The sequence below is a fragment of the Manis javanica genome, chromosome 1 (genome assembly GCF_040802235.1).
Source record: "Manis javanica isolate MJ-LG chromosome 1, MJ_LKY, whole genome shotgun sequence".
Lineage (NCBI taxonomy): Eukaryota > Metazoa > Chordata > Mammalia > Pholidota > Manidae > Manis > Manis javanica.
This window is the reverse complement of record NC_133156.1, coordinates 184,119,311-184,363,103: the sequence shown is the minus strand read 5'-3', so window position 1 is coordinate 184,363,103 and position 243,793 is coordinate 184,119,311. Positions and strand designations below refer to the sequence as shown.

Here is a 243,793-nt window from a genome sequence, read left to right as displayed (position 1 = left end):
TCAGAGAAGAAAATCTTTCTAAAACACACCAGTACTTTCTCTCATAACTCACTGCCCAGAACTGGGTCATATGTCCATATCTAAACTAATGACTGACAAAGAGAAAAGTAGTTGAAATGACTGGTTTAGACTAGTTATAATTTATCCTCTGGGAATGAGATAGGACCAACCTTCCCTGGGCACATTGCAATCAGACAATTGAGGGCCTCTCTCTGAAGCAAGGGTGTTGGGTAGGCAACCAAGAGCTCGTGCAGCTCTCCATACTGTCCACTGCCTACTTCTGTACCATTTCCAGCTAAGCACTTCTTTACACTCAAGCCACACTTAGCTTCTTGCAGTTCCCAAATACATTTCCCAGCTTCCAGCTGCTGTTTATACTGCTCTGTATGTCTAGTGTTCTTCCTCATCTTTCCTTCTTGTTCTTCATGGCTGCTCCCTTTTCTGGAAAAATCCAATACCTTGGCGTATCAGGTCCATGATTTCCTCTCTTCCAATGATCTAAACCCCTAATCACCTAGGCCACTTATTTCATGGCCACACCCAAAACTTGTCATTAACTGAATCTTCTCCAGCATCTTAATTTCCTGTATGTTCAGCTAAAGAACAGGCAATGTGCCTAAGTTACAAAGCAATTCCCAGTCTAACCTGAATGCATCTGTAATAGCTCAGGGAACAAATTCTGCAAATCTGCTGTCTAATTCTGTGAAACAGAGGACACAAATAAAAACTTCAATCCCCACCCAGCACCCACCACTGCTGGAGTTCTGTTCCCATCCCTTTTTTAAACTTTGGGGACCAGAATTCCAGGGATACAATGTAACACTGCTATTTCACTATCTTTCCTTTCCTGAGATTGTCTGTGAACTACTGTCTCTGAAGTACTACAGAAAAATGAGAGAGAAGGATAACTTGCTATTTTGGCTATTTGAAGAAGCAGTATCTAATTGTCCAAATTTCTGGCATGACACAGATTACATATCTCTGAGTCAGGAGAAGACAGTGGAAGAAGGACCAAAGCAGTTTCTCACCTTTTTTTCAGAGAGATTCTGCTCCAAGGATAAAGCCTGAGCATGCTAAAGCAGTTTTTCTCAATTCAGCCTGCTCTGTCTTATAATCAATGAATATTTTGTCTATATTCTGGAACTTGGTTCTTTATCAGTTTTCAGCACTGTAAATTTTTATGTGCATGTATGTCTTTTAATGAGAAGTTACATGCTGTTACCCTGGCGGCTACTAGCCAGGCACCATTTTTAAGCCAGAATTGTTGTTTTTGTCTTTACCAATGTGAAAATTCAGTAAAAATAGTTTCAAACATCTCACAAAAAGCTAAGTAATGTTAGCATATTTTTAAAGATATTCTCACTCTTCTGTATTTAATAGATGGGAGAAGATGTATTTTTAACTGCTTCACATATTATGCAAAGAAGGAACTATTAGAAATGAAAAACAAAAATCAAAATACCCTGGGTAAAATCCACGTGCACAGAAGATGATTCAGGATGTTATTAATAACTCACGTGAGGTAAAACAAACATTCAATATTTATATATTTCTAAAGAAAGGGCCTATTTGTCTATTTTATTATCCTCAAGTTCCTTAGCAGATAAAAGCTTGGTATATAATATTATCAACAAGTCCGACTACTGGGCCCAAAGAAAACTCAAATTATTTTAAGGTGAGTTTGCTTCTTTTTCATCTGATTCATCATCCATAACCTAAAACAAAACAAAAAAACAAAAACAAAGAATTTAAGTTAGGATTAGACATTGCTATTTTCCTGATTTTACATTATACCATATACCAATTCACGTCATTGTTATAACATGAATATCATATAACATTCTATAACAATAAGAATACATCTATCAAAAGCCCCCAAAGCACAAGGTTTGCATCATAACCTGTTACCCTAACAACATAAAAGCAAATTGAATACAGCAAATTAATTAAAGCACCAGTCTCTCTTTCTTGCCTGAAAAGAGGCTTTCAATAGCAGAGTCCTAGCTAGACAGAGATGATAATGATTAACTGGTATTTCTTAGCTATAAGATTAATGTAAGTGACTCTTTTTAGTTTTTTGTTTCCCAAAAGCACTTTTTTTACTTAAATATATTCTGGGGAGGAGCTATATCAAACTCTTACTATAAAACTATATATTATAAAAATGAACCCCTAAAAAAAGTGAAGGAACAAAGTATCATACTAGCAACTAATTATTTTGGTCTTACTCAGATAAAAATTTATTTTAAATCCAAGAAAAATTGTGAAGGCTTTCATTTCTAGTAATTTAAGAAAAATACTAATGAATATTTGAAGAAAAAAATGAAAAGATCAGTATCTTTTCATGAATTAATATATTACTCAGATAAAAAAGACCAATTCCTTTCAGGAGGAAAAGAGTTATAAAAACCTAAGAACTTTTTTTCTCTTCACCACACCTACTACAATCAAGTGTCAATTTAAATTTATAACCTTATTGTCAATTCAACACACCACCCTGGGCAAGTGAATAGAAACATCAATCCACCAAAGTGTCAAGTAATATAGTTTTTTAAAAAGGCATACAGAGGAAAATGGAACAAAAATAAGTTTAAAAAAAGTCTAGAAGAAACTGGTTCTGATCTGAGACAATAATGAAAAAACAATTCTCTCAGTTTCTTTTGGGTTGAGTACAAATGGAATTAATATTTTATATACCCAATACAAAGAATTTTGTCAATCAACTCGTTATTTTAGGCAGAATTATTTCTAAATTTGGAATAATATCTCCAAATACTTAATATAAACTATGTATAGAAGATATTTAGCACACAGGACTAAGTGCTGCAGAGGAACACAAAGACCTAGATATGATTATAAGTCCCTCAAGGAACTTACCCATAAACATAAGCTGAACCAGGTACACAGAAAGAGGCTTTGAACCAAAGGAGAGCTCAGCTTCAAGCAGAGGACTGATAAAGACTTTAAAGAGGAGATGACATGTATTGTATCAAAAGGACAGGTTTTAATACTACCCAGAGATGCATGATTCTCAAAGGAGCTAAGAGGAGATGTCCTCTCCTTAAAGGTACAGAATTACCTGAAGAGTTTTTTTCACATTCTGATTTCCATACATTCTTTCCCTCCTTGATAATCTCTCTCCATAAGCCATGCCTCTTGGCTGAGAATCACTGCAGTGAGAATCATTATTACTGCTGGAAGGTGCTGTGCTATGTTCTCTAGGTATCTTGGGGCAGAAAAAATGCTGACATAGGCTATAGATAAAACTCTAACTTTACTCAGTACTGTTTTACTGTACAAGTATGATTTCTCAATGAGTTTCCTGCTTGCACATTTAAGAACAAGAAGTGGCTAAATATGATGTAGTGGAGCTCTTCCACTAAAGACTTATAAATCTCATCTATAAAAATTCCATGTTTTGAATCCCCTTTTCAGAATTTTTCTGTAACAGAGCAGCAGGATGCCCTCTGAGTCTCAATTTCCTTATGTACAAAATGGGAATGACTCACTTAATACACTGTGTTGGTAAAATATTATACAAGATAATATTTATAAGAATGCCTGCCACGTAGCAGGCAGTAATAACACTGAAGTTAATTCTAAAATTAGGAGCCTTCAAGTGTGGTAACAACTGCAACACAAAATCCACCCCTTAAAGAAAGTGTCACCTCATGAATTTCTTTTTGAGTATTTATTTTAATATTGAATTAAAAATGCCATATAATACTTGCATACCTGTTCTACACCTTCTACTTCTGGAATATAAAACTGCAGCATGTTCTGAATTCCATTTTTCAGAGTAATGATCGAACTGGGGCAGCTAGTACAAGAACCTTGGAGTTTCAGCTGTACAATGCCATCCTCAAAGCCTTTATAGATTACATCTCCTCCATCTTCCTGCACAGTTGGCCTATGCTCACAGAATATTTGTGACATATGTAAAAGAGCAGAAGTTTTTGTCAATTTAATACAACTGAGAACTTAGATTTTATGTTGTTAAAATTCACAAAATTAGAGGTACTTTTACAATAGAGAACAGTAACTACAGCTAGTCTCATTTGTAATTTTTTTTAACTCTCAGTAAAATGTCAAAACTCATTAGTACAACATTTGTTCTACTTATTACATTTTAATCTTATCAATAATCTTTTTAAGCATTTAAAATTTCAAACTTTCTAACAGTGATAGTACCTAAGATACACTCATTCAGTTCTTTTGGGTGAAGAGGGAGACTGACACATGCTGGGGTTTTTTTTCAGGTAAGCTTTCACTGAAGTATAACTTTAATATAGAAAAATGCATAAATCATGTATGATCAATTCAGTGGATTTTCGCAAAGTGAACATTTTTCCCAGACCAAAAAACAGAACACTAGCATCCCAGAAGTACCCCCTGTGCTCTCTTCTAATCACTCCTCCCAAAGGTGACCATTATCTTAATTGCTATCACCATTAATAAGTTTTGCTCTTTTTTAACTTTGTAATTTATAAATATAAATTCCATTTTAAATATATATAGTATTTATAATTTTGCACCTGGCTTCTTTTGCTGAGATTCATCCACACTGCTGCATGTAGTAGTAGTTCATTCAACCTCACTGCTGCACAGTATGCCATTAAATAAATATGCCAGAATTTCCCCCTCTATTGACTTGTTGGTTATAGTTTTTTATTATTTATTTAGTGTTTACCCTACAAAATGCCTACTTGGCTAGTCAGATTCTATTAAAACTAGTACTTTTACTAATTACCAGATAACACAAAGTCTTCTATAGTATATTCATCACCTTTTATATTTTTGTCATACATTTTAATTCTAGACATATTAAAAACCCTATAGGACATTTGAGACCTTTTCTGTCGTGTACTATATGTCTCTCATGCTTTTTCCTGTATTTTCTATTCTCTTTTCTGTGTTTCAATGTGGGTATTTTTTACTGACCTCTATTCCAATATACTAATCTTCTCTTCAACAATGTCCAATGTGATGTTAAACTAATCTAACTAGTTCTGAAGTTCAGTTATATTTTTTAGTCCCTAAATTATGTTTTCTTATGGAGTCTAATTCTCTAATGAAATTCTTCATCTTGTTTTCCATTGCCTTGAATACTTTCATGACAATCATTTTAAAGGCCGTGTCTGATAACTCTTAAGATCTAGGTTACCTGTGGATTTCTTTCATTTTCTCTTGGCCCAGTTTCTATGTACAACTAATAATTCATGACTGAGTGATAGGCAATGGATATGAAAAACTGTAGTGATTAGGAATTATATTACATCAGAAAGGATTCATTCTATCTTTAGGCAGCTGCTCAATCCACTACAGAATGAAGCTCACTCAATACTGGACAATTTTATAAGGACTGATCTACCTCTGGTTTGCCTCCATTTCAAGGGTATAATCCTCTAGGAAACCCAACTTAGAGCCTGTATATTGGTGAGGCCCCACCCTCCCTGACAATCCTAAACTCAAATTTTTGTTGCCCCCCGACCCCAGCACTGTAAGATGCCAAAACTCTGTTCAGCTTCCCAACTGCTTTTTGTTTGACTTCTTAGTCTCTTACACCCTACAAAGCTAAAAATAAGCAAGACAGGAGAACCTCTGAGTGTTAGGCTTATGTTTTCTTCATTTCTCTTCTCTCTAGTATCTTGGCCCTTTAAGCCAAAGGTTCATTGGTAACTGATAACTTTAATTTTCGTCTTCCCATCTCAACAAACGTGCTGACAGCTAAATGGGTTCTCTGGTTCTTAGCAGCTGCTCTTTGCCCAGCTTCTCATACTCTAGCCTCACACCAAGAATCAGCAAATATCCCAAGGGAAGCTGAGACTTCCTGTCTCTGCAGAATCTACTTTGCTTTAGCAGCTTTCTAATGCCTTCAACCAAAATTTTTTAATTGTATTTTATCTAGCTTTTCTGGGAGTTCTCAGCAGAACTGTTGGTCTGCTACAAGCAAAAGCAGATGCCTGCAGTTCTCTACTCACTTATAATTTATTCCTTATGGGCAACAGCCTGAAAACAGGTAGTTACTTCTCCCCTAACAATCCTCCCAAACACAGCTTAAGTCATTTTTCCTTTCTAAGAAACTTGGTATTATAAAAATATCAAGCCCAAATGGTAACTGAGAAAGATAAATTCCTTCATGACAATGTTTAGATATGTTTTTTAAAATTTTGAGTGAATATGTACAAGTTTTCAATTCAACTGTCATTGTTACCTACTTTGGTTTACATTAACTTATAGTTATTTTGGAAGTCTACTATAAACTCACAACTACAAGTATACTGTTATAATGAAAACTGCCTCTGCAGTATAATATGATCTCAGGCAGAAAGATAAGAACATACCGTATTCGAGTATCTAACAATTCCTTAATCATTGCCACAACTTCATCGTCTTCTTCAGATCCTAGAAATAATTATGAATAAAAGGTATGAACAGTAGAACTTTTACATCCACGGAAATACAAGTAATAAAACAATTATTTTAATTTAATATCTCATCTGAAAAATAAAAGCACAGAACATGTAACTTGGTGTGGTGATGTAAGATTTTTGGGAAATGGAAAGATCATCTGATTCCCTCAAGAAAAATTAAGGAGCATTGATCAATGCAACATTTGGAGATAACGGCGAGTATACTGAAATAACTTGGTCTACTAATGATACCAGGGTTTGAATTTTTGGCCAATATATTTGTAAACTTTCATCATTCTCAAGGATGGAAAAATAGCAGAGAAAAGAGATTAGATTTTGATGGAAACTTTGAAACGAAAAGACACACCACTTTGTAAGTTGTTCATTTTCAATTTCTCAATGAGTGGTTTTCAAAATGATTATCATACTAAATATAGATGTAAACCCATGGATATTTCCAAAATATTCTACAAATCTGAGCAAAAAGTTGTTTTTTCTCATTTGTTTTATTTTTTTCTTTTACTTTGTAAGGTTACATATATACTTATATTCACCAGTGCCTTTCTATGGGTCTAAAGAGTCTGTTTTGAGAAATTTATTTACCTCTGGGAAAAACTAAAAATGCAAATAATTTAAATTACACTATCACAAACACTAGAGTTCTGGAGATAACAAAATAATAATCAATACTAAATTATTTTAAATGAGTCTTTTATTAATGTAAGTAGTAGAATATAATAAAACCAAAATTCTCTTATATTAGCAAACCTAATCCATGCCCAACCATCGCTTCAATAGGCAACTACTATCATGAATTTAGTGTATATCCTTCTGGTACATGTTTACATTTACAGGTGTATTAAAGTTTGCATAAGTGGTATGTATGTAAGAATATGTAATAAACATACCCTTCAATTTTCCTTTAATCAATTAATATTTCTTTTACATCTTTTCACATTGATATATCCCAATCAAGTTCATTCCTTTTTACTGCTGATATATTTTAAAACTATTTCTATGAACATGCTTCCAGGCGTTGTTTTGTGTGTACATTTATAAGACTCATTTAGGGTATATATCTAGAAGTGGAACTATATATCATCTAGAGATGATTATACAAATATATACATACATACATATACACATACACACAAAACAATAGATACTGGAGAAAGGAAAAACAACAAAATAGTCATAGCTAATACTTAGAGCTACATGTGCACTAACACACTCTTCCAAGTGCTTCACACAAAATAAGTTATTAAAAAATGGTACCGAATGCACAAAACACAAAGAAAATAATGAATACATGTTGCTCCATTAAAAAGAAAAAACTGTGCTTGCTTCAGCAGCACCAATACTGGAATTTTACAGAGAAGATTAGCCTGGCCCCTGAGCAAAGATGGCACACAAATTTGTAAAAAAAAAGAAAAATTTCTCAATGGCAAAAATATCCTGAATGAAAAGATAAGACATGTTTAGGGAGAAGTTGTTATGAATATACCTAATAAAGGACTGATACACAAAACATTTTTTAGGAACTTGATAAAATCAATACAAAAAACACATACAACTCAACTTAAAAAAAATCGCAAAAGATTTATGTACAGGAAATTTACTGACAAGGAAAATAATAGCCAGTAAACATATGAAAACCTTCTGGACCAGAAGTAATCAAGGAAAGGCAATTAAAAAGAGATAACATTTATACTTATGATATTGGTAAAAAATGTAAAAGACATTAATGCTAAAGATAAAAAAAGGTGAAATTCCTATAAACTGATTAATTTGCACGTAAATTAAAACAATTTACAATATAGCAATTCTGCTTTTAGGAATATACTCTAAAGAAACTCTCTACTTTTAACTGCTGAAATATTTTAAAATTATATCACAAAGAGATTTGTACAAGGGTGTCCACTGCAGCAATGTCTATAATAGAAATTAGCATAAACAATTCACTTGAACATAAATAAATTAATTAACTGCAGCTTATTCATATAATGGAATACTATCCAGCACTTAAATTAATTAGAACTCTATTTTTTCAAAATGGATATATTTCAAAACATTACACTCAGTGAAAAAAGGTAATTTGCATATAACAAGTTATTTAAAGTTTAAGAACAAAAACCAATACGTATCTTCCCTGCAGAGACTAAACTGTGTAGTAAAAGTTTAAAAATAAACCAAGTTTACATACATCGCTGTGGAAGTAAAAAGGGAAATGGGATGGGTATTGTGGGCATTTGGCTATACCTTTAATATTTTATTTTTAAAATGGGTCTAAGATCAAGTAATGACTCTATAGCAGCTTACCACGCTGACAGACAGTGACTGAAATGGCAGCGGTGGGGGCAGTGGCGTAAGGACTTGATAACATAGGTGAATGTTGAAACAACAATGTTGGTCATGTCAAACTTCTGTAAGATTGTATATCAATGATACTTTAATAATAATAAATAAAAGGGTCTAAAGTAATAATGGCAAAAAAATTAACATTTGTTAAATCTGAGAGAAGGGCAAATTGGTAAGCATTGTATTATTTTCTATGTGTCTGAAAATCTTTAGAATTGAAAAATTTAGTTTTGTATAATAGATTCAATTTATATACAAGTTTTCAAAATTGATGGTTAAACCTAGAAGTGTTTTCCCCCGGAATTGGTTTCAGAGCTAAATATAGTACAATGATAAAAATCTATTCTCATGACCTCTGAAATCAAGATAATCAAGACAAATGTGAAGAAAATAGAAAGTTAAAAAAAAGATAAATATTAATTACCTGCTTCTCCTGAAGATGTTTCCTCAGTAACTAAAGGTAAGCCAGATGCAAAAAAATCCATGATTGTTGCATAAATATCTGGTTTCAGTAAATTCCAGTCTAATTCTTCACTTACCTGTAAATATTTAAAGGAAAATGCTACATTTCCACCCAAAGGCAAAGACAAATACAAAACAATACTTTGTATCTTTTAAGAATATTTTCCTATATACAATCTGTACTATGTATCAGCACCCATTTCTGAAGAATACATGTTAGTTCCAGTTCTTAAAGAATCTGGTTTATAATCACTTTCAGAAGACACAATCTTAGATTCCTCATTCATCCATTCATTTACTTAAGCCATCAAACCAAGTGTGCTGTATGTCCCATGCCTTTCATAGAGGATACCAAAATGCTTAAAAGATATTTTTTCATGAGGTGAGAAGACTTAAAATACTGAATAGCTTCTCTGTGTTTAAAGAGGACAATGAAGAGATTTTCCATTCTTTTAAAGAAAATGGGATAGAACTACTTGACCAAATATATAGGATATCCCATAACTCTTCAAAAAATTCAACCTGCATATATTACTCAAGAGTACTGAAGAAATCTGACAACACAAGTATAGAACCAAAACACATAACATGTATTCTCTACGGCTACTGTGCTAGAGGACTTGTAGGCTTTCAACAAGACCAGTACCATAACTATTTTACCTCTGTATCAGGCCAGCTAGTTGATCCCCTAAAAAAAGATAGGGTTACTAAATACCTAAATAGTACTAACATCTCAAAAGACAAAAAAGGAGCATGTTTTTTTGCTTTAGTTTTTTAAAGAAAAGCTCTTAAGGAGAAAAAACTATTAGATGCAGTCCTTTCAGACTCTCAGGAGCCTGTCAGATAGGGTATGCTTAAATACTACTAAAAATTGAGTCTACATGCATAAAAGGGACTATTTTTGTCATGGATCAAAAACCAGTTTAGCCATGGTACCAGAAAAAAGAGAAATGGGCATTGATATGGATATAAGAGCAAAGCTAGTGACATGCCTTAGTGATTGGAAATGGGAAGTACTTCTACATAACATTTTAATAAATTATTTGGAAGCTGGATCAGTGGGCTATCTCAGATCTTCACTAAGTAATAGGGTCTACTGAGAAAGGAAACACTGGTAACAAAAGGACGAAAAATATTCTGAAGTCTGACTGAGAAAAAAGGCAGCATACAAGCTGTAAATACACTTATACATTTAGAAAAAAACTACATAAATGATTCATAAAGAAGCCTCTGAATTACCAACTACAAATTAAAAAGGAAGTCTATGAATAGGAAAGTAACTGAAATAAAACAAAAAAATTTACTATTCTACCTATTAAATGCCAGTGTATGCCCTAAGTTGGAGTATTATTTATTAGTTATATCACTTCACTTAAGAAAAAATAGTGCACCTGGAGAAATTTCAGGAACAGTAATCAAACTATGAGAGGAGAAGGAAGTAAAAGATAACTTAACCAAAATCAAATCAAGACAAAAAACTCTAGGATATAATCATGTTTTCAGCTAAAAAAATGTTTATATACAGCATAGGCTATATGTAAAAAAACTAAATAAAAACTTAAATATATAATTATCCACTTGTAAAATGAAGAAAAGAATACCCAGTTGAATGTTGAACCACTGTGTTGTATACTTGAAACCAATGTAAGATTGTGCATCAGCTATACTTCAATTAAAAAAAATACCCAGTTTTAAGAATTAAATAAGATAATATATGTAAAGCACTAGTGCCATATCAGACTTGTTGGAGGTTTTAAAAATAAATATTGGACCTAGAGGGCATTATATGTGAAATAAAATAAGCTAGGAGATGAAAGACAAATACCATAAGATCTCAACTTATTTGTGGAATACAAAAACAGAACAAAACAGAATGAACAAAAACCACAGTAGACTCACAGACACTGAGAAGTGACTGGTGGTTACCATGGGGGAGCATCTGGAGTAAGTGGATGGGAGAGCGGGATAAAAGGGCACAAAAATTCTCAATCATAATATAAATTGGTCACAGGGATAGTAGTACAGCATGGAGAATATAGTCAACGATTCTGTAACATCTTGCTATGTTGACAGACAGTAACTGTACTTGTGGGGATTTAAGGATTTAATAAGATGGGTAACTGCTGAACCACTGTTTTATATACTTGAAACCAATATAAGATTCTATATCAACAATATTTCAGTAACAAAAATCAAAATAAATGCTGGTCCTTTTCTCCCCTTCAAAAAGTATCAAAGATAACAAACAATGAAACCTGAACCACAAAGATAGGCTAGATGTCTACAGAATGTTAAAGACTGGGGACTGGTTAACACAGAGTTGTTCAACACAACCCTTTCTTTTAGGGAAACCACTTGAAGCCTAAAAATTCAGTTTCTGAAATTTTACATAATTGATTACTTCTACAAAAATTGCTTGAAGTGCACAGTATGTGCCAGGTATTGTTCTAGGTGAACTTCAGATGGACAATCTTTATCTTCATGGAGTTTACATTCTAGTACAGGAAAGACAGGTAATAAAAATAAAATATAATTAAGGGATAGTGCAGTTAAGAAAATAAACAGGGTAATGACTGCTACCAACTAGGAAAATCATAATTCTTCTCCACACATACTAGCTAAAAGAGAATACTGGACTAGATCCAACATGTTGCTAACCCAGTATGTCTACTTTTATGGTGAATCAAAAGAAAGTAATCCTTTCAAACTGCTTAAGAGTTGAATGAAAATTTTTGATTTTGATGCAAAATTGGACAATTGATTAAGTTCAGTGCATAAATATCAATTAACAGATTTCAAAAGAAAACACAGTTCAAATGTAAATAGTTCATTTCTCATTAATCTAGTAGACTTAAAAATGAAACAGCCTTTTCTAGCAGATACTACCTCAACTGTCAGAATAAGTAGCATATGTAGCTTGATTTTTTGTCATTTAAAAGTTAACCAAGTGAGAGACCAGATTCGAGATGGTGGCGTGAGAGGTGAGACAGAAATTTCCTCCCAAAACCACATATATTATGAAAATATAATTAAAACTAATCCTAAAAGAGTAATAGGAAAGAAGGCTGCACCAGACTGCATATACCTGGAAAACAGAGCAGACCTCACAAAACATGTTATCATACCAAAGTCTTGATCCAGCAGGACCTAAGCCTTTCCTCCACTGCAGCTCACTGGCAGGAGGAAGAGAAATAAGAGCAGGGAGGGGGTGGAAGCCTAGGACTGCTAAACACCCAGCCCTGGAGATCTGCTTTGGGAGAACAAACCTACATTGCATGGTGCTCTGGAGATTAGTGCGATTGGAAAGCTAAGAAAAGTGAAATACATGGAGAGACTGAGATTCCAGCCATTTGTGGAGGATTTGTGGAGCAGCCACATCTGGTTGCTCTGGGAGAAAGGAAAGGCAGGTGGTCTGAGAGGCTTCCTAGCAACAAGAGGGCTACTGAAGGGACAGTGTTTGCATGGAGCTTGCTGCGCAGGAAAAGGGATAGGAAGACAAGGTTGTCTGGGCGCGCTCTGCCCAGCAGGTTGGGAACTTTCAGAAGCTTCAGGCGCTCCATGCCCCTGGCTGGCTACACAGCTCCAAGGCCCCCCACTTTGATACACAGCCTGCTGTGCCTTCCTCCTGGCCTGCTGGCACCAACTAGCAAACTGGCAGTCCCTGCCCTGGTGTGAGGCCAACCAAAGGGAGGCCCCGCCTATGGCAGCTGCAGACACAAAGCACAGAGGCTTACACCTGTGTGCTGGCCCAATGGTTCTGAAAGTCGGTGCAGGCACTGCAGGTGGGAAGCAGGAAATAGCTCTTTCCTCCCCCCAGACACCAGCACTGCTCCTCTGTCACCCCTGACATCACTCCAGTGGCTGAGCAGCTCCAGAGACTAGAGCTTCTGGGCACTAGAGGGTACTACGTAAAAATATGAAATGTCAAAGGAACCTGGTTCAAACAAAAATCTCGCAAACACCAGAAAAAGGGCCAAATGAAACTGCACTCACCAATATTCCCAAAAGAGAGCTCAAAATAAAAATCATAAACATGCTCATGGAGGTACAGAATAATATTTCAGAACTCAGGGACAAATTTAGGATGGAGAGTCAATCATTAAGAAATTCCAAACCTGAAATGAAACATACAATAGAGGGATTTAAAAGCAGGTTAGATGAGAGAAGAGATGGTAAATGGAATAGAAATTAGACAAGAGGAATACAAAGAAGCTGACGCACAGAGAGAAAAAAAGGATCTCTAGAATGAAAGAATATTGAGAGAACTGTATGACCAATCCAAACGGAACAATATTCACATTATAGGGGGACCAGAAGAAGAAGAGAGAGAAAAAGGGATAGATAGTGTCTTTGACGAGGTAATTGCGGAAAACTTTCCCAGTCTGGGAAAGGAGATAGTCTCTCAGGTCATGGAGGTGCACAGATCTTGAAACACAAGGGACCCAAGGAAGACAACACCAAGACATATAATAATCAAAATTGCAAAGATCAAGGATAAGGACAGACTTTTAAAAGCAGCTAGAGAGAGAAAAAAACTCACATAGAAAAGAAAACCCATCAGGCTATCATCAGACTTCTCAACAGAAACCTTACAGGCCAGAAGGGAGTGGCATGAAATAGTTAATACAATGAAGCAGAAGGGCTTCAATCCAAGAATACTCTACCCAGCAATACTGTCATTTAAATTTGGAGGAAGCATTAAACAATTTTCAGACAAGCAAAACCTGAGATAATTTACATCCCACAAACCACCTCTACAGTGCATTTGGAGGGACTGCTATAGATGGAAGTATTCCTAAGGCTAAATAACTGTCACTAGGGGAAATAAAACCACAGCAAAGAAAGCAGAACAATTAATTACTAAGCAGATGCAAACTCAAATCAACTAGCCCCAAACTAAATCAAGGAATAAACAAAGAGCACAGAATATGATAGCTAATATATAAAGAATGAAGGAGGAAGAAAATGAATGAAAAAAAAAAAGAACCTTTAGGTTGTGTCTGTAATAGCATACTAAGTGAGTTAAATTAGACTCTCAGATAGTAAGGGAATTACCTTTGAACCTTTGGTAACCATGAATCTACAGCCTCCAATGCCAATTAGTACATACCTATCAATAAACACCCTAAATGTAAATGGTCTGAATGCACCAATCAGAGTCACTGAATGGATTAAAAAACAAGACCCATCTACATGCTGCCTACAAGAGACTCACTTCAAACCCAAAGACATACACAGACTGAAAGTAAAGGGATGGAAAAAGATATTTCATGAAATAATAGGGAGAGAAAAGCAGGAGTTGCAGTACTTGTATCAGACAAAATAGACTTCATAACAAAGAAAGTCACAAGAGACAAAGAAGGACTTTACATAATGATAAAGGGGTCAGTCCAACAAGAGGATATAACTATTATAAATATCTATGCACGCAACACAGGATCACCCACATATGGGAAACAAATACTAACAGAATTAAAGGGGGAAATAGAATGCAATGCATTCATTTTAGGAGACTTCAACACACCACTCACTCCAAAAGACAGATCAACCAGACAGAAAATAATTAAACAGACAGAGGCACTGAACAATGTATTAGAAGAGATGGACCTAAAAGACATCTACAGAATACTTCGACCAAAAGCAACAGGATACACATTCTTCTCAAGTACACTTGGAACATTTTCAAGAATAGATCATATACTAGGCCACAAAAAGAGCCTCAGTAAATTCAAAAAGATTGAAATTGTACCAACCATATTCTCAGATCACAAAGATATGAAACTAGAAATAAATTGCACAAAGAAAATGAAAAAGCCCACAAACACATGGAGGCTTAACAACATGCTCCTAAATAATCAATGGATCAATGACAAAAAAAAACAGAGATCAAGCAATAATTATAGAGACAAACGACAACAATAATTCAACACTGCAAAATCTGTGGGATGCAGCGAAGGACATGCTAAAAGGAAAGTATACTGCAATGCAGGCCTACCTCAAGAAAGAAGAACAATCCCAAATGAACAGTCTAACCTCACAATTAACGAAACTAGAAAAAGAAGAAAAATGAGGCCTAAAAGTCAGTAGAAGGAGGGACATAATAAAGATTAGAGCAGAAAAAATCGAGAAGAAAAGAACAACAGAATCAATCAAAGCAGGAGCTGGTTCTTTGAGAAAATAAACAAAATAGATAAACCCTCTAGACAGACTTATCAAGAAAAAAAGAGAGTCTACACACAAACAGAACCAGAAATGAGAAAGGAAAAATCACTACAGACACCGCAGAAATACAAAGAATTATGAGAGAACAGTATGAAAAATCATATGCTAACAAACTGGATAACCTAGAAGAAATGGACAACTTTCTACAAAAACACAACTTTCCAAGGCTGACCAAGGAAGAAACAGAAAATCTGAACAGACCAATTACCAGAAAGGAAATTGAATTGGTAATCAAAAAACTACCTAAGAACAAAACTCCTGGACCAGATGCTGAATTTTATCAAACATTTAGTGAAGACCTAATACCCATCCTCCTTAAAGTTTTCCAAAAAGTAGAAGAGGAGGGAATGCCCCCAAACTCATTCTATTAGTCCAGCATCACTCTAATACCAAAACCAGGCAAAGACACCACAAAAAAAGAAAATTACAGAACAATATAGCTGATGAACATAGATGTAAAAATGCTCAACAAAATATTAGCAAACCAGCTTCAAAAATACATCAAAAAGATCATCCACGACGACCAGTAAGATTTATTCAAGTGATGCAAGGATGGTACAACATTCGAAAATCCATCAACATCATCCACCACATAAACAAAAAGGACAAAAAGGACATGATCATCTCCATAGATGCTGGAAAAGGATTCGACAAAATTCAACATCCATTCATGATAAAAACTCTCAACAAAATGGGTATAGAGGGCAAGTACCTCAGCATTATAAAGGCCATATATGACAAACCCACAGCCAACATTGTACTTAACAGTGAGAAGCTGGAAGCTTTTCCTTTAAGATCTGGAATAAGATAAGGATGCCCACTCTCCCCACTTTTATTCAACATAGTTCTGGAGGTCCTAGCCATAGCAGTCAAACACAAAGAAATAAAAGGCATCCAGATTGGCAAGGAAGAAATTAAACTGTTCCTGTTTGCAGATGACATGATATTGTACAAAAATCCCTGCAGAATCCACTCCAAAACTACTAGATTTAATATCTGAATTCAGCAAAGTTGCAGGATACAAAATTAATACACAGAAATCTGTTGCATTTCTATAAACTAATGATGAACTAACAGAAAGAGAAATCAGGAAAACAATTCCATTCACAATTACGTCAAAAATAATAAAATACCTAGGAATAAACCTAGCAAGGAAGTGAAAGACCTATACTCTGAAAATTACAAGACACTCATGAGAGAAATTAAAGAAGCTACCAATAAATGGAAACATATTCCATGTTCATGGATAGGGAGAATTAATACTGTCAAAATGGCCACCCTGCCTAAAGCAATCTACAGATTTAATGCAATTCCTATCAAAATACCAACAGTATTCTTCAACAAACTAGAGCAAATCATTCTAAAATTCATATGGAACTAGAAAAGACTCCGAATAGCCAAAGCAATCCTGAGAAGGAAGAATAAAGTGGGGGTGGGGATTACACTCCCCAACTTCAAGCTCTACTATAAAGCCACAGTAATCAATACAATTTGGTACTGGCATAAGAACAGACCCATAGACCAATGGAACAGACTACAGAGCCCAGATATAAACCGAAGCATATATGGTCAATATACGATAAAGGAGCCATGGATATTCTATGGGGGAATAACAGCCTCTTCAACAGCTGGTGTTGGCAAAACTGGACAGCTACATGTAAGAGAATGAAACTGGATTGTTTAACCCCATACACAAAAGTAAATTCAAAATGAATCAAAGACCTGAATGTAAGCCATGAAACCATAAAACTCTTAGAAGAAAACATAGGCAAAAATTTCTTGAATATAAACATGAACAACTTTTTCCTGAAAGCATCTCCTCGGGCAAGGGAAACAAAATAAATGAACAAATGGGACTATATCCAACTAAAATGCTTCTGTACAGCAAAGGACACCATCAGCAGAACAAAAAGGCATCCTACAGTATGGGAGAATATATTTGTAAATGACATATCCAACAAGGGGTTAACATCCAAAATATATAAAGAACTCAAAGGCCTCAACACCCAAAAAGCAAATAACCTTATAAAAAAGTGGGCAGAGGGTATGAACAGACACTTCTCCAAAGAAATTCAGATGGCCAACAGGTACATGAAAAGATGCTCCATATCGCTTATTATCAGGGAAATGCAAATTAAAACCACAATGAGGTATCACCTCACACCAATAAAGACAGCCAGCATTGAAAAACTAGGAAACACAAATGCTGGTGAGGATACAGAGAAAGGGGAACCCTCCTACACTGCTGGTGGGAATGTAAATTAGTTCAACCATAGTGGAAAGCAGATTGGAGGTTCCTCAAAAAACTCAAAATAGAAATACCATTTGACCCAGGAATTCCACTCCTAGGAATTTATCCTAAGGATGCAGGAGCCCAGTTTGAAAAAGACATAGGCACCCCTATGTTTATTGTAGCACTATTTACATAGCCAAGAAATGGAAGCAACCTAAGTGTCCATCAGTAGAGGAATGGATAAAGAAGATGTGGTATATATACACAATGGAATATTATTCAGCCATAAGAAAAAAACAAATCCTACCATTTGCAACAACATGGATTTAGCTAGAGAGTATCATGCTCAGTGAAATAAGCCAGGTGGAAAAAGACAAGTACCAAATGATTTCACTCACCTGTGGAGTGTAACAATAAAGCAAAAACCAAAGAAACCAAACAGCAGCAGATTCGCAGAAGCCAAGAATGAACCAACAGTTGCCAAAGGGAAAAGGACTGAGGAGGGCTGGTTGGCAAGGAGGGAGGAGGGGAATAAGCATTATTATAATTAGCATATATAATGTAAGGGGAGCATGGGGAAGGCAGCATAGCACAGAGAAAACAAGCAGTGACTCTGTAGCATCTTACTATGCTGATGGACAGTGACTGTAATGGGGTATGTGGTGGGGACTTGATAATGGGGGGAATCTAGTAACCACAATGTTGCCCATGTGATTGTATATTAATGATACCAAAAAAAAAAAAAAAAAAGGTTAACCAAGCATTGCAGAACTTACACAGTCCACTTCTCTTATCTGTGAAGGTCTTAAGTATTGCCGGATAGGTACCATGTGTCAATGTCATGATAAAAGGTCCCACTTTGAGGGAGCTATATATTCAATCATTCTATTGGTCAACCACATACATACATGCATGTATATACATATACATACATCACACACATACATATATACACATAAACACACATATGTATGTATAGTTTGATGCTTGCTTCTCTTTTTACCCTATCTATTAAAGAGTTAGTAAAAATATCAAAGCAATGAATAAAACCTCAATTACAAATGAAAAAAAATGAACTACTTAAAATATACTCAGAAAACTGAATTCTGGTCCTGTCAAGGTTAAGTCTTGGCCTGCCGTAGGTTAGCTATATAATCTTGGACACTGTATTTAACTCTCTAAAGCTCAAGTTCTCTTTTGAAAAATAAGAGATCCGGACTATAGTTAATTTCAACTTAAAAATTCTATTAAATAATTAACTTGAGAAAAGTGAGAAGTAAGTTTGAGATTTTCAGTAACAGTATGTATAAGATACATTGAGAACAGGGAGGGGCATTGTACTTGGAAAAAAACTAAAAAGTACTTTATGTATTATTTTATATAATCCTATGTTTACCTTTGTGACAGTGATGAAATCTGGTCCAAAGAAGACACTTTTTATTCCTTCAATCCTAAATAACTGCCTGTGAAGAAATAAAAAAGAAGAAATAATAAAATATTTTATTATGGAAAAAGTTAAAAAATATACAAAAGGAGAGAGAAAAGTAAAAGAACAATACCCATCATCAGCTTCAACAATGATCAACTTGGGGCCAATCTTGTTTCACCCTCTCACCCTATGATCTAGCAGTCCCAGTCCTAGATATTTACCCAAGAGAAATGAAAATATATGCTCCACAAAGACTTGCACAGGAATCTTTATAGCAGCTTTATTTATAATCATCAAAAAAATCTGGAAATATCTGTCAACTGGTAAATAATTAAAGAGATTGTATATACTCATCCAATGTAGACCTACTCAGCAATAAAGAGGAAAAAACTACTGACACATACAAACAAAGATGACTCTCAAAAGCATTATGCTAAGTGAAAGAAGCTAAACATGTATATAAGACTCTAGGAAAGGCAAAATTTTAGTGGCAAAAAAGAGATTAATAGTTGTCAATAGAGTAATAAATTTGTTAATTAACCTCATTGGGGTAATCATTTGCAATATACACATGTATCAAATCATCACATTGTATACCTTAAATTTACATAATGTTTTATGTTAGCTATAGCTCAACAAAGATGGTAAAAAAAATTTTTAATGCAATTTTTTAAAAAAGTCATTGCTAAAAAAAAGTTACCAGGGCGTGGTGGTGAAGAGCACTCAATTTAAAGGGAAATGAGAGATCTTTTGCAGCGATAAAAAGTGTGCTATATTTTTATTTTAGTGGCAGTTATACAATTGTATATATTTAACAAAAATCTTTGGATTGTAGTTGAACTTCACTGCATATAAATTATATCTCAATAAAGCTTACTATTAAAATCCTGTGAAGGGAAGAAAGTCAGATTATAATTTCAAAAGCCTCTCCCAGGATTTTGGAATGCACCTTTCTTCCCTAACCACTGATGTATATACGTACCAAACCTAGTAAACACTCTTGAGCAGTTTCCTTTCCCATAACTTTAGGAATAAAAGCTAACATACTTCAAAGAAAGGCATGGTTTTCCTTTTCATTGTCTACCACTCAAAGTGCTATTTGAATTACTGGTTTGAAATTATTTAGGAATTTGTTTTTAACAATGTCATCTGAATCTTTCACACAACCATTCAATATTAAATTTGTAAGTAGTCACAGGTTCTTGGCTGCATCTTATGTTCCAATATACCTGAGCACAGACCTGTAAGTAGGTGCCTTGATTGGCTCTGTGCATCTGCAGTGTTAGCAAAGCCTCAAATGAAAAGACCATGCAAAGGAATCACCCTATCTATAGGCCATGTTAAATGGACTGCTTTAGGGAAGATTTTATAGGTTCTGTCCCTAGAAGAAAGAAAAAGCTGAAAGAGGAGTTTCAAACATTATTACACATGTTCTGCTATTTAGGTTACTTTTCTTAGGATGACTGAAACTTGTCAATGTCCAAAATAAAACATGATACCCAGAATTGAACACAATATCCCAAATGTAGTCTTACTTTTTCAGGGTAAAAAGACTGTTAGCTCTCTTGGGCTGGATACTATGACTGTTAAAGTTTGGTTGACTTTCTTGAGCACTGCATCATATCTAACACGAGTAACTGAAAAGGTCAGATTTTTCCATTTCGTAACTGTGCTATTCATTTAAAAAATTTTAATTCATGGCTTAATATTTGTTCCTGTTAGATTTATCTTATTTGTTTAAACTATCATTCCAGCCAAGTCCTATAAGGCATGGCTTACAGAACATCAGCTCAGAGGTTCTATAACGAAGTGTTTTTCAAATCCACCAGTTAAGTTGTAAAATAAAACTTTTGATAATTTCAGTGAATTTTGCCACCCAACATAATAAGCAATTCCTTCCATCTGAGAAAGTGTATCTTCAATGCTAATAAAAAAAAGTACTGAATAAACATACCAACTACAGTGATACAGAGCTCTATTACATATCACTAGAGACAGATTTATATGCTGCTTACATTTCTTTGTTTTGTCTATAAGGATGATAGAAATAAGTCAAATGCCTTCCTAACATAAGATATATTACTGTTTATTCACCCTTCAGTCATTACTTGTTTATTCAACGAAGATTTGAAAACTTGCTGAGTACCAAACATTGCACTAAGAACGAAGGATATAATGAGGAGCAAGAGAGACTGGTCTGTCCTCATGAAACTTACATTCTAGCATATTGCAAAAACATTCCTCTGCTAAAACAACAAAAATGAGATTAATTTTGCTTGATTGAAGATGATGAATTCTGTGAATCCAGGATGGTTTACTTTCAAAAGACTAATTTAAAAAGTGCTTTTGCCAACTGAACATCTGACAATCTCCAACTATAATCTATAACTGAATTAATTAAGGCTTTTTTACTTTTATATTTTTTAATACAAAATATATGAACTCATTCTTAATGTAAACATTTCAAACTGTACATATAAAGTGAAAATGCCTCTTGATCATTCCTCTCAAATCCAGTTATCACTTTGATGTGTATTCTTCCAGAACTTTTTGCCAGTGCATTTTTGTTACTTTGTGTTTCTGTTCTTATATATATTATAACCATATTATACTCACTAATCTGCAACTTGCTTTCTTCATTTAACAGTATGTCTTAGAAGTTATCCTATGATAGTAAATATGGGTCCTAGTCATCCTTTCTAATATCTGCAGACTACAGACGGACAAAGTTTATCAAACTCTTTCTACTGATGAATATTTCGGTTGTTTCCAACTTGCTAACACTACCCACAAGGCAACAGTGAACATCCTTGTATACACTTTATGTACACATATAAATGTTCTATGAGGCAGTGTTTTTCAAATCCACCAATAACTTGTGAAATCAATTATGTAGTGACCAGGATTTTATCTGATAAAATAGAACAGAATAAAATAAAGAGAACAAGAAAGGAAATACAATTCATTACACACAGTAAGGGTGAAAACTATCCCATCAAGTACTTGTTTCACACATATGTGTTTGTGTGTTTGTGTGTGTACTGGGTCATAGAACAAAAATTTCTTCAACTTATAACAAAAAGTGTGAAAACATACAAGGTATACCCTGAGAAACAGCATATTTAGAGTAAAGAAATGTGCATTTTTATTAATTAGAAATTTTAAAAACCATTTCTGAAGTAAGCATAATTCTGGTTCCCCTATATGAGATATACAAAATTGCTAAATGTATAGAAATAGTTATCTAAGCATTATTTTTCAAATATCCCTGACAATCAGTATCAGGCTTAGGTTACAAAAATTTCAACTGATACTGACTCTAATATTTCTCATTATAAATAATTTCCCTAGCTATCAGTTAAAAAGAGATTCATTCTAATAATTTTATCTTTTGTGCTTTACTGATATACATTTAACATCTCTTTAGTGAATTTAAAAACTGTCTCCACTGAGTAGTTTTTTGAAAATCATGCCGCATAACTATTATCATTTATAGTTCTGAGTGGAATATTTTAGAAAATAATCCATTTTGAAACATCCAGAAATTCAGCTATCTTTAAGAATAAAATGAGCAAATTTTCACTTTTTTAAAAACAGTTTTAAAGATTTAGAATGGAAATTTATACTATCATTTTAACAGATTTTTTTCTTAAGTAAAAATATAAATTCTTATTTAGTCATGCTTCATCTCTATCAAATACATAACTTTTCAGGAGGATTTCCTAATATCAATAATCGGTATTATTTTTCCTTATCTCTCATCTGAAAAGAAGATAAAGTATTTTCTATACTGAAAAATAATGCAATGCACATAAAAATGTAATGGCTAACTGAGATTACCTTAACCCCAAAGTCAGTTATGCTTCTTGGTAAAAGCAAATGAAAAATGGTAATATACCTAGCCAGGGGGGAGCGAAATGCTGCAGCTGGTGTGGGAAAATCCATGGTCCTTGTCTCAAGAACTGGTTTTCCTGGAATAAACTTTAAACTGTTGGGATTTGGAGTATCTTGTGTTTGAATAAACATGTATCTCACTAAAAGAGAGAAAAGAAGAATGAATGTTATTCTAGAAAAAAATAATAGTTCACAAGTTGATGGACTATGAGAACCAAAAGAAATGAGAAAAAATTAGAAAAGAGAAATGGCTTTATTGTCCAAGCTGACAAAATGAGAATTTTAAAAGAAAAAAAAAATTACCAATACATTTAGGATAACTGTAGCCAATTTTATATTAATACTGTTTATTTCGTTTCATTACTCAACAGATACTAGCAATATTCTACACTTAAGTAGGAAGGCATATCATATCATAATTCAGGAGTCTTATATGTATTCTATAGGTGACTTAGTACCAACAGCCATCAGAATCATAATTTATCATCAATGTGGTATTAATACAGTAAATTGGTATATTCTCTTCTTCCAAAGTGTGACCATTCTTTTAAAAACAAATAAATTTATAATAACAACTAATATTTACTGTGTGTTTACTTACTACATGCCAGAGGCAGGGTCAAGTACTTTAAATATATCTAACTAAGCCTTTGATAACTCCATATATGAGGAAGATTCCATTATTCCTATCTTACAAATGAAGAAATGAGATTTAACGATAAGTAATTTGTCTATAGTGCTATAGTGATACTATAAATTATCATTAAGTTGGACTGTATGTGAATTACTTTCTGAATATTTAAAAATTATATTTACAGGTTCTTTTCTTCTGTTTCTTTCAGGGCCATGATTAGATTTAGAATGAATTCATTAAAGCTATAAAGAAAGAACAAAATCTTCAAATTCCTACCTTGCTATTAATGACAACAGCTTATGGGACATGAGGATACACTGGGGTTTTAATAGTTTTAAAACTAAACAGGCCCTGATTATTTTGAAAATACATCTTCTGACAAGAAAAAAAATCTCACTTTAGAGCAGTATATTGAAATACGTTAATTTATTGAGTAAATACCATGTGCTTGGCATGATGCTAAGCACTCTACATGAACTGTATCATTTAATCCTTACATCCTCCCAAAAGGGCATTGTTTTTATCCTATTTATATATGAGGGAACTAAAACTCAAAGTTACTCAGCTAATTATGTGAAAGAGCCAGGACTCAAGCCTGGCCAATTTTCCAGCACTTACTTGCAAACTGCCACTCCATACTTAATAGTGCCAAGCATAATAGGAAAATATATTTACGATAAGTCTTCTATCCTGTCATAATCCTCATACCATGAATTTTAGGAAAGATTACAAAATACCAAAAACCAACTATTTTATTTCAAATTAGAGAGAGATTAAATTTGGCAAAACATATGGTTGGTAATGGAAGGGCTTTTTTTAAGCATTAAAAGAGAATATTCTAATCAAAGGCTGAGAGTTGTTAATGCACCTCACCATGCAGTTCCAGCTAACTGATACTGAGTTATTTCCTTGGTGAAGAAGAACTGAAACTAAACTCCCATACGTTTTACTTAAGTCTTTTCCTACAGAGATATCAGTTGGTGACTTAGTGACCAGGCAAATCTTACAAGTGAAAAATTAATAATGATAATCTCAATATCCAAGTACTTGATTTAAAATATTTATACCTCCAACCAATAAATTCCTCTGAAAATTCATCAGTGTTACAAGGGGACAATTTTTCAGATGAAACATTAATCAAAAGATTGCCACCAATTTCTATAAAAATAAAAACAAGATTTTCTTAAACCCTGTTTCTGGCCAATCATTTCTTGTAGCCTTTCTTAATAATTTATTGGTAACTAAAATTTCTGCACACATTAAGCACTCCATCAATACTTGAAGAATTAAATCTTTATTCTATTCATTCTATTTGTGTAAAACTACACATGCAAGAAGAAAAATTTTTAGAAATATTTGAAGGCAAAAACTACAAATGTAAAAAAATTTAAGAGAGCATAATCTTATATATATACTGTCTGAAGTAGAAAATACAACATATGACATCATTACATAAATTTTCTCTTTTGACATGAACAAATGCTATTCTAAAAGAGTGATTTGACTAGGTATTAACAAAATCATTACAATTATAGTTTAAACTGCATTCAACTAGGCATTTCAAAAATGACTCCCAGGTCTATAGTCCAGGAAAATGCCCCTAAAAGTGTCACAAGGGTTACAAAAGGATAAGGAGACTGACCTATAATAAATTTTCTTATTTTGCTTAATACTAATATGTAATAGGAAAATAGGTGGGCATAAACTCCCACAAAATTTAGACTAATGGTGCTTAAAGTCAGTATCAAAGGCTAAAATCAGCAGGTTTCCAATTTAAAAAGTCTAGATGACTACATAATCCAGTCGTACAAAATTTAAAATCCAATTAAAGTAACTTAACATACTAAGTTACTCAGTATGTATGCCTAAATCATTCTGTGATTCAAGGAGTCACAAGGCACTCCTGTTCTTGCTCAATATATAGGGAAGGGAAGGTCTGTATCCTGATTCAACTCATTCCATTAGCCAAAGACAACCACCCTCCAGAGTATGGCCACAGGGAGGTGTTCTTGGTAGTAACAGAAATGGAACAAAAGCTGAATCCAAACTCTTACAGTTCCATAAGCACACACACAAGTAGACAGGCATTCATACAGACACACACATCCTCCTCCCAAGATCCCCTAACTATATGACAGTGGTCACATTTCAAAAATTTTCAAATCCTATCTTCACACCTTTTCTAATATTGAAGAAAATATAAGCATTTAACATCAACAAGATTGTCAACAAAATCAGTGATTTATTTTGACAAAAGAAAAACTACACTCAAGTACTATGTTCTAAGGCCTGGATAAAAGCTAGAAATTTATTGAGTTTAGGGGTATTCTTACCAAAATAAGGAGGGCAGTAACTTAAAATACACAATTATTTGACACAAACCCATGTGTAACTTTTATAATATTTTCATTTCAGAAATCATTTATTGAGCAACTCTTATGTTTCAGAGTATGTATTATACAAGTCCTTGAGATTTCACAGAACTATTGGACACTGTGTTCAGGATTCTCAAAATCTTATGCCAATGAAATGTATAAGAAATAATTAGATAAAGTGTGTTGTTATGATAGGAAAAAATGCTATGTTCCTATTATAGGCATCTGAAAGAAAACTGACAAATTCTCATCTTTTATGACCCCTAAAATTTCATTCAAGCAGTTTCATTAGCTTCTGAAACACAACATACTCAAAAAGAAGTGAAATTTTACCTGTGTAATATAAGGTTGCAGGTAGTGGGAAAACTGGTCTTTGTATAAACTGATGCAAAGGCTGTTTCTTAATGGTGTATGAATTCATGTGAAAGAATCTACATTTAAAAAGAAATTAAAATGGGTGAAATGTAGTAACCACAATGTTGCTCATGTGAAACCTTCATAAGATTGTATATCAATACCTTAATAAAAAGTTAAAATGACACTTAAAGAGTCTTTTAAGCTGTTCCCGTTTCTCAAAGCCATAACAAAGCCAAATTTTTATTTTCCATCCACATTATTTTCACTTTTTTATATGAGCCTATCTACAGTTTAGAAACAAGAGCTCAAGTAGAAATGTATAGCGTTGGTAACTGAGTAGACAAAGAATAGTGCAATACCCAGTGTTAAGAAACAGAAAAATATCTACGTTAGTGATTTATAACCTGGAGTCCCTCTTAGCTGTATGAAAGACTCAAAAGAACTATAAACCGTTTTTCCCTTTTTAACATTTTTAAAAATTATGTAATAAGAATTATATGGTTCAAACAAAATACAGTACAATGTCTCCCTCTTTTTCTGTCTCTACCATGTTTCCCTAGAGATAATCTATACTACTTGTTTTGAAAGGTACATCATTATTTCAAATAGTCCAATAAAAAGTATACTGTTCTCCAAACTGCTGAAGAAGCCAACAATCTGTGTTATGTTTTGACTAGAAAAATATTAACCCCGTGTTGTAACTTTGGTTATTTCACTCCGACCGAGGTGTCGATGGGCTATTTTTTCACGGCTTTGACAAACTGAAAACAAAGGGAGAAGGGAAAAGCAAATTATTATGGAAAAAGGAAATAAAAGGAGACTTTAGTAGTGAAAGATTTTAGAAATCTGATGTTACTTTAAAATCCAGATTGTTTAAAAAAACTATTGCTATTGCCATCCATTATAATTTTTGTTTTACAGGAAACATTGAAGAATTTTTAAGTATATATATGACCACTTTTTTTTAACATTTATTTTCATCTGCAAATTCATTAAGGGGAAGGACTGTCTTCATTTCTGTATCTCTAGCATCTAGCACCATGGCCTCAGTTCTGCATTTCAATAATGAATATTCAAAGGGCAAAGATGGATCCAACTAATCCTTGAAGAGTGCTATATAGTAAGTGTTCAAGGAATGTTAGTTACCAGTGTTATTTGATAGGTCCCCAATAATTAATTACTGAATGAAGTTCAAGGGTGTGAAAATTTTGATCATGTAAAAGAATCTACATTTAAAAACAAATAAAAATGGCATTTTAAGAGGCAACCTTTTAAGCTCAGTTTCTTATGCAGCTTACTGCCTAAATCTTGAATATCCTGAAATATGGAAATAACACTGGAAGAACAGTATTTTTGTCCCTCTGGTCCAGGAAAAAGGCACCAGAATGGAAAAATAGTCTGACAGTGCTGGGCTTAAAGTAACAAAATAACAAAGGTTGAGTTAAATTATTCCAGGAAATCATCTACTCAAACATGTGAGGGAGACAGGAGGTGACTAACAAATAATCGTTTTACTAATGAATTTTTTGGGGGAAAGCATTTAAGCTTCAAAGGCATCATTTAGCGCTAAAACTCCTAACACGAGGTCAGGCCGGTTAGGCCCTTTTCTCGTTGTGTTCCAAAGCGACACTGGGGACTACTGTATTCCTCAGTGCCTTTCACCTAACCACTCCTGCCAGATGTCACTGGGAGGCCAAACCTAGAGGGAGGGCGTCCGGGAGGAGTAAAAACAAGGGAACAGAGTGGGTTTAGGTGACGGGAGAGAAAATCTAGGTGTCTGGATTCGCATCAGAGTTCCATCACGTACTAGCTGTGACCTCATACTGGTCATATCCCCTTTCTGGGCCTCACACAGAGTGAGTAAATGAGACGAGATACTCTCTTCCATTCTGTATGACATTCTGATTTTGTGTTTAAAAAGCAGAGGGGTGCATGCACGTGGTGGAAGGGCTGGAGGGGCCACACGATTTAAGAACAGCTCTGCCATTCAGTTTCTACAGTCTCTGGCGAGCTTCCCTACCGCAGGGACTCAAGCACCGGGTCTCAGGGCCTCGGAGGAGGCACTGCAGAGTCCGCCCGAACTGGGGGTGCGGAGCCGCCACACCTCTGGCCGCCCACCTCAAAGCTCAACCCCAACTGCAGTGACAGGGCGGCCCCCAAGGCTTGGTCGGTCAGAGGTACTTCTCCCCTCTATATCTGCGGGAGGGTGGGCGGGACGGCGCCTCTCCTGCTGGCGAAGCCCGAAGGCATCCCTATACGCAGCTCCAGGCACATCACCTACCGCTTGCTGAGCCCCACGGCAGCGGCCGCAGCAGCAGCACCGCCTAACCGGGCGGCCACCGCCGCCGCCATCTTACTCCGAGTACGCAAGCGTCGGATAGGTCTGGCCCAACTTCATAGAGCGCCGAATCCCCGCGCAGGCGCAGGCGCAGACGCAGGCGCAGGCCGGCTGGGAGCTGGACAGGCACTGTGAAGAGCGCACCCTAGAGCTCCGCTGCTGCGGAGCGTGCAGTTTGCAACCATCGCTTACCTACTCCGTAAGCCTGAACCAGGCAGCGGGAGAGAAAGCGCTGTTTCTTGCGCAGGAGACGCCCTTCGGTAAGGCACCCAGGACTCCTCACTCATGCGCGGAGCGGTATATTGATTTCTACTTGGGTGCTGCGCTTGTAGTCATTGATTGCGTGGGAACGCGTTGGAAATGCAGATTATCAAGATCCATCTTTAACCTACTGAATCTCAATCTCTGGAGGTAGGATCCAGTAACCTGTTTTAACAAACTGTCCATGTGATTCCGATACAAGCTAAAGTTTGAGAGCCACTGCTCTAGAAGATAAACAGTACTGGTTTCTGGAACAGAAATAACACACCTGTTGTTGGACCGGTTAAGGCTACACCCAAGACAACCGTGGTTTCTATGGCCCGGAGAGGCATCCAAGAGGGTGGGTGGGGCTTCAGGCCCTCAGCTGGCCTGGGCCTGGACCTCCTCTGAGTACAGTTTAGATTCTTGAGACCTCAGGTTAGCTCCCAACCACCCTTTTTGGCGACTCATTCTGGACCTCAGTGCTGTCCAAGGCTTGCGCCCTTACCTTCCTTTAGATCTTGAATCCAGCTGGCTTGTCCACCCAGGAACAGGCCCTGGTTAGGGAACAGCCCTGTCTCCAGCGTCTCCCTCTTTTATCGGTTCCCTCCCACAAGAAAACTCCTGCCTTGCGCAAAATCTCCCTCCAGCCACCACTCTCTTTTCCTTTCAGAGCCAAATGGCGTAAAAAAATTGTCTACACTTTTAATCTCTCGTTTTCCACCTCCCACTCCCCAGACTACTGAAACCAGGCTCTGTACCCCTTATTCCGAGGGGTTGCTCTAGTAAGTCCACCCGTGACATCTGTGTTGCTGGACCAGAAGGACCCTTGTCGGTTTTTTCTTTTTTACCTCTGGCACATTGACTACTGAGGAGCTCTCCGTCCTTTTAATGATCTTACTTGGCACCAGGACTCTCAATTTTTCCTACTGCTTTCCTGGTTACTCCTCTGTCTCCTTTTGCAGGGTTTCCTCTGCTCATCTCTTCTTCAATGTTGCTGTTTTTTGTTTTTTTCCCAGGCACGTTTCTTTTCCCATTCTTTTGTGATTGACAACTTCAGGAAGTCTATATCAGTTAGCCACCAGAACAGCAAAAACTGGATCTAAAAAAACACCCAACCTACCAATTAGTGGTCATTCACATTAATGACCTGGTGAAGAGCAAGTTAGAAAGAGTAAGTACAGTATGATCCCATTTATGTGAAATTGTTTGTCTATAAGTGTTTGTACTCTAATGTGTGCATAAAGGTGTCTGAAAGGCACACTGCCAGCCTTGTTCCTCCTTCAGGGAAAGCCTTTCCCTCTCTTGTATCGTGCCCTTCCCCCTCTTTTTTGTTAACCCCCTTGTACTGATTTCCCCAGGACTGAATATAGGTACAGGTATCCCTCTAACTATCCCTATCTTAGGGGGCCTGCCCTGACACCTCCTTCAAGCCCCATTAAAATAGTCTATTATTCTGTCCAACACACCCTCTCCTTTTCTTTCATAGCCCATCATCACAACTCGAAATTATGGATTTGGGTTTTGATTTTTCTAGTCCTTTCCTCTGCTGTACTCTAAGCTTTACAAGGGACATGGCTCTTTACTTTTATACACCCAGCACTTAGTATAATGCCTGGCACATATTAAGTGCTCAAAAAGTATTTGTTGAGTGAGATGAATGTAGTTAGCTCAACCCTTTCTCAAATCCAATATACTTGTTCAACCTGGGTGATGGTTGCGCAGAGCACAGAAAGAAAGGGGCAAGTGTGGCCCTGCCCCATTCCCCCCAGCTGCGCAGTGCCAAGCCAGAGCGCAGCATCATGCGGTGGGAGCTGTGCCCACTGGAATGGGAAACTGGGGATGGCAGCCAGGTGGACAACCCGGGAGCAGTTGTGAAACGGCCTTCCTTTTTTCTCAAAATACATTAGAGGAAGAGTGATTCCTCAGGAAAAAGAAAAACTACTGCTTGAGATATCTGTATCTGTTTCTCCCCTTGTTCCTCCCTCTCTCTCTCTCCCCCTTTCTCCCACTCTCTCTCTCCATCTCCACAAACACAAGCACACGCACAAACATACGACGTACATACATACATTCACAGTGATAACTGATAGACAACTGATATTTTCTCTGATACCATTTTAGCAAAGATGTCCATTCTATTGGCTAAGAAGATTCTCAGATCATGTGATACGAACCAAAAAGCGATTTACTCATTCACCCATTCATGGATTCATTTAATATTTATTGAGTGCTTTCTCCATAGTAATGGTGCTAAGTGCTGTTCTTTATATTAGGGACTGAGGCAGATAATATTAGATACTTCCAATACTCACTTTCCCCTTCTTCTTTACTAGCAAACACTGACTTTGTTCAGGTAGCATTGTGCTCAATTTAAAAAACATTTTAAAGCGTCCCTTCCAACTAGAGGTGGTCATGTGGCACAGTCCACCCAATGAGATGAATGGAGGACTGCCAGGACTATCTGAAGAGGCTTTGCTTTCCTGCCCTAGGACCTTTCCTCCTGCCTGCACAGCGGTGGGACTGCTGGAGTCACTTCAACCATGACATCCCCGAGGCAATGAGCCAACAACTACCAGCAAAGCACCCTCTTCCCGATTTCTTGTTGCCTGAGGAAATAATCAACCACACATTTGCTGATACCACTGTTTAATCAGGTTCCTGTTACAGATGATCAAAATCATTGGCACGAGAATATAAAGATAAATAAAACAATTCCCAGTCACAGGGAGCTCCTTGTGAACAGATGTTATAAATTAACAATGGCAGCGCAGAGCACAAAACGCTTCTTGAGGGCCATGTCAAGGCCACACTGGTGGCAGGTAGGAAGGGGACAAGGATTCAGGGGAGAGCCCAAGCAAGTCTTCACGTAAGGGGAAATTCTTGTGCTGAATGTTTAAAGGAAAAAAAGTGTTAGGACGTGCTTGCTAAGGATGTCAGCATCGGTTGCAGAACAAGACTCTGGCGTTAACTCCTAGTTGTACCACTTATTCTATAACCTCACTGTGAGTTACACATAGCCACACATGTTGATTTTCTTGATTTTGTTCCCAGCATTTAGGAGATGTTCAAAATATACTGCTGAATTGAAATCTCTCAGGTTCCATAGAACCAATCCCCTTCTACCATATATATTTTATTTAATTATTAAACTGATTATTTATTGCCATTTCCCCCTCTAGAATGTACACCCTACAAGAGTGCCTACATTGGTAACTAGTGTATCTCACATTGCCTAGAACAGTGCCTGATACATAGTAAGTACTTAATAAATAATAAATACATATTGCTGGATGAATGAACCCTACCTTTTTTTTTCTTTTGTTCAAATTATTTTTTCACCAAGTAGCCTTTTTTCTTTAAATTAAAGTATCATTGATATACAATCTTACGTTGGTTTCAAGTACACAGTACTGTGGTTCAACATTTACCCGTGCCATGAAGTCCTCACCCACTCCAATGGGACCACCATCCATCAACATAGCAAAATGCCATAGAATCATTAACTGCATTCTCCATGCTGCACTACCATCCCTGTGACCTACCTACATTATGACTGCGAATTGTTGTGCTCCCTAATCCTCTTCCCCTCCCCCACCATACTCCCTATATACCCCCCTTTGGTAACCACTAGACCCTTTTTGGTTACTGTGGGTCTATTGCTATTTTGTTCCTTCTGTTTTGCTTTATTTTTATACTCCACAAATAAGTGAAATCATTTGGTATTTGTCTTTCTCTGCCTGGCCTATTTCACTGAGCATAATGCCTTCTAATTCCATCCATGTTGTTGCAAATGAAAGGATTTCTTTTCCTTTCATGGCTGCATAATTTTCCATTGTATATATGTACCACCTCTTCTTTCTCCATTCATCTGTTGATGGACACTTAGGTTGCTTCCTTATCTTGGCTATTGAAAATAGTGCAGCAATAAACATAGGGGTGCCTATGTCTTTTTTTAATCAAGTATCTTGTTTCCTTCGGATAAATTCCTAGGAGTGGAATTCCTGGGTCAAATGGTATTTCTTTTTTTAGTTTTTTGAGGAACCTCCATACTGCTTTCCACAACAGTTGCACCAGTTTACATTCCCACCAGCAGTGTAGGAGGGCTCCCTTTTCTCTGCATCCTCACCAGCATTTGTTATTTCTTGTCTTTTGGAGAGTGGCCATCCTAACTGTTGTGAGGTGATATTTCATTGTGGTTTTATATTTGCATTGCCCTGATGATTAACAATGTGGAGCATGTTTTCATGTGCCTGTTGGCCATCTGGATTTCTTCTTTGGAGTAGTGTCTGTTCAGATCCTCAGCCCATTTTTTAATCAGGTTATTTGTTTTTTGGGTGTTGAAGCATATGAATTCTTTATATATTTTGTCTGTTAACCCCTTATCAGATAAATCATTTACTAATATATTCCCCCATACTATATGATACCTTTTTGTTCTGTTGATGGTGTCCTTTGCTGTACAGAAGCTTTTTAGTTTGATGTAGTCCCACTTGTTCATTTTTTATTTTGTTTCTGTTGCCCAAGGAGATGTGTTCAGGAAAAAGTTGCTCATGTTCATTTTTAAGAGATTTTTTCACCTACATTTTCTTCTAAGAGTTTTATGGTTTCACAACTTACATTCAGGTCTTTGATCCATTTCAAGTTTAATTTTGTGTATGGAGTTAGACAATAATCCAGTTTCATTCTCTTACATGTAGTTGTCCAGTTTTCGCAACACCAGTTGTTGAAGAGGCTGTCTTTTCTCCATTGTATATTCATGACTCCTTTATAATATATTCATTGACCATATATGGTTGGGTTTATATCTGGGCTCTCTAGTCTGTTCCATTGGTCTATGGATCTGTTCTTGTGCCAGTACCAAATTGTCTTGATTACTGTGGCTTTGTAGTAGAGCTTGAAGTTAGGGAGCATAATCCCCCCAGCTTTGTTCTTCTATCTCAGGATTGCTTTGGCTACTTGGGGTCTTTTGTGGTTCCATATACATTTTAGAACTATTTGTTCTAATTCATTGTAGAATGCTTTGGTTATTTTGATAGGGATTGCATTGAATCTGTAGATTGCTTTAGGCAGGATAGCCATTTTGACAGTATTAATTATTCCTATCCATGAGCACGGGATGTGTTTCCATTTATTGGTAGCTTCTTTAATTTCTCTCATGAATGTCTTATAGTTTTCAGAGTATAGGTCTTTCACTTCCTTGTTAGGTTTATTCCTAGGTATTTTATTATTTTTGATGTAATTGTGAATGGAATTGCTTTCCTGACTTCTCTTTCTCCTAATTCATTGTTAGTACATAGGAATGCAACAGATTTGTATGTTAATTTTGTATCCTGCAACTTTGCTGAATCCAATTATTCTAATAGTTTTTGGTGGAGTCTTTAGGGTTTTCTGTGTATAACATCATGTTATCTACAAATAGTGACACTTTAACTTCTTCCTTACCAACTTTGATGCCTTTTATCTCTTTGTTTTGTCTGATTGCTGTAGCTAGGATCTCCAGTAGTATGTTGAATAAAAGTAGTGAGAATGGACATCCTTCCCTTATTCACAATCTTAGAGGAAAAGCATTCAGCTTTTTACCATTAAGTGTGATATTGGCTTGTCATATATGGCCTTTATTATGTTGAGGTACGTACCCTCTATGCCCATTTCGTTGAGAGTTTTTATCATGAATGGATGTTGAGTTTGGTTAAATGCTTTTTCAGCATCTATTGAGATGATCGTGTGGTTTTTACCCTTTTAATTACTGTAGTGTGTGATAGTGACTGATTTATGAAGATTGTATCATTCTTGCATCCCTGAAATAAATCCTACCTGATCATGGTGGATGATCTTTTTTATGTATTTTTGAATTCGGTTTGATAATATTTTGTTGAGTATTTTTGCATCTGTGTTCATCAGGGATATTGGTCCATAGTTTTCTTTTTCTGTGGTGTCGTTGCCTGGTTTTGGAATTAGAGTAATTCTGGCCTCATAGAATGAGTTTGGAAGTATTCCCTCCTCTTCAACTATCTGGAATACTTTAAGAAGGATGGGTATTAGCTCTTCTTTAAATGTTTGGTAGAATTCAGCTGTGATGCTTTCTGGACACTAGGATCTTGTTTTTTTGGGAGGTTTTTGATTACCAATTCAATTTCATTGCTGGTGATTGGTCTGTTCAGATTTTCTGTTTCTTCCTGGGTCAGTCTTGGAAGGTTTTATTTTTCTAGGAATTTGTCCATTTCTTCTAGGTTGTCAAATTTATTGGCATATAATTGTTCATAGTATTATCTAATAATTACTTGTATTTCTATGGTGTCTGTTATGACCATTTCTTCTTCATTTTTGATTTTGTTTATTTGTATACTCTTTCTTTTTCTCTTGATAAGTCTGGCTAGGGGTTTATCTAATTTATTTATTTTCTCAAAGAACCAGCTCTTAATTTCTTTAATTTTTTTTCTATTTTATTTTTTCTATATTATTTATTTCTGCTCTGATCTTTATTGTGTCCTACTATATGCACCTAAAAATAAATCCTAATGGAATTGAAGGGGAAAATAAATTACAACATATTCATTTCAGGAGACTTTAACAAACCACTCCCATCAATAGACAGATCAATCAGGCAGAAAAGAAGGAAACAGAGGCACTAAGGTCAGATAGACTTAACAGACATCTACAGAACACTCCTTTGGGTTTCATTTGTACTTCCTTTTCTAGTTCATTTAATTGTGCATTTAGACTGTTTATTTGGGATTGTTCTTGTTTCTAGGCCTATATTGCTATGTACTTCCCTCTTAGAATGGCCGTTGCCACATCCCACAAATAGTGGACTGTTGTATTTTTGTTTTTATTTGTCTCCTTGTATTGCTTTATTTCTGTTTTAATTTGGTCATTGATCCATTGATTATTTAGAGGCATGGTGTTTAGACTCCATGTGTTTGTAGGCTTTTTTGTTTTCTTTGTGTAATGTAATTTGTTTCTAGCATCACACCATCGTGGTCTTAGAAGTTGCTTAATACAATTTCAATCTTCTTGAATTTAGAGGCTCTTTTTGTGGCCTAGTACATGATCTATTCTGGAGAACATTCCATGTACACTAGAGAAAAATGTGTATCCTGCTGCTTTTGGGTGGAGTGTTCTGTAGATGTCTGTTAAGTCTATCTGACCTCAGTGCCTCTGTTTCCTTCTTTTCTGCCTGATTGATCTGTCTATTGATGGGAGTGGTTTGTTAAAGTCTCCTGAAATGAATATGTTGTAATTTATTTTCCCCTTCAATTCCATTAGGATTTATTTTTAAGTGCATCTATGTTGAGTGCATAGATATTTATACTGGTTATATCCTCTTGTTGGACTGACCCCTTTATCATTATCGAATTCCTTCTTTGTCTCTTCTTACTTCCTTTGTTTTGAAATCTATTTTGTCTGATATATGTACTGCTACTCCTGCTTTTTTCTTCCCATTGGTTGCATGAAATATCTTCTATCCCTTCACTTATATCATTTGTGTGTCTGTGGGTCTGAAGTGAGTAGGCAACATATAGATGGTTCTTGTTTCTTTATCCATTCTGACACTCTGTGTCTTTTGATTGGTGCATTCAATCCATTTACATTTAAGGTAATAGCTGTGTTCTTATTGCCATTTTGTTAATTGTTTTCTGTTTTTTTTTTACCTCTGTTCCTTTCTTTCTCTCTTATGCTCTTCTCATATTATTTAATCGTTTTCTTTAGTGTTGTGGTTGCATTTCTTTTCTTTTTGTGTGTGTGTGTATCTATTACAGGTTTTAGGTTTGTGATTATGAAGTTCAAGGATAGCTTCCTCACTACATAACAGTCTGTATTAAGTTACTGATTGCTGTGTTTCAAACACAATCTAAGAGTGCTTTTCTTCTTCTTCCTCCTCCACCATATATGTATTAGATGTCATAATCAAAACTATTTAACCTTAGGAATATTTCCATCTACAGTAGTTCCTTTAACATATCCTGAAATGTTGGTCTTGTTGTTATAAGTTATTTGAGCTTTTGTTTATCTGGAAATTATTTAATCCCTGCTTCAAATTTAAATGATCATTTGCTGGGTAGAGGACTCTTAGTTGAAGGTCCTTCTGTTTCAACACATTAAATATTTCATGCCAATCTTCTGGCCTGTAAAGTTTCTGCTGAGAAGCCTGCTGACAGCCTGATGGGGTTTCCTTTATAAGTAATCTTTTTTCTTTCTCTGGCTGCTTTCAATACTCTCTCCTTATCCTTCATCTTTGCCATTTTAATTATTATATGTCTTCCTGGGTTCTTTTTGTTAGAGGCTCTCTTTGCTTCCATGGCCTGTCTGTTTCTTTCCCCAGATTGGGGAAGTTTTCAACGATTATTTCCTCATGGAGACTTACTATCGCTTTGTCTTTCTTTTCTTCTAGTACCTTATTATGCAAATACTGTTTCATTTGGATTGGTCACACAGCTCTCTTATCATTCTTTTATTCCTAGAGATCCTTTTTTCTCTCTGTCCGTCAGCTTCATTGTGTTTCTGTTCTCATCTCATTGATTGTCTCCTCTACTTGTAGCAATCTATTATTCATTCCCTCCATTTTGTGTTTCATTTCAGCTACTGTATTCTTCAGCTCTTATAGCTCTTTGTTGAAGTCCTTTGAGATCTTTAATACATTTCTGCAGATCAGTGAGCATATTTACGACTTTTACTTTGAAATCTTTATCAAGATTGGTAATCTCTGTTTCATTTAGCCCTCTTTCTGGTATCTTATCATAGTTTTTAATATAATTAAATGGCAAGATAATTCCTCTGCCTCCTCATTTTGTCAGGGTTTCTGTGTTTCTTCCTTTGTATTAGGTGTATTTACTATGTTTCCTGATCTAGAGAGTAATGGCTTTATGATGAAGGCATCCTGTGGTGTCCAGAAGCTCAGGACTCTTTCCTCTCCAGTGCTTGCTTCTCCTTAGCTGTGGAGCCTCAGTTGCTGTTGGTGGGCAATGAGTGGGGTCACCTTTCTGTCTGTCTGCCAGCAGTGGTTTATCTCAGTCTTGTGGCCAGTGGTTTGTCTCAGCTGGGACTATGTGATCAGAGCAGTGGTTTCTGCTGGTATTGTGGGTGTGGCTGCCCTTTGCCTGCCCTGCAGTGATGGCAGGGCTGCTGGGTTAACGGGATACAGAGTGGTCGCAGGGCTAGTTGCACAATGGTTAGATGCACGGGCTCGTGGTGGTAGCAAGCTAACCAGTTGTAGAGCCTTCGGGTGCCTAGCAGTGGCAGAGAGCTGCACAGTGGGAGGGCGCACAGGCACACTGAGACAGTGATTGGTATGGGGGAAAGGCCTGTGGGCTCCTAGTGTTGCAACATGTGCGGTGGGCAGGGGCGTGTGCACGGGTAAGTAGTGGTAGCAGGTTGGGTGGTGGGAGGCCCTTCAAGGGCCAGGGGCAGGGGCTGCTAGTTGTGCCACAGCAGTGCACAGCTGCTGCAAGTCCCACGGGTGCCTCCTAGCAGCAGCAAAGAGCAGCACACAGCTTGTCACCCGTTTGGAGGAAGGGGCTCTCAGAACTGGCTCCTGCTGGTGCCCCTATAGTTGGGTTGAAACAGGAAGTGCCTCTGGGCTGAGCTGCCAGAGAGGGACATGGTACACCTGGGGCTCCTGAGAGTGCTAGACCTGCTGGGCTAGGGGAGGGTTGGGGAGGTATTGTCCACCTGCCCTTTCTCCTGTAGAGGCAGCCCCATCTAACCCTCACTCCTCTGGCTCCCCTCCCACTGCTGGCAAGTCTTTCAAATTGCTGCCTCTGCTTTGGGTCTCAGGACTGGCAGAGCATGCCTGTCCTCCACAAGTGGCTAGTGTTTCAGCCTCCCAGTGCCAACTATCCCTGGTGTCCAGTCCCACTAATCACCAGAACCCAGTGCAATTTGGGCCAGAAACTAGAAGAGATCTCCAGGGCCAGGTGTGCAGAGTTTCTGGGCAACTATCCCCTCCCAACTCCATTCCCCCTCCTCCTGCCTGTGAGCTGGGATGGAGGAAAGCCTGGGGTGCTGCTTGGTTGCAGCTCTATTGCTTTGCCCTTTTCTATGTGGCCTTCTCTTCTTCCCTAGGTATGGTGCATTCTGCAGTCTTCAGTTCGTTTTTAGGTTTAGTTGTATTTGCTGTTGCTTCCTTTGCGTGTATGTGGGAAGAGGTCTCCATTTTGCCTTCCTACTCTGCCATCTTGAGGCTCCTACCCCTCTTCCATCAATTTTTAACATTATTCAGTTTTGGCTGCTTTGAGTTTTACTTGAACTGATTGTTTCTACCAGTAACTTCACTATAAACTAAAAGGGTGAGAGTTTATATTTAACTTTTGGTTGCTCTATGAGAAAACTGTGAGAAATTCCCCTCATATAAATTAAGGTTTCTCTAAAGAGTGTAAAACAAAGTATGTCCTTGGGGTCAAAGGTCTTGCTCAAAAACCTGAATGAGGCTTGGAAGATCTGGTAGAACTACTAATTTCACTGTAGCTCTGGGAGGAGGGGGTTCCCAGCTCTTGTCAAGTTCTCTATGAATTTGCTGACTAAAGGAAGACAAGGGCGAAAGGTTGGAAATTAAAGGGTTTATTTTCATAGCTCAATCTCTCCCTGCTTGCATCAGTTGGTCTCTCTGGCACTGCCCAGGACCCCCTTGAACATGGCTCACAAGCTCTCCCACAGCTGCACTCCCTGCTCCAAACCCTGGCTGCTTTGATTTCTTCCCCCACCTCTGGGCAGAAAACTCTGTGGGCAGGTCCCCGGTGACTGGCGGGTGCCTGACCACTTACTTACCAGGAATGGAGGGGAGGAGGGAATGGGTACTTCCTCTCCACCCCTACCCTGGACTGGAAATCTGTGACTGACAGTGGCTCTGCAGCCAGTAAACATCCCATAAATATGTAAACATGTTCTTATTATATTCACAGTGGGTGCTATTAAGGCCAGGCGGGACTCCTGGTCAGATTCCATTTTCCCCACATTCACTTCTGACTTTGGAAATTCCATATCTAGCGATGGTCTTAGTCCCAAAACCTTAGCACTAGAGAGCCAGGCCACTTTCTGAAGGGAATACTTGGACTCCTTCTGGTCTTCTAGGCTGAGCTTATGTAAAAGCAGACTGAAGAATTAGTCTCCTCCCGTGTAAGCTGACATACTAACATTAGCCCTCTAGATCTTACTACTCAGGTATAAGGAAAAATAAGGTCAAGGAAAAATACACAAGATGGAAGGGGAAAATTTTGTCTCCAAATCCAGAGAAATGGGTCTAAACCATCTGATCATGACTTTTCCCTGGGTCTTACTTTCTCCCACTTGGTTCTCAGCTAGGGGGCAACATAAAGGTAACTCCTCCCTAGTTGGCCTCTTACCAACCAGTGCCAAGGCTGGCAAAAGTGAGCCACCAGAGGGTGAATGTGAACAGAGTGGGAGCTGGGGCTTCTGACTCTGGCTTTCCATATAAGGAAGGCACAGCCAAGTCACCACAGGTGAGCTCTGTCCCCACTGGCTGACTCCCGCATCACAGTGCGGGTGATGCATCTGAAAGGGCAGCCCAGTCCCGCGTAAAACAGACTGCTTTTGGTTAATGATAACTTGAAATACAAAAAGCTTAAGAATTTCACACAGACCTAGGGTTAAAAAAATAACTTTATTTTTAAAGATAGATAGATGAATCAGATCTTAAATAAATTTGCAGAAGTAGGCAACTTTGGTTTTACTCATGCAGATTATGCCCCACCTCTTTGGATCCCTGTATCTTCTTTGAACACCAGCTCTGAATTCAGCCCATTACCGATTCTCCCTGAATCATGGATTCAAGCTCACTGAGTACAAATATTACTGTTATTTTCTCAAATTTGGAGGAAATAGGCTGGTGTATTCTCTCCCACAGTACAGATTTCAAAATTCATAGGTATAATCCATTTCCCCCCAGTATTTTTTCACTTAGTTTCTTATGCAAATTGTTTTTATTTCTTTTTAAATTAAGGTATTATTTATTGATATACTCTTATGAAGGCTTCACATGAAAAACAATGTGGTTACTACATTCACCCATATTATCGAGTCCCCCCCACACCCCATTGCAGTCACTGTCAAATGATACTGTCTTAAGGTTTTTTTTTAAAGACTGCGTATTGATACAGGTCACATTCAGGTAACGTATTTTAGAAAGTCAGGGAGAGTTTACATAGCAGGACCTCTGCTTTGTTTTTTTCCAGCTCAGTCATTATGGACCCATTCTTTTATACTAATTTCATTTATGTTTCCACATAACATCTAGAATGGAAAGTCAGTCTCAGGAAGTAACAATACTAGCACTGGAAACTAACCAACCAACCAACCAAAAATTGTTCTTTGAAACTTAAAAATATGAAACTATGCTTGGTACTAAGTGAAAGGTGCTTATGGAGTTCCCACTCCTACAAAGATCTGACTAAAGAAATAATACAAAGTGTAAATCATTTATTTTAATTAGGTCCATTTTAATAAAGTGTATAGGAGTTTACAACTCAAAACAATTCATAAAAACTACCAGATACATAAGATACATCACACAAAGAGTGCAATAACATAAATCCAATAGTCTGCAAATAAGAGGTATTGCAAAACTGTTCTGATTGACCTTATAAATGTCTTCTTCCCTTCCTTTCCCGTGTTCACAGCCCTTGAGATCACATGCACTATTGTTTCCTGAGGTCTGATGACCTCTGTACTCCTTACAGCTGGGTTGACCTCCTCATTTGGTCAACTCAAAATACAGTCAGCAGAGGAAGTTCACCTCTTCTCCATGGAATGAGCATGGTCCTTGGCCTTTATTTGGTTTGTATCCCTTAAAAAGTGATGTTAAATGTTCCCTCTTTCAAAGAACACCTTTGCAGGCCTTGTGGTGTTCTGGTCACTACTGTCCTCTCAACACCACACATAAACCAAGGGTTCAGGTCAGTCCTTACTCAGTTTCATCCTTGTGGATGAGAAGGGCATGCTTACTGTGAAAATGAAACTAAGGCAATGGCTGATTTTTCCCACCTTTATAAGCAACTCCAATTCTAACTCAGAGTTCTTGGCAAAAGGAACTGAGTTTACTCATCCCAAATATTTACTATTATTTCTTGGTATTCTTTGGATACCTTCATTAGGAGGTGTTAACACCATGGCAAAAAGCATGGGGATGCGCACATACATACATACACATACTCCATTTACATTCCAAAACAGGAGTCTTTGGTAGACTCAGAGAATACAACTGACTTCCATTTCTGAGTGAAAAGGCTACATTGTCTTCTCATTCCCAAAGTCTTACTTTAACCACATTGGTAAAAACCATTTCTGCAATTCCTTGCCCAAAGGAATCAAACAGATCCCTTTAATATGTATATATGGTTCTATTACAATGCAATGCAGATAACACTGACTTAATTTCAACAATGAAACATTGTTACTATAAACTCAAACAGTGTCACACATATTGAGATGGTTGGGAAGTAGCTCAAACTAAGTTTCTGATGCAATTACAAGTTATGGGGATGCTGGACTAAGCCACCAGTGTGCTGGTTAACATTTAGCTATTTTCACCAGCTATTCTAGAGTTCCTTCACACATAAATGCCCCTGCATTCTAGGGCACGCTGGGCTTGTGTTAGATCAAAGTGGAGAGGTGCCTTTGGGTTGTGTCTCCACAGAGGAAGGCTGGGCTTCTGCCAACCTTTCTTCATCCCTTCTTTTAGTCCATAAGAAATGGGGAAGGTGGGCCATTTCATTCTTATTTGGAATTATTCCAGTGTGGTGAGATTATCACAGCCTGACTGAAAGTTAAGAGGAAACCGTTTACAGTAACAAGGGAGGCAAATTGTGAACATGATCATTCAATCATACCTCTCATCATCCACTTATTGGTATGGTCATAATAGCAGAATGTCAAGTGAGGAAATGGAGTGGGAACAGGAACAAGGAAGGTGAGCCAGGAAGACCTGCAGAGTATAGAAGACGCAGGGAAGAGCTGTGTCTGGCAATTAAAACAATGTTGGGATACCCCATAGGGGAGGCCTGTGGGACACCTGTTTCCTAGTGAAGGTCAAGGTGCAAATTGAGGCAGGCAGAACTGGGAAATCAGAGGGCAAGGTGGCATACTGGAAGTCCAGACACTGCCAGTGTGGATTCTTACATCTAAGCTGAGGTACCCAGTTTTCAGCAAACTAGCAAATATATTTTGTAGCAAAAGAACACAAAAACAATTCCCAACCAGGCACTACTTTTATTTTCAAGCATTTGATATCCTTCCTTAAAACTTCACAAGTCTGCAAGTGTTCTGGTGGTTTAAAAAAAACAAAAAAACTACGAATAGTAGTTGACAAAGGCATTGGAAAAACTAAATTTAAATTACATGATTCTGTTAAAATCATCTGTTTACTCCATCAGGCAAGCTTGGAGGATTAGAACTTGGGTGGCAGCAGGCATTTACAGGGTGCTCCTGCCTCCTTGGGAGCTGCAATCTTTTAAGAGGCTCTCGTGTACCTTTCATCAGAATAATCCTGGTTCCAAATTTCTTGGATAAAACTGCATCTGTGTGACCAGCAGCCACTCCATAGTTGACTGGCATGTGTTTTCCCATTTCAATTCCCATTAAAGGGACCCAAATGACTCCATTGAAGTTATAGCCTTCCTGCTAGAGAGTGAGTGAGATCTCACCCTTCTCATTTCCTATAAATTTTCCTATTTGAGATAATGCATACATACTATGTGATCTATGTTCTGATGACTCTTCTTTATGGAAGCAAATATAGCATGATTGAATTTCTACTGTCAGATCACTCTGGTGATTACACTTATTTTTAAATAAAACTGTTATGAGTCAGTGAAATATCCCCAAAAGAGTTGAAATCACTGATGTACATATTCAAAAACCTATTCAATAAATAATAGGTCAATAAGATACTGATATTTTTCTTTAAAGTTTATAAAGAAATCTTGGTTACCAAATTAAACTCAGACCTAACATGGGCATGTGAACACATACACAATAGTCCATACATATGAGGTTTTCAATTCAACAAGTGGGCTCAAAATGATAAGAGTTTATCACCTAGATTCTCTTAGGTCCTGCCCAGCATGTGCCTCAGCATGAAATTCTGTTCATTCCATTTTCCTATCTAATAGAGATTTGGAGCAAAAGGGCTGTCTGTGAGCCCAACATACAGATATGTTAAATATTTTTTCACCACACATAAGATAACTTCATTAAGTCAGTAGTGTCTATTAGCCAGTTAACATGGCTTCTTTAAGAGCTCATCAGTGCACAGTGCGGCTCAATGCTTTACATCTAAACACATTCTGGCTCATTGCACTCCACTGCAACCAAAGGTCAAGAGTTCCTGTGTTCCCTTTTAGATGTGTAAAGCAAAAGCAAATAATGCATAAAACAAACTAAAACAAGTGTAGTATTTTGTTGACTATATATGTTCTTTTTCTCTTTAAAGTTAACCTGCTGTAGTAAGTATAATTGTTGCAACATCCATTTGCTACTAATCCAAAGCCACCCGGGGCACTCCTAATTCCCTTAAAACTCAATTTTCCAGATTTCCAGGTTCAGGATGGCCTCTGGCAAACACATTTTATGTTTACATGATGCACTTACCCTATATGATCAAAAGATCAGTGCAGAATTCATTTATTACTAGTTAATAACTAATGTAATCCAACAAATATTTTCATGCATAACCCAATAAGAAAAATGCAAAGGTAATTTGCATATGTTTATATTCATTTCCTATCCAAAGAAGGTATTTAGAATCTCTACCCATCATAGGTCTTCAGTGAGAATGAAAAGGGGTTAAGGCCCAAGTTTAACAAATGATTCAATTCTGTAATAAAATCAACATTGTTTTATTGATTTTACCTTGAGAACTAAAATGGTTACCTGTTTAGGAGGGAGTGATTAAATAACCAAAGGAAAGAGATTTTGCAGAGCTGTTAGAGAGGTAAACTTGAATATCTGAAAGAGTGAATTGGAATGCCCTTCCACTTTTTAGAGTTTCTGATTTGGCTGAGAACTCTCCCAGAATATTCCTATACTCTTAGCTCTTGTCTTTGAGGGCTTTAATCGCTAATGGCCAAAGGAAGAGTTTGGGGTACAAAGTTCCATATGCATTAGCCCAAACTATTCACTCAACTGGAAAGATGATTTGAAACCACTGTTACACAGAAAAATCAGAAACGATCACTGGAAGAAAAGCAAACTCTTAGAATGAACCGTTATCATCTGCCAAAGTGCAAGACTGACAGTTAAAACCTGAGTTGGAAACCATTGCTGGTAGCCCTGATGCAATGCCAATTAATTAAATTTACCTTTTAACCTGGACATTTGAAATAGGTGGAGACTGCACTATAAAAAGTCTTGAAAAATAGTTATTCATATTTCATTGCCAAGATCCCTGAACTTCTAATTTAAAGACTATGACACCTAATCAACTGCAGTACAGTCTGGCATTCAGGCTTGATTCTTGGAGGAATTTCCAATAATTCTTAAATCATTACCCTGGTTTGGTGAGCCACTCTCCCAAGTTCTCCAGCTAATGAAGAAATCACTAACATTTGCCACAAGTGAAAGGAAGCTTTCAAGTTGAAACATGGTGCAGCAACTCTTTCCATTAAGTTGACTTCCCTCAGCAGAAATCTTCCTATTGAGATGCAATTTTAAGGCACGAATAATAAAGGGCAAGAAAACAGCCAGGAATGAGTCAGATCTTTCCAGAAATAGAAGACATTTCAAATACACAAGTCAGTCACCTGTCTGGTCTACTTCAACATCTAAAGAGGACAAAGAATTAAAGGATTTAATGGCTAGCTAATTCAGCTCTTTCCCATTCTCCCAGACAAACTTATTTACGTATTTCAGACTTCTATTTCCTCAAGAGGCAATAGAGGAGGAAGATGGCAACGATTTGGAAAAAATAAACAAGCAAACATAGTTTATAGCCTAGTCTCATGATTAATGAATTCCATATGACAGCATGGAGTGCTCAGGCCTCAAGTTTTCAAAGTAATTTTTAAAACTACTAAGACCTCATACTCAGTGGCTGGACTGTAACAATATGCCCTTTTCTGTTGTTCTGAGAGGAAAATGTATAAGGATAATTAATTTTCTCAGAGAAAATGTATAAGGATAATTAATTTTCTAAGATCATGTAAATGGAATTTGTTAAAAGAAAACAGCAATTCTGGAGGAAAAAAATATCTACCCTGAAACCTCAGCTCCAGCTGTATTTTTCTACACCTTCCAATGAATTCAGTCTTGCCATGAGGAAAGAACTAAACAAAGGGTTCAAGTCAGTTAGGTCAGAAGACATGCCAGTAAATGAGTGACTGTGGAGGTAGGCATGGTGGGACAGGATTTACCTAAAGGAAAAGTGCTTCCTGTGCACACACACACACCTTTGCACTCACAGTACTTTAAAGTGTGGATGTGGGGAAGGCTCAACAGTATTAGACATGAGAACAGATATCTCATCGGTTTGCATTTCTACACAGGAAAGGATCTGACAGACGTTACACACTCACAAGACACCCATGCATGAGGGCCACCCTGGCTAGCACAGGCTCAGAAACAGATCCGGAGAATCCTCGTAGAGCTGCTGGTTTTACGGAAATGAGTAGTGTCTGCAGGATTACACTTTGTTTTGATGTGCAGGATTTTTATCTTGCATTTCTGTCCAGAAATATCCTCTTTTCAAGAGTATTAAATCTTGTCCTGAAGGGACTAATATTGATTCTTCAATGGACGTAACTCAGAACAGGAACTGTAGGAATAAAACTAGCGATAACGTGGCCCCTTTGGGGTTGGGGTAAAGTATTTCTGGATTTAAACAGTTTCTGGGCCAACAAAAAAAAAGCAGAGTTCTGGGTGGAGGTGGAGATGGAAATGCCTGGAAGTCCAGAAATCAACTTAGACAAAATAATTGAGCATAACTTAAAGGGGTTTCAACTAAGTATCACCACAACTGAGTTTGTTGACTGAAGAAGTTCCATCTGACCCATGGAACTGGAAGATATTAACTGACAGCAGACATATTTCTTCTTAGGAAGGCTCAGCTGGGAGTGATGTGGTGGATGTTGAGGGTGGGGTAAAGACAGTCCTGAGGCTCAGGTATTGCTCCTAAGGTTTCTGCTTGCCTGATTTTGAAGGAAAGGGTGCTAAAGCAAAAGGATCAGCAGCTGGCAGCTCCGTAGTCCTGGAGGAAAGGGACGTGATGGAAACAGAGCCTGCTATTGACTGCTTGTTGGTTTGCGAGACAATTTTGTAGGCAGCAATGGGCTGCACTTCTGGACTTGGCTCATCTTCTGGGCTATAGTGACGGGAATATTTGGATAAAGATTGGGGGCGGAATGGTTTGGCAGCCACAGGGCCTGAGACAGCTTCTTTTTGGGGCTGAGGTGCTTTGTTTCTCTCATTAGGATGACCCCCTGATTCTAAGGAGGATCCCCTATGAGAGATGCTGTCAAGATGGTCTGCTGCTTGTACAGAATGGGAGGGGAGCTTAGATTGTTGGACAAAACCAGCCATGGGATACTGAGCTCGCACCGAGGCACACACTGCTCTGTCAAGGCCTGCGAGTAGAGGGACGTCATCTGTCTGACTGATGTGACTGGCCTGTCCAGGCAACTCCTGGGAGGTGCTCTGGGAAACTGCTAGCTCCTCTATGCTCTTCTTCTTGGTAAAAGGAGCTCGCAAGAACACATCTGCTTCCTCTGGCTGGGAAGGAGCCACACTGCCCTTGGAGACAAACGGGGCTTTGGAGAAAATGTCCATGTCATCTGCTGGAACTCTTGAGCTCCTGAAGGGGGCTGTGGCAAAAACATCTGGCTCACTGAGACCATCAGTGGTCAGTTGTATGAGGGCTTGGAACTGGTTCTTTCTTGCATCTTGTACTGCCTTTTCTTGCTCAGTAGAGACTTCAGGCTGAGTGAATGGAATGGCACCTCCCAGCTTCCCCTGCAGAGGCTTGCAGCTCTCATCCTCTTCTTCAGACTCCATGAGAAGAGGTCGAGACCCACTGCAGTCTAGCATGTCCCCCTCGAGGTCGGTGCCTTCCTCTTCACTGCTGTGGAATGAGCTGTTGCTTGAAGGGCCATCGCGGGCCAAGTAGTCAGATTCTAAATTGTTCTGAGTGTTTGTGTCAGGTACTCCAGAGGAGTCTGGATACAAGGGAAGGCCTTTAACACCCGTTGATTCTTTAAAGTGCTCTACAGTTATTACAGGACAGGGATTGGGCTCTCTCTGGAGACCTAGAAAAGCACAAAATGCAGAATTAATGCATAGGTCAGCTCAACTCTCCTTGGAACACCGAATGGTCAACCCGCGGCAGAAACATTATGGGACCAAAAAATAAATGTTGAAAATGGAAAAGGAATAACAGAAAAAGAAAAGTCAGGCAAGGAAACAGCACACAAACTGGAACACAACCAATCACTGTCTCACATTTTGGAACAAGATAGGCACAATGTGCAGGAAAGGAGATGAAGTTGTTAGGCACACAGACACTGAGCGTGACTACGCGATGCTCCTGCTCGCAGGGCCAGGCACTGACACCTGCTCTACCTGGCCCTGGTTCATGATGGAATGAAAACAAACCCAGTCACTCATCTCCACAGACACCATGACAGTTTGGGATTATGTAGAAATACTGTCTGGGGGCAAATTCAATTTGATCTAACAGTGGTCATCTGCTCCATACTTTGTATCTGAGGACGGGCCTCCTCTGCCCCTGAAGCAGAACATGGCTGCTTGATAAATGCATGTTTACTTGATGATTTACATCATAAACACCTACTCAAACAGCACAAGAGCGCTCCAAATATGAATACTGAAGGCACTTTCTAAGGGGAGGAGACAATCAAAATCATTAAAATCACCTTCAGCTGGAGTTGCCCTGGAATTTTGTTTTCAGTCTTCTAAGTTAGCAAAGACTGCTTAATGAATCAATCCATCAGAATGTTCTTTAAGCAGAAGGAGTAAACTGCATGGGTAAATATACTAGTCTATTTCTATCTAGGTAGAGGTGCCTCAGGGTGCTCTGGCTTTTAAATCAAAAGGACAATTATCAATGCAAGAGAGCTTACCTTCCAAGAAATATTAGCAGGTTAGAAGTATGTCATTGGGCACATGTTAGCAAGAGGGCAGGAAAAAGGCATATGTAACTAAGCAAGAAGAATCCAGAGAAAGGCTGGTTGGGGGTCAAGGCATCATTTCATCATGGGTTTCCCAACCCACCAGGATAATAACATTAAGTACAACAATTAGGACCCTACAGATAACTCAGAATCTCTGTACAGAGATTAATTTGATCCTCCCCTCCCAGCTTACCCTCTCCCCTTTTATAAAAACCATTAGCTAGTAGAAATTTCTGCTAACAGTTATCCCCTGCTAAAGTTTCTGTTGAATTAAGCACACAAAACACAGCAAAAGCAGCATCAAAATCAGTTTATTGGGAAACCAGTCACTTAGAGACATTACATTGTAGGGAGACGTAGAGAGAGATCTGAACATTTTAGAAGGTATGTACAAAAAAAATTGTTTCTCTGAATCCTATAACTTTTTAGCAGTGCTTCTTTTTAAACAGTTCTGACCTTAAGTATTGTTTTCAGAAACAAAAAAAGGTGGGTATTTCTCCCATCTTTATTTCCCTTTCTAACAGTTTGACTGTGTTGAGTGAATTCCAAATTAGTCTTAAATTCTGAACTGGTTCTGAAGGGCTTTCTGAATAATATTTGAAGAATATGATTTTGAAGAAGGTAAATTTTTCCTTGCATTAAAACTTTAATATGTGCACCTACATTGGTGATAGGAAAGCATTAGTTGGCTGATAGGAAATAGAGAGAATACTTTCTCCCTTGCAACAGAATGTAGAAAGACAAAATCCTAAACTCACAGGCAAGCATATTGATATTAAATCTGTCACAGTGATTCCCCAGATCATGATTTCTGGGAGGAAATTCAAATGAGAGGGGGCAAAGAGGTTTTCCAAAGTAAGATTTGCCCAGCAAGTGGTATGAAAGGCCCCAATTCCTTGAACCACTTTCTAACATAGCATCAGCTGGACAAAGTTTTCAGTTACCAAAACTAAGGCACAATTTCTCATCTTCCAAAACTACCCCAAAAGTTGGTGTTACTAAGCTGGTTCCTGGGGAGAGCAAAATATCTCTTAGGAAAAAAAAAAGTAAATTTAGTCAAGCCAATGACTAATTCTGGCATCATACAAATCAGCAATGAAAATGAAACACTAGTTTGACTGGAGTTAGTGCTTTCAGGACATTTAACTTAAGTCAGTCAGATTAATTTGTGTGCAGACACTGCCAAAAAACAGCTACCTATAGAATCCGGGCACACGGGATACCTGCAGTGTTGGATTACACTGAGAATTGTAAAGTACCATGCAGGGGGTGCCCATATCCATGGTTGGATAGGATGGAAGATTATGCCTAACCTAAGTAATTCCTGTTAAAAAGTGGGCTCTTGGTCAAGTCAGCTGGAGCCCTGCCAATTCAGAGCATATTCTTTGGCTATGGCCTTCATGGTGAGTAATTAGAAAATCATGCCTAAAATTCCAACAACTTTTTAAAATTCCCAAACACAGTCACAAAATACTATAGCATCAAGTCTGAAAGAGAACTAGTTTCCTGTCCTTCAAAACAAAGCCAGACCTATTTCATCTCTCTCTTTCAGCATGAATCTGCTTTACAGGACTGGAAAAGTACATTTAAAGGATTCTCTTGAGAGGGCCAAGTCTCTTAACCTTCCTATTCTTTTTAGAAGGGTGCTGTGTAAGCAAGGCAGAGAACCACCACCTTTTGCAACTCTCCAAGCCTGGTATTATGGAAACCAAAGAAATGCTGGTGGGCATGGGGACGCACAGACAGCCACATTCCCTCAAGGAATTTTGGTGATTGCAGCACAAGAAACAAAACAGTCAAGAGAAGGAAAGATTCTAAATAACTGTAACAGAAGATAGACATTAAATCTTGTCAGCAGTTAGAGGCCTTTTTGGAATGAGTGTGTTCTCGCAGGGAAAGCATGTGTTTTCAAAGTGAATGGTGGTTGTATGCGAAGAAAGCCTTGTACTATCAGGAAAATGTTCAAATTTTACATTTTTACTGCTACTGTGTTTGAAGCCATCTGCCTACTAGCAATAAAGGATTTACACTGATTTAACCTCGTGCCTTAGCCCAGTTCCTCTGGCAACCAGTGGCATGCATAGCAGAGGCCGTGTGACCACAGAGCTCAGTAATGCCAGCTAGTCATTCCTAGGGGTGGGTGGCTAAAACCTCGGACTTGGCTTCACCATCAGCCCAAGGGTCTTCCTTATTATGAAACCTAACATTGAACATTATGTTCTAACTCCCTCAAACTGTGTCAAATCTCTCTTTATTTTGGTTTAGCACATTAAAGAAGTCAAAACACAGTTCTTTTTCTTGCTCTGATGTACAAGAGTGTGTCAGGTTAGGGTAAAGCACACTTGTTTGACACTTCCACTTAGGGATAGTTCCATTTTAGTTTATCTTAAGGTTCCAAATTCTCTAGAATTCACTAAGAGTTCATTTGCTTCAGAGAGTAGGAAAAGAGTCCCAAATATTTGATAACTTGGCAACTATCCTCACCAACTCCCTATTAACTTCCAAAGCAATCAAAAGTGCTGAATGATTTGGCATAGCTTTACCTGAGAAATTTTTTCTGTTGGACATAGTGAAGGTCCTCAGAGTGCATCCTAAGAAATCAAAATCTCAAGACTAAGTTTCAGACAAGATATTCCTTAGTGCAATATATCATGTACAACCAGACTTTTACTTTCCTCCATTATATAAATTGAAATAACAGTTATAGGAAGTATGAAAGACATAATTCGGCTAAAAAACTGAAAATGAAGATTTGGAGTACTGGGGAACCTTCTCATATAGTTAGCAAATAGAAAGCAAAATACCCCTTCACAAGAACTTCAGAAATGTAGTACAACTGAAATATACACTCTTAGAACCAAATCAGGGAATCAAGAGATGTGTATCAAACTACTAATTTCCATGACCTTTTTTAAAATTAAGGGTTTGTTTTCACCATATGTTGTATAGCTGCATTAAAAACCACAACTGGGGAGTAAGGGATTTGATGGGAGCCAACACTGACTAGTAATACTGTGCCTCTCAAGCCAACAGAGCAATTCAATGGAAAAGATTTCTTGGGCATAAAACTGCTCTTGCCTACATAAAATGTTTAATTACATTGAATATTTAATATTAGATATAGAAAGGGTTAAATCAAAGGAGTGTGGCTGAAAATCTGTGCTCTGTTTTCCAACCTGTGCCTGGTCATATAAAGTACAGGCTTACAGGGGTTTTATTCTCCCTGACCATGAGGTGAAGCCAGGGAAGCCATGACTCACTAAAACATCCTCAACATGTCAATCACAAGCATTCACACTTGCCTTGTGCACAAGTACTTATCATCACTCAATGATGTGTTTAAATCTTTTCTGCAAAAGTGGGTTCTCAGAGGAGGAAAACAGCTATTTTAAGTTTTTACATCTCTGAACATCATGCTCTCATTTGAACAGATAAAAGTCTTTATTCCCTTATATGTTTACATAAGAAATTTGTTTACATTTTTTTTATACAATACTTGATTAGCAATATTTTAACTTCACATTTTTACTGCTAAAGTAGCTTTATGTACCTCTGCTTTCTCTTCTTGGGGAGGACAGGATAAAGACTTGTGGCAAATATACATCTACATGACCAGGGGGTATGCAAAGGGTGGAGTAGAATACTCATAGGAAAAGAGTAATTCAGGACACTCCATCAAAGTGGGAACCGAGAAAGTGACTTCCATTCCAGCAACTATCACCATTTGGTAACTTTGCATAGGCTAGTATTTACCCAAGGAACCTCTCTCCCTCACCTTAGTGAAAGGAAACCCAGGAAAAACAACATCGTGTCTTAGTACAACAGATTATTTGAAATGGAGGCCATCTGGGATTCATTCTGAATCAAAAAACCCAAGCACATACAACTTCAGGAACATTCATTACTAGTGTGGAAAAGGAAAAGACTTAACTTTCTGTTGGTAAAATTATAGTCTCTAGAGAGGAATAAAAGATAGCTTTGTAATATCTGGAGTGTTTCAGTAAATATTCCATTTTAAATATCCCTGTGATCATTGCTCTATTCTACATGGCAGCCTCTAATTTGTTTAATTGAGTAGTTGTCTGTCATTTTTATTCCTAAACCCTGAGTTAGTGGTACAGGATCATGATAATTTGAGAAAGCTAAAGATTCTTGAAAATATAGACAAATATCATGGGATACTTTATTTTGGTCCAAGTTATCTATAGAGTACATTTGTTTAGCTGAGCCCAGATCCCTCCATTACCTCTGGGCTGAGGTCAACCCAAAAAGTCCCTTCCTTCCCACAGCACTGCTGAAGGCAGAACTGTTTCTGACCTGGGGAAAGCTGCGTCGGTTTGAATCAAAATTATCAATTATCTGTCGGGATAGTAGGGAAACAGTATTATATACAGGTTCTACAATTCTAGCAATCCAGGTTCTATAATTCTAATCTAGGAAGAGCCAAGTCAAGCATCCAATGACACCTGACAAAGTGACAACCTCTTCCAGAGGTATTTTAAAACCTGTATCTTTCAGTTTTCTAAACCATACCAAAGACAGGCAACAATCACCAAAGTTCCCTTATTCAGAATAGTAAGGAAATTAGACTGATTGTTGTCACTTTCCATTATAAGATCCTTTCTGGGTGTTTCCTGTGGATTATGCTTTTTCCTATCTCCAGTAGTAACCACTCTTTATCTAAGAGGGAGGGGATTTTGCTTTTTGGAAATAGCCAAATGTTACTCAGAACCAAGGGTGGTGGAAGAAGATCAAGAAACGAACATACTTTCAGAAGTTGAAAGTGATACTAATTAGGTAATAATACAACTGATTTTCTTATGCCTTATTACCTTCCTTGATGGTATTTCTAAGGAAAGAAGTTTCAAAAATAACTTCAAAAGATGGCAGCATCATTAGAATTAAGTATTAGCTTCCCAAGTAAAACCAGATGCCTTTGAAGGGAGCGACACTCACTTAAGTGTTAAAATTCTGACATGTCTGCTGAAGAAATCATTGATTATAATTAATACTTAGAAGTGTCCATTTAAACCTTATCTCCTTTGAGGCCTGTGTTTTTTAAAACACAGGGACTTAAATTTGGTGATCTAGTTTATCTGAATGTTGTGAAGGAAAAAAAGAAAACTTGTGATGTTTTCTGATATAGTCATTACTCTTGCACAGCTGGAATAAAAGCAAACCAGAAACATATGCTTAGAGTACCTGCCCATTTTTGAGTGGCAAATCATTGAGCTGAAACCTCTTGGTGCTGTTTTGTTGAAACATAAGGACATGCATGTATATGATTAAAAAGGGAAATCTAGGTCCAAAGCTCTATGGTAATTCAGGCTTCTATTCAGATGGCCAAGAGCGAGCAACCCAGATTAGTAAAAGCCCATCCTAATTCTCTAAAAGATAAATACTGCTACGGTAATAGTAAGAGCTACAGAAGATAACTGAAGAACATTGGGATTATGTAAATCCTTCATTGTCCTTCGAAAACATAATATATGCTCAGAACCCTAGAATTCTATAATCTTAAAGACCATCTAGTCCAAATTCATCATTGTATAAATAGGAAACAGCAACTCTGACAGCGAAGCACCTGTGAGGACCACGTGACCAGTGACTGGCAAAGGCTGGGATGAGATCTCAGGTGGCCAGTCCTGTCCGGGCCTCTTTTCCCACCAGCCTGCCTCAGGCCCCACACCTGTGAAATGAGGTGTCTGGACTAGAGGGTGCTTTCTGAGGTCCCTCTTGTAGCTCAGTCTAGAGTTTCACAGGTCTATCAGTTATCAGTATACTACACTCATATCAAATCAATTTTCAGCTCAGGGGTGATGCTATAAATTAAGGGAGGTCCCATTTACCGAGAACCTCACACATACTCCTTAACAGAAAAAAACGTACTCCCCTTTGAAGCCCTACTCCTAAACAATAAGCCCAAGGGAATTTCATGTCATTATCTCCCTCGGCTTGCAGTCCCTGGCTTCTGACTTCTGATCTGTTCATTTTCATTAACAGGTTTGATTACGCTTTACTGAACCAGATAACGAGGTAATTATCTCAATGAGATTATGGGAAATACATGAAAGGAACAATTTAAAGACACCTATTTCTCAACTGTAGTCATCATGGTTTCAATTAAATTGAGAAAGTAGGTATTTCATTATATTTCTAACATGTATGTATGAAAAAAAATAAAATTGGAAAACATAAGCATAAAACATTATTCTTATTTAAAAATAAGCATTTTCTTCATTAGTTTATACATACTTTCTATTCCAGGGAAAAGAATACATTTTTGATCTTCAGTAATATTCCTGTCCGTAAAGGGGCAAACCAAGTCTCATTTTCACTGCTTTCAATCACAGAGAGTTCTTCAAGGGTATCTTTTTCAATCCTCAGCCGGAAGGTTGTGCCTCCTTCAATTTTGGAAATGATCCATTATCCTAATAGAGGCCCTTACTTAGCCCATTTAGGTTCAGCTGGCACGGGAAGTATTTAAAGTCAGAAGGAAGATGGAAAGATTTAGACTTTTCCTCTTATGCCTTTCAAAGGCTGCTCTCACATTGCTGGGGTCAGAGTTTGACCTCCAAAGTGCAATGTTTTGCAGGCTGTTGTTGCTGATCAACTTGCTTTTTTCCCCCTTAAAGTGCAAACGTGAGGAGGAAGAAACAAAAGTACTACATAGAGAAACAAGCAAACGGACTTGGAATTTTATTTGTACAAATCTGATCAACTAAGTTTCCCTTTTGATCATGGAAAATAGCACTCAAGGAAGAGAACCACAATGGGGTTCTCTGCCCACCTCTTTTCAAAGGGGTGATTTTATAAAATTGCTTTCCACGTAGGGAAAAAAAATACACTACAATTAAGGACATACACAGAGGGTGACCATGAGGCATGTTGTCATGTCAGTGCAGGGTCCTTTATTTATTTTATAAACAGTATCCTAAGGTTAGTGAGGAACTATGCTTGCTTTGTTTTTTAATCTAGAAGACAAGGAAAACCAACTGAACGTTATTTCATTGGCTGAATCCTTCAATTCAAACATCAGAGAGAAAGAAAGGTAAGTAGCCAGAGTCAGATTGTGCCCAGCTTGTCAGCACACTTACTTCTGATAATCTGAAAATAAAACATCATGCTTATTCTACAAAGACAGAGGACCTGCTGAAAGCTTATAGCAACACACAAGTCTACTCAGAATGATTCCATATGTTACACTGTGTGATTGCTGTTTAATTATATAAGGGAAAGAGATCAAAACCCTGTACAGACACCTGATATCAGACTCGAAATGCCAAGTGGAAACAGAACTATTCAGTGTCTTCATTTATACACAATTTACAATATTTGATTCAAAATAAAAATCACAAGAAAAATACATCTGTTTCTGCTACAATTCCTTCCCCTCCCCCATCCACCCCCCAGTGAAAAGTCTTCTAATAAAAGGTATCATATTACCACCATTGTCTTGTTTTGGTCTAATTCTGAGATCCCGGCTTGGGACAGTTAACATGAAAAGGAATGGCAATACTTGGGATTTATATAATGTACACATTTTTATCCAAGGATCTTAAGTACTTGCTGTCATGTCTCCAGATCTGAGAAATCATGGTTCAGTGGAAGCCAGAACGCTGGATAAATGTCGGGCAGATTGCATGGGGTGTAAAATCCCTTGGCTAAGTCTATGATCAAACAAGGTCAAAGTTGGTTGGCTAGAGCTGGGTTCATTTTCTCTCTTCAAACATATACCATCAGTCAATCAGTTTTACCCTTTCTTAAACCACAAACCCACCTCCAGGCTACTGCCTAGAGTTAAGACCAACTGAAGAAGCCACGTCCTCATGATAATGCAGCAGGATAAAAAGCAAAAGCAGAGAAACACATTCATGGCATCTGGCCAAAGGAGACAGGGGTTGGGAGGATTGATCTGGGAGGCCATTCCTAGCAAGAATAAGACAAAGGTGTCAATTCACTAGCTTCAGTTACAGTTAAGCTTTTGGTGGAGTCAATTCCAGCAGAGATGAAGCTCATGGCATCTAGCAACTGACTTAAGAGAATGCCATTGAAGAAGGGTAATGAGAAAACACAGCAAACTAACAGGGCGGTGCTGGCCAAGGAATATCTGGAGGGCCAAAGTGATTTTCTTTCCTTATCATTTCTACAGAAGGCAAGGGGTAGGAGAGACAAGGGCTAGAGGGCCCCTTATTTGCAGATTTAAAAAAAAATCATTTTTCTTAGAACTCCGTAATGAAAATGTACATTACGGTATGAAGGTTACAGAACTGCATCTGCTACTGGGTCACGGCTACAGGTCTATGAGCTGATCCACCAGCAGTAAAGACCTGGCTAGGTTGGGAAGACTGGACTCAGAGCTCCCACTGCTGTTTCTAGAGTGCCCACCTGGAAGTGGAGAGATAGGAATTCAGTACAAAATACAGAGGGTTACAGTTCAGTTGTGCAGCGCAAGCAAAGGAGAAAACACCAAAACCCAAAAAAGCCCTAGAGAAGCAACGATTAACATTTGCACTCTTACATGTTGAATTGAAACATATAAATTAGGTACCCACCACCTCCCACCAAAAACCAGGCACTGTATGTACACCATACTATAGGCATAACACCTTGCAAAGAGGATGCTGTTTTCAAATGAATATACATTTTGCCTAATTGGACTTTCTGATAAGATTGAGTCACCTGCTTGATAAAGTAAAAGTAATTTTTGCACTGGGGGGGAAATTAGTTATTAAGATCACTGCAAAAACATGCTTTAAAAATATATAGATGGTCCTATGGCAATTCATGGCATGCTTTATGGCATGTTCAAATGATTAATCCATCAAAGAGGAAAAAGGATGCTTTACAAATGTCCAAAAGATGCAAATGATATTGAAGCACCATTGTTAATCTCTTTGGCGGGGGGGTGGCGGGGAGAATATTTATTACATATTCTTCTAATAATGATAAAAAATGTTCAGTGCTTTTTTTTAATTATATGTCTTCAGGTTTCTACTTACTGAAGATCACTTTATTTTTGGCTTGATACTTTATAAAAACTGGCTTTTAGTCAAACTATTAAATACTTTTGTTCACTCTTAAGTAAACACCATGGTCAAGCTTTAAGATACCTGTAACAGTATCTCTATCTGTCTCTGCATCCATACCTGTACTGGTCTAGTCCACAATGATTGTCATTACCCCCCCCATTTCCATCATTAAATATGGATACTTTTTTCCCCCTTGTAGATTAGGTACATTGCTATTTTGTAGAGAGCTGATGCCAAGCTCTTCTCTTTTCCCCATCCTCTCTTTCTTACCTTGCGGGTTTTTGGTTATCAATACAGGAATAGGGTCAAACTCATCTTCTGCCACCTTGTCCGAACCCTCAGGGACATCAAAACCTGAGATGAGATTACTATCTTCTGCAGCTTAATACAGAATCAAGTACACAAGCAGAAATAACAGAAGTAAAGATTAGCAAATGTGAGAACACGTAAGAGGCAAAAAGTTCCCAACTGTACAATTGCTGTTGTTTTTAAAGTTGAAAATGCTTATTTTCCTGGTTGAAATAAAAGTAGCAAAACTGGAAAGCTTAGGGAGATGGAAAAGAAATGCTTAAAGAGTTGGCTATTAACTGTAATGGGGTATGTGGTGGGGACTTGATAATGGGGGGTGTCTAGTAATCATAATATTGCTCATGTAATTGTACCTTAATGATACCAAAAAAAAAAAGAGTTGGCCATGTTAAGGCTTTCATAAATGATTAGGAAGAAGGGTTATAGGATGAAATCTCCCTACCATTATAAGACCATTAATTGTAGTTATTGTGAGGTATCTCTTCAATGTTAGGAGTTCCAAAGGCACAGGAATTAGTTATTTATCTTCTTTATTGGGCAAACAGAGTCCTGACTAACAACATTAGAAAAACTCAAACCAGGGGCAGGGTGATGGTGATTAGTTGCTCTTCAAGAAGCAATTACCCAAATACCATATGATTTCACTTATTTGTAGAATATAAAAGCAAAGCAAAACACAATGAACAAAATAGCAGTAGACCCATAGACACTGAGAAGTGACTAGTGGTTACCTTGGGGGAAGGATTGGGTGGGTGGGTGGGGGAGGTGAGGGGAATAAGGGGATACAAAAATTCTCAATCATAATATAAGTTAGTTAAGGGGATGGTAGTACAGCATGGAGAATACAGCCAATGATTTTGCAACATCTTCCTACACTGACAGATAGTAACTGCAGTAGTGGGGGTGAGGATTTAATAATATGGATAACTATTAAACCATTGTGTTATATACTTGAAACCAATATAAGATTGTATATCAACAATACTTCAATTAAAAAAGAAGCAATTGCTATATACATAGCGGAGCAAAATACTTCTGAAAGGACTCACTGCCCAGTGGTTGGAAAAGCAGATTTTCAAACAACTCTGATGCCTGAGGAAATGCTGGGGCACGGGATCACATGCACAGAGACTTCAAGCAGGAGTTTGTTAGAATATTCTTTTCCAATCCAATCAGGCTATCCTACCAGCAAGTGCTGGCTGAGCACCTATTTTGTAATTAATGCTTCTCTGTAATTACATATTGCTGCTGACACACTCCTGGCCAAACATAATTGGGTAAATAGGTAACTTTTCTCTACATGCTCTATAAAAACATAATCATTTTAATGTTGTCAAGGGTAGAAATACAAACTCAGCTATTATCACAGCAAACCACAAATTATTTATTTTTTAGTCATTTCAGGAAGGCTTTCTTCTTGAATTTTCTTCAGAAAGGACGTAAACTGTTCTTTCCTATGAATTTCCTCCTTCCAGAATACTACTTTCACTACCCAAGCAAAGAAAGAAGTCTAGTGAATGTCTGCATAGAGTAAGCCAGGCACTGTGCCCACCACTTTCACAAACTACTTACTGAAAAGAATTCAATTCAAGCTACCTCTGTCCAGCAGAATTTCAAACCAGTATTAACCCAAGACTAAGAAATGAAAAGGCTAGATTAGAAAGAGAAATCCAGTCATCAATTGTGACTCAAAGGTTAACTAAAATTAAAAACTTTTACAAGTTTAATCTTTGAGGACTGCCCTCTGAGGAATGATGCCTGATTCTTTATTGTAATCACTATCCAAAAACTTTAAGTAAGATTTGGTAAAACAATTTTAAGGCAACAAGTATCATATTAAAATGATAAGTCAGTGGGTAATCAATTCAATCACCGCCTTGGGCTGACCGTACAGGTATGTAGCTCTGCCTTTCATACATAACATGGGATATCTATACTCTAGGTGATTTCCAGGAAGCAATAGTTTCACCGATCTGTTTTCTAAGCCTTATTAAATATTCTTACTGAGAGGGATTTTAACAGTGTTACACACTATGTATAAGAATACAGACTCAAGTTTCCCACATAAAGGAGGTGGTTAAAAACTTCTTTAGCAAAGACGTTTGTTAAGGAAAATTCTCAGGAGTCATTCAGTTCCCCTCGTAGGATATGTGTGGGCCTGAGAAGATGAAAGCATTTACCTTTATGGGCTGGAGCAGAGATGGCTATGGGGGCAAACTCTTCCAGGAGGTCAGTAGTGGGGTTAGAAAGCAGAGAGCAATCAATCAGGGAATCTTCCCCGGTGAGAGAATCTGAGTCCAGATTAACAGCATCCCAGGTCAGTGATGGCATTAATGGCACACACAACAGTATCATGAGATTAGGTCCTAGCCTTTAGTTACTGCATTTACATATTACACATACAAGCCAACATGGGAGAAAGAAAACCAAAAAACCCATATTCAGCCCTCTAGATTTTCATCTACAGAAACATGTATTTCTAGCTTCTTCTCAACATTAATATACATCTACATGGAAGTATTTTTGCTGAGAGGTTGCTGATTAAGCATGTGAGTGGGATGCCAATAAAGCTTCAGCAACTCGGTTCTCAGCAAATGCCATTTGGGAAAAAAGGATTTTGCAACTAAGACTTTCATTTAAACTTTCCCTAAACATTCATGGAAAAACTTACCATAGAATGAGGTATCCAAGCTGAGTAGGAGCGAGTTGTCCCTGCTTATTACAGCAGAATATGACACAATTAAACAGCACTTTCCACAACTCAACCAGGTACCCATTCAAAAGTGGAACCATTTGCCTCTTACTAGTATTCTTTGAATTTGAATTGTTCCTTCCAACACATGATTTTGCTTTTAGTTAAAGCAAATTTACAATTCAAGCATTTTAACATGCAAATTATTTTCTGGGAAAGTTTTCTAAGAAAAAACAGTCAAGTAAGCACAAGGACAAGGAACCATATATTTTTTTTCACCTAAACAAGTTCATTTTCATACTTCCTAGACTTCTAATTGTTTCTGTACCAAGTTAGGAAATTATGGACTCATTAAAAATAAAGGTTATCAAATCTGTATTTGTAGGCAGTTATGGAATTCTGCTAAGACAGAACTTTAAAATTAGGCTGAAAACAATGCTGGATCCAGGGAAGATTTCAACTTTGCATACAATTAAACAGCAAGTCACCTCTGTATAATTAAGGCACTGTGCTGGGACTAGAATGCCAACACCCAGAATATGCACTCCCAGTTACCACTGCCACCATCAGATAGGAAAGATGCTCAGAAACCTTGGAGGAGTTTAAGGTCACCTGGACAACTCAGGAGAGGGTTTTTTTCTTCTTTTTTTACAGTTTACACAAATGTATTTATTCATGTAACACACAATCTGAGAGCCTAATATGGATTATTTAGATCTCAGTCCCCTGTGAAATCTGGTTATACTCTTATCCTCCCAGTTTACAGATGAAGGAGTTGAGCTTTGGTCATGTTATGTGCCCCAAATCACATCTACCTATTCGGTGGCTGGGCTAGAATTTGAATCCTTAATTGTCAGGTACTTGGCTCTTAACCTTGCTTTGTCATATGACACACAGGCAGAGTTCTTTAATTAAGAAGGTGGAGGGAATCTGCCACCAGTAAATAGAATCTTGAATTTAAAAAATACTGTAACCACAGAAAGCCCAGGGATGACTCTAAGAAGAACCTGAATCCAGAAAGTACTCTGCTATTTAGTGAGGAAACACACTCAACATCTAGAAGCTGGGGCTGTAACAATGCAGAGCATCCATTCCAGGAGGAACTAATCAGGCTGGCAAATAAGGCCAGGATCATCTGCTACAGGCAGCTCTGCGCACGCACCTGCTGACCAGTTCCTGTTGCTGTGGGGACACCTGACTGACCTGTGCGGTTCGAGGTCACAGATTCCGTCTGAGATGGGAGGCGCTGGGGCACCGGAGGCTCCAGTCCTGGTATGAGACTCTCAACAGCAACATCAGCTTTTTCTTTGGTAACAGAGCATTAAGAAAGGAGAATAAAGGGAAAGGAAAAGGGAGTCAGAAACTTCCTGACAATTCTGTGAAGGCTTTCTTTTACAGGTTTTTAAAATGCAAGTCCCAGAGAGATGGGTAGCCCAAGAAGTTACTTTATTTCTGCTGCTTTCAGTGCCTGGGCTTCAATGACTGAGCATGTGGAAGGTGAACCTCACTGTGACTCATCTCAGAGGGCCTCAGTTTCCATAAATGCAGAACTCGAGCCACCCAGATTTCTCCCATGTCAGAAGACAGGCTGAAAGGCACCTGCATATCTTCTGGTAATTTTGCTTTTTTTCAAGGATAAACTTGGAAGGAGACATTCTCTGTACCTTGCAAAGGCCACTAGTCCATCGCAAATCCCACCCCATGATGTAGCTCGGCGGTATTCTGCACTGTATACCATTCCCCAGCTTGAGGCCCTTCCCCCTGTAGGATCATGTCCTTTCTGAGTTCTACAACTTTGTGCCCTTGGAGTACTGGGGCCCTGCACGTTTTGTAGAGCACAGGGAAATGTCACAGCCAGCAGACCAAGCCACTGCTCTGGATTTTACTCATAGGGCTTCACCACTGGGCAAGTGTTTCTGTTACTGACACCTGGCACACACAGAGACCTTCTAAAGAAGAATCTGCTAATGGTAAGGTCCAACTCAAGACCAACCTTCCTCATGAAGCTTTTGTAACTAAATGTGAATTTTTCCACATTCCTCCTCATTCATGAAAAATTCACTCTAGACATCCCAGAATATCAAGAAAAGCAAAAGTAATAGTGTGCACCAGGAAGGCAGAGAAAACACTTTATTTGGGTGGTCACGGGCGAGATTAAATAGCCTTGGCTTCCGGGTTAACACAGGCATCATTCTAAAACTAGGAGGCTTTGTGGCATTTCCCTTCCTTACCAGGGCTATTCACTAGGGATCTGTCAACCAGTTAGTTATTATTCTTGAAACAGACACACATATCATGCATGATTGAAGAAAGAAAGATGATGAGTTTACCAATTACAGCATCGGAAGTGCTACCAAAAGGATCTGTCATAGGCAAGAGGTCAGGGAGCAGAAGAGAAGTATCAGGAGACTTGAGGCCCTCAATTAGTTTTTCTAGTTGGGTGGAGAGGTAAAGAGAAAGCAAAAGTGCAATGAGATATTAAAGCAAGCTGTTTGTTCATTTACCATTTCCTATGCAAACACATTTTGGGGGTCAAAATTGTGTATACAGTCACCATAAAAATGAATATTGTTAGTATCTTTTACTGTTAGTTAAAAATAGGCTTTCAAGTTAAAGAATGATTATTTCCTCAACCAAAGTACCCACTCTGTAAGGCATCTGAGATACTGCCCTAAGTTTGCTTGCTTTTCAATTTGAGGTATAATTTGCACTCTGAATCAAATTAACCAATTTTAAGTATACAATTTGACAAGTTTTTACAAATGTACACATTCATATAAGCACCACTGACATGACAGAACATTTCCGTCACCTCAAGAAGTACCCTTGAGCCTCTTTCTAGTCAATACCTTCCTCCAGACCAACTTTATCCCAGACCCTGACAATAACTGATCTGCTTTCTGTCCCTATAGCTTTGCCTTTTCCAGAATTTCCTAAAAATGGAATCATATAGTATGTAGTCTTTTCTGCCTGATGACCTTCATTTAGCATCATGTCTTTGAGATGCCTCCATGTTGTAGCACGTATTAAGTAGTTTGTTCAGTTTCACTGCTGAGCAGTGTTCCACTGTATGAGTGTGCCACATTTTGTTGACTTACCAGTTGACCAGATGGGTATTTGGTTTCCAGTTTTTGGCTATTAAAAATAAAGCTTCCATAAACATATGCATATAAGCCTCTGTGTATTCAAATTCCTTCCTAGGCTTAGTTTGTTATTTTTTTTTGTATTTGCATTTAGAAATGGTTTATAACTCACCTCAATTAAACCATGCCTAAGTGAACTTCAACAATCATTTATTGTCTGCCAACTGAGAGCCTGTGACCTTTGGGACTATTATTATACTATGATCAAATCTCATAAAACTTACTTAAGCCTGCAAAGGATTACTTTTAATGTCCTTTGGCTAAGAAACAAAAGGACATCAGAAGTCACCAGATTTGTCACACCTGACAACTTAATGTGTGATAACATATGCACAATTATGATTCCTTCGAAAATGACTCCTTTAGCCCTGACTCATCAACAACCCTCTATCTTTAACCTACTGCAGGTAGAGCAATAACTTGAAACAAAGTAATGAGTCATATAATCTTATATAAAGAAGGGAATTAAGAGCTCATACCTTCTTTTACTTAAAAAAAAACTGAGGCCACATAAATTCTGTAACTTACCCAGTTAAAGGCCTGTCAACAATGTTTCTTCTATCATCAGAAGTAAAATGCCAGTAAGATAAAACTAAAATTAAAATGTTTGAGAGAAAGAAGTGACTTAAAGTTCATATATATATATATAGTATTTGAATGAATCTGTATTCTTCTAGGCTATCAGGAATTAAGCAAAGACAAAATTGATACTAATTGAGGGACAGGAACCCATTTTTAGGTGATCTGTAATTTAGGTGATCTTTAACTACACAGATGAAACAAAATAACACAGTTTAGTGTCTTAGCAAGATAATTTTCTTTGGTACAAATAACATACTGCAAAAAAAAGACGTTTTTATATGTGAAATCAATTTATCATCTTTGGCGTATATGGCATGTAGATATCTTTGAATTAATGACAATATGCTGCATTTCTCATTGACACTCTTGATTTATACAAAAGGAAGAAAGAAAAAAAAGAAGCTTCTGAACAGCAGGGGAAAAAATCCAGGGTACTACTCAAGTATACAAGTGTAGTCACATCAGCATTCATCTTGTACTGCACATGATAATTATAGGAAAAGATGTTAAATATACCTTTGACAATTTTTAGCATACGGGCAAAAAATAAGATGGTTTTCTAAAAAGTCTAATTTTCCATTATTCTGATCACTGGTTTTTGTTTTAGTCCCCCCAAAAAAGCTTCTTTCACTTTTGGCACTCCCATTTTGCAATCTTGTGAAGCAATGGATAAAAAGTAAAGACCCCAAAATTACTTGCCTTTCACACAACAGTTTATCTTGGCACAAAACTTTAGGCTAGTACTGCCCCATAATGTGAATTCTAGCCACTGCAGTGACTGGTAGTGACCCTGGGGTAGTTCCTTAAATTTCCCACATTATCTCCTCAGCTATAAAATAAAGATACCTCCCCCGACCTTTTTACACTGGTCACTCAAGTATCATCTCCTCTAAGCCTTTCCCCATTCTCCTGCCATATTAGGAACCTTCTGAAGCACTTTGGGCTCACTCCTCTTGCAGTCCTTACATGACCGAAGGCAGGGAAGGTGTCTTATGATTCTCTGTATCCCCAGTTCTTGGTTCCCTCTCACACTCTTTGTCATACCTCTGCCTTGTGGCTGCACTGGAAAGGTAGGGAGATTAGATCATCCACCAGAAAAAAAGTCAGGTACTTGAACAAGAATTAAATTTTTTTAACAGCCACTAGCAAGAAGCATGTGAGGGTGGAAAAGTACACGTGTGCATGAACGTGTATATGTGAATGTCTGCCATAGCTGGTGAGCTGGAATGGGGTGGGAAGGGCCAAGTTGTCAGATTTAAGGAGGCTTATTTTCTGGCCAAACCTCAAAGTACCAGGCTATACACCACTATATCCATATGGTCACTGCTACTTGGGAATACTCAAATACTGGACCTGTGGAAGGGAGGAGCAGGGGACCGAGTAATACCTGGCAGGACACTAGGAGAGTACGGGGCCACAGCATAAGAGAGGTGGACGGCATGTGCCAAAACTGCTTCTTTCCCTCCCAGAACTCCTGAAGTGAGAGATGGCTCTTGGTGACTCAGTGTTGGTACCCAGATGCCACTGTAACAGTAGTCATCATTTACATTGGTAGAATTAATGTCAAACACTTTCCTTCATTATTCACAAAAAATGCTGAGTTTGGGAATACTGATAGAGTTGAGAAGAATGGACATCAGAGACTGACAATGTGTGACTTGCCCAAGGTCACAGACAGGGACATGGTGGAGCCTGAACTTGACTTCAAAGTTTCCTCCATGTGCTGCCTACAGGATCTGCCTAGCTCCATCAACATAGGAGAAAGGGTCCTCACAAAGACACAGCCCCATGAACGATGGTCAAGTCACAAAAGACATGTTGGCATAGGAAAGAACTGTGGATCCTATTTAATAAGCCTATGAAGAAACCAGCTCCAAGAAGGTGAAGCAATTTGCCCCAAGAGCATACAGGAGGCAAGCCTTTGAGCTAGCCAAGACTAGCACCCAGCTCTATGCACTAGAGATTCATTCCTCTGGTTTAACTAACACTTTGATTGCATTAAAGGGTAAGGACTATTAAAAGTCACATCAAAGCTACTATTAGTCATTTTTGGTTACTATAAACAAAAAACTTGAGAACAGGAAATAGAGGGAGGCACAAGAAAAGCTACAGGAGACTCTTGGTCTATAAATCACAGCCTGGAGGCCTCCTAGGTGTGTCAAGGGGTGGCCCTGACAGTCGTTGTTTTATGAATTCTATCCTCTTCCTCTGAGGCCAAGCGTCATCATGGGGGTAGGGAAGAGCAATGCAGGGAAGAGGGTGGTATATTAGGAAACTGTAGGAACTGTTCTTTAAGATCCCAGACCTTGAAGCCTCACAACAGCATCATCAGAACTTGTTGATATCTAATGAAGAAAGACTTGAAAAAATTTTTACGTAAATCATGGGAAACAGCTTCTTTGGATTCAAAAGCAAAACCCATTTTCTGAGAGTTCATACCTGAAATGTATAAACGCTCACATTCTAATTCTCAATTATATAAAGCAACAGACCAGTAAAACTGAGAAATAATCCATAAATTGTGTTTTGCGATGGTTTAATTTTCCTACAAAATGTTTTACAAGAGTTTTCCATCTCTTTTATGTTAAAATCACAAGTCCACAACCCTCTCATATTCCAGTCCATGTGAAAGGCAGCAGACAATTGTGGGTAGAGGAAAATAGTCCAGTTCCTAGGCTGGCTCCAATATTCTGAAAACTGGCTTTAGAATCTAAAGATGTATTCTGTGTGTTGGGAAGAGAATACATGGATTTGGGGAGGGTATTATTTAATCTTTTATTGTGATGCTAGACATTTTGGGCACTTTAGCTGGAGCCTGCAAAATTCCCCAAAATAAATAAGCAACATTAAAAAGTAAAAGAACCTAAATTTAAGTCAGAGTCATCTCACTTTTTTTAGCATCAGTTTTCTCACCTATAGAAGATAAAAACTACATTAAAGGGTTGCCAGGATTAAATGAGTGTATATAGCAGAATTAATGTGTATGTGTGTGTATAAATCAAAGTGCTTCATATGTAAAAGGAGACTGACTTCTTTTTTAAGTAAGAGGACTACATGAGGGGTCACCAAGCCACAGACGCCTGAGATTACAGTAGTGAAAATGGGTAGGACTCCAGATTTTACTCAAATGCTCTGTAATGAGATCAGAACAAGCAGAATTCCTTGAATAAAGGGAAATGTGAGGAGGAGACAGCATGGTCCAATAGAGAGGGAAAAAAGGTATTAAGAGACAAGAACCCAGGGTTGTACATTAAGTTTGTGTAGCACTTTGGGCAAATCACTCTCTTTCTGTGGATCTAAGTTTTCTTATAAGATGAAGGAAGATAAACTTAAAGGTCCTACCCATCTCTAAAAGTCAATCATTCAGTGTGAAGGGAAAAATAGAGAGTTGGAACTGGCTATTTAGAAGATAGACTAATTAGAGATGAAACTGGAGCTCTGAACTGAAAATACTTGCAGGGAAAGACACTCAAGAGGTGGCACCTTGGTAACACAAGCATGAGGTAAGATGACTGGGCCCAAGGCAGGTTTTGGAAAATGCAGAGAGCGGACGCAACGTGCTGCTCAACACGCAAACTCAGCCCAGACACGCACCACCAGGGAACAGGGTGAGGAAGTTGGGGAATGTATATGTAAGCTAGCTCCTTGTTTGAAAAAGGAACAAACTGCTATTGCTTGACCCTTTATTACAAAAGTAAAGTATTGCTTACTATGGAAAATTTGGGAAATACAGATAAATCAAAGGACAAAAGTAAAAACTACACATAATCTCACTTCTAGAGATAACCATTATGAATTTTTAATGAATACCCTTTTTTTGGTATCATTAATCTACAATTACATGAGGAACATTATGTTTACTAGACTCCTCCCTTTACCAAGTCCCCCCCACAAACCCCATTAGTCACTGTCCATCAGTGTAGTGAGATGCTGTAAAATCACTACTTGTCTTCTCTGTGTTGCAGTCCTCCCCATGCACCCCCCACATTATACATGCTAATCATAAGGCCCTCTTTCTTTTTCACCCCACTTCTCCCTCCCTTCCCACCCATCCTCCCCAGACCCTTTCCCTTGGTAACTGTTTGTCCTTTCTTGGGTTCTGTGATTCTGCTGCTGTTTTGTTCCTTCAGTTTTTCCTTTGTTCTTATACTCCACAGATGAGTGAAATCATTTGGTACTGGTCTTTCTCTGCCTGGCTTATTTCACTGAGCATAATACCCAAAGCTCCATCCATGTTGTTGCAAATGGTAGGATTTGTTTCCTTCTTATGCCTGAATAATATTCCACTGTGTATATGCACCACATCTTCTTTATCCATTCATCTACTGATGGACACTTAGGTTGCTTCCATTTCTTTGCTATTGTAAATAGTGCTGCGATAAACACAGGGGTACATCTCTCTTTTTCAAACTGGGCTGCTGCATTCTTAGGGTAAATTCCTAGAAGTGTGATTCCTGGGTCAAATGGTATTTGTATTTTGAGCTTTTTGAGGAACCTCCATACTGCTTTCCACAATGGTTGAACTAATTTACATTCCCACCAGCAGCATAGGAGGGTTCCCCTTTCTCCACAACCTCGCCAACATTTGTTGTTTGTCTTTTGGATGGTGGCGATCCTTACTGGTGTGAGGTGATATCTCATTGTGGTTTTAATTTGCATTTCTCTGATGACAAGCGACATGGAGCATCTTTTCATGTGTCTGTTGGCCATCTGAATTTCTTCTTTGGAGAAGTGTCTGTTCAGCTCCTCTGACCGTTTTTTAATTGGATTATTTGCTTTTTGTTTGTTGAGGTGCGTGAGCTCTTTATATATTTTGGATGTCAACCCTTTATTGGACCTGTCATTTGTGAATATATTCTCCCATACTGTAGGATGTCTTTTTGTTCTATTGATGGTGTCTTTTGCTGCACAGAAGCTTTTCAGCTTGATATAGTCTCACTTGTTCATTTTTGCTTTTGTTTCCCTTGCCCGAGGAGATATGTTCATGAAGAAGTTGCTCATGTTTATGTCCAAGAGATTTTTGCCTATGTTTTTTCCTAAGAGTTTTATGGTTTCATGGCTTACATTCAGGTCTTTGATCCATTTCGAATTTACTTTTGTGTATGGGGTTAGACAATGATCCAGTTTCATTATCTTCCATGTAGCTGTCCAGTTTTGCCAACACCAGCTGTTGAAGAGGCTGTCATTTCCCCTTTGTATGTCCATGGCTCCCTTATCGTATATTAACTGACCATATATGTTTGGGTTTATGTTTGGAGACTCTATTCTGTTCCACTGGTTTGTGGTTCTGTTCTTGTGTCAGTACCAAATTGTCTTGATTACTGTCACTTTGTAGTAGAGCTTGAAGTTGGGGAGCGAGATTCCCCCCCACTTTATTCTTCCTTCTCAGGATTGCTTTGGCTATTCGGGGTCTTCGGTGGTTCCATATGAATTTTTGAACTTTTTGTTCCAGTTCATTGAAGAATACTGTTGGTAATTTGATAGGGATTGCATTAAATGTGTAGATTGCTTTGGGCAGGATGGCCATTTTGACAATATTAATTCTTCCCAGCCAAGAGCAGGGGATGAGTTTCCATTTGTTAGTGTCCTCTTTAATTTCTCTTAAGAATGTCTTGTAGTTTTTGGGGTATAGGTCTTTCACTTCCTTGGTTAGGTTTATTCCTAGGTATTTTATTCTTTTTGATGCTATTGTGAATAGAATTGTTTTCCTGGTTTCTCTTTCTATTAGTTCGTTGTTAGTGTATAGGCTCAGATTTCTGTGTATTAATTTTGTATCCTGCAACTTTGCTGTATTCTGATATCAGTTCTAGTAGTTTTGGAGTGGAGTCTTTAGGGTTTTTTATGTACAATATCATGTCATCTGCAAATAGTGACAGTTTGACTTCTTCTTTACCAATCTGGATTCCTTGTATTTCTTTGTTTTGTCTGATTGCCATGGCTAGAACCTCCAGTATTATGTTGAATAACAGTGGGGAGAGTGGGCATCCCTGTCTTATTCCCGATCTTAGAGGAAATGCTTTCAGCTTCTCACTGTTCAGTATTATGTTGGCTGTGGGTTTATCATATATGGCCTTTATTATGTTGAGGTACTTGCCCTCTATACCCATTTTGCTGAGAGTTTTTTTCATGAATGTATGTTGAATTTTGTCAAATGCTTTTTCAGTGTCTATGGAAATGATCATGTGATTTTTGAAATGAATACCCTTTTATTCTTTCCCAATTCTGACTGTTTAATAACTATTTAAGCATATCCATGTTTTCTTAGGATAACTTTTTAGAAAAGAATTGCTAAATCAAAGAGAAAGTAAAATTTTAAAGGATTTTGTTATTAACTACCACACTGTCCTCCCCAAAAGCTGTACTGATATTCCCACTAGCAGGATCTGAGAGTGTTTTCTCATACCTTCACCAAGTCTGAGCTGTTGGGGTTTTTCATCTTTAGAAATCTGATAGCAGAAGCTGCAGCAGCTCATTTGTTCCATAATTGGCTCTTCTTGGAGAAGGATGATGACAATGAACTTTTAAAAAATTATATTTACTACATAACCTATATTTCTTCTTTCATGAATTGTCTGCTCATGTTTTTCTGCTGGTGGTACTTTCTTATCATATTGTCATTATATACTTAGTTTTTTCTCAAGTGTCTAGGGTTTCCAAACAAAAACAAGTCAGGTTAAGAGCTTGGAGAAGCACTGAAAGATTAAAGGACTGAGAAGGCAGACCCCTAAAAAACGGAGGCAGAATTTGTTAGCCTGGACAATGGCAACTGGGAGTGCTTTAAAGGAGAGGATTGTCAGTACTTTAAAATTAAGGGAAGGGACTGAGAGTAAGGGCTTCTCTTGAGCACCTCCCTTTCTCCTCTTAAACATAAGTCAAGAGGCATTGGGAATTAATAGAAGAAAGGAGGAGGTAGTTGCTAAGAGTTGGAGGAAGGATAATCCATTTCAGATTCTTCTTGTATACTTCTCTTCATAAGACATAGTTATTAAAAATACCAACCACAAGGCAAGAAGGTAATACATCCTTCATAAACCTAAGGTTAGATAATAAAAACCACCCCCTGATATACACCAGAAGTTGTAAGCTTTCTCTCTTTTCAAATATGAAAATAACAAATATCAAAAGAGGATAGATATCTATTGATACAAGCTAAAAAAAAAAAAAACAAGGGCTTGCTCAAGTCCCATTCCAATACTAATTAGGAATTCAACCATAAGGAGTAAGCAGGTTGAACTAAGCCACATGGAAGAGCTGGATGTGGGCCCCATCAAAACAGATAATTAAGCTGCTACCGCTTTGTGGCTTTGGAAATTTACATCTTGCCTAACTTGTGGTGTAAGCCCTGAGTCTTGTGATGAGAGATGCTGCTTTTAAAGTTTCATCACTCTAACCTGCCCTATCACTGAGTAACCAGACACCAAACCATCTGTGACATCTGAAAGTTAGAAGCAAAATTCAATGACATGCCCCATTCCAAGTTCTTAAAAGAAACTGAATCTGCAGGAAGATAAACTTCCTAGAGTAAAGACACATACTGTGGTTGACCTTGGACTTTTTAATATCACAACACAGCAGCTGGAAGGAAGGAAGAGGCCAGGCAAACAGCTCTGAGAAGAATGTCTATCTTGACAACAAACCACCAAGAACACACAGCTTCTCATCTACTTTTCAAAAAAAAAGTTGTTATTTGAGGAAGTAGGACTTAAGGACTTAAGGGGCAACTAATGCATCCTTGCTTAGTCTTGTGGAGCATAGATGTTGAGAGGTCGGTATTAAGGGCTTGCTATAAAAATCTTTTCCTCAAACGCTTGTGCTCTGCTGGTGGGAGTGTGAAAAGGTATAGTCGCTATGGAAAACCCTATTGTGGTTCCTCAAAAAAATTAAAAACAGAATTACTACAAGACCCACCAATTCCCTTTCTGGATATATACCTGAATGAAATTTGTGTCTTAAGAGATATTTCCACATGCATGCTCATGGAAGCATTGATGGAAGCAACCCAAGTGTCTATCAAAAGATGAATGGATAAATAAAATGTGCTATATACATACAATGGAATATTATTCAGCCTTAAAAAGAAAGGAAATTCTAACATATACTACAACATGGATGAACCTTGAAAACATTATGTGAAATGAACCAGTCACAAATACTGTATGACTCCACTTACAGGAACTACCCAGAATAGTCAAATTAATCGACAGAGAAAGTAGAATGGTAGTTGCCAAAGGCTGGTGGGAGGAGGGAATGAAGAGTTACTGTTTAATAAGTAGACAGTTTCAGTTTTACAAGATGAAAAAAAGCTCTGTGGACGAGTGATGGTTGCAAAACAATGTGAATGTACTTAATACCACTGGACTGTCCACTTGAAAATGGTAAATTTTGTATTACGTATGTTTTGCCACAATTTAAAAAGTAAATGATGATTAAATCTTTCCACCAGTTTTCAGAGAAATTCCCTCAATCTTCTGTATCATATTTTAAAACTTTGATACTACGTATAACTTAGCTGTTCCCTAATGCAAATAGAAGGCAAAATAAATGAACACACAGCATATGCTCATTAACAAGATACTGTGAGACTCACTAGAGTTAGGCTTCATTTGGCAGCTTTCTGAGCCCACAAATACCCATGGCTATAATTTTTTTATGCCAGACTTTCTAAGAAAATGTGTTTTATGATGCTTTGGAAAATAAAAATTCTCCTTAAAGCAAAAATCCAATTAACCATAGCTTAACAATCATTATATCAAGGAAGTCTATTTTAATGACTCTTAGTTATACAAAGGTCAAAGGTCATAAGAGCAAGTCTAATTTCTGTAAGAGAAAAAAATCACTATCTAAGACTTCATGATAACTAGGACTGCTGCCCAGGGAATAAAGACCCAAAGTCAAAGCTGTTATAGCATTTCCTCTCTTTATATACTAATTTAAAGTATACAAGGCAAATTCAAATACATGATTTCATTTGAACCTCATGAGCCACTCCATAAGGTAAGTTTTAATATCACCAATTTTGAGAAGACAGAATTTATGTGATTTGACCAAAATTACCTAGCTATGAAGTGGCTAGAACCCAAGTCTTACAAGTTCAAATCCACTTTTGCGTTTCCCTAAATCTTAAATTTAGCTCTCTAGTCAAAGACTTCATTGATCTGGAAACTGTCCCAAAGACAAAGAAACATGCACAGCCTGGGGCTGTGGATGTGAAAAGGAGAATGTGGAGCAGCACGAAGAGCTCAAAGACCTTACTTCCTCACCCAGAAAATGAGAAATTACTTGACATACCCACCAGTCAGTATGATTTGTGGAATCAAAGGAATTTATTTTAAAATGTGAAAACATTTTAAAAGCATAAAATAAAATGGTAAGTCATTAAAAGGCAGTAGTTTTCAGGAGACTAAGACTTCATGGCATCAGCAGCAAGGATGATGGTGGAAGGTAAGCATGTGAGCCAAACAAACAAAGCCAACCTGCTGAGCCCAGAGTGGGCTGGAGGTACCAGTGAACTGGACACTTTGTGGGGACAGGAGGGGACAACAAACCTGCAGTTTGCCAAGATACCAGAGACTAAACTCTCAGCCCTTTTCTCACTCAGGAATTTCAAGACACTAAGGAAGGATGAAGGGGCCTTGGAAAAAGGAGCTATATAACTGACACTATAGACTGAATTTTAAATAAATAAAATAATCCAAGACATAGCAGTAACATACCATACTTAGCCCAAATTCTGGTGGGCACCAAGAAGGCTGGAGCTACAGGATCAGAGTGTGGCCACTATTTTCATTCCAGGGTTTGGCAGCTTCCTGACATTGTGAGCTGTGTCTTATTTATTCACCCTTAAAGAGTGGTTGGGAGGCCAGGCTGGGTGTTGGCAGAGGCACAGATGGAAGGTTACGGAGCAAGCAGTCTGGTGTCTCAGAGTTGGACTGCTAAAAGCCTTTCAGCCTCGGGTTTTACCTCATAATATTCATTGAGTGCTGACTCTACCTGGCAGTGTTCTCAGCACTGGCAATACAGTGGTAAGACAGCAAGGTGCCCTCCCTCAGACACTGATATTCCGGGGGAAAGACAGACAATCAACAGAGGCAAACAGACAATGTCATGATAAGGGCTAGGATGAAAAAGCATGAGACCCAAATGTCAATGACAAGAAGACAGTTGGAGGAAAAGCTCTCCAGGCAAAGTACCAGCAAGTGCAAAGGCCCTGAGGTGGGAACAAGCTTGGTTTGTTGGAGGAAAGACTGAGGGGAAGACTGCCATGAGCTCAGGTTAGCAGGGTAGCCAACAGTCAGATTAGTTAGGGTCTTGTAGGTTGTGGTAAGAAGTCTGAATTTTACACTCAGTCATATGGGAATTCTCTACAGTGCAAAGGAGTGGCATGTCTGATTTATGTTTTCAACAGATGAGTCAGGCCTGACAGATCAGAAAGCAAGTAAGATACCCCTAGAATTCTCTATTGGAATGTTCCATTTTAATAGATTTCTCCATGACAACCCCAAAAGGCTAATGGCTTAATTGGCATTAAAGTATATACCAGTTAACACTTTAGTAGAAATCTGCCAGAATGCGAGGAGTATGGAGGAACAGGAGGTAAGAAAGATGACAATAAGGAGGGCAGGATGGCAGCCAGCTGGTGCTGGTCATTCCCTTTGAGACTGGCTCATCTCTACACCCTTCACAATTCATCTCTACAACTGGGAGCTGATAACCTGAGCCACCTGGTGTGTGTGCCTGGCTCCTCACCCCTGATCCAGAGTGCTCCTGTGACCGCTGCAGAGCTACCTGCCTGTGGACCCTTATCTTCTGGAAGGCCAGCCTTCCAGCTTTCACAGCCCATGGATTTTCTCAGTAAGAGCAAGGCAAGAACCTGAAGGGATGTCAACAGAAGAATACTTCAGTAATCTCTTTTTTCTTCTTGATCAGATGACTATACAACAAGAAGGAAAAAGAGGCCAGTGGGCCCCAGTTCAAGTTTGCAATTCATACCCTTCCTGCTTTCTGCTTGAAATGGCTTGTCTAAGTACTACCAGACAAACCTGAAGGATGCAACAGAGAAAACAGCCTCTGTTTGATTCCTACTTTAATTACTTTATATTGAATTATTCCTCAGTGATTGTAGATAATTTTTACCTACATCCAGGTCCAGCAAGCTATAAAGTTCCATCTGATCAAGGTAAGTTTTTACTTCTTCTTAGAAGGGTCCAAAAATTGCCTAAAGCAATAAAAACTGTCTTGGTATCCAAACTGCAGTCTGTCTTAGTAAGTGGAGGGTATGAACATCACAGTCACTTTCAATCTTGAGGAAGCCAATCAAACATCTTTAACACTTTGAGAGAGAAGAGAAACCAAGCAGACCCTATCAGTTCGAAACCAAAAATAGGCAGGGATAAGAATGGGAAAAAAGGAAAAACTATCAGAAGCAAAATGGCTGCTAGACGCTTCTAAGGAATCGGATCTATTTGCTTTTTCAAAGACACTGATAGTAAAGAAAAAGGGTGGCTTCTATTCCTCACATCACACTCTCCACACCACCCCCAAGAGGATGGGAAGGGGGGCAAGAAGAAACACCTTTGGCATTCACAGATCCAGATGGAAATCGTCCAGTCATTGTTTAAAAAGCTATTTTCAGTCAGAACACACTAACCATCATTTCTTACTTTTTAAGACTGCTTACATATCAGGATATGGTAGACTGAAAGGGATATTTAAATGTATGCAGTCCAATTTCCTTCAATGATAAAGAGTCAAGTCTTAGAAGGCTTTCAGGTAGTAGAAGATTCAGGAAGGGAACCCAGGTCTCCTGATTAGCATTTCCTATCAACCTTTATTATATGATATTTTTATATTATAAAATAAAAGCACATTATAGGGAAATAGGAATAGGACAGGAAGTCACCCATAATCCAGTCATCATACTATAACTTTCTTCCTTCTATCACATGCTTATTTCCTTCCCCCCAACATTTTTATAATTATATTTGACTAATGTTCCTTCCAATACACATGACCTTTCACATTATCAATGACACAGTCAAGGATTAAAAACTGAACACTGATACCATGTGGAATACAATTCAGTATAACCTGAACTGATTTTATTATCTTTACTAAGGATCGGTTCCCTCTAAGAGAATTTTGCCCCTCTTATTGACACATAGTAAAAATATACAACAGCACCTATTATTAGGGCTTGGAATTCAGATCCCTTTCATGGAGTATTTCAAACAACCCTCAAGAGGCCCTGGAACATGAGAATCAAACTGCTTAAACTTCATATCAGTTTTATTTACCTACCTGGTGCATCAGGTACTTGAAGAGGAATGAAAGGGTCAGATACACTGAGAAGTGGGGGGCTCGGACCCACAGCCTGCCCGCCCTTCCTTGTTTCAGCTGGAGTTGGTTGGAGGGAAGAAAGGGTCAATGAGAGAAAAAAAGAAAAAAGCAGAAAACACATCAAGTAAATCTAGATAAATTTACCATCTATTAGCCCAACAGCTATATCATAAATTATACAGGAAGTCAGGAAGTCTAAACTTAGAGGACAATAAAGAGGGATGAGTGGATACAATCCAGAGTAATGGCAAAGTATGTATGAGATATATAAACTGGTCCTTACAACATACTCTAAGATGCAACTGATGATTAAACGAGGATATTCATATGACTGAAATTCCATTTCTTCCTTGTGTGGAAGCCTACAGTAGTCTCTTTCAGAGTTCCTATAGCGATTACTGTCCATATCACACATTTCAACATGTAAACACTATCCAATCTAGCACATGTGTATAGGTACTTCCTATATACCCATTACCTCTTGAAGCTGTTTTATCACCAAATGTCTAATAGAGTGCTATGCAGACAGGTAGGAAGAGACAGAATTTTACTTCTTGCTTATTTCAAGGTTAGATAAGCCCTAACCTCTGGACTAATCTAACATACTATTGGCAGTCATTCTATATTTGGCAAACTTGTAGATTTACAGAAATCTATACACCCTATAAAATATCAGAGCTTGAAGAATCTTAGAATTTTCCAGCACAATTTTATCTTCCAGAAAAGAAATGAAGCCCAGAAGTTAAAAGACTAGCCAGGGTCCACCAGCAGACCCACTCATCAGAACCCAGGTCTCTTGGTTTCTACTTTACCATTCTTTACACTGCATTTTAATATTCAGTGTGTTCATTAATTAAAATTTCATCTGCGCTCTATACAGTGGATTAAAAACAAACTTTTTATTTTCAGATAATTATGGAACCACAAAAAGTTGCTGTTCACAGATTCCTGTGAACTCTTCAACTAGTTTCCCCTTGTGGTGAGATCTACAGCTGTAGGACAAGTATTGACGCTGGCACAATACTGTTAACTAGACGTTACTCAGTTTTCACAAGCACTCATTTGTGCACACAGTTCTTTGCAATTAGATCCTGTATACAGATTGGCATAAGCACCACCACAACAGGGATGCAGAACTGTACCCTCAAACAAAAGACCTGCATTATTGTACTCCTTATAGCCATGCCCACTCCTTGCTCCTGTTCCTATTGCTTGGAATCCACTAATCTGTTCTCAAATCTCTGTAATTCTGTCATTTCAAGTTATTAATTTCTCTAAAGGTAGATGGAGAAAGAGAAGGGTAAAATCATTGCTCTTAAGTCTGCAATATTTTTAAGTGAAACAATGAAATATGCTAAAAGAAAAAGAAATTATAAAACTAATTACATAGTATAACTTATTTTTGAAAAAAGTATATATGCAAAAATAAAATTATGGACATAAATACTGTAAAACGTCAGCAATTCTTTACTCTCAGACTGGGGTCATGAGTTCTTTTATCTTGTTTCTTTGGGCTTTTAGTCATTTCTCCAAAATTTCACAAATGAATATGTACTACTTATCAACAGGAAAGCATTTTAAATAAAGAGGCACACTGTCAAGATTTAAGCATCTGCCTCTAATGTACAGGCACAGTTCATCAGCATTTTTGCAGTTTTTCCCATAAAAATGTTTAAAAATACCCTTGTATCATCCTCCCTGATTCACTGCCAAATTTCCTGCTTGTTTCTTCCCCTGGTCAGTCAGAAGGTTTAAAATCAGTGAACAGACTGAGCTTAATTAGAAAACTTGTAGAAAACGATGCTATTCTGTACTTCACACAAATGAGGACATATCTTTTTTCTTTCATTTATAAAGAATGAAGGTGTCACAGAAAAAAATTCACATCACAAAGAAGAAGGAAATAAATCTAGTAAATCTAGATACTAGATACTAGAAATCTAGATACTAGAAGGGAAAATAATAAATGTTCATTTAAAAAAGGCTGGATAAAATGAGGAAAATATGAGGATGTTTTATAATGTTTGTAAAAGCTCAGTGTCACTGATTTACAAGATTCTTGAAATGTGGTTATGACTATAGCTTCTGAGCTGCACTGCTGAGGTACAAATCTCTATTCTGTCATTCTTCTGCTGTGATCTTGGGCAGGTCACTTAACCCCTCATAGGCTATTGTGAGGATCACCTGACATAATTCATAAAAAACACCTATCCAGTGAGCTTATTCATGTGTTCAATATATGTTCACTGTTAATACTGTCATAACTTTATTCAAATATATGTTTTTTTATGGCTAGGCCTTTAAGTCCCTTTTAAAAGAAAATACTGCCATTTACAGCCTTCAAAGTAAATGGAGAAGAGGCAAAAACAAAATAAACAACTCTTTAAAGCAGCAGTTAATACAAATAAACAATAAAACATCACCACATATGATAGGAATTAGGCATCAAAACTGGGAGCAGAAGGAAAATGACTAGGGACATTTATCATTAACATTGTTCAATCCAAGCTCCTCTCCTATGGCAAAAGGCAACCCTTTTCATTCATTCAACAAATCTATACTGAGCCAAACACTGTATTAAATGCTAGGATCCAACTGTAAAGCTTCCCAGAACTTACTCCATGATACCCTCCCAGGGAAGCTATATCCTAGCCAGGAGCATAGCAGGTCATCACCTTGCCTACTGCACAGTTAGATAAGCCTATCTCAAGGACAACAGTCAGTGCTGTACACATTTGGTACATTTAGTCGACTAGGTGGCATATCCAACTTAAAGCACTTTAAACCAACCAAAATATCAATACATTTAAAAATTACATGAACCAGACAACACTAAAGATGAAAAATAACACAAAATATCTTAACTATTTAATATTAAAAAGCATGCCTCCCAAATAACTCTAATGCCTATTCCAACATATTAACAATGACACCATCAGATGAAGACTTATGGGATATGGTCACTTCAGTTTTTCTCATGAGGGAAACACACACCTACTAGGAAGCACCTCAATAAACAGTGCAATCCTTACACCATTTCCAAAAAATAAATAAACTTGAGATGTATTTAAGACCTAAATATAGGACCTGAAAGCATAAACTCCTAGAAGAAAAGTGGGCAGTAAAGTCTTAAACATCGACATTAGTGACTTTTATCTGGATATGTCTTCCCAGGCAAGGGAAACAAAAGCAAAAATAAACAAATGGGACTACGTCAAACTAAAAAGCTTCTGCACAGTAAAGGACACCATCAATAAAACAAAAAGGCAACCAACTGAATGGAAGAGGATACTTGCAAACGATACATCTGATAAAGGGCTAATATCCAAAACACATAAAGAACTCATACAACTCCACACCAAACACCAAATAACCTGATTAAAGAACAGGCAGGGGACCTGAACAGACATTTTTCCAAAGACATGCAGATGGTCAACAGACACATGAAAAGATGCTCAATATCACTAACCATCAGGGAAAATGCAAATCAAAACCACATGAGATATCACCTCACACCAGTCAAAATGGCTAATATCAAAAAGACAAGAAATAAAAAGTGTTTGTGAAGATATGAAGAAAAAAGAACCCTTGTACAGTATTGGTAGAAATGTAAATTGGTGCGGCCACCATAGAAAGCAGTATGGAGGTTTCTCAAAAAACTAAAAATAGAAATACCACTTGATGGACTAATTCCATCTTGGGGAGTTTACAAAAAAAAATCACTAATTTGAAAAGATATATGCCCTCCTATGTTTATCACAACATTATTTATAATAAACAAAATATGGAAGCAACCTAAATGTCCATCAATAGACAAATGGATAAAAAAGTGATGGTACATACAGACAACGGAATATTACTCAACCATGAAAAAACCCAAAATACTGCCATTTATGACAATATGGATGGATCTAGAGAGCATTATGCTAAGCGAAATAAGGCAGACAGAGAAAAAGAAATACCGTATGATTACATGTGCAATCTGAAAAACAAAACAAATGAGTCATCAAACAAACAACAGAAATAGACTCATAAACACAGAGAATAGACCGGTAGTTGCCATAGAACAAGGGAGTGGGAGATGGGCAAAATGGGTGAAGGGGACAAAGAGGTACAAGCCAATTATAAAACAAATAAGCTACAGGGATGAAAGTACAGCATAGGGAATATAGTCAATAATATTGCAATATCTTTGTATTTTGACAGATGGTAACTATACTTATCATGGTGAGAATTTAGTAATGCATACAACTGCCAAATCACTATACTGTAACTGAAACCAATATAATATTATGTATCAACTATATTTCAATTTTTAAAAAAGTATAATACTCAAAGGTTGGGGTGGGTGGGCAATTGGAGGGAGCAGAAGAGGATTCCTGTAGATTATAGTTAGCCCCTTTCGTCACGCTCATGCTTGCTGAAAATCACTGTTACACTGGGAGAAAAACTATATATATTTAAATTATTTTTTTAGACAGAATTTTTAAAAATTCTACTGTGTTCCTCTTGATACTGACAAAGCAAACCTAAGAAAAATAAGGACTCATAGTCAAAAAGACAAAAGCAAAAGTTAAAAGAATTAGAAAACTGATAAACAGTAGATTTTATAAACCTCAGAGTTATCTTTGAAAGATAATTAAAAAACAAATCTCTAGCTAGAGCTGCCAAGAAAAAGAGAAACACAAATACATACAATTAAAACTAATTTTTGCAAAGAAAATATTCTAAAATATTTTAATGCATTGCTCTATTTTATTTGAAAAAATTTAAAACTGCAAATGATTTTCTTCAACAATATTAATAAATTTGCCTCAGTATGTGGCAGAAAATCCAAGAGAGGCAGCTTTGGAGTCAAAGGGCTGGTGTCCCAGCTCTACCATTTACTAGAAAATGTGTCTCTGGAAAAGAGACTAGTCTGTGCTCAATTACCTCAACTGTAACAGATGCAGGGATATGTACCAACATCAAAGGCTTTTAGAGAAGGTTAGATGAGATAATACTTGTGTAGGACAAATGAAAAACTGGGTGAGGCGTTTATAATATATGACATATAAAGAACTCTTACAAATCAATAAGAAGAAAATGAACACAGAACATTAAAAAAAAGGCAAAGGAATGAACAATACAATTCCCAAAAGAAATCAAAATGGTCAAAAATGTGCTCTTTCTATAACCGCTGAGGTGGGTGGGGAAACAGAAGGGAAAAATTATTCCCACTCACTGTTGATCAAAATAGAATTTGTATAGCATTCTTGGAGGCCAATTGGAAATATGTACCAAAACCCTTAAAATTCACATCTTTTGATTTAGCAAATAATTTCTTAAAGTTATCTTAAAGAAATTATAAATGATATAAAAAATTTAGCTTCAAGACTGTTTAAATGTGGAGTAAACTAAGTACTATCAAAGGCGATGTTAAATACGATATTACTATTCTTCCACTAGAAATCATATGATAGATTAATATTGACATGAAAAACTACTAATTTTCATAGAACATTTATAAAATGAATAACAAACTATACCACACAAAGTCCCTCCATAAGCAAAAAAGGTGTAGGTCATATAGTCACACTGCAATTAAAATAATTCCTAAATAACTCTTGGTGAAAGACGAAATCAAAACTGCAATTTAAAAACATCCAGCGAACAAGAACAAGAGAATATTATATATCAAATAGGATAGAATAGCAGCCAAAGTTCTAAACAGAAATAAATGTATGAGGTTAGAGAAACCACTAACACACCTAAAGAAGGCAGGAAGAAAGAACATTGGTTAAAAAGCAGAAATTAATGAATATAATTAAAAAGGTTAAGTTTAGAAGTCTATCAACTTCCACATCCTATAAAGAATATATTCAAAACCTCACATTCACTGCTGAGGACATTATAACAGTAAAACCCTGAAATTAATTAATGTTTAAAGATGAGCTATTTGGTTAAATACATAAGGACATATCTATATAAAGGAATTTAACATAGCTCTTTCAAAAATTATATTTTAGGAACTTCTTTAATGATGTGGGAAATGTGCCAGATTCAGTTAAGTAAAAATATTAGGTTTTAAAATATAACTATAGAGATGTACATTAGAGTCTTAAGCTAAGGCCAAAAATTGTGTACAAAACTGTACTCATGTATTTTCATGAGGGAAAAGATCTAAACTTTCATTAGAGTTACATATTATCTGTGATCTTAAAAAGGTTAAATGTCACTAATAGACACCAAAATTGTATCCTTGTGCTATTTCTCAGTGGTGAGATCATAGGGATTTTAACTTTCTTCTTGATGTTTTTCTATAAATGACTAGCTTTTACATAAGTATGTGTAATTTTTATTAATGATGGTAAAACTAATTTTTTATTATTACTTCTACAATTTAAAAAAGGTATCATTTAAAAGGATACCTCCCTCTCTCTGTACAGACACACGCGCACACACACACACACACACACACACACACAGACAGCTTAACAGAGTGTCAGATATAGGCTAGAACATCTAATTCTTAGAATTCTTCATTCTTCAAGTCATTCCAAAAAAACTAAGCAATTATAAGCGATTAACAGAGAGATGTTTCTTAAATTCAGAAATATTTGCTCAAAATATGTACATGCACTAGAGAGAACAAATCTTATATCTTACTGCCATATCATTCTGTCATGTTAATTCAAATTAATTTATATATTTGAAAGTGATTTTTGATTCTTTGGTGAGTCTTTAGATTCTTCAGATTCCAAAGAGATTAGATTCTTTATCCCTATCTTTTTTACTGGAAAATTTTTTGAATGAAGAAAAATACAAACTACTATCAGGATCTGGGGCTCACTGGCCCGCTCTTATTTTCTGCGGAGTGGAAATGGTGTGGCGGAACAACAGTGAGCATGTGTCTGGTGTTTTCTATACTAACCGGTTCCGGCAACAGACGAGGCAGCAGCAAAGGCGTCGCTTGGGGGCGGTTGAAAACCTGGGATCAAACTCTCTGCTGAGCCTCCCAGCTTCTCAGGATGTTTGCCTGGAGGGAGAAACACCACTCAGTTCATTCCAGCTCTGCTACCGAAGCTTCTGAGAGTTTCCCACTAGCCAGTCCACTACCCACAACAGACCTAGGTTTCCTGAGGATGAAGACCTCAGGAAAACACCAATCAGCTTGCACTCATTTTCAGCATCAAGCCTCCGAGGGAAAGTAAGCCTGTATTTTCACATACATACCTCCCTAGAGTCAAGGTTAAGGATTCCCGAAAGACACCAATTACTCACCTTCCCCCAGCTTGGCAAAGTCCTTGTTTAGCAGTTCTTCAGCTGTGAGTTTGGAGAAATTGTCATCATCGAAGGGATTCCATGTAGAACCTTCTGAAGGATTATAAACGTTTTGCTGTGAGGTCCGAGGAGAGCCTGATGGAGTGGTGGTTGCAGACCTAGGTAGGTTCCCACCCCCGCGAAAGAAAAAGCATTATAAGTTGATAAGGCTTCATCTATTTTCTCTTTGTTTCAAGATAAATTCTTTTCTGAGTCAAACCATTATTTTCCACAGTGGTTTTCTCAAAGGGCTTCCCATGGCAATTGGACAGTTTCCACAGGTAACTTTTCCACTGTGTGAAATAAATGTCTCCCTTCCCTTCTTCATTCACTATTTCCCACTACTTCTTAAATCTTCTTAGAATTTTGGTTTCATCTTTCAATTCAGGATCCCAAAGCAGTCTTTTTCAGGCTTGTGCATTCTGTGGTGCCCACCATAACATCCACAAAACTGACCCCAGAGAGGCTGGGACTGATGCCTAAGTCAGGCTGCCTCCCCTCTGTCAGGATCCAGCAGACAGAGTATGAAGGGCCACCATCAGCAGTCACCATCACAGTTAAAGAGAAATAAATCTTGTGCTGCTAGGTATCTTTACCTCATTTTCTTCTAAAGTGTCTCTTGACATCCTTTGCATTTAACTAATGACTTAATTTAAAGATTTTTAACTTTGGACTGCATGGATCCAAGAAAGATGAGGGTCTGAAGTTGTACTGACTCAACAAACATTCATTGTAATCTACTTTACATCAGGCATGGAGCCAGTCACCAGTCTTACAAACGTTGATTAAGACATGGTCCTTAGAGGAATTTGCAGGCTAGGTCAGTTAGATAGACAAATAAATTATGATAACACAATGTGATACATGCTAAAAAAAAGGTTCAGACAAAATGATACATGGCATCAGAGGAAGGGTCAAAGAAAAAGTAACCTCTGACATGGATCCCGATGAATAAATAAGCATTTTGTAGGTGGACAAGGAGGACAATAACAATTCAGGGACAGGGCATAGGATAAACACAGCGCTTGTGAAGATGGAGAATGGCAAGCCCACCAGTGTGATACCACAGGCCTTGATCTGTTAACCACTGAATTCAGATATTATACTATAGATAATGGGGAGCCAGTGAAGTTTTCAGCTTGGAGCAACTTGGTCTGCTCAACAGTTTAAAACTACTCTGTAGAGCATGGAATGCATGAGAGAATGGAAACAGTAAGGCAACAGGAAATTATTTCTTAAAATCAATATGGTCTATATACTACAAGCAAATTCAGCTTTTTATTCAACACAGATGCACACCACTATGTATACATCTACATACATATGCAAAGAATCACACAGTAAAGGCCCACAGCAATCACTGTCCACAAAAGTAAGAAGGATAAAGGGGAAGCACTACATACTTGGACTTATTGAGGCTGGCCTCAGCTGCAGCTGCCTGGAGCAGCTGGGTTGATTTGCTGGCAGGAACCCCAAAGACTGCACTGTGGGTCACGTCACTGAGAATCCGCCTGTGCCCTGCACGTTGGGTCTTGGGGGATGATGGAGGAGTGAGAGATCCAAGTTTCTGTCCCTGGATGGCAGGAGGTGGGGTTGTCTGAACCTTTGGCTGTTGTCTTACTGGGGCCTGAATCTGCTAGAAAGAGATGTGAAAAGAGTTCCAAAAAAAAAAAAAAAGGTGAAAGGAAAAACAAATAAACAGACAAGCATACAACAAAAAATGCCATGTGGAGCTAACATGGGACTCAAATGGCTGTTTACCAATAATACCCAGAGGAAAAGAATAAGGCTCTGATTCTGAGCTGCAACTCTGGGACTAACATCAATGTTATTTATCTGGTGCTTTTATTTCTATCTTCATCAGCAACAATGTACAGGGTAACCATACACAATTCAGCCCAGAGCATAAGCCTGCAGAATCTATTCCTAGCTCTAAAAATCTAGAATGTATCCTAAAGGACCACTTTCTGCTTTCAGGGTCACAAAGGAACCCATTCAGAATGTTTCAAAAGGGCAGGCTGCAAGCATCCTACTACAGAAGCCAGTTAAGGCATACTTCCAGCTAAAACACATTTGAGCTGCATGATTTCTGCTAAGAGATCCCTGACTCTCCAACATAGCTCACACTACTAGTCAGGAATAAGTTAGAATAGCACTGCGAGTAAGAAATGGTGGTGCTTTTCTTGTTTGGTTATGAAGGCTCTTAATTTCATCAATATGTATCTCTAAGATTCTATCTCTGTGGCAACCCAGAAGAAAATGTACACACTGGGGCAATGATATAAGTTGTTCCAATCTTCAGTTTAGAAATGGCACTGAAGAACCAGGCTGAGAATACAAGAAAAAAGAAACAGTTGAAAAATCCCTTGATGATGACTGACCAGCTAACCCAAGAACTCGAGGTGTGGGCCATTTTCAGAAGGTAGGACAAACTGTCACTACAGAAAAACAAACAGGTAGGAACATCCTTGTGGCCACATGGTAAGTCTTTAAGCATAAGTCATGATCTACCAAGTGCTATTATCAAGAAGATGAACAAAATATGTTAAGGCCACCTAACCTTTTGTTTATGCCAATTCAGAGATGAAATGATTAAGAATATCAAATGCCTCAGGTATTTAACTATCCTTTCCCTTTAACCCCTCGTCTCCGATTAGAGCTGCCCCTCCAAACTGCAGCTCAGTTCCCACATTCTGTGTCTTTGAAGGTCATTTCCTTAGAGATTTAAGAAACCAGAGCATCCAGCTTCTTGGGTCAGGATGCTAGCAGCCTGGATGTTCTGTCCCCCTAGTGGTTCAGACATGCTCCACAGCTTCCTTGAGGGGCCCAGGGCTTCACTTGCACCAGCCAGCCCACAGCCAGTGCCCACGGGGCCAGCAGAGCTGTAAGGCCAGGACTAGGTTCGCTTAAGTTTGGGAGTTTAAGACCTTCATGACTCTGAAAAGGGTATTTAACTGTTGAGGTCCTTCATTTTGAAGGTCCAGACTCCTTGGAGAACATCTTCCCCTCCTCTTACCTATTCTCCATATTCGGCACAGCGAAGAACAGATACTTTTGGCACGAGGACGCCTTAGCCTATCACAGCAATCTACTCAGATGAAATGCCCCCAACCTGTCCCATTACTCTCACACAACCCTGTCAGGCAGTTTTTATTTCCATTTAGGCTCTAACAATGTGAGAATTGAAAAGGGACCTTGAGGAATTCTGATTCCAACTCTCTCGCTTTAGAGGACCCGGGACCAGCTGCTTACCCAAGGCCACAGGGCCAACTGGGGACAGGATCCCTGTCCTCTGACTACCACTCATGACTCTCTTTTCTGCATCATGATGCCTTCTCACCAAAGATGGGATTAGGAAAGAGGAGGAGGGAGACAGACCACTGGGGAAGGAAAAGCAAGGTAGACTCAGATATCTGTCTTGCAAAAAAAAAAAAAAAAAAAACCCACAAAATATATAATTATAAAAGGCGTATAATTACATCAAGGAATGTAAGAATAGAAATAAGAGGGGGGAAAATCACCCAGACTTCCATTCCACTACTCTAATACAACTGTTCTTATCTTTTTGTACATTATATTTAAATCTCTTTTCAAATATATCATGTGACATATCTTAACATTACCTCATGAGTATTTTCATACTGTTGTACAGACTTTATAACCACGAGTTTTAATGGCTGCACAGTTGAGGTCTTGAATGATTAGGCTGCTTCCATTCTTTTGACAATTATTAATAGACTGCACAAACGCCTATGGCATATGGCCATTTTCCCTCTGCAGATTATTGCTTTAAGATGGCTGCAGGGTATTCTTTACATTCATTCACTTGCTTTTCTAGGTAAGTCCTGCCAAGGGTCATCAGAAAAAGTGGCAGGTCAAAGCTGAGGTCTCTGGCTCCTGACTGAAGCACATTCTGCTCCTGTTTTCTCTCTATCCCCTCAATCAACTATCCCTGAGCAAAGTGCTCAAAGTATTTTTTTATTCAAGGAACATGAAGAAGGTTCATAATTCATTCCCAAGAGCGTGAACACTTTTATCCAGGGACAGCAGAGGGGAAGCTCATAAGAAGTGTGGTCCATGGCCAGCGATCATTTCATCTGGATGAGCATTTGTTATTGCTCGACCTCAGATCAGGATTCTTAGCTTGGCTACTGTTAGTTTGTGTGTCTTGGGTAAGCCCTTTCTACCTAGGCCTCAGTGTCCAATTCCACTAAATGAGGGGACTGGATCAGATAATTAAGATCTTAACCAACAATATAATATCATTTTTGAAAACTGTTTTTCCATTAACAAGAACTTTCTCTTGTTAAAAATACAAATAGCTGTCTACCACACGCCTGCAGAAAGACTAAGTTGTTTCAAAAATGAAGGTGTAAAGACACTGAACACACACTTAGCTGAGACTTAAAGAAGACAATCTATTTACGGCACTGCTTCCTTTTGAAGGGATGTAGGTTTTCTGGTTTAAGATGGGCGACAGAACTCTATTAGAAATCAATCCTCAGAAAGATGGTTTCTTACTTTTCCTTCGTTCGTCTAGTAGTTGAACTTCCCTGGGAATAAGAGAGTAACTGTGATACTCTATCAGCTGGGTATGTAAAATGCCTTTTTCTATCACTATAAAACTTTCTATCACTTTCACTCAGAAATATGTGAGTACAGAATTAAGGGACTTATTAGCAGGCAAAGCACAATGTGCCTGAGGATGCTCAAACTGTACCAGACCAATCAGGAAAATACAGGGTTCTCATGCTATACTCAGCCAATATCTAGAAGTGGACATGCCCAATTTCTAAATGATATGATGGCTCAAACAATACTCAGTTGCTCTGGTGCCCAGGGGAATTAGGCCGTGGTAAATGGTCCCAGCAAGCAGGCCTGTGAAGGGTGCTACATGGTAGTCTTAAATGAGGAGACTAATAATGTCATCTAAGACAAAGAACAAACACAGCACTGTCAGTACTCAGGGTGAAGGCGGGGCCCCCATGAACCTCCAGAGACTGGAAAGGCCACAGTGGTCAAACTGCCCCTTGGAGAGCAAATTCTGCCTCAGGCTCTTACTGCTCAACACTGGCCCTCACCGGGACAATGAACAGCTCTTTCTGTCCCCCCTAATTTTAGAGTGTTAAATAAAGTTCACCTTAATCAGTAGCCTAGAATCATTGTTTAAAAATCTCTACCTTCTATAGACTATGTCACCCTGTTCTTGGATATATCAAGAAAAGATCAAATATTTAAACCAGAGGGTGGGGAAGCAGCCCAGCCCTGACCAGAGGCCCCCTTGTCAGCAGCCACAGTTCTACTACCCTCCCTGCACCCCGTTCCGCGCTGGGGCTCCGACCCCTAGCCAGTGCTCACCGCTGGCTCCTGGGCAGGGGCCGGCTGCACCTGAGGCTGCTGCACGGCCGGCACGGTGGGCTTCTGCTGCGGGAGCAGCTGCTGCTGGTGCTGCTGGTACAGGCTCTGCATCAGTGGCTGCTGAGAGCTCCCCTGGGACACCACAGGGAACTGGGAAGTCGCTGGCTGCTGGGCTGCTGGGTGTACTGCCTGAAACTGACCAGGAGCAAGTGGCACGAATGAGGAGGTGCAGAAAAGACTGTTGCAGAATCAGGTTCCATGAACAACGAATTGCAGTGCGGAAGCCAAAGGTAAGTCTTTTAGCTTGGCCTGAAAACTCATGAGGGGAACCTCAGGGCATAACACAGCAGCACCTTCCACTGCCCGGCTGCATCCACGGCCCCTTCCAGCCTCTTGCCTCGCAGACTCACTTCCAGGTGCGTTTCTATGCCTAGGCTTCTATCTGACTACACGTCTTGTGACGCTACACGCTGGAGTGTAAGAGAAGTCCAGCAGAAATCCCTCTTACATAGGGATTTAGAAGTAGCCATGATCAAAATGCTTCTCTACATGAACAGGATGAAGCAATGATGACATTGAAAAGAAAAACCTAAATGTTAACCCAGCTATTAAGAGTCATCTCAAGCTTCCCTGAAAATTATCTCCTACTAGCTCTATCTTTATTAACTCTCATCTTTAAATATTCAGTTTACTCTATCACACATAATGATATTTATCTTATATTAGTAACTAATTGTCTCAAGTTATATTCTCTTACAAACATCCTAAGGATAGGGACGTCCCTCTACTCCCCACTGCTACAGACCATGCACTAGGCACAAGGGCCTGCTGATGAACAAAAGTTAATACCTACCTGTCTTTGAACATCCCAAACACTGTTACTTAGTTATAGAGTTAACTGAGAAGATACTGTTTGCCTACGCAGGCAAAGTTAAAGGGTTAAAAAGAATCAGAAGTCAATAAACAGCTGCCTAATTATAACTGCAGAATGCTAGAAACAACCAAATGTTTATCAACAGGGGGCTGATTGGATAAATTATGCCAAATGTCCCTAAAAGGAAACACTCTCAAGCTGTAAATAGGAATGAAGACTACCTCTATAAAATCAAGCATGTAAGGGATAGAATTTTGCAGATTTAACTTTGAAACTACGTAATATATTTTCACAAAACAAGATTAAACTAAAAGGCAGTAACTAAAAAGTGAAAGCAAAACAAAGCAAATAAACCTGTTTATACAGTTGGTAGGAAAACGTCCCAGAAAATAATGAGATAAATATTCTAAGGGTGAAAGGAGCAAAAACTGTTAAACTGTTTTTTCTGTTGTCATATTGGTACTGTTGTCCTGAAATTATAAATCAATTAATTAATTATGCTACTGTTACTTAAGGAATCAAGATTTCCAAATGAGAAAAATACAAATATAAAATCTAAGAAGTTTAAATGAAAATCCTAAGATTACAAATCTGAATTAGGAATGTAAATTTGAATTCATGGTATATATTTGATTAATAAAATTAAACAAAATGAAAAACCCAAAATGTATTTCCTAACTGTCCACTGAAAAGGCCTAACGTCAATAACTAACCATTAGCAAATGAATAGTCCTAACACCAAACGTGTGGTCTCTAAATACCATTGCCATTACAAGGAAATGGAGCTCCTGGTAGAGGGATCACTGCTTCCAGCTTAAGGGCAGAATGAGCCTGAAACAGCTTGTTACACTAAATAACAAGGAAACCATTAAAGACTACTGGAGTCACCACCAAAGTACTCAGGAGTCAATTTATAGTGCCACTGGCCAAAGTTGGAACAACTTGAATATCAAAATAATTTTTTAAATGGCAATGTATGGAAACATATTTGACACGTTAAAATCCATGCGTTTGTAATGATCCTAAGCAAAACAAAACAAAACAAAAACCTCACTGTTTACATCTGGGTAATACCAGGAATATTCTGAGTAAACACAGGGGAAGAATTGAGCATTTTTCCTGCCTTTTCTGTAAAAACAGTTCCTCAGTGTAATCAAGTAGTTGATAAAAAAAAGTTCTTCAAAGAAAAATTCCAGCTCAAGTGAAGAAGGAATGCTGGAGTATCATCATTTTGCCATCCCTAATGCATTAGGAGACTCAGGGAATGATCGGCAATGGCTGCTGAGCTGATGGGGAACATCAGATGAATGGATCAGAGAGACAACACCCCATTCACTGACTGATCTGAATATTAATAGAAGAGAGCACAACTAGACATATGGCGTCCTGATGTGATGGAAACAAAAGAAAAAATAATTATCAAACTGAATCAAGTATTGAGCAGGCCTCAGTACACTGGGGACGGAAGAACATACTAAATTATACCACAGGGATGCAATCAGCCAAATCCAGAATGTGGAGAATACCACAGGACCAATGAGCTAGTTTCTTAAAAACTTAAATGGCAAAGAGGAAAAAAACAGGGAGGGGGCACCTACAGATAAAAGATATGTCAATTATTATAAAATGAATATGTTCATAGTAAAAAATGTAGAAAAAAATATATGAAAAGATAATGGACAAAAAAGGTATATCACAACTAAATGTAATAATGTGAACCTTGTTTGTATTCTGACTCAAACACCCAACTTATATCATAAGACATCAGAAAGAAATTAACTGGATATTTGAATGATAACAATAAATTATTATTGCTGTTTTTTTCCCCAGTATGATAATGCTGCTATAGTTACATTAGGAAGTAAAGAAGAAAAGAGTCCTTAAAAAAAATAGCTCCCTTGCTAGCATTCCTCAATCAGGGAAAGAATTCCCCATTCCAACCTGAGATCAGGGTGCAAGTGACCCAGTGATTGTTCCACTACACAATGCTTTATAGTATCTACATCTGTGAGGAGCAACGATGCCATGGTTAATGGCTGGCTGTCTTCCCAGGGCTTCCCAAGGAAGATGCCTATACCAGTGGTCTTTTTCACAGTGATGGCTCAGATATACCAAGAAAGGGTTAGACTGACCACCCTACCTGCTGAGCCTGGGCCTGCTGCTGTGGCTGCTGCTGGTAAAACGTGCCCGCGGGCTGCTGCGCCGGGGGTGGGGGCTGCGGCTGTGGCTGCGGCTGCTGCTTGAGGAAGAGCTGCTGCTGGTGCTGGGGGGTGGCCTGGGCCTGGGTGGGCAGCCCCTGAGCTGGAGCGGAAGGTGGCTGCTGTGCGGTGGCTGGAGCCTGTGGCTGCTTCAGCTGGGCTTGTGGTAGAGGTTGGCTGGGTGGAGGCTGTGTTTTTGGTTGGGGAACACTGGCTAACAGGCCAGGCTGATTGCTGGATCCTGCAAGGAGAATAAATTCCATATAAGCGATCAAAACTCTTCCAGACAAAAATGCTTCCTTTCTTGCCAAAGCAACAAAGAAAGCATGAGAAGTAGACAGATAATCTCGAGATCCATGTGCTCCTCACTGTCTTTGTACCTGGAAGGCCCTTCCTTCTTCTTGCTAAATGATGCGCTTCATGTTTTTCAAAACAAGGCTCACTGCTTGTCTCCTTCGGAACATGTCTTCTCTTACTCACCATCCCATTTACTCAATTATTCCTTTAGTCAGCACCCTGAGCATCCACATATTCAACCAGCCTTTGATGCTCTTGTGTATAAACTTACTGGCATCCTGCAGGACAAACGCATCCTTTGATGTTTTACATTTAAGTTACACAACCCCAGTATAGATGCCAGGCTATTAAGTAGATGGCCGTCAAATTCACTGAAAGCAGTTTCCTGGTAGGAGAAGTGATGGTTAAGTTTAGTTACTTGATAATTTGGATCAATTCTCTTTATGAAACCAAACTCTGTCATCTTATTAGAAACAGAATACCAAAACATGGAGTGGTGACAGATACTTTACGAGACAGAACACCAAAGAAACAATTCCTCTGTGTGAAAAAGAGGCAAATCCTGTTTCTTTAAAGGCAAAGATAAGTATATGAAATAAACAGGTAGGTATGGGATGAATGGACCAAGCCACAAAATCAGGGCCAAGACTGGAAAAAATAGGCTTCAGCGGTCCTGGAGGTCCCCCACGGAAGTCATTGAGAGGCCTCTTCTTTTGCCAGCCACTTGCCATACAATTTCAATGGCAGTTTAACCTCCTGTTCCTCAAGGAAAACCACTATTTTTTGTGTCTCTGGATTTCATTCCTGAAGCAAACTCAGCTTCTAAGACTTCTCTGTTGTTCAGAGTAATAAAAAGGTGTGCCAAGTTTCAAACCAACCAAGTTACTGACCTACAGCCTGAGGTGGGGGCTGAACGGTGGCCCTCTTTCGAGGTGTCAGGGCTGGTTGGATGGGAAGAATTCCTGGGTTTGGCTGAGTCTGCCCAGCCTTAGGCCGCTGGCGGGGTGCAATTGAAGTCTCCGTGGTAGGAATGGGATCTGTCAGTCTAGAAAAAGAAAAGAGAAAAAAATCCATGTTAAGTATGGGGAAACGAGGAGGGATAGACAGAGTACATGATGGATTAGCTTTCTTCCCCACACTCACTGAAACCTTCCAGATCTTAATCAACAGTTCCTAAAAGGTTTTCCACTAGATACATATTACTAGATGTTATAAAAAAGGACTTAATGGGGAAGTAAGTTTTAACACACTGATCAAAATATATTGAGCAGATTTCCAGCAGAACTTTTTGTACATGGAGAACAGAAAGAACACTATATAGAATGCAATGTTTCTCAACCTTATTTGACCTTGGGATCCTATTATCTAATACCTCCTAGCATTTCCCAGAATATACTTTGGGTGATGGTGCAAATAGGGGTTTGAAGCATCTCCGTCAGATGGAGAGGGAACTTCAACTTGATTAGAAATAGCTGTCAAAATGGTCTCTCTCCAATAAAAAAGCATGTAATTGAGAATCCAGTAAGGCAACTAGATAAAATAAGTAAAATAATTCAAGGTAAAGGATTTGGGGAGTATGACAGGAACTCCATTTTCTCCAATACACATGCTTGAGTTCTTCCCATGGTAATAACATTTTTAGCTATTGCATACCTTAAATTTACACAGTTATATGTCAAGTATATTTTAATTTAAAAAATTTTTAGGTGGCCATAGGGTCACCCAGAGTAAAATTCACATTGTCCAGTGGCTCTTGCAATCAGATGAGGCTGTGTGTCTAATTGATAGCTTTACATGGGATGTAAGCACATTGCTATGTGGCAGTTTCCAGAAACTGTAAGAAATAACTAGTGCATGCCCTTTGTCTCTCTTCTTCTTTGGCTACTCCTTCATCCTGTGGCCTCAGATAGGGATGCTGCCATATTGGCCCATGAGGTCACAACCACCAGGATGGTAGAGTTGTGAGCAAGAAGAAGCCTGGGTGCCTCCAGACTTGGTGGAACACAACTGCCATACCTGCCATGGAAAGCTTACCTCCAGGTTTTGTTACTTGTGAGAAAAAAATAAATGTCCACCTTATATAAGCCACTGTCATTCTGGCCTATCTGTAACTCACAGGCAACTCTAATCCAAATGAATATTTGAAGGACTGCTGTGTAGTCCGGTTGTTCCTTGTGATGGTGCTAACACCCACTGGAAAGGTCCATTCATTTAGAGCAGTCCACACAACTGGCTATTACCTAACTCCAATCAGAGTGGTTGTCCTTGAAATTGAACTTGAAGGAGTATAACTGAAGTTTGGCCAAAATAAGCAAGCTTCATGAAGATTTCCAAAATATGGCCAGTATAGCCTCCATGAAATGCAAAACAGGAAACAAAGCTGCCGGCCCCATGTCCTTTACTATGACATATGCCCAAGGTATGTCCATCCTGGACCTTGAGGCTTTTCAAGGGCATCCTGCCAGAAAGACGCTCTTGTGTGGGGGAAAGAACTGGTCATATAAAAACTCTTTCCTTTGAGGAGGCTGTAACCTGGGGAAGGGAGGTGGGAAAGAAGAGGGGATAGATGATGGAGAAGAGAAGAAACGTAAAAGAAAGACCCTCCACGGGCCTGGGAGGCTTCCATAGAAAACCAAATGCTAAGAACTTCCACATTGGACTTCCAAGAGTAATATCTTAGTGACAATGGGATCCAGAGTCAAAAAATAAAAAAACTGTATTCAAGCTTAGCTTTCCATGAACTGCGTGATAACAGGTATGTCACTGAACCTCTTTTAGTCTTGGGTATCTTATGTGTAAAATGGAGAAAATAATACCTACATCGTAAAGCATATGTGAACATTAAATGTGTCAATGACCGCAAAACTGTTTTATAAACTGTAGAGTACTGAAAATATTAGTTTGTATGGACCTCAATATGCTGTGAGAAAATACAAACTTTGAGGCTCAGAGATCCAGCTCTAAGTTGTCCTGTGCGTGTTTTATAAACTGGAAAAACACAGGCAAATCATTTGATGTACAGAGTAGAAAGAGTGTGGGTGCTAGAGTTCTGGTTCTGGTTCATTTCTTAACCGCACATTAACTACCTTTGGCAACTTATAATTCTGAGTGTTTCCTCATCTGTAAAGTGAGAATAACAACCTCATAGATTTGTTTTAAGGAAAGAAGTCATTTATATAAAGTACCAAGTATGTTATCTGGTATATATGATGCCTCAATGAATAGTGGCTACTTTAAAAATAGAGTTAGAAAGAAAAACCAACCTCTTAGGACTGTGGAGCAGATACGAAAATGGAAATGAAATCACTGTGTATTATAGAAAGGACAACTTAGACCCAAACCTCTTGGCTGTGAAGTTTGTGTATTCTCACAGCATTACTGAAGTCCATACAAACTAACAGTATGTGCACTCTATAGTTTATAAAACTGTTCCACAGTCATTGATGTATCTGATGTTCACATTGGCCTTATGATGGAGATATTTTCTCCATTTTTACACAACAAAGTTGTGTAAAATGTTACACTCAAATGTTAGTGGTTATTATCATTTTTACAAATGTGCGGGCTTAATGGGAATGGATCCTTGCTTAGCCTCAGTACATACTATATTTGGGCCTAGTACAAGATGGCCATAAATCAAAACTCAAAGCTCATTAAATCAGCCCCAAAAACAATTCCCAGAGGTCAGTATGGCAGACTTATCTAAGAAATAAACAGACTCCAAAGTAACAACATGGATATAGTTTGCAAAGTTTATTAAAAACCAAAGTCTTACTACTTTAGAGCCACATCAGCAGGCATTCGGGCAGTATTCAAAAATGTTTTAATGTGTAAGCTATTTTACTGTTCTATTAAAATTTACCTATTCCCATCTTGAGTACTTTATTGATACAGAGAATGTGGTAGAAAAGAGGTGTATAAATATCTTCTGAACTGCCCTTGGAATTTGCCATTTGGAAGGCAAGGCTGCCCTGAAGATGTGCCCTGCGGGCCCACAACTACAAAGGGTGCAAAAGCCCAAGTGCCCCAGGCCCTGTGCTGCTGACACCCACCTCTTGTCTGCCCTGAGGCCGCGCTTCCCACAGGCCGCTCCCAGCTACAGGATGTTAGCTCATGCTGTTCCTAGGAGCTGGAGGGGAATTCCTCTGGTAGCTGACTTTGGTTCCAGGATTCTCTGACACCTTTGGTGAACCTTCCTTACACTGTACGGTGGTTTCTGGGCCACTTGCACCCAGTCTTCTTGTCCCTCTCCCTGTCAGACTTACATCACCTTCTGATAGCTCCCCCATCTTTCCCTCCCTATTTTTCTCACAGGGGCATTTCCCCAAATAAAATTCTAGCTTCTTTACTCCTCTCTTGGCACCTATCTGCTTCTTGGAAGACCCTAGGTTACACAGGATGTGATCAGCTAAGATCCACAGGCTCTTCTGCTGTTCATGGACTTGGTGCTTTGACCTGTGGATTCCTAATGTGGTCAGGGCAACAGAAGGTAAGAAAGGGAGGTTGTGGTTGTGAGATTAGGGTGGTGAATGGAGCTAAACAAAGGCCTGAACATTTTAGGACACTCTTGACTATCAGTACTTAAAGTCTGCTGTTGCCACATCCCTGGACCTATTCTCAAGCAAAGAAAACAGCTGTGGAGTTCTTGATTCTCTTTCAAATGTAGATCACTGTATTTCATTACATTCCTCTTGTACTCCCAAAAAACAGTTTCTGCCAAGAGGAGACAGAGCTTGCTTTCCTGTTCTGTGCAACCTCTGGCCGTGGCAGCACAAGAATCAAGAAACACGGGAGTGGCACACATGCTCAGGAGGCATTTCTTACCTGGCCTTTGGCTGGGTCTTTTTTGCAGCTGCCTCACTGGCTTTCACTGGTTCTGGAAGTTTTGCAGGGATGGGAGAGCTCTACAGAATTGAAAGAAAATTAGAAAACAATATCACAGATTTCTTTGTAAACTAACAACCAGCATGACTGGGCTGATGGAAATATACTGGAGTCTTCCGGAATGGCTTCCCAGTCCTGATCTCTAGTAAAGGGAAGGGAAGTTAACTAAAAGTACATCTTATCGGACTCAGGCCCAGTGAGCGAGGCAATGTACCTGAGAAGAGGGTAGCACAGCCTATGAGCAGCACCCTCCTCCCCCGTCATTCTCAACCTTCTCCACCTGGCTGAGGGCCCTGGGGATTGATGTCAGCGTCCTTCTTGCAGCACAGCTTAGAGGTGATGTTATGGAAGGAACGGGAAGGAATAGTTATGTCTGTAACCGGTATTACCATTTAATGCTTCCAATTATATTTCACATTATTTATTTTATGAATGGAGAAGTGGGATAGCAAAAGAAAGCATGGCCATGGTAGGTTGCTGTACAGTATTCTTCATTTTCATCTGGGAAATCCAACAAATGGATACTAGAAATAAGACTGCTTCCAGGAGGGACCTCCCAGTCCTTGATGTTTCCAGGTGAGGGGATTTTCTGTGAAAAGATTTCTCCTGCTTTCTCGTCCACTCTCCAAGCAGTCCTCTCCCAAGGGAGAAGGGTGATTGATTTGACTGATAGAACTGAGAGGTAAAAGCAAGCTAGCCGGACTTGCCCTGGCCCTCCTTCCTTTAGGGAGGAGTCTGTCTGGCAGGAATCAGGCACTCACTGCTCAGTCACATGGGCCCAATGTGCAGAGACGGACTGGTCAAGCTACATTCTCTGACTCACTCTTATTAGTAATCAAGCCAATATTCTGAGCTCCATATGAATAAGTCCCACATCTGATTCCAAATGCGGGAGGAAAGAAGAGGGTTATTTATCCTCTAGCATGGATTCTGCATCATCCAATACCACCTCTTGAGCTCAAGCTCCAATAGTGGCATCAAAAATTCATGATTGGAGAAACTAACAAGATAACTTCAGAGAAGCACTTATTTGTTATGGCATCCATTAGTAAAACATTCAAAAGCATTGGCTCATGCTGCAACATGAAAAATATGCCAAGACGGCAAAAAAGGTGTTTGCAAGCCCTGTCTTTTGAAAACTGTGAGTACACGGTTTAAGATTACTAAATGTAGAAATACTGCTGTGGCCCGATGTGAATGGGGAAAGTAGAGGAATAGGAGTTATAGATGGCCAAGAGCAGAGGCAAAATCAAGTAAGCTCTGCTGCGAGGAAGGAGAAAAGGGACAAGCAGCTTTTGTTCCAACAAGCGTCGGCTAAGTCCAGAAAAGCCTTGCCTCAGAAAAGCAGCCTGCCTAACCACCTCTAGGTAAATATAACAGGCACATGGCTCTCAGTCAACTGTGAAACGTCAACAAGACAAATGTTGGTCACTCTTTACCAAAGTATTCAACTCAATCCCTAGGGCTTTTTTTTTCAGTGTAATTGCCTCAGTTTAATAATTAAATTCTAAAGGAAAACTCTTTACAGCAATTGCTTCATAGTGAGCTTTGCTTGACTGTCCCCTGCTAGCTGAAGCAAGGGACACCTGGACTCATTAAGGAGCTGATTAACACCCCAGGAATTCTACATGGCAAGTTGGTAATGTTTACTTCCCCTGTAAAGCACCTCTCACCTACCTGTGCGTTCGGAATCGGGCATTCCTTCTTGAGGAGTTTAAAGGAGAAGTAGGAGACCTGGTAAATATCCGGCCTTTTGTCAGGGTCTGGTTCCAACATATACCCTAAGATAAACATATGTGAACTTATTTAATAATACCTAACAGTCACCATGTTAGCTAGGAAGCATAATTCCTCTATTACCAAAATATTGTTCTCGATTTTTATTTCTCACCAAAGCCAGACAGTGCAATCAGTTCTTTTCCTCTCCTCTTAAAAAGGGACGTTCTAACTTTCCTAAAATCTTTCATCTCACAAAGAAACAAAGTTTTTGAATTATAACAAGGATACTTGAAGTTCTTGTGCCTCGTACAGCAGGGATGCAAGCTCTCAATATGAAAATTGCCACCTTCATATTGTGGCATCTAGGAAGTTATAGAGTCCTGCTTCTGGTCTTCTTAGTTTACAATATCTTGCTAAATTAATGATTATTCTTGATGATTATAACTAAAACTCATATTGCAAGAATTTACCTATTATTCTTTTGTTAGAGATATTAGCTGGTTTCCAGTCTAAAAGAAATTGCAAAATAACAAGTATACCTCTACTTTTATCCTGATCTCGAGATCACTTGTCTGTTTCCAAATCCTTTAAGCTTCTGCCCTTTCTGAAGCTGGAAAAATCCTCAGGAAAAAAAACTTCTCAGAAGACATACTAACATGTATATGTATACATACACACAACAATACAAAGCAATTTATTGCTTAAGGAATCAAATGAATACTTTGGACACTAAATTCAGAAAAGACTAATGAGGGGAATAGTCTTGTGAAGGCTTTGCAGAAAATGCAGGACTTGAGCTGGTCCTTGAAGACCGGAAAGATTTTAATTAGTCCAAGGAAAGCAGAGAAAAAAGACATTCTAAGTTGAGAAAAGAGTCTGAGCAAAAATGGACTTGCAGAAAGAAAATGAATGCCTTGTTACGAGAAAATAGAGAAGTGAGAGGTGCAGGGCAAGATTTTCTTGTCAGAGAATACAGGGAAATAATGCCGGGTGAGTGGGGTGGAATCAGAATATGAAGGATCTTTAATGCCATGCCAAGAACCTCAGGCCCTACTATGGGACCACTGGCAAGTCATGAAGTCTACTAACAGGGACTGGATAGAGTGGCACTTATAAGATTAATTTCATGGTGAGGGTGGGTTGGGTTAACTGAAGAGACAGGAAAGAAGCTGGTAGCCAACCACCAGTCAGTACAGGTATGAGCTGACTGAGTGTGTATATACTATGGTGACAGTGATGAGAACACAGAGAATGTAATCAAAATAGGAGAAACTCCAAAGACAGAGTGTCACTTAGGAAATAACAGACTCCTTCCTCTCTCTTGCTGGCCACATGCAAACAAAACCTTAAATTTCACTCAACCAGGCTTGAAGAGTGATGCCAATGATAGAAACTCTATAAAGAGGAGAGGGGAGGTGTACACTGGGAGTAAGAAGGGAGGAGGGCAATGACAATATATTTAACTTTAGACCTGTGAGTTTAGGGTGACCATGGAATCTTCAAGTAGTCTGTAAACTGAAACAGGTCAGAGTTTGGGAAATATGTCAGTGTTACAGACATTCATAAAGAGTAGTTTTTCCTAATATAAATCTGCTACACAAAAGTTAGAAAGAAAAAACATATATTACAAAAAAACTCCTACCATTCTAGTATCTAATTTGGCCACTTTACTGTATTTCCCTCTCATTTACATAGTAGCAACTCTAAAACAGAGATACAGTAGTACCCCCTTATCCACAGGGGATACATTCCAACTCCCCCAGGGATGCCTGAAACCTATGATAGTCCTGAACCCTATATATACTGTGTTTTTTCCCTATATATGCATACTTAAATGTTTTATTTATAAATTAGGCACAGTAGAGATTAATAATAACTAATAATAAAATAGAACAATCATACCAACATACTGTAATAAATGTTATATGAATGTGGTCTCTCTCAAAATCTTATTGTACTGTACTCACCCTTTGTTTTGTGATACGATGTGAGATGATAAAATGCCTACATGATGAGCTGAAGTGAGGTGAATGATGTAGGCTTTGTGACCTAGCGATAGGCTACATTGACCTTCTGACTAAGAAGGTGGATCATCTGCTTCCTGAGCATGGTTGACCTCAGGTAACTGAAACTGAGGATAAGGAGGGACTATTGTAATATTTTACTTCTGAAAACAATCCAACAGCTATTAAATACTCCATTTCTCCCTCTTTTTGTTAATAAGCAGAAGAGGTTGACTGATAAAACTGGCACAATGGAATGGCTAGTCATTTAAAAGCTATAACTCTGTTAGTTTGGGTAAGTTACCTATATTTTCTCAGCCTCAGTTTCCTCATTTGTATAATGGGGATAATTATACTTACAATATAAGGTTTTAAGAATTAACTGAAGTACAAGTAGGCCCTCAACAAATGTCAGATATTCTGCCACAAATATGCTTCTATTTTCTCCAGTGTATCCCTACCCAGGACACAAACTGGGTTGCTCAGGATTTATAATCCATACTGGTTAAAAATTTAGATACCAAGTGTCTTGACCAATGTAAAAAGATGATAAAAAAATCTCTGTTTAGCATTTTAGTAGAGGGGCTTGTATGACGATTATTGTTCTACCATCTGCTTAATGAACATTAGTACATATGCTTGCTATGACAGTGTAAAAGAATAGAAAAATCTTAAAAAACATTTTAAACAAAGCATTGAATTTAAGTGCTTGTTATCAAAATCCAGAGATGGATTGAGAGAAAAAAACCTAGTTCCATAGTTATACAGTTTTAATTATGTATTCACTCCAGCCAACGCATGGCAATCATTTTAATTTGAGTTGTTTCCAGTTTTGAAAAGATGAATTTCTTATCATTTGATACAAGTCAGTAGGACTCCTTCGGTACCAGAGCTCTCACACTGACTGTGAGGGAACAGAGCAGTACTGCACTGCTTAAAGCACAGGCAGGATTTCTGCTGGGTGTAAAACTGTTTAGATTTCTAGCAAAAAGACACACCACTCTAATTAGACACTGTTATATTGTCTTTGAGTGACCAATCACTGACAAGTGGTTTTTTTTATCTTCACATCCAACCCACCACTTCTGGGATCTAATCCCTTTATCCTCCAATTCATTCTTAGAGATTAGAGATAAAAATATGAAACTAAAAACTCTTAATACTTACTAATTAGGCAGTGCATATCTTGGGAATATCGAGAGTTATCAGGAATTGTGAAGTTTCCATCACAAATTGCCACCTGACTCTCTCCAAATGGCAAAGTGAAGTAACATAATTTATACAACAAACATCCAAGAGCCTAAAAAAAGAAAGAAAGCACATTGCCATTTGTGATTTATTTACCATATCTGCAAATTGGTCTTCTAAGAGACTTACTAGTATATATAAAAACTAGGTACTATTAACATATTAGAAACTAACGTTGTTTAGCTGCTGAATTACATTATTTCCACCATCACTACCAAACTGTGCTCCAATGAAGGACAAGTATTTCAGCTGTTCTTCTCTTAAGAACTAGTAACACATATGTGAACACCACCTAAATAATGGCACACCTGAATAATTTGCAGAGAGCTCTAAAGTTACTTCCTTTAACATGCTTTACGAAGCAGTGGCTGGTCACCTCAAGTCGAAAATAATCCCAAGTACACATGATATGGTACAGGAGCCACTCTTGATATGGCACTATTTGCATTAAACTTGGGAGTTTACAGTCAAGACTGCTTATATCTGAAATGTGGATAGGTTAGTTGACACATACCCAAATGTCTGCCTTCGTAGTGATGATTTTGCCACTGTACAGGTTGACCATTTCTGGTGCTCGATAGGACAGCGTTGTGTATCTACAATCGAGAGAGTCAATTTTTGTTAAAAATGTCAATGTTATAATTAAGAACCAGGGGTAGCACAAATACTTTAAATTAAAAAATATATATACATATGTATTAATAGAGCCTAGTTCCCTGGGAGTAATCTTAGGAAACTGGATGAAATATCTGTGCAGATAAAATGAAAGCTGTCCTTGGTACATACCTGTGGCCCTCTAACAGCAGTTCTTATAGCCTAAGAGCATGTGGGGACCCAGACACCAAGGCACTAAACAAACTCTAAAAGCAACCTTTCTTGAGTCCTCAAATGACAAAACTGTTTCCTGTAAATCCTTGCTGATACTATATTTTGATGATTGTTTTTAAACACAGTAATCCTCTTACATGTGGCTCAACAGAGATGTAATACTGGCTGGGATGTTTTAGAGAAGAGCAGAAAGTGAGCCCTTCTGGGGTGGGAGGTAAATGGCTCTTCACTACTGGAATAAGGCTGAAACAACAGTTTTCCTCTTATCTCTGGCTCAAGAAAAGAATAGTATAAACTCATCTTCAAAGTGAGTGACCTGATGTCACCTGGTGTGACCTGTGCTGCTTGAGTCTCTGGAGCCCAGGGGGCACTGTGGTTTATATCCACCAGGGCCTTGGGCCAAAAGTCTTCCTGCTGCGGGCTTAGTTGCCAGGGGTGATGCAGGACAGGAGAGGATCAGGATGTAAGTACATATGCCAGCCTGTTGATGTATTTGTAGTAACAGTGAGTGTCGTTGCCATGAAAAACCCAACACTCTGGACCATTAGGGGAAGAGTGAGGTTCCTTCTGGAGTCACAAATCTAAAGACACAATTTCTCATGAAGTCAGTGATTCAATATCTGTAGAGACTTCAATAGCCCTACTCACCATTAATTCCAGTAGATTGCAGGTGAGCTCCTTATAAGAACAAAGGAATATACAGCAATTTAGGGCTCAATAAAAAGCACATCCAACTGACTGATAATGTTACAGTTGTTGTGATCCCCCTTAAAAGTATCACAGTACTTCTACAGTGTGTGCACCATTCATCTTTTTAAGGGCTATACGACTTAAGCCAAAATATCTACGTTCAATAATCATAGGACCATTTATAAAGTGCTATAAGATTCCTTTACTCTCCTGATCAATGATTGAGAAACCCCTCTGCCTCCTTCACCTGAAATCAAACAATCCAACTGCCAACGTGTTGCTCTGAGATGAGGGGTAACTGACTAGCATCATTGTCTTCCCACCTTGATCTTCTCATCCATAAACTGAAAGTAAAGTTTCTGATCTGATAATGGACAAAACTCCAAGGAAGGAGGAAGAGCTTACTTCTTAATCTCATCTTCTACTGCATTGACTCCCTCAGTTTGTGGATTCTGGAATTTGTTGGTGGCACTTCCAAAGTCACACAGGACATAATGGCCTCGGTCATGCAAGAGGATATTTTCAACCTGAAAAACATTCCCGAACCACCCATTCCAAGATACCATTTAGTAACACAAATGAAAACTGTTTTGCAGTCACATGAATATTTTATTTGATAATCCCATTAATATGCAAGGGAAAGTTATTCCCCTGCAGGTATCTCAACAGGGGTCCATCCCAACATCCCAAGTGGAATAAAAAGGGCTATGGAGTAATAGGGTAAAATGAGAGTGGAGGGACAGAAAGAGGGAACTCCATAATGGGAAAGCAAAAGTCCCTTTTTGCCACATTTCTCACCTCTACAGAAATAGTATTTACACTTTCAAATCTCTCTGTCTTTTCCTCATGTTCTTCTTTCAGTCTAGAATGCTCTTTATGATCCCTCCTCCTTACCAAACCATCAAAATCCCATTCATCTTTCATACTCCTATTCAAATGCCACCTCTTCTATGAAGTCTTCCTTAGGCCCCACTCAAACAAATCTCACTCCTTCCCAATTTTCCTTTCTTCCAATGTCAACTATTGGGCCCTATAAATACATATATCAATAGGTTAGGATTTTCAGAATTAATAAATATTTGCTATATTTTAGTTACTTCTCAAAGTGATGAACAGCCTGTGAGCAAATGCACAGTTTTCCTGTTAAAGTGTTATCCTTGTCTTTTTATAGATGAATTCTTTGGGCAGTGAGTTAGGAGTTCTGGATAGAAGGGAGCTTACAAAAACCAGAACTTAGAGAGATCCCTGGCATCAGAGGACTCTGCCAATGAAATAACAACTCCAGGGCAGTAGGCGTTACTGTACTCAAGGTGTATTGGTTAATTTTTAGCATAGGTGAATTGAGCTGACTGGTATGCTGAAGGACAGACCTGGCTATGCATGGGCAGTAAAATAGCAGCCCCAAAATCTTGTTAGGCCAATATGTCCGTAGTCTCTATCGTCTTCTGTCTTAGTCTTCCAAAGACTGACAACATGTAGAAAACAAGGGCAAGAGTAGACTATAAGCTCCTTGAAGATAAGCGCCACCTCCAAGTCTGTAGTCCTCTCTACCAGTGCCTCACAGAGTGCTTGGTACAGAAAATATTGGTTGAATAGAATAAATTAAAAACCAGAAAAGTCTACAACTCTGTGTTTGTGTATGTGTCAGCCTGTCACAGGCAAAATAAGAGCCACCAAATACCCAGGCTCTACTGCTACTATAGGTTATTTTAGAAAAAAAATCTGGTCAGTTATGTTAGTCTCTTGTTCCTATACTTGTTTCTACACTTTTTAATTCTTCTAAAAATTATATTATGTATCTTTTAAATGTTCATTTTATAGTCTGTATCTGCTAACTTTAGGCAAATCTTTGCTGCAGAGTGATTCTATAGTTTATTGTTTCTTATTCCTACTGAGTCTCCCTCAGGTGTTATTGAGAGGGGTTTCGTCATTGTTGGCAAAATGCGTTAACTCATGTTCCTCAGACTTCATCTGTAGGAAGCCCTTGAGGCCTGAGTTTAAAGTCTATCCTTTTTTCAGTGGGGATATGCTCTGCACCTGGGGCACTACTAACCTACAATCACTTTAATCTGAAATCTTGACCTTGGGATTTTTAGCCACACAGGCCATGTGAACTATGACCATCAACTTAAGTGAATATGCTCTTACAAATAAGAACCCTAAGAACCCTTAGGGAGACTTGTTCCCTAGAGCCAAGGCTACAGCAGACAAATATTTCTACCATCTACAGCTTTTTATAAACTCATCAGTTTAATTTATTTACACAAAGTGAAACAGTCAAGCTATTCTGAACACACACTCACTTTAGGAATCTAAAATAATTCTAGCAAAGAAACACTAACATTTTCAATGTAATTTAGAGGTTATGAAAAGAACAGCTACCATTTACTGAGCTTTTACTCTTATGAATACTTCTATACTTAGCACTTTACATGGATTATCTCACTGAATCCTCATTAATAATACAATAATATCTCCATTTTACAGATGGGGACAGTAAGGCTCACAGTGATTAAGCCAGGAAGTAAACCTAGGCAATCTAACTCTAGAGAAGGACAGGCAATTACCCTTCCGCCAGGGCAAGAAGCAGGTTAGAAGCAATGACTCAAGGTCACCACTCCCACCTTCCAACCCTGGTGGGTGTGATGACTACACTCACCCAGTATACTGGAAAGCAGCCTAAGAACAGGACTATCTTAGTCCTTTCTGTACAGAAATGTCCCTAAAATAGGAATCTCATCACTGAGGAGCCAAGCCTCTAAAAACTAGCCAGGCTAATTTGCTCCATGTTCTTTAAGCATTCCCTATGTTGCCTGGTTTGTTCTTCTTTAAATTGCCCACTCTCCACTGCTCAAGGCCTTATTCAAGTTGTAATCCAGTAAAACTTTCCATGGTCACCCTACAAAATTTGTAGAACTTACTGTCGGTAGGAGGGCTTGGCAAAGTAAGACTCTCAGGTCAAAGACCCTCAGTTATTTATCCTCTGTATGGCTGCTTTTGAGATTCAAATGCAGAGTTGAACAGTTGTGACAAAGACTAAACAGCTAAAATATTTACTATCTGCCCTTAGGAGAAAAGTTTGCAAACATCTGGTGTATAATTATATAATGACTATGTGTCCCCTACAATGCCCTGTCCAGTATATGACACACAACAGAGACCCTGAAATCCCTTATTCAGCATCATTTGGCAACAATCTTCCTTCTTGGCCTCATGTGTCTTACAGGGCTCGTGTGAAACCATACATCTCCTATGGTATGTGTGCAGTCTCTTCTCAAATCAGTTCCTACATTTCTAATGCTGGAATGTACAATCTAGAAAACTGAAGTTAATTCATATCAGAACACAAACAAGGTAATTCTCAAGATCAAAATCAATGTTGGGGGAAGGAAGAGAACTAAGTAGACAAAGGAGAGAATGAAGAGGAGGAATAAGAATAAGAGGAGGCACATAATCTAGAAGAAATAGAGAACTCTCTAAAAAAATAAAACCTTCTAAAACTGACCCAGGAAGAAACAGACAATCTGAACAAATTACCAGCAATGAAATTGAAGTGGTAATCAAAAAACTACCTAAGAACAAAACTACTGGACCAGATGGCTTAACCACTGAATTTCATCTAACATTTGGAGACCTAATACCCATCCTCTTTAAAGTTTTCCAAAAAGTAGAAGAGGAGGTTATACTTTCAAACACATTCTATTAGGACAACATCACTTTAATACCAAAACCAGGTAAAGATACCACAAAAAAAAGAAAATTACAGACCAATATCCCTGATGAACATAGATGCAAAAATACTCAACAAAATATTAGCAAACTGACTTCAAAAATACATCAAAAAGATCATCCACCATGATCAAGTAGGATTTATTCCAGGGATGCAAGGATGATACAACATTCAACAATCCATCAACATCATCTACCACATCAACAAAAAGGACAAAAACCACATGATCATCTCCATAGATGCTGAAAAAGCATTCAATAAAATTCAACATACATTCATGATAAAAACTCTCAACAAAATAGGTACAGAGGGCAAGTACCTCAACATAATAAAGGCCATATATGACAAACCCACAGCCAACATCATACTTAACAGTGAAAAGCTAAAAGCTTTTCTTTTAAAATCAGGAACAAGACAAGGATGCCCACTATCTCCACTTTTATTCAACATAGTACTGGAGGTCCTAGCAATGGCAATCACACAAAACAAAGAAGTAAAACTGTCACTGTTTGCAGATGACATGATATTGCACATAAACCCTAAAGAATCCACCCCATAAGAAGAATTAATATTATCAAAATGGACATCCTGCCTAGAGCAATCAACAGATTCAATACAATCCCTATCAAAACACCAATAGCATTCTTCAACGAACTGGAACAAATAGTTCTAAAATTCATATGGAACCACAAAAGACCCCGAATAGCCAAAGCAATCCTGAGAAGAAAGAGTAAAGCAGGGGTATCACACTTCCTAACTTTAAGCTCTCTTACAAAGCCACAGTAATCAAGACAATTTAATACTGACACAAGAACAGACCCACAGACCAGTGGAACAGAATAGAGTCCAGATAATAACACAAATACATATGGTCAATTAATATACGACAAAGGAGTCATGAATACACAATGGGGAAATGACAGTCTCTTCAACAGCTGGTGTTGGCAAAACTGGACAGCTACATGGAAGATAATGAAACTGGATCATTGCCTAATTCCATGCAAAAAAGTTCATTCGAAATGGATCAAAGACCTGAATATAAGTCATGAAACCATAAAACTCTTAGAAAAAAACATAGGCAAAAATCTCTTGGACATAAGCATGAGCAAGTTCTTCATAAACCTAATTCCTCGGGCAAGGGAAACAAAAGCAAAAATGAACAAGTGGGACTATATCAAGCTGGAAAGCTTCTGTATAGCAAAGGACACCATCAATAGAACAAAAAGGCATCCGACAGTATGGGAGAATATATTCATAAATGACAGATCCAATAAAGGGTTGACATCCAAAATATATAAAGAGCTCATGCACCTCAACAAACAAAAAGTAAATAATCTAATTAAAAAATGGGCAGAGGAGCTGAACAGACACTTCTCCAAAGAAGAAATTCAGATGACCAACAGGCACATGAAAACATGCTCCACATCACTAATCATCAGAGAAATGCAAATTAAATCCACAATAAGATATCTCCTCACACTAGTTAGGATGGCCAACATCCAAAGGACAAACAACAAATGTTGGCAAGGATGTGGAGAAAGGGGAACCCTCCTACACTGCTGGTGGGAATGTAAAATAGTTCAACCATTGTGGAAAGCAGTATGGAGGTTCCTCAAAAAGCTCAAAATACAAATACCATTTGACCAGGAATTCCACTTCTAGGAATTTACCCCAAGAACACAGCATCCCAGTTTGAAAAACACATATGCATTCTTATGTTTATCGAAGCACTATTTACAATAGCCAAGAAATGGAAGGAACCTAAGTGTCCATCAGTAGATGAATGGATAAAGAAGATGTGGTACATATACACAATGGAATATTATTCAGCCATAAGAAGAAAACAAATCCTACCATTTGCAACAACATGGAAGGAGCTAGAGGGTATTATGCTCAGTGAAATAAGCCAGGCGGAGAAAGACACGTATCAAATGATTTCACTCATCTGTGGAGTATAAGAACAAAGAAAAAAACTGAAGGAGCAAAACAGCAGCAGACTCACAGAACCCAGGAATGGACTAACAGTTACCAAAGGGAAAGGGACTCGGGAGGATGGGTGGGAAGGGAGGGATAAGGGGAAAAAAGGGGCATTACAATTAGCATATGTAATGTGGGGGGGGGCGCACAGGGAGGGCTGTACCACACAGAGAAGACAAGTAGTGATTCTATAGCATCTTACTACACTGATAGACAGTGACTGTAATGGGGTATGTGGTGGGCACTTGATAATGGGGGGAGTCTGGTAACCATAGTGTTGCTCATGTAATTGTAGATCCTGATACCAAAATAAGTAAGTAAGTAAATAAATAAATAAATGAATAAATAAATAAAAAGAATCCACCCAAAAACTACAAGAACTAATAACTGAATTCAGCAAAGTTGCAGGATACATAATTAATATGCAGAAATTTGTTGCATTCCTATATACTAATGATGAATTAGAAGAAAGAGAAATCAGGAAAACAATTCCATTTACAATTGCATCAAAAAGAATAAAATACCTAGGAATAAACCTAACCAAGGAGATGAAAGACCTATACCCTGAAAAATACAAGATACTCATGAGAGAAATTAAAGAAGACGCCAATATATGGAAATTCATCCTGTGTTCATGGATAGGAAGAATCAATATTGTCAAAATGGCCATCCTGCCTAAAGCAATCTACAGATTCAATGCAATCCCTATCAAAATAACAACGGCATTCTTCAACAAACTAGAACAAATAGTTCTAAAATTCATATAGACCACAAATGACTCAAAATAGCCAAAGCAATCCTGAGAAGGTAGAATAAAGCTGGGAGGATTACACTCCCTGACTTCAAGCTCCACTACAAAGCCACAGTAATGAAGACAATTTGGTACTGGCACAAGAAAAGACCCATAGACCAGTGGAACAGAAAAGACAGCCCAGATATAAACCCAAGCATATATAGCCAGTTGATATACAATAAAGGACCCATGGATATACAATGGGGAAAAGACAGTCTCTTCAACAACTGGTGGTATCAAAACTGAACAACTACATGCAAGAGAATGAAATTGGATCATTGTCTAACCCCATACACAAAAGTAAAGTCGAAATGGATCAAAGACCTGAATGTAAGTCATGAAACCATAAAACTCTTAGAAGAAAACAGGCAAAATCTCTTGAATATAATAAACACGAGCAACTTTTTCCTGAATATATCTCCTTGGGCAAGGGAAACAAAAGCAAAAATGAACAAATGGAAGTACATCAAACTAAAAAGCTTCTGTACAGCAAAGGACACCATCAACAGAACAAAAAGGCATCCTATGAGTATGGGAGAATATACTCATAAACAACATACCTGATAAGGGATTAAGATCCAAAATATATAAAGAGCTCACATGCCTCAACACCCAAAAAGCAAATAAGCCAATTAAAAAATGGGCAGAGGAGCTGAACAGACACTTCTCCAAAGAAGAAATTCAGATGGCCAACAGGTGCTTGAGAAGATGCTCCACATTGCTGATCATCAGGGAAATGCAAATTAAAACCACAATTAGACATCACCTCACACCAGTTAGGGTGGCCAAGATTCAAAAGACAAGGAACAACAAATGCTGGAGAGAATGCAGAGAAAGGGGAACCCTCCTACACTGTTGGCGTAGGTGTAAATTGGTGCAACTGTTGTGAAAGCAATATGGAGGTCCTCGAAAAGCAAAAAAATAGAAATACCACTTGACCCAGGAATTCCACTCCTAGGAATTTACCCAAAGAAAATAAGATCCCTGATTCAAAAGAACATATGCACCCCTATGTTTATCACAGCACTATTTACAATAGCCAAGATATGGAAGCAACTTAAGTGTCCATCAGTAGACGAATGGATAAAGAAATGTGGTACATATGCACAATGGAATATTATTCAGCCATAAGAAGAAAACAAATCCTACCATTTGCAACAACATGGATGGAGCTAGAGGGTATTATGCTCAGTGAAATAAGCCAGGCAGAGAAAGACAAGTATCAAATGATTTCACTCATTTGTGGAGTATAACAACAAAGCAAAACTGAAGTAACAAAACAGCGGCAGAATCACAGACTCCAAGCAGTTATCAAAGGGGTGGAATGGGGGAGGGTGGGCTGGGAGGGAGGGAGAAGGGGATTGAGGGGTATTATGATTGGGACACATGGTGTGTGTGGGGGTCACAGGGAAGACAGTAAGCACAGAGAAGACAAGTAGTGACTCTGTGGTATCTTGCTATACTGATGGACAGTGACTGTACTGGGGTGTGGGGGGAGACTCAATAATATGGGTGAATGTAATAACCACAATGTTGCTCTTATGAAACCTTCATATGATTGTCTATCAATGATACCTTAGTAAAAAAATTTTTAAAAAAAGAGTAAGAGGAGGCACATTGGGGTTTTGTTATTTTTGTTTTCCTCCCTTACCTTAAAAACTAGGTTTGTATTTCTGGTTAGTTGCATAATAGCAGAACTCAGGAGTTATATCCAGCCTGGTCCCCACCTCAGCTTGCCTCCCTCCCTCCCCAAAGATAATATTGTACAAAACTATATTTACAGGAAGACCAATTAAAAATTAAGGGTGTATACAAAAGTAGACAAAAGGGCAAGAAATATCAATGTAGGGACAGCTTTACGAATATCAAAGATATCAGTGCAGGTAAGAATTTAAATAATCCCTGCTCTGGCCACACTGCAAGATTGTAGGAGGTCAAATGAGATGACGAAGATGAAATCACATGGCAGTAAGCACCTTAGCAGATGCTGCAGCCCTCTGCCACCTGTCAGTCTGTCCCTGTGACTTGTAACACCTATGAAAACCAAGATCTGCCAACATCAAGCTGGCTGCTGCCCTCCCTCATCATCACCACCACCATCAACACCACACTTCATCAACAAGTGGCAGCCACATTGGGCTTGGGGGCCAGAAACTTCATGGACAATTTTAGATGTTTGACATTGGACTAATCTTTAAACTTCTTTGGGTTTGTTTCTCATCTGCAAAGTAGAGCTGATAATAGTATTTCTATCACTGTTGTTATGAAGTAAGTAATAGAATGTACATGAAGCAAACTGTAAATCTCTCTATACAAATGTAAGATGTTATTACAATTCATTTATTAAAGAAGCACATTTGAACTTCTACTACATGCCAAGTACTTTTCTAGGTTCTCGGGTAAGGCTGTGAACAAATCAAAGTTCCTCCTCATGGAGCTTAGGGTCCACGTGAGGATAGTAAGCTAGTAAGTATAATTGCCTGGTAGTGATAAATGTTATGAAAAACCCCCACAGGCTAAATATATGTAAGGTGAAAAGGGAGGCATAGTTAGGGAAAGTCACTCTGATGAGGGGGGCAGAGATGTGAACGACGACAGGAGAAGCCAGGGAACACCAGGGGGAGGAGCATTCCAAGCAGAGAACAGCCTGCTGGACCGGCTGAGATGGGAGCGTGCCTGAGGGGTCTGAGGCACAGAGGCGGGCCAGTGGAGTCAGCACTGTAAGGACACTGGCCTTGCAAAGAAAACTGACATATGGGACTGGAAATATTATGGGCTAGTGCTCTCAAGAATGGGAAGATAAGATAATGCTGGGACTTGGAGCAATTGGAGGACTTAGATAAGTGGAACTGGTAACAGGAACAAAGGCACAGAGGCAGGAGTGCTAATAATCACGGTATCAGCAACTAACAGTACTTAACCATGTGCCTACACCGCCCCGTGTACTTTCACCTATAGTGTTTCATGAAATTCTGACAAAGCCTTATTAACCCCCTTAGCAGATAAGAAAATGGAGTCCAGTTACCTAAAGTGCCTGAGGTCACAAGGCTGCCAGGGCAGATTTGGGCTCAGGCTGCCTGACTGCTGGGATTACACCCTCACGCACTGCACTGATGTGCATTATGCACGTAAGGAACGCAGACAGTTCCGACTGGCGAAGGAGAAGGGAGGGGGGGAGGACCAGAGGACGGCCCCCAGGGAGCCATTCAGCAGGTTGAAGAGTCAGCAGCAGATGAAGAAAGGAGATTCAGGAAGGTTAGCATAGTGACAGAGGAGGGAGAATAAGAAAAAGGAGAGAAGAGGGCAGGCACAATTGTCCAGGTGTGAGGTGCCCAACGCCAAGCCTAGAGCAGGGCCAAGAGGGGTTAAATGAGATGAGGAAGGTAGCAAACCAACTGGATATTCATACAAATATCTTCTGAAACCTTCAGAAAATTTGCAGAGTTGCTTTGTTTTCGGCAAAGTCCCTTAGGATAAGCCTAACATTGGTCACCACTGCTTACCATCCTCAAATCTCTCAGCTCCTTGAAAGTGTAATACTGCTCACCTGATTTCCCAACCTATCAGCTCAGAAGGTTATTAAAGTTGTCACTCCCAAACTCTGCTTACAGCTTTAGTTAAAAGGTCTGGAAAGCCACCTCCTACTGACCTCTTCATCTCGACATTATTCCAAACAGATATGGCATTCAGGCATTTCGGTCATAGAATTCTTTACCACTGTAAAATTTTGAGGATTAGATGAATATAGATTTTCAAACCTGTGATTCTAAAAATGGGGCAACAATCTTCATCCTATTGTACTTCACAAAATCAAAATCTCTTTTCTGACAAAAGAGGAGTCATTCATGACTTTTTCAATCTGAATGTACTTAGGAAATCTTAACCCTTTTCTTCCTCTTTCTTCAGTGCTTGGACAGACAGCATGGTATCATACAGAAAAAACAAATAAAAACCCAGTGGGAGTGAAAACCTTGGCCTTTATTCTGGTTTGCTCACTGAATTGGCTGTGCAGGTCACAGCCTTTCTGCGCAGAGGCTTCCTCTTTGGTAAAAGGAGAAAGCTGGCTTACGTGACCTCCCTGGGCCTACGGCCCAATGATTGGCAATAATCATCTCTACCTTTCTGAAAAGGGATGAAAATTTTAAAATGGGGGAAATAATTAAAGTGCTAAAATAATGTGTTTGAAGAGAGACTGTCAGTAAAGAACAGAACTCCCTTTATTGTTATTTTTATAACACAGGGTGTGTAAGGACAGGGACTGTTCTCAGCCTATTTCCTATATAGTGCTTTGGCAGAAAGACGGCACACAAGGTGGGCAGGGCAAGAGGGGCCTTTCTCAGTTGTGCATGTGAACAATCAGACCCCCACATGGAGTGGCACTGGCTCAACAATTGTTGGTGAGCAGTGGAGAAATTGGAGCCTTCATGTACTGCTGGTGGGATGGAAAATAGTGTAGCCTCTTTGGAAAACAGTCTGGCAGTTCCTCAAACTTAAACAATTACAGTAAGACCTAGAAATTCCATGCCTAGGTATATGCCCATGAGAAATGAAAACATATGATGCCCACGTAAAGCTACTACACAGCTGTTCACAGCAGCCTTATTCGCAACAGCCAAAACAAAATCAACTCAAATGTCCACCAACTGATGAATGGATAAACAAAATGCAGTATATCCATACAACAGAATATTATGCCACAAAAAGGAATTCAGTATTGATATATGCTACAACATAGATGAACCTTAAAAACATTATTGTAGTGGTGAGAAGTCACACACAAGAGGTCACATCTTGAATGGTCCCATTTATATGAGATGTCCAGAATAAGCAATAGAAAGGTAAGTTGTTGCCTGGGTCTGGCACAAGGAGAGAATGAGGAGGGAATGCTAATAGATACAGGGGTTCTTTTTGATATGATGAAATGTTCTGGAATTAGATAGTGGTGATGGTTGCACAACCCTGTACATATACAGAAATCATTGAATTGTACACTAGAGGTGAATTTTATGGTATGTGAATTACATCTCAATTTAAAAAAAGGCTAAAAATAAAACCCTTAAAACAGAAATGCCAGTATGCTGCAGTGATCCTCAAACTCTAGAACGTATAAAACCACCTGGGGTGCTTATTAACATATGAATTCCTGGGTTTCCCTGACATTACCATAAAAATTGCAGTCCAACAGATTCAGAGTGGAACCCAGTAGCTTGCATTTAACAAGCACACTAGGGAATGTTGATGAAAGTTTTTAGCCACGAAGCATGTTTCTCAAAACACAGTTATAATGAAAGGAAATTGTAATTTAGAAATCAGAAGAGCTGGATTCCAATTCTGATACTGCTCCCTTCCTAGTTATACAATCTTAGTCAACCCATGTAACTAACCTCTCTGCTCCTGAGTTTCCCAGACTATAAAATGTAAAGAACATCTTCCTCCAAAGAGACAGTGTACACAAAGGGTCCAGTGAAGAGTACATGGCACACAGTCAGCACTCCACCAATGCCACTGAATCCTAACCAGGTGCCAATTCCATTCAATGAACAGTCAAGTGACTAAAATATGAAAGGCCCAGTGAAAGGGGATGGAATTTAGTAGGACAAATTTTTCAAGTAATCAATTAATGGATTTTGCAAAATATGAAATAGACTTTAAAGACCAAGCATCTTTGTGGACAAACTACTTTTCTGTTGTTACTGAAGTATCATTGGTATACAATCTTAATGATAGTTTCACATACAAAGGACAGTGGTTCAACATTCACCCCTATTATCAAGATCTCACCCCCTACTGCAGTCACTGCCTATCAACATAGTAAGATGCTACAGAGTCATTAATTATATTCTCTGTGCTGTGCTACAATCCCAGTGACCTACCTATATTGTAACTGTGAATTACAGTGCCCCCTAATTCCCTTCTCCCTCCAACCTCCTCCTCCCCAACCCCTCTCCTTTCGTAACCACTAGTCCCTTCTTGGTGTCTATGAGTCTACTGCTATTTTGTTCCTTCTGTTTCACTTTGTTGTTACACTCCACAAATGAGTGAAATCATTTGGTATTTGTCTTTCTCCGCTTGACTTATTTCACTGAGCATAATACCCTCTAGCTCCATCCATGTTGCTGCAAATGGCAGAATTTCTTTTCCCTTGTTGACAAACTACCTAATACCTTACTCTTCATGACCCCAGAAAAGTGAACTTGGGAGTACCTCAGGAAAAAAATGAAACAATATGTGTTCAGGCATTTGATGATTATAAAGAATTTCTGAAGGCTACTTAAGTAAAAAAAATGGTATCTGTACTGTATTGTTACTTCTTTTCTTCCTTTGTATTCTCTCCCCAAGCAGAATGTAAGCTTAGAATTTGGTACAATGCCTTGGACTTCTCTCCAATCCCCACTGTATCTACCCCATTCCTGGGGCACATAGAAAATACCCTGTATGAATGAATGCACATCATGAAACAGTGCGGTCTGCTACCTTCAAGTCACGGTGGATGATGGGCGTTTTGCACTGATGCAGACGGGCAACAGCTTCACATGTGTCACAAAATATCTGGAGTACTTCATTTTCGGTAAAACCTGTCTGCAGGCGCTGGTTCATCAGGTTGACCACCTGGCCTCCTGAGAGGGGTGCAGAGCAAAAGAGAGGTTATAAACATTCAGACTTATCACTTACCCAAGAGAATGAATGGCTGTCCACAGAGGAATAATCTGGACTAAGGTAACAGAGCAGATCATTGGCTGATCCAGGACTGAAACCCAGGTGTGTCGATTCCTAGCCCAGGATTTGGTTCTCTTACAAGCCAGTGCCCTCTAATGTGTCAAAACATTTATTTTATGAAGCATGCCAGACATGAGCTGCTTTCATTATGTCTGCAAGGTTAGAAGAAAACTGACAATATGGTCCTGCTTATAGCAGCCTGGCTATACTGTCCCCATTGTGTGTGAGATGGGGCCACAGGTTCAACTTGCCCTATCTTGACTGCACAACAGACCCCAGGAGCAAGGAGAAGATAGCTTTACGGTCTGTGCTTTAGGAGCAGCTTTGTCTCTCTGGCTTCACTACTTGCTGCCTGGTCTGCAGAAATGCTATGCCAACACTTATAACCTCCACGAGCAAAAGGCTGACGAACTCACTTACAAAATTATCCAGACCTCTGGATGCTCCTACTGCCTCATCTCTAAACATCTGACTGTCCAAAAAGGAACAGGAAGGAAGAAACAAACTGTCAAGGTCAAATTTGGTAATATTTTACAAAATCAGCTCCACAGTCTTCATAGTAAAGGATGAAATTATTAACATCACATTTTTGGGATTAGCAACATATTTAATTTGTGAGCAGCATCTTTAAAGGCAAGGAAAATATTACTGGAAGTACGGGTGATTACAAACAGGGCACCCAACAGTGAGACAGTGGCCTAAGCTTGTATGAAGCTGCTCAGGCCAAAAAAGTCAAACCTCTGAATAATGGTTGTATGAAATGTTGTCAACTCTGAATAAATTCATGCTAAAGTCTGGATTTCCCAAGACAAATACTGCTTACAACTCCAAGCTTTCAACTATTTAACTCTACTGTTAACAGCAACAGCATCTGAATGTTGCTCTGTGGGAAATTACAGCTCTCTAGCAAGGAGAAGGTCACTTGCATTAGATGAAAGTATTCTTTTACTCCTTAACACAAGGATGGTGGTATGAGTGGAGAAGAGAATACATGAGTGGAGTGGGGAAGCTGGTTTCTTTTTCTTTCTTTTTTTTTATTGGTATCATTAATCTACAATTACATGAGGAACATTATGTTTACTAAACTTCCCGCATCACCAAGTCACCCCCACATACCCCATTACAACCTCTATCAGCTGTAGTAAGATGCTATAGAGTCACTACTTGTCTTCTCTGTGTTGTACAGCCCTCCCCGTGCCCCCCCATTATACATGCTAATCATAAATGCACCCTTTCTTTTTTCCCACCCCTTATCCCTCCCTTCCCACCCATCCTACCCAGTGCCTTTCCCTTTGGTAACTGTTAGTCCATTTTTGGGTTCTGGGGGTCTGCTGCTGTTTTGCTCTTTCAGTTTTTTTCTTTGTTCTTATACTCCACAGATGAGTGAAATCATTTGATACGTGTCTTTCTCTGCTTGGCTTATTTCACTGAGCATAATACCCTCTAGCTCCATCTATGTTGTTGCAAATGGTAGGACTATGTTTTCTTCTTATGGCTGAATAATATTCCACTGTGTACATGTACCACATCTTCTTTATCCATTCATCTACTGATGGACACTTATGTTGCTTCCATTTCTTGGCTATTGTAAATAATGCTTTGATAAACATACGGGTGCATATATCTTTTTCAAACTGGGCTGATGCATTCTTAGGGTAAATTCCTAGGAGTGGAATCCCTGGGTCAAATGGTATTTGTATTTTGAGCTTTTTGAGGAACCTCCATACTGCTTTCCACAATGGTTGAACTAGTTTACATTCCCACCAGCAGTGTGGGAGGGTTCCCCTTTCTCCACATCCTCACCAACATTTGTTGTTGTTTGTCTTTTGGATGTTGGCCATCCTAACTGGTGTGAGGTGATATCTCATTGTGGTTTTAATTTGCATTTCTCTGATGGTTAGCGATGTGGAGCATGTTTTCATGTGCCTGTTGGCTATCTGAATTTCTTCTTTGGAGAAGTGTCTGTTCAGCTCCTCTGCCCATTTTTTAATTGGCTTATTTGCTTTTTGTTTGTTGAGGTGCATGAGTTCTTTATATATTTTGGATGTCAACCCTTTATTGGATCTGTCATTTATGAATATACTCTCCCATACTGTAGGATGCCTTTTTGTTCTATTGATGGTGTCCTTTGCTGTACAGAAGCTTTTCAGCTTGATATAGTCCCACTTGTTCATTTTTGCTTTTGTTTCCCTTGCCCGAGGAAATATGTTCATGGAGAAGTTGTTCATGTTTATGTCCAAGAGATTTTTGCCTATGATTTTTTCTAAGAGTTTTATGGTTTCATGACTTACATTCAGGTCTTTGATCCATTTCGAGTTTACTTTTGTGTATGGGGTTAGACAATGATTCCGTTTCATTCTCTTCCATGTAGCTGTCCAGTTTTGCCAACACCAGCTGTTAAAGAGGCTGTTGATTCCCCACTGTATGTCCATGGCTCCTTTATCATATATTAATTGACCATATATGTTTGGGTTATTATCTGGAGTCTCTATTCGGTTCCACTGGTCTGTGGGTCTGTTCTTCTGCCAGTACCAAATTGTCTTGATTACTGTGCCTTTGTAGTAGAGTTTGAAGTTGGGAAGCGAGATCCTCCCTGCTTTATTCTTCCTTCTCAGGATTGCTTTGGCTATTTGGGATCTTTTGTGGTTCCATATGTATTTTAAAACTATTTGTTTCAGTTCGTTGAAGAATGCTGTTGTTATTTTGATAGGGATTGCATTGAATCTATAGATTGCTTTAGGCAGGATGGCCATTTTGACAATATTAATTCTTCCTAGCCGAGAGCATGGGATGAGTTTCCATTTGTTAGTGTCATCTTTAATTTCTCTTAAGAGTGTCTTGTAGTTTTCAGGGTATAATAGGCCTTTCACTGAATTGTTTCTTTAGTTCATCTGGAGTTGGGTCTTTATTAATAATGTGCCTTCATCATTTGTTTTAAAGCATCGCAAGGAACACTTCCATTCTTGGTCTCATACATTCTCATTCACCGAGCACCAAACCTTCCTAAACCTAATAAAAAAAGTTTTGTATTATCCACCACTTTGAATTAGTTGTGCCATTGATCCTTGCCATTATAAGAATAACCAAAAGGTAACAGCAGGCTCTGAATCTTTTAGCCTCTTAGTTTTACCATCTTTAAAACCAGAATGACATACATCAGGGTACAGTACACATTGACTGAAATGACCTCCATGCCCTTGACAATCAAAGTGCTAGAAGAATGACAGCTTAAGGTATGGCTCATATACTCACCCCTACAGAAGTCCATCAAAATGAGTACTTCCCATACATCACCGCTACTCACATTGTTGATACTGGAGTCAATGTAACCCACAATGTTCTTGTGCCCCGACAAGTCTCTCTGTAAAGAGAGTTGAGGAATGTATTATCAGTTCCAGACACCAAAAGAGACAGAATGAGCCATTCAGTTCTATTGGAACAGATACTTCAAGTATATATAGATGACACAGTGATGAGAGGTAAGATTAAGGAGGAGGGTCAAGAGCAGGTTTCCAGTGGCCTCTGAGGTTCATGGCCAGAATTTCAATAGCATTTTACACCCCCACTTAAACCATAGCACTCTCATGAACTGAATTCTAGAACCAAATGCACACAGGGTGCCTACTTGCTCACAACATCAATGCTCCACGTATACCAGATGCAAAGACTCCCATTTCCAGAAACACTGCAGAGGGGCTAAGAGGAATGAGACAGTGTGAATTATTTAGATGTATGAATTTTTAATTCAGAAAAAATGAAGCTAGTATTTTTCCTGGTTGTAGGAACACAAGTGAATTCAACTTGACTTCTGCATTGCTCATACTCTTTTTATCTCTTTAGGAAATATATGGGGAAAAAAAGCTGCTTCACAAAATTCTGAGGGGACTACAATGGCATCCAACCTAAACATTTTACTCATAATTAATTCTTCAAACTGGGATATAAGATGGGTCATGTGTAGCTCTCCGGTTGGAACTGATATGATCTCTCAGGGCTGATTGTGGAATTCACTTATTCAACAAATATTTATCAAGCACTTCCTATTTGTCAGAACTCATTTAAGCACTGGAAGTTTCCTCATACCTTGGTAGAGTTATTTTGACATCAACAGAGGCAAATCTTTGTAATGATGATATTCAAAATCCAAGATCATCAAGAACTAAGTTGGAGAAAGAAAAAGTGAGCAGCTGGATAATAGGATTTTTAGACAAACACAAGGCAAGATATTTCTAAACTATTTTTAATAATACACTATTTTGTTTTTAAAAAAGTCAGGGGGAGGAGTGGAAAATAAGTGGTTCTATGAGTCAGCATACAAACATGGCAGTTTAGATCACAGGAACAGTAACTACCATGACACTAACTGAAGATTCAGCTGTTTATAGTGATAAAATCTCTTCAGTCTGCAATTATATACCAAGAGGAAGTTTCCTAGTATCAAATGAACACACCTGAACCCTAAGTATCAAAGTTGCAAGTCATTAGAACTTTCCTTTGAGTGAGGGATTAAGAATGACTCCTGCCTCAGAAAAGCAGACAAAAACAGAAATGTAACCACTGGAATTGGCAGTTGGGAAGTTTCTGGAAAGCTATGCAGGAACAGTTTCAGAGAAAGGACGGAATGGACAAGAGAACAGAACAGGGCTTGCAAAAAGTGAGAGTTGAGCATGTAGAGCCAGCCACTACAGATGACTCTTTCAGAACAGTTTGTATTTAAGAGAAGCAGCATTGAGAGAGGGGATTTTTAGAATGGGAGAAAACTGAACAGGACAGAGTGGAAGGAGTTGGGGAAGAGAGCTTTAAAATAGTGGAGAGGATGAGGATAATTGATGGAACAAAGTCCTGTAAGTAACGGGGTTTGAGATTGAGAGCACTATTAAAGGGACTGGTTTCAGAAAGACATTTCCTTCCTGTCAAGCAGGAAGGGAAACAAGGATGGATGATGGATATGCATATTGGTTTAAGGCTGGAGAAAAAGGGAATTTGAATGAGTTCAGATATTTTGTTCTATTTTTGGTAGAGTACAAGATCATCTTTGAAGTATAAGGGAATGAGAAAGAAGCTTGATGAGAGAAATAAATGGCTTAGAGCAACTGCTTTGGAGACAAGGGTGATAATGAGGCAGAAAAGCAGTCTCTAGAGTTCCAGGTTCTCCAAAACAAAGTGATTCAGGACTCATGTTTTAGAGAACTATTTTTTCCTCTGCTTTTCAGTCTCATCCGCAACTCTTCTAAAACTATTTCTATTTACACAGTCCTGGAAGTGGAAGAACTGAAGAGAAGTTCTTTGAAACCAAAATGAAGCAGTAGATCATGTCCTCCAAATGTTCATATGAGGAATGAAAGACTAATGTTTCTAACATTAGTGATTTGTCTACATTTAACTGTTTGAAAAAAAAATCAGCAATGTTTTCTCTGAGTTTGTCTCACCCGAAGAGGTATAATAAAGAATCTGGAAGGGGGAAAAAAAGCATTGGCAGAACCAAGAGGAGGTCAAGAGCTATCAGAGGACCCAAACTGGATAATTAACATCTGCTGATGGCATCCTAGAACAGCTTGCCAAGACTTTTGCTGATCAGTTCAAGCCCAAATTCCTGTTCATTTTGTCTTCTGCAGAGTTTCTGAGATTTGTCCAAGCAGGTCTCCCTCCTTTTTTGGAGGGAGACTGTGGCCCTTACTTTCAATGACTTCATGATACAGCAGTGTCTAAGATTTTAAAGTAAAACCTCACTAATTTGTGACTGATGGAGATCTGTTTGGATGGCTGTGAAATGTAGGAATGGTCAAGAGAAAATCTTAGTGCAAATTAAAATGGACTCACATTTAGGGTCTAGCAGTGGCTCCTACCCAGCTCTCAGGAGCTACAGGCCAGAGGACACCCATCCATCCCCCTGGCTTTAGATAAAAGCACAGCCCTGGGCTTACAGAATAGAAATGGACGCAGAGGTATGGGATGGAACACACAAGGTACTGGATCTCAATTACCACCTGTTTATTCAGCAAAAGGCAGGATGTGGGGAAGATGCTTTGATGTCCTTGGCTGCAACTATTATTTGGAGTATTAAAATGAAGTCTGTATGAGGAATATGAGTCAAAACTTGATTTTTAGGGAAGTGAGGAATGTGAAGTTATAGATCAGATCAGTTTACACAATTTAAGCAGTGGTGAGTATAAAGAATTATGTTGTTTTTTTTTTTATTTGTACTTTAAAATTAACATTAAAACGGATTTTAAAATGCTGACAAACATGTTATTAGAAGACCTGCTTTATTAAGTAGATATTTAAAGTGATTTGTAGTTAGCTTAGTAACTTTCATATTTAACTGCTTGAAGTGCTGAAAAACTTTTCGTTAGCATAAGTACACACAAACACTACCATTTGAAAATCAGGCCTTCAACCCAGATCCTATAAGTTGTCACAGATTTCAAGTTTATCTAGGGTCCTAATTAAAGATGCTTATAGCACAGAAGAGTATTCTATCTGTAGCTTCAAAACTCTTATAGCAGAGAATTCCTAGTTAAGAATCTGAAGGCCTTATAAGAAAAGTGAGGACTCAATTCCTAAACACATTTTAAGAAGCTTTACATTTATGTTCAAGAAAACAAGAAAGACAGCCTTCCAAATAGCAGATCAATAACATGTCATTCACCTCAAAACAGCAAAAGTGAGTATTGTACATAACTAATTTTCCTGTATATTATTTGCTCAGGCCACCCTTCCTTGGAATGTCAGCATGACACCTGCAAATTCTTGATGCTGACAGAGCTTGCGTTTGCAGAGGAAGTTCCCAAAGAAGTGTATTTACCTGCTTTGACTCTCTGTTCAAATAGTCAATATTATCTGAATTTATGACTCAGCACTAGTGCTGCTGCCTTCTGCGGTCACACTATGGTTCCACAGATTTTTTTTTTTTTTTCTGAAAAGGCAATCTTTTTATTGAATGTACGTACCTAGGTTTGGAGTTTCACAGATCTTTTAACCAAATCTCAGCTTCTTCTTAACTTAAAGACAAAGGAAAACGATTCTAAGGCCTGGAATTTAGTTCATTTCTCCTAAAGTTGCTTTATAGAAGTCTTCAGCCTTCTACTGTTTTGTTACAGACATTTGTGTAGAAGTTCACTGTTCCTTCCCCCTTTGTTCTCTATACCTCTGAATTTCCTCTGTAACTCTCTTCAAGGAGTCCTTCACAAGCAAACTACAACCATCAAGCCCAGCGCCATCAGTGAAAATGAGCACTCTGAAATTTGGGCTATCCTGGAGCTCTTTCAAAGGCCAAAGTATGTGGGGCCCTTGTGGGTTCCTGCTATGTAAGAAGTCCCAGACACTGTTCTTAAATTCACATTTACTCGCCCTTTCCCAAGCCTTATTAATTAATCCTGTACTTACTGAATAGATCTTTAATGTCATCTGGAGTCTAATGCTAGAGCAGTGCTGCTCAAACCTTAATATGCATATCAATCACTTGTGGATGGATCCTGCTTGCATATGGATCCTGTTAAAAGCAGATTCTGATCCAGTAGCTCTGGGAGAGGGTCTTGGATGCTGCTCGTCAATGGCACCTTAAAGTAGCAAAGATCTAGAGCAGTTGCTACTCAAAATGTGGTCCATAGTACCTGCTAGTTAGTGAACTTACCAAGTACTTATCTTATCTTTAAGGAAGTAAGGAGCTTGCCCCAGGATATAAATCCATTAAATCACTAAACTGACTTTCTTTTCCTAGTGAGACTACCCATGAGGGAAGCAGTTTGTTGACATACATTCTGGCACAAGATCCTCTTAGTAGCACCTATACATCTGCAGTCAATCGATTTTTGACAAGGGTGACAAAACAATTCAATGGGGGAAAGAACAGTCCTACCAAGAAATGGTACTGGGACAACTGGATATCTATATGCAAGATAATGAATTTGTATCCCTGCCTCATACCATTTACAAAAATTAACTCAAAATGGACCAAAGATCTTAAAACTTCTGAAAAAAACATACACACAAATCTTCATGATACTAGATTAGGACATGGTTCTTAGATATGACATCTGAAGCACAAGCAATCAAAGAAAAAGTAGATTAACTTCACTTTATCAAAATTAAAAACTTGTGTATCAAAGGACATTGTCAAGAAAATGAAGACTATGCAAAGAATGGAAAAAATATCTGCAAATCATACATCTGACAAGGATCCAGTAACTAGGCCATAAATAGAACTCTTAAACTCAACAATTAAAAAGACAATGCAGTGTAAAAATTGGCAAAGGATCTGAATGGACATTTCTCCAAAGAGCATACACAAATTGCTCATGAAAAGATGTTCAACACCACCGTTAGGAAAGTGTAAATCAAAACCACAGTGAGATATCACTTCACAACCACTAGGATGGCTATAATTAAAAACAGAAACAACAACAAACATTGGCAAAAACAGAAACAATACAAACAAACTGCAATCTTCATACATTGCTGATAGAAATGTAAAACAGTGCAGCTCCCACGGAACACAATTTGGCATTTTCTAAAAAGTGGAATTATCATATGACTCAGCAATTTTATCCCTGTTTGCACCCAAGAGAAATGAAATATTATGTCCACAGAAAAACTTGTACACAAATGTCTGTAACAGCCATAAAGTCAAAATAGCCAAAAAGTGGAGACAACACAATGTCCATCAGTACAAACAAAATGTGGCATACACAAATGATGGAGTATTATGCAGCCCAGAAAAGGGATTAAGTTTTCATAAATACTACAACATGGATGAACCTTGACAACATTATGCTAAGTGGAGGAAATCTGACACAAGAGGCCACATATTATATGATTTCATTTATATGAAATCCAAAATAGGCAACAGAAAGTAGATTAATGGTTGGTAGGGACTAGATTAAAGGTGAATAAGGAGTAACTACTAATAGGTATGGGATTTCCTTTTATGATGATGAAAAAAATGTTAATGAAATTAGACAGGTGGTGATGGGTGAACAGCCTTGTGAATATACTAACAATCGCTGAGTTATACTTACAAGGGTAAATTTTATCTCAATTTACAAAGAAAATATGATAAGCTAGGGGAAAACAATGTTGTGGGGGAACATACAAGGGAGAGGGAAAGAAAACAAGATACTTTGAGTAGTACTGATTTATAGCATCCAGGCAGCCCATATGTGAATCTCTGCTATAGCCTTTCAACAAGTGGTTTTCTTAGAGTAATTTCATTTTCTTGGGCCCTCAGCCTATCTGCAGACAACCCTCACTGCTGATCAGTTCTTCCTTATATCCAGCTGGAAAATTCTACCTTCTGATTCTAGATTGCTGTAGAACAAATCTACTTTTTCACTTAATAAACAACTGAAATATTGTTTTTTAGACTCTTAAGTTTTTTCTTCTCTAGGTTAAACATATCCACATTCTTCACATGTTTTTCAGTCACACTTTGCTTTTTCTATATCCTTTTTATAACAATGGCCCCAGGAAATGAATGAAATACTCCAGGCCTGGTCTGACTCATACAGAGAAGACCAGCACTATCACCTTCTATTAATTCTATTAATGTAGCTAAAAATGACATTTTTTTTCTTTTGGCAGCCACATTATACATTCATGTCGAGTTAACTGACCACTAAAATACTTACCTTTATCCACTCATGCTGTTCTAAATTTCTGCCTTCCCAGAACTGTGCTTGTAAAGTTGATTAAAATAAAATAAAAATCCAAGTCTATGATCCTATCTTGTTCTTTCATCTCATTAAAACCATTCCATTACTCCAATTTGTAAGGATCATTCTAGATCCTGATTCTATCACCCAATGTGGTTGTTTTATCTTCCAACTTTATATTAGGTACATAATTGATAAGTGTGTTTTCTATTTCTTTAACCAAGTTATTTGTTAAATGTAAAGTAACGTAAAGCTGCAGGCAAGCTGCAGGACTTTTTCTTAGAAAGTTTTCTCCAGATTAACTGATCAGGCCATTGATCAGAAACCATTATAAACAGTGGCTATTACACTTAGCATCCAGCCTAGACTCTTCACCCTGCTTATCTCTGGTGAGAGTCCTTACTCAAAAGACACAATCCATAGACACTGGACCTACTGTACTCTGCGGAGCTCTCTATCCAGAAACCTTACCAAAGGAGGATATGATGTTGGTACGACACAGCTTGTTCTTACTCAAGCTGAAGGTTCTTGGGACCCCCTGCTTACTCATCCAAATGACTACAGAATAGTTTAAAGATTAATTTAATTTTTGAATGAGTAATATATTAACATTAAAAAAGCAAAAAAACAGTAGAAAATTATTTTCTACTCCAGTACTCATCCCCCAGGGAGACCCTCTCCCTATCTCTACCTTCCACGCTTTTGTCCTTCCTCCTTCTCTTCCTCTCACTCTCATCCTTCCAATTTGCCTGTTTTCTCAAGCAAATTCAAACAACATGTATTATATACATGTACACACACACACACACACATACACCCTTTCTTACACAAAAAATTTTATCAAAGCATCTTTTTAAATAATCTGTTCCAGATACCTAGGCAACCTCCAAAACTCCCTACTGTGCAATCTACCTTCCTCCCTTTTTGGAATATGGAAACATTTGCCTGTCTCAAATCTTCTGATTTCTCTTCTCTTGTGAGTAAGTCTTTAAACGTCACAGATGGCAGTTCAGTGTCCTCATTATCAAGTTCACTGCGGATGTAATCCAGCTGGGCCAGGAGATGTAAAAGCAGAACAGCACTTGACACATCTTGAGTTTGAGTTCTTTCCCCTTTAAGTCTGAAGATAATTAATCTTTTCTGCCTTTAGGCAAAGGGATCTAAAGTCCCAAACCCACCTTCCAACTGTCCACCAGAAACCACAATCCCTTTGGTTCCAACAGAGCACACATCCCGGATTCATATCAGACTCAGGCAAACAGTACATATTTGCCAAAACCTAATGTCTCTGGGTGCAACATGCACATCCCTACTCCACTGCAAGTACAGAGAAGAATCTGCTTCTTTGATTACTAACAAGCCTTAGCATGCTATAAAGCATATTACATCTTCCAATTCCTTCCACAATTCTTATGATCTCTGAGAGAGGTAGGGCTTGGGATACGGCCTCTATTTGACAGAAGTCTGAGCTTAGGGGTGGTTAAAAACATCACACAGGACTTTTGATTAAAAATGGTAGGAAAATTTTTTTAAAGTAAGTTGAATATATCCATTTGTCGCTGCTTCCTTCCAAAGCCTTACTAAATGATATCAAAGTTTTTGAAAAAGCATAAAATGAAGATTTCTGCTTCCAGCAAGATGAAGTAGATGTACTTTTCGCTATTCTTCCTGCTAAGTACAACTAAATATTTTGGACAGTATTTATTTTTTATAAATAAATAAATAAGAAGAGTCCAGAATGTGGATAGAAGGCAGGCTGGGTAGGAACTCTTGAGACCCAAGGTACAACATGGTGGTGAGTTGCCTGGATTTTCTTTTTACTCCCAGATTTTTTTTAAATCCCAGGCTAGAAATGAAGAAGCAGGCCAGCTGAAAACACCAATGGGCTCATACCAAAAAAAACCCCATGAAAACCTGCTCTCTCTCTAGACAAACACAAGAAAAGGGCACCCTAGAGAGATAGAAACTCACAGACACTAACCACTCAACTCCAGCTAAAACCACAGAAAAAAATGCAGTCCTTCCCTTAGCCAGGCCAGCAAAGGCCAAGTGGGGAACCAAGATTTCTGTCCTTAAAAGCCTGCAACAAATCACCCAACCCACCCATTGGGGTGGGTGGTGGTAGAGAAGGCTGAGTAAAGACCTTCACCCCTAGAGGTAGTAAGAAGGTGCTCCTCCTTCTCCCCACTGTACTGGTGTCAGAGGAGGCAAGTTGAAAGTCAGGACATTTACAACCACTTCCAGCCAGGGAAGGATCGGTAGAAGCCTAATGGGGAACTAGAATTTCCACCCCATTTCAGTAGAAACAAGGCAAGGAGCACCACCTGATGTATTAACAGAGGCCCAGTGGAAAACCTGAACTTCTACCCCTATCTAAGAGTAACAAAGGCACCTCCCCAACTCTCTTAATTCCCTGCCAGATGGGAAATCAGTTGAAACAGAAGGTTTATGTAACATCCAGGGTCTTATAATATGAAAATGTCAATAATTGTTTGGCATACCAAGAGCTAGGAAGATCTCAAACTAAATGAAAAAAAAAAATCAGTAGACTCCAATATTGGAATGACAGAGATAATAGAATTATTAAGCTATGATTTTAAAGAACTCATTACAAAAAAATATGCTTAAACCAGCAATTAAAAACATACTTGAAACAAATAAACAAATAGAAAGCCCCTGCAAAGAAATAGAAATTATCATCAAAGAAACATACGGAAACTTTAGAACTAAAAAAAAAAATAACCAGAGCAAAAGGCATGGTGGATGAACTCAACAGCAGAAAGGAAGGGACAGAGTAAAGAATCAATGAACTGAAAGATAGAACAATAGGAGTAATCCAATATGAACAAAAAATAGCAAACAGATTGAAAAAGAACAAAATAAATATGTACAAGTCCACACTGATATAAATGAATTAAATAAACAAATAAATGGAGGAGAAAGGGCAAATCTCTTTTGCAGAAGAATTCCAAATAATTTATGTAGAAAATCCACCCTCAAGGAGGGGAACCATAAATCTCTACTCCTTAATGTATGGGCAGCACATAGTGACTTTCTTGAAAGGAGCAGAGTAGAGAATAGGGGGAAAAAAAAATAATTTTACAGTGGTAAAACCTGACAAATGCTACCTCAATCAGGTGATCAAAGTCAGTATCAATAGTATAATAATAACTTATCCCATGATATCATGTGATTAAAAATGGCACTTTAGCTCTATGGTTTTCCTCAAAATGGTAACTCCAGTCTAATCATGAGAAAAAAATCAAATTCCAACAGAGGTCATCCTACAAAATACTTGACTAGTACTCCACAAAACTGTTAGAATTACTCAAAAACAAGGAAAGTCCGAGAAACTGTTACAGCCAAAAAGAGCCTAAGGAAACATAAAAATTAACTGTAACATAGTGTTGCACATGGGTTGCTGGAACATAAAAATATATTATGTAAGAACAAAGGAAATATGAATAAACTATGGACATTAGTTAATAATAATGTCTTAATACTGGTTCATTAATTGTGGCAAATGTACTGTACTAACAGAAGATGTTAAGAATAGGAAAAACTGGGTATGGGTTATATGGAATTCTCTGCACTGTCATCTCAATTTTTCTGCAAATCTAAAAATGGCTCTAAGAAATAAGGTCTATTAGACAATAAGAACAAAGAACAGAACCTCAGGGTACTGGAGAACTATAAGATATCTAACTTTGTATAATCAGAGATCCAGAGGGACTGAAAAAGTACTTAGAGGAAATAATGGCTGAAAACTCCCCAAATCTGAGGAGAAACATAAAACTACAAACTCAACCAGCTGAGCAAACCCCAAACAGAATAAACCCAAAGAAGTGAAGTCATACCAAGACACATCATCATAACCAAACATCTGAAAATAAAGACAAACAAAAAATAATGAGCAGTCAGAGAAAAAGGACATGCTACCTAAATAGGAAAAACAATTTTATGAAAAGATGCTCAACATCACCAAGCATCAGGGAAATGCAAATCAAAACCACAAGGAGATATCACCTCATAGCAGTTATGACGGCCCCCTTTAAAAAAAAAACACACACAGAAAATAACAAGTGCCAGTGAGGATGTGGAAATATTGGAACCCTTGTGTACTGTTGATAGGAATGTAAAATGACACAGCCACTATGGAAAATAGTATGGAAGTTCATTAAAAATTTAAACATAGAATTACTATATTACCCAGAATCCTACCTCTTGGTATATAGCCAAAATAATTAAAAACACAATCTCAAAAAGATATTTTCACACCCATGTTCACTGTAATAATATTCAAAATACCACACTTTCTTTAGCCATTCATCAATCGACATTTAGGTTGCTTTGACTTCTTGGCTATTTTGAATATCTTACAATTAATGGTGAAAGACTTTCCCTCCTAAGGTTGAGAACAAAGGAAGGATGTCAACTCACTATAATGCAAGGTCTAGCCAGTGCAATAAGGCTGGAAAAAGGAAATTAAAAGGACATAGATCAGAAAAGAAGAAATAAAACTGCCCCTACTGGCAGATGACATGATGATCCATATAGAAAATCCTAAGGAATCTAGAAAAAAATTCCCAAAACAAGTAAGCAAATTCAGCAAGGTTATAAGAAAAATGATAAACATAGAAAAATCAGTTGGTTTTCTACATATTAGCAATAAATACATGGACATCAAAATAAAAAATCCAATATGATAATCATTCAAAACACAAACCTAGGTGTAAACCTAAGAACATGTACAAGGTCCACATATTGAAAACTATATAATCCTGATGAAGGAAACCAAAGATGTAAATAAGTGGAGAGACATGCTATGTTCATGTATTGGAAGACTAAACAAAGAAAAGATGTTTATTCTCCCCAAATTGATATACAGGTATAATGAAATTATGATCAAATTCCAGCAAGACATTCTGCAGATATAGATAACATTATTCTAAAATTTATCTAAAAAGGCAAAAGGACTAGAAGAGTTAAAACAATTTTGGGAGAATAAAAGAATAGAGAAGGGTTTGGAAATGGACCCTCATAAATACACCCAACTGATTTTTTGACAAATATTCAATGGAGGAAAGATGGCCTTTTCAACAAAAGGTGCTGGAGCAAATGGATATCCATAGGCCAAAAACAAAAAGAAGCTCAACCTAAGTCTCACACCATACATAAAAATTCACTCAAAATGGATCATACTTAAATATAAAGCTATAAAACTTTCAGGAAAAAAATAGAAAATCTTCAAAACTGAAGGGTAGGCAAAAACCCAAAACACAATCCATAAAAGGAAAACTGATAAACTGGGCTTCATCTAAATTAAAAACCAAACCAACCAACCAAACAAGAAGGTCTTAGAAATTAAAAAGCCTGATAAATAAAAAATCCAACAGGACAGTTAAAATACAAAGCTGAGGAAATCTGCTGGGATGTGGAAGGAAAAGGCAAAATGAAATGCAAAAGGGAGGGGGAAAAATGAGAAAATCATTTTAGCAGAGCCAAAACCCAAATATAGCAATGTCAGACAAAGACAGAAAATGAAATCAACAAATGAGAAAACTAAAACTCTATACAATGCAGGGATATTGGTCTCCAAATTATATCAGAACACCATTTATTAACAAATAATAAGTGCACACAGAAAGGTACACCATCAAAGTATTTCAGAAGACTGTTGTGGGTAAAATTGTAACATTTCCAGAATATCTCGCCTGACTTTGGTGTATGTGCACATCCTCAGGGGTGGAGAGAAGTTTATCTCCATGTCAATGGGATATTACCTGGGCAACCAAGGGCGTGTCTGAACCTGAGAGGTTAAGGGGAGGGGTTTGATTGCTTGCTTCTTCCGGAGCAGGGGAGAGAGAGGGCGCTGGACTGCAGTTTGTAAGCAATAAATGGGTTTTAAACTTTATTTCTCCCTTTGAATGATTTTGGTCTTTAGAGGGATTTTGCCCCAGGATTTCTTCTCCCCAGACTTACAACTGTAAATAAAGGGAAAGTTGATAAATTTCTGAGGAGAAAAAAACAGGTCACATCCAAAAGACTAGTATTAGAATGCCTCTGAACTTTCCAAGAACAACAGTGAAACAGTTCAGCAATGCTTTCAAGTATCTGAATGAAACTATTTCCAAACAAGATGCTGGAGCAGATGAATATCCATAGGTTAAAAAACAAAAAGAAGCTCAACCTAAGTCTCACACCATACATAAAAATTAACTATGATTGAATTTTATACACAAGCTAGTAGAGCATAAAATAGAGACACTTTCAGACCTGCTAGGTCTCAAAATTTACCTACCAAGCATCAGGAAGCTCCTAGAGGGTAAGTTCTATCAAAATGAACAAATAAGGCAAAAAGAGGAGCCAGAAAAATCTAGCAGCAACAAAAAAGGTGCAAAGAGAAAGCATAAGAAATTCCAAGGCAGGGCTGTAAATGAGGCCCAGACAGCAACCAACACAGAGTCCATCAAGTCTGAAGATAAAATGGACAGAATACACAAATCCATTTAAAAGTATTTTTTAAAATGATTTATACAACATAGGGAGAGTTTGGGGTTATACTGCTGAAAAGTACACAGAAAACTAAGACTGAAAAAAGACTATTATTGATTTTAGTGAAAACAGAATTATACAGGAAAGGAATAGTAATCATAGTCCACTAGGAGAGACAGTGTTTTCTTACATACTAATGTAAAAACTAATACAAATACAACTCACGTTATATTACAGCTATTTTAGAAGAATGGGAAATTAGAATATTACAAGTTTTGGGGGAGAAGGGTGTACAGGGATGAAAGAGAGGTAAATGGTTACTTTCCATAGTACATCATGCCTAAAATGGAGGAAAATCAGGAACTATCAATATCTGCTGTTACTTAAAAATATACCAAATGAATCAACTAAAAGTGGTTGCCTCTGGGGCCTGAAATGGCATAAGAGGGACCCTCAGGGAATTGGCTAAATTTTTTTATAACAAGCTTTAGTTCACCTGTTAAGAGTATTTGTTTTGAAAAACATATAAACTAAATTAAAAAGAAAACAAAAACTCTACCAGTTAATACATGGCTAGGCCAGAACTTGCACCTGAGTAATTTAATTCCTAATCAGGTCCATTAATTTGTGAGCTCCTAAGGGGAATGGGTCTTCTTAGTTCCTCTGCTCCAAGCCTGCCTAGCACAAAGTCAGGCCTCAAACATGTTTCTGAATGAGTGGGAGATAAGTTAAACAATGGGATTACTTTTTTGATACTAGACAATGAATGAGAAGTGCATTCCAGGCAGAGGAAACAGCAGAAGCAAAGACAGGAACCAGAGTGCTTGAGAACTGAGCTGGGAAGACGCTAGTGGAGGAGGAATAATGAGCAGCAGCCAGAAAACCCACTGGGTGGATGTGGGGAGATTTGCACAGTCACTTGGAGCTGTATGGCAGGGGGGGGAAGAGGACACTGGTGCCGTGTGGACAGATCCACGTGGCCTTGATGTCTATGAGCTTTGGAATTTTTTTGTTTGTTTTGCAGTAATGACAGCAATCCTATTTCTACCAACAATTCCTTTCTAAACTGTTTTAGCTTTTTGGATCCAAAGTAGAACCAGTTTCTCTAAAGTCTTGAGTTCTTCTTTCAGTAGCCCAACTACAGTACAACTAGTTACTCTAATAGCCAGTGAAAGGACCACCCCACAAGGGGTGGGCAGGGACAAACAAAGCCTGGTAGAATCCCTACAATGCCACCTTCACCCACATTTTGGGCCTCATTTTGCTCTTTATAAAAAGCATTAAAATCTATGACAAAAAGCAATAATAATCTGCAGGTGAACATATGCATCTGCTATTACCATTTTTCATATATTCATTTCATCCAATGTTTATTAATAAACTTCATTAAGTTTGCCAAGTTATTTACTCTATGTCAAGCAGTGTGCTGGAATGTAGTTTCTGATTTTAAATAACTTACTTTCTGATGTCAGAATTACTTATAAAGTAACAAGATAGGCAATATAATTGCCAAAAATAAAAGTACTGTGGAAACAAAATACTGTTTACATTTTCCTTATATAGAATTTCACACAGAAATGAGACACTACTCTAACAAGCTCTCATATACGCATCCCTCATGCCAATCTTGTTTCTCTTTGCCAATTAACTCATTGCCATCTTGTTTCTCTTCTAAATCCACCCCTTAAGACATATTATTTCATCCATAAATATTTCAGCATATACCTCTAACAGATTAGGATCCTTTCTTTAAACATAATATGAATCTGAATTGTGAAAACTAAGTTTTGAAGATATGAAGTATAATTAACATCTAATAAAATACAGAGATCATAAGGTGTTCAATGGTGTTCTGACAATCACATTGCCCTGTGTATTCACTACCCATAACAAGATAGAATTTCCATGGCCCAGAAAGTGCCCGCACTCCCCTTTCTAGCCAATTTCCTATACCCAGACAACTACTTTCTGATCTCTATTACCATAGATCACTGGTCTGTTCTTGGACTTTATAAATGGAATCATAGAGTATGTAGAGTAAGAGGTTTCTAAGCCTAAAAAAGGGAAAATCATTCCAGGTGGAAAGAACCACAAGTACAAAATATAAAGGCACAGAAGGATATATTCATGGAATGCTGCCAAGTTCAAGAGGGTGGAAAACCAGGATTGGAAACTGATATAAGACTAGAAGAGGCTCATGGGAGAGTTACGGTTTCCAGATTAAGCCCCATAATTAATTCTAGGAACCAAATTATTTAAAATAAGCTTTTCCCAATGCCCAAAACTATTTCTCTGACCTAAAAAAATTGATCAGTTCTCAATATGCTCTATTCTCTTCAACCCTCCAGCTAAGGATGACCAAAACTGGAGCAACAGCCTACACCCATGACTCTTCACTCTCACCTTATGCCAAGTTCTCTGCCATCTCAGGGAAGGGAACAAGCCCTGCCTGCCTTTCTTATGGCAGGGTGCACTTTAAACAAGCAGTCCCAAGTCTGAGGGTGCAGCCTTACCATTATCTGGATTTCTCTCTTGCACACCTGGAGATCATGCTCATTGTTGACAAACATGCGTTTCAAGGCACATTTCATTCCATTGCTCGTCCTCACCAGAAAGACGATAGCAAATCCACCTATGAAAAAGACAAACATATAAGCTCTTTTGAGTCATGTTCAAAAAGTCAGATGACCATGGTGGCTACAGGTTGCTGCTGTCACTGTTAATGGCCCTGATGCCATCATCAGCTAATCCTAAAACTGGCCTGGCCTAGAAGGCATTCTAGATTTGTAGAACTCAGATATATTACTGTGGGATTAGTTGGCAAGAGTCAGAAAAATTGTTCCTAAACACATATGTCAGGAAGAAGGAAGAATGATAATTATCTTCTGAAGAATCTATAAATAAACAGATGAACAAAAAGATGAAGGAAAAAAGAACCAACTATGTTCCAACTACTGTCCTAGGTACTTAAGCTCTTGTTTAATTCTCACTACAATCTTGTGAGGGAACCTTACTACAATTCCTTTTAAGACAATAATTACTAGCTGAAGAAAACAGAGGCTCAAAGAGTTTAGATAGATTCAACCAAGGATTAAAAAAAAAAAAGTCCAGCACTTAACCAACAAGGTTTAGACATTATTTCAGTAATTGTTATAATAACAGTTGTCAGTTAATTTCAAGAATATTCTTCTTGTCCTTTCTTATCCCTCCTCACCCTATACCCCAACTCAAATCTAACAGTAAACCTTGACTCCTCCTACCTTCCCTACCTCGTGGGCTGCTGAGAAGACACAAAACAGAGGTGTGAAGGTGGTATTCTACATAGCAGACACTAGGCAAGGATGACTTGTTTAATGGGCAGAATTTTTATTGTCCACACTAAGCTTTCGCTAAAAGACAATGCACAGTTCATTAAAAGAAGTTGTTATAACTTTAACAGAAATTCTTAAATGCTCTGAATTTGTTATACTTTAGTGTTCCACAAATTCTTGGAACTGCTAATCTTGACTTCACTCCCTTGACACACACTGTTTGAGGTGGTCAGTGACAGTGTTACTAGGGGTCCTGCATAGATAAGGTACAGAGAATCTATACAGTTGAAGGCTTTGGGATAAATAGCAGTTACATTAGACACCTAGTGCATTTGTCAGCTCATACACCTTCATAATTTAGCTTGAACTATACTGTACACTGATCCTGGGTAACAAAAAAAATCACTAGGCTGTTCTTTGCACAGAGGTGATCACTAACTGGATGGAGGTAAACACAAAGGGATGTCATCAGTTCAGTAAGTTGAGCTGAGATTGTGGTGGACTGTTGGGGGCTAGTAGCCATGCCAAATTGATCAAGAGCAGTAAGCAGTGATTCTAGAGATCTTGGCCTGAAATACAAGACTCCAGTCCTGAGCAGTTCCACTCTAAATCCTCTGAGGCCCAGCGGCACTTCAGGACTGTCTGGTGATGTTCATGGCTTTTCCAGTTGTACCTTTACAATATTTATTCTTTTTCAAGTCAGTTTGAGTAGTTTCTGTTCCTTGCAATCAAAGAGACTTTATCACAAAACTCTGTAGCATGTTTTCACAAAATACACACAGAATTCAGTGATAAAAATTTTTTGATGTGCTCAAATGTTCCAAATGTATATTTTGACAATGACTTACCAGAGATTGCATGTTTGTATATTTCCTATTAAAATATTCATCTTCAGTATTCAGATAAACACTAAAATTTACCACACAGTCTTTAATTTCAACTGTTACCTTTCTAATAGTTGTACCTTTGGAACACTTTCCATTTTCTTATCATACTTTAAAGTCCACTTATACTGCTTAATTGTCAATATAATTTTAGCATTTTTAGTGCATACTAAAAAAATGTGTTGAAAACCCTAGTGTACATAGACAAATAGAGATCACACAAAAAGACTCCTCAATTCTAAGATGCGTATTTTTTACATTTTCATTTTTAGGATATTAGAATTTTTCTTATAATAAATATGTACATTTAATGCAGAGGTATTTATCTTCCTTTCCCCCCCAAGAGTTAGTAAAGTCATGATGTGTTTTATTATCAATTAGAATTGGAGATGCTAATATAAACTATACAATTTCTATGTATATTCATAATTGTTTTGTGAACAGTTTAAATATTCATTTTATAGATAATTTGAATAAAAAAAAATTACAGAACTACTGACTGGATTAATGGTACTCCTGGAAAGCATTAGTCCAAGCAGTTTGCTTTATGGGTGCAGGACGTGAGTGAGGCTTAGCAGTCCCATGTCCAGTTATGAGCAGAACCTGGAATGATGTCACTCTCCTGATTATCCAAAAAATATTCATCCTACTTCATTCATCTTCAAGAAAAACTGTGCAATACTCCATTAGATAATAAGGAGACACTGATAGAACTGCAAAACAAAAGTTGGGAATGGCTGTTTCCTATACTAAAGGTCAAGGCAGCCCTTCCAGAAGCAGGATGACAATGTAGCAGTAACTGCCACCAGATGGGAGCAGTGTAGTTTTCTTTGCTAGAAAAGTTAAGAACTTTCCAGCCAGAACTGAAATGTATCAGATGCAAGCACAACTGGTTGTGAAGAGCCAGCCCAGATTCTCAAAGCTTATGACCATCACAAATCTAACAGCAAAGAAATAACCCACTATGCCTAACAGATGGAACCATGTTATTAAGCATCTATGCCCACAAAAGGGCTTATTTGCAGGTGAGAAGCATTTAAATCAGGGCTCCTTGATCATGAGATCAAAATTGAAGCCTGAGATTTGTCAGCTCAACAATGTTGGTCACTATCACTGTACAGCGGACCAAATGGAGATGTAAATTACTAGGTAGAAAAAAGAAGGGAGATGGCACCACCGAAGACACTCCCCCAGCATGTCCACCACACATATCAGGCTAATAAGATTCTCAGCCACAGCTCACTAGGGTTCAGGCAATTACAGAAGGCAACTATAGGACTGTCTAGCAAATATGTCATTTTCATATCAAGTTGCAGCCTATGGTCTTGATTAAATGGAAAAATCTAAAGCTGAGGTAGGGGTGGCTTGGACAGAGGTAAAAAGACAGGATAACATTTATTAGAGCTTTTGCCAGTCTCTCTGCCTACTGGCATTTTTTTGAAAATCTAAGATAATCTTTATGAATTTATTGGAATCCATTTTTGGGGGAAGTTCATAAATTTACTGTAATCACAAAGGGGAAAAGGATCCAATCCATTCTGGTAAAGAAATGATAGGCAGGGTAATTTTTCCATAGGCACAACTTTTGCTCTTAAATATGTAGGAATATTTTTCTACTTCTGCAAAGAAATATGCTTTCTCCCACTTTCCCTAAAATATATAAATATATATAGCACCCTTGGTCTAACATTCTTGGCCTAGTTATCAAAGATGTGGATGGATTCTCACTCTGAGAATTACAGATTTTGTCTTTGGTTCCCCTCTGTATCTTTAGGCCCTAGAATAGTGCCTAACACATAGTAGGTTCTCAAACGTGAATTAACTTTTCTCTTAATATTACTACAGAACATAGAAAAGGCTACAGAGAGTGGTGGAGAATATGGTAAACTAAAGTGCATGGCCCACGTAAAGAACAGCTACCACACAAGTCCTGGTAATTGTTGCCACCCAAATTTTATGCGAAATTGCCAGATTTAAACACGGGCAAGAAGTCATATTTTAAATTAACACTGGACAGGCTTATACTGTACAGGCTAAAAGAAATCTGAAAGGTTTTAGATAGTCTCTGAAACTACAGTTCTCTACCTCTGATCTACTTTAAGCCTCTTATCTTACGGATGGCCAGAGAGTGGAACTGCTACAGACCATGGTACACAAAGCTAAAGGATGACTTGCCAATAAACTCATACATTGGCTATCAGTTCTTGACTCTTCCCTGAAGAGGAGTTTATGGAGTACTGCCCCCACCTAACATTTGTATATGACTTTATACTTTTTCAAAGGCATTTCAAAATAAATTATTTAATTTATATTTTCATAATAAAGACTGAATGAAGTACATAGATTACTTATGTCTCCATTTTCCTGACAGAAAAGAAATGTAGAGAGATTAAGTTCTTTTTACAAGAACACATACAGCTAGTTAGTGGGAGAGCTCAGACTGGATTCCTCATCATTTTAAATTTGGTTTTTAAATTAACTTTACATATAATACACTGCCCCTTTTAAGTGTACAGTATAATGAGTTTTCACAACTATACACATTCTTCTAACCATCACCACAATCAATCAAAGCAAACAGTTCTCGTGTCTCTGTAGGCATCTCCCCTCACGCCCATCCCTTCTCCTGCAACTTCTGATCTGCCTTCCAACCTATACATTAGTTTTGCTTGCTGCAGAATAAATCATAGTGTGTACTCTTGTGTCTGGCTTCTTTCACTGAATAAAGTATTTCTGAGATTCATCCTCATTGTTACATGTATCAATAGTTTCTTTAAACTGCAGACTAGTATTCCAGTTAGTTTATCCATTCATCTATTGAAAGACATTTGAATGGTTTCTAGTTTGGGTTATTATCATAAATAAAATGTTCATATAGAAGCCCTTTTTTTGTGGACAGAAGTACTTATTTCTCTTAGGTAAATACCTAGGAGTGGAATTGCTGGGTCATATGGTAAGTGTACATTCAGCTTTATAAGAAACTGATAGTTCTTCACAATGGTTATACCGTTTTGCACTCCCAACATGTGAGAGTCCTACATACCCATCAACACTTGGTATTGTCAATCTTTTTTTTTTTGGCATTCTAGTGAGTGTGTAGTGATATTTCATTGTGATTTTAATTGCCATATCCCTATAGCTCCTTCATCATTTGAACTCCCAGATTAGTTGCTTCCCACTGCTTTCTGATAGAAGGCTTTAATAAGCATTGACCATGGAGTCACCAATGAAATTACTGAGATAACTTCAATATCTATCTCTCAAAGATGACAACATTAAGTGCCTAGCTCTTTCCTGGGAGAAGATGGCAAGTGAGAATTTCTATACACAGAGGGGAGATTACATAATCTCTGAAATCTCAACTCTGACATTAACAAAGATGTGGTTGTCAACATCATTATCATAACTCTGGACATTATCAACGCTGGACAAGTTACTGGATCTCTTTGGCCTCCATTTCCTCAACTGCAGAAAGAAAACTAAATGAGTAGTTTTTAAACTGGGTTCCTCAGAGCCCTAGCATTACAGGAGGTACTTCGGTGGTCCCAGGCAGAAAAAAATGACTCCACTTAACAGTAGAGCTCTGCACACCACTTCCTTTTGGCTGTTTAATATTAATTCTGAAAAAAGATGCTAGAAAAAAAGGGTGATAGGGAGGCAACTATGCTTTAAAGAAGAAAAAAGAGCTCAAAGAATATTCTGTAGCTCTATGTAAAAGTATTTTATTAAAAAAAAAAAAAAAAGGACTACACTGCAAGTCATGCAAAGGACCCTTCCCTACATGCTACTGCAGATAGAAATGTGTACAGGCAGCTGCTGGATCAGGGGCTGTGCCACTACCCTCACCCTACATTGAGATCACGTAGTATTCTCAGAGTCCAAGCGGCTAGGTACAAACCCTAGCTCAGGCAAGCCACAGTCTCCCTGACACCCGTCCTCTCGCCTGTCAAGGACGGCTGAAATCTGCCTCATAGTTCTGGGGAGGATTAAGTAATAATCAAAGCACCGATCACACAGGAGATATGTGATGACAGATTTCCCTCCCTACCCTCCTCCTCCTCCCCCAACAAATCCTCTGTACTTGTATGATCTCTGACTTAACCATAAAATTCTTGAGATCAAGGGCACAAATTCAAATGCCTACAGGGGCCAGAGAGATCATCTAAAGGAGGAAAACAGTTCATGTATAACAAAATGTACAGAGGGAGTCTGAAGACACAGACTCACTGTTAGGGAAATCACAGGGATAGGTGGGGACCACACACACGAAACTAGAGAGTCCACGCCCCAACCCACAGGCAGCCACTCCTCAACTCCAGCCAATTGTTGCCTGGAGGAATGTGGGCTAAGGGTTGCCAAATTTTTTTATTTCTAAGAGAAGCTGGATTTTTAGATGAAATCTGATTTTTAAATCCAGACAACAAACAAAACAAAAATCTCTTAAACCCTTTTCAAGTTAAGGAAACCTATTTGCGGGCTAGGACTGACTAAACAGCCTTGTTTCAATCTTTTTGAGATCCTTGTGAAGTAAGCAGGGCATGTATTACAATCTGCACTTGACAGACTGGGAAACTGAGGCACAAAGAAACAGGAAGCTGACCAGACAGAACAGAGTCCGCTGCACAGTGAGAACTTGGGTACAGTCTGCAGTGTCTGTGAGCTCCCACAGGGAGTGACAACTAAGAAGCTGACAAGCATCCATCTACAATTTATTCCCACTGAAGACAACTTTGCCAAAAGTTTCAGAAGGAACACAATTTTCAAAACTCTGTAACAGATGGCAAAGAGCACAGCAAAGATTTTGCAGGAGAAAAGGTCAGTCTGAATCATTTGTCAGTACTTATTTCAGTGTGGACTGGGGGTTTGTTTTTTAACATCAATTTCTCATTTGCCTTAAATTAAAAACCACCATGTGCCAGCTCCTTCTGGGGAACATGTCAAAGCGGTCCTTTCCCCAAGCAGAAAGAACATCCAGATGGGGATGACTTGAGGTATTCAACTTCCTCTTTCCCCATCGGGAACTGTGGGCACCAAGTCAGAGACTGGCAAACTCTGGCAGTGGTACAGAAACATCCATGGAACCTAACAAGGCCACAGCCCAGGTTGAACATGAGGTAGCTGGCAACTGGGTCTTCCTTTCCAGGACTATGACAATTAGGGAGCATCTCCAGTTCAGGGGGTTCTCGCTAGGGCTGCACAACAGTCTTAAAAAAGAAGACATCTCCAAGAAGGGCACCTGCCTGCCCTGGAACAAAAGATTAGACTAAGAAATCAAGTTGGTTCATACACACCAGAGGCTTGTGAATTACTACTCACAGAAGCGAGCATGCTGGGCCTGGTCTGTGAACAGCTAAGGCCAATGGAAAGAGGGACTTTCCCAGAGCTGCTCATCCCACCTTAGCTGTACCATTACCATGGGGTTAGCTATCCAGAAAATGGAGAGAGAAATGATGAGAGACATCAGTAGGGCCATATTCTTTGTCCACTGAAATCCACTGAGCAGCTTTCCCAGGTCAGACTGAGCCATTTTCCATTCTCTGTTACAAGCTAGGGTGATCTCTTAAAAACAGAAATGGAGTATCATTTACATGTTTGGTTTCTTGTCCCTCTTAGAATAAAATTCCAAATGCTGACCATGGTCTGCAAAGCCCTATGTGATGTGATTTGATCTCTCTCTGATCTTATTCATACACCACAGCCTTCCACTGCTCACCCTATTCCAGCCAAAATCACCTTACTTCCTCAATGTTGCTTATAATCCACTCTACCTAATTTCCACACAAGCGTCCCTTCACCCAATTCACCTCATTTGTGGATTGACAAACTCATATTAATCATTCTTCAGTTTCAGGCTAAATGTTACGTCCTTGTTAGAACCTTCCTTGATTACCCCTCAACCCCACTGCCTTCTTCTGATTAGGTTAAGTCCTTTGTTACACATAGCACCCTCTATTTCTCTTTTGGGGATCTAACAAGAGTATAATTAAATATTTAGTTGGGTAATTCCTAGTTTGATGTCTTCTTCCACTGAACCCTATAAATGGCACAAAGGCAGGGACAATGACTGATTTACTGTGACTTCTGTCATCTAGCCCAGTACTGCTACATAAAAGGTTCTAAAGTGCTTGTGTTTGCCTAGCACCAGAAAGGGCACCAAAACAAACAAAACAACAAAAAAGCACTACACAGCCCCACCTTTCATTAGGTTAGAGTCTAGCATGGGCTAGAAGTGACACATTTTGAGAGGGGCCCCCTCAGTGATAAGGTAGTCACCCCTACAGAAAACACCACTCAGAGCACTCAGCCCAGAGCAACTGAGAACTACAGGAGCCTAGAGCCCATGGGCCAATCTCCTGGGGCAATAGGCTCAAGGTGCAGCTTTACAGAGAGCTTTACAGAAATCTCTGCGCTGTCTCAGTGACACTTGTTCTCTGTGCAATCCCTTCTATTAAAAATAGCACTTGAGTTGGAAATGAAAACCCTCTTCAGGTTGAGAAGGAAAGGAAATCAAATATCCCCGTGCTCAACCCCACATCGTCCCTCACCTGAAGACCGGAGAGCCTCCCAGGCAGGAATTGTCTCAGCGCCCTAAGCCACTGGTGCCAGTAATCCTCTACTAAGTGGTGTGCAAACACACAGAGCAGCTGCGCTGGGATTCGTGAGCCCCCACCACAGACAGCCCAGCTCTGGCTCTAAGCATTTCACCAAGAGTTGATGTGTGTTACTGGTCCACATTCTCCACAGAACTGGGGTTTCAGCAAAGCCAAAGTTGGCTGGCATTCTCTCACCTCCCAACAGTAATTCCAGAGTATTCCACTTTAACTTCATGCCTCAAAGCTTACTTCTTTTTCTGCACTTAATGCTTTGTAATAAGATCAGGTTAACTAGTACTATTCCAGAAAGAGCATTTTCTACTGTTGTGATTTGAGCTCAGCAATCAGGTTAAACTCTGTCCGTCTTCTGTTCTAATGGGGCACGCACTGAGATAAAGGTACAAAAATTAAAGTTTTCAAATCTTTAGGTTTCCTTAGAACTGGTCTTCAGACACAACTGCTTTATCCAGATGATCCTAATCTCCTTGACTCTCCTAGTTGTGACTGGAGATGAGTTCTCATCCTGGAAAGCAGGATGACATTTTCTCAGCTCCTAACTGTTATTCCAGAGCATTCCAATTTAACTTCATGCTAAAGCTTTGCCTCTGAGGTTGCTGGTATCTGGCTGTACTGCCTATCTCCATCGCCACCCATCCCTACATCATGGTCCTCCCTCAGTACTTATGCACCAGTTCACAATATCCTCCCCATCTCATCATCCAGGTTGATTTCACTGTCTTAACAATTCTATCCCCTTAAACCTCTCTAGAATCCCTCCCCTCTAGTCCATCCCTGAGGCTCCTTACACTATCCTCTTCTTACCAGAACTAGAGTTGTAGTTTTCTGTGCCTTGGATCTCTTTCTCTTCTAAAATTCCTATCTAATTACTCCTCTTAAAAGCATTCATTAGTTCCCCAAGGCCAGAATGAAGGGCAAATTCCTTAATACAGCAGCATGTAAGAACCTTTGTATTATTTCCCATTTTTTAATGAACAATTTCAAACACACAGTACCGTTGAAAAGATTGTACTGCAAACATCCATATACCCACTACCTAGAGTCTACAACTGTCAACATTTTGCCATACTTGTTTATCATATATTTATCATCCATTTATGTGAACATCAACTCATCTTATTTTTTATGTATTTCCAAGTAAGTTCCAGATCTCGGTACACTTCACCATAAACACTTCGGCATATGTATCTTTAATTTGTTTTCAGAGTTTATGGTTCATTTGGGAAGACAGTGTAGAAATAAAATATTTTTACAGTGAAATACACAAATCCTAGGTATATTATTGGATGAGTTTTGTAAATGCATGTAACCCAACCCCATCAAGATCATACAGTATGTGCTTTTTTGTGTAAGGGTCTTTTACTCATAATAGTTTATATTACTGGGTGTATTGGTAGTTTGTTATTTTCATTGCTGACTTTTCTCTAACAAACATTTAGGTTCTTTCAAATTTAGAGCCATTATGAAAGAAAGCTCTATAAACATTTTCATGCAAGTCTTCTTGTATCATACATTTTTATTTCTGTTGGGTAAATACCTAATTTCCCACACATTCCCATATATACTCTTTTACTCAAGAGTATAACTGCTGGGCCATTGGGTAGGTGCATATTTAATTTTATAAGAAATTGCCAGTCCTTTTCCCAAAGTGCTTGTATTGTTTTATATTCCCACCAACAAAGTATTACAGTTCTAGACCCTTTTTATTCTGAATATTGCCCTGTCCTTACCCAGCAACTTCTCCCAGGGTTCTCTCCTCTTCAACCACCAAACTTTAACCTTTTTGTCACTTTACTCCTGGGATGTTTACACTTGCTGTTCCCTCTGCTGGAATATCCTGTCCTAATCTTCTTGACAAAAGGAGTTTAAGATTGTTAAAATAACACCTCTTCTGTGCAGTCATCCCTTTCTGACAATCACCCCCAGGCTTTGTTATTTCCACACATTTGTCCAGTACCTCTACTGCTGCACTTAGCACAAGGTATTGAGATTACTGTGGTATGTTATTCTCTCCACTGGATGGGTTAAGGCAAAGAGGGGCCATTCTTTTCTGCCTTGCTAGAAACTATACTTGTTATGTTATAATATTTTATGATACTTTTATATTATCATTAAACACCACTTTAAGGACTTTGAATACTGTGAATACTGTCAAATACAATGTAGGACAATATTCTATATTGTTCTCTACGTGAGACACTTGCAAAATGAGTTACCAAAGAAACTTTAAATGGCCAGATGAGCTTCTTATTTCTCAGGGCTAACACAGTGCTTAGTACATGGTAGACGACTAATAGATGTTTCATAAATTAACAGCAAATCCAATAATGTTTCCCTGCTTATAATTGTCCTCTAGCGCTCAACCACCTACAAGATAAAAATCCCAACTTTCATGTGGCATAGAAACCCATCATAATCTGGAGCCCATACTGAACAAGTGCCTGGCCAGCTTCCTCTGATGTCTCTGTGTTTTGCTGATACTCTCTATCTAGAAAGTCTTTCTTCCCTGTAATTAGTAAACATGTAGCTGTAAGTCCAAGTATAGCTCAAACCAGGACTCCAATGTGAACTTTTCCCTAATAGAATGCCTACACTATTTTCTTACCCAGATTATATCCCACTTGTCTGCATACCGCACTTCCTCACTAGGATTACATTCTCTTAGAGAGCAATGATTTTACTTTATTTTTATTCACTGTAGGAAATACATTGGTCTGGCTTACCATAACCTTCACCCCTTGCTGAAATAACGATTTGATATGTTGTGACCCCCTGCTCTCAGCCACAGCTAAATGGACCAGGAGTGGGCAGCTGAGGCATATTCTCCCTTGAGGATCCAAGTGACCACCTCAGGAACTGTAATCAGATGGTGCCTTACAACCACTTTAGACAAGGCTAGTTGGCTACTGTCAGTCACATGTATGCTACAAATAAGCAGAGAAGAGTGTTCTGCCAAAAAGGCAACAGAATGGGCAGACACTTCGAAGAAGCTTCAATTTGAGAGTATGAGACTCCAAAGGGACACAGACAGACTAAAGAGCCACCTAGTAATGTCCCAATACTCACAAAATCCAGCTTCACCTCCTGCTGATGGGTTCTGGACCGATGACCTTAAGAGACCTTACACCAATATGTTTACAGAATACATGAGCTCTGATGCAACCCAAGTTTTAATAATTTTAACCATTACAGGCTCCCTTAACAGATAGTATCCAGACAGTGTTAGAATATTTAAAATTACACTTGAAGAGAAAGAATTTTTAAGTTAAAGACTAGACTTACATTAAAACAGAGCCTGCGTTAATATACAAAGATCTAAGGAATACACAAAGCTCTAAGGTCAAAATGTATTTGGGAAAGGACAGTTCTAGGGAACTTGAATGGGGGAACACAGTCTGCATTGTAACCTTTCTTGGGCTCACGGATCAGGGTTAGGAGATTGGGGAGACCCCCGATACTCAGAGCACTCATTACTATCTAGGGATGCCGGGAAGATGGTTTTTACCTGGAATTATTAGAAAGCAATCGTAAAGAAGAGGATTTAGCCCTTAAATGAGAGGAAACAGAGCAGAGTCTTTATACCAAGTGAAGAAAGAGCTCAGCCATGGATGAACCTGTGGAGGCCTGACAAGAAGGTCAGTCTCCAAAAGGACCAGGAGCACACCAGCACCGCCAGCGCACTGCACCACATAACGGGGGGAGTGTACTCTGCTGTCGGTGTAAAACAGGCTTGGACTATGGTGAATGGAGTGAGGCACTTGCCACAGGCACACGAAGCAGAGTCCATATTCCTGTTGACCCCAGTTGCCCTATGGCTGGGCAGAGCACTGTTAAACTGATCCTGTCTTTATTTTAAATTCTGTTACCTTGTTCATTGCAGCTGTGTGCATTCATTTTTGTTTAACTATTGCCAAAAACTATTACCTATGTGGATTACTGAGTTTTGGGGTGCCCCCTTAAATCCTGCACTTGAGGTGAGCACCTCTTCTAGTGCAACAGTTGTGTGCAGTGTGGAGAAATCTGCCCAGGCACCCTGGCGTCTGTGTTGTCCTACTCTGCTCTGTGGGAGAACTGAGAGGTCAAAACATTCTTCCTCAGGGGTAAAACAGAAACTCAGTGAGTGACCCTAAAGGACGTGGGGGCTGGGAAATAGGAAGAGAAACAGACTTGTGAAGTCAGTTTCTGGCTCTCAGTGGGACTAGAATGATGCAGTAAAGCTCCAGGGATGGCATACTCCCAAGCTCGCCTGGGCACAGCTGAGATCAGACATGACTCAGACACCAAGTAAACATAAAGAAACCAAGCTTCACGGAAGCAAGTACCAAGCATTTAACAGCCTAGATACTAAATGAGTATAAGCTCATCAAGTAGACTGACAATGAACGAGCACCTAACAAGCAGTGCAGAGAAATATGGGTTGGGGAGAAAGGTGGGTCTTCCAACAACCAGAGTCTTGGGGGACTCAATGAAGGGCTGAAAGAAGGCTACAGGGTTAGCACAGAGCAGCCAGAAGCCCAGGGAAAGAACACCTGAAGCTGAGATAGGAAAGTGCTCACTCACTCAGGGGCCAGGATGGGGCACCAGGAGAAACCAAGATGTTACAGGGTTCCGACAGGTTTGTGCCAAACCGGGGAGGGATGTATATCAACGATCAGAAGGTCCCACCTGACCCAGAAGCAAGTGGAGGACAATTCCACCCAAGTACCCAGTACTACTGTTAGGGCAGTGCCTCAGGTAAAGGTGGGGAGAGGGAAAGGAAGGAGAGCTTAGTGTCCCTGCGCTGCATCAGCAGGCACACTGAGTTAGGCACCCTTGCTGGCAGGAATGTCAAGACGGCATGTGCCTGGAAAGCAACAAGTGTGTATAAAAAGCCCCACAGATCTTTTGACTAAAAAATTTCACTGGTGGGACTTCATCTTCAGGAAATAATCTGAAATACTCACAAAATGTACCCAAAATGCTCAAGACAAAAAAATCACAAGCATGAAAACTGGAAATGACTTAAATATCCAGTAAGAAAAGATTAAGCTAAAAAAAGAAGTTTAAGTTTGTTTGTACATAAGAACATTATACAGCCATTAAAACATCTTCACTATGTTAACATCTTCAATATGTTAAAATGTACACAATATATTAACAAAAAAGAACAGAATACCAAAAACACAGCTATGTATCTTTTTCTCTTTTTTCCAAATTTTCTATACTTCTATAATTACCATATATTATCTTTTCTTAAATTATAAAAATAACATCATCGACTGTTTTAATTGTTGAATTGCAAAACCTGCCCTCTAAACCTGGGGAGGCATGTTAAGAAGGCACGTCTCCAAACATGGCGCACACCAGCACGGACCATGTGGAGAACATGCCCTCTGCCTTCGGTGTAAAACCAGGGCTGGGAATGGGGTGTGGGAGATGAGGCACTCACCTTGGGCACACTGCTTCAGGGAGTACCAAAAAAGTCAGTCATCAAGTTAAGTAATATTTTAATGTATTTTTCAAATGAAAATTAACACAAAAATTTCACAGTGAACAAATTTCAAATTTTAAACAAAATTTTTAAATGTTTAATTTCAGTACTGGTTTTCCTTTTGCCTTGGGCTCCAATATGACTGGGCAGAGCAGTGTTAACTGGTCCTGTCTTTATTTAAAATTCTGGAATTTTGTTCACTGTGGGTGTTTTTGCTTTCTGTTTGTTTCTAGGCTTTCTGTAATCATGACTGGCTAATAATCTCCTAGAAGATTTTTCTACCTTTCCATCATGGTCAGGGCAGGGAGGTGGACCAGAGCCTGTCTGCTTTGATGGCAGGTACTGAGCAGGAACAAAAGAAGAATGATAATGGCCTTGAGAGAGGAGTAATCTGGGGTACAGAGCCCCACCTACTCTCTCAGGGACCCCCAGATCAGGACTCTAGCCAGACCTCTACCTCCAGTGGCTTTCTGGGATTAAAACAGAAAAGTCCTTTCCATTCAGAAAATATACAATATACTGACAACCCCACTCAACCATAAAAGGAACATTAGTGCTTAACAGAGTATTATTTTAAAATACGTATGTTAATAATTATGCTTGAGTTTGTGGTAAGAACACGATGCATACACAAACATTCAAAAACAAGCAAATGACAGTGATTTATAAATATTAGCTCAATTAACCATGCTTAAAGGAAGTTTATCAAGGCCTGGGTCTAACTGGTGACAGGCATAGGCACACGTGCCTAGATAAAAATGGCCTCAAGAGCTCAAAAGCGCAAGTCCATGATCACAGAAGCATCACCACCCTGGACAGCAGTCTGAAAAACTGCTCTGGTTACTAACACAAACATAATTTGACTGTAAGAGGAAAGAAACACACACACAATATAATGTCCCATGGAGCACAGCCACAGGACATGGCCTATTTGCCTTCACACCGTCACATCTTTCAGCTACTTTATAGCACATCTGCTTAGGACACATCCAAAAATAGCACTACTGAGATTCAGCTCTGCACCAAGCACTTTCACATGCATCATCTAATTGCAGCCTCATGACAATCCTGTGAGGCAAGTATTATCACATCCGTCTACCTGCTGGGGAAGCACAGGTTCACTCTGTAAGCAACTGAACCCCAGGAACCTGGGTGTGTGCCTCACGGGCTCCTCTTCTAAAGCCCACCTACAAAACATGCTTCCAAAGGCTCCACAGCAGATCCAGCTGTGACTTTCCCATCAAATTGTCCACCATCAGAGACTCAAGTCCCATCTTATCAATAAGGAAAGTGAGACAGCAAAGCAAAGGATTCACTGAAATTTCCATTATCTGGCCTCTGGCACCATGCACTTAAGTGGGCTGCTGTGCTGTCCTGAGGAACCAGACTACTCTGTAGAATGTACTCTCCCCCTACAAGGAAGGAGTGTTCCCTAACACTACTATCAAGTTCCATTCTAGATAACCCACACACAAACCCCGTGACAAGGACAGCTGAGCGACTATATGGGCGAGTGCCAAGTAGCTATTGGTGCATCAGCTTTCAGCTTCTACCTTCCAGCACAGTGGAGGAGATCATTTCCTAGACCCGCCTGCAGAACCAAACTGTAGAAGGGATTTCAGCCACAAAGCTTGAGTTACGTTCCTTCCTGGCCCTTACCCCTCTTCTCTTGCCCTTTGTATTCGCCCTACCAGCAGAAGTGTAGAGTCTACACTGTGCTCAAAAGGAGCCAAGGTCCAGTGGAACAGAATAGAGAGTCTGGATATTAACCCAAACATATACAGTCAATTGATATACGATAAAGGAGCCATGGATATACAATGGGGAAATCACAGCCTCTTCAACAGCTGGTGTTGGCAAAACTGGACAGCTACATGGAAGAGAATGAAAATGGATCATTGTCTAACCTCATACACAAAAGTAAATTCGAAATGGATCAAAGACCTGAATGTAAGTCATGAAACCATAAAACTCTTAGAAAAAATCATAGGCAAAAATCTCTTGGACATAAACATGAGCAACTTCTTTATGAACACATCCCCTGGGCAAGGGAAACAAAAGCAAAGATGAACAAGTGGGACTACATCAAGCTGAAAAGCTTCTGTACAGCAAAGGCACCATCAATAGAACAAAAAGACATCCTACAGTATAGGAGAATATATTCATAAATGACAGATCTGATAAAGGATTGACATCCAAAATACATAAAGAGCTCATGCACATCAATAAACAAAAAGCAAATAAGCAAATTAAAAAATGGGCAGAAGATCTGAACAGACAGTTCTCCAAAGAAGAAATTCAGATGGCCAACAGGCACATGAAAACATGCTCCACATCGCTAATCATCAGAGAAATGCAAATTAAAACCACAATGAGATATCACCTCACACCAGTTAGGGTGACCAACATCCAAAAGACAAACAACAACAAATGTTGGCGAGGTTGTGGAGAAAGGGGAACCCTCCTACACTGCTGGTGGGAATGTTAATTAGTTCAACCATTGCAGAAAGCAGTATGGAGGTTCCTCAAAAAGCTCAAAATACAAATACCATTTGACCCAGGAATTCCACTCCTAGGAATTTACCCTAAGAATGCAGCAGCCCAGTTTGAAAAAGACGTATCTACCCCTATGTTTATCACAGCACTATTTACAATAGCCAAGAAATGGAGGCAACCTAAGTGTCCATCAGTAGAAGAATGGATAAAGAAGATGTGGTACATATACACAATGGAGTATTATTCAGCCATAATAAGAAAACAAATCCTACCATTTGCAACAACATGGATGGAGCTAGAGGGTATTATGCTCAGTGAAATAAGCCAGGTGGAAAAAGACAAGTATCAAATGATTTCACTCATCTGTGGAGTATAAGAACAAAGAAAAAAAATGAAGGAGCAAAACAGGAGCAGACTCACAGAACTCAAGAATGGACTAACAGTTACCAAAGGGAAAGGGACTGGGGAGCATGGGTGGGAAGGGAGGGACAAGGGGGGAAAGGGGGTATTACAATTAGCACACATAAGGTAGGGGGTGGGGAGCATGGGGAGGGCTGTACAACACAAAGAAGACAAGTAGTGATTCTACAGCATCTTATTATGCTGATGGACAGCGACTGTTACGGGGTATGTGGGAGGGACTTGATGATGGGGGGAGTCTAGTAACAATAATGTTGCTCATGTAATTGTACATTAATGATACCAAAATAAAAATAAGTAAATAAATAAATATAAAGAAGTCAAGGTACTGGCAAGAGAACTCCCCTTATTCCTACCACATTTGTTTCCAGAAGAAGCATAAGAGACGCAGACCTAGCAGTGGTACACTTTGATGAGGGCTAGAATTTAGGTTGGGGAGACGGCAGGGATGGTGGAGACAGTATTCTTACTCTTAAAGCCTACTTGTTTTCACTGTCCTTGGGTATCTCTTGCACCTTTCTCTGGACTAAGGCGTGCTGGGGAATTCAGGCTCCCAGGGAATGTGGTCTCAGTGGGAGGGGAAGACTTGAGCTGGGGAGGAGAAAGGAGTACACTCATTGTACTTCCCTCCCTTCCAGGGCTGTAAGGGGAACATGGGGCCTTACCACTCAGCTTTCAAGCTGCAATTAATTATGGCAAGTCCAGGGTTCTGGAAGTGAAAAACAGTTAGCATTAGACAAGATCAGACCATATACACATCCCAACAGGACCATGTTAGTAAGCGTAGGTGATGGGGTTGTGGAACTGTTTTCAGTGAAATTTTGAACATAAAAATGCCTTTAGGTTTTTCTCTGAATGCTAACTATTGAGAGATGCTGACTGGTCTGAGCCTGCTTCACTGCAATTAGGGATTCAGTCCTGAAGAAACCTGGGAATCCAATGCCAAGCACATCTACAAACCTGGCTCTGATGAGAGCTCAAATGACACAAGATCCTGTTCCCAGGCGCACCACCTTCCCCCCAGCTCCCACAGATCTATTTGTACGGTGCAGACATCCACTTTTGTTTGCACAATCATTACCAGCGTCAAAAGAATCATTTAAAAAACCTGAAGACTGAAAGGGGCTTCAACTCCTCCCTTTCCACCACCCCAAACTATCATCAGTTCTCAAGTCCTGAAAAGTCCTGAGTGCACTGCCTGGTGTCCTCAGCTTTCATACCCTTACTCATCTAAGTTCCCAGTATCAGCCCTGTCCTGCACCTGTCTATAAAGCCCACCACTCCCTCTTTAAGGACTTCTCTCCAGAAATTATCCCTCCTTTCTTGTATTTTCAATTGCTCCTCTCTACTGCCTCTTTCCCACCAGCCTTTAAATATGCCCCAAGTGTCTGTGATCTTGAAAAGAAAATCTCAATCTCTTCACTCCTTTCTTAATCCCACCAGCTGTCACCCGTTTCATCTCTCACAACCAGCCATTTATAACTGTCTACATGCTTTTCTCTCTCCACATTCTACCTCTCTGTCACTCAGAACCCTCTTGCAATTCAGTTTCTGCCCTCTCCAAGCCCTGCCTGTAGCTCAATCTACAGGTACACAACTTTCCAGAAGCTTTCTCACATGAGCCACACAGCACTTCTCACTGGTGACACTCCTGAATCAAGTACTCTTTCTCTTGGGCTTCCAAAGGAAAGGACACTACACACTCAGTTTTTCTCCTACATCTCTTCCACTTCTTGATCTCCTTTAGAGTTCCTTGCCTTTTTCCCATTTCTTATAACCTAGTGTTTCTTCAGGGTTCAGTCCTGAGGCCCCTCTATAAATGCTCCCTGGGCAAGTTAGCCCATTAAGCATCCTTTAATTACATTCAAAATACAGACAACTCTCTCTCCCTAGACATTCAGACCCATACATAAATGACTAACTCAATTAACCTGATGACATTAGCACTTGTAATTTTTCACAGGCACTCTAAACTCAGCATGTTTAAAACTGTCACACAGTTCTTCCATACCTCTGAGCCTCCATCCCTGTGTTCCCTATCCCCATGACTATGAACACCATATACCTCATCTCCTACCTGCAACAATTCCCTATCCCCAACAGCCAACTAATTTTACCAGAGCTTACTGAGAAATATTTTAATTCAGGGCTTTAAAAAAGGAAGTAATTTTAAAATGAACATTTACGGTATACTGGTTGAACATTGACATGAATAAAATACTTGCTTTGAGTTAAAAATAGATTTAAAAATAAATTCTCCATCTTTCAAATTTCTTTACTTCTTCCCATATTCACTGCCATTGCCTAATTTCAGATCCCCCTCATTTTTCTCCTAGAATCCTACTATTTCTTAGTGCATGCTCAGAATAGAAAGCTTTGGGGTATCTGCCCACCTCAGTGATTCATTTTCCTGTGTACATTTCCTCTCCCCATCAGTCATGCCTCACTGAAGAATATCCTCACCCCCATCCTTGCCAGAGTTGATGGGACTAGTTAAGGACAGCTGGCTCAAGCTGGGACCAGTCGGATTCTCCCTTCACAAAAAGTGGAATCTGGTGTAAGTCTGTGCAGGCAACTTAAACTGGTAACAAGGTAAAGTGGGAGTACAACAACCATACTGAGCCATGTAAATGAACGAACAGAGAATGTCCACCGCAGAGAAAGAGAAGACCAATGCAGGTACAGACAAAAAGCACAGAGATGAGAGAGATTCCAAGAGCCTTCGTGTCCTTCATCTCTGACCCTTCCCAAGGGTCATATTCCCACTCCCAGTTTCCAAGAGAGACTGCCCCCTCTCCTGGCCCCCAAGTCTTTTAAACATTTTTCCCTTTTATATTTCAGCCTAGTTTAAACAGGTAACTATTGTGTGCCTATAGAAAGTCTTGATTACTAGATGTGGTACACTTTTCCTTACTGGATCTCAGCTTCCCCATCTGTAAAACTAGAAGACTGAATCAGATAAACTCTAAGACAGCAGGAAGTATTAACATGCTGCAGTTTTCAGGCAGACTGTTATTTTTATATCCAGTCTCTGTACAAAATAATGGTCACCACCTGCACAAGGACAGCCAAATGTATATTTTAGGATTGTAATTTTTAATAAGCAAGTTTTTAAAAGATGCTGAATTTAAAAACAAATAGCAAGGATCTATTTTTAACTTAAAGAAAGTATTTTATTCGTGTCAATTCTCAACCTATACATCATAAATGTCCATTTTTAAATTACTTCCTTTTTTAAAGCCCTAAATTAAAACAGTTCTCCGCAATTTAGTAATCTCATTTGGTACTCTGTAGAAGGGCCGGTCTGTTTTCAAATGAGCCACTTCTGAACATATTTAGAGAATGCTTTCACTATGTATTCTTACATTATTGCAGGAAAAAAGAGATTCACTTTATAATGCCACATTGAAGTAATACACTAAGTGTTTTAAAAAGACAAAACCTTTTGTCCTCTCAATAGTCTCTAGTTAAATTCATAAGCAACTTATTAAATATCCAATATACAAAGGACATATTACATCACTGATAAAGTACTTGGTAAATAGCTAAATGCTGATAAAAGTCTGATTCAGTAGGCCTGGATGGGACCCTGGGATTTTTTTTTTTTTAAGCTCCCAGGCAATAATACAAATCACCTAGTTTGAGGAACGAATTGTCCCAGGATTAGGGGCATTTCAGATCTTTTGCAAATAAAAAGAAAAAAGTGCAGTATACTATCAATACTTAGAATAATTCCAAGTAAAAATTTGTGTATGTGACTAAATTAAATAAACCCCACTAATGGTTTAGGGGTGAGGGAGGTGGCAAGGAAGGCTGACCAGGCTGCCTGTCTTCATCTAGGGAAAGAAGCTAATGACTTGGCCAATACCTATTCTTCTGAAAAGACCTGCCACTGGAGAAAACAAAATATACCATAATCCATATTTTAAATAGATATTCAAGATCCTACAGAGAAACCTCTTTGACAGAAGTTCACGTCTGAATGCTAGGAAAGTCAAGCAAAAGTGAAAGGCTATGCCAAGGCTGTTTCAGAAACAGGGTCCAGGAAGAACTGGCGATCAAAGGAAAGAAGAGGGAGGCGGAGCTATGGAAATAAAACTTCCTGTTCCAAATTCTTTGCAAACTCATGGAAAAAGAATGCTGATGTCTAGCACCTTAAAACTCTTCCCTGCTGTTCTGAGGACTTGGCCAGAAATTAAGACAGCAGTGAGAGCCCACAAATGCCCAAAGGGTTATGTCCAGTGACTGCGGTTACACACTGTAATGATGTGTGTGACTGACTGCCACTGAACCCCTGGCAACACTTCAAATAAACCTCCACGTGAGAGATACCAAGGATAACAGAAGGAACAACGGCGGGCCAGAGTCAGGAGACCTAGTTCTGGTTCCAGTTCCATAAATGACAAGCTATGACCTTGAACAAATCACCATACTTCTCTAAGCCTCCATTTCCTTATCTGTAGAATAAAATAGTGGCACTAGATGAAAGGGACAGGAAAATCCCTGGGCCATGGAGTCGGGTATTTGCCATTATTTCAGTGATTCTTTAGGGATATGAAACACACCAAACAACCTCCTAAAATTCTATGCAGGAATTTAGGTTATCAATTCTTTAAAAGACAACACTGCTTCCAAACACTGCTTCCAAACAGGTAGGTGCATGGGGGTGGGAGGGGGGGTATTGAGCAGTAGAAAGGAAATCAATTAGAAGCTCTCTGGTAGGTGAGAGTAGGGATAGGATTTGGCAAAACATTACTTCCTTTGGGATGTTCACTCCAATAACTTGCTGATTTTCCTGATACAGGCACATTTTCAAAACCTGAAGGCAAAGAGAGTTTCTGTTAAAGAATTCTCATGAAGCGTATTTAGAAAGTTTCATTTTCCTTGAAAGTGACTCCCTTTATGTCTAGTGTACAAGTAGGGTGTCAGTGTAGTAGGGTGTCAGTATCTTCCTGGGTCTTAGCTTCATGGCTCGCAGTCTAAGGATTCCTTTCTGGCTGTATTTTTTCACACACACACAGCAACAGTATACAGCAATACTATATAACTCCTTTCTGGTTCCCAGACCCCATTTGAGAGAGAGAGAGAGAGAGAGAGAGAGAGAGAGAGAGAGAGAGAGAGAGAGAGTGTGTGTGTGTGTGTGTGTGTGTGTGTGTGTGTGTGTGTGTGTTAGAAAGAGACAGAGAGAGAGACAGCAACGTAAGGGCTCCGTTATACAAGACTGCCCTCCACCCTTCACTCCAGATGCCAGTCACAGGCCCCAGACTATTAACCTGTGCTTCTGACCAGCCGGCTACAGACTGGAGATTCCCATTACCTCCCCCTTAGGTTCAATTAATTTGCTAGAGCAGTGCACAGAACTCAGGAAAACACATTTACCAGTTTAATAAAGGATACTATAAAGGATACAAGTTAATAGCCAGATAAAGAGATAAATAGGGCAAGGTCCCAAGTAAAGGAGCTTCTATCCTCATGGAGCTTGGGGCCCAGCTCAGTGGCACGTGGGAGTTTTCTGGTTCCCCAAGTGTAGAATCTCTCTCCGAGAGAGAAACAGGACACAAGACAGCCATCTGCTCTTCCCATGGGTTTTGTGAGGGTGTCATTGCATGGTCATGATTGACTCAATCATTGGCTATTAGTTGATTTAACCTTGGGTGGGGTCTAAAAGTCCTTCATTAACATAAAAAGACACCATTTCACTTTTAAGGTTCTGCAGTGTTTTCAGGCACTGTGATGAAGACCAAATATACCTGAAAATATATATATATATTTGGTTATATACATCTGAATGACCAAATGTATATATTTCTTATAACTCATTATATCACACAAGGTGAATGCAATACCCACTACGGGTCCAAAGGCACACTCCCTTCTTGATATCCATATAATTTTTTTCATCTGATTCTTTGTCCTGAATCCCTTTAGAGGCAAGTCATCAAGCACCCTGAGCGTAATGGTTTGCATCTCAATTCTATGTTGACTTAGTCTCATCTTTTCAGGATCCTGATATAATGTTTTCATCCATAATACAAACCGCTCCCTAAAAGCACAATGTGGATTTTTCACTTCTTCTGAATGGAGAAAAATGTAGCAATTGGTTCTCCAGATAGACTTGGGATCTCTGGCCATATTCTGACAGCCACCTTCAACTGATCACCTCTTGCCTATTAGGTGAGTATGTTTTCCAGAATAATTAACCTTCTTCTACCACTGTTCTCCATACTAGTGTGTAACTTCTGCCTAGGAGGGCTCCAAGGCTGCTTCATGTCTCTTCCCTCACAACCAACCAACCTCCTGATTCAAGAAAGGCACTAGTATTTCTAGTGTTATTTACTTTACACACACACACACACACACACAGCTCCCTTAACAATCTAGCATCCTCCTTGAAAAACATGATCAGGGAATCCTAACTAGGCAGGCGTGACTCCTAAGCAGATGGCAAGCCTCATAATTAGGTCATTACATAATACCTCTTCTCTAACCAGCTTCACCAGCTTCCCTTCACTCGGAGACCCTGCGTTGATGAGCTTTACAATGCAGTTACTTTAATTATATTTGCTCTTGAGAACACACTGACACCATGTTTTAAGAAAAGAAAAGAAACAGGGTGAGAAAGTATAGAAGAAGTAAAAGGCAGAGGTTGTGTTTAGCTTCAGTTTTGAGGAGTCCAGACTAGTTTGGTGCCTTGGTTTCCCAACAGGCCTCAAAGATTCATGCCAATCCCCATCTGCACTGGTTCCATTACAAGACTCACATATAAATGTTATATCATGTGATTCAATTTCTATAGGATACTCCATAGCATTTAGGTATCATGCCAGGCTCTCAGCAACTCATCACTGAGCTAAAGATTGTGCAAGGTGGTGTCCACATGCACACAGGCACCAGCTGCTCTCAGTGAGACACCAGCTCACCATCAAATTGGGCTCAGTATTTGATCTCCTAAGAGGTAGTCAGAGATCTCATTTATACCCCCTTCACCCCCAAGTAATCTAATGCTTTTCACCCCAATCCCAATGCAGCTTCCCCACTCTGGTTTTGTTTCCTGGAATTATTCATGCTCCAAAAATCATTGCTCCCTTCAACATCAAAACTACTGAATGATTAGTTTTTAGGGAAGCTGAGTCTCAAACCTGGTATGTGTAGGACAGCCTACAATTTGGGAAGGTTTTTCACATATATGTTCTCATTTCCTCATTACAATAAACCTGAATTAACATTTTGTAGATTCAAAAATCCCAGATAAGGATAACCAAAAATGAAAGATAACACATAAGTCCAAGCTATGATTTAAGATTAAAAGACTATTCTGTTAAGAGGAGAGATTAGTGATCTCCAATCACCATAATGTATAAGGGGAGATATTTCTGAGATGGAGGTCCATGCCCCCCCATACCCCTTCTGTCTCCTCAAGGACCTCAGCTTGGTATTTATGCTTTGGTTACCCTGAGTCTTCCAAGTTCTGACACTGGCCTGGGACAGTGGCTGTGCTGACCCCTGGTTCCAATGGGCTGGCCTAGAGGCTCAGCTCCTACCCTCACCAGAATTCTCAGCCTGTGATACCTAATGCTACCCTCTCTAGTGTCCTATCCCAAGTCTTGTATCTCTCCTTTGACTGTTAAATCAAAGCCTTGATTTCTAAAACCTACTGAGGATATCAGAAATCAAATTTAGGAGTGACTTATTCAAAAAGTAGGTTTAGACTAGATCAAAATAATGTACCATGTGGTACAAGGAACAGAGCAGGACCTTTAGGTCCAAAGTTTTTACGGCCAGATTTCTAGCAACAGAACTTGTTGTATAACCTTGAGAAAGTTACTTAACTTCTGTAAGCCTCCGTTACTATCCATATTTTGCAGAAGTGGAATCTTTCTCCCCAAGACTAATGAGAACTTTAAAGAAAAAATATATGAAAAAGGGCCTAGCACAGTGCTGGACACACACGTTGCCTCCCCTTCCCCTTCCCTCCCTGGTGATTGGAGAGAAGCATTCCCTGCCCTCTGCTGCCTTCACTGCCCTGAGGGGGTCTGGGAAAAACTTTGAAAACTGTGCAGGCAACAAAAAACACGATAGATGAGTCAGAGACTGAACTAATTAGAAAGCACAGCAAAGATCAGATTGGCCACCAGTAGGGCAGATTTTGTCCAAGCACTGCATTTCTAAAATAATCATTGTGCAGCTTTCCAGGCCTTTTCCAGGTGAGATGCTTAAAAATGAACTGAGAACAAAGCAGTCAACTGAAAAGCTGTGGGCCTGTGAACCTAAGGTAAAATGGGTTTTGAATACCAGGCTGGTAATGAGGCAGACAGGCAGGCAGGAGACTCTGGAACAGGGAAGCCATGGACTTTGGAGGCTACTTACCACAGTGTTAATAGGGATGATTTACATAGCTTGGGGATCTCAAAGAGGGCCTGGCAATGATAATATTCAAAAGAATTTATAAACCAATGAAGTCAGGGAACCTGGATCCAAAGGTGGCTTTGCGTTGACTATGTGGCCTTTAGCTAGAAACTCTTCAAAGGCAGGGAAGGTATTTTTTCTGTGCATTTTTCTGAATCACCTAGAATAACAGATAGTCAACGCTGGCTAAGTGTTATATGAATGAAGGCACATTTGGCTCTTGAGCTCTCTGGGCCTCAGTTTTCTCACACAAGGAGGGTTGGAGATCCTCTCTCTAGGGCTGCTCCAGGGCTCAACACATTGCCCTCTACACGTAGACAGTTTCTCAGTTCTAACAGCATATAAGAATCACCCTGGAAGTCCCAGCCCCACAACCAGAACCCACCTGGATTCAGAATCCTTGGGGTGGTGGGTTTGTTTTGCTTTTATTTTTTTTTTATATCCGCAAGTGATCCTAATAGACAGTTGATGTTGAGAACTAATGGTGGCACCATGCTTTCAAATGCAGTAGTCTTTATGAAATGAGGGAATTGAGGCTGACTCCTTTCATATCTCCTGCTGTTGTGCCCACATTAATAGCTTTCATTTTCTCAGTATGTCATGATGACTGCTTTGTTCTCAGCTCATTTTTAAGCACCTCACCTGGAAAAGGCCTGGAAAGCTGTACAATGATTATTTTAGAAATGCAATGCTTGGACAAAATTTGCCCTACTGGTGGCCAATCTGATCTCTGTTGTACTTTCTCAAGCCTGTCTCATTCTAAGGAGCAAGGGAGGCTTTGGACTTAGATCCAGGCTCAACTTCCACTGCCAACACTCCATAGTAATGTGACTTCAGCTCATTTATGAATTGAGAAGCTATCAACCACCCCACAGCAGTGTCTGAAGATTATATGAGATAGTATTATAAAGCATCTGGCACGTGTCTAACCTCAGAAGCAAGTCAACAAGTGTCCTTCCACATCTACTTTCAGCCTTTTCTTCCTACTTAATGTCTATTAGGTGGGCGTCCAACATCATTTATAGTCTTCAGTTAAACTCTGGTCACAGGAACTTTTGCTGATAGAAAATTTACTCCAGTTTCAATATTTGTCATGAGCATCAACTTCTCCATCCCTTATATTAATTATGAGGGAAGACTAATCCCATCTCCTTCTTAATTAATGACTCTCTATATGCTATACTGGTTTGTTGTCAGCAATAGACGGCTTCAGACAATGCAAGTATTCAGAAATCCTATCCTCTGAATGGTCAACGTGAGGTCTAGTCCTGGGTGCCTGTGGCATCTGAGTACATATGAAACCATCCCTGATGATGAACTTTGGAATTGGTGACTCCTCAGTTCTGACATTTGTTTTATACTTGCTACCATGGCTACATGTTTTTTTTTACCATGCAGGTTTTTATGGTATTCCCATTAAATAGGCTGGTTTTATTGAGTTCTTCTATATTATTTATTTTTATATCAAATGGCACATTTGATATGTGGATGAAGGTTTACTATTGTTAGGAGTGCCCCAGGACATTATATGGGAGAGTATTTTATAAAGAGTTTAGTAAAGAGCCAGCAGAATAAATGAAAAAACTTCTACCAACCAGGCAGCCTCTGCTTTTCAAAAGCACTGTCGCTTTTTAGATGTCTTTTAGAAAAGGCAGAATCCATCTTGAGAAACATATAAACAATATGCTCATATGCTATGCATGACATCAGTCTTCTTGCATAGACTAATCACAAAGCCATCCCTAGCAACATCTGGAGTTAAGGGTCAGAGTAGAAATAAGAAACCAGGGCTTCCACTGAATGCCTTGGTCAGAGATGGTGCAGGGGGAGGGCTGCAGGGAGGGTACAGATGTGTCAGATTGGATAGAACTGAATAGTTTTTAGACCAAGTAACATGTTAACACTAGGGAAGACAGGTCAAAGTCAGGAAATAAACCAATACAGCCCAGACAAGCAGACTGAATGCTGGACGGAGTGGAAAATACAATTATTGGACTCTGAAATTGGTTAGTGATAAGGCACAGAGGTACAGAGTCACCTAGAAAGATTAGCAGGAAAAGGAGATGTGGGGGATGTAAACAGAACAGATCTTCCATTTCAACTCAAAGAGGGTTTGGGTCTGAGAAACTGAGGTAAGTGTCCTTCAAAGCAGGGAGCAATCCCTAGGCATGACCTGCCTCAAGTGTTCAAGTACAGATAATAGAGCACCTGGACCAAGTAGTTCAAACACAGGGAAGTTAGCAGCTCCTAGTTTGTTTCAAGGTAGCCTCAATTTTATCACCATAAAAGAAAGCCAAGCACTATGATTAAAAGAAAACATGATCCAACTGGTTCTGATAAAATAATCTACAGAAGTTAGCTCCGCCAGGCCAAGGGAATAAGTCAAAAACCTTTATAAAACAATGCTCAAATGTGTGGAACAACCACAATGGGGACCAGACATGCAGACAAGCTGGGAGAGTCATTCCCATTCTATGAGCTGAGCTAAAAACAAGGTTCTGTCCTCATACACCAAGTCATTCTCTGCAGTCTCCATGCTGGATGAGGCATACTAACTTCCTGGTCAGTTCAGTGCATACTAGAACCTGTCCCTCTAACACCCAGTTTTAGCCAGCATTAATTATCACAAAGCCTCTATCAAGTAACAGCAAAAATGCTAAGGATTAAAGCAGAGGACATTGGGGACTTTGCTTAGCAAAGGTGCCTGAGAACAGGAAAGAGCACACATTCTAAGAAGGCTGTAGACAGAAACTATTGTATGATCAGAGTCTGTGTACCCACCCCCAGATTGCTATTCTGCAGTGTCTGTCCTTCCTGGAGGACAGAGCCAGGGCTGGAGTGATTCAGCATAAGCCATCCCCACTAACCTTGTACATAGCCTACTTAATATAGCATGCTTAGATGTCTCAATACTTTCACTGGCAACACTAAGATTCTGCACATTGCAACTACAACAGCATATCAAAAACAGTTTTTAGGTTGCACTATTTCTCTAGCAGGAATCCCAATACCTAATGGGTACTATCCTTGGCTTAACCAGCTATTAGAGGGGTAACACCTAGAGAAGTCTCCACTTCTTTAAAGCTCCACTTGTACAGTTGTAAAATGGGAACAATTATATTTATCCTAACAATCTTAAAGTTCATAGGAAAATCAAATGAGATAAAGCATAAAAGGGATTTGATACAGTATAAAAATGTAATGCCCTTCCAATCCCCACTCCTACCTTCCTGAAAAAATTAAAGACTTTTGTTGAAGAGATAAGACAAGAAACAATGAGAAAAAATCATAAGCCTATGGAAAGACAAATGTTAGCTGGAATTGGTAGGGAAGGTTTCTTGGGACAAATGGAACCTTTGGATAGATTCTGAAGGACTGGTAAGATTTGGAAAGGCAAGTCTATTTTGTACATTCAGATTTTATAGAGCATTTACTTAAACTGTAGTTAGAATATTTATAGTTAAGAAGTTAACATTATAAATATCATTGCAATTTTATTTTTCTCAGTGACTTTGAGAAATAGGCAGACGTAAGGCACCTGTAGATATAGGACTTAATTCAAAATGTCATACAGCAAAGCAAGAAAAATGAAGCCCAGTTCAGCACCATATGTTACCTGGCTCAATTACAGCATGAAATAATTGGAAACCAATCAAAGCTAGTAAGGTCTATTGATCAACCACAATGCCACTTTGATCCTACATAATAGATTTTGCTGCATGCCACTAAAGTAAAACAATATCGTTCCTATAGCTCACCCACAGCAGGAGAAATAAGACCATGTTTAAGAGTCTCTGTAAATGACTTGTAAATCACTTTATTCTGGAACCAACTGAGTTAGAGTTGGTTCTATATTTCAAACCACAATGACCACAGACAGGCTAATGGGGTTTAATAGGAAAGTTGGGGCAAGATATCATCAAGGGATCTGTTGACAATTTTCCTAACATTTTATTAATAACTCCTATTATTGTCTCCTAGTTCTTCTATTCCACAGAGGGGTCAATAAAGAAGATAGGTAAGTGAAGTGAAGGAACCACGAGACTTGCGGAATCCACAAACTGCAACAAAAGACTATTTCTCTAAATTCCCAGTTTCTCCAATCTCTTAGACTAGACTACAGTATCAAGAAATGGTCCACCTGGGTATTCCACCAACCAACAAACTGGTCTCATGCCCTGCCAGTGTTTCTTACTGGGTAGAGGCTAAACCTCAAAATGTCACACCACTGCTTCTTAAAAGAGGGCAATTCTGCCCCATAATAAGGACATCTTATTGATGTCTGGAGTCATTTTCAGTTACACTAACAGGCAAAGGGAGGCAAGGGAGAGAGTTCCTAGTGGGTAGAGGCCAGGGATCCTGCTAACATCTTACAACGTACAGGACAGCCCCCCAGAACAAAAAAATTATCCAGCCCTAAATATCAGTAGTATCAATGTTGAAAAACCCTGCTCTAGGCAATGATCGATCACAATATATACCCCAGGATCACATAAAGTCATGCCTGTTAACTTATTAATGTTGACAATGACTGTGACAGGCAGGTGGTGACTTTATGAGAACTGAACATATACCTTTTTAAAAAGTCCATCACATTATTTCTATAACATGTAACATAAATAGATGCATTAAAGTGCATTTAAGGATTATACTTATCCTTAAGGATAAGTACAGGATTGTGCTCCTGAACTTGTCTTGGACAGATGTGATTTTGCTCACCCTTCAGAAGTTTGTATTTAATCATGTATTACCCTCTCAAGAGTAGGAACACCAGATTCATAAAGTGGTGTGTATGAAAACAAAACTGTGAACTGCTTACAATGAAAAACATGAATAAATTGTGACACTATTTGATTAACAATGAGCAAACAGATACTTAACTAGTAACTTAGTAACCCTCCATTCACACTACATCACTGAAGAATGAGTTGTTTTGAGTGTTTCAGCCAACCTTTCAAAGAATGTCAGCGTATTTTAATTATTTTGATGAAATTCTTTTTCAAATATATTAAACCTACTTTGGAAGTTTAAGCCAATTAAGTTCAGCCAGAAAGAAAATGAAGAGAGACATAAGGAAAATGTTGGCCAAATCTTCATTACTTACAGATGATATGATTGTCTACTTGGAAATTCAAGTAGATAAAAAAATACTAATAAAAGTTCAGTAACAAAACTAGTTATAAGATCCACACACAAAAATCTATAGTTTTCCAAAATTAAAAGGCTGACAATCCAACAAGAGCTTGACGAGAATATAGAGCAACATAAACTTCCATAGATTGATGGCAGGAATGTAATATTGTATGACTTTAAAAGAAATTATTTTTCCAAAGTTAAACGTACACTCACTATGTGAACCAGTAATTCCATTCCTAGAGAAGTGAAACAAATATCCACACACATATATGCACGAGTGTTGACAACCAAAACTAGAAAAATTCAACTGTCCTTCAAAAGATGAATGGAAAAAAATTGTGAAATATCTATATAATGGAATAGTACATAGAAATAAGTTATGAACTACCCTCAGACTGATAAAATCCACATGGAAGAATCTCAAAAATATGTTGTGTAAAAGCAGCCAGAGGGTGCGTGGTAGGAGAAGGACATACCAAACACCCCAAATGACATGTAGACTGTCAGACTGGGTAAAAAGCAAAGATTCAACTATACACTACCTATAAGAAACCCACTTCAAATATAAGACACAAATAGGATAAAGTAAAGAATGGAAAAAGATATGCCATGCTAACCCTAATCAAAAAGTTAGAGTCACTACATTAAAATCAGACAAAGTAGATTTCAGAGCAAAGAATATTAACAGAGTCAAAGACCTGAATGTAACTCATGAAACCATAAAACTCTTAGAAAAAAATTTATAGGCAAAAATCTCTTGGACATAAACATGAGCAACTTCTTTATGAACATATCTCTTCAGACAAGGGAAACAAAGGCAAAAATGAACAAGTGGAACTATATCAAACTAAAAAGCTTCTGTACAGCAAGGGACACCATCAGTAGAACAAAAAAGATATCCTACAGTATGGGAGAATATATTCATAAATGACATATCTGATAAGGGGTTGACATTCAAATTATATAAAGAGCTCATGCCCCTCAACAAACAAAAAGCAAATAAGCCAATTAAAAAATGGGCAGAGGAGCTGAACAGACACTTCTCCAAAGAAGAAATTCAGATAGCCAACAGGCACATGAAAACATGCTCCACATCGCTAACCATCAGAGAAATGCAAATTAAAACCACAATGAGATATCACCTCACACCAGTTAGGATGGCCAACATCCAAAGGACAAACAACAACAAATGTTGGTGAGGATGTGGAGAAAGGGGAACCCTCCCACACTGCTGGTGGGAATGTAAACTAGTTCAACCATTGTGGAAAGCAGTATGGAGGTTCCTCAAAAAGCTCAAAATACAAATACCATTTGACCCAGTAATTCCACTCCTAGGAATTTACCCTAAGAATGCAGCAGCCCAGTTTGAAAAAGACATATGCACCCCTATGTTTATCACAGCACTATTTACAATAGCCAAGAAATGGAAGCAACATAAGTGTCCATCAGTAGATGGATGGATAAAGATGTGGTACATATACACAATGGAATATCATTCAGCCATAAGAAGAAAACAAATCCTACCATTTGCAGCAACATGGATGGAGCTAGAGGGTATTATGCTCAGTGAAATAAGCCAGGCAGAAAAAGACAAGTATCAAATGATTTCACTCATATGTGGAGTATAAGAACAAAGAAAAAAACTGAAGGAACAAAACAGAAGCAGACCCACAGAACCCAAGAATGGACTAACAGTTACCAAAGGGAAAGGGACTGGGGAGGATGGGTGGGAAGGGAGGGACAAGAGGGGAAAAGGGGCATTATGATTAGCACACATAATATGGGGCGGGGGGGGACACAGGAAAGGCAGTATATACAGAGAAGACAAGTAATGATTCTATAGCATCTTACTATGCTGATAGACAGTGACTATAATGGGGTATGTGGGGGGGACTTGATGATGAGGGAGTCTAGTAACCATACTGTTGTTCAAGTAATTGTACATTAATGATATCAAAATAAAAAAATAAAATAAATACAAAAAGAATATTACAGGGTCATTTCAAAATGATAAAGTCATCATCAAAAGGACATAACATTCTTAAACGTCTACACCTGATAGAGCTTCAAAATACAGGAAGCAAAAACTGGCAGAACTGCAAGGAGAAATGAACAAATCCACAATAATAGTCAAAGATTTTAATATCCCTCTCTCAATATCTAACAGAAGTAAACAGAAAATCAGTAAGGATACAGAAGACTTGAACAATACTACCAATCAACTTGATCTAATTGATATTTATAGAACACTCCATTTAACAGCAGAACAAACATTCTTTTCAAGTGTACACAGAAGACCAAGACATGCCATATTCTAAGCCATAAAACAATTCTCAATAGATTGAAAAGGATTTGAATCAAAGTATGTTCTCTGACTATAATGACCTTAAATGGAACTTAAATTAGAAATCAGTAACAGAAAAATCTCTGGGGAAATTCACAAATATTTGAGAACAAAGTAAACACTTCTAAATAACCTACAGGCTAAACACCAAAATCAAAAGGGAAATTAGAAAGTATGTTGAACTGAATGAAAATGAAAACAGAGCATGCTGCTAAAATTTCAACAGATTGTTTTTGTTTTTGGATGAAATTATTGTAAATTTCACCTAGAAAATAAAAATGATGAACTGAAATACTGGAACAGTAAAGATGGGGGGAAGGATGGAAGGTATGAGAGGGAAGCTGGTCCTCATTAAAATTTTGAAATATATAATTTAGATATAAAATTGTAAAATGTTATTGTAAGAACAAATAGAATATGCAAGACCTTAAGAACATATTTCATATTGGAATTACCCAGTAAATATTGTTGGTATTGCTAATTAGTCCTTTGGGAAAAAAATTCAAGTCAATTCCCTCTCTCACTAAATACAAAATAAACTTTAGATTGATTAATTAGGGGTTACAAATTCAAATATCCATGAAGATCATGTAGGTAAAATAAAATGTTCTAACCTAGACATGCAAAGTATAAGACAATTGGGAGTTCTGAGTAACTGAGGCAAATGAGAGGATATGTGCCTTTCCTAAAAGGCATTTGAATTTCAACTTTTAAGAACACTATACTAGGGGGAAAAAACAAAACCCCCACCTCTTCTAGCAGGGGGAATGCAGTCTAATTGATAAAAATGTTTGCAATTTCTAATTTAAATGTAAAAACTAAAACTACTAAAAGAAAATTAAGGTAGTATTATAACCTTGAAGTAGGGAAGGTTTTTCTACCAACATAATCTTGAAAGGAGTAACCAAAATTTTATTGATTTTTTCACAGATAAATGTATGTTCTGCTCTTGTTAAATGGAGTACTCTATAAATGGAACTTCTATGTAGCAAACAAAACCCACAAAAAAACAAAATTGGAAACTTAAATGTCTAACAATAGAGAATTCATTGACTAAATTATATCTGCACACTCTTAAAAATGAATATCTATGCTCATATGGCAAAATGTTCACACCACATTCTTGAGTTTAAAAAAGGTAGACTTCACAGTGTGAATACAGTTAACACACTGAACTGTACACACTTAAAAAGACTTAAGAGGGCAAAGTTTATACTGTATGTTTTTACCATAATTAAAAAAAATTTTTTAATAGGGGAGGGAAGAGAGGGGATGGGTGACAGTAAAGGAAAAAAATGGTGAGAATGTTTGATATCTTGATCTGGTTGATGGTTACATAAGTGTATACATTTATCAAGCTGTATGCTAAAACTTGTGCATTTTTATTGTATGTACCTCAATAATACATATATAAAAATTTAAAAATAAAGATAAATAAACACATGATTTTTTTTAAGTTATTTTCAGGTCTGGAGTCACATGAGGCCCCATCCAGGGACTAGGAGGCACGTGCCATGCATGATGTGTGCCCAAGTAGCAGGCATGGTGCTGGCCTAGTACATATTCACCTTGAAGAGGAAGACAGGGCAAAAGACCACTGTCACTGAGATGTCTATATCCAAGCTCTGCATCTCTGGATATTGCTTGCAACCTATACTGTTGTTTTAGGACAAACTCAAGGACAGAAGAACAAACTCAGAGTGCCCTAAGGGTGACTGGATAACCAAGAAATGCCTAATAAAGACTTTGCTATACATGTGAAAATGATGCCAGAATTCCAGAAAAGTTCAGTTCATATCAAGAATCCTGCAACAGTAGAAATTATCTATGGTCTTATTAAAGGAGAGCTGCCAAACTTAAGACACAGCAGACTTTGATATGACACTGGGTTGGTCTTCCTATGAAAGGAAGAGATGCCCAAGATGCCACGTCATTGACAACTCTCCGCTGGTTACACAGGAATACAGAAAAAAGTTACTCCAATTAAAGGAAAAATATTGTGCTATTGAAATTGACCCTGTTCTTACCATAGAAATGAATACCCTTATATGGTAGAATAGTATGCTAAATCACATATTTCCTTGTCGAACAGGCTTACCAAAAGCTAAACTTTAAGAAATTGTGGCAGAATCAGATGTTATGCTCAAAGAAGGATATGAGAATTTCCTAGATAGCTCCAAACACAGCTGTTGTCCCTGATTCCTGTTTTCAGCTGGTATCAGTAATGTACTGGAGGAGGTTATCTGTCAAGCTGGTGTTTATTGTCCAGTGTCAAAGTAGTGACCAGCTTCATGGATTAGGATGACAATGGGGTGCTCAACTAATTCATGTATTTAGCAAACATGATGGTGCCTTGAAGAATACAGTATATTTCAATCAACTAAAAGATAATAGCAACTTAATTCTGCTGAGAGACTTCAAGGGGACATAAGAATGGCAGACACAGTAGCCATTGTTGAACACATCCTGAAAATTGGATCTCTAAGTGATAGAGTGGACGAGCTTTTCAAAATACAAGGACTCTTATGATACTGTTCTAGTAAAAGATGAATCATTAAGTATACCCAACTCACTCTTGCAGAAGATTCCATAAACAAACATTCTTCAAGAAGACCTCTGTCCTGTGGGTACAACTGATGAAGAACTGCTCATCTGTTCATCTTGCTGAAAGACTTGAATTTTTTATATATTCTTGCTCTTGAAATTTTGTCCCCTACATTACTGAGTATTTTCAGACATGTTGAGTACTTCAACTAGAAACTTTTTTTCTACCTCTCTTAACACATGCCTAAATATATTTTTTAAGAGATTAAAAGAAAATCTTAAAGCCAAAATTTGAAAATTAATTCCCTACATTTCCAGAGTGAATTTTGTAGTTTAATGTTATCATGAAGTTTTTGAAGCATCTCTTTACCCTGGGGAAGTCTGAAGAAGTTTTATAAAATGGTGAAATAACCTGCTTTTACCCTTTGTCTTTTACTCAGTGGCTTCTATCAATTCTCACTACTGTCAGGATGGTGTCTTTCTCTATTTCAATTTATTGCTTTGAATTTAGTATTAAACCAAAAGTGTAAGAACTCTTTAATAAAAAAGAGAAAGAATGAAATGACTGAGGGAGGGCATAGAGTCTCTCCTAAGGCACAAATCAGTGTGGGCTCCTGGGAGAGATATCTACAACTCCAAAATTTTTCTTTGAGAAAGGGAGGTGGGACAGCAGTATATCTCTAAATTTGAATTTGTTTTAGCATAGACATTCAACTGTCCTCTACCATGACACATATGCCCAATGACATTCACAAACAAGACATATAGCCCTGGGCATTCAGGGGTCTCACTTAAGGGCTAGCTTGAGTAGGAGCACCTGTAGCCTGTGTGTGACTCCTAAGGGGTAACAGCTATGCCTCCACACCATCCTTTGGCTCTCAAGGAAAGTCAACATTTTCGGGCAAGATAAGTTACAAGATTATTACAGAGATAACCTTGAATTTACTCCTGTTTATATTAATGTATTTCAAAATAAATGACTTAAAATTCAGTGTTTTGTGTTTAACAACATGACAGAGGCATGGTATTTAACACCGTGTCAGAGAGCTGTGTTTTCAGGGTTATAGCTATCAGGAATGTGACTGCTGAACACGTGGGACATCACCATGTCCAATTACTATCATTACCTCACACCCCATTGATGTCTCAAGAACATAAGTCACCAGTTTTCCCTAAGAGGACCCTGGTGAGGTCAGAAACAGCTGAGAAACTGTACTATAAAAAAGGAAGAGGTAACTTGTCGAATAAGGGGGGGTAAGGCAGAGCAGCTTATCTATACCAGTATTGACGCAAAGAGATCAACCTTTGTTTCAACTTGCCATCTAACCTCTAGTTCAACTAAAAAGATGGAATGCACTTTAACCAGAGACGAGAAGTAGAGACACGACTACTAGGAATGCCTGCAAATTAGCACAGAGACAGCTAGCATGTGGCTTACCTAATGTGCCTAGTGCTAGAAGTCAGGTAAAGGGAAAGTCCCACCACTCTGCCTCACCACATTACTCTCAGCTTTTGAGTGAGACATTTACCAGGAAGGATGGATTCCCACCATTGGGTACAGGCTGCACATTCTTACCTGCATGGTTTTTCTCACAATATCCCTACCAATCTATCACTCAAGGCTCATTTTCACCAAAAGTCTCTTGATTATTTTTTGCTTCACTCATCTCTCCTTTCTTTAATTTCCATAGCATCTAATTGTAAGAACTGGGAATTAATTACATGCCAGCTGGCATTTTTTTAAATGTCTGCACTTTATGCATAAGTTCTGAACTCTAACATACTAAAAACTGACTCTTGTGACTCATATAACAACTGCAACCTTAGCACACACACAGGATATGTAACTGGAGCTCAGTGGACCAATGGTTGTCTGATTAGACAGGCCTAGTAGCCAGAAGCAATGTTTTACTCATAACAAGTGATTCAACATAGAGGCAGTATACTCTGGCCTCCAACCTAACCAGAAGCAAAGATAAGGGGCCAAAGAGAGAATACAGTCATGGGCCAAAGACCCAAAGGGCACTTGTGATTAGAAGAAACTTGTTGGGTGAATCTTGGTGACAGGTTACAGCCAATCTCTATTCTCCCAAGTGTGATTAAAGTTAAATTAACACATGTAAAGACAAATCTCAATGACCATAGGCAGTGGTTTTTTACAAAATGTGGCTGATTTGTCTAATTGACTGAAGGCTTCACTTTCTCTGGCTTCCTTTTGCTCCAAGGAAGCAAATGTCTGTATTACTTTGAGCATCCTTGCTTGTTGTCTCAAAAGATACCATGCATGCTAAAATCAGCAAGTGAAAATTTGATGAGGAACAGTATATTTATATACTCTCAGTATATTTATTATCCCACAAAACACTTACCAATTACAAAGTAAAAAATAGTAACTTTACATTGGAGAAGCCTGGCAGATACCATTTAACCAGGTGATTAAAGTTAATCACCAGTAAGAGGACAAATAGACATCACGTGCCTCTTGGTATTATGGACTAAGAAGGACACAACATCTCTGTGGTAGTCCCAGCCAAAAACACATAACTTGTATGATAGGAAACATTGGATTCACCAAATTAAGGGACATGCCACAGAAAGGAACTAGTCTGTACTCTTGAAAAATGTCAAGGTCATGAAAGACAAAGCAAAATTAAGGAGCTCTTCCAGATTAAAGGAGATTTAAGAGACAAGACAATTAAATGCAATGTTTGATCCTGGTTTAGATCAGAACTGGAGAGAAATGTTTTTCTTTTGCTATACAGAACAGGAGTGGGACAACTAGTAAAATTTGAATAATTACATAACAGAATTATATCAAAGTTAATCCCCTGATTTTGACAAGTTTAAACTAGGTTTTGTTTTGTACCATTTTAAAGAAAAAACACATTGAAGTACTTAGGGGAAAGGTGACATTGTGTCTGCAACTGTCAAATGATTCAGAAAAAAATATGTGCATATAGACAGAATGAAAAGCAAATGTAGCAAAATTTTAGCCTTCAGTGAATCTGGGTAAAGGATATATGGGCATTTTTGCACTGTTTTTGAAATGCTTCTATTATTCTGAATTATTTCAAAATTTAAAGTTAAGGGAAACAAAAAGACGAGATGAGTTAAAGACCAGGCCTTCTGACATGGAGACCCAAGGTTCCAACACTGGCCTTTTTCCTTTGCTGTGGGCTGTCGTAATGAACTGGATAAGCATGGATGGTGGACAGCTATGCAGATCTGGGTTCTAATCACTGACTTGCACAAACTAAGCTCATAATAATATCAAATGGTGATATTATTTCAAATTAAAAAATACATGGGAGGCTTCTACAGGTACATTATGGGAGCAAGTAAGTAATTTTATGATAATTTATGCAAGAAAGTGCAATAGGCAAACTCTGGCATTCAATACAAAAAAATAAATAAAACTACAGATCATCCCATTTATGAATAAAGATGCAGAGATACTCAATAAAATGCCAACAAATTGAATCTGGCAGTATATTAAAAGAAAAATAGACCATTGTGAAATCAGGTGAGTTCAGAAAGATAAGGATGGACGGGTAGTTGACTATCACAAAATCCACTAATATAATCCATCAGTTATGTAAGTCAGAAAAGAGAAAGACCTCAATTCAAAAAATTCAGCGAGGAGACACTTTCATTATCTGAACATCATTTCTTCATTTTTAAGTATATATTTTTCTGGTAGGAATATTTATAGCTTTTCTGATTATAAAAGTAATTATGATTATTTTGAAATTTTTCAAATAGTGCGAAAGTGGGTAGAGTAGAAAGTTTTCTGAATAGGCCATGGTAATGTGGAGTAAATCTTGTGAGAGCACATTTATGGGTAGACAGATAACAAGCCAGCAAGCCAGAAAAAGAGAGAAAGGAAACCCCATTCAGAAAGAAAACAAAAGGTGGCCTGTGTCCCACCAATGACTATATTATAACTGAAAACTCTCAAAAAGCATATCAGTGACAAAATGGAGCCCACAGTGGAGTCCCCCTCTCCATTATCTTCCCCTTTCCTGCCTAACCAGTCACCATCAATCTGGAAGGTAGCAAATCTACCTGTGAGTCACTTCAGAGAAGCTCTCTTCACATATAGATCCCTGCCAGTAGATACCACCCATCCTCAGTTATCAATGGATTCTGTGTAGAAAGATAGGAAAATAAAAAATAAACAAAAGATTGTCAAAGAGGTAACACTTAGGCATAAAATTTTTAAGTAAAAATGGGGAAATGAAAAGAATTAAGGCGATCTTATACAGAAGAACCCAGGCTAAAATCATCATCATCATCATCATCTGCTTTGAGGGCTATAGCGTAAAGTGCATATTACTGAGAGTGTTCTTGGGTTTAAATTCTTTGGCGTTTCAGGGGATGACCACAGTTTTTCAGAATCAGACAACAGAACATCATTCAAGTAATGGACAGAAGAGAAAGCGAACAAAGAAGTAGGAGCCCCATTCATTGATGCTATTCTCTATAAGAGGCTGGAAAATAAGGCGTTTTCCAATAATAAAGGACACAGAATCCAACAGGAAGCATACCCATTCTCAATTCCAAATAACTTGCCTGGCGAAAGGTAAAGAACCTTCTGAAACCAGGGAGGTGAGAGTCTGATCTCATCTCTTCAGAACAAACAGAGCTCAAGGTTACAGTAACCTGACTCCCCAGTATTATTTAGACCAACTTCATGAAAATAAAAGCCACCTTTGATGCACTTCAATGCCCAGCTACCTGACCAGAGAATCAGATATTAAAAATTAATCAGCTGGCAATACATCATGCAGTGTCAGGCAACTCTAATATGACATGGAGTTCTGGGGACTCAGACTGAGTGCTGACCTTCTGTTGCCATGAGTTTGTACAATTTAGATCATGACCCTTTTCTTCTCCTAGTATGTCTAATACTGGTTGGTCAGCTCTGCTGTGGCTGAGCAGCCAACCTCCAACCAAAGTTGGCTGCACTACTTTCTTGGTTCTTTTTTACTCTCCAACTGCTCATCTCCTCCCCAGGGCTTGCCACCTCCAAATGCAGGGTGCTAAGTCACCTGCTCTTCTTGCCCTACTACAGTATCTGTGGACAAATTTCACATACCAGCAAAGTTCCAGCCATCACCTCTATTCCGAAGTAGACATTGACAGGAGAGGGATTTCACTAGAGGGGGAAAGGAGAGAGGGACATTCCAGGGCAAGACACAGACTTAAAAAACATACTGAAGAAATGGCAAGTGGATCAGTGGGGTGGGGATGCAGCTTAAGGCCCAATACAGTTCTTCCTCTAGGCTTTGCTTCTTCTGAGCATGACACACCAACCACACACCAGGCCTTCCATATGAGGTTCTTCAGATACCTTCTCCTCCTATACTCTAAATTTTGGCTAATAGAGACACCAGCATTCAGTCAAGCTCAAAACCTCATTTATCTCAGACTTTCCTCTCTGTCCAAACACAGTATGTCAACAATTTACATCAATACTATTCCAAAATGGTCTTGAATCCACTCCCTACTCTCAGTTCCTCCTATCACTAATTTTAGCTGTATCTTTCACCTGGACTATTGCAGAATCCCAGTTTTCCTTCCCAAATTCCCACTCCTCCCTAAGTAACCTCAGTCATTTGTTTACTACGAAGTCTTCTCCACCTCCAGCAGTTTGTTGTCTCCCTTTTCCTTGCTGAAAGTCTGCAGATCACATGAAAACATTTTTAAGACCAGGGACCTAGAGAAGACATACATCACCCATGATCCTGGAGCAACTGAATGACCCCAGAAGCTACCAATCATTGATCATTCAATAAATGCCTGAGTGACTACACAAGTCAGGCACTTTTCTAGGTCCTGGGGACACAGCAGTCAACAAAACTGATAACAATCCTGGCTCTCACTGGGCTTTCACTCAAGTGCAGAGAGACAGGAAATAAAATACATACATAAACTTAAAAGCAGGGTAGGTTGTAATACATGCTATGACGAAAAATAAAGCAAGCAGGGAGTTCTGTATGTTGGGGAGAAGGCAGACCATTTTAAATCAGTGGTCAGGGAGACATTTGAACAAAGGAGGGGGTAAGGGAGTATGCCATGGGCTGTTTGGAGGAAGACTATCCCAGGCAGCCAGAACGCAAGCAGGAGCATGTCTGGCACCCTCAAGGGCTAGCAGGAAGGCTGGGGAGTGTTAGGAAATGAGCTCAGAGAGGTGGAAGACCGGGGGTGGGAGTGGGGCACAGAGGTGGGGGGTGGTCATGTGAGAGGTCATGTAGGGCCTTCCTTACAGTACACAAGAGGGACTTTGCCTTGATCCTGATGGCACTTCAGATCTTTATACTTTTCCACCTGTCTTTCCCATGTTATTGGGCTACTCTTTCCTATTCCAACAAGCTCCAAAAATAGCACTCTGGGGTGAAATAATTTATCAAATATAAACAGCAACTACTGCTAGCTGCCATAATCCAAAACCTTTCTGACATGGCCATCATCAAAGCCTTCTACATTAGACTTAAACTAAATCAACCCATTTCTAAACTCAGTAATTCTTTTTTTAAAAAACTGATTTTTCCCTGAATCATAAGAGTAATACAGGCGAAGAAGCTCTTTCTTCTCCAACCCAATCAATCAGGCCAGTGGTTGGAATCATCAAGGGTACAGCAGAGACTAGCTCTAACCACTCAACTTGCTGTGAGCAGTGGTCCTGTGTTTTACAGAAGGAATAGGGAGAGCCTGGTAATCTCATCAGGCAGAGCTGGTTAAGAGAACTTCTACCTTACAGGACATCTGGGCAAGATGGTAACAGACAGGTGTCTCCTGCCTCCAGTTTCCTTTAAAATAAACTAAAGAAAATTAGAGAAAAACTGGTGTCTGTGCTAGAAACCAGGAAGGATGCCATCCCATGTGCCCATAACTTTGAGGAATTTCTAGAAGATATAGTCAAGAGCAAGCAGGACCAAAGGAGACCTAGCAAGCCTTCTATGGAGAAGCAATGTGTTCTGGCAATAAACGTAGGCAGCACAGCAGAACACAGACAAGCCAAGGGCAGCACACACAGCACAGCTATACCACAGACCAAAGCCCACACCCAAGGGCCTCCCTCAGAGCCTGGAGCAGCCATTCCCCACCCAGGCCCTCAGCCAGGCCACCATGTCCGGCAGAGGGAGAGGCACATGGGCTGCGTGTGGTATGGGCGGCCCCAGTGTAAATTCAGTCAACCTAACATTTCCCCTGTTCCTTCTCTTGGATATGAAAAAGTCAGAAAGACAGACACAGTTATTGCTGAAGAACCCATCATCTCCTGTAAGATTATGGTGATGGTTTTAAAACTATGTTCAGATTAAGATTTAAGGAATCAATGTAACTATGATACTAAAGTAAGCTGTTGTTTAAAAAGGCATTTCTAAACCAGGAAAGACTGAATGGAAATTAAAACTTGCAGTGACAGTTTAAATAGTAACAGAGGAAAGGAACACCAAATGGAGGGCTTCAGAAAATCCACTTAGTAAAATAAACCTTAAATTCCTCAATAACTCAGAGAAGTTAAAGGGGATGAAAATGAGGTGGGGATGAAAATGAGGTGGAGATGAATTTTAAAAGTACAGGATAGAGAAAGAGCAGCAGCAAGTTAAAAGCTTGGGCTTAATAAACTGTTAGAACTACTAACCAAATTCAGCAAAGCTGCAAGTTACAAAAATCAGCTGCACTTCTAAACACTAATAATAAATAATCCAGAAAGTATATTAAGAAAACAATCCCATTTATGATAGCACCAAAAAGAATAAAATACCTATGAATAAACTAAGCCAAGAAGGTGAAAGACTTGTACACTGAAAACTATAGAACCATTCTGAGAGAAATTGAGAAGATAGAAATAAATACATGTAAAGACATGCCATGTATGTGGATGGGAAAGCTTAATATTGTTAAGATGTTAATACTACCCAAAGCAATCAACAGATTCAACGCAATCCCTTTTAAAATCCCAATAAAACAGAAAATTCATTCTAAAATTCATATATCTCTAGAGACCCTGAACAGCTAACACTACCTTCAAAAAGAGACCTCACGCTTTCTGATTTGAAACTTCCTACACAACTACAGTAATCAAAATAGTATGGTACTGGCATACAAACAGTAATTCTGTATATTATATTTTATACCATATAAACCAATGGAATAGAACAGATAGCCTAGAAATAAACTCTCACATATATGGTCAAATAATTTTTAATAAGGGTGTCAAGACCATTCAAGGGGGATAAGACAGCCTTTTCAGCAAGTGGTATTGGGAAAACTGATATCTACATGCAAAAATATGAGGACACTTACCTTACAACATATACAAAACTAACTCAAAATTGAACAAAGATCTAAACTTAAGAGCTAAAACTATAAAACTCTTAGAAATCATAAACAAAAAGTTTCATGACAATGGACTTGGCAATGATTTCTTGGCTATGACACTAAGGGCACAAAAGGAAAGACAAATGGTACTATATCAAAGACTTACTTGCATCAACTGAATGAAAAGGGAACCCACAGAATAGGAGAATCCACAGAGTAATTTATAACCTACTTACAAATCATGTATCTGATATAGAGTGAACATCCAGATATATAAAGGACTCCTACAACTCAACAACAAAAAAACAAACTACCCTATTTAAAAAAATGGACAAAGCACTTGGATAGACATTTCTCCAAAGATACAGAAATGACTAATAAGCACATGAAATGATGTTCAACATCATACATCATTTGGGAAGTGAAAATCAAAACCACAATGACATACTACTTCAAACCCAGTTTGATGGCCATTATATAATACATAAACACACACACAGAGGGAAAATAACAAGTGTTGACAAGGAAGTGGAGAAATTGGAAGAACCCTAGTACACTGCCGGTGGAAACACAGAATGGTGCAGTGTGGAAAAGAGTACAGTGATTCCTCAAACAATTACTCACAGAATTATCATTTGATCCAGCAAATCCCACTTCTGGGTATTTACCCAAAAGAAGTGAAAGCAGGCACTTGAACAAATATTTGTACACCCATATTCATAGCAGCATTATTCACAATAGCCAAAACGTATAAGCAACCCATGTCATGTTCACAATGGAATATTATGTGGCCTTAAAAAAGGAAATCCTGACACCTGCTACAACATACATGAACCTTAAAGATTTAAATGGGTAGTTACAAATGGGCAAATATTGTTGTGATTCCACTTACAGGCAGTACCTGGAGTAGTCAAATTCATAGAGACAGAAAGTAGAATGGTGGCTGCCAGGGGTGAGGAAGTGAAACAGGGAGTTAGTAAATGGGTACGAGTTTCAGTTCAAGAAAGTGAAAGGCTGCGGAGAAGGATGGTGGTGATGGTTGTACAACAAGGTGAAAGTACTTAATGCCACAGAACTGTATACTTAAGAATGGCTAAAATAGTTCATTTTACAGTATGTATTTTTTACTGGAATAGAAAAAAAAGGCTTGGGTTTAGGGTCAGCTGTGCTGCTGCCCATTCACTGTTAGATAACTCTCTGGCCTCAGGCAAGTTGCTCTCAGATGTAAAATGAGGCAATAACAGGACCTACTACATAGGGATGTTGAGATAAATGACATAATTCCAGGAAAGCACTCATCACATAAGCACTACAACTTAGTTATGATGATGACCGTGAAGATGGCACAGCTGACTCCCAGTCTGAGCAGAAAAGGGCTGTAACTGTATTTCTGAATCACTGTCTAGGAAAGGATGCGTTCACTTGTTTGGTATTTTATTGATAAAAGTTCGATTATCTCCCTTAATGGCCCTTGACCCCCTCACCATCCAACCCTTCTAGGACTAAACTATGTGTAATTTTTACCCAGCAAACTTCAATGTTGCTCAAGGAGGCAGGACGTTCCTTGGAAAAATTAGGAAATAGCACATTCATACCAACGTGGAAGACAGGACCCAGTTTATAAAAAATAACTCTATGATGATCTCCAAGCTAGGCAACAATTTCAGAGCCTATCATCTTTATAGATTTGCCAATGTTTTTATCAATCTTAAAAGTGTTATTTGGAGAAGTGCTCACTAGGCTTCTGGACCTTCATAAGTATTATTATCCTTACAGGAGATGTGACTTTAACAAAGTAATTTAACCATATAATGGCTTAAGCTCTAGATCTGTGGGGACACCAGGAAAACCCAACGGAAGTGGGTGATTCAAGGTCTCAGGAGGCCCATCCTCTCCCCAAGTTCAATGGCCCCCTGTAAGACAAGTACTCTTGTCAAGGAAGACGAGATGCAAGCAGCTGAAGGCACATGCTTTGTGCAGCCCCAACAACTCCTAGAATCATACCCCAAATCCTGCAGCCAAAGACCACAAACCTAAGGAAAGGTCACTGCAAGGCTCCAGCACCTTCCTCTGCTGAGTCAGCTCAGAGGAGAAGCAACCATGTTGCTTAATAAACATTAAAATTACTAAAATACACACTTCTCTTTCGTTTACTGTCCATAATAGGGACAGAAAAATACCAAAGGAAAGCAAAGTACCAGAGAGAATACATCTGACAAGGAATGAGAGAGAAGAGGAAGGGCAGACAGATGTGGGTCACATGGGGACAGGTTTGATAGGTGTGAGATGAGGTCTAGTAAACTACCTCTGGTGAGACCAGGCCTGCTCAGGCCACCACAGTCCGTTCCCTGTCAACTGGCCAGTGTGACTCACTGTTTCCTGCTAATCCTACTAGCCACAAATGACCTATCTGTGAATGTCTGGCACCTGATTATAATGTCCTTTCTTCTAATCCCAAATTTCCCCAAACTACTCACAAGTACCTCCCTGATATGCTGCTTTCTGCCTGCCAGGCCAGAGATTATGAGGTACCCTTCAACCCATCCCCAGTGCATGGCTTCAGACTCCATTAGCACCCATGAGTCAGAAGAACATCCTGAAAGTACAGGTCAAGGAAAAAGCAAACCTACCAGTTTTACAAGTAGGACAAAGCCTTCATGTGTCCACGCTCTCATTTCCCAATCTCAGAAGTTAAAGGAAAATAAAAGTTCCACCCATCATCCCATCCTCAAATGGGGTGACAGGTGAAATGAGAGGTTGAAAGCCCCTAATCCTATGAGATATAATTAATTTTTCAAGAAGTTCAATTATCTTTAACTTTGGGGAGCACAATCACTTCAGGCCTACTTGTTTGACATTAATCTTTCAGAAAGCCCCAAAACCTTGAGAGTGGAAATGGATTCCAATTCCATCTGAACCTGTATAGCCATGGACAAGTCATTTAATCCTCTGGGCATAGTTTTCTCCTTTGCAAGATTTGTGTGTTTTAGGCTGTGTGAATTTTAAGTTTAATGTGTTCATTCAATAGCTGCTTCCTAAGTATCTACTTATTAAGAAGATATGAAAAGATAAGCAGATGCCTAGCCATACCATCAAAGAATCCAAGTTGGGTCAGAGGTAGGTGGAGAACAGCTTAGAAAACAAAGAGATAAATAAGTACAGTGAAATGAAATAAAAACTAAAGAGATATGTGCCCAGCACACTTGAGTGTATAAGAACAAACATCAGTAACAGCTAATCACATGTAAAATAAGTCATTAGAGAGTCCCAGCAGGACCCTACATCTGTGCAGAGGGTAAAGAGAAGACTGAAGTATCAGAGAGGTGGAGGAGGCCACATTTAATGGAGACTGCCCAGCTAACTATGTAGGTTCTTGAATAACTCAAAATACGTAAGATACCATTTCTAACTCACAAACTGAGAATTCTTCCTGACACAGTCAGACCTTTTCCTTTAGTGAAGGACGTGGTCCTTCATCACCCAGCAACCCCTGAAATAAAGAGCTTCCATAAGAGTTCATCACTAGTCCAGTGTGACAAGAGGACCAAGAGGCAACCAACCTGCCCAGGGAAGCCTACAAGTTAAAGGTGAGCAGCAACGCCTGGCAACAAAATACAAAAGGCAATTTCAAAACCACATACTGAGGATATCTCCACAGCAACCAAGAGAGGTCTTCTTTTTCGTCTCAAAGCCAAGACCCAAGGAAGGATTTTTAAAATTAATTTATACAGAGAGATATATGTATCAGATTTATATAAATAAATATATAAAATATAAATATATAAGTATTTACATACTTATATAAGTATATATATAACATGTAATAATATATAGAATATGTAAATATAAAAGTGAATACAAGTAAAAGGAAAGTTTATTCCTTTTAATAATAAGAGGAAACACAAAGCTGTCAAATAAATGCCATAAATTATATACATATAACAAAAACAACAACTTAGCTCCATAATCTGGCCAAAAGATGATACATTATCCAAACTGCTCTGGCCTGCTTCTAGGCCAGACAACATCTCTTGCATCACCAGCCCCATGACATCAGATTTCCTACACCTCAAGAGCTGCAGGGCAGGAGGTCAGAATTTTCCTTATTCTCCTAACTTGACTCCAGATCATTACTCCTTCCACCTTCTACCTTCATGTAAAAATTCCTGCTTCTCCAAGCTCATGCCACCTGGCTCCTTTGGCTTCCACCCTGTCTTGCCTTTGCACTTCCACCTTCCTATTCATTTCCCAACATATACTGAAGACTTTAACATCCCGGCTTCCTCTCTACCAGAACTCCTGCCATTATCCTGGGTGGTTTCAAAATCCAGGAGGGTGATTTATTCTTGTACTTCAGCCTGTAAATTCCTTCACTACAATGACCTCGGGTCCTCTTAACCACCACATCCACGGCCAGACCCTAGATCTTGCTCTAGTCTACTGACTCTCATACCCCTGTGGATGTTTTTTCTGTTTTCTTTAAGGACTTCCCTTCCTAAGCTATTCCTTAAATGTTGCTGAACCTCAATTCCATTCCCAGACCACTGCTCTTCTTACTCTTGACTTTTCAAATCCAAACACAAGTATCTCTGCATGAACAGCTCCAAACAAATTGATGTCATAATATTCAACTTCCCTAGATATTTTCTCCTAAAACAGACTTGCGCAAGTTCCCCAAAGCTCTATCCCACTTAACCATAAATAAATTAAAAAGTAAATTTTTACAAAGTCATATCCTTCACCCATTTCTCACTGCAGTGCATCCCCCAGGGTGTGAAAAACACTACAGCCCTGTTTATAATAAGCCCTCTGAATTTCCTTGACATATATACTCTCTTAAGGATGAAACATGGTGTTGGAACTGTGATACAGTGGCCCATGTTGGGATGTTCTGAATTCAGGTACAGAGTAGAGTGGTAGGAGTAAAGACAATTTTAGCAATTCCAAATGAGATGAGCAGAGGTCCAGCTGAGCTCCCAGTCAACCTACAGAATCACAAGAAATTAATAAACTGTTGTTTTAAGCCACCGGATTGGAGGTATTTTGTTACATAGCAATAGATAATCCAAACATATCCCAAACACAGTGCAAGCTGATCATATCAAACTTACTATCTTCCCTCATTAAACCTGTGTCTTCAGTCTTCCCCCTCTTCCTGAATAAAACAGCTCAGTTAGTGCCACTTTTATCTTATGTGCCTTGGCACTCAAACTAGAAACCTGGAATCATTTTTGATTCCATACTTCTTCTTAAATCTCAAAATCCAATCAAGTACCAAGTCCTGATGATATGATCTCCTAAATATCTGCGTGCACTCTTCTCTGTTCCTATTACCACTCTGCTACTCGGACCCTCACTATCTTTAATCCAGGTAATGACAACAGCCTCCCGAATGCTCTAGACTCCATTTCCTCCTAGCATCCTCCACAAAACCAACTGAACTGCAAATTTGATCATGCCATCACCCTCTCAAAACTCTGAATGGCTTCCCTACTGCCTGAAGACAAACTTCAGACTCACAGGGTCTCTGTGAGCTAAGCCCTATCTTTCACCTCAGGTCTTTCCAAGTAGGACTGCAGATAAAGGGGTTGGGAGTGAGTAAGTAAGGACGGGAAGCAAAAATGGAAATAGGCTAAGTCCCTACAGCACTGATATGCAACTTTACAGACCAACGGTTATAAGCATATATAATTAATAATAAATGTCAAATGGTAACTTGTTATCACTTCAGAACTCCACCTTTCTAGTTCATAAGGCATAAAAAAACTGATTTCTGTGCCAAAAGACAAAAGCCCATGCTCAACAGCTCCTGTACGTTAATCATAGACAAGACCCTCAAACTCTAGTTAACAGTCTCTTTATTGTTTCACACAATTCTAACAAGCTTAGGCATCTAGTTCCCAAGTCCACAAACAGATTAAAAGCAGCAAATTAGAGAGGCACTAATTCAGGAAGGCACACAGAAAATAGCAAAAGGTGACAGCTAACAGTTTCATAAGAAAGGAATCAGAAAATGCTACAGAGAATAACCATCAAATTCAAAAAGCAGAGTAACCCAGAGCCATTTTATTTGGGAGCAAACTGTCTTACTCATATCAAGCAAAAATCCTAAAAATCTATAAAAAATGGTAACATTCTAATAACAATGCATTTAAGAAATAAAAGAACAGTAAAATGTTAAAAATTGGAAAGAAACTTCAGAACCATCTAGTCCTCATTTTACAGACACAGAATCTGATAGACAGAGCTGAGAAGCAATTTGTCCAGGGCCCTCTCCACCCACCTTACACTGCCTCTGTGGAATATACTCTAGAAGACAGGAAATATATGATGTATTTCAGAAAAAGTCATATTCACAATACTACATTTTTCTAAACTAATAAACCCTCAGGCGTCAGGAAAACCTGTCTTTCCAAGATGTGTCACCTTGACTGGACTTTCCATTTACTAGGCTGTCTTCTACTTGCCCTTTGTTGGTCCTTCTCTCCGTAAACTTAAGGAACTTCTCACCATCCTTCCTCACTCTCTTTAAAACCCCAATTTAGCTCCCACCCAGCACCATTCAATAGAAAACAGAGGCGGTGAGGCAAGAACTCCTTCCACTTGCCAAACCTCACCAATTTCTTCTCCTCTGTACTCATTCTTTCTCCCCTTCCCTTTAGGTCAGTGACAGCAGTACCCCTTTCTCCTGGTGCAGTCATCCCTCCACCTGAGTTCATGATTCCATCCATGACCTGCCATCACCTCCTCAGCCCTAGTTCATCAAAATTCCCTGCCTTGTACTTTATTTCCAACCTCTTCCTCTCTATTGGCCACTTCTTCTGTTTAATATACTCAAAAGACTGTTCCCCCATTGAAAATAATAATAAATTCCTCCCTAACTAGGCATCCACTTCACTCCCCATTCACTCATTTCACTGCCACCTGGACTCCACGGCTTCATTTTAACTGCTCTAACAAAGTTTATGAGTGATCGCCCTATTTCCAAATCCAATAAACACTCTTCCATTTTATTGTAACCTTACTGATTTCTAACACCCCAAAGAATCCACACCATCCTTCTTTTAAATCTACTAAGTATTCACTTTCAACACTCACTCTCCTGATTCTACATCTCTATCTTTGACCACCCCTTCTGCCTCCTTCATGTGCTCACTCATTCATTCAACTGGTTTTCACTGAGCTGCTCAGATGTGCCAGGCACTGCACCAGGCACTGGGGATACAGCAATGAACAAGGTCAGTCAAGGTCTCTGCTTTCATGAAGATAAAATTCTTGTGGGTGGAGGTAAACAATAAACATGAAAATCAGTTGACACATGCTACCTGGCAAAAGAAAACATGATGGTTTCCTAATATTGAAAGGTCAGGGCAGGCCTCTCTGAGGTGAAATTCAAGTGAGATCTGAATGGCAAGAAGAAAGCCAGCCATGGGAAGAACATAAGGAAGAATATTCCAGGCAAAGGGACCAGCCGAGCCTCAGATGCTAAAGAGGAAACAATGTTAAATGCTCAAAAAAGATAAGGACATTATTGGAATTTGGACATTATTCCATCATATCACCTTTAAATCACTCCAAAATTACAGGGTAGACAACAACTTAAAAACCCACTTTATGCTATTAATATATTAATATTCTAAAGATATGATTTTAAAGGACAAGAAATTTCCCACTTCATGTGGGAAAGTCTATGTTATCTAAAAGTAACTTTTCTCAAGTGAATTGTCATCATTGGTTAGAGAGGCACCAAGAGCTGGCTTTTCAACAAGGTCATAGAGCTCACAGGACAAGCCACCAGGGAAGACTTACCTGATGATCCCTCTTTTTCACTTCTCTCTAAAGTAGCAAGAACGGAGAGAAACAAATGCCTACCTATGTTCTAAGAGCTATATACAGTGATTAACTTTAGGTACCATCTCTCTAGGTTCAATTTATAACAGGGCTGCTAGTGCCACACTTATGAACCTTTTAAAAGCCATATTCTCTTTGGTAAATATAAAAGTCTCATGTCCTCTCCCCACCCTAAGCCCTTAAGTCTTACAGTATGCCTGTGAGTGTACAATAGGCTATATCACCACTCCCCATCTTCTTTGAGGTTCCCTCCTTTCCTGGCTGGACCTGGGGTCAGTCTGTGCTTTTTCCAGTTACATATTCCCTTAACTGTCCCCTGCCCCCATGCTCACTACCCCAAATAAAGGTTGAGAATCACTGTCCTAATTTACTGCAGGCCAACTACCACGAGCTAGAAAATTAATGCATGCCTTACTTAAAGATAAATTTTAGTAATATCTGAGTTTTTGATACTTGACCTAATCTCCATCTGCATAGTATAGCACTTACATAGTTTTGGAGTTCCTTTATGTAATTAAGATACTCATACCTTATATCTCTACCTTAGAGACTGACAGTGTTAGGTACTCATAAATGCATCCAATCAATACAGAGAGGTTTTCATTATTTCTGGAAGGTGTTCTACTTGGCTTTCAATTTGTTTGGTTTCTTTCATCTTTACCAAAAACCTAGAAAATTGATAGTTATCATTATAACAGATTCCAAACACAGATCTATTATATTATAGGGAAGTCTATATATCCCAAATTTGTCTGGGATCTAGTGCCTGCTCAGAAAATTTGAATTAGTGCTGATTTATTATATAATTCATTCAGGTAATTTATTCTCCAGGACCACTGTTACATTGTTCAAATTTAAAGAGTCCTCAAGTGGATACAAAATAAACCTAAGGTTTATTATACACTACCCTCCTAAGAATTATCTAACACTAGAAAGTAGATACAAGTGAAATAGATGAACAGCAAATTAACACTGTGAGATTATGGGCCCAAACAGTCAACATAGCCAAGAATGGCAAACAGTCAAGAATGGCAAGCATCCAAAGGACAAGAGGAGAGACAGATCCCTTGGGCAGCTGTGGCAGCACAACTCTCTGGCAGGACAAAGGTTAGGTGGGTGGGGAAACGGAGGGTTTCCAGGTGTAGGAACACCAAGTAAAACATTGGAAGGAGCTAAATCCATCGTACTTGGGAGAAGAGGCAGGCACAGGCCTGAATGAAGCAGAAGACCTGTGTCAGAGCATAAGAATTTGAAATTGGATAAGCAGCAGGGGTCGGACGTTCCTCAGGGACAGAGCCTCCCATTGCACTAAATAGCAACTTGACAGGTTAGGGAAATTTTTCTAAGATACAGGGAGCTTTCAAGCAGGAAAAAAGATATATCAAGCCACAATATTTTTCTGAGATTCTCTCTCTTCTCCGTCTTCCTCATCCTGGAACTTGCAGGTGCTCTGGACTATGTGAGTGTGGGTGGGTATGGGTATATCTTCAAGACTCTGGCTCCACCAGGTAACTCACAAAACAAACATTGCCTGATAAAAACAAAAGTCATGCACCCAAACACTGAGTTATCATTTACTGACTGTTAACTATATACTAAGTACTGTGCACTTTGCATAATTGCATCTAATCCTTACAACCACCCACAGTATTACCCACATTTTATAAATGAGAAGCCTGGAGCTTAGTAAGTTGCCCAACATCACAGGGACCAAGTCTGGATTGAAGCCAAAGGCTGCCTACCTCCAATGCTCATGCCTTCTCCTAAGGAAAACATCATAGTGCCCCCTTTGTTCCAGGGGGACAGGAGAGGAAAGAGTACTGGATATCAAGTTTTCTCCAATAATTATTGAGTTACACTTTCCAATCAAACCAAGATTTTTTCATTGCCAAAGCCAGATGGAATTATTTCTTTCAACACTGCCCACTCCCCACCACCAAGATGCCCAGGCTTTTAGTAGAGGACAAAGATCTGAGCAACAGGGCTAGGCAAGGGGAAGTTACACAAGTCTAACCAACCTGTAAGATAATCAGCATTCGTGAACCAGAATGATTCAGTGACAAGGGAAAATGATGAGCCAAAGGTACTAGCAGGGGACTTGCAACCTCTGTAAATGCTGCTCACATCCCAGTCCTCCAGGAAGGACCCAAATTGATGAGGCCTGAGTCCTCATCTTTCTTCCTGTCCCCAAAAGGGTAATAAAGTCTGCCTTTTGTTCTCAAATTCATGCTTAGTACCAGAAGGACAATAATCTTTTTCTTACCCTAAAGGTTCCAGTGCAATAGCTTTAAGCGTCCTTACAAATAAGCACCAAACAAATTACATGGCATTATGCTGCTTTCTCCAGGATTGAAGTCCTAGATGAAAGATCACTGTAATTACAAATGATAATCTAACATCAATGCTATGCTTGGCCTTCTATGGTAATAACATAAGGATGTCATAGACTCTTTCATCTGATAATCTCTTGCCTCTTCAGAAACCAGAAGTAACAACGCTTCAGCTGGCACGGCCATCCATTGTCTGCCAAGGTTAACTCCAAGCTCAAGAAGAAAACTAACCAGCTCAAGCTGCTTCACTCACAGCAGACCTCAAAAGAAATCCCAAATTTTTACTCTTTCAACTTTGATCTAACTTGAGGAACATGCCCTCTGCCCTGGTGGAAGTCTCATTCATAAGGACCCCTCTTCCCTAACAACTGTCATATAATTCAAAGAACTGAGATTGTTTAAAGTATATATAATAGATTAAAAATAAATATAAGACTAATAATAATAAAGATAATAATGGAACAAGAAAGTAGGCAAAAAATGATGCAGCCAGTATTGCCTTAATGTGCTAATATTCATTATTCCTAAGGGATTCAAAATCACATAGAATGAAAAGACTTTTTCACTTTGGGTATAAACACAGAACCCATGATTTATTTAAGTAGGCAGTTTTGTTCCTCAAAGGAGACCAAAAATGTTGCATTACTTACTTCAACTTTACTAAGAATATAACATATGCAAACTTGCTGAACTAGACTATGTGGTTCCTAAAATGAGGTTCCTCGAAGAAGAAGTTTCAGAGAAAAGACATACAGTTAAGAACAATTCACCTTCACAAAATCTTTCAGTTCTCACTGACCTCCTTCCCCTCAGCGTCTCCAGAATTTAGGGGCTGTACCACACACCCCAGCTTTCTAGCAGCTATTATCTTGTGGGGTGCACTTGTTTCTTGTGTGTTGATCACATCATGTCAACCAGGAGGGTAGGAGCCAAGTCTTCCACTACTTCTCTGTTTGCCAAAGCATCTCAGTCAAAGCTGAGAATATCCCGGTGCTCAGTAAACCTTGCTACTCTGGCTGGCAGGTCAAGCTGACTCATGCACTCTACAGTGTACCTACATCCTCTCATTTCATGACCATGACATCTCTGCAGGTAGGAAGGACACTTGTTACAAATGAGGAAGCAGTGACTCACGTTGGTTAAGTGACTTCCACCAAGCCATACTGACAAATAGAACTTGAAACCAAGATCCCTAGCTGCAAGTGCAAGACTCTTCCTGAAAACTCTTCCTTGTACAAAGGATCATCAACAACCTCTCTCATAATATGCTGCCCTTTCATAACCCTTCCCAACTGAACCTCCCTACAAGCAATTCAGGTCAGAAAATGCTTTCACCACACTTTGGGGTTGATCAGATATGGAAATACGGGGAGAAAATTTTAAAGTTCATAATCCACATTCAGGCATGGTAGACTACTCTTACAGCTTCCCTCAGCTGCAGCCTAAAAGATTTACCATTCTACCTTCTTCGGTTTACTGGTTTATTTCTGGAAGCAGCTACTTTACACAGAAAATGATACAAAGATTTTTAACCAGGACAGGTTAAGAAAAATTGCTGGCTCATTCATTCTGAAAAAAATGAGTTTAAAAATTAAGTGATTTGCCTGAAGTCACAAAGCAAATTAGACCCTTCTGAGCATCCCTGACTCTCCTCTCTCTCCCCACACATTGGTCAATGGATCATGTTGTGCCACCTCGACACCACTGACTTTTTGGGCTGGATAAGTCTTTGCTGTGCAGAGAGAGGAGGGCTGTCATGTGCACTATAGGGTGTTTGGCAATATCTTTGGCCTACACCTACTAGATGCCAGTATTATTTGCCTCCTTGTGACAATCAAGAATGTCTCTGGATATTGCTAAATATCACCTAGGGACAATCACCCCAGGTTGAGAACCACTGCTCTGGACCAGTTGTCTCCAAATAGAGGCACACAAAATCATCCACTGGAGTATAGAAAGAAAATATAACTTTATTTATATTAACTTTAATCTTAAGAAATAAGATCTTATCTGTATTAATGTTTAATATATGACCCTACACCAGTGCTCCCATTCACTCCATGTCAGTCATGTAGCTTATACAAATCTCACAGAATCCTGAGGGAAGAATGGAAGCTCCACAGGACAGGCTGAGATGTAAAGAGGTGCACTACAGTTCACAGGCTGGGTTAAGTGGATGGACTCACTACATTTGTTTGAAATGAATTAACCCTCATAAAACCAACAAGGGATTTAAAAAGATTCCTGCAAAGAAACCTTGGATTAAAGATAAGGCAAGTGTCCATGAACTAGAGGATGGCAGAGCCTCATTTCTATTCCTTTGTACTCATTAGTCACATTACAATGTAGAAACAACCACAATTTAATAAGATATGACAAGAGGTTCACCAAAACCTTATCCAGATTATTTAAAATATGGATTTGCATCCACTCTCATAAATGATTAACTTCATTTTAAAATATATACTGTGCCTTCAGATATTAGCCAGTGATAGCAAGACATGGATATAACTTTATAAATAAACAGGCATACATATAAGAAGGGATTGCATGTTTATCTGATATTGCTAGTCTATCCAAAAAGTATAGACATTATTGCTCTAAACCAACACTCCCCAGTAGAACTTTCTGTGATGATGAAATATTTTCTATCTGTGCTGTCCAAATTTTAGGCACTAGCTACACTGGCTAGTGTGTCTAGAAAATTAAATTTTTATTTTATTTTGGATAATCTGAATTTCCAAAATTCTGGAAAGTCTGGACAGCACAGCCCTGGACCACTAGTAGATTACTGCTTTCTCAAAACATACAGCTTCCAGCAAGCAGTGCACTTCCCTGCATCTGTGTTTAGCCATGTTATTCTCTCTGCCTAGAATGCTCTCTTGACCTTGTCCACCTAGTAATAAGTTCTCATGGTTGAAGACATACCTGAATATCACCTTTCTTTAGCTTTCTCCCACTACTCTGCACTCCACAAAATTAACTGCTCCCTCCTATCCGGTCCCCCAAGCCTTTTTACACCCTTCCATTACAACACCTACAGCTATTTGCTCATGTGACTAAAGTTCTGAGTGTGAGTTCGGTTCCTCCAGGGAGCACCCTTTTGTATTTATCACTGCATTATGTCCAGCACCTAGTGAGTGCTTGGTTAACAGTTACCGAACGCAGCAATGAATGAACCCAGGAACCCTGACCTCCCAGTTTATACTGTAAGGCTCCCTCTACCACACCAAAAGGGGGCTCCAGAAAAGTAGGCTGAAGGCTATTCTGCCACTTCACAGGGCTAGATGCTACTTCAATAGCAGTTTGGCTCTTTCAGATGCAGCTATCACAGCTATCACAGTTATTTCTTAAGCAGGCTCAGAAAGCATTATCCTCTGAAGAGCACAAGATCAAGGCAGATGGTGGTGGTAGTCCCCTTTCAAACACTGCAAGTTAAAATGACTACTCTGATGCAGTAATATTTTTTCATATGTACTTTGTTAATATTTATCAAGCTTTTCATGTGTACTCTACATGCAGTTTTAGCTACTGAGGTACAAGTGCATGACTTCTGTCATGCTTCTCACTCAAAACCCATGTGAAAGTATTTCTTTCTCTTTGTCTCTCAAGAAGTAAGAGTGACTTTGTTATAAAGACCAAAGGAAGGGCTTTGACCATGCAGTTGCTTATTCTGGATTTATTTCTGAATTCTAGATTTAGCTATATATAGCAAAGCTATAACCATCATCATGCCTGAAGCCAGGAAGACACCATTCACAAACCACCCCCTGAAAATCTGCAGTTGCCACTAAAAACGAGACTTCCCAGCAGGTAAAGACATCTGAAGTGGGAGGGATCAAATTGGTGTTTGTGTCAAGAGAAGACCTTGGTGCTTATAACCACCTCTCTGCCTGGCACAAAAGCTCTCCATGACATTATCTCCTTTTCTTTTCTCTTCAACATAGCTTCTGCTCTCATCAAACATCCTCATTATCTCCCGTCTACTCCTTTTTGTAACACTGGGCATCTCACTACCCCAACCTGCTTTGCTTCAACCTTCTTGCCTCTCTTGAACCTTCAGGATTATTTCTTCACCAGACTCTAGCCATGCCTTTGCCCCACAATTAGCACAGGGCTGAGGCACAGACGGGGGAGCGGGGCCTACTGGATAGCAATTCAGTACTTGATCAATAGGCCCAGGGCTACTGAAGAAAGTGAGCAGCAGGCACAGCCTGGGAGCAAATGTAAAAGAATTTCTTTCTACCATTCCGGGTCCTTCTTTCCCTGATTATGGAAGGAAAATCTATGCCAACCAAAATGGTAACACTAGACTAGTCAGTATTCCTGGAACTCTTCATTCTGTTTCTCCTCACCACAATTCTGTACATGCTACTGCCTCTGCTTGGAAGGCCTTGAGTAACCCTCTTCTGGAACATCTGTTGGGCAATTTCTATTCCTGTTCAACCTGCACTTTATCTGTAAACCTCACCCCCAGGCCCTTTCTCTTTATCAGCTCACATCTTTTTACCACCTACTATACACCGAGAGTCATGCTATGTGCAGGATACTTATCTCAGGGTCATTTCTTGGTCTATGAGCTCCATGAGAGCTGGGTCCAACCCCCATTCATCTTCATAGTTTTAGAACTTCATACAGTGTCTGCCACAAGAAGGTACCAACAAACCTCACTGAATAATACGTGCATGCATCATGCTGATGCCACCAACACTTTATCATTGTATGTCTGTTGGTTTGGTTTTTTAGGCAGTGTCACATACATTTTAAGCACCACTACTTTGCACTGTAGGTAGGAAAAACTGTCAAAGTTTACTGGTAAGGAGACTTACTCACTAGTTCTCATTAGCCTGAGACCTGGATTCCTCTAGTGTAGGTGAGGAAACTGTTCTGAAGGGCCACATGGTCCACCTTACATAGATGCAGTTCTGGAATGTTGTCTTAGACACAGCAGCTTTTCAACAAACATTTATTTCTTGTTCAAAGCTTAAACATAAGGTCTTATGTAGCTAAGGAAGTATGATAAAAGCACAGCTTCCCAGTCATTCTTTCAGAAAGGTTCCAATATTCCTATTGAGCTCATTCTGGAAGCTTAAACCAAATCTTCCCTTGACATCACATGCCCTCACATCAGACATGATGTAGCATCTTCTCATGGCATCTTCACTGAGAAAACCAGAGAAAATATCCCCGCCTGCACCCAACTGAGAGACAGCCTCTGAACTCAGGACTTCACATGAACTCAGCCTTCACGTCAACTCAGCCTTCACGTCCCTAAGACAAACAAGCCCCAGCTGGACTAGTTAGTGACATGAGGCAGGCAGGGCTGACAGCTGCTGCTGACGGAGAGATGGCAGCTCAAGCATTCTTTCATCTTACTCCAGCGCCTCCTCCTTGAGGCTCCTACAATTCCTCACTGTAAAGCATAGACCGATACCCATGTTAGGGAGAAAGGGATGAGCAGTGGGATGTGGTGGTAACATGTTCCCCCAACCTGTTTGAACCCCGCCCACCACCCCTCCCGGAACTGCCTAGACCCTTCCCTGGTACCCAATGTACCACCCTCCTCATCCTCAGACAAGTCGGGCTGCAGCTGGTGGCTAGATCAGCACCTGCAGACTCAGAGCAAAGAGAGTCCAGGGAGTTCCACAGCTACCCAAAACATCTGTTGACCCTTTTTTTTAAAAGGGGAGACCTCTGCAAAGAACATCTGGCTCTGTCCACCCACAGGGAGGAAAGGATTGCTGCAGCCAAACTAGCCTTCACACTGTGCCCCGCCCCACAACTCCCCCTAAACTGTACTTACATCTGATATAATCTTTAACATTGCTAGTAAATAATGGCTGCCATTTACTGAACACCTAAAAATGGTCAAATAATTTATATACATTGCCTCATTTAATCTTCAAGGCCATTCTGTGGGGCAGTGGTTCTCAAACCTTAGCTTTTCTCAGAATCTCTCCAGGAACTTGTTCAGGGCTCATACCCATGGTTTATAAGGTGAAGCCTAAATTTCATTTCTAACAAGCTCCCAAATGATGCTGATCCAGGCTCCACCCTTTGAGAACCACTGCCATAGGGAAACAGTGAGGTGTGAAATGCTTTATCCAAGGTTTCACAGCTAGTAAAGAACAGATCCAGAACCTGAAGCTTGATCTGCCTGACTGTACAAACAGCGCTGGCCCCCATGCTATTGTACGTGTAAATGTTTGCCTTGTCTTTCCAAACTCCCTGACTGCTCCTTACAGGAGGACATCACATTTCAGACCTCCCTGTATACCTCTCAGAACTTAGTAGTGCTTCTGTACTGGGTAGATGCTACACAAATACTTTGAATACTGGCTCTTACATAGCTACATACTTTCTCAACAGCCACAACAAACTCAATTACAGTCAACATAACACGAAGGCAACATTGCCAGACTCAGTTTTACACAAGACTCTCTTGCTACTGTGAGTCTTTGTATATGCTGTCTCCACACCTGGATAATTCCTACTCATTCTTCAGTCAGTCACTTCCTGCAGAAAGCAATTATGGACTCTCTAAAACTGGGGCCACTGCACCCTCAGCTTATCTCCAAGACAGCATATATCACTTTATTTTAACTGGCTGTTTTCCCATCTCTCAAAATAGTTTGTAAACTCCAACGTCTAGTTTCATGTCATCTCCTCAGAGCCTACTGCAGTGCCTGGCACATCATACACTCATAACTGGTTTGTTGAACAGACAAAATAATAAACAAATGTGGAACTTCAAGCCCTAAGTACCATTTAAAGATATAATGAATGATGTACAGTTTTAGGGGATGAATTCTGGGGAAGAAGAGGGTAGCCTACGTCACAGAGGCCAATTTTGCCTTTTCTCTTCCCCATCGCTCAGGCTCTGAGAACAGGCACCACTTAGGGTAGCACCATCTATAATGAGATAATATCCTAGCTGAACAAAATATTCCTGGGTTATAAGGCCAGCAGAGGCCATTCAGAGGGAGGCAAAGAGCTCTTGATGTGCCCCCTCATTCCTCCAGATTTCTCTCTCACACGCTTTTCCATTTCTCCATCCCACTGCAGTCAAGGGATTTGGCACAGGGATGAAAGACAGAAATCAGACTCAAGGGTGCGGATCTGGCAGCAGGCACAGAAGCGTCTCCCATCCTGCACCAAAGCCCAAAAGGAAAGATCCAGAGGGACAGTGACTCAGGCCCCAGATTAAGTCCAGCTAGAGCAGTACCGAGAATGGAAAAAAGCAACAATTTCATAAGGACATTAATTGTCAGATCTTTTTTAAAACTGTTTTTAAAGTAAAGGTTCAACCCTCGTCCCAGAAAAATGGGCCCAGCAGAATCCAGTGCTTACACAAGCTGAGAGCCAAACATAGCTGCTTCCTCCTCCCAGTCCACCCGCCTGCAACACTCACCATGACAGGCATTTCCAAAGCCCAGGTTGGGACCCTGGCTTCAACCTCAGCTTGCGGAAAGCCTCCTCCTCTGGCTAATAAACTGTTCCCCCACCACTACCCCCTCATTGCAGTGAAAGAGGCCTCCTCTTTCCCCACCCCCTTCAGCCAATAACACAACCTACAGCAGGTTGGCCCTATCCAATTAGTTTGAATAGCTTCATGCCAAGGAAATTGCTGCTTTTATTAAAAATAAAAGCACACAAGCAGGCAATGGACTGTGTAAAGTATAAGTGTGGCATAATTAGAAAGGTCAAGGTTAAGGTTACCAAAAGAGACATGCAAAGATTTCCAGAAAGCCTGGGGATAAAAATATATAGCTACAAATCTATAGATACACAAATGAACACACATGTATGGAATTTACACAGATCTAAAGAACATTCTCTCCAAACAGAGGCAAAGCAAAAATCAGATGCCACTCTCAAGTAATCCTTATGGGGAAAAAAATTTAAAAAACAAAAAACCTAATACAGGAGGAAGAGGGGCCTACTACACTGATTTCAAAATAACCACATTCATTTCATGTAATTTCTGTTATCTTAGCTACATCCTGGGGACCTGATTACAGGAAACAAACCTAGTCAGATCCATTGGGTCAGGAAACAAACCTAGTCAAATCCATCAAGAGCCTTAGCTCTTAGAAAAACACATTCCCATTCTCTGAAAATCCTCTCTTCTTCCAACGCCTGCTCATGAGAGTGGGAAAGTTGGGAAGGAGAAGGGGAAACCCTCTCTCCTCTTAAAGATCCTCCATCCCGACCCTGCAGTCCTCACATCAAGATTTAACGTTTAGGAGGATGACAAGCAGCCCACCACCCTACATTTGACCTGAAGCTTTACGTTTTCACACATGTGTTTGTTCGTCTGATCCTTCTAATTTGGTGAAGCAGACAAGATTTGGCTTGTCAATATTTTTTTTTGAAATGAAAGGCCACCGAGGTAAACAATTTCCGGCAACCTCCCGGTACCCCATAAGCCCTGTCACTTTCAAATCTGTTTTAAATTTCTCAAGGACAATGATTCACAGCGCAAGATAAGGGGGAAGGGAGGGTAAACTGGTCAAAACCCATTCATACATTCAACAACTAGAAATCCGAGTCTTGCTGCATCAGCACAAGATTTTAATTTACGGCGCACTGAAGAGAGTCCCACCGTACCTTCCGCCAACACCTCGTCCACAGTGACTTGCTGTCGCCCAAGGCCAAAGACCCTTCCGATGTAGCCACTGCCCAGGCCCGAGGTGCTGCCCCCACCTCCGCTAGAGCCGGAGCCCAGGCCAGAGCCGCCCTGCTCTCGCCGGGAGTCGAAAAACTTCTTCATCATGCGGATAGGAAGCAGTAAAGCAAAATACCGACGGTTTCTAGATTTTTTTCTCTTTTTTTTTTTTTTTTTTTTTAAAGAAAACAAGAGATTCGAGGATTTCTTCTCAGATTTCAGCTCGGAGGAGCCACCCGAATCCGGCCGTGGGGGTGGGGGCTGAGGCAGGATGCCTATAGGAATATGCGTGTCAATCGCACGGCGGTCCCCTCCTCCTCGAGAGCGATTCGTGTAAGTTTCAACCTGTGATGACAGAGGAAGAGAGGATGAATCAGTAACACACTTAAATATTCAACTGCTGAGTCCTTGGGGTAGCAAAAGCCTTCATCCTGGGGAAACGCTTCATGCATTTTCTTAGCAAGAAAAACCCTAGCGTTGAAAACGAATCCCTGGCCCCAGAAACCGGGATCCCTATGCACAGGGCTCGGAAAAAGGAGGCATTCGGGCCGCTAGGGCTGTGCTAACCCAGCCGAGCACTGCCTCCTCCTCCGCCCTGGTCTCCCCGCAGCCCTGCGAGGCAGCATCCCGGCGGCACCCACTTGAGTCGGCTCGGCGGCCGGCACCCAGTTACCAGCTACCAGCCCCGCAACATTGTCACGGCCGCCGGCCCGGCCTGCGATGCGGAGAGGAGGCGGCGCTGCAGCTAGAGCCGGGGCCGCGCTCGGCGCCCGCCAGCCAGCTGATCCCCGGAGCGCCAGGCGGAGACTGACCCGCCGCCCCTCCCCCGCGCGCGCTCCCGCCCAGCTCCATCCACCCAACCAGGAAGTGAACCGCCGCCGGAAGTGTCTCTTGGGGCGGCGCGGGTCCCGGGTCCTCCGAGGCCCCGTCTCGCTCGCGACTGACAGGAAGGAGTGGTCACACAGAGGAGGACTAGGGAAAGGGGGTCTCCGTGCGGAGAGAGTTTTGGAAAAGAACGTTGATATCGCCCGACCTGCATGGCACAATGGGAAAGGTAGTTCGGCGCAGCCCCGCGGCTGGACTACAACTCCCAGGATGCCACTGGAGGAACGAAATGCTGACGGCGGTGGCCTCTTTGGCTTCGAAGGTAGTTAGTAGGGTGGCGCATTTATGGGGATTCGGTTTTTAAACATCCTGTAAAGAAACTGCTAGGGACTAGGGTTTCCACCTTGCCGCATGTTCCAACCTTCTGGAGCTATCTTATTTGCGGCTTGACGTCCCTGCACGGAGGATTCTGGGGGTTGTGGTTTCCGAACGGATGGAGGCTGACACCTGAAGGACTCGGTTAACTGCTTAGCAACTAGCAGCTCCGGCGTGGCGTACCGCCGTCACCTGGACAGAAGGTGGAAGATAGAGGGTGATCGGGAAATTTTTGTTAATAGTTGGTACAGGCCACATCCGCAATCCAACCCTAACATAAATAAAATAAGTGCCCTTCCGCCCCCAACCTCAAAAGCTGCTTTTACACCCAGATGTTACCGGCAACTGGCCCAGGGGTCAGCTCCGAGCTAGGTGTTGTGAGAACGCTAAAAAGGACGATGTCTCATCTGGGAATCCGAGACTCAAACCCCGTGGAACTTAAAGCGTGTGTGCAGGTCAGATCCTAGGATATCTGGAGACTAACCCGTTGGCCCCGGCCCAAACTTTGGGGCTCGTCTACCGACGGTGACCCTTAATTGGCCCAGCTCTGAGTGGCCCTGACCTGCACTAACACCCGTCTACACAAGAACCCTAGGCTGGCCTTTTGTTATTTCTTTTTTACTTTAAATTATTCCCTCGCTGCTTATTTTACTCTGATTATCGCCTGTGTGCCAAGAGTGGGAGTAGACAATGTTATTTGCATCTGCCGAATGCAGAAGTGTTGGAAGGCCGCTTGGTACCCTTCTCCTTCCATAGATTTCCTGATGATGGTGAAGGTAATGCCAAATCCCTGTCCCCATGCCCCCAAAATCCATAAATTTCTTAACCTCTGCATATAGGTTATTTCTCATCTCCACCTGCTCTCCCTAATTCTGCAACAGCCCTCTTGGGTTATAATTTAGCTCAGAAATTTTTTCAGCAAACATTCGAGGAGAGCAGAGAAGGGAGCTTCGGGAAAGAATGGTTCTTGCTTTCTCTAATCTGATAATGAACTGAGCAATGACTGGGCTGGGAACCGCGTTGCTACTGCTTCTCCTTTTTCCTCCTCCACATCTTCCTCTTCTTTTTTTCCTCCTTTCTTTCTCTCCCCTTCTCCTCCTCCTTTTTTCAAGAAGTGCCACTATAGTTAAACTTCCTGTGTGGAGACAGCATCCTTTTTTCCGGAGGCCGTCAATGTTGTCACCTCAGTTCATAAATTCATGCAGCCACCTCCAGGACAGAACGCAGCACCTGCTAAAACATTCCCTCAGAGCAAGCCCACGGAGGCATGTTCTCTGCACTTCCCTTAAAAGGCTAGATTTTGTCTAAAGAAGTTGGGAATAGATCTTAAAATAAATAAGAATGCTGGTTTGGAATTAGATTCATTGATCTCCATCTTTCTCTCCCGTCTATCTTGACTGACGTTTTAAAAGAGGGGCTCTGTTAGGTCTTAGAATCTATTGCTATCTTAGTTTTTACTTTTCTAGACTTTACTGGATGCTTAGATCAGAATATGAAAGAGGATGTTTTAAGAAAGAAGAAAGAAAAAATTAGTAGACTAGACTCCTTGCCTTCTATTATCTCAGAGACTAAGATCAATTATAATGACAAACACCACAGGTTTTTTTAATTTATTTTGGTATCATTAATCTACAATTACATGAAGAACATTATGTTTACTAGGCTCCCCCCTTCACCAAGTCCCCCCCACATACCTCTTCACAGTCACTGTTCATCAGCGTAGTAAGATGCTGTAAAATCACTACTTGTCTTCTCTGAAACACCACAGTTTTTTTTTTTGAGAGGGCATCTCTCATATTTATTGATCAAATGGTTGTTAACAACAATAAAATTCAGTATAGGGGGGTCAATGCTCAATGTACAATCATTAATCCATCTCAAGTCTAATTCTCGTCAGTCTCCAATCTTCTGAAGCATAACGAACAAGTTCTTACATGGTGAACGAATTCTTACATAGTGAATAAATTCTTACATGGTGAACAGTACAAGGGCATTCGTCACAGAAACTTTCGGTTTTGATCACGCATTATGAACTATAAACAATCAGGTCAAATATGAATATTCGTTTGATTTTTGTACTTGATTTATATGTTGATCCCACATTTCTCCCTTTATTATTATTATTTTTTTTATTTTTAATAAAATGCTGAAGTGGTAGGTAGATGCAAGATAAAGGTAGAAAACATAGTTTAGTGCTGTAAGAGGGCAAATGTAGATGATCAGATGATCAGGTGTGTGCCTATGGACTAAGTATTAATCCAAGCTAGACAAGGGCAGCAAAACATCCACGGATGCAGAAGATCTCTCAAAGCAGGGGGGGTGAGGTTCTGAGCCTCACCTCTGTTGATCCCCAAATTCTCACCTGATGGCCCCCTGCGACTGTGCCTGTCTTAGGATGTTCCTCCCTTGAGGAATCTTACCCGTCTCTGGCTAACCAGTCATCTTCCGGGGCCATACAGGGAAATGTAAAGTTGGTAAGTGAGAGAGAAGCCATATTGTTTGAAAAGGTTAGCTTTTTACTTCTTTGCAAATTTATGCCCTGTGGCTTCTATGCCCAGCACTTGTCTCGAGGTATCTTTACCACCTGGAGGAATTATGATACTCGGTAAATTCGATATGAGGCACGAATTCTATTTAAGGGTTGTAATTAGGAAGGAAGAAGAAAAGCTATAGAGGTAGCATATGGAAGAAAACATGGGAGGATTGATTATTTCTTTGACATATCTTCTTGTAGAGTACCTTAAGTATGTATAGGTTTTAAACTACTAACTAATTTGCACACACATATTAACATAATAGGAATACGGTGACATAAACAAAGCAAATCTATAATTACCATCCATCTCCAGTGAAGCCAAGAAAACCATTTAGGCACCCTAGGCATTTGTGAAAATTTGTCTATGATATGATGGATATTGTCCAACTGTACTTGAACAGTCTGAGAGAAATCAGACAAATTAAAGCAGCCCATTTCTGGGATCTGTTCACATCCCATATGTTCTTTTAACCGTAGATAGTCTATAGTCATAAGATTTTGGAGTGCTACAACTTGCACCCTTCCCAACTCCTGGTTGAGTTCCAACAGTACAGATCAGGTCAAATTCGTTGTCTCACTGTATGCACATGCCAGCCTAGACATCTCCCTCCTCATTCCAATGGCAAGTCCAAGAAACGGTGGGGTGGATGCAGCCACAACCGCAGCATCGCCCAGATCCCTGTGGAGGCTTTTTGATGATCATCCCCCGGCACAAGTTCTCCAGAGAGTGAAACACCACAGTTTTTAATGCTTTACATATATACAGTTATTTAGTCCTCACAACACCGTATGAAATAAGGTTCTATTATTATATTCATTTTATAGATGGGAGAACTGAAGCATAGAGGTATAATCCTCACAGCACTCTCTGAAATAAGGTTCTGTTATTATATTCATTTTATAGATGGGAGAACCGAAGCATGGAGGTAAGTGACTTAATGCAAAGACACACAGAGAGTAACTGGCAAAGCCAGGACTCAAACCCTTCAGAACCCCATGCTTAACTAGGTACACCAAATTGCCTACTTCAAAAAAGCAAACAAAAACTAATTAAAATACTTGAAAATAGTTAGAAACTGTCTAAAAGCAGCATGGGACCAAGAGGCAGGAAATCTCTGCCACTCCTTACCACTTAGATCTACCACTTAGACCTCTGGACCTATTTTCTCAGGTATAAAACCAGAGCTCTCTTACAATTACGAGTAATTCTCTAGTTCCTGAGTGCAAAATAATCACAGATCAGCTATTATAACATCAAAACTCCTACCACACTTACTTTCTGTATAAAGTGTCCCACCCTGCCTTGCATTCCTATTATATTTTTAATGTATTGTCACTCCAACCATGTACCTCAAAGTCAGAGAACAGTCCTTTACTTAACTCCTTGAACCTCCAGTACAATAGTTTATGTAGTGTATCCTCACCAATGCTTACATAAACCAAATTGATTTCAAATTAAGTGTGACACAGAAGCTATCTGATAAAGGTGGAAAGATTGATCTGAGATATTCTAGACGATGAGCTTTTGAACTTGGTATAGGAGAAATATCCCATTAAAGAAAAAGGGAGAGGAAACTGACATTTACTGTGTATCTGCAAAATGCCAGTTACTGCATTAAGTACTTAACATATTAACTTGTTTAATCCTCATGGATGTATCTTCAAAGTAGATACTATTACCTGTTATATCAAAGTAAATATTATTATACCGTTATCCCCAACTTTATAAATGAACAGTGATTTTGTTAGCACAAGGGTGTGTGTGGTTTGTTAGGTTTGGAGGAAATGATTTGACCTGTAGTGTGGCTAAATCACAGTAAACCCAGTTATGGCAAATGGGTGGAGCATTCTTAGAGGGAAAAAATGAGAAGTAGAACAACATTAATTAAGCACCTTAACTGAAGCCCACACTGTGTTGGATTTTTAATCATATCATTCAGCCTTCACAATACATTTATGATATGTGCATTACTTTTATTCTACTGACTAGAAACAGGCTGAGCAAAGTTAATGTATGTCAGCTGTTGCTACACAGCCTGCAAAGGATAGGGACAGAATCAGGACCTGACTGACCTCAAAACCCACATCTTTTTTGCTGCACCATGTAAGCATTCTGTGTTGCCATCATTTAGTCCAGTGGAATTATTTCAAATGCAAATTATCAGGTCCCACCCAGATCTACTGAATGGGAGGAAGGGGCAGAGGCAGCAGTCTTTTCTTTCTTTTCTTGGTGATATTTATTAATTTTTTTATTCTTTTTTTATTGAATTACAGTTTGTATACAGTTTTATATTGGTTTCAGGTATATAACAGTGATTTGGCAATAACATACATTACAAATTGCTCATTCTGAGAAGTGTAGTTACCAACTGCAACCAGACAAAGATATTACAGCATTATAGACTATATTCTCCATGTGGTAGTTTTCACCCCTGTGACTTATCTATTTTATAATTGAAAGTTTATCCCTCTATCCTCTTGAGCTATTGCACCCATTCCCCAGCCCTCTCCCCCATGGCAGCCATCAGTTTGTCTTCCATGCTTATGAGCCTACATCTGTTTTGTTTGTTTTATTTTTAGATTCCACGTGTAAGTGAAATCGTATGGTATTTGGCTTTCTCCACCTGGCTTATTTCACTTAGCATAATACCCTCTAGGTCTATCTATGTTGTGACAAAAAAGATTTCATTCTTTTTGTGGCTAAGTAATATTCCATTGTATATATGTTCCACATCTTTTTGTCCATTCATCCATCAATGGGCACTTAGTTTGCTTCCATAGCTTGGCTATTGTAAATAATGCTGCAATAAACATAGGGGTGCATATGTCTTTTCAAATTAGTGGTTTTGTTTCCTTCAGGTAAATTCCTAAAAGTAGAGTTATAGTAGGGTTATGTCATATTTCTGTTTTTAATTTTTTTAAATATCTCCATACTGTTTTCCAGAGTGGCTGCACCAATTTTACATTCCCACCAACAGTGTACAAGGGTTCCCTTTTCTCCACATCCTTGCCAGCACTTGTTATTTCTAATCTTTTTGATGACAGCCATTCTGATTAGTGTGAGGTGATATCTTATTATAGTTTTGATTAATATTTCCCTGATGATTAGTGATGTTGAACATCTTTTCATGTGTCTGTTGTCCATCTGTATGTCTTCTTTGGAAAAATGTTTATTCAGGTCCTCTGCCCTTCTTTTAATTGGATTGTTTATTTTTTTGCTGCTGAATTGTATGAGTTCTTTATATATTTTGGATATTAGCCCTTTATCAGATACGTGATTTGAAAATATTTTCTCCCAGTCAGTAGGTTGTCTTTTCATTTTGTTGATGGTGTCCTTTGCTGTGCAGAAGCTTTTTTAGTTTGAGGTAGTCCCACTTGTTTATTTTTGCTATTGTTGCTTTTGCTTTTGGTGTCAGATTAAAAAAATCATCACTAAGATCTATGTCAAGGAGCTTACTGCCTATGTTTTCATCTACTTTTATGGTTTCAGGTCTTATGTTCAAGTCTTTAATCCATCTTGAGTTAATTTTTGCGTATGGTATAAGATAATGACCCAGTTTCATTCTTCTGTATGTGGCTGTCTAGTTTCTCCAATATAATTTATTGAAGAAACTGTCTTTTCTCCATCATATGTTATTGATTCCTTTGTCATAAATTAATTGGCCATATATGTATGTGTTTGTTTCTGGCATTTTTATTCTTTTCCACTTATCTCTGTTTTATGTCAATACATTACTGTTTTAATTACTGTGGCTTTGTAACAGTTTGAAATCAGAGAGTGTGATGCCTCCAGCTTTGTTTTTTCTCAAGGTGGCCTTGCCTGTTTGGGCTCTTTTATGGTTCCACACAAATTTTAGAATTTTTAAAAATATTTCTGTGTAATATGCCCTTGAAATTTTGATAGGCATTATATTGCATCTGTATTTTGCTTTGGGTAATATGGACATTTTAACAATATTAATTCTTCAAGGCCGTGGGCACAGACTTTCCATTTATCTATTTTATCAACATTTTGGTCAATTTCCTTTTAGCATTTTTTCCATATACAAATAGTTTTGTTTTGTCTTACCATATTAATCACAGTGTATATTTGGTATATTCTATTTTGTTTCCTTTGTTTAATAGTTTCCCAGGTCTTTTCCAGGAACATTATTTTTAATGACTGCTTAATAATCAATTTTTTACTTTTCAGCATTTCATCATTTTATTTTAAAATTATACTGTCATATATATATATGTGATTAGAACAAACATCCTCATTTGTACTTCTTTTATTTTTTTTCCTAAGTCTATGCTTTTTACAAATGGATTAACTGGGTCCAAAGGTATGAATGCTTTTACAGCTGGAAAGCCAAGGTACCCTCCAGGAAAGTTATACTGACTTGCTGGCCATCCACTGACTCATTTCACAAATATTTATTAAGCACCTACCATGGGCTGTGCCCTAGAAACTATATTACAGTGAACAAATAGATATACTCCTTGCCCTCAAGGAGCTTTTGGTCTTAAAAAGGGACATTAAATATAAGTTTTCCCATACCCTGTGAACACTGAGTTTATGCAGTTTAAAGAGTAATCTATCCCATTTTGATAGGGAGGGATGGTGTTCATTGCTTTAATTGCCATTGTTTAAGTTGGTGAGCTTGAACACTTTTTCACTGACTCTTTCCTTGACCAAAGTTGAGTCAGACTCCTGAGTCCTCTTTTTGACTAGACCTAAACTCGGACTCTCTACTTATCCCGATTAGTCCAGTTTTAGCAAGAATCCTGCTGAGTCTGTTTAGAGAAAATCCCCTACCCTTGATATCTGATCAATCTCAGTATCTAATCAAATTCTGCATCTCCCACTCTCAGTATCTTATCACCTGGGCCCACCTTCAGCAGTAATCCCATTGAGTCTGTCTAGCAAGAATCACCCTAGCCTTGTTTTCTCTTAGAATTTTCCATTCACTGACCCCACACCCTGCCCCTCTGCTATAAATCTCCACTTACCTGGTTATAGTTAGATTTGAACTCAATCTCTCACACCTACTGCAAACCCCTACTGCAGTAGTCCCTCTTGAATAAAGACAGACTTCTTTACCATCTTTGACAAGTGTCATGAAAATTTTTTCTTTATTATCATGTTTATTCAATTGTTCATTGGTTGTTTTACTAAGCACCTATTACATGCCAAAACTATGCTGGGAACTAGAAACATAATGATAAATAAGGTAGACATATCCCTTCCCTTACAGAGTTTATAGTCTAATACTTATTGGATAGTTATATTTCTTCATTTTTGAATCACATCCATTGTCCATTTTTCTATTGGAGCATTCATTTTTAAGAATTTATTTGAAAGTGCTCTTTATTCAATTGGTCTATATTGAGCTCCTCTCATGAACTAGGCACTGTTCTAGGCCCAGGGAATATGGTATACATAGAACAAGATAAATAAGTTTTCTCCTTGTAATAGAGCTTATTTTGGGGTCAGGGTGAGAAGAACACAATAAATAAGCAAACAAGTAAAAAAAAAATGTTAGTGATAAATGCCATGTAGATAATTAGACTAGGGTGATGTGCTAAGAGTGTCTGAGTGACTACTTTAAATTGGATGTTCAGCTCTTTATAAATTAATGGCATTAATTAAATCTCATTGTCACATAAATTGAAAACCCTTTTTCCCAATTTGATCTTAAGGTTTTTTTCTTTTTGATGAAGGGTTATTTTTAAAACTTTTTTCTAGTTACTTTAATATATAATTATTTTGTAAAGGTTTTGAAAGATAAAAAAGAAAAAAATTAAAATAATTGATGTCATTACTCTTAAATAAACCCTACAACAGTTTGATTTTTAGTCATACTGTCATTTTGAGTACACATATGTATTACCTATGTACATATGTGTGTGAATAGCTGGAGTTGATAAAGAATAAGCTGCACTACACCCTGCTTTTTCCACTATGTGCAAGGGTTATTTAAAGTCATAGGTACTTCTTTGTCTTATTTTGGTTTTGTTTCCAAGAGTTTAAAATAATGTGAATTAAGTGGTTAAGAGTTATTAGGGCTCTGGAGTAAAATTAGTGGATTTGAATCCCAGCTGCCATTTGCTAACTGTAAGTCAAGGTCCAATCGGAAAAACAGAAGTCATACTCAGTCTTTCAAGCTGAGGGTATTTAACAGAGGGTGTTGGTTATGGAGGTGTTAGTTCCAACAGAGGTGCTGGAAGACTAAAAGGAAAACAACCAGAAGCTGAAGTAACCAGAGGTTTATAACTGCAAGAAGATGCTTCCACCCTTAGGGCAATGAGAATAAAAGAAAGAAGTTAAGTTGCTGGAACCTAGGAGCTCATAGGGGAGGCCCTTTTGGGTTGGCCCTCAGGTCCTCGAGGGGAAGCCCTGTGCAGCTGATGCTTGGGCTCTGAAGGAGGAAAGTGCCTGACCCACTCCAGCTGGAGATTCCTCTGAGAGAATGGAGCAGGATGCATGCTGGGAGTGCCCAGAGAAGCTGGGGGCTAGAGTCAGCCAGCTGCTGTTGCTGGTGGAACAACACTGGCACTGCTGAAAACAGGAAGGATGAGCCTTCCTTCCTACTCCCTCCCTGTAGTTTTCTTCCAATGCCTTTTATTCACAGAAACGGGACCAGCTGGCAAGGAAGTCTCAGAAATGAGATTTGCAGAGTTCCAACCTCAGGATCACAGCACAGAGACAATAGTTAAAAAGCCAATATATGAGCTACATGACTTTAGGCAGATTACTTAACTCCCTCATACCTCAATTTCTTCATCTGTAAAATGGACATAATGCTGGTACCCACCATTGAGCTGTTCTGAGGATTAAATGAGATAATTCATGTAAAGCATTTAGACCAGAGCCTAACATTTTATAAATATGCTAGCTATTACTATTATGAAATTATTATTTCTGTCTTTGAATAGTAATTTTTCATATTTGAATAGTTTTGAAGCCAAAATTATTAAAATATACTGATGAAATTCTTTGTTTGCCTTATTTTAATATTTCAGAGAGTTCTTTTATACTGTGATCTTTGAGTTTTTGAGTCATCTCTCAGACAGGTGGGATATATTATCAAACAGTCTTTTTTTAGAAAAATATGAAGATGATATGCTTTTAAAGTTATCTGTGAATGTCTTTTTGTTGCCTTTAAAAATGAAGGCAAAGATACATTGGCTAGCTGTGGAATTCCTGAACACAGATTTTACCCTCAACTATTCAGAAATTTCTCCATTGTCCTCTAATGTTTAATGCTGAAGAAAAGTCTGAACCCTTCCTTATTTTTGTTCCTCTATAGTAAATTTTATTGTAGTATTCTTTATCCTTAAAATTCAAAACTCACAATAAGTCTAGGTCATAGTTTCTTTCAATTAATTATGCCTGGAGATTCAAGTGTGTTTTTTTTTTTTAGCTCAGGGAAGTTGTCTTATAATGTATATTCAGATGCTGTCTTTGATTATTTGCTTTACTATTCTTTATACATTTTCATTTATATCAAAGTTATGTCTGAGATAGTTTAAAGAGTCAAAGAATTCCCTCTAGTCTGTTGGGAAAAACAACAGTCTCCTATCCTTTTCCCTCCTATTTCTCCCTTCCAGGAAGTAATTATTTTCACTTGTCTTAATTGAGTATGTTACTCTTTAACTGTTTTTAAATAATACACATTTATTGCTGTTTCTAGATTTTTAAATTTTTGTCATAATCTATTGATTTCCCTCTATGGTAGAAAATAACTTCGCTTTCTTTCTTCTCCAGCATTCATCACGACCGATTACCCTTCCCATGTCTGTCTTCCAATAACTACATAGTAAGTTTGGTATCTTAAAAGTGTTTACATTATTATTAATAAGTAAACACTATTTGTGGCTGAGCTATATTCTATGATTATTTCTTTTCTTTTGTCATGTAATGTTTTGGTTTTCCTGGAGTTAATAGTTGTTTTCTTTTTTCATTTCCTTAGTTTTCTTTATACTTTTTACTAATTCAACTCCAAACTCTTAACCAGCTATAAAATGTTCATTCATATTAGGTATTCTATCAATTTCACATTCTTATCTAGGATCCTTCTGACCTCAGTTTGGCCTACTTGCCCTCTGGGCCTAAATGTGCAATTAGTTGACATACCGTGATTTCCCTTTGCCATCATCTTGGGAATTCCCTTTGTCTTCCTCCTATGTTGGAGCCTGTTTTCTGTATCCCACTTCTTCCTGGCTTGCCTTCTCAGAGCATACCCCACCCCCCCAGTACTTCTCTAGAACAGTACACAGAAGGTAAATTTGGAAAACTACCATATCTGACATGTTTTATTTTGACACTTGATTATTTGTCTAGTATGCATTTCTAAGGTTAAGTACCTTTTGCAACCAAGTCTTGACCTTTAGAGACTCAGTGGTATACATGATGTTTGTTCTTTGCTCTGTCTACTGTGGGCTTGGATGCTCCCTTCTCTAGTCTGCTAAATATTTACCACTCCTTTTTGTCCCTTCTCTTCCAGAAGTTTAACGCTGTTATCTCATGTACTTTTTTTCTTGCTTTTGTTGGTTTATGCTCCTAAAGTCTCATATTTTCTTTGGAATAACTATGTACATGTCAGATCTCCAGTTCTGCCCTTTGAGTTCTAAGATCTCGTCTGTCATCATTGCCATGTTTTAGTTCATTTCCTCTACTTTCTAAGAAAGCTTCTGAAGTTTGCCCTCCATACCATTCATCTTGTTACTGCTGCTAATGTAGTTTTAACTTGTACATTTTAGTTTCCTTACAGATACCCCATATGTTATCTACCTTCCTTTGATTCTTACCTGACTGCCAACTACCCCTTTTCATCTCAATCTGTATGTTTCATCTATTATATTTTTTAATGTCCATTTTTCTTGAATTTTTATTGTAAATATGTTTTTTCAGAAAACATGCCTTTGGTAAAGCTTGTTCAAAAGGGTAACCTTCTTCTGCATCTTCAGTACTGAGTTTTCCTTTTATATAAAGCAGAATCTTTTCATAAACCTGTGAGTCTTTTTTTCCTGCTTAATCATCCTTAGATAAGTAGTGTTGTTATGAGTCTTAATCTTTTTCTGAGTCATTTAAAGAATTTTAATTGGCTGTTGGGAAAAGCTAATGGACATCTAGCCAGATGCTTTCTTAAATTGGGACTCAGCCTTTTCATTTTGGAAAAATGCTGTATTGACTGAAATGAGCATGTTAAAGAACTGAACTAAGACATACTTGTTATAATTAACATAAAGTATAATTAAGTTCCTGAAATGGTGAGGGAGAGCAGTATGAATGTCCCTGGCCATCTTTAGTGATATATTCTTGAGATCGTTTTGCCATCTGTTCATATCCTCTTAGTTGGATTTGACCTTAAGTGTATGCTCTGTGTCTAGGGCACAGCAGGAAGCTGCACCTCATGCACACAGGCATTAATTCTAGGACTCTGGTCTCAATACTTCAGCACTGTTTGCCTGAGCAAACACTCACTGAACAACAGTAGTGAGGATATCCTCCTAAAGGTCTTATTCTGACTCCTTAGAATGGCAGTACTCAGGTGTGGTTGGTAGACTAGTGCCAGTCCCTTAACTCTTCATTACTGGTCCACAATGAGATAAGTACAGAAACTGAGAATAAACATTTACAGTATGTAAATTACATATAATTTAAAGTCTAATCAAAATACTTTAGAAATGAAAGGGGGATATGATTCCTTGCCCCAGTTCATGTATGTGGGTTTTTCCGTACGCATTCTCTGACACAAGCTGACACAATCAATTATCCTACAGTTTTACTCAATTCTGATACTGTCTTCCTGTAGATAGCATCAGATTCCATGGGGCTCAGCCCTACATGATTGCCTCCCTACTTCAGGTGCCAAGTATAAATCCAGGTTGTCACCTGTGCTTCTGACTGACAAGTTATAAATTGGAGGTCCTAATGACCTCCTACTTGGTTTTCATGAATTTCTAGAGTGAAGAACTCAGAGAAACTTTTTACTTACTAGACCACTGGTTTATTACAGAAAGATGTAACTCCAGAACAGCCAAATGGAAGTGATGTATAGGGCAAGGCAAATGGGAAGGGGTGCAGAGCTTCCATGCCCCTCCAGGCCCACCATTCTCCATGCATCTCCACACGTTCACCAACCTGGAAGCTCTCCAAGCCTTGTCCTTTGGGTTTTTACAGAAGCTTCATTACATAGGCACGATTGATTAAATCATTGACCATTGGCAATCATTCAGCCTCCAACCCTGATCCTCTCATGGGAGGTCAGGGGGCATGAGAGTGAAAGTTCCAACCCTCCAATCACATGGTTGGTTCCCCAGCACCCATCCTTTGCTGATTTCCAAAAGCCACGTTATTAACATAAACTCAGGTGTATTTGGAAAAGGTTTGTTTGAATATCAAGACACCTTTATTACTTTTATCACTTAGGAAATTCCAAGGGTTTTAGGGGCTCTGTATCAGAAGCAGGGATGAAGACCAAATATATATTTCTTATTTTAAGTCACAGTATCACTGGGGACTATTAATAATCAAGCCAGAACAACAGATAATAACTAGACTGTCCAGACAAACTGGAACATTTGGTCACCTCTTCCTTAGATTTCACTAGTGTTGGAGCCCTGTGAATATACCTATCAAATGACTTCCTGAACCTCTCTTTTTCTGAATATATTATACTCAGAAATTCCCAAATCCCAGGCACCGTACACTTGATAAGATAGCCCTACAATTACACTTGGACTCCTTGTGCCCACCACTTTCTAAATCATTCTTGGAAATTGACTTATGACTGAACGCTGTGCCTTGCCCAGCTGCGACAAGCTGAGACTTTGTCCCAGTGACCGACTTTTCTGAGGAAGGTGTTTTTGAGGGCCAGACTCTAGTCCTCAGCCATACCTCAACAAGGAGTCTTACAGTATGATGCAGGACCATGGTGACTGAATAAACTATTAAATGAAGCACTGAGAGTCATTAGAAACTTTAGTTAAAGTGCTTCTCAGGAAAATATTTTCCAAGGAGTTTGTTTTTCTGGTGGTCTTGGTTTAACAAGAGGGCAGAGATTAGACCACAGTAGAAATCTGCAGTTTCAGCTAGATTCTGTGAAATATCATGTGTTACTTGGGAATTATTACAGTGATATTCAAATGTTTTTTCACTGAGATAATCACAAAGTTATTTTATAAAACCATCTTTTCCCTCATATGTTTTAAAGTTGACATATAAAAAATTTCATCATAACTCTAAATAAATAATTACAAAGGATATAATTTATGGTATCTTATAAATACTGTCATTTAAAAATAAAACCATCCCATCACTCTTTTCAGTGTATGTAGTGGAGACTGAATACCACATATTTGATGAAATATAAACACCATCATCCATTTAAAAATTCTTAAATCCTTTTTTAATGGCTGAGAATTCCACATATTGGAATCCTTTTCCTTCTAGAACACATATTTCTAATTCACCCGTAGATTTTCATCCTAAAGTAATATAATTACATGTTTGAAATTATTTCATTGATTTCTCTACAACAAAATAAACTTGAGTTTTTAATTTCCTGCATGTGTAAGTCTCTAAGTGTTAAAAAATTTCTCCTGGTTGAATCCTCTTGTTACCATAACAATTGTTAGCATTATATGTTTGATTAAAACAATATAAACATAATACAAGTTCTGATAAATTAACAAAAAGTAAAAATATATTGGGAATGCATCTCTTCACAAGATGACCGGAGCTTTAAAATTTTTAGTTCATTAATTCTACCAATTCTATACCAATTTTTTTATTTTTACAAATACAAGTACTGGGAAAATCTGTTCAATACATAAATGGATGGGACTTGAAGAAGTCTTTTAGTAGTATCATTTATTTCTTTATACTCCTGATGTATAAGCAAGAAAAATTTAAAGGGATCTATTCTCAAAAATTACTTTTATCAGTATATTAACTTTAGCTTGATTGATCCTTTAAAAATTCTATCAAAAGCAAATAAGTGAAAATGACTACTTGCAGAAATTTATTAGCTAGTCATTGGAGCCATTCACGTTCTCAGTTTCTAGAAAATACATTAAGATTTTACCAAGATTAGCACATGACTACTATTCTTTCCCTTAGAGATACTTTGTTTAACCCAACATTCTAAAAAAGTGTTGAGAAGAGAGAAGTAATATTAATTTCAAAGTGCCCTTGCCAACATACTTCTTAATAAAATGCTGTTTTTATAATGTGATTTAATAATTTTTGTTAAAACTATGGAGATACTCATTTAAATGATGAAAATGTCTCATTAATAAAGTCAGTCCATTTTGTCAGACCGACCTGGTAAATCAGACTTAATTTGTGAGAAAAGTCTAGCTTCATTTTCCTCTAACTTTATTTTCAAAACAAATAGGCATTTATGTGTCAAGAAAGATTATAAAGTATTGTGAAGTAAATTATAGATAGCATCTAGCAACATTACTAACAGCAATCAAGATTAAAATAATACAGGTCTAATATAATTGACTTTTCCATTTTTTGTTAAAAACAAGATGAAAGAATATTCTATTCTTTACACTTATTTTGAAATAACTAAAATGTGTAAAGTTACAAGTAAGTCATTTTTTTTGTTTTAAACACTTGACATAAAGTGTCTTATTTATTCTTATTCTGAAGGTGCATACAATAAAATGCACCAATCTTTGAGTGTACAGCTCAAAAAACTTTGACCTTTGTATACACTATGTAACCATCACCCAGATCAATTTATCAAACATTCACACTAATTTTTTTCCCCTCCACCTATTTACCTCACCCCCCAACACCTGTCCCCTATAGCAACCACCAGTCTGCTCTCCGTGTCAATTTTCTGTTTTGTTTTTTAGATTCCACATATAAATGAAATGATATGGTATTTGTCTTTCTCTATATCCTGTGATTTTACTTAATTCATTTATTCTAGTTTTTGTATGGAGTCTTTAGGGTTTTCTATATATAGTATCATGTTATTTGCATATAATGACAATTTGACTTCTTCCTTACTGATCTGGAGGCCTTTTATTTCTTTTTCTTCTATGACAGTTGTTGCTAGGACTTCCAGTACTATGTTGAATAAAAGTGGTAAGAATGGGCATCCTTATCTTGTTCCTGATGTTGGAGGGAGAGCTTTCAGCTTTTTGCCACTGTGTATGATGTTAGCTGTAGGTTTGTCATAGATGGCCTTTATTATGTTGAGGTATGTTCTCTCTATATCCACTTTGTTGAAAGGTTTTTTAATGAATGGATGCTGAAATTTATCAAATACTTTTTCAGCTTCTATTGAGACAACTATTCATATGGTTTTTATCCTTCCTTTTGTTAATGTGGTCCATCATTGATTGATTATTGAAACATCTTTGCATCCCTGGAATAACCCACATGGTTGTAGAGAGTGATCCTTTTAATGTATTTTTGAGTTTGGTTTGCTAATATTTTGTTGAGAACGTTTGCATCTATGTTCATCAGGGATATTGGTTTGTTATTTTCTTTTGTACTTTCTTTGTCTGATTTTGAGGAGTATCAAAGATGCTGGCCTTGTAGAATGATTTTTTTGAAAGCTTTCCAAAATCATTTTCTTTCCTCTTCCAAGTTAGCACCAGGTTAGGGCCACACAAACAGCGTAGCTGGTGATGAATGGAGCATGGGTGTGGTAAATCCACATGAGTACCATGCTAGTACCACCTTGCTGGGACTGCTGGAGCTCTGGCAGGCGTGTTTGGGTGTGGGTGGGGCCCAGGAGGCCATCTCTGTCGTGTTTGATGCTGGTTTGTGCACCCTGACCCTACTTCTGTCCTCTCTATCGATGTGCATGGGGAAAATAAATAATGTTGCTCACCCGGCAACTGCTGCACTATCAATACGCAGACAGGAGTGCAGACAATGGTGCTCACTCTGCTCCAGTCTGTACTACCAATATGTGGAGTGGGGTGGGGAGAGGACATAAATGATGGCACTTGCCTTGTTTTCATCCACAGTAGTAATCTTAGGGGAATGTTAACAATGGCAATCATCAGCACCTCAGTCTAGAGAGAGATCTAGCAGACCCCACCATTTGGCAGGTGCTTTAATTCTGAAAATCGGTTTTCTTCACAGTGTTGCTGTCCTTTAAACCAATGCTTTTCTTCTGTGCCCCACGTAGGCGAACCTATGCTCCAGACCCTCAGTTATATCTCTCCTCTCAGCAGGGATGCACTAGAGGCAGGAATATCCCCAATACCATGTCTCTGCCTCTCCTGCCATTTTTTTTGTGTTTTTTTTAAATCACTTTTTGTGCAGAAGGTATTCTCTCAGGCATCAGTTCTTCCTCAGGATGAATTGCACCTAGGTATAGGTTCGATGTGTACTTGGGAGGAGGTGGGCCCACTTCCACAAGTAAATCTTTTATTAAACAAGGAGTATGATAAAGACATTGCATGCTTTTTGTTAAATATGTGTGGCATGTATCAAATACAAGTGTTTAGCTTTTCAGAATAAGTATAAACATCAGAAATAGCCATGTTATTAACTCTCTAGACATCGTGTTCAAACTTCCTGGTATGTTTAATGTAAGAGAAAGATACAGACTGTTAAAAATTAATTAGCCTGACAGCTAGCATATACTTTTATTTTTTGTGTCTAATGGAAGATAAAAAATATTAAATATTTAATTAGATGAAATAAGATGAAGATTGATTACAGCTGGAATAAACATTTCATTATGATTTATAAAGTAAATTTGGATTTATTGATTCACCGAATTTTTAAAAAATTAATTAAATTATTCATCAAAAGTCATGTACAGTAGTCCCTGAAAACAGTCAAATTACATTTAAAAAAGTAAGTGTCACAGACTTGCCCTGCTTATTCAATTTGAAGGTGCTTTTCCTTCCAGCTAATAATGTGTCCTCAGGATGAGTATTGAGAGTAGCCTAAAAGACTTGCTTATATTTAAACAGCTTCTTAGCCTTCAGTATTTTTCACCAAAACTGTCTTTGCTTTTCCCTTGTGGTACTCCTCCTAAAAAGTTATGCATCCTTTGACAAAAGTGGGAGAATAGAAAAGACAAAGTCATTTAATGAAAATTGTCATTACTCCTCCATACTCACATCAAATTAGTGACATCCCAATATGAACAAAATACTCCATTTCTAACCCCTAGTTTCACCCTTAACAGAATAAGTATAAATAAAAAGCCTTAAAGCAGGTTTTTGGTGACTGGATCAGTAATTAAAAGATGCTTCCCAGAAACCAGTGTCTCCCATAGTTCCTTTGTTTGGTTGTCTGAAGGGTTTTGAGCAGTGAGGTAAGTGGTGACAGGTATGTCTTCCCTCTGTAAAGTGGGAGAAGGGCTATTATGAAAGGGGAGGCGGGAAAAAAGAGTCAGCATACACCGTTACCACAGACGTGTCACTTTTAGGACACAATTCATATAAACAGAAGTCTGAGAATATTTATACTCATAAACCTTACCTAAAGGAGCTACTAAAAGTTATCTTTCAGAAGAAGCAAATTAAACTCAGATAAAGAAATGGGGTGCAAGAAGCTGACTAAAAGAAGAAGAGGATCAGGCAAAGCCTTTGTAGACAGCTACAAGCACCAAAGGCAAAAAAAAAAAGACACAGATTATACTTCTCATCAAAACTGAACATGCCTTCAAAACACATTGTTAAAAGAACAAAATGACAGATCACAGAATGGGAGAAAATATTTGCAAATTATATATCTGATGATAAGGGACTTGTATCCAGAATACAAATAACTTTACAGTTCAACAATAAAAGGATAATCTAATTTTAAATTTACAAAAGATCTGAACTGATGTTTCTGCAGAAAAGAAAAACAAATAGCCAATAAACAATAAAAGGTGCTAACATCATTAGTTATTGGGGAGATGCAAATCAAAACCACAGTGATATATCACTTCATACCTGTTAGAACGGCTATAATAAAAAAGAAAGTAATAATAAGTGTTGACAAGAATGTGGAGAAATTAGAACTCTCATACACTGCTGATAAGAATGTGAAATGTACAGCCAACGAAAAACAGCCTGGTGGCTCCTCAGTAGTTTAAACATAGCATTACCATATGACCTAGTAATTCCACTTGTAGATGCGTACTCAAGAGAAATAAAAGCATATGTCTACACAAAAACATACATGAAGGTCCACAGAAACATTATATTATACTATTTTACATATGTGCTTATATGTTTTGTATATAGGCCAATGGGTTGTTAATAGACATGAACAAGGCAGGGGCTTGAAAAGTTCTATTGAGGTATTCACATAGCATGTAGTTCACCCATTTTAAGTGTGTGAGTCAATGGTTTTTAATATATTCAGAGTTATGCAACTATCATCACCATTAATTTTAGAGCATTTCATCAATCCAAAAAGGAATCCTGTACCCATTAGCAGTCACTCTCATTCCCTCCCAGCCCTACTCCTCAATTCCAGCATTAGGGAACCACTCATCTACTTTCCACCTCTGCAGATTTTCTCATTCTGGACATTTCATATAAGTTGAGTCAATGTGTGGTTCTTTCAATTAGCATAATTCTTTAAAGGTTCATCCATGTTGTAGCATGTATTAATACTTCATTCTTTTAATGACTGAATAATATTCCATTGTGTGAATTTTACTAAGCCATTCATCAGTTGAAGGACATTCGGGTTGTTTCCACTTCCTGGCTAGTATAATATACAATATGTGTGTTTGTGTGTATATACACAACAGTTACCTGTTGATCTTGATTGACTGGGCTCTCTTACATGTTGGGGGTTGGCTGGCTGTTGTCTGGACTAGGAGGGTGTCTGGTTTTGTCCATGTGTCTCTTACATCTCTCCAGTGGACCAGCTGGGGCAGGTTCTCATGCTGAGGCAGAGATGCAAAGGTGAGCAAGCGTGGTTTTGATTTGCACAAGAGACTGAGCAGCATTGCACGAGTTCTTTTCAAGTTCCTGCTTGTTCATGTCTGTTAACATTCCATTGGCCTAAATAAGTTACATGGCAGAACCCATAGTCAGAGAGAGAGGGGACTACAAGTTACAAGGCAAAGGATATAGAGACAGGGAGCCCTTAACTGGGGCCATTCATAATACACAGTTGTATTTATAGATTAATGTTTATCTGTTGAATAAACTGTGTATACTTTATTTCATATCGTGAATTCAGTCATTCCCCCTCTCAAAGTAAAATTTCTTCTATTGTTATTTGTAATTACAAAAGTATAAGAAACAAATCAGAAAATATAGGTAAACAAAATGAACATAAAAATATGTCTGCCACCTATAGACACAATCACTCGATGTATATTCTTCCAAGTATCTCTCCTCTCTATATAGATATATGAAGTATATTATATAACTTCTATAAAGTTAATATTACATATAAAATATTTTAATTATAATTATGTAACATATAAGGATGTATACAAAATGTGTAATATAAATAAAATATATAAATATATATTATAAATAAATTAGAATAAAATTACATAAAATTAATTAAATGATTGTTTGAAATTATATATATAAAATGAACTTAAACCCATTATTAGATCTCGATGAAAAGTCATGTTGCACAGAACGGTATGTGAAATTCACCTGCACATGGAAAATCATTGTCTTCAAACAGGTTCTTCTTCTGTAACTTCTTCCTTTTGAATGAGATGCTGGTGCTGCAGCTGGCATATCTTGTAGATTTCTTGGGGTCAGTGATATTACTACATGCTCCGTGGGATGGTAAATGTTGACATTTTGTGAAAGTTATGTATTCATCATAAAGTTTCTTGAAAAATTAAAATAAAGCATTTAGTGTCTTATTAAATATGCACTTTTTCCCTTTGAGACTGCTTTTCATCAAAGGGCTTATTGCAAAATATAAGAGTGTTGCCAAACAATAACATAAAGAAAAAATTGTGTATTATCACCATACAATGAATGACAAAGCCATTGTGACAAGAGCGTCCGGTCTACTCTCTATAAACTCTATTGCTCCACTATTTAGTATCTATTTCCTGCACATAGTTCACACACTCTAACTAGAATTTCCCATGTTTCCCACTGACTGGTGGCCTAGCAAGCCTGCCTCTACTGTGTGGCATATCAAACAAACAGTCATCACGGTCATCCACATCTAATACTTCTCTCTCTACCCACCAAGATGACAAAGTATTCACTATCCTTACCTTATTTTGTCAGTAAATGCCCAGCATGTTATTCTTGAAAGGGAATTAGTAACTACCCTGCCTCTGAAAAGATCTGGAAAAAGAGATACAGATTATTGCAGGTTACTTTTAATTTTTAACCAGGAGTTACAGTGAGAATTCTGTTTGCTGCATGAGTATGTCACACACTTGAATTGCAGAAGCAGAAGTACAGAGTAGAGGTTTACCAAACGCATTCCAGCATAATGTAATGTAACTATTAGTAATAGTATGTAGTTAAAAAAATGACAAATCTGAGATAAATGACAAAATGGATGGTACCTGGACCACAGTAAACCTGAAGCATTGTTGCCCTAACTATAAAGCTGTTGTAATAAGATCATGTGGCATAGGCACAGGAATAGACAAATACACCTTTGGCAGAATAGAGGACCTGAAACTGACCTAGCCTTATCCTACAGATAAATGGAAACCTGATATATGATAGGTCTGTGGGGAAAGAGTAAATGGCACTGGGAAGTTTGGTTATCTATGTGGAAGAAAATGAAAGTGGACCTTTACCTTACATCAATCATAAAAATGAATAGACTTAAATGTGAAGGGCAAATGTTTGAAATATTAGAGAAAAAAATGGTAAGAGCTTTATGATTTGGGGGGTGGGAAGGATTCCTTAAACAAGACATAAAAAAACATAAGCCTTTAAGGAAAAAAAACTGATAAATATGACTTCATAAGAAGACATGATAAAGAGAGTAAAAAGACAAGTTACAGACTCAAAAATATCTGCAACTTCAGTAACTGAAGTTTAGGATCCATAATATGTAAAGAACTACAAATCAATAAGAAAGAGCACAATAGAAAAATTCACAAAAAGGCATGATAAGACATTTAACAAACCAAAAAATATAAATTGTCAATCAGTATGCAAAATGATGACAGACCTCAATCGTAATCAGGAACATGAAACACAAAACCATAATAAGTATTGTATCACAGCTATTAGACTGGCACAAAGTTAAAATGTCAGAAACCACCAAATGCTGGTGAAGTCGTAGAACAGCTAGAGCTCTCACTCACTGTTGTTGAGACTGTACTTTGTATAAGTTTGGAAAACTTGTCTTATATTTTCTGTTAAAGATGCACAATGCACAAACATTACAACTCAGTGATTCAACTATTATGGATTATATCCTAGAGAATCTTTTGCACATGTGTGCCAGAAAACATGTGGAAAATGCTCTTAAGGTTTTGTTTTTAACAGCAAATAAAAACAATTGGAAGCAACCTATTGATTATAGATTGGAGAGAAATTGTGTAACATTCATGAGCTGCAGTTACATAGATTCACATCTGAGTATAAAACATAATAGTTGGGTGAAGAAAATAAATCTCCAAGAAATAAATAACAACTTAGTTTCATTTAAAATATTCATGGACTGCAGTTCCATCAACATATTTCTCTGCAGACTAAGGGGCTGGTGGAGGCATGAGGCTGGGCTGAGTCCAGCCCACCTTAACCATTCTTTGCTCTATGTCGTCCTCAAGGATAGGCAGTGGGGCTTTGGGGCTAGAGGGCTGGAGAGTGGGCCCCTTCACACATTCCCCTGGCTTGTTGTCCACTGTGCCTGGCACAAAGGAGGTGTCCAAGATGTGTTTGTTGAAGTAACCCAAGCCATTGTCAGCACTTCAGTGAGCCGCTGGTAGGGCATGAAATTAGCTGCACCGTGCAGGGGTGTTTGCTTGCGTCTGTCATGTTCCCTCCCTCTGCCAGCCCTCTAGCTGACATTCTCCGGGAAACCTGGCCTATTTGCAGGAGGCTGACAGCAGGTATTCAGAATTTTTAGGATTTAGGCTTAATTTCAGACAAATAGGACAGCCTGGGCTCTATGCCAATGAGAAACAAATTCTGCTGTCTTTTCCTGCCTTTTAAACATTTCAAGCCAAGTTCTTACACCATCCAGCCAAATAAAACTTTCTTGTTCAGAAAGTCATATGAGAAACTGGCAAAAGCACCATCTCAGAGTTTTCTATTTTTATCCCTGTGTGTAATCAATGAGAACACACTGTGACAGAAATGGAGAATTATGAATTGATAAGAGCAAAATGTTGACATTTGCTTTTGTTCCTGTGCAAGCTAACAAAGGAATATGTACTAATGTGTAGAGATATAATGGACATTTTATGTGTCAGTCTTTTTACAAATGTACCCGGTGATTTCTGTGTTTGTTTTCAGGGAGGAAAAAATACATATGTATGCTTTCAACATTCAAATTGGTTAGACTTGGGAAAAGTTTTCACAGGAGCTGATTTTTTTGAAACATTGAACTATAAGACATGATCAACCCTTTCTCCTCTAAATTATTAACCTGAGAATTCAGTATTTTCTGTCATCCTATTATAATAAAAAACTATCTGTTCTCCAACTTGATAATGCTATTGATAATTTTTTAAAATCTCATTTCAAAAATTACACCACTCTAAAAATAAGCCACATTTTCCACTTCCTTTCCAGTCTTGCTCCATACAAAGTATTCTTTTTACATAGTGGAATCACAGCATATAAATCTATATTCTGCTGTTTCCTTTAGATGTATGATGTGACTTCAAAATAAAATGGCACGTAAGTCTCAAAACTTTATAGTCATGCTGATAATACACCATCCCTTATACATTCACATGAAGAAAGAGAAGAATGTCTACATCTTTAAGTATCTGTATGCATTTTATTATTTGTAAATGTCAACACCATTAAAAAAAAAGTTGAATTTTTACAGGTGACTTTTTCAAATTAGTAGAGTTCCTAGTCGAGACAGAGATGAGATTTATTTAAGGTTTAAAACTGAACAAAGTTGGGGTGCCTAGAATACTCAAATCAAAGGGATAGAAAGTAGAATGCTAGTTACCAGGAGCTAGGAGTAATGGTGGGAAGGGAGATAGTGTTTAATGGGAGTTTCATTTAGGGAAGATGAAAAAGTTCCAGAGATGGGTGGTGGTTATGATTGCACAACGATGGTTGTACTTGATGCCACTGAACTTAAAAATGGTTAAAATGGTAAATTTAATGCTATATGTATTTTTCATAATAAAAAATGTTTTTAAAAACTAAACAAAGTCCTCACTGGAGGGCATGAGGACTTGATAATATGTGTAAATGTTGAACTACTGTGTTGTGTATTTGAAACTAATGTAAGATTATATATCCATGATACTTTAATTTTAAAAAACTAAGTTAATTCCTAAGTAATAACCTTCCCTGCCTCAAACTCATTTTGAAATGTGACAATAGGTAAGTAATAAATACATAAATGTTAAAATGCATTGAGTTTCAGAATAGTAGTTTCATGAAACAAATTAATAAAGGAATTTTTACCTTAAAAGGAAATTAAAAATTAAATTTAATAGATACATGGTTTGTAGATTCATAGGAAGCAAAGAGAATTTTAAGTTGTGGAAGGCCTAGAATCAGTCATTAGTTAACTTGTTCAAAATCTGTCTTAGTCCATTCAGGCTGCTATGATAAAATACCAGAGACTGGGTGGTTTTAAACAACAGAAATATATTTCTCACATTCCTGGTGGCTGGAAGTGAGAGATCAGGGTTCCACTATGGTCAATTGAGGACTGTTTTCCAGGTTACAGACTTCTCAGTATCTCCTCACGTCACAGAAGTGGGTAGAGAGCTCTGGAAGGAGTGTCCTTCTTATAAAGGCACTAATCCCATTCATGAGATTTCCACGGTCATAACCTAATCACCTCTCAAAGGCCCTGCCCCCAAATACCATCACATTGGAAGTTAGGATTTCAACATATGAATTTGAGGGGAACACAAACATTCAGTCTGGACTAAAGCCTCACATCTAGTGAATGACAGAGACCTGTGAAGACCCAGGCAATTTTTACTAAATAGTAAAAAATGATTAAAATTTTCAATTCCCTTATGGATTTGGATTTTAAAATGTTATTTTTTAAGTGTTACATTGTGTTTGAACTTGTTCATTTAATGAACACTGAGCTCATTAAATACATACTAGCTTCAATTAAAAAACTTTTTCTGGTCATAAAAGTACATATGATTTTTGTAGCAAATTAAGAAAGTAAAGTATGTAAAAATTAAAAATCACCCATACTCCCACTGCTAATAGATACTTGTTAGTATTTTGGTGCATCTCCTTCCAGGCTATTTCTTGTACTCATAGTTGAAATTATGATACATAAAATTCTGTGTCCTTTTTTCTCAATATTATATCATGTCTTTAGTTATTAGCAATTCTTCATAAATATAATTTAAGTATCTTCAGGGGTATTCTGACTTATGGCTGCATTATAATTTGCTTAACCATTCTTTTATTGTTGGGCATTTAGGCCATTTTCAGTTTTTGTTATAAATAATATGGTGATCTGCTTCTCCCTGTATAAAGGTTTTGTCCGCATTTTAAATTATTATATAGGAGAGAGTTCTAGATGTAGAATTAGTAGGTAAAGATTCTGAACATTTAAAAAAATTTTTGGTTTATGTTGCCAAATTGTCTTTCGAAGAGGTATTATGAATTTATACTTTCAATAGAAATATTTTATCACTTCTGAGTAAGGATAAGGCCTAATATTCATTAGGTACCAGTTTTTACCAGATATTGAACCAATTACTTAATATATATTATCCCAACTCTAAAATCTTTCATATTATTGATGAAAAAAATTGCCTACTGTTTTACTTTCATTTATTTACTAGTGATATGGAGCTATATTTTATTTTTAAGCCATTTTTAAGTGTTATTTATAAAGCATTAGTTGCCCATTTTTCTCTTGTGACGTGCTATCCTTATTGGGTTTTTTTTTTTTTTTTGCTCTGAGATTTTATTTTGTTTATTTTTTATTAAATTATCATTGATATACAATGTTAAAAACATTACACATGACCAATATCGTGGTTATTGGTCCATCAGCATAGTAAGATGCTATAGAGTTATTACTTCTCTTCTCTGTGCTATGCTGCCTTCCCCGTGACCCCACTATATTATGTGTGCCAATCATAATGCCCCTTAATCCTCTTCTCCCTCCCTCCCCACCTCCTTACCTTTGGTAACTGCTAGTGTCTTCTTGGAGTCTGTGCGTCTGCTGTTATTTTGTTTCTTCAGTTTTGCTTTCTTGTTGTACTCCACAAATGAGTGAAATCATTTGGTACTTATCTTTCTCCACTTGTCTTAATTCACTGAGCATAATACCCTCTGGCTCCATCCATACTGTTGCAAATGGTAGGATTTGTTTTCTTCTTATGGCTGAATAGTATTTCATTGTGTATATGTACCACATCTTCTTTATCCATTCATCTAGTGATGGAAACTTAGGTTGCTTCCATATCTTGGCTATTGTAAATAATGCTGCAATAAACATATGGGTGCATGTGTCTTTTTGAATCAGGGATCTTGTTTTCTTTGGGTAAATCCTAGGAGTGGAATTCCTAGGTCAAGTGGTATTTCTATTTTTAATTTTTTGAGGAATCTCCATATAGCTTTCCACAATGGTTGAACTAATTTACATTCCCAACAACAGTGTAGGAAGGTTCCCCTTTCTCTGCATCCTGTCCAGCATTTGTTGTCCCTTGTCTTTTGGACGTTGGCAATCCCAACTGTTATGAGGTGGTATCTCATTGTGATTTTAATTTGCATTTCCCTGTTGATTAGCAATGTGGAGCATCTTTTCATGTGCCTGTTGGCCATCTGAATTTCTTCTCTGGAGAAGTGTCTGTTCAGATCCTCTGCTCATTTTTTTATCGGGTTATTTGCTTTTTGGGTGTTGAGGCATATGAGTTCTTTATATATTTTGAATGTTAACCCCTTATCGGATATGTCATTTACAAATATATTCTCCCATGCTGTAGGATACCTTTTTGTTCTACTGATAATGTCCTTTGCTGTACAGAAGCTTTTTAGTTTGCTGTAGTCCCATTTGTTTATTTTTGCTTTTGTTTCCCTTGCTCGAGGAGATGTGTTCAGGAAAATGTTGCTCATGTTTATATTCAAGAGATTTTTGCCTATGTTTTCTTCTAAGATTTTTATGGTTTTAATGACTTACATTCAAGTCTTTGATCCATTTCAAGTTTACTTTTGTGTATGGAGTTAGACAATGATCCAGTTTTATTCTCTTGCAAGTGGCTATCCAGTTTTGACAACAGCAGTTGTTGAAGTCTGTCTTTTCCCCATTGTACCAGCTTCTGGTTTCATTGATTCTTTCTACTGTTTTATCCTTCTCAATTTCATTTATTTATGCTCTCATCTTTATTATTCCCTCCTTCTACTGACTTTGGGCCTCATTTGTTCTTCTTTTTCTAGTTTCATTAATTGTAAGTTTAGATTATTCATTTGGGATTGTTCTTCTTTCTTGAGATAGGCCTGTATTGCTATATACTTTCCTCTTAGAACTGCCTTTGCTGTGTCTCACAGATTTTTGGGGTGTTGTCTTGTTGTTTTCATTTGTCTCCATATATTGCTTTATTTCTGTTTTTATTTGGTCATTGACCCATTGATTATTTATAAGCATGTGTTAAGCATCCGTGTGTGGACTTTTTTGTTTTCTTTGCATAATTTATTATTTCTAGTTTCATACCTTTGTTATCTGAGAAGCTGGTTGGTACAATTTCAATCCTTCTGAATTTACTGAGGCTCTTTTTGTGTCTTAGTATGTGATCTATTCTGGAAAATGTTCCATGTGCACTTTTGTCCTGCTGCTTTTGGGTGGAGTGTTCTGTAGATGTCTGTTAGGTCCATCTATTCTAATGTGTTGTTCAGTGCCTCTGTCCCCTTACTTATTTTCTGTCTGCTTGACCTGTCCTTTGGAGTGAGTGGTCTGTTGAAGTCTCCTAAAATGAATGCATTGCATTCTATTTTCCCCTTTAATTCTTCTAATATTTGTTTCACATAATTAGGTGCTCCTATGTTGTGTGCATAGATATTTATAGTGGTTATATCCTCTTGTTGGACTGACCCCCTTGTGATTATCTAATGTCCTTCTTTGTCTCTTTTTACTTTCTTTGTTTTGAATTTCATTTTGTCTGATACAAGTACTGCAACTCCTGCTTTTTTCTCCCTATTATTTCATGAAATATCTTTTTCCATCCCTTCTCTTCTAGTCTGTGTATGTCTTTGGGTTTGAAGGGAGTCTCTTGTAGGCAGCACATAGGCGGGTCTTGTTTTTTTATCCATTCTGTAGCTCTGTGTCTTTTGTTTTGTGCATTCAGTCCATTTACATTTAGGGTGATTATCAATAGATAGGTACTTATTGCCATTTCAGGCTTTATATTTGTGGTTACCAAAGGTTCAAGAGCAACTTCTTTACTATCAAACAGGTTAACTTAACTCTCTTATTATGCAACTTGAAACACAATATAAAGGTTCTTTTTTTTCCCTCCCTTCTTTTTCTTCCTCCTCCGCTCTTTATATATTAGGTGTCATATTCTGTACTCTTTGTGTATCACTTGACTGACTTTGTGGGTAGTTGATTTGATTTTGCATTTGGTTAGTAATTAATTGGTCTACTTCCTCTACTGTGGTTTATTTTCTCTGATGACAGCTATTTAGCCTTAAGAGCACTTCCATCAATAGAAGTCACTCCAAAATATACTGTAGGGATGGTTTGTGGAAAGTAAATTCCCTCAACTTGTGCCTATCTGGAAATTGTTTAATCCCTCCTTCAAATTTAAATGATGATCTTGCTGGGTAGAGTGTTCTTGGTTGGAGGCCTTTCTGTTTCATCTTCTTTGCATTAAATATATCATGTCACTCCCTTCTGGCCCGTAAGGTTTCTATTGGGAAGTCTGATGATAGCCTGATGGGGGGGAATCGCAGGCATGTAGTACCAGTGCCTGCCAGGAAGAAAGAGCTCTTTCCTGCTTCCCAGCCACAGTGCCTGCCTCCACTGCCAGGGCCAGTGAGATGAACACACAGGGAGGAGCCTCTATGCCATGCCTTTGTACCTGCCATAAGCAGGCCATCCTCTGGCTGACCTGGCACAATGGTGGGAGCAGCAGGGTAGTGAACCAGTGCCATCCAGGGGGAAGGAGTGGCAGGCTGCATATTTCAGTGAGGGGCCTTGGCACTGCATTGCCAGCCAGGGGTATGGAACAGCATGTGAATCTCCTGAAAGTTACCAACTTGCTGGGCTGTGTACTAGGATGATTCTTTCCTTCTGTCCTTTCTCCTGAGCAGCAAGCTCTGTGTAATCCTTGCCCCTTTAGCAGCTCTCTTACTGTTGGGAAGTCTTTCTAAGAGCCTGTCTTTCTTTTGTCCAAGAGTGGCTGGTTATGGATACCTGTTCTCCGCAAGCAGGTGGAATCTCATTCTCTCTGAGTATTCTGCCTGTCTTTGCTTTCCAACCCCTCTAATCTCCAGAGCACCATGTAATGTGGGTCATGCTCCCAGAGTAGATCTCCAGGGTGTGTATTTAACAGTCCTGAATTTCCTCCCCTTCCCTACTCCATTTCTCTTCCTCCCCCTGGTGAGCTGGGGTGATGGGAGGGCTTGGGTCCCACTGGATTGCGGCTTTGCTACTTTACCCTTTTCCATGAGGTCTTCTCACTTCCCCAGATGTAGGCCATCTGTTGCACTCTTCTTTCTGGTTGCTATTTCAGGATTAGTTGCATTTGCTGTATTTTTGTGTTATATGTGGTTTTGGGAGGACATTTCTGCTTCACTTTTCATGCCACCATCTTTTTTCCTGTCCTTATTGGTTTATATTAGTTCTTTATATAGTAATACATTAACCTTTTGTCATATTTGCTACAGCTATTTTACAAGTTGTTTCTTATTTTTTAGTTTTATTTATGATTATTTATTTTATGTTGTCAAATCTATTGAGTTTTATTTTGTGATTCATCCTTTTTATTTATTTATTTTTGATTTTTTAATTGAAATATAGTTGATACACAATATTATATTATTATATTGGTTTCAGATATACAACATAGTGATTCTACAATTATATATATTATTAAATCCTCACTCCAACTAGTGTAGTTGGAAGTACATAGAAAGATGTTACAGAAATATTGACTATATTCTCTATAGTGTACTTTCATCCCTGTGACTAATTTTTATTATGATTGAGATTTTGTGCCTCTTCATCCCCTACACCTATTTTACCCACCCATCCTGATCCCTCTCCCATGGTAATCACCAGTCACTTCTCAGTGTCTATGAGTCCATTGCTGTTCATTTTGTTTTGTTTTTAGATTCCACATGTAAGTGAAATCATATAGTATTTGTTGTTCTCCACCTGGCTTATTTCACTTAGCATGATACCCACTAAGTCCATCCATGCTATTGCAAATGGCAACATTTCTTTCTTTTTTATGGCTGAATAATATTCCATTGTGTATGTACCATCTTCTTGATCTGTTTATCTAATGACAGACTCTTTGGTTGCTTCCATATCTTGGCTATTGTAAATAATGTGGTGGAAAGCATAAGGGTGCATGTACCTTTCCAAATCAGAGATTTTTCAAATCAGAGATTTTGTTTTCTTTGGGTAAATTTCTAGTAGTGAAATTACTGGGTCCATCCTTGCTTTTTTAAATGTTTTGTTTTATTAATGTCTTATTAATAAAGAGATTAAATATTACATGCCTATAACTATTCACTGTTTACATACACTACTTCAAGTCTCTTCAGTAGGAACAACCAAACCAGATTTTTGTGCAAATGTGTTACTTTACATTCTCTACATAACAGTTCTTTTGAAGCTTAAAAAAGTTCTTTTCAACAGCCTATATTTTCATCCTTATGGAATTAAGTAAGTATATGGAACAGACAAAATAAGATGGAAAAGTACAGAGTCCTTAAAAGTCATGCCACATACTTAAAATTGTTGACACATAAAAATGTGAATGACATTATTGAGGAGGAAGGAAGAATACAATGCAGCAAAGAAAGAACATGCCACTCATATAAAATTAAACATATATATGCATAGGCAAATGTATGTATGTGAAAATGTCTGGAGAGAATTTACCAACATTCTGTCAATATTTATTTCTGAATCATGAAACCTCAGGTGATGTTTTATTATCTTCTTTGAGCTTTTCAGATTTGTTTCAATATTTTACAATGAGCACATATCATTTTTATTGAAATAACTAATTTATTTTTAAAAGTGTGAATAAACTTTTTCCACACACAGAGGGACAATAATATTTGCCTATTTTTCTCTGATTTTTAACTGTTTACAAACATTAATGATATTTTCCCTAATACTTGAGCAATTTCTAGAAAAGTATATACATTTCTACATATGTGTTAAATATACACACATTTATCAATAAATGTGTTTTCCAAAAAATACTGGAATTTTAAAATATTGAATAAAAATTCCTAGTGAAAATAACTCTTAGGTGAGCTATTCTTCTATTCTGCAGACATTTCTACTGCATAACTTTCTGGGTGATGTCATACAAACCTCTTCCTGCATCTGGGACTGTTTCCAGTTGCTACATGTGGGAGCTTCCCGTTTTTGTTCTAAGTGAGTGATGTTTACTGGAAATGGAGGTCCACTAACAAGATCTCAATTCAGATAGCCTTGTGGGGGCAGGAAAGAATGATTGTGAGGTGGATTTGGCCCAAAACTTTTACTTTCTCTCTTGTCATTATCTTGTTTTGACAGGTTGACTTAGTTTTGTTTTGAAATTACCTCTTGTGAAAAACTAGGAGGAATGATACAGGCTGTCTTCTTCCTCCTGCTTCTCCTCCTGCTCCTCTCCCAACCAAGACTCCCAGCTCAAACCTTTCTTCCCCATCCCTCCACGTACACTGTACATACCTGCATACTCACATCAACTACATAGAGTAGATGGAGACAGCCAAGAACCCGTAGACAGGATAGCTGGGCATGTTACTGCTGTCTTCCCTTAGATCTGGAAGGGACTTATAATGATACTTAGATGTGAGCAAGAGAGGCAAAGGGATTTGTCCATGACTGCACAGCTGATGAGTGGCTGAACAAAGTAGAAAACGTAGGTTTCATATCTCTTAGTTCAGGACCTGTGGGTTAAAACCCATAAACATTGTTAACATTTTTTTGGAACTGTAATAAGGGTACCTTATAACCATAGAAGGGCACCTTACAGAGTTCCAGGCAAAAGAATGCTGTGTAACAAGAGTTAATTATATTAAGAGGTGGTTTTATGTTAAAGATAAGCTAAGAAAAATCAAACAAAACATCTAAATATACCGAGTTGTTCCATATTTGTAAGTCTCCTTGATTGTGATTTTGTGATATCTGTATGATTTAGTTTTTTGTCAAAAAATTTCAAGAACAAATTAATTGAAAATTTAAAGACTAGTATATACCATGCTGCACTTTAAGAAGTAGGTAGCTTGTTGCAAATTCAAACAAGGATGTAATGTCACAGCTTCTAAAAGTTCAGGAATCTCTTTAATTGCCATTATCTCTTCTGGAATATCCATGGACACATTCCTAAGTATCAGAAAGGCCAAAGCTCTGAAGAAGCTCAAGTTATTCTAAAACTACAAGGTCAGGTTATGACTGTTACTTGGGTGTTCTATTCTTGTTAGTAAAGTTTGAGGAATAACATCAAATGAAAGACAAGACCTGCAACTAGGGGCTTCTGTCAATGACAGATATAGACAAAACAGAGCTCTTCCATTTTCTTTGGTTTCTGACTTTCAGGGCAAGGACATTTCTTCTGCAGTGAGGAAGGTGAAAAGGCATAGAAAAACATAATGAACTCTGGTAAAGGAAAATGGAAGCCCAAGATGGAGTAATAGAATATGAAGAAACCCAGAGCTGTTCCAACTTGAGTTCAGCATGTAGCTTTGAGGAATAATGTCTTAAGGCCCAGAGAAAAAGTTATTGTGGGATCACCAAATGATTGTCCGTGATCTTTGGGGCATTTTCTTTGGGAGAGATATCAGAAGACTGAAGACATGGAATATTCTCATTTTCAAAAAGAGAAAGAAGGAAGAGCCAGACAAATTGTAGGCAATTGTCTATAACTTCCATATTAGGCAAGACTCTAAAATGAGTTACTAGAGGAACAGTTTCAGGTGCTAGGTGAAGAATGAGTTCATTAAAAACAAGCCAAGGCTGATTTATCTCCTTCCCTTGTTGACAGAGTTACCAGCCTGGTAGCTCTGGGAAAACCTATATATAGAGTATTTCTTCATTAGTTAGATATTTAATGAGGTTTTTCATTATATTCATTTAGACAAGATGGAGAAATATGACTGGACTTTGGCATACTAGATGAATTAGTAACCAGCTGATTATATGCACAGGGTGCTGACTAACAAATGATATCAGACTGCAAGGAAGTATGTAATGATGAGTCCTAGGGCTGTGTCCTTCATCTGCCCCTCATAAATGCTTTCAGAATACATATACAAAAGGTGTGTGCAGCAAATTGATAGGTACCCTGAAGTTGGAGGTAAGATGAAGACTTGAAGAACAGAACAAGAATCAGTGAGTTGAATTTAAAAGGCTTCAAGTTAAGAGTAATTAATATGAGGTCTAAGGAATTAATTTTATCACTAAGAATGGGTTATATTTGATGAAGCAGTAGCTAAGAAATTTAGCCTAAATTGAGTCAGAAGTGTAATGTGGTTGCCAAACAAAAACTAAGATTTTAGACTGTATCCAGTGGTGTGGTAGTAAATGTGTAAGAACTGGCTCCCTGAAAGAAAAATGTACACCTTGATTTATAGCCTCTGCCAGTTTTTCTAGTGTAAATACTCCCACCATGCCCAATTTCAAGCTACCAACATAATGTCACTGAATACAGTTTGGAAGAGATTTGCAGTAGCACATTATATAGTATATCCACCACACAAATACAATGAGTGTATATAAATAACCTTAAGAGAGGAGATACAATAATAAGTAGTAAAATAATTAGGAAGCAATGCATTTTAAGTATTTATTACCTTTGTTTTTAATATAATGTATATAATTGTAAGTTTGTATCATTTAACTTTAAATTATGGCTGTATTTAACAGTTGGCTCAAAAAATTCTTGAAAATTTAGCACTCAACTCTTGGAACTTTGTGCATCCAGGCTCCAGCCCATGGTAACAAGAAATGTGGCAACTCAAACAAGGGAGGCGATAGTCCTGTTGTTCTGTGGAACTGTCAGGCCACACCCAGATCATGTCATTCCAGAGCACATGACCTGACCTACAGGTCAAATGGTTCTGAGAACAGAGCAGAGCAGCCAGGATGGCAGGGAACCAAACTCAAGGGTGTGTGAAACAGTAGACAGAAGTAGGGTGGGAGCTCAAAAGCCCTGTGTGTGGCGTTAGGGTGAGAGGGACAGATAAATGCTCGTTTGACACATTTGGGGACTATTGTGTGAGGAAGGGCTAGGCCTATAATCTATGAGTAAAAGAAAGATATAGGGAGAGAGATTTCTGCTCATTATAAGAACTTTCAAAGCTCTCACAAGTGGAATGGGCTGAAAGGACTTGCAGAATGTGGGCAACAAACTTTAGGGAAAATGTTGAGGTGGTTCAAGCCTCAAAGGAGGAAATAGGGTCTTCCCTGAATCTATGATATCTTGATTTTTGATCCATTGCTCTTTCCAGGTACATGCAAAGAGGCATCCCCTACTCCTGGCCTTATTTGGATGATATTAAAAGGGTGGTAGAGTACACTAAGAAAAACCTTTTCAAACATTTAGAAGTAGAAAAAATAAAATAATGAATACATCTCCGAGTTTGTACAGTTAATTAATTTGTGTCTAATCCTGTATCATCGGCACCCTACCCACCTCCCACCCGGGATTGTTGTGAAACAAACCCCTGACATCTTATCACTGAATCCGTAAATACTTAAGTATGAATATCTAAACTATAAAGGTTCTTTGACAATACACCCACAATACTTATTAACGAAATTAATATTGATCCCCCTAATATCCAGTGTTTAGTTTTCCCAATTGTTTCATAATTTTTTTAATGTTTCATAATTTTTGATTTGCTGTAATCTAAGGATCTAAGGTTCACACATTGCAATTACTTAAATGTGTTTCTAAAGTTCCTTTTAATCTACAGTTTTTCCTTGCCTTATTTTTTCCCTTTGCAATTTATTTGTTGAAAGTGCTGAGTCATCTGTCCTGTAGAATTTCCCAATCTGGATTTTTCTAACTGCATTTTCGTAATGTATTTAACATGTTTCTCTGTCCCTTCTATTTCCTGTGATCAGATCCATGTTTGATTTGGGGAGGCAGGAATACTTCATGGGTGATAATGTATATTTCTCCTTAGGATGCAGATAATGTCGGGCTCTTTTTGCTATGTCAGCAGCCACTGATAAGGGTCTAGGTCCATTAATTCATTAGGAGTTGCAAATGATGATGTTCTTGTCATTCCTTCTCCATTTATTAGTTGGAATACTTCCATAAAGAGAAATAGCCCCTAATCAACACTTGCACTCTAACGTACAGATTATATAAGAAATGTAAGATAAACACTTATTTACTAATTTTCAAAATAATGAGTTGTTTCGCTAGCATCTGCCAAAATTGACAAGTGAGGTGTTTGATACTGTTTCAAGTATGATTATAATCTCATGGATTTTTTTCAATATATTTCAGTCCATTGCCATTATTTATTCTTTTTAATATTCAACTTGTGCCATCTTTGGCCAATAGGAGTTTATTCAGGTTGACTTCCAAGTCTTTTCGACATGATCCTAACTTTTCTTGATTTCTATCTAGTATGACAAGACTCTTTATATTCCAGACTCGGTTCATGTATTTTCTGCCTCAGATCTAGAATCAGCCACTTCTCCAAGGGCCCCAACTCTTTAATGGGAAATGAGGTTTAGGGACAACGCTCTGGGCTCTAGGGTTGTCAGGTTACTGGTGTGATTATTGCTTCTAGGCCATTTCAGAAGAAAGAGTTAGGAAATACTCCTCTTTAAGAGAAAATACATCATGTGTTCATATGGTATTTTCAAGCAGGACTACAAGATGTTTTCTTCACCAATGCTACGCTTGTATTTTCTTTCTTCCTTACAAAAAAATCCCAGTACTCAATCAATACTGTTACTTATTTGCTTTATTTCACAATAAACATACAACTATTTTAGAATAATGGTTCCAACACTATCAACAATATGATTATGGACATCCCTTTAATATTTTTATGTAGTTAGTTTTGTTTCTAGGATATATCATACTGATAAAAACCAAATTAAACTCACCTTTCTGTGTGATTATTCCATCAATTCACACTATATATTTTAGTTCATTTGTTTCATTTTGATTTTGGTTTTTAGAGATTGCTTTTTAATTTTAAAAAAATTATAATGATACCAAAATAATTTTTAAAAATTATAAAATTATGCAAAATTTTATTAAAAATTAAAAATTCATATGAAATTACATAAAATGTTTACAAGCTTCCAAAGTCAAATCTACAGCAGAGGAGTGTGGCTTCTACTCCAAGCCCCGCCCCCTTTTTTCCTTCTCTTCCATGTAGCTAGTCTCTTTTTAAAACAAAGTTTTATAATTCTTTTTATTTACAAAAATAAGCCAAGATTTTCATAAATTGAATTCTCTCTTCTTAGACAAAGCAGTAGCATACTACAGATACCTTTTTTCTACCTTGCTTTGTTTACACTAGCCATATGTTCTCAGGATTGCTCCATGTGGTCTTCATTCGTTTTTACAGCCATGTAGTACTCCATTGTATGAATTGACAGTGTCATTTGGATGTTAGATGCATTTGATCAAAACAAAAATTTATTTACATGTGGCACACTCCACTGAGGTAAAATTTGGGCATCTCTCAATATTTGCCCTCAGTTGCTCTCCCCCACCTGTTGAGAGGCCCTGCTCTGTCCAGTTCCTATACCCTCAGCCCTGAGACACTCCAGCCTGAGCAAATGTCCTATATTTTTCAAACAATTCTCTCAGACATCTAAATTGAGCCCTTTTTTGTCCTTCCTCTTAAAGCCCTGCTCTTTTTAAGGTGACAATGCATGCTGAAGTTTAAAAATAACTCCTGCAGAAGCTTCACCCGCCTAATGAGTCACCTCTCCTGGATGACATGAGGACTTGACTTCAAATGCACATACATCAGGGCATCACTGGTTGCTTTATTAAGCACTGTGTTTTAGTTGACAGTGTTTTAGTATTGTCTATAAAGTAAAGAAAGCAACTCATAAACAAAATGCATCCTAGGACCTTGCTAGGAGAAATACCCCAAAGTAAGTGATAGATAACAATAATGGTAAATCATATGTGCATGTGAATGCTGGGGGTGGAGGTGTGGCAGCAGTTTTTCTTGCCCTTTAATATTCCTTGTTAAACAGAAATATAATTTGTGTACGTAAATAGTCTGCCCAGGAGAACTACCATTTGTACCTTCCTCATCCTGTTATAGTCTTTGTGCTGAAAAATAGATGGCCCACCACAGGATAGAGAGAAAAAGGAATGGGGTTCAAGAGTACAGGCTCAGAGTTAAAATATGAGAAACTTCAGTAATTTAATACACACACATACACACCCCTTTAAGCTAAAGAGTTACTTTAAATTTAGTAATACAAGTATATGCTGAGCATCTACTGTGTGCCTAGTTCTATGTGATGCTAAATGTCTTTAGTGTATTTTAAATGGCATTCAGAGAATGCTTAATTTCCATATATCCAGAGATCCCCTAAAAGGTAAATGCCAACACCTTACAAATATTTGAAGAAAGATTAAATTATATTCAGAATTGGTTTACATCAATTTATTTTATTATATTCTAAGTGAGCCTCACCCAAGAATACTACCTGCAGAATGCTAACATGTGTGTGCATGTGTGTGTGGAGTTGGGGGTGAGTGAGGTGGAACTGATGAAAGCCCAATTTAATCTAGGAAATAGTGGGTTAAATTAAGTTAAATAGTTTCTTCCATGAACTTTCAATGGGTAATTAAACTTTAACTTTTAAGATTATTTAAATTTCCAAGAAAAGCATCTAACATAGTTTTCCAAATTCATTTGACCAGCAAACCCTCCTCTTTTTTGTTATGCTTATTAATATTTTCCAGAAATGGTGTCCTGGAAAACAGAAAAAGAGTTGTAAATATGCAGTTGGTCTTTGAAAAGTGCTCATCCATATTTAGTGAGGGCTTCAAAGGAAAACAGGAGCCTGTGTCAAAGGGCTAATGATGAAGCTCTAGGGGGAGGAAGGTGGCTGGAGGAGAAGACGGGAAAGTTTGGAGGAAATGCAATGGATGGAAACTGGGGAGCTAGCAGGTCTCCATCTAGGATCTGAGAGACTGGAGAGGGACCACAAGCACACAGCAGAGTGGTTTTCTCTCTACACTGTGTGAGGCATTTGTGGCCAACAGGTGGACTTTGGGGCAAGAGATAAATGTATCACAAAGATGTGGAGATCACTGCTGCTGAGCACACAGCGTGGCTGCAGCCCTCTGGAAGCTCCAGAGGACACGGCCTCCTGCTGCCACACATCCTGGCCATGGAGCCTGTGGGAGTATGAGAGGAAGGAAACGGAGTGCACACAGAATGGGCAACAGGTAGTTTCATCAATAACTGTGAAGCCCACCCAGGGGACTGGCTCCTGGACAAAATTAGGGTTGGATTTAACAAGGGGCTGCAGCAGTGGGAACAAAAGTCAGTGGTATGGGAACCCAGGAAGAGGACTGGCTGCATAATTTGCAAGGCCCAGTGCAAAATGAACATGCAGGCCCATTGTTTTAAAATTAAGAATTTCACGATGGCATCAGCAGTGTGTTACAGGCCCCGGGCCTTTCTGAGTGTGGTTCCCTGTGCAGCTATGTGGGTTGCAAACCCGTGAAGCCAGCCTTGCCAAAAACCTACCACTGCTCCTATAACTCCATTTGAATCCCCTGTCTAATGTGGCCTAGAGAAGCAGCTTACACTTATGTTATATAAAAAGGTAGGTCTTCTTCTCTGAAGAGACTCAGTTATCATGGAAACCATGTTTACTAGTCATTCTGGGTAAGCCTAACTTTGCTGTAAGATAAGTCTATGTACGCATTAAAATTTCAGGAACCTATTTAATGCAGAACTCAAGGCACATCCAAGCCATTCCCATTTAGAGTTCTCACATCACAAACAACATCCTTCCTTTTCATGCCAAGAATAAAGACAGATTTGTGGCTACATACCAGAAATTCATAAGCTTCGACTTTGGCCTGGGGTTAAATACCAGCATGTAGTCGGTGCTGAGGCAGCACACAGCACCCGTGCTGAGTTCCCTCAAAATGAAAAACAAACTCAGGTGGAAAATCCAGGCAATCAATGTCATTTGCTATTTTTGGAGATGGAGGAGAAAAAGTTGTGGAAAGTGTTATAACAAACAACATAGGATAGCACACCATAAGTGTGAAATAAAACAAACCCGCATCGCTCTTCATGGTGCTAGGATGCAAGAAACTAAGTGAAGGAGAAGCCATCTGGGAAGAGCTGGTATCCGCTTTCCAGAGGCCACGGGCCTCCTGAACAGTAGAATGAAAGCATGAGTAAACCTCACCCTGTAAAATTAATCTCCAGCCAAACAACCATCCTACCACTGAGATAGTTCTAAATGTCCATTTGGGGAAGCAGTTATGATTTTGTAATTTGACCTGTTACAAAGGATGGTTAGTTATGATATCCAAATGGAAATATATCTTGTAAACCATATGCTAAGGCTCACGGTATCTGAGTACAGAATGTTACATTTCCTTTCAACTTAAAATTAAAAATGAATACATTCAAATGGGGAAAAAAGTCCAAGCACTACAAAAAGGTTTAAAATGAAGTCTTATTATCTCCACCACCATCATTACTCTCTTCCCACTATTAACAATTTATGTTTAACTCCAGAAAAATATATTACAGTTTTATAAAAATTAGTATAGATATCTCATACACAAAGAGAACACACACTTTTAAAAATGTATACACATGGGCTATACAATACATAGTATGTGGAACTCTGTTGCCTTGATTACACAGGATGTATCTCAGAGCTCAAGTCACATTCAAAGATGTATAATTTTACCAAAAATTATTAACCAATTTACTATGGTTGGGCATTTAAGTTGTTTGAAACTTGTACTTTTACAATGAGAATGAGTATACTTGGCATATTTTTGCTTGTCTGACTTGAAGTAGATGTTTGGAAGTGGAATTACTGAGTCAAGGGATACATGTTTTCAAAATGTTTTTATTTTGGTAAATACACATAACATAAAATTAACTAGCTTAACCATTGTTAAGGTACAGTTCAGTGGTCTTAAGTACATTCCTTATGTGCAACCATCACCATCATCTATTTCTAGGACTCTTTCCATCTTACAATACTGAGACTCTACCCATTAAACAGTAACTCTGTGACCCTCAGGCTCCAGGCCCTGACAAACCACTCTTCTACTTTCTGTCTCTATGGATTTGACTATTCTAGGTACTTCATACAAGTGCAATCATACAATATTTGTACTTTTGTGTCTGGCTCCTTTCACTTAGCGTAATGTTTTCAAGACTCATCCATGTTGTCTCATATGTCAGAATTTCCCTCATTTCTAAGGCTGAATAATTTTCCATTGTATGCACAGGGGTGTGAATTTTTAACACGTTGGCATATATGCACTGTGCTTCCAGAAGGTCCTGCCAATCTGTGCTCCCACCACAGTGGGTAGGTCTGATGTTTCCCTCCCCAGTACTACTTTTGATCAAACCTCTTTATGTTTGCCAGTTTGCTAGGTGGAAAATGGCATCTCATCATTGCTTTCTGTTGCATACACAGGCTGAGCATCTTTTCACAAGTTTATTGGTTACTTTGTTTCCTTTTCATTACCCTGCCTGTTGATATCTTCACCCACTTTTTTCTCTTGGGTTGGCTTTTTCTGAGTGCATTTTATAAGCTCTTTATAAATTAAGGAATTAGTTCTTTTAATATCTTATGCTGCAAATATTTGTTCTTAGTTTAACTTTGTAATTTGCACAGTTTTTTTCTTGCAATTTATTTTTTACTTTTTATTACAGAAAAGTCAAACAAAAAACACAGAGAAGGATGGGTGGGAAGGGACGGATAAAGGGGAAAAAAGGGGGCAATACTATTAGCAGAGATAATGTTGGGGGGGCATGAGGAAGGCTGTACAACACAGAGAAGACAAGTAGTGATTCTATAGTATCTTGCTACGCTGATGGACAGTGACTGTAATGGGCTATGTGGGGAGGACTTAATGATGGGGGAAGTCTAGTAAACATAATATTGCTCATGTAATTGAAGATTAATGATACCAAAAACAAACAAACAAAAAATACACAGAAAAGAGTACCCCAAGTACTCAATACCAGGCTTCAGTTATTTCTGAAGCAGATCCTAGACATCATATCATTTCATCCACAAGTATTTCAGTATGTATCTCCAAAGATAAAAACTTTTCAAAACATAATTATAATACTGTTATTATATACATGTGACAATTGCATCAGTCATTTTCCCATCAAGCCCATTTGACTTCTGGGCTTTGTGTCGTGCTTAGAAATACCTTCATTACAATATTATAAATGAATTCACCCATGTTTTCTTCTAGTATTTTTTTAACTCTCAAAAACATTTAGTAGGTTTGAATTTATTATCCAGGGCATGTGGAATCCTAAAGTCCTGGGAAGAGGCAGAGTAATGGAATAGTCACACTCCAGAGGGGTTAATTCTTTTGTTCCCTTTCTCACCTATAAATTATAACATCTGCTTCTAAAAAACACCTGTCCAGACCCATCTCCAGCGTCTCTGACCTCACTGCTTGGGTCAGAGATGCCTCTGGCCTCTTCATCCGCTGGATGGCAGCCTTCTTCATCGTCTCCTCCTCTTCCCCCTTTCTTCTAAATTTATTATTGAAATATAATTTCCATAATAGTTTTTATGTTCACAGTTGTGTAACCATCACTACTAATTTTCAAACTTTTTCTTCACCCCCAAAGAAACCTCATATCCATTAAGCAGTCACTCCCCATTTCTGTCTTCCCAGCCCCTGGCAACCCCTAATCTACTTTCTGTCTCTGTGGATTCCAAGTTCATTTCCTATAAATGAATCATACAATATTTGGCCTTTTGTAGCTGACTTCTTAATAGTGCTAGTACCGTTATAGTTTCATCTTAACATTTTATTATATTCCTTTTGGAATTCACCTTGATGAAAGAACTGGGGTAATACAGCTTGATTCTTTTCCCCCAAATAGTCCCAATGCTGCTTTTTAAATAACCCATCTGTCCTTTCATGGATTGGAAATGTCACCATTATCATCTACTGAAATCTCATGTGTATTTCAGTCTGTTTCTGGATTCTCTATTTTATTCCATTGATCTTTCTAAATTTTTTCTAGAACCAAACTGTTTTTAATTCTTGTAACTTTAAAATGCACTTAGATCTAATCTGACTGCTTACCTCCCAATAAGTTTCTGTTCAGATTTTTTCTTGTTTATTTTTACAGATGAACACAATATCACTTTTTTAATGCTTAAGAAATTTTTTTAATATTTTGATTAGAATCACATTGAGTTTGTAGATTAATTTAGCAAGAACCAGTCTCCCTAAATAGAGACTTTACATTTTCCTTATATAGGTCCTGCCTATTTCTGGTTAAGTTTATTTTCAGGTAAATTGGTAGTAGTGTTGCAATTATAAATGAGATCTTTTCTCCTGTTATATTTTCTAAGTATTCATCAATTTTGCATATTAACTGTACAAAAAAGTAACTGACCACTTTAATAAATTCTCATATAATTTCTGTATCAGTTAGCTTCTGCTGTATAACAAATGATCCCAAAACTGAGTGGATTAAAACAACAAGCATGTGTTATTTCTCACAACTGTGTGGGTCAACTGGTTGTTCATCTGGTTGGTCCAGCTCAGTTTATCTCTGCAGTCAGTTGGCACCTTAGCTAGCAGAGATTGTCTGGGATGGCCTCACTTAATATGTTCAGTAGTTTGGTTCTATGTCAGCTGGGGCTATGGCAATGACTTGGCCACATGTCTCTTAGTGTCCAGCAGGCTAATCTAGGCTCAAATCACAGAGTAGCAGTCTCAAAGTTCCTTGAAATGGTTAAAGAGGACAAATTCTAATGCATAAGCATGTTTCAAGTTTCTGCTTGCATCCCATTTACTAATGTCCCATTGTCCTAAAGAAAATCACATGATACATCTCAGATTCAAAGTGTGAAGAAATAAACTCTACTTCCAAGAAGACCTGCAAAATACTGTAGCCATTTTTGCAATTTCCCAGAACTTTCTAACATTTCCTAGGCCTATTTTCTTCAGATTTCTAGTTATCCTTTGATAGCATTATGAATAATAAGTCTTTCTTACCTTTAGAGGTACTCTACCTCTTAAATTCTTTCTTTTCTTAAGTGTGCTGGTTAGGATTTCTAGAACATTACTGAAATGTAATATCTTCTTCCCTACTTTAATGGGAATTAAAGTATGATGCCGTGTTTTTATTAGGGCAAAAAAATTCTAGCTACTCCTATGATACTAAGACGTTCTGGTTTTTGTTTTGATTTTGGTTTGCTTGTTAATCAGGAAAGGATGTTCAACTTTGCTAAGTGAGGTTTCAGTATCTGCTGAGATGATTCTATTGTTCTTCTTTGATCTGTTCATATAGTAGCATATTGATACAAATCCTAATAATGAGCCATACTTGCATTTCTGGCATGATACTCGGTTGAGGTGTGTTTATTGTTACAGCTGGTGTATAAAAATTATGTTTCAGTGGATCTACTTATTCTGGAGATTTCATATAAATAGAATTATACAATAGGTGGCCATTTGTGTATGGTGCATTTCATTTAGCATAATATTTTCAAGGTTCCTCCATGTTGTATCATGTGTAAGTACATCATGTATAAGTACATAATTATATGTTGTATAATGTATAAGTATAAAAATAATGGATATAGCACACATAAATACTTTATGACATCTACTGAGCCAATGATCATATCATCCTCATCCATTATTTTGCTTTTCCAGTGGGTTGCATTTTAGATATTTTAGTGTTGAAACACCTATTCATTCCCATTATAAATCTTACCCAGCCATGATCATTATGATTGTTGTTCATTTAATAAACTGCAAGATTCAATTTTCCAGTATTCTATTTAGAATGTTGGTGTCTTTCTTATAAATAT

General features: G+C 38.5%; 2 protein-coding genes, 1 long non-coding RNA gene and 2 pseudogenes across 31 annotated transcripts; 3 read left to right on the top strand and 2 right to left on the bottom strand.

Moving 5' to 3' along the window:
- Positions 1 to 1,530: 1,530 nt before the first annotated feature.
- NFU1 (NFU1 iron-sulfur cluster scaffold) lies at positions 1,531 to 28,811 on the bottom strand. Of its 6 annotated transcripts, none has more exons than XR_012120803.1 (9): positions 28,659 to 28,811; positions 26,354 to 26,451; positions 23,016 to 23,151; positions 19,085 to 19,151; positions 9,196 to 9,310; positions 6,345 to 6,405; positions 3,736 to 3,910; positions 3,080 to 3,170; positions 1,531 to 1,715 (listed from the first exon to the last, which is right to left on the bottom strand). XR_012120803.1 is itself a non-coding variant. In XM_017667471.3 (9 exons), exons 3-9 carry the CDS (start codon positions 26,439 to 26,441, stop codon positions 1,671 to 1,673), a joined length of 687 nt encoding a protein of 228 aa, XP_017522960.1. In that variant the 5' UTR covers positions 26,442 to 26,451; positions 27,067 to 27,138; positions 28,659 to 28,774; the 3' UTR covers positions 1,531 to 1,670. The 6 variants fall into 6 exon arrangements, 5 of the variants coding, with proteins under 5 accessions (XP_017522960.1, XP_017522951.1, XP_017522964.1 ...); XM_017667471.3 differs by lacking the exon at positions 3,080 to 3,170 and adding an exon at positions 27,067 to 27,138 and having other exon boundaries at positions 28,659 to 28,774; XM_017667462.3 differs by lacking the exon at positions 3,080 to 3,170.
- LOC118968338 (U6 spliceosomal RNA) lies at positions 7,750 to 7,850 on the top strand (annotated as a pseudogene).
- Positions 28,812 to 28,832: 21 nt separating the features above from the next.
- On the top strand, positions 28,833 to 50,869 carry LOC108401513 (uncharacterized). 2 transcript variants are annotated; one of them, XR_001854201.3, is made up of 3 exons: positions 28,833 to 29,126; positions 29,975 to 30,129; positions 50,730 to 50,869. It is a non-coding gene; the product is annotated as an uncharacterized lncRNA (long non-coding RNA). The 2 variants fall into 2 exon arrangements; XR_001854200.3 differs by lacking the exon at positions 50,730 to 50,869 and adding an exon at positions 31,448 to 32,555 and having other exon boundaries at positions 28,836 to 29,126.
- AAK1 (AP2 associated kinase 1) lies at positions 41,371 to 200,281 on the bottom strand. 23 transcript variants are annotated; one of them, XM_073212091.1, is made up of 22 exons: positions 199,314 to 200,281; positions 198,689 to 199,091; positions 136,461 to 136,579; positions 121,055 to 121,163; positions 117,560 to 117,702; positions 104,991 to 105,112; positions 103,582 to 103,663; positions 102,987 to 103,119; positions 99,775 to 99,878; positions 98,038 to 98,117; positions 94,104 to 94,258; positions 92,859 to 93,157; positions 89,845 to 90,039; positions 85,890 to 86,122; positions 84,448 to 84,605; positions 84,098 to 84,202; positions 77,146 to 77,241; positions 63,454 to 63,555; positions 62,327 to 62,428; positions 60,612 to 60,722; positions 58,393 to 58,503; positions 41,371 to 48,205 (listed from the first exon to the last, which is right to left on the bottom strand). In XM_073212091.1, the coding sequence occupies exons 2-22, from the start codon at positions 198,852 to 198,854 to the stop codon at positions 47,076 to 47,078; spliced, it is 3,855 nt and encodes a 1,284-aa protein (XP_073068192.1). In that variant the 5' UTR covers positions 198,855 to 199,091; positions 199,314 to 200,281; the 3' UTR covers positions 41,371 to 47,075. The 23 variants fall into 23 exon arrangements, with proteins under 23 accessions (XP_073068192.1, XP_073068190.1, XP_073068195.1 ...); XM_073212089.1 differs by having other exon boundaries at positions 199,388 to 200,281; XM_073212094.1 differs by having other exon boundaries at positions 199,420 to 200,281.
- Positions 170,782 to 197,477, top strand: LOC118968320 (cytosolic 5'-nucleotidase 3A pseudogene; annotated as a pseudogene).
- Positions 200,282 to 243,793: the final 43,512 nt, after the last annotated feature.

Bases quoted from the DNA above. Each gene is read 5' to 3' on its own strand.
- NFU1 (XM_017667462.3), bottom strand. From the start codon at position 28,729: ATGGCGGCGGCGGTGGCCGCCCGGTTAGGCGGTGCTGCTGCTGCGGCC. The intron at 26,452-28,658 runs GTAGGTGATGTG...TTTTAAATGTAG, and splicing joins GCCGTGGGGCTCAGCAAGCG to ATTCTTTCACATGAATTCAT. The intron at 23,152-26,353 runs GTAAAATTTCAC...TCTCTCTTTTAG, and splicing joins TGCAACCTTATATTACACAG to TGAGATACATGTTTATTCAA.
- AAK1 (XM_073212091.1), bottom strand. From the start codon at position 198,854: ATGATGAAGAAGTTTTTCGACTCCCGGCGAGAGCAGGGCGGCTCTGGC. The intron at 121,164-136,460 runs GTAAGGCTGCAC...CTCTCTTTACAG, and splicing joins AGAGAGAAATCCAGATAATG to AGAGACTTGTCGGGGCACAA. The intron at 93,158-94,103 runs GTCAGTAACTTG...TTCTCCTTGCAG, and splicing joins GCCCCCACCTCAGGCTGTAG to GATCCAGCAATCAGCCTGGC.